This window comes from Tiliqua scincoides, chromosome 7, assembly GCF_035046505.1.
Source record: "Tiliqua scincoides isolate rTilSci1 chromosome 7, rTilSci1.hap2, whole genome shotgun sequence".
Lineage (NCBI taxonomy): Eukaryota > Metazoa > Chordata > Lepidosauria > Squamata > Scincidae > Tiliqua > Tiliqua scincoides.
In genome coordinates this window covers 26,138,374-26,426,731 of record NC_089827.1, presented here as the reverse complement: position 1 = coordinate 26,426,731, position 288,358 = coordinate 26,138,374, and the positions used below count along the sequence as shown (strand labels likewise).

General features: G+C 44.2%; 1 protein-coding gene and 3 pseudogenes across 1 annotated transcript; 1 reads left to right on the top strand and 3 right to left on the bottom strand.

The window, feature by feature from the left end:
* Positions 1-66,379: 66,379 nt before the first annotated feature.
* On the bottom strand, positions 66,380-92,458 carry LOC136657103 (synaptosomal-associated protein 29-like; annotated as a pseudogene).
* Positions 92,459-96,334: 3,876 nt separating this feature from the next.
* LOC136658133 (5S ribosomal RNA) lies at positions 96,335-96,451 on the top strand (annotated as a pseudogene).
* A 6,489-nt stretch (positions 96,452-102,940) lies between these two features.
* LHFPL3 (LHFPL tetraspan subfamily member 3) lies at positions 102,941-287,519 on the bottom strand. The gene is made up of 3 exons (XM_066633736.1): positions 287,018-287,519; positions 108,280-108,516; positions 102,941-102,996 (listed from the first exon to the last, which is right to left on the bottom strand). Exons 1-3 carry the CDS (start codon positions 287,517-287,519, stop codon positions 102,941-102,943), a joined length of 795 nt encoding a protein of 264 aa, XP_066489833.1.
* LOC136657249 (sequestosome-1-like) lies at positions 242,986-250,690 on the bottom strand (annotated as a pseudogene).
* Positions 287,520-288,358: the final 839 nt, after the last annotated feature.

Here is a 288,358-nt window from a genome sequence, read left to right as displayed (position 1 = left end):
TTATTAGAAATCTGTAGTTGTAATCTCTTGTTTAAGCCAAATCGTTTCAGTGCAGCACAGAAGCAAAACGATGGAGCTTTAAAAATCTTCTAAATCTAATTCTACATCTTCGAGCATAAATGACAGTCGCCTATTACAAATTCATTTTCTTCAGAATCACTTCTCACATCTCATACTGTGAGATCTTCAGAATCACTTCTCACATCTATTTCTCATTCATTTTCAGAATGAACTGGTATGGCTTGACGCCTTGAGAACAGGACCACAAAACCAGAATAACGATACCTATGTACCTCTTGCCCCACGTGATATAACAAAATTGCAGCAGTCCAGAGTTAGCTCTGATTGCTCTTTACTTTGTGCTCCTTGAAGTCATCATTGTCAACCCCTGAATCTAGCCAGGAATTATGGTTATTTATAAAGAACATTCATTTACTAATCACAGATCAGAAAACTGCAGAAGTGTTTCACAGCAGCTCTACATTACATTTCAGATGCCAAGACACACTCCATGTTGCTTATGAATGTATAGTATGAGGGTTTTCAAAATGGTATCTGTTACAGCAGCGGCTCCCACATATTTCAGGTTGATGTAGTCTTTGCATGTTCTCCTGGCTATTCAAGCATGTCCCCGGCTAGTCATCCCATTCCCCATGAGGTTGGCCCAAACATGAGGCAGAATGAAGTTCTGCATGAGGCAGATTGGGGTGTCCTTAAAGGATGTCAAATAGTGATTTATTTATTTTTTGTAACAACTGTACTGAAATGTTTTCTTTAAAAAATTCAAGCAATTTTTTTTAACTGTTAGGTTTTCTGCCTCAGGCACCAAAGTGTCTTGGATGTACCCAGCGCAACACAAGACCCAGCCACACCTTATTCTAGTTTCTAATTCACCTGTCCCCACTTTTTCCCTGCATAGGATGGCTAGAAGAAGAGAATGCACATTTTCTATATAGAATCTTAAATACAAAGGATGCTCCCTTCCCTAATGTTGTCTGTGGAAAGAGACAGGGTAGCAACAGTCACACCGTTCTTAAGGATCCTTCTCCTCCTCCTTAATGAGATTTGTGTTCCCATACACCAGTTGGGGGGCTGCCATCGTGCAGCCCAGACACCTTTGTAGAATGAGAAATCAAGTTGGAAACAACTATTGAGTCGTACATTTGATACAGATAGAGCAAACAGAACATGTAGGCAAGAGAAACTGAGAAGCGTTGTATTTCTAGCTAACTCGTACTGTGAAGGACAAATGAGGTGCAGAAACGGTGGGTTGAAAGTTACACCATTTTCTCTGTCACATAAAATAACCAAGTCTTGTTTGGAAAAGGTCTTTGTAAAGATGCTGAATTGAAGGTGATGTCCTATCAGCTTCCTGGCTAACTGGAACAGGAATTCTCCAAGCTAACTGTCTCTGCCCTGTGAAATGTTGGTTGTAAGCATTCTGCTTTTCAGTCAAATAATTAAAAAAATGTTTACGAACCTCCTTGATGCATGTATATTAATATGTTTATCTAGTGACATCTATACCCCCTTTTCAACTTATTCCCCTTATGTGACTTTTCATGCATGCCTTCTGAACGTTGTATTCAGTGACAGATTCTAATGAGCTGTTGGGTAAATCCATGATTGAATCTCTCTCTAGAGAACCACTTGCATGTCTAGCAGATCTATGTTTAGAAGGCAGCTCTTGGCAATCAGACATTTTCATATTCGTCAACATTCTTCTTCGTCACAGATTTCCTTCCTTCCCAACTTCTTATCATTTAATGTTGATGTACAAAAGCTGCTACTCGGTTTTGTTTTGTGCTCATTCTAGTGAAGATTGGCTTAGCAGAACTGCAAAATACAGAGAAAAAGAGGGAAAAGCAGGTTTAGTGCTAGAAAACGTTTTAACAGAGGCATTACCGGGGTCTCATGCACTATTGTCTTCTAGTATTTAATGGATCTGATTTCTGGCTACTGCGAAAGCTGTCAGTCTGAAGTCAAGCAAAGGTAGAAATTCCTGGAATAAATCAGAATTTTAAATATATTTGCAGATCATCCATTACTTGAGAGCTCAGAGCAGGTAATAAACACAATTCTCTGGTTAAAGGATTCAGGAGACACAACAGATGGAAGACAGAGGGTAAGACAAAAGACTAGGAATGGATTCCCAAATACATGCAATCATTTGGTATACTGGGTGATTCGACGCAGGATGACACACGGCTGAATATGTGAATCAACAATTGGAAAGCACTATGTCTTGGGGCCCAAACAGATGTGATATTGTTTGCTTCCAGTCTTGTTTCTTTTTTTCAACTCTGCAAGTGTTTTCTTTCTTTCAGCAGGTGCAAGGTATTTCAGTCACATTGAATTCAGTATTAGGTTCATTGCTGACTCTCCAATCATGAACTGGTTAACAGTTAAAATAAATATTTAACCACAGTTACTACTGAAAAATATATAGAGGTGGTCACGAATGCAATGATCTCAGTGGAGTTAAAATACTGAAGGTGTCATTATTAGAGAGGAGTGTGTTTGGTTTTCTGTATTACTGTAGCTGCTGATGCTACAAGGGTGGGTAGACCTGGGCTTCAAAGACTTTTCCAGCTGTCTCCAGCCTCCCCTACCCTGTTTTGCCCCTCCCTGCCCCCATTCTGCTCACCCATCACCACCCTCCTCCTTTGGAAAGGGGCCCCAAAGAAACTTTGTACCCCCTCATAAAATTCCTCTCAGAGGCCCTGGCCCCACTACCAGCAGCAGCAACAGCAAAGCACATTAGGTTAGAGTTGGTAGTAGCGCAGCTAATAATAATAATAATAATAATAATAATAATAATAATAAACTTTATTTATACCCCGCCCTTCTCCCTAAAGGGACCCAGGGTGGCTTACAACATGTTAAAAACAGATTAAAACATAATTTAACCATCTTAAAATAAGATTGTTGTGCTGGGGGAAACACTGGCCTGGGGGTAGATGGCCTGGGCAGGTGGAGTGTTGGGGGCTGCCGGAGAAAGGCGTGAGAAGGTGGAGCCAGCATCACCCTCATAGGGAAGTGGTGGTTACTTTTGTTAGAAAAATGAAACCTCCTGTGCATTTTGACCTGCGTTGTTTATACACGTAACACAAAGTACAACACTTCAAGAGTGAGCTCAGGGGGTGGGATAATTCTTGGTTGCACCATACTTGGCAGGGGCCGTCTCTTCTTCCTGCCCCCCATTTCCCCATCACCCTGGCAAGCTATGCTGTGGCCAGGGAAGAAAAGAGAAGCACAAATGTTGGCTGGGGTAACTCAGACACTCTGATTTTACACTGCGCATTCTATTGCAGATCTTACTCTTTACTATATAATTTATTAAGTGCCTAAAAAAGAAACTAGACACCTTACGAAGATTAAAAATAGACCGTTCCTACGCACATCTGCTTCCAGTCTAAGAAGAGCCGAACACACAAGGAACAGGGCTGTGGAAAGGAAGGGGAAGGGGAAGCAAATTGTCTAGGGAGGGAAGTTCTGAGCAGTGAGCGGTACCTTGATGCTTCCTGAAGTCAGATGTTGAGGGGGTGGGAATGACATTTTGGTGATATGGGGAAGTGATGCCAAGTGCATAAAATATTGAAAATCAAGTGGTGGCAACATTGGAGGAACAAAGACAGATGGATAATACCAGAAGAGAAACCTCCTACAGTGTCAATTCTTAAATCCAGGTTATGCTGATTCGGCCGCATATCATGTATGGATAACCATCGCCTAGTGAAGCAAACGTATCTTGTGAAAGGTGTAGGAACAAGATCACGAGGGCGGCAAAAGAAAAGATGGCCAGACAACTTAATGGAGGACTTGAGATATACAAATTATGATTTATAAATGGCAACCCAACGAAGCCTAGTACGCAGTGGGTGGGCCCGTATCGTGGAGGACGCTGCTATGTTGTATCAGAGAGAACTTGCAATGGCATGATCTCTGGCAACTTACGCTAAGAGGAAGAAAAAGAAGACGCAAAATGAACAGTAGCAGGAGAGAAAGATGGAAACCTCCAGCTTAAAAAGACTGGTGACAGATCAGTGAAGAGGAAAAGAAAAGGGTTCCTTGAGGTCAGGGGGTATTCATCCTCCTTCTCTGAAGTAAGCAGCAGGTCTACTTGGACCTACGTGGCAAAATAGCTGGCACAAGTCTGAGTGAATCAATGTCAGCGAATCAGGCCCAGGAAGGGGGATAAGATATGCCTGTGTGGCTACCACTGATCCTGCCCCCCTCCTGGGCTAAACCCCTCCTGGGCTAAACCTCATCACCACCCTCCCCTGCCCCATTACATTTTACTTTGACAAAATATTTTTTGCTAGTCACAGGAGTGGCAAGGACACTGAAGACCCACCGCCAACTATTCATAACCTTATTCAAGCACGGCTCTAGAACAGGGGTCTCCAAAACCCGGCCCAAGGGCCACATCCACTTTCCCTGCTGCGGGGAGCCCTGCCAGAAGTCGTGCAGGGCTCCCCGCACCCTGGAGAGGCTGCAGGAGGCTTGGGTAAGTGCATCCAAACCCCTGCAGCCCCTTGAGCGGCGTGATCCTGGGGATTGCGCTGCTGCCTTCCCCCCGCCCCCACTGCCTCCTCCCCCTGCCCCTGCAAGGACTTACTGGCTCTTAAACTCTCCCAGAAAGTATGAGAACCATTGCTGTAGGGTGATAACATAGCAAAAAAGCTGGCAAACCCTTGTGGAAAGCTTTCTTGGTAAGAAAGGACTCGAGTAGATTGGTCCTTCTTAGGGAGCAGAGCAAGATGGCACAAATGCTTCAGCTAAAGATTTTTTGTATGTTCTGTCTACCTATCATTCATCTTGACTTATACCACACACTTCACTTCAGTACCTTTATTGGCATATTAAAAGTTTACAGAGAATAAATAACATAATAAAATAGAACAGCTTTGGAAATGTTAACTTCAAACTTTGGCCTTAGAGACTACCGCTAAAAATTCCGCCACCAGGTTGGTAATAGGAGGGGAATAATCACTGAGAAGAACTGGGAAAGGATCAACAAGGGAAACAGGAAGAGAAGAAAGAAAAGAATCAAGTAAGTGGGACCTGAGGTTGTGATGAGCAGTGCACCGAAGAAGGATATGATCCAGAGTATCTGGTTCAACTGAACAAAATAGACATAATCTATTTGGACGAGGAGTTTTAGAGAATCTCCCTTGATGTAATGCCGATGGAAAGATATTCAGTCTCGCCAGCATAAAGGCCCGTCTTTTACTAGGGTTGGTAAGTTGGGTAAAATAGTTCGCAGGACGGCCCAGAGAAGGGGACAAACCAAAAAAGAGAGGCAAGCAGGTCGGATTTAAGCTAGACAGTAAAGTTGCGTATTCTTGCTCCCAAAGTTTAAGTTTAATGAGATAATGCGCTTTTTGAAGGTCCAAATCAGCTAAGAGTTCAGGAGAAAGATCTAAAGAAGATAGTTTGGCATCAATGAATTTAAACCAGTTGGATGAAAAAGAGTCTTTTAATAGATCTAAGAGAATAGAATTCGAATGGATATTAAGATGGAGTCTAAGCCAAAACTTAAAAGTGGAAGTCCAAGCTACAGTAGTGGGGAGTAGTGGGGAGATGAATACCCAGTTCCAAAATCATAGTGGACAGCCTAATTAAGTTTGGAACTCCAAGAATTCTCAAAAATTTAGCAGTTACTTCATTCATCTTGACTTATACCTATGGCTGCAATCCCATTCACACTTACCTTGGATTAAGTCCCATTAAATCTATTTGTGCTTAGTTCTGAGCAGACATGCATAGGACTGTGCTGTAAATTAAATCAACATTATCTTTAAGGTGTTTGTGTGTGCTTTAAATTGCACCGTTCATTGCCCATTTTCTATTGAAAACCTTCGCAACATTTTATTAAACACAGGAGCCCTTGGCATTCCATTCCAGAGCCACAACACATTGAAAGCTTCATTCAAAAGTAACTTATTCATTCCATAGCAAAAGAAGGTACATTCTGGGGTTATGCAGTTTTAATAAACGTTATAGGCTACCAGTTAACACTGCACAGAGCAATCACTGCATTAATAAGTCATTCCCCTTGTGGAATGTTGCACACCCTGTTCTGGCCTTGCAACTGGTCACATGCTCTGAAAACTTTGAAGGTTCATTTCCATTTTAGTTACCCACCACCTGGACGTGTTTCTATTATTTTTCCATTTTAGACTGTCACATGAATCCCAGTTAATGAATGCAGCATTTAGGAAGGCCACACTGTCCAAACTACCCAACCACTCTGCTGTTCTGCTCCATTCTGTTTAAAGAATTCTGAAGGCTGTCCTGTCATGCCCAACTCCGGGAGAGATGCTGATTCCTTGTAGCTGACCTATTCAATTTGAAGCCTTGTCTGTTGTTGGTGGGACGCACTGCCTTCGGGGGTTTGCTGTGTTTCTGCATTTTCAGAATTCCATTCCTGCACGAAGCATCTGACATCACTGTTTTAGTGGAACAGGCAGGATTCAGAACTGGGTCTTATCAGCTTCTGAATGCATGAGCATGGTGTGCGCCACTACGCACAGAGAATGCATTTAATAATCAGCTGAAATGTTAATGCAGTGACTTTTGCAGCCACAAAACATCTCTTGTATAGAAAATATGCTCTTCTTCCTGAGGCTGTTTGGATATACACAACCTGTAAGATGTCTCTCATTAAAATGGATAAGATGATGCTGGAGGGATGGTCTATATTTATTTAATATGCAACCCAATCTTATACCAATGCCAAGCCAGTCCATGGTTGGTTCTCATTTGCCAATGCAACAACAGCTCCACCTGTGCAGCAGCCAGTCCACTGATGAACAAACCCCAGACATGCACAATGATGTGCTGGCATACCTTGGACTCTGGCACAACTTCTACTGGTGGACAGACCAAAAAGGGGCAGAGACAGAGCAGGACATGGGCAGGATTAGGAGTTGATGTACACTATATCCCAGCAACCCCCAGGCATGACCCCAAATTTAGGAAAAAGCCACACCAACAAGAACTGACATAGGAAGAGGAAACACTGGAAGCAACGATGAGTGGAAAAACAGTGGAAAATCTTACCTTCTGCCGCCCACTGCTCTACCCACTTTTCTATTACAGAGAACATAAGAACATAAGAACAGCCCCACTGGATCAGGCCATAGGCCCATCGAGTCCAGCTTCCTGTATCTCACAGCAGCCCACCAAATGCCCCAGGGAGCACACCAGATAACAAGAGACCTCATCCTGGTGCCCTCCCTTGCATCTGGCATTCTGACATAACCCATTTCTAAAATCAGGAGGTTGCGCATACACATCATGGCTTGTAACCCATAATGGATTTTTCCTCCAGAAACTTGTCCAATCCCCTTTTAAAGGCATCTAGGCTAGACGCCAGCACCACATCCTGTGGCAAGGAGTTCCACAGACCGACCACACGCTGAGTAAAGAAATATTTTCTTTTGTCTGTCCTAACCCGCCCAACACTCAATTTTAGTGGATGTCCCCTGGTTCTGGTATTATGTGAGAGTGTAAAGAGCATCTCCCTATCCACTCTGTCCATCCCCTGCATAATTTTGTATGTCTCAATCATGTCCCCCCTCAGGCATCTCTTTTCTAGGCTGAAGAGGCCCAAACGCCGTAGCCTTTCCTCATAAGGAAGGTGCCCCAGCCCCGAAATCATCTTAGTCGCTCTCTTTTGCACCTTTTCCATTTCCACTATGTCTTTTTTGAGATGCGGCGACCAGAACTGGACACAATACTCCAGGTGTGGCCTTACCATAGATTTGTACAACGGCATTATAATACTAGCCGTTTTGTTCTCAATACCCTTCCTAATGATCCCAAGCATAGAATTGGCCTTCTTCACTGCCGCCGCACATTGGGTCGACACTTTCATCGACCTGTCCACCACCACCCCAAGATCTCTCTCCTGATCTGTCACAGACAGCTCAGAACCCATCAGCCTATATCTAAAGTTTTGATTTTTGCCCCAATGTGCATGACTTTACACTTACTGACATTGAAGCGCATCTGCCATTTTGCTGCCCATTCTGCCAGTCTGGAGAGATCCTTCTGGAGCTCCTCACAATCACTTCTGGTCTTCACCACTCGGAAAAGTTTGGTGTCGTCTGCAAACTTAGCCACTTCACTGCTCAACCCTGTCTCCAGGTCATTTATGAAGAGGTTGAAAAGCACTGGTCCCAAGACAGATCCTTGGGGCACACCGCTTTTCACCTCTCTCCATTGTGAAAATTGCCCATTGACACCCACTCTCTGCTTCCTGGCCTCCAACCAGTTCTCAATCCATGAGAGGACCTGTCCTCTAATTCCCTGACTGTGGAGTTTTTTCAGTAGCCTTTGGTGAAGGACCGTGTCAAACGCCTTCTGAAAGTCCAGATATATAATGTCCATGGGTTCTCCTGCATCCACATGCCTGTTGACCTTTTCAAAGAATTCTATAAGGTTCGTGAGGCAAGACTTACCCTTACAGAAGTCATGCTGACTCTTCCTCAGCAAGGCCTGTTCGTCTACGTGTTTTGAGATCCTATCTTTGATGAGGCATTCCACCATCTTACCCGGTATGGATGTTAGGCTGACCGGCCTATAGTTTCCCGGGTCCCCCCTCTTTCCCTTTTTAAAAATAGGCATGACATTTGCTATCCTCCAATCTTCTGGCACCGTGGCCGTTTTGAGGGACAAGTTGAATACCTTAGTCAAGAGATCTGCAACTTCATTCTTCAATTCCTTAATAACCCTTGGGTGGATGCCATCAGGGCCCGGTGACTTATTGATCTTTAATTTATCAATGAGGTCTGAAACATCTTCTCTTTTAACCTCTATCTGACTTAACTCCTCAGTCAGGAGGGGCCGTTCGGGCAGCGGTATCTGCCCGAGGTCTTCTGCTGTGAAGACAGATGCAAAGAACTCATTTAATTTCTCTGCCATCTCTAAGTCTCCTTTTATCTCCCCTTTCCCTCCCTCACCATCCAGAGGGCCATCCGCTTCTCTGGCGGGTTTCCTGCTTCTAACATATTTGAAGAAGCTTTTTATTATTCCCCTTATTGTTGCTGGCCATGCGTTCCTCATAGTCTCGCTTGGCCTCCCGTATCACCTTCTTACATTTTTTTTTGCCAAAGTTTATGTTCCTTTTTATTCTCCTCATTAGGGCAAGACTTCCATTTATGGAAGGAAGCTCCCTTGCCCTTCACAGCCTCTCTAACTTGGCTGGTTAGCCATGCGGGCACCCTCCTGGATTTAGTGGAACCCTTCTTTCTTCGCAGTATACACCTCTGCTGGGCCTCTATTACTGTTGTTTTAAGCAGCCTCCATGCACTCTGGAGAGATTGGACTCTTTTTACCCTCCCTTTCAACCTCCTTCTAACCAGCCTCCTCATTTGAGGGAAGTCCACCCGTCGGAAGTCAAGGGTTTTTGTTAGAGATTTGCCTGGTATTCTTCCCCCAACGTGCACGTCAAAACGGATCGCAGCATGATCACTGTTCCCCAATGGCTTAGTAACGTTTACATCTCTAACCAGGTCCTGCGTACCGTACAATATTAAATCCAGAGTCACCTGTCCTCTGGTGGGCTCCGTGACTAGCTGATCTAAGCCACAGTCATTTAGCACGTCAAGAAATCCGGTTTCCTTATCGTGACCAGAACACAAATTGACCCAGTCAATATGAGGATAATTGAAGTCCCCCATGATTACAACCCTGTCCCTCCTTGTCACCTCCCTGATCTGTTTCCTCATTTCAAGGTCCCCATCCGATTTCTGGTCTGGAGGACGATAGCACGCCCCCAGTATTACATCGCTGCACAAGCCTGGTAATTTAACCCACAGAGATTCTACTGTGGAGTCGGACCCACCTTCAATCTCTACTTTGCTGGATTCTATCCCTTCCTTAACATAAACGGCCACCCCACCTCCAACACGCCCCTGCCTGTCCCTCCTGTAGAGTTTATAGCCCGGGATTGCGGTATCCCACTGATTCTCCGCATTCCACCAGGTTTCCGTTATGCCCACTATGTCAATATTTTCCCTTGTCACCAGACATTCCAGTTCTCCCACCTTTGCTCGTAGACTTCGGGCATTCGCATAAAAGCATTTGTACACGGAATGCCCCAGGATGCGCTGCTTATTCGCTCCTTTGTCCCCACATCCTCTCATTGTGCCAAACCGTCTATCACATCCCATCACGCTACCTTTCCCAATTTCTTCTCCTACTCTGCCTTTGTCTTGTTGTTCTCTAACCTCCCCATCCTCCCAGAGCATAGAGTACAGGCTATACTTAAAAGCCAATCACAGCACACCAACCCCAGTACTTAAGCCCTGCCAGAGGGTTACATCTCAGATGATAGGGTGTGTTGTATGGAGATGCCTTTTGTAGTCCACATTTAGAATGTGCATGTGCACTCAGGAACTGTGGTGATGGGAACTAGGGAGAAAGGGCCCTTGGTGCTTAACTGATGTACCTCAGAAAATGGGAAGCGGAAATTTTACTTGTTCTGGAGCACGTGTTTAAGGGATGGGGGGGCCTGAGGCCGAGGCTGGTCGCCCAACACAAAGGCTCTTGATTCTATGACGACCTTCGGGTCGCTGTAGAATTGAGTAGCCCCATTGCAGGGCTACTTGCTTTACCTGGGGGAAGGGAACGAAAGTTCCCTTCTCCCAAGGAGCCGCCAGCGGCTGCCTGGAGTGCACAGGATGTGGCAGCAGCCATTTTTGGTGCCAATGCAACCCCGCACACCAGGCAGCTTAGGATTTGGCTACCCGTTACAAAAACACTGGCATCCCATTTTTTGATTAAAAATTCTCAATGCACATTTTAAAAATTCTATAAGGTTATAAAAAATGAACAGGAAGAGAACAGCAAAGTAACTTGATGTGATGCCTGAGGGTCATGCAGAGCTCCCCACACCCTTGGGAGACTGCTGCAGGGACTGGTAAGTAAATGCCAGTCCGTGCAGCTCTCTTAGCTCCTGCCTTCCCCTTTCCCCCGCAGACTTAGAGAGTTTGAGAACCACTGCAGTAAGCCTTTAAAGAAAATGGGTGCATGGCAGCAAATGAAGATCCTATGCCCCTTAAGGGGGCAGAGTCCAGGGCCCTCTGGCTGGGGTGTCGCAACGCCCTAGTTTGAGAAGCACTGGCTTACTGGGAAGTGTTTCTTGCTTTAAACAGGTTGCTATTAGCATTCAAGCATATAGTATGATGAGAGCAGGCTGCTAGCAGCTTGAATGCCTGACAAAACTAGACTTAACGCTGGACAGGAAGCATTTAACTTATGCTTCCTGTTTAGTGTTAGGTCTAGTTTTCTCAGGCATTCAGGCTGCTGGCTTGAATGCTTATCACAACAGCTTTAAAGCCACAAACACTTCCCAGTATAACTTTAAACAACATTAATTGGTACAGGGGTGTGCGAGGGGTGCACATGGGGGCCGCTATTAATACAGGTACCCCCGTATGTGTGGTTTCCATATCCACAGGGGTCCCTGGAACGAATTCCCTGTGGATCTGGGGGCACGCCTGTACTTGATTAAACTTGACAGAATACATATTGCAGAAATTTTCGTACAACTGAAAACAGATTGTAAAAATGGAAGCACATTCTCCAAAGCCCCATCTATTTCCAAAAGGATGGAAATAAGATTATTATATGAAAATATTATGGCATAAAGCTTCCTGGGATGGAACACATTTTCTCTGCTACCCTTCATTCTACAGCAGACAAATTGCTCTCATCTCTTAACTGTTCAACTGACTGGCAATTTGAAAAATGCCAACTTTCAAAGGGTTAAGTCTTTGCTGCTCCCTTTTCAACCTACTGTGATTGTTAGAAAGGTTTATCAAGATGCTGCTGGAAAGCAAATGGCTTTCTCAATGAGGTCAAGCCTGGTGCTGATCCAGCACCCAATTATCTGTCAAGAGGCTCTTTAACAATGCTCAAATGGCAAATTTGCTTTTCTTCTTGGTACAGCACATAAAAGTGTTCCGATGATATGGGGAGTGAAATAGATATTATTTCCTAAATTGTGGCTAGACCTCTAGGGCACAAAAAGGGAGAAAAGAGGACATGGTCAGTGATCACAGGCTACTAGAGTGTCAAACAGATATGCGGGACCATTGAACACAAAATGATTGCGCAAGCAGAAGCCTGTCTTACTGCTTTAACATTTGTAGGTATTTCAGTGGCACTTTCAAAATTCCGCTATTATGCTTTGTAGAGATGCTGGTGAAGTTCTCCTGAGCCAGGCTTGGAAATGAATTTCAGGGAATCATTAGAGCTCATCTCAAAAGGAGAAGTGAACTTTACAAGCCCTTGATTTCTTTCTGATTTGAATTCAAGTTGGAGAAGAATTTCTTTTAGATGACCCCTATGTAATGTAATAAAGCTCTGCAGTCCCATTTCATAGAATAGTGGTCAATGGCACTAAATGGAGGGATGGCACCCCCCCTTCTGGTTTTTGCCCCTGCAGTCTTTTAATTTTAATTTTAATTTATATTTCATGTAATGGAAATCTTGAGTTCACTCAGTGAACTAGGACTGAATTCAGAGCTTTAAGTGTAAAGGGAAAGCCAACTCCTCATAGAGGATCCCCCACAGAGGAAGCCCCAGCCCCACTGAGGAACACTTCTGGGCCTTTAACAATTGTGTAGAAGGGCCATTTCAGCAGGTGCGGCTTATCATCTCACCAGTGGCGTAGCTAATGATCATGTAGCCCAGTGCCAAGCTCAAAATGTTGCCCCAGAAGTGATGTCACAACCGGAAGTGACGTCACGCCCGGGCTTTTAAAAAAGTGAAAATTGGGAGGAACCCACCTCCCGCCCCCAGCAGCTTGCCACCTACTTGTTCTGCTGCCTCCCCCCAGTCAGTGGCATAGCTAAGGCATCTATCTGCTACCTGGGGTCAAAGAAGATTTTGTAGCCCCCCATGCAGGATAAAAACAAATTCTATTAAGGAAATAAATAAAAAGTTATTGGTTCCATGCTGTATCATAATAACATCTTATTGGCACTCAGAACAATCAATCTCATAGGTCAGTTTTGAGTTAAGAAAATCCACTTTTTGTTCCATGAGGCAGTTGTTTTCATTTTCTGATTAATTGGTCATAACGTTTGATAGAATACAGATATTCTAGTGCAGTTTGTTTCATTGCACTCTGCATTAAATTATCTTTCCAGTGATATATAACATGATGGTATTATTCATACAAACCAAGATTTTCACAATTTTGGTCACTAGCGTCAAGCTCAGCTTGTTGCTCCCCTAAAGCTTGATGCCCTGCGAAACTGCTACCCCCTGCACCCCCTTAGCTACGCCACTGAATCTTACAGATGACATAAGAACATAAGAAGAGCCCTGCTTGATCAGGCCAATCTAGTCCAGTTTCCTGTATCTCATAGTGCCCCACCAGATGTCTCAGGAAGCACACAAGGTAACTGCATCCTGGTGCCACTCCCTTGCACCTGGCATTCTGAGATAGTCTACTTCTAAAACCAGGAGGTTGTACATATCCATCATGGTTTGTAACCTGTGATGGACTTTCCTTCTAGAAATGTCTCCAATCTACTTTTAAAGGCATCTAGGCCAGACACCATCTCCACATCCTGTGGCAAGGAGTTTCACAGACTAATTATATGCTGGGTAAAGAAATATTTATAAAAATTTGTAAAAAAAAGTTATTTGTAAAAATAAATACCAGTATTCTACTAATAGAATACTAGCCTATTGGGGAAAGGCTAGAATCTTTCCCTGCCTGAGTTTTCTATGGGTTTTTTTTTTTCTTGGAAGAAGGAGCATTACCTCAATCACATGCTCCCCCACTTACTGCCTGAAGTGGTACAGCTTAGGTCCAGGTTTACCATCTCTCACAAGCCCTTGTCAACAGTTCCTGTCATTGAATGGCACATGAACAAGTGTATGAAGATAAACAATACTGTGAAAGAAGAGAGAGAAGAAATATTTTACAGCCTTGGGCTCATTTTAAATAGCAAAGTGAGTGGGAGATAATATAACATATCTCCAGAGAAAAATAAATCCAGAAATGTTTGGGAGCAGACACTTTTGTGAGTGACAATATAAATAAATGTTAAGGTCAGAAAGATCTGCAGATATAATGCAGAGATCCACACTGATTATAAAAATATAACTGCCTAAAGCCTGAGCAGCCAAGAAGTGTAGCAGCAGGATAGGATTGGGATTAAATGCCCCAGTGCATCGCAGTTAGGTGTCATGCATGGTTGCAATACTTTTCTGTATACTGTTGTAGCTCTTTTGATGGTGGAGCCATAGCTGTGATGTCAACATTCCACAAGTGCAATTACTGGGCTCCAAGACTGGCATGGCTCACCATGAACAGAACAATTTGAATGAATGAAAATGAACAATTGGCATACCATGGAAGGTGCTGGAGAAGTGATCCTAGTCAACATTCTTCTATTCACGCTACTAGGGTCAGGCAAAGAAGGTGGGCACTCCACAGCCACATACAAGGGTATTTGGCACAATGAAAAAGCTACCAGGAAACAGAAACACAACACTTCCAATGCTGACAACCCAGGATAGCAAAGCAGTGGCGTAGCTGGACGGGGGTGGAGCACTCAGGCTGGCAGGGAGCCTTGGCGAGGCGGGCAAGCGGCCCCTCCCTTTGGAGCCATTCCCAGCAGGGGGAGCAAAACGGAACTGTACTGAGCTCTGTTTTGCTCCCCCTGCTGGGAATGGCTCCAAAGGGAGGGGCCGCTTGCTTGCCTCGCTGAGACTCCCTGCCAGCCAGAGTGCTCCACCCCCCTCCAGCTACGCCACTGTAGCAAAGCCTCCATGTACAGAAATAGTACACCTCTGAGTACAAGATGCTGGGAACCATTAGGAGTGGTCACTAGCTCCATGCCCTGCACAGGGATTTCCAGAAGTATTTGGATGGCCACTGTTGGAGACAAAAAGGCTGGGCTAGACTAGCTGCAAGCCTAGCCTAGCTGCTGGGCTAGACTGGGCTAGTTTTGCATTGGGATTAGGCAAGGGGCATGGTCCAGTGGAAGAGCACCTGCTTTGCATGGTTCTATTCAGGGTGATTCCAGTTCAATATCTGATATCTCCCAGTGAAGCTAGGAAAGACTTTAGCCTGAAATCCTAAACAGTCTCTGCCAGTCATTTTGACTAGATGGACCAAGGGCAAAGGTCTTGGCAAAGGTCGGTCATGTTCCTAAAGCAATTCTTACCAGAGAGAACTGTAGAGCCCTCCTCTACAGGGAGCAGGTCTGTAAAACTCTCCAAGTGGCTATGAAGTCAGTGCCAGTTAGGAAGTCACGTGAACTTGCTGGGACTTTTGCCTGCAATTGTCAGAGGGATTATGATGATGACTTTATTTTTTTGCGCCGATAAGAACACCAGCTTGCCTATAGAACATAATGCTTTTCTTTGAACGTATTCACTGAAGTCAAGGATTTTTGGCATTTCCATGAAGAATGTGATAATGACTTTTCTTATTAGAACGCATTTTCTATAAAAGCACATTTCTTGGGGGTTATCTTTGCCTCCACAGACGAAGGCAAAGACATCTTCTGAACTGAACTTTTAAGCCAGCACAAGATTGGCAAGGAAAAGAAACAATGGACATCTTTGTGACTGCACTGGCATCACTAGTGTTGGTGTCACCTGGTGCGGTATGGTGTTACTGCCATGGTTCCGGCCCCACTGTGTGCAGGTGCCATTCCTCCGTGACAAGCCTTGTGAGACTAAAATTTTATAGACAGTTGGGGAGGTGACACCAAAATGACTGTTGTAGGAGCCAGATATGGGGGGAAGGAATCAGTGACTATTACTCCAGTGGGATCAGAAGAGGGAAAGAGATATGGGCGTGGGATGTCCGCACCTTCCCTCGTTGCTCAACTTGTGGGATGGGCAGGGCCCATCTGGGCACAGCCCTCCCTTTGGCCTCTTGCATCTGGCAATGGGCTGTCACCATGCTCCCTCATCCCCACCAGAGAAGACGGGGCCTATACAATGAGCGGTGCAGTCACACTGGAAAGCAGTGGACTTCCCTCTCATCCATGATATCTGGCCTTGCATGTGGGCTCTGTGGCAGGCTGCTGCAGGGTGCGCTCACCGGCAGCATACTTCACCAGACCACCAGGTAAGTTGTTGGCAAACATACCACGTGGAACGCCCCCATAGAAAGTGGGCATGGGGCGAGAGGAAGGCAAGTTCGCGTGCCTGATAGTGAGCCCAGAGTGAGGCCGCCACAGCCTCCAGATTGCCTGGCAATCTGGCAAGGTGTGTGCATGTGGTGGGCAGAGAGCACTGATCTCTGGCATTAGCTGCAGCAGTGAGCTCTACTGCTATGCTATTGCGCCAGCAGGCCAGAGTTCCTCCCTGGTCCTCTTTCAGCGCCCGCTGTAAGAGGGAGAAATCATTCCCAGCTGCTGCTCGTGGGTGATGAAAAGCGCTCTGCACTCGTGTTCAGCTGACATGTGAGAACACAAAGCAATGAAGAGGGGCCCCAGAGCAGGCCAAAGAGCACTGAGAGCTTTTTGTGACACACAAGCTGCAGCCACCAAGGACTGTACTCTCACCACAGCTGGTGCTGAAAAATGCTCAGGTGTTTTGGTGTCACCCTCCCTGAGGATTTGGGATGCAACCTTGTACCACCCAGTAAAACCTCTGTAGATCAATATTTTTAGAGAAATCCTTGGAGAATTATGCCGACATTTTTGTTCAAAAGTCATTTAGGCAGGGGATATTTAACATCATTATTTTGAGATGATACGAATGTGTAATGTAATCCTATGCCTCTTTACTCAGAAGTAAGCTCTACTATGTTCAGTGGGATTTGCTTTCATGTAAGTATGCAGAGGATTCCAGCCTTTATAAAAAAAACTATTTTAGCATGACATGTAAATCCACTTGCCCTAGGGACAAATATGGTTATACAGATGCTTATAAATTTCCATAGCCAACATGCACTTCCTGTATTTCCTTGTTAAGGGACACTTCTGTCACTTCAGGATCACAGTTAATGCTTGGACCCCTGAAAGAAACAAGCATATATTTACTGTTATAAGGGCCAAATTCTACTCAATATCATACTAGGTGGAAATAAGGGCCATATTTCCTCTGCTAACTGAGTAAGTTAGCAATTTCCTCTGTAATTTCCTCTGCTAACTTAGTCCTCTGCTAACTGAGTAAGAGGCACTTTTTCAAGTGGGTGCTCCTCTTTTTTTAGAAGGGGGAGAGTAACTGGCCCTCCTCACCCCAGCAGTGTCTTTTCTAGTGACTGCCTGCTGGTGTTCTTTTGCATCTTTTTAGATTGTGAGCCCTTTGGGGACAGGGAGCCATTAGTTATTTGATTTTTCTCTGTAAACTGCTTTGTAAACTTTCGGTTGAAAAGCGGTATATAAATAATAATAATAATAATAATAATAATAATAATAATAATAATAATAATAATAATAATTCAGTGCAGATTACAAGTCCCAAATTCAATGCAGGAGGGTCACTGGGGGGGACGGGGACACAGGACAAGAACTTGACATACACCATATCCTAATCCCCCTTCACCCAACAGACACACTCCTGAATCCAGCTACACCAATGATAACTGGCATATGTAGGAGTATCCCCATAACAAACAATGGGGAATGGGAAAAGAGCATTAAATTCACTCCCTGTCCCACCCACTTTCCTACAATGGAGTGCAGGATACAGATTACATTTGACAGTTAATCACAGCACACCAACAGCTGAGAAGATGTGCAGCATGGGGCTCTATATCTTTGGTCTCTCAAAGGTGAACTTTGGTATTTGGAACCATGGTGAAAGGGCACATCATGCACAAATGAAGCATTCGCACAAACAACCTCTTGTCCTTAAAAGATGTACAACAAGATATTTTGTTACTTCTTGTCTTCTCTGGTTGCAAGTATTCTGCCCCTAAAGGTTTCCACAGACAAGACACCCAATTGAGGTCCCAATCCTATCCAACTTTCCAGCACCGGTGCAGCCGCAATGCAGCCCAGAGGTAAGGGAACAAATGTTCCCTAACATGGAGGAGGCCTCTGTGACTGCCTCCCCACCAAAGGATGCAGCACACGCCCCATTGGCATGGCTGCACCAGTGCTGGAAAATTGGATAGGATTGGGTCCTGAAACATCTATTTCACCATCCCAAGAAGGGATGGTAAGCAAAGGTAGGGAGAGAATTCTATGTTGCAATGTACAGATGCTGCATCTCTCTCTCTCTCTCTCTCTCTCCCCCCCCTCTCTCTCATGTCTCTACCCACCTCCACTGTGATCCACCAGGATCATCATGTGCGTCTCTACTATCTACTGTTCGCTAACCATTTTTTCCTTTTGCAACAGCTAAGAGGAGGAAGTGACTTCTCTCTTTGGGGGAATGCCAGGAGCTCCAACCATTGTTATTGCTGGCCAAATATTCATCAGAACCCCTTTTGCTTTTCAGGACTGCACCACTGCCACAAAGGACTGAACACTGATTCTCCACAGAATTCCACTGCAACCCCACCCCTTCCAGGAAAGGAAAGGTAATGTTCCGAGCCACTATGATCTTGCCCCCATCAAGGCACAACTGCACGTACACTCTGGTGGCATCACTCACCCTCGCAAACACTGAGTATGCCTCTCAAGCCAGAGAACAGGTGTGACTGATGCTGTTGTCAAGACCCTGCTACTCTCTTTGAGTTTCACCTTGATCCCCACAGGCAACTGTCCCACAGGTGAGGATATCATGCATATCCCAAGGGATGACTATAGCTTACTTGCCATGACCAATGTGGGTTTGGCTGCTGCTTGGTAAGGTTGCTGACCTATGCCTTCTACTCAGCCCCCTGTGGCTTCGCCAGCTGCATGCCAGATGGTGAACCAACTGGTGCAGCCAGACCTCACTGGCACCTGTTACTTGGTTGTCTGTTGGATAATTTGCAATGGCACAACAGCTCTGCTGGGAGGAGACAGTTGCAAGTCCTGCTTGTGTGTTTCTTTTTCAGATGCTGCTTTGTCATGGATCCTGTTCATTACTGTTCACCACTGATACTGTTGACTAGATCACACTTGCTGCTACTTTGTCAGGGGTCCCATCCTTCCACCTTTGCTGTTTCATCCCTCAGTTGGCCTCAAAACTGGGTCCGAAGGGGGAGGGGTCTCTTTGCTCCCAGAGTCTGCAGCATCTTCATTCTGTGACTTCTTGGGCTCCACGATGACCATGAGCCCTCTGCTGCCATAGTATATGGTGGAAGTGGCAGGGGGATAGGAGGGGGAGCATGCTGAGAACCTGGCAGCAGCTTTCCCTGTGAGCTGTGCAGCAACACAGCTGTAATTGAATCCTTGTGCAGCTTCCCTCTTGGTGCTTCAGTGCTTGGTGATGACCTCATTGCCACATGCTCTGGATGGAGACAACCACCTGCTGTGCAGCCAACTCAGAGATCTGTGTACTCCATGAAGAAATTCCAGCAAATGTCGGCCAGCAGGTGCCAGTGGTGAAGCAAAGGGCATGAAGCCCAATGGCTGGCCCATACAATATTTCCTCTGATTGGTCCACGTGCTACAGCTGCCCAGTCAGACCTGTGCCTGTTTGTGATGATTGCCTGTCTCCTGTTACAGCTGGGTGGCTAGCGAACAGCTTTGAGGAATGGCTGATGGGAGTTCAAGATCCACTTCCCTCCCTTTTGTCCATGTCATGGTTGTCTCTGGCCAGTCACACCAAGGCTGAATGCCTTGCTGGGTCGGGCAAGTCCCTTGGATGGGCTCAAACCTATCTTCCCTGGCTTCTTGACATATGGTCTGTATCAGGATTTCCATACTGGGGAGGGGCTGCATCAGTGTTGGCATTGCTAGAACAGGCTTAAAATATTACACCAGCAGCCATCTACGTGTCTTTGGCCTGGTGTCTGAATAGGACGGGGCAAGCCCAACATTCTCTGACCTGAGCACAAGTGTGCACCTTCATTCAACTTCAATGTGGGTATGAGCAATATTGACATATCCAACAGAGTTGTTGCAAGGATTATTGTGATCAGTGGTGTAGCTAAGCTGGGGCTAGGGGAGTACATTGCCCCCTGTGGCAGAGTGGTGGTTTTCTACCTTCTCTGCTGGGGGGTGACAACACTTACCAAAGGCACACAGCAAACACTGTGAAATTGGCTCTCCCACCTGCCCTCATCCCCATTTGGCTTCGAATGGAACCATTTCCAGGGCTGAGGCTACACATGCGTGGTGGAGGGGGTAATAGCACAGGCAAGGGGGGGTGACATGATGATGCGGGGGGAGTCATCACGTCACCCAGCCCCAGACAACTGCCCCCCCAGCTACACTAATGATTTTGATCATGTTGTAAATCATGGTGAATACTTGATAGCACTATATAAATGCTACAAATTATCATCTTCTTGAATTCATCTGTTCTCTTCACTGGGTTGGAACTCACCTACTGCTATCTCTTGAGTTCCCTTTCCCTTTTTAACTCACTGTGCAAAATGGTTTCTTCTTCATCAGTACCCATGTGTATTGCATAGAAAGCCCAGCATTCTAGACCACTGTGCGCAACTGTTGAAATGAGCAATAGCCTACCACGTAAGCTTATGTCACAATATTTTTTTTGTCATCTTTAAGGTGCCACAAGACTTGTTATTTTTGTAACAATGTGAGTGGGAAGGAAGGGAAGGAAGTATTAAAGGAAGGCATGAAGGATGGTATAAGATTTTTTTCACCTTCCTAATTATCAGCAAGGAAAAGATCTTCATGATTTTGCTTGTCGCCCAGTGCTGCCTTCTATTTTTGTAGCGGGCTTACATTAGCATTTATTTGCTAAAAATAAACATATTTCAAATGCAGTTCATTATGTAGTGCATTACAGTAAAAACTTAATTTGCGCTCCCAGTCAAAAAGAAACAGTTTTAAAAAGGCAAATTGTTTAACACAAATATTCACTCCATGTGTCAAGCCCACAATCTAGTAGCTGGTATAGTCTGGCTTCTTAGTGATCAACTGTAGATGAGAAATGGCACAGAAATTCATCACTACCACATTTTGGATGTGGTGCAGTGGTTTTACAACTTCCTTCCCTCCCAGAATTTTTTCAAAATTGACCTAATTGATGCAGAACCACCATGCACATTCTAGTGAACAGCCTAGATCAGGGGTCTCCAAACTTTTCAGCAGAAGGGCCACATGGTATATTTTACACATTTTCCTCTAGGTAAGAAAACATTTGCGGTATTGCCTCTGCATTGGTGCTGAATAGTTAGATAGGATTGGGCCCTTACTAATAATACTTACAGCCCAATCCTATGCATGTCTATTTAAAAGTAAGTCCCACTAAGTTCAATGGGACTTACTCCCAGGTGAGTATAGGATTGCAACCTTAAGCTATTACAATGTTGGAATCAATTAAAGAATGGCTGAACAGTGAGAAATTCTGGGGCTAATTTTGGCCTTTGTGTATTCAGTCATAGTACACAAGTACAATGTTTCCCATCAAGAACTGGATGGGGGGACATTGGTAACTCATAAGCTTTTCCACTTTTAATAGCCCTCCTGAAGTGCTACAGAATATACAGCAAAGGGGTGGACAGACTTTAAGCTGCTGAGAGCTACTTTTGGGGGAGAGGGGCAGAACCTTGGGAGATATCACAAAATTGCAGTTGAGGAGGGGTGAAGTGTGTTACAAAACGGCAGCCTTAGTGACAGCAAATCACTATCAGAGCTACCAGTAACTCTGGTGTGACCTTGTGCTTGCCCTGCTGTACAGGAAGCAGAGATTTAAGATTTGGAGGCGGGGCCCTTTGACTTCTGGAGCCATTTCTCAAGGGTTTTGCAAGATGGCCGCAGGAGTTATTGAAGTTAATGGCTCTGAGCCATAGTCGAGCTGATTTTTGTCCTGAGGAGGCTAGAGAGCATTACTGATCTTTATTACAACGTCAAGGTGGAGTGCAATTCTTGAAACCACAAAGCAGTTGAACTAAAGGAATGTTAGGCAAATATTGATACAGTACAGTATTGACAAGGTTCAGATACCACGTAAGCAGCCTGAGCAAGCTAGCTTCTAGTACTATATTATGAAGTCTCAAAACCCTTACTCTGGACTCTGGATAAACAAGAATCCAAGATGTTTGTTGGATTCATTGGGCAGTCTTGCTCATATTAAGGAGCAGAGGAGTCTGTGAGGCAGGTGTCACCCAGAGGGCCGCACTTACTCAAAAGAACTCTGTGTCCCAGAAATTTGGGGGAGATGTAATGACATAAACATGTTGACCCTGACTTTCCAGGCTCCCGCATTGATTTAAATGTGAAAGCCCATCTCCCTTCAGTGATCTTCAAGCTGTTTCAGGCCCAACTACCATGCACCATCGTTGGTGAGTGGTCAATACATGATAGATAGTGAGTGCATGCAGCAGCTGGGCCAGAAAAACTCTGATGATCACTGAGGGGCCATGTGGTGATGCACCACATCTGGGTGCATCTGGAGATGACCCACCCCCATCGTCAGTGTCAGAGCAAGCATCTTGAAACTGCCCCAAGCAATTTGTATATGAAGAAGCTAACTAGGGCCCCTTTACTGGTGTTTGAAAGTGTACATAGAGATGCCTGTCTTAGGTTTCATGATAGTCGCAGTCCTAGCCCAGTCAGACATGACAAAAGTTTGCATCATAGAGAGACATTACTACTGCTTCTTGCTTCAGAAGGTACTTAGTAAACCTCCATAAGAGGACCACAAACCACACAAGCAAAATTACACTTACCTCCACCAGAGGGCAGCAACACCCATACACTATAGTTTGCTACCTCCTAAAATTTTTAAAGTTGCTGTAAGAGACCTGCTTTCTGAACTCCATATAAATGTTTCAACAGTTCAAAAGCCACGTGTTTTCAGGCGAGGCATTTGGTATGAGATAAAGATCCTGAGCTGCTGTATCAAACGTGTAATTATGAAGCCTATTCAAATTTCTTCACAAAAAAAAATCACATCAACCAAACCCATGACTCTCACATTTATATTTAATTCAATTCTGACGTAGACAGTATATTTAAAATTCAGCCTTAACTTATTCAACCTTGGATAATGTACAGAAAATACTTCTGATGAGTCACAATCATCTGCATTAACAGAATACTGTGATTTCATTAACACAATACTGTGTTATCAGCAAACTGCCAGTGAAGTTCTGTGGTTCTGAACTTCTGGACAGCAACTATTTCTCTTGGAGGACCAATCTAAGAGAAAGAATGCCAGTAAAGACAGTAAACAAAAATTATGTTTGAAGGTGGCCTGCCAGTTTTCACTGTAACCATGGATATCACACCTCGTCTGTCCTTAGGTTTGCAACAGAGGCGGCATTTGACCTACAGGCCTCCAGTTGCTGTAGTCTGGGGTCTGGCAAAAGCAAATGAAAGTACGGGGCTGGGCGTATCAGCAGATCCAGTATCTGCAGATTCAGTTAACTGTGGATCAGGTCTGCGGGATCCCCCAGTGCCTCCCCCCCACGTGTGCCCCCTCTGGAGGCGAGGGCAGCTCTGCTCCCCTTGCTTCCAGTGGGTCCTCTAAGGCCTAGAGCTCAAAAGACAGAGAAACCAGAAGTGACGTTTTTAATGCCTTATAAGGCATTGGAAGACCTGGGGAAGCCCCAGAGGGCTTAAAACTTCACTTCCGGTATCTCCGTAAAACCGGAAGTTGCATGTTTTGAACTCTAGGCCTCAATCTGATCCTGGCAGAGACCACAGACAGACGTCCACAGCCTCTGCTGGGCTCAGGGGACTCTCCGGTGGTGAGGGAAGCGAAAATCCCCTCAGCTCCAGAGGGTGCGGGGCAGGCGTTTGCCTTTTCCATGGTTTCAGGTAACCGTGGGGGTGGGTGGGTTCCGGAACAGAACCCCTGCGGATACAGGGCATGCCTGTATTGTAGAGAAGGTCCTAGACATTTTGTTTTAGAAGTTACACATTAACCTAACATTTCCAAAAATAGCAGAATGGGATTGCTGAGTAGGAATGGGGGGCGGGGGAGAGCCCAACTTCACCCTGATACAAATATGCAATTCTGAAAGTTTTCATAGCTCACATTGCCAGAAAAATCAGCAAAAAGTAATGCACGCTCATTTTCTATTTTTGGTTTTTTGGCTCGTTATCTATAAACTAAGTATTTCTTCAGGGTTCCTCCTGACCGAAGATATTTATCACACAGCAACTACCGCAGACACTTGCCCATAAGTTGACCCCACAGATAAGTCAAGGGCAGGTTTTGAGCCAACAATCATGGAATTTTCTATGACCCTTGGATAAGTCGGGGGTTAAACTTAGGGGGTGTCTGACTATGGTTTTGTCTGATTTTACCCGAGGCCAGATCCTGAAAAATAACCTACCACTAATTATTACCTAAGAACTATAGTTTCTAATTTATTAAAAACATAGTAAAAGATCATAAGATACATTTTTATTCTTTTTTAAATTCTGGTCTTCACCACCTTTTTGTAAACACTATCAGAGTAAGTGCACTGTAAACGACATACCAGTAAAACAGTGGTTCCCAACCTGGTATTCAAGTACTCCCAGGGACACTCAACAGGACCTTTAGGGGTACTTGAAAAAGAATGGCAGAAAAAGACAGGCTGTGCTCCAGAATGCCTTTCAAGGACCAGCAAGGCAGGAAGGGAGGTAGCTAGTTGGCTGTGAAAGCCCCACCAACAGCTAGTTTTTGGTCATCAATTCATCTATGAACCAGTGATTGAAAACTAGCACAGTAAAAAAGCTGAAACATAATATGGAAAGTGATCAATCACCCAGAATTTCTCAGCACACTTCTGGTGCAAAACAGTGCAAAGGCAGAGTCTTCTGTCCCTCAAACATAAAAAGAGAAAACACTGTGATGGATACATGAAGTCTGGGGTTTCACAGAGAGGAAATGAGGGCTTGTATTATTACAAACATTTTGCTAATATGAAGGGTACAATTTATGGAAATGGGCTGCCAAGGGATATGCAAGTGAAAAAGGTTGGGAAACACTGCAGGAGATCCATGAAACAAATCCACCTTTAAGGTGGACATGAGGAGAACCATGAATCAAATTCACCTTTAAGGTGTCTGGTGTGTTAAGCCAGAAGCTCTACATACAACATACAACCCATAACACATAACCGAGAGTGTGCAATTCAATTCACAGCAGAGAGATGAGATATTTGCAACCCTTTTTACTGAGTAGACCCACTGCTTTCCATGGGTGTTATTCTTAAGTAATGGTGCACTGAATTGTAGCCTGGGAAGGAGGGTCCCATCCCAGTGTTTCAAAAAACAGACCTGCTTTGCAAGCATTTGCAAAGCAGAACCAGGCTGCAGCAGAAGGAAGGAGAATAAAAGGTTAACTTTGGCTGGAATGTCCCTGGAAAGTAACTATAGGAGGTGTCTGCCTGAGCAACAGCTCAGCTGAGAAAGGAAACTGTTCAGACTTGAAAGGCCCTGCCCTCTGATTGATCTGGAGATAAGGTCAAGTGAGAACTGGAGCTTGATTACTTGGCAAAAATTTCAAGTACTATACCTATCTACTATCTAGTAGTTTGAAGAGTGTACCTAAAGCAGCAGATCTAACTTTTTCTGTGCTTTCAAAACCTGACAAGTAGAAAATTAGCAGGTGATGCTTATCTGTCTTTCCTAGTATGGAGGTGAAGTGAGAAGCAACTTGCCAGTTTGTGCATCATGCAGCTTTTAAAGACACAGATGCCCTGCAAGGAAAAGAGCTGGAAACCAAGTGTTAGCAGCCATCATCTTGAAACCACTAGTTCCAACCCAAACTATTGAATGCACATAGCAGTTTTCAGAACTGCAGCATAAATATGTGCCCAACTGGCAGTGTGGTCTCAGGCACACTTACTTGGAAGGCATTCCTGTTGAGTTCAATGGGTCTTACTCCCTAGTATGTGTGTACAGTCTAAGAGCCCAATCCTGAGATGGTCCAGAGCTGGGTGTTGTAAATGTGTCGTAAGGCGCACCCGAAACACCCTGTGCTGAGTTAGCACTGGTGCCGGCCCAGTGCCAGCTGGATGCTGCCCGTTGATAGGTAGGAGCTCTGGGTAAGGACTTGGGGGTGGTGGTGGTAGGCATTCTGGAGAAGGGTGGGGCAGGGGTAGGGACTGGGAGAACTCTACTCCACCAAATCAAGTCTCTCAAGTCTTATACCGGCAAAATAAACGGCACAGACTTGAGAAGCCCCAATGCAGGGCTTGGGGCTTCCCCTGGGAAGACCTCCAGCAGCTGTCATGGTGCTGTAGGATGCAGCAGTAGCTGCTTTGGTGCCACTGCGCCTGGCAGTTGTGCTGTCTTTAGAATTGGGCTGTAGATCAGCAGTTCTCAAACTGTGGGTCATGACTTGATTTTTGGTGAATCATGAAACTGACAAGCTGATAGCTGACAAGTAAAATGTATTGACCTCTATGGAAACTGAAGCACAGCAGCATGTGCCTTTACTTGCGAGGAGGTGACTGTGCCTTAGCCCATTTTGAAAAGCAGGACGAGGGGAACGCAACACCACCAGAATGGTTCCAATTTGATGAACGCAGGCCCCAACAAACTCTAGAAAAGGAAGTCTCCCCCCCTCCCCTCCAAGCTGACAAGGAAAATGTTTTGAGCCCTACGGAAAGGGAAAATGAGCCATATGCATGCATTTACTCACAAGTAGGCAAATGTGCTTTCCCTCTTATTGAAAGTCAGTTGAATGGTCCCAAACCAATGAATGTGGAGCCCAACATACACTCCAGAAGGCACCCCTCCCTCCAATAGTAAAAAGCATAAAAGCAGAGACTTGCATGGCTGGTAAAGTGAAACTTTCTTTTTAAATCTTGTAAAGCTTGGTGGGTTCCAACAGATTATTTTAAAAAGTGGGTCCCATTGCACTCCCTCCTTCTGTTTGCTCCCCAGTTTTAAAAAGCCTGGGAAGCATGCACAAGAGAAAACTCTGTGGAAGGGAGAAGAGGAAAACATCTTGGGTCCCTTTAGGGAGAAGGGCGGGATATAAATAAAGTTTTTTATTATTATTATTATTATTATTATTATTATCCTGGGCTGCACCACCCTATCCAGGAAAAAAAGGTGAATGAGACATTGGCTACTGGCATAAAATGTGTAAGGTGTACAGCTGGCAGAGGGGCAGCACAGGATATGCCCTACAGCTTGCTGATTGAGTGGCCCCTTCATCTCACCTCGTGAGCAGGCTACCCTGGCTGCTATTACAAAAGCAGACAAAAGTCTTATAACAACTTCTGTTCAGCTTACTTTTTATTCCACTTACCAAATGTTACTGTCACCAAAAACTGCTATTAGGTTTTACCTCTTCAAAAGTATTTCCATGGTTGCCACCAGGATTAAGTTTGGCTGAGAGGAGGAAGAAGAGGCAGCTCCAACCACCTGCATGACTGCTAGACAAACATACAATTCCACTTGCCTAGATGCCTTTAAGAGGGGATTGGACAACTTTTTGGAGGAAAAGTCCATCTTCAAGTCATGGTAAGTATGTGCAAGCTCCTGGTTTTAGAGGCAGACTACCTCAGATTGCCAGATGCAGGGGAGGGCACCAGGATGGTGGGCCACTGTGTGATACAGGAAGCTGGACTAGATGGCCCTTTGGCCTGATCCAGCAGGGCTCTTCTTTTGTTCACTTTTCTCTCCCATACCATAGACTGCCTCTCCTTTTTAAACCAAGCTAGTTTAAAACTGCTTGAAAGTTATGGTTGCTACTCCTGAAATTTAAAATGTTGGTGACAGTGCTATAGCTAGGCCAGCTGGCACCTGGGTCCAAAAATTTTTTAACACACCCTTACTCCCCATATACTCCCCCCCCCCATCTTAGAAAGGCACTTCCGGTTTTCAGTGAATATTGCAAGTGCCTTTCTGATGCCTCTAAAGCTTGGGGAGGCTGCACATGGCCTCCCCATGCCTCAGAATACTTCCCAATTGTGACCAGAACACAGTTCTGGTTGCATCCGAGAGTTCTCTTGTACCCCCTGCTTTGCCTATGCTATGCCAAAGGTTGGTGTGCTGGTGCATTTTAGGCACAGCCAGCCTGTCCATCTGTGACATGAATGATAATGATGCCTGCTTACGTGTCTCAGACCCCCTCCCAAGAAAAGATAGCCAAACCTATAGCAACCATCAATACAGTGTAACAGAGAAGGGACAGGGAAAGCATGAACTTAGGGGAAAGCTTAAAAATTAACTGCTCTGCTAAAATGTCAAGGTAGTCCTATCAGTTGGCAATGTTTCTTGGCAAACTAACAAAGTGTCTAGCTAGCTAACCACAAGACACCTGCAAGAGATGAACTTTAGAAGACAGCACACATTTTAATTAGATAAGCAAGCATCCTTGAACAAGTCAAAGTGAGACAAGGCTACTCCCCCGTTGAAAGTAAGGAGGGGGCGAGAAGATGAGAGGGACGAAGTGGAAAAGTACCAGGGAAACTTCTGCCTTTAGAGACTCTTTGTTTGAATTGCAACTGAAATAGAAAAAAGGCACATATAGGCAAAAGCTAGGACAAAATAATCTTTGCCCTAAATTGTAATTCACATATGGGGACATAGTAGTCATTAGAAGTAGTTCTTAAGGAACCAAAAGGTTGCTTGATTTTAGAAAAGTCTTACGAAAAGACAAGAAGCTTTAGTTTTGCAGAGAGACTCCACAGGTGTTCAATGTTGACATTAACACAAGGGAAAGGTATTTAGATAAGATAATGATACCAGGCAAAAGCACATTGTGTCATCTCTTTTAATGAGGTTAGTAAGAAGACCTGTCAAAATAATTTTAATTGGATTGATGGATGTGAATAAGGTTTAACACTGGGTAAATGGTATTATAGCACACTCTACTGGTTTTTGAAAACTTTGTAATTCAATATGTTTAAATGCCTAATTTTACCTTTTATGGAAACCTGTAACCTGAAACACACCTATCAGGTGTCTCTAATGTTATCTATAGCCTATTGGGAGTTTGCCCCATCTATGATGTGAAATTTCAGCCAATGGGAAGTCTAGATTTTAGGACAAAGAACCAGAAATGTATAAAAGTGTCCCACCCCTCTGAAGAGTGCCTTCTGGATTTGAGCCGAGTCTCCCAGAGACCATAGGCATGCCTTGCTGAAACAATAAACAGCCTTCATAGCCTTCCACCTTTCAGTGTCTTGCTTATTTGGTCTCAGCAGCACTGGACAGACCCACCCCTGTCTACCAACTGACGCTGCCTTTCGGGGCCGGGTACAACAATAACATTCACACCAGGTGCAGACTAGGGGGAGCAATAAAAGCTGTCCATTGCCAATGGAACTAACCTGGTTACCTTGCTGCTTCATCCATCCAGGCTCTTTAACCATAGCAGGAAATATGGTCCAAGCTAGGACCAGGAGTGCACTGGCACCTGGACCATATTTCCTGCTTTGTTTAAATTGCCTGTGCAGAAGAAGGGTACAGTGTATGAAATGAAGGCGGAATTTCTGTGTTCTGATCATTAGAGTGGAATAAACTGGTCTCCTGCTTGCTCCTTTAAACAACACTTGCTGTTATGTGTGTAGTTTAAAGGGCCTGCAAGAAAGGTGGTGGCTTGATAATGGATGGTGATGCTGTTGGGTCAGCCAGCTCTGATTCAGGGTCTTATTCTACCTATGGGTCCTGTAAGCAAGGTACCTGTTTTTCATTTTGTATTTGTATAATACCTGTTGTGAAATGGCTGCCTAATGGGGGAGGGGGGAAGACTTTTAAAGTTTCAGTTCAGATCTAGGCAGAAAGGTTAATTAGGTCAGCTTAGGAAACAGAAACCATAAATATTGGCTGGAAAAGTGGAGGGGAAAAAAAGACTTTGAGGAAATAGTAAGCTAAAGCTGCTATTATGGGGCCATGTCCAGGAGGTATTCTGAAGCCTTCTGAGGCCTCAAAAGGCTTCCTGGAGGTCCTAGAAAGGCATTTCCAGTTTTTGTAAAAAGTGGAAGTGCCATTTTAAGGCCTTCTGAGGCTTGGGAAGGCTGTGTGCACCCTTCCTGGGCTTCAGAACACCTCCTGGATGTGACCATCCATGGATTCAAGTTTCAGTACCCGCAGGAAGTCCAGGAACCCGCAAAGATACCAAGGTCCAACTGTATAGGATTGCAGCCTTGGAACCGGCCATCTGACTGGATAAAATCAATGAGGAGGATCAGTGTTTTCCTATAGAAGTTGAAATGAGCCAGAGTGTAATCAAATTTGACAGAAGCAAGAGAGGGCTGCTAGGATAGGAAGGAGGAAGAGGAGAAAAGTCTGAGATTGTACAAGAAGCTGAAAATATGACTAGTGTTTTAATTTAGAAACAAGTATCATTAGATACTAGCAAATATCATTAGATTTATCTAGATCAGCTATTTTTCAACCTTTTTCATCTCACGGCACGCTGACAAGACACTAAAATTTTCAGATCAGACCATCAATTTTTGGACAATTGACAAGACACACTGTGCTGCCAGAGAGGGGCTCACACCCCCAATAGCCCCATCAATAAATGACCCTCCCCCAAACTTCTGTGGCACACTCGTGGACCATTTGGGGCACACCAATGTGCTGCAACACAGTGGTTGAAAATTGCTGATCTAGATACACATCTTCTGTCTGCATGTGCTCTTATACCCCCCCACTTTACATTGTTTTTCCTTCTAATTTGAAATCTTTTAAAAAATTCTCTACTAAGCATTTTATTCTTGTTAATTATCTACCTTAGCTTCTGTGTTTTGGGGTTTTTCCTCTCTCATTCCTAATAATCAAATAGTCATACTCTACTGAATATGCTGTAAACTGTCTATCTTACTGTAGTAGACTATACTGGGCTAGCTGAATGAACAGTCTGGTTCAGTATAGTGCAGCTTTATAGACCCATGTGACCTCCTTTTTTGGTCATGGAACAAGCCTCAAGTTTCTATGAAAGTTTTCTCTCTCCTCCAAACCATGAAGTGGAGCATAAGTGGCTCCTTATATATGCACACAAGGAGAAATCATGTGCCTATGGGAGAAGGCATATCTTTCTGGTGCTTTGGATAGCAATTTCTCATGCTCTTAGTTACGTGCTTCTGTGTTCTTCTCAAACTGTGGGTAAAGAGGATTTCTAAAAACAAAACAAAAACAAGTGCCCAGTCGAGCGCATGACTCCTGTTCCCCAAGTGGATGTAGAAAAGAGTTGGAACAATCACAGGATGGTGTTGAGGTTGGATGTGTTTACTGCAGAGACTGGGGTGTTGTAGAGCAATGGCATATGGAGCCGTCATTCAGAAATGCAGAGGAAATGCTTGCTTCCTTTTTTTGTCTGGCATTTCTTTGGAGTGCAGAGTCCTTTCTAGCTCATCATTAAGCATTTCCCTTCCAGGGTTTGTCAAAATCCCTGAGCTTCTTGGTGCTCCTTTACTTTGTTCTTTTTTTAATCCTTGCGATTGCGTTCTCACCAACTACGGCATTTCAGTAACTTTTATATGTGACTCTTCCTATCCAGAGAGTTCTTCTGAACGAGTGAAATATGGAATCCTGCAGGGACAAGCCAAAAGTGTCCCTCTGTTTCCATTTGATGTTGTCACAGTCTGATTTAGAGCAGGAAAAAAACAGCTTGCAAGTACAGCAGTTGGTCCTCTCATGATGCTGCAAAGTGACGTTGTCAATAATTAGCTGCCTTGTCCAGAAATGCATATGACTTTTAATTCCCTTAAAACAAAGCTTCAGATGTATAAGATCTGCTCTGTGAACCACCTCAGTCTAGATTGAATGTCAGCTGCTGGCAAGGCTGAGGCTGAATTAAAAAAGAAACACTGTGCATGGCAATGAGTTCATTTTGACAGATCTGAATACATTTTAAGTAATAAGGAAAAGCAATTTCCACTTTGCTGAATGGCTTGCCTTTCCCCCTATATAAGAAAAAGACACTCTAGAGAAATCATGCTCATGTAGCCAAGCCAGACAGACAGTAATTTTAAAAGCAAATAAATCATAATTACAAGCATGAACTGGTAGCAAGAAGTGTTAATACAATCCCCCTCACAATTACTTGGTGGAAACTCTGGATTTGCCCACTTCAATTTTAAAATCAGAGTAAGGCCAAACAGTCAGAGAACAGATAAGAGCAGGCAGAAACATGTCTGGAGGTTAGCCTGGCCTTGTACTACCATAGATGCGGATGGATGCCTCTTGCAAATAAAACCCAAGAAAATACAACAGAGCCCTACATTCAAAAGGCTTTTGTACTTTAATACAGGGGTGGCCTGTTGACAAGGATAAGGAACTTGCCTCAGAGAGCGAATCCCCAAATCTCCTTTCTTCTCCAGCTTTCTCAGTTTTTAAGGAAGGGAACTAAGTGAAAGAGGAAGTGTGGAGGAGAGGAAGGTAGTGGGCAAAAAGGTCTCTGATGCACTTCTTTTTGTAATCCAGGGAGTGGGAAGGAGAGGGTTACATTTGGCACAGAATTTCAGATACCAGGAGGTTTCAGGCGAGCCCTGCTCTAGTAGTATACAACTGAGTTGGTAGATCTTTCTATAAAGTTGGTGAAACTCCATGGTGGTGGTGCAGGAATTGCTTTGTAATTTTGGATTAGAACCTTTTGCTTTCATGTTTCCCATCTGTAAAATGGATATGTAGTTTTTCCTGAATGTCTTTGGTATTTTAAGTCCTTGGTAATATGTTGAATACATGTGTGCAACTGCATCAGCTGGTATTATAGATATATTGCTTGGTGGCAGGAGATTTGTATGCATGCAGAATATACAGAATGTTCCCAACTTACACAAACCTTGACTTATGTAATGTCAAACTTATGCAAAGCATTCCATAAGCCATAACAATAATTCACGGCTGCCTGTCTTCACACAGCACTTTTCCTGTTAGTTCTAAACCCTTCCAAGGAGTTGTGCATGCACAGAAAGATATCCGACTTGTGTAAAAATGGACTTGCGTAACAGTGGCCAGAATGGAACTCGAACATAAATTGAGGATTGTATGTATATCTTAAACCAATGCCTGCAGTCTCTGTCCATCACTGCTTGGCTCCATTCTTACAAGGGCCTTGTCCTTTGACTCTGCTCCTCATCATGCATCCCAGTTCTTGATCAGCTGAAGACCACTGCCTCACAGGGTTGTTGTAAGGACTGCAGCATGGTTATACATGTGAAGCATTTTCTACACTCAAAGTGCTTTACAAGTGCTTATTAGTAGTAGGAAACAGACTGATTTTCAGATGCCATTCTACACACTATACAGAATGCCAAAGACATAAAGATACAGTTCTCTTCTCCAGCAATGAAGGAGCAAATATTACTGGTTGATTTAGATGGCTTCTCTGACGCTAATGGTTGGGGGGGGGGGAGGCTTTGTATGCAGAAGAGCCCAGATTCAATCCCTGGCATCTCCAGATAAATGGCTTTTTGGAAAAGGGGGGTAGGAGAGACCTCTGCCTGAAATCTTGGAACTGCTGCCAGCCAGAGTATACAATGCTAGGCTACAGCTCACTCAGTAGAAGGCAGCTTCATATGTTCAAGGTGGGTGGCAACAGCTTTGCCCCATAAGGAACAAGAGCAAAGAGACAAGCAGGGAAAAAAGAGATAGCATACAGATATTTTACAGAGCAGAATTCTGTTGTCAAAAGCTGCCTCTGAGGCTGGAAAAAGCATTCTGCTTGCATAAGGGAACCGCTTGTGCAACTCAAAGGAGTCCTTCTGGTCACAGATGGAGATTCTGATAACAGACCTCCACTCTGTTAAAGGTCTGCAAGCTACCCATAGTTTGCTGATGCAGATAAGCTGACCCGAATGATGAGCCAATACAGATTCACAACACAGGAACATACTGCTTACCATCTCACCATGAATGACTGCTGTCAAACGTGTAAACCATCTCCATTGATCAGTATTGACACTTCTGGTGAATGCCCCATTACAACTAACATCAGGTGACATCTTGCTTGTATGAAACAACTATTAAACACTACTGAGGACAGTGGATTCAGAGGTTAAATCCATACTTGATGTTGCAGTCAACAAGGAGTGATCATACATGAGCGAACTCCTCCTCCAAGCATAAGTGTCCATGTTTTGAGTACACATCCTTCCTTTACCATGTCATTCTTACAAATGACTCCAATGGCTGCCCTGGGTCATTCACATGTCACTGGACAGTAATGTGAGACGGGGCTGTGCTGAACTCACACTCATTTGTAAATGGTACCTCCACCTCTGCAGAAAGACACAGCATCCAGCTGTGGCCTCAGTCAGTGTGACCAGGGCTGCTCTCATTTCTTGCTGAAAATACCTTTTGATTAATCTTTCTCCTACCTCTTCCCAAACGCCTTTCAAAACACCAATAACAGCTCTAAGCCTCTTAGGATTTTTCACTCTGTGCTTCCTGATAAGGAGTTGAGCAGCATGACCGCTGAGGAGGCAAACTTTAGTCCTTTGCAGCATTTTTTCCCCCCTGAGAGGAGCTCATTATGAAGCTAGATACAGATATAGCCACTGCTTGTGAAGGAAGAAGCTGCCTGAGCATTGCACACAGTAATTCAAAGGCATTTAACAGGGTAAATATTTCTAAGGTTCATACAAGTCCACCGTCCATATATAGGATGGACCTCCCATACAGATGCATCCTCCATGGATTTGGGACCCACAGATTTAACTCACTGTGGGTTGCAAATCGGTGGTGGTGGGCTGAACCTGAGCTCCTGGATGTGACTAGAGGTGTTCTCTGGTCATGTCCAGGAGGCGTCTGAGACCTCAGAAAGATATCCAGAGGTGCTGAAAAGGCACTTTCAGTTTTATGAAAACCAGAAACACCTTTCTGGCACTTCCAGAGACATTTCTGAGGCCTGTGTGACAAAATGTGCCTTTCTGGCACTTCTGGACTTATTTGCAAAGTTGAAATACTGTATATAACCTATATATCTATAACACCAGATGTAAAACTGCAGTTGAGGTAATAGGAAACAGTTGGATTTAATATTTCAAGTATTCTAAATCCTAAGCATCATAGAAGTGATTTCCTTATTTGGCTTATTCACAGTTGCATTATGAAGTAACAGAAAACAAAGGCACCAATCTAACGTCACCATTTAAGAGATTTGATTTATGTCAAGAACCCTATTCATTTATAATGGGCAGGATGCCCAGAAACACCTAGACCCCAAGCAATGATTCTGGCTAATTTATATTAAAATTCTTGCAACATACTCATCGACATCATATTCTGGGGAACAAATTAACAACCCTCTGAGAAGCAATTTAGTTACACCTCTGCCTACCTGAACTGTGGCCCTGAACAGGGCCTCAGGCCCTGATCTCTGAGCCTGGGATCTGAGAATATTCTCTGCATTAAGACAAGGGACAATTGTTAATCTCAGGGATCTGCAAGTTGTCTTTCCATTAAATTACTAATAAGTTTATAAAGAAACAACAAACATCATAGTGACAACTAGGATTCAAATTTCTTGCACTTTGGTGCTCTGTAACCATTTCACCTGTTTACAGCTTGTTGGGAAATTAATTTTCTCTGGTCATTTAAATATACATTTAATCAATCCATTATTTCCAGCATCTCTAAATAATGAGAATATTTACCCAAAATCAAAAGAATATAAAATTCTTCCAAAACCTGGGCCAAAGTGCTATAGTTTGTTACAGAGACAGGTAGATTTTATCTTCAAAATAGAGATTTGGGCATCTTATGAGCAGTGAATGCCAGAATGCCACAAATGGTTAGAATTTACAAAAAAAATTGCAGGTAGATCTGCAGATCCATTAGCAAAATATCTAAAAGCAACATATGGTTAGAATTTACATAAAAAAATTGCAGGTAGATCTGCAGATCCATTAGCAAAATATCTAAAAGCAACATAGGTGTTGTGACTTCTTCTGGGACCAACATCATTTGAGTAGTAACTGAGCAAGCTTTCAAGTTCTTCGGAACTGTTTTTCAGGCAAGATATTCAGTAATAAAAAGAAGTTCCATCGGTTGATATATGGATCCTAAACCAAATGCATGGTATTAAGTTCGACTGACATCAATAGAATTTGTATTCAAACAAATGAATTTACGCTGCAATCCTAAACACATTTTGTGGGAATAAGCCCCATTTAATACATTGGGACTTGCTTCTGAGTTGAATTCCATAGGATTGCATTTCTGGTTACCACTCAGAATGATTCTATGTAATTCACCCCAATATCGTTTATACCTCTGCTCCCACTGTATGATAGTGCTAAAGTTGCTGGAAAGAGATCAGCAGATGTGAACATGGTGGCAGGCCAATCTCTGCGTGCAAACCATGTGGCAGATTTGTGATGTGTCAGCTAAAAAAAGTTTATTAGCAATCTATTCTGTGCATCTGGCAGGATGCAGAAATAGATCTAGGTGTTAAGTATGTGAATGGAACTGATGACTATATTGGTGAAAAAGAAGTGCTATGGTGTTAGAAGCAGAGTGACCTGGATGATTCTAGTGAGCTCTTGGGGTGGGTCTGCTAAGGCAGGATTTTGCCATTTCATTGAAATATCATCAGAAAGAAAGATCTACCCAATTCTCTTAAATCAGCCATGTCAATTAGTGAAGTCGCTCCTTACTGCAGAACAAAGATGAAGACCTTGCCTCCGTTTGAACAAACACCAGGAACTTTGCAAAGGTAATCATCATTACAAAATATTGACTAACAACCCAATCCTATCCACACTTTCCTGGGAGTAAACCCCTTTGACTCTAATGGGACTTACTTCTGCATAGACACGCATAGGATTGGGCTGTCAGACTATGGCACAGTTACAGAGGAGTTTAAAGATCATCACTATGATTCCTGCTGTCCATTTTAAATTGTTAACTAAAGAAATGTAACTTGCTATTGCGGGTGTCAAACCTAGAATATTCTGGAAGATTAAAATCCCCACTCAGCCATGATGCTTTCAGGGTCACCTTGGGACAGTCACTATGTCTCAGCCTAACCTATCCCAAATGCGCTGTTGCAAGACATGTTGCAGCAACATGGAGGCTTGTGGCACTGGCGGAAAGTCCTGCGGTGGCCTGCCAGTCATACAGGGCAGGGGAAGGTGGGAAGGATAGGGCCCAGATGGGGGTAGGTTGAATGGCAGAGGCTCATACTATATGCCAGGGGTGCTCACACTTTTTTGGCTCGAGAGCTACTTTGAAACCCAGCAAGGCCCGGAGATCTACCAGGGGGGAAGGAAGCATCTGACAGACACCCCCTTTAATGTATGGAGCCCCTGCTGGAGTCTAGTCAGTTTCGTCAGTTTTGTTGCTGCATGCCTGAAGAGCAGCTAAAGTGTCAGTTTAGTGTCAGCTAAATATGTCAGTTTCGTCTAGTCACTAGACGAAACTGACATATTAACAGTTTGGAGAGACAGGGCTCTGCGATCTACTCATTTTGCCTCGCGATCTACCGGTAGATCGCGATCTACCTATTGAGCACCCCTGCTGTATGCTATCCACTTTCCCAGGCCTGATTTCCTGACACGAGCCAGCTTCAACCTGCATCAGTGATTTTGCTGGTGCAAGCCCAAGTAGCCCCATAGAGACTGCTTGGGCTTACCCTGGGGAAAAGGAATGAATGTCTGCACTGAGGTACACTGGTGATCCTAGCCACTGTGCCGCTGGGGTGGGGGGGACAAATGCTACCCCCTTACCCAGAAGTAATCACGGTGATGTCATCCCTGAACCGCATCCTCCGTAAACCATGTTGAGAATGGCTGCGCGCTCACAGCCATTCTTGGCACAGTTTTGCATCACTCTGGACCCCCCTCCTTTCCCCATTTTTTTAAAGGGGGGAAAAAGGAGGGCAAACAGCTTGGAAAGTCTCTGGGGTGGCTGCAATCCCTTGGCCACTTTGGTCTTTATGAAACTCCTGCCCAGCCTCCTCCTCTTTAAACAGGGGAAGGAGGGGGTAGTGCTGAGGACAGCCCACCCTCCTCCTCAGGCCAGCCCCTCTTTCCCCATTTAAAGAGGCCAGACAGGCTTTACAGAAAGGCTCAGAGCAGCTGCATGATTGCAGCCACCTCAGAGCCCTTCCCAGCTGCCTGCCCTCCTCCGCTTTAAAAAAATAGCAGAGGAAGGGGGGTGGCCTCCAGAGCAGCGCGTAAAGGCTCTGAGGGTGGTTGAAATTACAGCCACCTTCAGAGCTTTTTTGCGTTGCTCTGAGGGCCACCTTCCTGCCTCCACTATTTTTTTTTAAAGCAGAGGGAAGGGCAGGTGGCAGAACTGACATGGAGGGGTAAGCATCTGGGCAGGGGGAGCGATTTTGCCACCCCTCCAGCATGGCGCCCTGAAGCTTTTGCCCCCTTAAACCCAGCAGTGGTGTTCCTAGGGGGGCAACAGGGGGCAGAACGAGACAAGGAAGGGGGTGGTTTCAACGGCAGCAGTGCCACTGATATCCTATTCCCCCTCCAGGCCTCAATCCACCTTCCCAGATCCACTTGGACTAAATCACTAGCATAGATCTGAGCAGACTGGCTACAGTGCCAGAGGTTTATCCCCAGGTAAAGAAACAAATATTCCCTTATCCAGAGGAGAATCCTGGAACTGTCCCCCTCCTGTAGGATGCAGTGCTTGCTCCAGTGGTGCAGCTGCATCGGTGGGGGTGGGGGTGGATAGGATACTGTAATGCAGAAAACCTTGAGCTAAACCACTAAGCCAAAATCTTTGTGTTATTTCTGTTTTGACTGCCTCCCTCTAAGTAATTTCCCAGTTTAGTAATAAATGCCATTTCTCAGATCATGCAATCTCCAGTGAGTTTTGTTTTACAAGAGCTTCTAAAGCAAATTGTGAAAGTTTCTCCATGGCTTTTTCAATTATTTGTCTCTAGTGCTTTCTGATTTACTTCTAAAGATGTCCTTGGGCACAAATAAGGTGGCAGCAGCAATATTACGTTCCCCTGCCTAGATGAACCAAGAACAAAAATCCCTTGGAGAATGCGTGAGTTCTTATTCTAGATATGGCTTTAGGCATTCAGGAAGTCTACTGGAGAGTCTCATACCTGCTGAATTAAGCAATACATCTTTGCTCCAACAGCCCTGACAAACACATCAGTTTCTTTTCCCTGCTGGATAAGTCAACTAACTAGATCTAGCTAATTTTTCCTTTTGCAATGCATAAGGTATACTATCAAGCTATTCTTCTACCTCAGTAACTAGGTTAGAATACTATCTCAGAAAAGAATCATTACACAACATCATCTGTGGATAAGCAACACAATGTGGCCCATTTTTTGTGGCCCTTGGTGAGCTGGCACAAAATAAATAATTCATATCTACAGGAGGTAAGTCCCTACTCCTCCCTTCCCATCAGTGTTGTCATGCCAAGCCAACATAGAGAGTGTCCACAGAGAAATGGCAACAGACAAATAAGCAGGTTTGGACCTTCAAAGAAAGCCTATTAAGTCAAATGACTAACCAGATAAGTTGCCTTTGTACAAAGACATATGCTGTTCTTCAGTGGGCAAAGTGCTGGAGGACGGTCTCATGGCACACCGGTCTGCCCTCCCCCCACCCAAAATCGCCTCTGTGGGCCTCAGAATGACTGTTTAGGGAAAAAAATGTGACTTCCAGTTTTTCGACAGAACCAGAAGTGATGTTTCTATTAGGCATTTAAAAGTCATTAGAAGGGCCAGGGCAGCCCTCCACATTTCCGGTTCTGATGAAAAGCTGGAAGTCATGTTTTTTCTCTTTAAACAGTCATTCAGAGGCCTGCAGAGACCACAGGCAAATGTGCACAGCTCCATTCGCCTCCGAAGGGGGCATGCGTGGGGGGGACAACAGGGGACCCACGGATCTGATATGTGGTTAACTGAAACCGTGAACACAGGATCTGCAGATAAGGGCCCCCTGTATTATTCTGGTAATAATTTGATGAGGTTTGAAATAAATATTGCAACATGAAAACTGCATCTTCATTTTCAAAATGGAAAAAAACCCTTCAGCTCACCGTCCCTGTTTCTATGGTGACAGAATGTCTATGCAGGCCCCAAGCTAACAGTTCAGAAAACCGACTATACTTATTAACTGTTTGGGTGCGTGGAAGGAAAGAGGTGGGACATCAGCTGCCTGCAGCCACCACTTGCGCCCCTTTCTCAGAAAGTGGTCAAATGCAGTTCTGCGTATTCAGTCTCTACTGTATTTCACAGAAAACACTGTCAGAGCTGCTAGCATAAACTGCTCAGCCAGCCTATATTTCAGTGTGCAGAGTATTCCTTCTTCTAAGACCTTGACATGCTCTTGATGTTTAGTCAAGACCTTGACTAAACGTGCTCATAAGTTTAAGTTCCTGGATGTTTCTGAAGGCCCCATCCTGCTGGTAAGATACGAGCACTTGGTAAGAACCTCGTACTTGAGGATCAGGAATATATATGTGGGGCAAGGAATTATTTAGCCACATAAACTGCTTTGTTAACTTCTGTTAAAAAGCAGTATATATTCTGAGAGCGTTAGTCCCTTGTGCCTGCCTGGAAGTGTTGCAAACAAGGTGGAAAGCACATTTGCGCCTCCTTAGACAGTCAGGGAGGCCCGCATGCATACATGCACCAGCCTCCCTGTGCCAGATCCAAGCCAATGGCTGCAATCCTCACACTTTCCTGAGAGTAACCCCCATTGAACAAAATAGGACTTACTTCTGAGTAGACCTGGTTAGGATTGTGCCCAACAGAAGGTAAGTTCATGCCAGCCTAGGGAGGCCAGTGTGATCTGCTGGGGAGTGTGGAACGGGGTTGTTTTGGGTTGGGGGAGGGCAGACCAATGGGCAGTTCGGGCTCAAGAGAGGGGTGGAACTGACTTCTAGCACTTCGGTTGGATCCTAAACCCCTTCCTGAGCAGTCTGGTGTTACACCAGGCTGCTTGGCTCTGTACCAGCACTTTAGTGGCGTACATCCAAACAGCCCCATTGAGGTGGCTAGGGTATTACTTGGGGTAAGGTTGTATCCCTTCCCTTAGCTGTTTTGCTCAACCTGTCCTTAGGGTGCCTAGGCTAGTTACTCAGAACAGCAAAGCTGTATAAGGCTGTTGTGGCATGCTCTATAATGTCTTGTTTTTCTTAGTTATTAAACATTCCAGCAATAGAATAGTTGCAGCAGTGGGATGTATGCAGGTTTTGAAGCCAAACTTTGCTGCACAATAAATCCTTGAATGTGGTCTGTTTGGAAGGCCAGAATGTATTGCTGTTGCAAGCCCTGAAAGAAAAACTCTTCCTGTGAATCATCATCAGGTATGAAAATAAATGTTTCCTTCATTTTCTCAATGCCCCCAATAAAATGACTTCTCTCTACCTGTAATTCAGGATTAAAGGGTGCATGGAGGGGGTGCAGGGGGTAGATTGTACCCAGTTCAAGGGTAAAAAAGGGTGTCCAGGAGCCACCAGGAGCCAAAGGAGAGGGCCCAGAAATTTCCTGGGATCTTACATTTTCCTATCTCACCTGGGCCCCTGAGAGGGGGTACATGGAGTATATTGTACCTGGGCCCTGGGTCAAAAAAGGGGCCCTGGACCCAAAGGAGAGGAGCTGGAAATTTCCTGGGATATCAGAAAATGTTTGCCTTTATTGTGTGAAGAAGACTAGCATTCACATTATGTCTAAGCCTACATAGTTTAATATATTTGTAATTTGTAAAAGATACGATCCAACAATGATTGTATGAAAATATGATCCAATGGAGAAGCGAAGGGGCCGAAAAGAAACTTTGTACCCCCTGATAAAATTCCTCTCAGATTCCCTGCAGGATTGTACCAGATGGTTGCCTGTAAAAGGGTGTAAGGCTCACTGTCTAAAAAGAGATGCAGAAGAGACACCAGCAGCAGCCACTGGAAAGGACACCACACCAGGGTGAAAAGGGATAGTTGCTCTCCCCCTGCTAAATATGGGATGTCACAACTTTAAAAGGTGCTGCTTTATATCAACTGTTCACGAGAACCCCACATATTATCTCCTAAAACATATGCTGTAAGGATCAAACTAGTTATTACTTGAAACATGCAGCTGCTGCTGGTTCATTTTTCTTCCCAGATTCTGCCCCATAATATCACGCTGAAGCACACATGTGACCATCATGGACATATAAAACATATGGAGCAGTAAGAAATACCTCCAAAAATGGTCAACTTGGATAATAAGCAAATGGAAGAAAGATACTAGGTGGCCCCACAGCTTGTGTATCACCACCAGCATCGCATCCAGTCACAAGCAAATAAGTGCTAGCTTAATTTATTTTCAGGTGAATAAAATGCTGACTTTCCTGGGTTTCTTTTCTCCCTCCTCTTCTCATTAGGTTATGCTAATTGAACAGGAAAAAAAATATTAAAATAGAGATGAGGTGATACTTTGTGGTCCCATGTTTAGCTACAGTTCTGTTACAGCCTTCTTTTTTGGACAGCAGCAGAAGACCGCAAATCACACCTCTTTACAATTATGCTCTGATGATGGAAGGTAGATGCCATATCATCTGCTCATTTCATTGGCATTAGGTCGCATCAGTGCTGGGCTTAATCAGCTTTTCATTAGGAAGCATGACCATGACTGTAGAATGCAGCTGGGCCTCTGACACGGTCTCTGTTATGAGCTGCCTCAGTTTTCTGTATGATTCAATATTCCGTATTCTTGCCTTTAATTTAGCAAAGTGCATGAAAAACTGCTATATGATAATCTAACTGCTAGAAACTGGCAAAATGTCATATAGCTCAATTCTAAGTATGTCTGCTCAGAAGTATGTCCTGTTACAGTCAATGGGCTTTACTCCCAGGTAAGCGTGCATATAATTACAGCCTTAGAGCCCAATCCTATGCATGTCTACTCAGAAGTAAGTCCCATTAGAGTCAAATGGGGCTTACTCCCAGGAAAGTGTGGATAGGATTGGGCTGTCAGTGCCCTGTTATCCTATTTTACAAATTCAGTCCAGCTTCTTTTTTTACTATGAACAGGGAGTTTTATCTATTCAGATGTGCAACTCTCAAACTGCAGGCTGAAATGCTACAGTCCAGGAAAGGCTGGACTGAAAACCACTATTTTCTGCTAAAAGCATAAGCTAGCCTTGAAATTCATCCTGTGGATGATGGCAAATCTCCAGTTGTTATGGCTACAGTAATTTAGAAGACAGATCAACACAATAAGTTATTCTGTTAACACACAAAGTGTTGTAAGAATTCCATATGCTCTGGCATATCCATCTGTCTATGCCGCTGCCCTGAGATCTGCAAAGGAGGCTTTGCTCCATGTGCTACTCCAATGGAGACCAGGGAGGCGGTGACCAAAGTTAGGACCTCCTCTGCAGTGGCACGGCAGCTATGAAATTCCATTCTGTTTGATTTGAGAACTTCCTGTGCCCTGGAAGTGTTCTGGTGGTGTTGAAAACTTTTATTTTTTGTTTGGTTTTTCCAGCTCAATATTTAGTAGTTTCCCATTGTTTATTGCAAAAAACAGCAGCACTGCTATTTTTTTTCTGTTCTTACTGCTTGCTATTTTAACAGTTTATTACTTGTGTTTTCCATGGCCATTTTATTATTTTGCTATTTTTTATTCCTTTATCTATAACACTGTCTACTATTTATTGCTGCTTTTAAATGTTTAGTTTTTCTGCTCCGTTTTATTGTTTATTATGCACATTTTGTGTTAGCTGCGTGGGGGTAAGGTGGGATAAAAGCATTTTATTTCTTTTTATCAAATCTGGGCATTTGTATGCCACCTTTCCAACTCCTAAGAGTTCCTTGAGGAGGTTCACATTTGGTCTTAAAACACAGTTCAGTTTTTAAAAAACACAGCAGGCAATGGTGAATTCTTGCCTTCCTGGCTTTCCTGACACTGTATAAATTAAAAGTGGAGTTGTACATTAATTACATAGAGCCAATTCAGGTACCAGATCATACTGTGGTTTTTTTTGGCTGTGGACTAGCCCTGGAAGTCTCCCAAATGTATCTGCCCTGCTCCCCTCTTCAGCTTGTGTGCCATCAACATTCCAGTTTGTATAAATCAGGGGTTCTCAAAGTGTGGGTCAGGACCCTCTGGTGGGCTGCAACTGAATTTTTGGTGGGTTGTGGAACACTGAGTAGAGCCTCCAATAAAAACACAGGTGATGGAAATATCAGATAACTAATTGCCTCAACTTTGAGGCTATTCAAAAATCAGCTGCTATCTGTGCTGGAAAGTGCTGAGCTCCTGCAGTTTGCAAGCATGGGGTATCTTAGTTGATGCCTCCTAATATAGATTTTTTTTTTAAAGCAGAAGATTTTATGTTTTTTATTTTTCTGGAAAAAATGGAAAAGAAAGGACATTAAAATGCATTAAGGCTGGCTCATTACGAGAAAGGGATCAAGATTTTGTAAATAAATAAAAATATTAAATAAATAAAATAGTTTTTTTCCCCTATATCTCCTTTTTAAAAAGACTTTTAAAACTAGGTGGGTCCTGATAGAATGTCATTTTAAAAAGTGGGTCCCAGTGCTAGAAGGTTTGGGAACCACTGGCATCAACCACAGCTATGCACAGAGCCAGGAGCAGAGATAAATTATCACTTCTGACTTTGGACAGGCCATGGTTCAGGTAAAGTAGGATGTCAACATCAGAGCTCAGGAAGTAAGCAGAGGAGACCATGCACAGGCTTGCAAGACTTCCTGTTGTGTCTCTGATCAAAACAACTGATGGCTTGTTGATGGTGTGAACCAGTCCATAATGTAACTGCATGTCAGAGAAATCTGCTGTGAAAAGTTGAAGCTGCTCTTTGCTGCATTCTGTTAATGATTTAGAGACAAAAGGAGGATGGAGCAAGGCCACGCAGCTCACTGACCTGCCACCTTGAGCAATCTTGTCTCAAATTATAGCTCAAGACAAAATGAAAACGAGGTTGGCAGTTTCATTCCATTCTCTATTTGTAGATTTCACAGAATGGTGATTAGGTTTAATATGAGTGGGAGTCTCCACTCAAAAGGAAACCAGGTTGGAAATTGGAAGGACAGCACTGGGGAGTTGCTGCATCACAGAAGTGTTGCCTTGTTTCTGTTCCAAGCTTGTTCTGTTTGGGTGATTTTAATGAATATTTTGCTGACATATATTTGTATGTACATATGTAACAACAGCTCTAAATATAGCAAATTATGCCATTGGCACCCTTGCTTGGACAGCTGCAGTCTGCTAAATAAGATAGATAAAAACATGTAAATAGCAAGACTGTAGCTGTAAGTATCATGCTCACTCATAGTTTGCTATGGTCCTTTTGAGAGAGGGGGTCATGTTTCTAAAATGCAAGGTTACAAATATCAACATCTGTATTGCTATGCAAAATACGAAACATGCTGCCCAATGCTATAAAACACACGATGATAGCAGAAAGCCATGCAGCACACTTTGGCAGAAGCGCACAACACACTACATAGCATGTCCCAGTGGGTGCCATGCTTACACTTACATTAGTCAGTTTCACTCTACCTTTGCTTGTTTTAAGCATTTCCATCATCTGCATGGGAGGGAAAAACATAATCGTTAAGGTAAACTTCAAAAAAGACCACACACAGAGGCTAAATAATTATGATGATTGTCAAACAGTCGATCAATATGCATATGAATCGGTTTGGAGGATGCTGTCTCACTTTAGCTCACAATTATCAATCGTTACCATAGGCTGTTCTTGAAAAGAAACAGGTTACAATCTGGAACCCAGATTAGAGGCATGTGACCCTTGACAGGGGCATCACCAGAGAGTAAGAAAATGATCAGGGGGTTGGTGCACTTTTCTTTTGAGAAAAAGCTACAGTGTTTGAGACTTTTTTGTTCAGTAACAAGACAACTAAGGGGGGGGGCATGACAGGCTCATAAAACTAGGCATGGTATGGAGTAAATGAATGGATGTTTTTCTCCCGTTCCCACATCATTAGAACCCAGTGGTCACCATCCAATGAAACAAACTGGTGGGTTTTGCGCAGACAAAATGCAGTACTGCTTCACAGAGTCCATAGTTAATCCATGGATTTCCTGCCAGAAGATGTGATAATGGCCACTGGCTTAGATGGCTTTAAAAGGGAATTAGATAAATTGACAGAAGACAGGTCTATCACTGGCTACTAGACATGACAGCTGTGCACTACCTTCAGGTTCAGTGTGCCTCTGAATACCAGGGGAGCAATGGTGGGAAAGGGGTATTGCCTTCATCTCCTCCTTCAGGGCTTCCCAGCAGTATTTGATTGGGTACTGTGAGAGACAGGATGCTGGACTAGATAGACTGTTTGCTTGATACAACAGAGCTCCTCTTATGTTATTAGGAGTAGCTTCTGCTCCAAATTTATTGGTTTCTGAATGTGCCCTTTTACTTTCTCACATTCTCATTAATGGCTTCTTTCATTCTAATGGGGGCCATCATGACCCTGCACTTGAAGACAACATTGCAGTGGGGACAACAGTGCACGTCCTATGATGGTGAGTGACCACCGCATCTTCCTTCAACCATCAGGATGATGGACATTTCATCAGAGATGGTTTTGAGTATGTAGTGGGGATGATACAACATTTCCCAGGGAAATCCAGGAACACAGCATTTGAAGAAAAAAAAAAAAGAGGATTACAAATTATGTGCAACTGTACCAGTTTGGGCAGTGTGGGCGAGAGAAGGAGAATGCCTTGAGGAAAAACACAACAAAGACAGAGGATGGTTGCATAACATTCTACATGTAATGAAATCTACAAAAATGAAGTTCCAAAGAACACTTTTTCTACAGCACTTTAAATGCTCTGTCAGCAATAAAATTGCTTGACAAGATTTAAAAAGAGAAAAAAGCAGTTCCACAAGTCAGAATTAATTACTTTGGTCAAAGATTAAACCACATCTGAGATAAACTGGTATCCCCAAATATATTCTAATTTATTTACAGTTTTCTATGAGCAACCACAAAAACTATGGGGAAAGATTTTCAGTCTCAGAGCCTCATTATTGCCATGGGCTACTTTTTCAAAAGTACCCACATGGTTTTAAGGACTGTACTTAACAAAACTGTTATTCACTTACGCATGTCATGACTACTCAAGTTCAATGCATCATCAATTTTCACAAGTCACCAGACTTATTTATGGTCAGTTACCCAATGAATTCATGGGCACTCCTGTTTCTACAGTGTACTCAATTTATATCATACAGATAAAAAAGCAAAGGGTTATAGCCTAAGGATTTTAGAATTCCTATGAACCACTGAAATTAATAGGACTCGTGTTAGTAATGACTAAGGGCCCAATCCTATCCAATTTTCCAGTGCCAGTACAGCTTTGCCAGTGGGGCATGCACTGCATCTTGTGGTGGGGCAGCAGTCACAGAGGCCTCCTTAAGATATGGGAACATTTGTTCCTTTACCTTGGGGCTGCATTGCAGCTGCACCGGTGCTGGAAAATGGAATAGGATTAGGTCCTAACTTGTCTTCTTGATTTCAGTGGTGCTTAATCATGACTAACTTTCTTAGGCTACAATCCCATAACTTTTGCCCAAAAAAGAAAGTGATTAAGGGCAGATTCACACAATGTATTACATATGCATTAAAAAAAAACACATTTGCATTCCATTCTTTCATTTCATTTCTAATTTTTCAAAACAAACTTCAAGAACTGTGGTCATGGGAGGAAGAGCTTCACCTGTCATACTCCAATGAAAATAGCCTTGGCCTCCCCTGCATACATGTGCTATGGCTTCTGGGTAGCTCCCAGATTGCCTTGTGATGCCACAGCAAGTGCATTCCCAGTCATTCACTTCACCACCCGCCACCGATGTGAGATTGCTTAAGCTGAAAATAGTGACTTTGGTTGCAATCCTAAACATACTTATCTGGGAGTAAGCCCCACTGAATTCCATGGGACTGTCTGTTGAGTAGACATGCAAAGGTTTGTGCTGTTGATCAAACAAGCTTCATAGCTGAACAAGGATTTGAAACCAGGTTTTCCCCTTAAAAGCCCAACAGCTCACAAAAACACACTGGCTAGCAAGATGTCCCAACTGTCTCCAGGTATTTCTCATGAGAACAAATGGTAATGTGTGAACAGAGTCCTTGACAGCATTTCTGTGGCTGCAGCCTGGAAAAAAATGATGTAAACAGAGAAACTGCTGCTGGTGTCTCTGCAATTGTTTGGGTCACATATTCAATGTAACCGAAAATAGGTGGGATGCAAGTGCTTGCATGCATAAAATATTTATTGTGTAATGTATGCTTAGGTCTAATTGCTTATGCTGCCTGCCACTATAAGCACATGTGCTGCATTTTTCAAGAACACTTGTTTTTAACAAAGCAATGACTGTGATGTTACAAGTCACTTACATGTGTAGGAATTTTCAGCAGCAGAAGGGGGTATGTATTTAAATGTAAATATATTTTAAACAACTAGTAGATAATCTCTGTATGCACAGGATGGAAGAGACAAGTGGTTTTAAGACAAGTATCTAATGACTTTTTCAGACTAAGAAGCAGCGTGGCTCAAGAAAGACTGCCTGACGCCTAAGGTGGCCTGCCAAATGCAGCCACTCCTGATATGATGATGGGCCAGCCTCTGCTCTTCCCACACTCCAATCTTAGCTTAGCACTCTCCTTCCCTCCACATTTCCTCCTCTTCTCTCTCCCCCTCTTCCTTTTCCATTCCATGGAGTGGAAGAAGGAGCAGTAGAAGCAAGAAGACCTGCTGCCTGATGCAAGAGTTTCAGTTGGCCTCATGGATGGGTCAGACCTGATACGAAAGCCTCCAACACAACTTGATTTAAAGCTAGAAGTTCTACAGGCTTTATAGAAAAAATAAGAAAACTGGAGTCCCGTCCCCCCATAACTACATATAATGGTCTTCTGGATTTCCAGTATTCTTTTGACACAATGATACGCTTCCGCGAGAATTAAAAATAAATGTTTATCTCATTGATGGCTTGCCAAAAGATAGTCTCCATGCTGTATTTTCAGCTGATGTAATACTTCCAAAGATCACATAAGAGGTTAGAAAATACAGCCGCCCTATAACATATATGTTTTGGAAGAGAAGAGTGAGGAGGGCAAACAGGCACGGAACCTAGCAGTTAGTGACAGCCTGTTCATCCTTGCCCTCTTCTCACTGACCCCACTGGTCAAACTGAAAGTTACTGGGAAAATGAACAACTTTCACTGCCACCATCCAAGACTGAGAGCAAAAGTCAAGAAAAGTCCACCTTGGTAAAACGTACCCATACCCTGGTTAGAAAAGGGTGCCCCTGATGTGAGGAGGATGCTAATTGAAACCCTACAATAATGAGGACTGAGCAATCTGGAAAATGTGGCAACCTCCTGGGATTGAGACAAAGCAGGCAACAAAGAGCAATAGAAATTTTTTTCTTCTTTTTTGTACAAGGCTGGATAAAGAAGGCAAAATAAAAGCAATGGGAAGGGTCAGATTATCAAAAGCACAAGACAGGTCAAAAGAAAGCAGGGATGTCCTAAAACAGGGTTTGGCGAAGTTGGCCCAGTGTTTAAAAGACTAAAAAAACACAGAATAAAATCTCTGCATGCATAATGCTAGCCATTTTATTTATTGGACTTGTAATCTGCCTTCTCCCCGAAGGGCACCCAAGGCGGGGATAGGATATTTTCCTATCTTTAGCTTCTCATACCATTCAAGAGAAGGGAAAGGGGATTCCCTGCCTGCACCCCAGGTGAGTGAAGCCTTTGATTAATGCAGCAACATAGCACATTAGTGAGGAGCTATAGAAGCCACAACTGGGAACAGCTCTTTTATGCCCTTACAAAATCTGGGTTTGCTGATGTAACAGGGTCAGCCAATTGGAGAAGCAAGGGTCACCTGCCAACTGCCATCCCATACCTTTACCCAGCAAGATGGACTTAGCCGCCCAATTGGTGGACACATGCCCATCACAGAAAGAAAGCTGGTCGGTATCCTTTGTCTCTGGGGAAGCCCAAAAATGAAGGCTGCAAATTCACATAGTACTTGTTTTGGCTCCCATGAGACCTTTTTGAAATGGTACTGGATAAAAAAGACAGAGCTTACTGCAGGAAAGGAGTTCTGCTGCTGGGGCTAGATTGATGAGAAGAGAAGCAGGGCCATCTCTGTAGTGGCACCTTTATAATGGAATTCCTTCTCAGTGAAATTAAGATCTACCTCATCTCTGTTAGGGTTCCAGCAAGGGTTGAAGAGTTACCTTTTCTGCCAAGTCTTCCCACAGTAACTAGTAGCTTTGGGGTTTTGTGGTTGTATTTTGTTTTAACATTTTAAATGCTGTATTCTATAATTTTTGCAATTGTTGCACTTGATATTGTGTTCCAATTTTTGCTTTTTTACTTTTTTTTCTTTATGTTGTACACTGCCTTGAGCTTGCTGTTAATTCAGAGGGAAAGGTAGGATGTAAATATAAAAAGTGTTGGGCAGCCCCAGTCCTAATCTGCGCTGGAACAGGTAAGCCAACTGGCCAGTGCTGAATGCAGCGCAGATTAGGAAGTGGCTGCCACACAACTTGGAATAAAGGAATATGCCCCATGTTGTGTGGTAGCCACTCCTTGAAGCTACACAGATTTCACTGGCGCAAATCCGAGCAGCCAAGTATAATTTTGAGTTGGCCAGGAGGGGGTTAAGATTGAGCTTAAGTTGCCCAGGCTGGTCCCACCTCCATCCCAGGTCCTGTCTGCCCACTGGCCCACCCTTCCTCACCCAAGAACATCCCTGTTCTGCACTCCTGCCACCCTTTCCAACTCCCCTTGCTGGCCACCCTTGGCCAGCACAAACTTACCTTGTTTCAGCACTGTTGGAGGCTGAATTTGGCCTCCATGAGCCAGTGCATGTCTGTGCACTGGCTAAGCCAACTCTAAAGGAGGCACAAATGTACTTCACAGCATGTTCATGACACGCCCAGGCCGGTGTAAAGGACTTGCGTCAGCCTATCTACAAGGCAGGACTGCGCTCTCCGCTGTTTTTAGAATGCAGGAACATCACTGACATTTCTGGGGTGTTAGAAAAGTCGAAACACAGGCAAAAATGAGGGGAGTGCAAGAATTCTCCACAACGTGAATCCACTGAGCAACTCTCAGGTTAAACAAATCAATATATTCATTTTCCTAAACATTCCTGGCAGGTACCAGAAAAGCATAAACGTTATTTTTAGCACATAACTCAATTTCCATAATTCCTGAAAGCTTTGATTGGATATCTAGTGCTCCTCAAAGACCTCCTTAAAATACTTATCGGTTTGGTCCCAGCATGTGTATTATTCAGGCAATAAAACTGGTAGTGATCATTTTTAAGGAGACCCTGGAGAGTCATTGGAAACAAGGCAACTGACACTTCCATAAAGACTCTGCAATAAAAGATGAGAAATCAAGGAAAGCCACTAACCAAAATGAGATTTCTTAAAGGTTATTGCAAGATTATCACTTAATATGTGCTTGTATGCCCTGGCTTGCATATTGTATCAGCTAATAAATTCTTATTAAGATTATGCTGAAAGGCAGGAGTCAGAGGGAAATGTTGTTGATAACACTGCAGTGAACATGAAATAAGCACATAAAACCTCCCCTATCAGGCAGGCCAAAGCCCCATCTAGTCCAGTAGCCTTCAGAGAACCACCAGATGCCTCTATAAACTTTTGCAACAGCCAGAAAATGCATTCCACTGCCAGAACACTTGTTCCAGTGGTGTTACGCACCTTTAGGATTGGACTGTAAGTAAAGCTTTTTTGTAAACTGCCCAACCCTATTCAGTGCTGGCTCAGTGGGGCCATACGGCCAACACGGTATCCAGCACTGAAACTGAGCCACCTGGAAGTCTCATCAGGGTAAGGGAACATTTGTTCTCTTACCCCGTGTTGAGCCCCAGCCTCCCAATGGCATGTCTGAGCAGCCCCGTGTAGGGCTTTCAGGGCCAGGACAGAGGTTAGGATACAGCAGAGGTCCCAGACCCCATCCTGGGTCTGAACGGTTCCTCCCCAAAACACCCCCTCCCTGCACCCATTCTGCCCTCCCCCTATTCCACTTGGCACTGTACTTACCAGGACCCGCAGCCGCGGCCTGGATAGAGTGCTAGAAGGATTGCGCAGGCCTTCCCGCTGGTGCTCCTGGCTTGCAAATCATCACCAACGTGCTTTACAGCACATTTGCAATGGCTAGCACGGGTGCTGCGCCAGTATAGGATTGGGCCACAAAAAGCCTCAAATGCTGTAGCCTTTCTGCATGAGGAAGATGCTCCAGGCACCTGATCATTGACCTCATCTCCACCTTCTCCAGTTTGATAACAGACAGTGCAGCAAGTCACCTGATAGTGGTGAATGTTTTAGATTTTTTAATTAAGCTGGATATTTTTTTAAATTTCCAATATTAGCACAACAAAAGTTGAGCATCTTTTTACAACCTGTAAGCAATAAGGTTTTCCACATTAATAACTCTGCAGGCTTAGATTCATTGCCCTAACAGTTTCTTCATGAGCAGAAGGGCATGCCTTTTCATCTCGTTCTTCCTACTCTCTCACACAGATGCAGTTTTTCTTTCCCACACATTATCACAGAAAGCACAAAGTGTGGTTTGTTTGTGTGAGGTTCAGACAGACTGGAGATCTTATCTCTGTCTAAATGGGACAGCCCATATACTTTTGCACCATTGCACAATTTTGTTTATAGCAGTGTAGAATCCCTGCCCTGGAGGGGCCTGGAGCAGGCTTGTTCCACCCCCAGGGAGGCCTCAGATTGGCTGGAGAGGGAGGGGTTCCAGCACCCTTCTCCTCCCTGGCAGAGCCGCCAAAGCTGGCCCTGGAGCTGTTCACCTCACAACTCCCTGCTTTGCACTGACTGCCTCTCATCCCTGGCCTCCCTGTTTTATGGAGCAAGTCCACCCCCTTTGGCCCCTCCCCTTCCTCCAGGTGGGGCAGAAAAGGCCTTTCCTGTTCCCAGCTTGTTTCCTCCAGTGTTCCTTGTTTGCCCTGCCAGCCCCCTCTGGCTGGTTGGGCTGAACCAACCTTCTTTGCTCCCTTCAAGGGCAGGGAAGCCTCTCCAACCTGGGCATGGGGTGCCTGCTCCAGGGTAAATCAGGGGTCAGGACATCTGGGAGGGGCCCCGACAAGTAGCTCAAAACCTTGGTAAATATTATAAATGTAAAAGATGTCACTTTATTATTAAGAGTCCCAGGATCCAATCCTGAACAGTGAGCGCCGGCTTATCCCTGGTGCACACTGTCACAAACATGCCATAAGGCATGTTTGCGGATGAGTGCCAGTGGTAGCCCAGCCTTGGCCAGCGCTAGGCTACTGCTGGGCAGCCACTAGAGCTCTACAGAGTGGTAAGTGGAGTTGTGGGGGGAGGCAGGGAGGAGACATTCTGGGGAGGGGGTAGTTGAGGGTGGGGAGAGGGCGGGGAGGAAGCATTCTGGGGAGGGGGAAAGTGGGGAGAGGGCAGGGAAGAGGCATTCCAGGGAGGGGGGAGGGAGGGAGGTGGAACTGGTGGAATTGGGCTTGCCGCCCTACACGGAGGCCTTTGATTAACCACCAACCTTTGGGTTGATGGTGAATTGAGTAGCCCCATCGTGGGGCTACTCACTTTATCTGGGGGAAGGGGATGAAAGTCCCCTTTTCCCCAGGAGCTGCCAGCGATTGCCCAGAGCATGCAGGATGTGGCAGCGGCCATTTTTGGCACTGCTGCAGCCCCATGCCCTGGGCAGCTCCGGATTGGGTTGTCAGCACTGTATAAAATTTGCTATTTTAAAACACAGCTGTTAGCACCTTTTTCTTTCACAATATCACCTTTATCACACGCAAATCACAAAATAAGAAAGTGGATACCCATTTATATCAATCTACAGCATTTGCCATATATGTTTATATCCTAAAATGAACTTTTCTATTGACTCAGTTTAAAACATAACGTTGTTCATACTGTCTTTTGGAGATTTCAAAGGCCCAAAGAGACTATAATGCACCAGATCCCCTTCTGAGATGATGCGAAACAATACACTATAAAGAAAAAAAAAATACCTTGACTTCCAGTGTTCCTTGTTATCAATCTCACTCTCCAACTTCTCTAAGTGCTCATCCAGACCCTGCCCTGAATGGGCCCCTCTATTAGTGTGTAGTAAAGTGTGAGTATTCTCATCAGTGTGGCTTCAGATTTTAGGGGGCCTTCAGATAAAGCACTCCTTGGACCCCCTTCTACTGAGAGGGCTCAAAAGCTGTTGGGCCATCACCACACAAAGGCTACCAGCATAGAGGTGATTTTTAGGGAGAAGCAGTGGGATCTTTTGAGGGTGCTGTGCCTTTCGCAGCTGCCCAACAAACCCAGTCCTGATATGCCTCACCGAGTTCACAAAATAATGCATGACCTGGGCCACATGTGTGTGAAATTGTGTAATACCAACTGCTCTTGGAAGAGGCAGATAGGGCAAAACATGTCTGCATACAACCCACATTGCGCTGAAGGTGTGCTGTGGGCAAATGAACATCAGGGCTCCTCTAACATGAGAAAGGAGGGCCTGTTTAGGGATGTTTCTGAGCAGCCCTAATACTTTTTGATATGAAAAGCATTCAGATATTGCTATTTAATCTGTACATTTTGAGGCTGTCTTATCATATCGATGGAGATGACCGCAAAGAGCAACTAACACAAAACAGTAATATGAAATGGTTAGAACATAAGAACAGCCCTGCTGGATCAGGCCATAGACCCATCTAGTCCAGCTTCCTGTACCTCACAGCAGCTCACCAGATGCCTCATGGAGCAAACAAGTCAACAAGAGACCTGAATCTTGTTGCCACTCGGTTGCAGCTGGCATTCTGAGGTAGTCTACTTCTAAAACCAGGAGGTTGAGCATACTCATCATGGCTTGTAACCTGTGATGGACTTTTCCTCCATCAATCTGTCCAATCCCCTTTTAAAAGGCATCCAGGCAGAAGCCATCACCATATCCTGTGGCAATGAGTTCCACAGACTAATTACACACTGGGTAAATGAATACTTTTTTCTGTTCTAACTCTCCCAACACTCAATTTTAGTGGATGTCCTCTGGTTCTTGTGTTGTGTGATAGGGAAAGGAATATCCCTCTATCCACTTTATCTATCGCCTGCATAATTTTGTATGTCTCGATCATATCACCCCTCTGGTGTCTTTTTTCTAGACTGAAGAGCCTCAAATGCTGTAGCATTTCCTCATAAGAGAAGTGCTCCAGTCCTGTAATCATTTGGTCACTCTCTTCTGCACCTTTTCCATTTCCACTATATCTTTTTTGAAATATGGTGACCAGAACTGAACACAGTATGCCAGGTGTGGCCTTACCATTGATTTGTATGATGTCATTATAATATTGGTTGTTTTATTCTCAATACCTTTTCTAATGATCCCAAGCATGGAACTAGCCTTCTTCACTGCTGCCACACATTGGGTTGACACTTTCATTGAGCAGTCCACCAGCACCCCAAGATCTGTCTCCTGATCTGTCACAGACAGCTCAGAACCCATTAGTCTATATATAAAGTACTGACTTTTTTGCCCCAATGCGCATGACTTAACACTTATTTGCATTGAAATGCATCTGTCATTTTGCTGCCCACTCTCCCAATTTGGAGAGATCTTTCTGGAGCTCTTCACAATCCCTTTTGCTTTTCATCACTTGGAAAAGTTTAGTCTTGTCCATTAACTTGGCCACCTTGCTGCTTAACCCTGTCTCCAGATCATTCGCAAACAAGCTAAAAAGCACCAGTCTCAGGACAGATCCCTGAGGCACACTGCTTTTCACCTCTCTTCATTTTGGAAATTGCCCACTGACAACCACTCTCTGTTTCCTGGTCCTTAACCAGTTCTTAATTCATGAGAAGACCTGTCCTCTTATTTCCTGACTGAAGTTTTCTCAGCAACCTTTGGTGAGGGACTGTGTCAAACGCCTTCTGAAAATCCTGATATATAATATTCATGGATTCACATCCATTCAGATGGATCACATATTCATGGAGCCCGCATTCACATGCCTGTTTATTTTAGAATTTCAAATAATTCTAAAAAGTTTGTGAGGCAAGACACCCTTAAGGAAGCCATGCTGATTCTCCCTCAGCAAGGCTTGTTCATCTATGTGTTTTAAGATTTTATCTTTGATGAGGCAATCCACCATCTTACCTGGTACAGATGTTAGGTTGACCGGCCTATAGTTTCCTGGGTTCCCCGTCCTTCCTTTTTTAAAGATCTGTGTGTCATTTGCTATCCTCCAACGCTCTGGCACCATGGCCATTTTAAGGGATAAGTTGCAAAGTTGGTTAGGCTTGCACCCTTAATCAGGAGGGGATGTTCCATGAAGACAAATGCAAAGAACTCATTAAATTTCTCTGCCATTTCCAAGTCTCCTTTCATCTCCCCTTTCTCTCCCTCACCATCCAGTGGGCCAACCACTTCTCTAGCAAGTTTCCTGCTTCTAACATATCTGAAGAAGCTTTTATTATTCCCCTTAATGTTGCTGGTCATATACTCCTCTAAGGGTGCAATCCTAATCCCTTATGTCAGTGCTTTCCAGCACAGGTCTCCTCAAAGTAAGGGAATGTTTGTTCCCTTACCTCAGAGCTGCGTTGCTCTTATGTCAGTGCTGGAAAGGGGTTAGGATTGCGCCCTAAGTCTTTCTTGGCCTCTGATATCATCTTCTTACGTTTCTTTTGCCACAGTTTCTATTCCTTTTTATTCTCCTCATTAGGGCAAGACTTTCATTTACGGAAGGAAGCTTCCTTGTCCTTTACAACCTCTCCAACTCTGTTCATTACCTACTCTGGAACCCTCCTGAACTTAGTTGAGCCTCCTCTGTGATATACACTTTCATTGGCCCTCTATTACCATTGTTTTAAACAGCTTCCATGTACTCTGGACTCTTACCTATTCTTTCAACTTCTTTCTAACTAACCTCCTCATCTGATGGAAGTCTGCCCTTTGGAAGACAAGGGTTTTTGTGTCAGATGTGCTTGGCATTCTTCCCCCAACATGCATGGTGAAACAGATCGCAGCATGGTCACTGGTCCCCAATGGCTTACCAACATTTACATCTATAAACAGGTAATGAGTACCACACAATATTAAATCCAGAGTCACCTGTCCTCTGGGGGGCTCCACGACTAGCTGCTCTAAGGTACAGTTCTATTGGATACCCTATGAAAATAATAAATATTTTCATTGCTTTTTAAAGAACTTCTCAAACTGGTACCTTTTAAAAACAGCTTTTAAAAAACCTCTATTGTTTTATGAGAAGCCTTCTGCTGATTTAGATTTTTTGACTTCAATATGACTACACAAGTGTAAACAGTGAATGACTTATTTCAGCTTGTGAAGTGCTTATTCTGTTCCGCACAATTTATAGCGTTTATCTAATTCATCTAATTAAAGCAAGCGGAACATCCATTACTATCTTTTTAAGATATAGACTGGTACAATTCCACTATGAGTGGCAGAAAACAAAACTATTAAAAACTGATTTGTTTCTTAATTAAAAAACAATTTGTTTGATTAAGTAGCACAAATTGTTAATTAATTTTCTCCATTTACTCTTCCTAATTGATTTGGATGCAATACAGTCACGGTTTTAATCTCTATGCTTCCATTTTTAAAAAGGTTGGTTATATCTGCCCATTTTATACCCCAACAAAGAGCCTTCTAAAGTCTGATTTGGGATTTGTTTGACAAGTCTTTGCATGGACATATCTACTATGTTAGAGCCCGATCCTGTGGTCCGCACTGCACCTCTGCGGCGCAGACCACAGTTGCAAACGTGCCGTAAGGCATATTTGCGGGGCTTACTTCTGGACTCCCACTGGAGCTGGCTCAGCTCTGGCCGGCGCTGAGACAGTGTGCGGCAGGCGCCTGGGTTCCGCAGCTCGGCAGTCTCCATGACTGCTGGGCTGTGGAATGAGAGATAGGGACATGGTTGGGGGTGTGGGGGAGGCGTTCCGGGGAGGGGGAGGCGTGGTCGGGTGCGTGGGGGAGGTGTGTCAGGGGCAGGGGAGAGGCGGATCCGTGGAGCCAAGCTCTGCAGGTTCCAGGGCTCTTGGGTAGGGCTACTTGCCCTACACGAGTGCCTTCACTTTAGCGGCGACCAAACAGTCACTGCTAAAGTGAGTAGCCCCATTGCGGGGCTGCTTCCTTTACTTGGGGGAAGGGAAAGGACGTCCCCTTCTCCCAAGGAGCCTTGTGCGGTAGTGCAGGAGGCACTGGATCCGGCGGGAGCCCTCCATGGAGCTGCTGGGTCCCACAGCTCCGGGCAGCTCAAGATTGTGGAACTCTAAACACATAAACCTTCTGGTTTTTGTTTTTTAAAAATAATCAGTACTGGGGTGATAAAACAGGTTAAACTCATGGGGGGGTGCAGAGGGGCTTTAGTACTATACTTTCAGTGGGGTCTCAAGACATTTTTATTTAGGGAAGCTTTAAAATGCTGACATTGGGGGTCTAGCACTTTTTTATGAAACATCTTTTCATTTGTGATCCAATTGTGTTTTATTGTTTTTGTGAATTTAATTGTTTTAATATTTTTAGCATGGTTTTTGGCGTATTTTAATATTACTGTAAGTCATCCTGAGGGCCCTTAAGCAGGATGGAAAGGAGGGATATGTATGTATGTATGTATGTATGTATGTATGTATAAATAAATAAATAAATCTCTTGCTGTGTTTCTGATTCTGATCACTCTATGCTATTTTTAATGTTAAAAAGCTTCACCTGAAAGCCAATAAAATAATTGGCTTTTCCCCATTAAAAATAATACGTGTGCTGGAAGTGGGATGCGATTGAGACTAAAGCATCAATCACTGTGATGCATTATGAACTGGTTGTGAATTAAAAGTTAAGTTCTCGTATTGTCAGGGAAGACGTTTCAACTCCCAGTTGTGGAAGACAACCATAAGAACAAATCTGGTGTTGTGTCTAGTGGGATATTTGATTCATCTTGGTGCTGTGCTTTAAAAGACCCATGTCCCTCTCTGCTGAAATGTATTCACCCTACCCTTGGGATAGCGCAGGATGAGAAACAACAATGAAAGCAAAACAGCAGAGACTGATTTTCACCCAGCACAAATTAAGTTCCAGATTGGCCTGTCACAGTGCCACATCTTTAAATCACTGCCCCAGTCACACATTGTCTCATGTACCTGTTCCCTTGTATGTTTTCTCTTAAGTAAATCCCACCGAGTTCTATTCATTGTTAAACACGCATGTAGAAGAATGTGGCCTAATCCCATGCATGTTTACTCAGAAGTAAGTCACAGTTAATTCAAAGTAACTGACTACTAGATGTGTGTTGTCTAAAGCAATATGGCATTTACCTTAAAATGATAATCTTCTGCCTCTTCTGTTGGCTTTCCCACCAAAATGATGCTCAAAGGAATTGGTTTCCACGTGAGACCTCAGTCAGGTTCTCATAAGTTTCAAGCACCTGACAATAAGCCCTTGCTAGGTGGATCGCAATTCGCCCCCCTTGCACCTTGATCCACATCAGTGATTTAAGATTAACATATCCTAAGGTTGCAGGTAATCTCCAAGAAATATACAGGTGGCTGCCTTAAGTTACAGAGCAACCTCTTCACAGCTGAGCAATCACCTCTGCACATTTGGAGGTAGATTTACTGTTCCTACTCTGTATGCTTGCTGCACCACAGCATAAAATGGAAAGGCTTATGTCAAACTCATTGGCACGTGGACACATTCAAGAAGCAATTAATTTTAAGGGCACTTGCAGCATACAAAATCTAAGTCATGCTTTACAAATCTGTGGCACAATTTATAGCACAACATGTCTACTTTAGAAAATAACTTGTGTGGAATAGATGGAATATTTTCTAATCTAGCAGAACTGAATATTACCCTTTGGCCATATTAGCTTAAGTTATAATTTCAAGGAAATCACAATTTAAACTACTTGTGATATTCAGAATGAAAACTACTATTCAAGGAAAGGAAAGGCTGCCACAACAGGTGTGCCAGATTGTCTAAGGGTGACCCTGCCAATGTTAGTGTCATGCACTAAATACTTTTTAGCGCAGCGGTTTTCAATTAACAGATCAGCAATGGTGGACTTATGGTGGTTTGTCAACTAATACTATACTTTGCCTTCAAAGGGTACTTTGGGAGACTGTTATGCATCTACTAGAGCAGGGGAGGTGGATGTCAGGCTTGCAGGATTTACTTTTTAAAAAAAACTAACACTTCGAGGACCAGAGATGACTGAAGGTGATCAGTCATCTTCATGTCCCCACATGTCCCCAACATGTCCCCAACCCAACAGAAGGCAGTGAGTTGGCCTCCTATGCCCTTACTATTCATCTTCCTTACATGGTCCATTTAAACCAGTGGTTCCCAAGCTTTAGGAGCCTGAAGACCACTGAACCAAAATTGGAATCATCATGGACCAAATACAATGAAATTTGTAATAATTAGAGAAGATTTATTAGAGATTTGTGGGTTGCTGCTTTCATTGCTGGCTACAGGTGGTCCATTCTCCACCATCTCTGTTGGTCCATAGTTCAGCAAGCCTCTGGAAGTGATTAAAGGTGATAATTTTTCCCCCCCTGAAACTTCATGAACCATTTCTCAGGACTTCGCAGACCACCTGTGGTCCACAGACGACAGGTTGGGAAAGAGTGATTCAAACAAAACAAAAATGTGAATGTGCAGGGAGCTGTCCCAGCATGTCCTGCCCCTCTTGTTTTGTTTAAAGGAACTGCAAAAAGAAGGAGAAAGGTAAAGGCACAGCGTGCAAAAAAAAATCCTGCAAAAACTAATGGCAGACCTATTTTACAGGTATGAATCACTGAACTGAGACAGAAGATATTAGCACATTGTGACTTATGGCAGAGAATACTTCTGCTTCCAATTTTATTTCTAGAGTTTGGGAGTCAGGCACCATCACCAACCTATTGCAAATGACCCAGATGCCTACCAGTAAACCCCGATCTACCTCTTGCCCATGTCTGATGTGCTCAGCTCAGCTATGGTGACAGTGAGGACCAACAGGCCTGACAGTACTTCATTTGAACTAAATCATACTGGGGAAGCTGGCACAAATTACCAGGGCCTGGCAGTTTGTAAGAGGGCCCTACTATGGTGCATATGTTTTTGTCTTGTGTAAACGTTTTCATCTGGTCTGCCCTTGATAGGGGACATAAGCCCACTCTCAGTGACCCTGACTTAGACTCCAAGAAGCCTTAAAATTCCTAAGATTCTGCCTCAAAATCCTCTACAATGTGCAAAAGTAGGTTTGCAGACAACTTTATGAGAAGGATCCCTGAAAAAGGAAGTTTGAAAAATCACTGGATCTATTCTAGTCCTAGTCCACAGGTTCTCCAACTCGGGGGTCACGATGCCCTGCTGCTGCCCCTTTAAAGGGCAGGGCAACAGTGACGCCACAATCATGCCATGGGGAACAAATCATGCCATGGGGGACAAAAGGGATTTATACTTATTGGGACAGTGCTGGCCATCCATAGGGTGTGCGGTCCCCTCTGTGGGCATTCCCATGCCTCAGAAATGCTAAAAAATGCTATTGGGACCAACTTCTGGTTTCAGGGGAAAACCAGAAGTGGATAGCAACCACATTTTTGAGTATTTCTGAGGCACGGGGAGGCCCGCAGAGCAAGCAGTGAGCTCCCTGCACGCTCTGGAGGACTAGTGCTGCCCCCTCTAAGTATTTTTAAAAAGGCCTTTTGTTTCCAGCAGCAACATGATTGCAGAGGTCATGTTGCTACTATCGCTCTTCCCCCACAAGGACTTACAGTGGCCCAAACTCTCCCAGAGAGTTTGGGAATTCCTTTCCTGATCCATTATCTATCAGTTCTAGCCATTATCTATCAGTATCAGTGAAGAGTCCTATCTCCACACAGTCAAGGGAATTTAATTCAGTGAGGTTTGGAGAAGATAAGAAACAGCAAGAGTCTCTTCCAAGCAGCAGCAAAGACTCCTGATGTTCTTTACCTTCTCCATATCTCTACACACGAGTAAAGATCCTTCCTCTCTCCCATGTGCTCTGTAGGTTTTAGAACAGTGGTTCTCACACATTTAGCACCGGGACCCACTTTTTAGAATGAGAATCTGTCAGGACCCACTGGAAGTGATGTCATGAACAGAAGTGATATCATCAAGCAGGAAAATTATTAACAATCCTAGGCTGCAATCCTACCCACACTTACCCAGGCGTAAATCCCATTGACTATCATTGTTAGAAGAATACACATAGTAGCTTATTAAAAGTGCAGGTCTGTAACATTTCCCCAAATGCAGTCACATCCCATGCTAGCATCAAGTCTAATATATTACAAATAAAATATTGACATGAATTGGGTCCCACCTGAAATTGGTTCATGACCCACCTAGTGGATCCGGACCCACAGTTTGAGGTACTGGTGAGCACAAATGTTCAATTGGCTTACTAAGTCAGCCTTGATTTTTGGATCCTGCCCAATAAAATAAAGACTAAAACGGCAGTCTGAACCTATTTATTGAAGATAACATGTTCTTTTTAATCATAATCTGGTAAGTCGTTTTAAGCACAGTGTCTGAATCAAGCAGCTTACATTTTACAGCCATGCTCACTGAGCAAAGAGCCCTGATTAACATCAATGCACAGGTCAGTCTTTTAATAAGACACCACAGTTCTGCCTGTACCAGTTCTGTTTCCCATAAGGTCAATTAAACATATGGTAGCTGAGAGCATTATTTGTACTCACCTCCTTGCCATGCCTGCACTTAGTGTCACACTATCAATACACAGCCCTGATTTCTGGCAGCTTTTGGCAGTGGCCTGACCCTTCTTCCTTTACTTCAACAATCTGGTGCTGTCTATTTTCCCCTGGACATTCTCACAGCCCAGTCCTACCCAGGCTATTGTGCACAGCCATTTACAGCAGCACAGAACCAAGTTCCATTGTTGTAAAATAGTTGCTAATTGAGTGTACAGCACTACATCGATGGCCATTTCGGGAGTGCTGATGCAAGAGATGGCAGCACTCCCCATCTGTTGCCAGACTTGGTTGGACCCATTGGAGCAGGTAAGGAAGCAGCAGGGGCAGGAAAAGGGAGAAACGGAGGGGGGGGGGCATCTACAAGAGATGGATCCAGCAGCAAAGGCGCACGCTGGATCCTATCCTTTTTGTAGCTTCCCTGCCTCCTTCTTCTCCTAAAGAACTGGCACAGTTCCAAGGAAACCCATTGTAGAGCAAAAGACTTACAGAGAGGTAAGCAGTTTAAATTCCCCTTCAAAGCCTCCCAATTTGCTCCCCACTGGATATAGTGGGGGAGGGGGGATAGGATTGGGCTTTCAGATGCTGCCAAAGCAAATAGGGATTGGGGGGAGCGGTGCTGGTGGACAGAATCTCTCTCTCTCTCTCTCTCTCCCCCCTGCTTGAATTCAAGTTTTTATCCACTTGCCAGGAATTCCCAACAGCTACAAGGCACCATGACTGGAGGTCCCATTTGAAGGGTCATGAACCAGACTGTGGTCAACCTGACTGCAGTTTGGTTTTCATAACAGCAGCCTCTCTAAATAGGAGTGGCACCAGATAATGCTGATCGTATGACCAAAAGCCACGGATGCTTCACCAAGCGTCATGGACTTAGATAAGAATAATTCTTACATAAACACAGGAATAATTTATTTGTTATTCTGTCTTCCACAAATGTGTACATAAATTAAAAACACACAGTAATGTGTTGCATCTTTCACAGATTATGCTAACAGGAGGAAATCAAGATGAAAGGAAGTTTATACATCTATCATTTAATTGAAAGGGCAGTAGTGCAACTGGGATTTTAGTTTGTAAGAATGATAAAATGTACTTCAGTGCTACATCAGTTCTTGACTTTGAGAGAAAATATATTCCCTTTCAAGATTTACTTTCAAGCTGCCAATTATAATGGGTGCCCTAGAAAAATTTGCAGTATATTGTCAGCATCTATCATCTACAAAAGATAGAAATAAGTAATATATCTAGAGGATTGCTCAAGATAATCACTGTTCTGCACAGTAGGACACTGATATAAGATCCAAGTGCAAGAAGATCATTTCCTGTAATGTAAAAATTTAGATTAATTGGCTCACTGGAAGTGGAAATGCTGCAGAAAACAGCACTGAATTAAGGGACCAGAAGAGGGCCAATTCAACATGGCTGCCTGCAGTCCGAGAGCTGTAAGAACAAACAAAAAGGTGTGGACTGCATGGGATAAACAACCTGAAACTTAATCCAAACAAGATGAAGTGCTGTTGGTGGGGAGTTATGATGAGGTGTTTGAATGAGGTGTTTGAATTAGGCTTAACACCGGAATGAGGTGTTTAGCCTGTTCTAGATGGGGATCTACCTTCTCAGAAGCAGAGATGTGCAGTTTGGGAATATTCCTCAATCCAGGACAGCACCTGGATGCTCAGGTGACCACAGTGGCCAGGGGCAGTGGCGTAGCTAGGGGAGTGCAGGGGGTAGCAGCTGTACCGGGCATCAAGCTTTAGGGGGGCAACAAGCTGAGCTTGACACTAGTGATAAAAATTGTGAAAATCTTGATATGAATGAATAATACCATCACACTATATATCATTGAAAAGGTAATTTAATGCAGAGTGCAATGAAACAAATGGCACTGGAATAGCTGTTTTCTATCAAAAGTTATGGCCAATTAACCAGAAAATGAAAACACCAATGACTTGTGGAACAAAAAGTGGATTTGCTTAACTCCAAACTGACCGATGAGACTGTTTATTCCGAGTGCCAATGAGATGTTGTTATGATTCAGCATGGAACCAATAACTTTTTATTTATTTACTTAATGACATTTGATTTTGCACACTGGGGGGGGCTACAAAATCTTCTTGGTTGCAGATAGATGCCTTAGCTATGCCACTAACTGGGGGGAGGCAGCAGAGCAAGTGGGTGGTGAGCTGCTGGGAGGAGGAGGTGAGTTCCTCCCAATTTTCACTTTTTAAAAAGCCTGGGTGTGATAACATTTCCTGCTGTGACATCACTTCCGGGGCAACATTTTGAGCTTGGCACCGGGCTACATGATCATTAGCTACGCCACTGGCCAGGGGTTATTTATATCAACTTTGACTTATTTGCAAGTGACTTGCCTTTTTCTGGAGAAAGAAAAATTTGGAATTTGGAATTCATCCCTTTTCCCTTCAACTTGGATTACTGTAATGTGTTTTACATGGTGCTGCCCTTGACGACTGTCTAGAAACTGGGTGATAGGAACCATGTTCCTATTTAGACCATGTTAAACCAATTTTTTGTCAGTTTCACGGGTAACCATTTTGTGGCTGGGTTCAAATCCAGGTGTTTGGCCCTATGGCTGCTATTAAAAAAAATAAATATACAAGAAACTTACTTAAAACAAAATACTAATATTGGGGTCACATAATGACACCTGAATGATCAAAGACTAGAATCCAGATGATACTGTCATTTCAAAACAGTATGGCAATCCTACCTATGACCCTCCTCTTTGGACCCTTTTCTAGTCCCAAAGGAGAGATACACTGCTAATAAGCCAGGCTTATTGAGCAAACCAAAAGGAAATTACACCCATCTGTCTCACTGGAGTCAACAGGATGATGTTATGATCAAATCTCACAGGAAAATACTAGCTTGATTATTCATTTCCGCTTATTAATGATATATGCAAAATTAATTTTGCTTTACTCCTACCAAGAAATATGGTTAAAATAATACAATATAAAATAATCAACATATTATATATTTTTAAGTTATTTTGTTGTGATAATGTCTAAGGGGGAGGGAGACTTAGAGTTAGGTAGTTTTAATTGCAATGCAAGCAAATCACATATAGCAGCATAAGAAATATTTCCATCTTATTCTTTTAACCCCCACCCCATCATGCCATGCCATGATGCCAAACTGGCAAATGCTGCATCCGGGGGGGGGGGGGGAGGAGAGCTTCAGCAGGGAAAGGGAATTGTAAAATCCTCTTACTTCAGCGTAAGCCTCCCAACGGGTCTTCCTGAAGCTGCGCTGGCAGGTTTGCCAGCACAAGTTCAAGGAGGAAATGGGGCAAGAAGGCTGCTTCTGGAAGGGCTAAGATCCATTATGGGCTGCCCAGGATGGATGCCTCTCCCGCAGGCTCTGCACCCAATTACACCTCCCTCTCCACCTGGTTCCGCCCCCTCCCTGCCTCCGTTCCGCCCACCTGCCTCCCCATCCCATAGCCTACCTCCTCTGCTGAGCAGGGATTCCCTCTCTGGAGAGGGCAGGATGGTGCAAGCCTTCCTGCCGGCGCTCCCGACAGTATGCTGACTCACGCTGTCAGACTGCCTTTTATGACAGGTGCTGGCTGCCTTATGGCAGTCAGTGCTGTCATAGGAGCCATGCTACCATCAGGCAGCGAAGTGAAGATTGGGCTGAAAATGCTTGGTTTCTAAATAGGACAATAACTGGTTTGATAAAATCCATTTTTCCCATAGTGGTGAGAACTCTTCAGATTCTTTTGTTTGTGCTTTTAATACTGATCAATAGACTGTTGATTTTGGGGGCTAGCGATCTCAGGATTTCAACTTGCTCATCAATTTCAGATGGCAAGCCAAGAGTGAGGTTCTGCAGATGAACCATCCCAAGGGACATTTCATCTAAATTGATGTTAACATGCTGGTGGTAAGTTCGGTGATTCTTGGGGCTACTATGCAGCTGGGCACAAGCATCTGAGCAGGTTCTGCTGGAAGTATATGCTGAGTTACCCAGTTTCCTCAAGTCTGGATGACTCTCTCTTGGTACTTTCTTTACTGACAGAGGTACTGTCAGGTACAGGTACTGTCTTTACTGACAGAGATGGCTTAATCTGTTGTTTGCTCCGTAGGTGGAGGACCAGTTGTGCTCCTTTTTGATCTCTAGCACTTTGGCTCTGAAATAATTGACAAAGTCACCAAACTCTTTTAACATCATTAATGTGACTCTGATTAGTTTTCAGATATCAGTCCATCTTATATACACCAGTCATTCAGTGTGTTTCAGGACCTCACCCTGCCCCGCAAGCTCTTCTGACACAGCGGCTCCAACATGTTCACATTCATGACATCTTAATAAAAAATTTCAAGCTGAAAGTTGTGTTTGTCATCCTGACTCTGCTTGGCAGAAAAGCATTTACCTGCATCTGACAAGCAGGAAATCAGTCTGTTATGGTTGGATCTTGTAGAGAAAACACTGTCCCAATTTCTTTCAGTTTGCATGTGTTCTTGGTTAGAAGTGGGACAGATGCAACTGATGTGTTTTTACTGATTATTCATGGCAGCCAGAGAATGTCCCTTAGAGATGCAACCCTGCCCCCCCAAAGTACTACTGCTACATGCAAAATGAAACATACTGCCAAATTCAGAAATAATAATTACTTCTAGCCTAAGAAAGATATAAGAAGGGCAGAAGTAATGAATACACGTCCTTCTAGCTGATACTCCAGGATACTTTGCAGACTAAATACATATGTCGAAAGTACTACAGAAACCATCATCCTTTTGTTCAACTCCAGAATACAGTAGAACAGTGGTTCCCAAACTGTGGATTGAGACCCACTGGTTAGTTGCAACCTGATTTTTGGTTGGTTGCCAATTGGTGATGGAAAGGTCAGATAACTAATTGCCTGGGGCTATTCAACTAATAACCCTCGGGCTATTCAAAACCCAGATACTGCTAATTACCCTGTAAAGAGGTGAGCTCCTGCAGTTTGCAAGCATGTGTAAATATAGGTTGTGCCTTGTTATTCACTGGGGTTCAGTTCTGGATTCCTCAGTGGATTAAAAAATCAGTGAATACCAAATCAATGGAAAAATAGCTTTAAAGACCCACTTCCAGGTTTCTTGCTCTTCCATTGTTGCCCCAGAATACATTGGTATAGATGCTATACAGCATTCAGCCACGAGATGAATACTGGAATGAAATTATAATTATTTAATAGCGTGAAGGTAGGAAATGAGATTTTGGTGCTTTTTTCATTGTTTCAAGGCATTTAAAGGTGGACTCCAGTATCTGTGGTGAGTCAAATCAGTAGATGCCAAATCAGTGGCTGTCGAGATCCCACCTCTATAGGGAAATAAATGTTTCTTTTTCTGGTTATTATTACTTATAAATAAATAAATAAATAAATAAACAAACAAATAAATAAATAAATATTCTTCTTTAAAGGCTGGTAAACCTGGGTGGCTTCCGATAGAGTATCATTGTAAAAAGTGGGTCCTGGTGCTAAAATGTTTGTGAATCATTGTAGTAGAATATACAAGAAAACAGAAAGCAATGCAAAAAAAAAAAAAAAGACTTGAAAACTGTTTGCAGGAAAAGCCTCAGTCAGGGTCCTGTGTACTCATGGATTAATACCCATTTTACAGCTATCATGGACTAGCATTGCACATATTCTGTTTAATCTAAGGAGGAGGTAGGGAGCAGATTAGAAGATGTCATTCTTTCAGTGGGTTATTACAGTGAATCTAGGCAACATTTTTGCCAAACCGTGGTCTCCTGTCACCTGTTTAATCTTCTTAATGCCTAGTTTGTGGGGATTTTTCTGATTTTAAATGCAACTGCAGTACCTGTTTGTCCTGTGTGAACTGGGCAAATGCTACTGAGTGGTTGGTGAGACAACCAGTGACGAGAATGGTGATGTTCTACCTTTCTGCACTGCTGACTTCATTTTTGGCACTGCTTCTGCTGGTCCTTTAGTTATTCTGCTGGTCCTTTAGTTATCCTTCTTTACAGCCAGAGCAACTTCTTTTTCATTCCATTTTTTTCACTAAAACTCATTAAGTGCTAATAAAAAGGAAATTAAAAACTATGAACAACAATGGCTACAAAGAAGAAGTAATTAAGGACCCAATCCAAAGGGTGTGTTATGCCAGTGGAACACAGTGTTAGAAGCAGCAAGTGGCTGGGTCCACATGGCAACAGATGCAAGATGCCCGCCACCTCAGGTGAGGCTCTGCAGAGGCTGGGGGGGAGGCAGGGAGAGGGTGGAAAGGGGTGCTGGTGGCAGCAGGAAGGAGGGTGGATTGAACTAGGGAAGGGGGTGGGTTTGGCAGCAGTGGCACCCACCAAATCCTGGCCTTCCTGGGTCTGATCCACCTTCACAGGTCTACATGGACTTGCACTGGCAATATTGTTGGTGAAGGTCTGAATTGAGACATCAAGCCTGCTGAGGCTTAGCCCGGGACAAGGGAACAAATGTTCCCTTACCCCAAGGAGGCCTCCTGAGGCCAAAACTGCCTGCAGGATTCAGCAGGTGCCACACTGATACTGCTGCATCACCATGCAGGAAGTTGCAGTGGATTGGGCTGTGAAGGGCCAATTCCCAACATGGAAGAGGAAGTGTCTAGTAAAACGAACATACGAAGTTGTCTTATACCAAGTCAGACCACTGGTCCATCTACCTCTGTATGGTTTGCACTGGCAGTGGCTCTTGAAGATTGAGTGATGTCAGGGATTGAATCTGGAACCTTCTGCATGCAAATCGGGTGTTTTACCACTGAGCTAGGGCCCATTCCTGAAGAGAAAATGCTTGTTCAGCAATGCTAATGCCACTGACTGGAAGGGAACAGGAAATGATAAATCTGCCCTTCAGTAACAATTACCCCAGGAATAAATCTCCTGGGAAGTTTGAGAACCACTGGTGTACAGGATTGCAGGAAATGGTGTATAGGATTGCAGCCTCAGTCATATTAAAGGGCCCTAGTGTGGAAAAGAAAAGATCTAAGAACCAAAATCATTATCTTGCCTAGTAGAGTTTACTAGAATATATTTTCTTGATTTTCATAAAGAGCCATCCTTTTAATAACTGCACATGTTGCTCATTTTAAACATGCTAGCTGTAAATCTTTCTGTGGTGAACCCTGTACAGTTTTGGTTAAATGATTTACAATTAAACATTGTGATTTAATGGCAATTAAAACAACTTGTGGAACATCTTTGAACAAAGGCAATGCAAAAAGTTAATGAGACGATCAATTTAAAATGCCTGGGTCATTACAAAAAAGTCCAGAGGCACAGGTGGGATAAAGAAGAAAGTCAACAGAAGATGCTCCTTGAATGAGGCCTCCACAGTGAGGTGTCTTCTAGGGCAACCACTATGCAACAAATTGACACCAGTGAAAAACTTATGAAGGACATTAATCAAGATAAAAGTGAAAAGAAAATGAGATGCTTCAGGCCACAAGGGTTTTTGGAATAGCATCGCAGCAATAAAAGATGATAGCAAGTCTGGAGGAGGGAAATAAAATGGGATCTACAGGAGGAAATAAATTGAAGTATCCAAGAACATCCCATTTGACCATGGGGCAGCTTTCTGACCTTAAAGGAGGTCAGTGAACCATATGCAAAAAGATGGCATTTAAAAAAAAATAGTTGACTTTTTATATGGATATTCAGCGCCAGTGAATAATCAGGCTGATATATTCAAAAAAGTGAAACCTAAGTCAGCTGCTCCTGGGAGCAAGAAGGCAAACTTAGTGTGGATTTGCCAACGTAAGAAGGAATTTGAAGTGCATAGAACAGACTACTATACTGTCATATTAAAAAAGAAGAAAATAACCTGCTGTCTAAAAAGCAATTTAATGTATAAAATGATACAGTACTTCTACTTCCTTTAATAAATAATAAGGGCTTACTTTCAATGCTAGGGTCAGGGCTAGTTTTGATGGATAGCGGATTCCATCACCACACTAATGCTTCTTCAAGACTGCTGTGAACAAGTGCTATGAACTACTATGAATGATGAACTAGTAGTATACCACTTCCCCTGCCCAGCAGTTTGACTTTGTTCTGGAGGCCCTCGCTTTGAACTTCTGAAGGAGGTCTCCTTCTTGCCCTAGTAGTTATTACAGCAGCCTGCAGAGTCTTCAAACCGGCTTCTCTCTCTGTGGACCCTTAAGTTATGCATTCTTCACAAGGATGCAGATCTTAACCTTCCTTTATTTCCAAGGTCAACTCTTGTTTCCAGCACAAGCAGAAACGTTCTCCATTCTTTCTGCTCCAGTCCATGTTGTTCTAAGGAGTGGCACTATCTTGATGTGTAGAGAGTGCTAAGGAGCTAACTCCATTGGATCTGGCCCTCCAGGCAATCTCCAATCCTCTTCATTACTTATGAAGCTGGTGTAGAAATAGGACTGCCACAGCCTTTCTAGGTGGATTAAAGCATGCACTACTGAAGCCTATTAAGGCATGTGGGGGGAAAAAACACCTAGCTGGGGTCACTCCCATAGGGGAGCTGCTACCTCCTATGCAAACAAATCCAGAGTGGTATCAAAGAAGTGTGCAAATCAACAATTTGGTCTCCACTTTATCAAATCAACATCTTTGCATCAGCCAAGGCAACCTTTGGATAAACGGTACTTCAACTTGTACTGCAGTTTGACTTAAGAATTTCTTTCTCTTCCTGAAACTTGTGCATGTTTGCTATGTAATGCCCGATTATCTGGACCACTGGAGGCACCAAGTAGGGAGGACAGAGAAAATGCTTTCCTGTGAATTCACCTGTCTTATCCTGGTTCAGCTCATGCCTTAGTGAGGTGTATTCCTGGCTTCACATCAGTTAGTGGAGTGGTTCCCAAGTCTTTTAGTACAGTACTGGGACCCACTTTTAAAAATGACACTCCATTGAGGCATTTACCAGACTTTAAAAAAAGGATCTAGAAGAAATATTTCTTGGGCAGGAGGTCTGGTCTAGAGGGTAGAGCCTTCCTTAGCCCGAAGACAACATCAGAAGGTCGCCAGTTCGAGGACACCGGCAGCTCCCTGAACTGGCTGAGAGTGGCGAGACCTTGAGGCAGCTGACAAGCTGAGCTGAGTGATTCCACCTGCTCTTGGTGTGAGCAAGAAGCGTCTTGGCTGTCCTCTATGTGAGATGGAGCTGCTTGTCAGCCTGTGTGGGAGAACTGAAGGCCAGCAGTGAGACCAAACCAGGAAGATCCATTCTGAAATGTTGTTAGTTCTTGAAAGAGAGAACCTCTATGATTGTAAAAATCCCCTTGAGGGATTTAGAAATGCCTGCCCACCTTGAATAAAGTCAGAGGAGTAATCCGATGACCAGAAAGGCGGTATATAAATACCTAGTTATTATTATTATTATTATTATTATTATTATTATTATTATATTTACAATAATATTTGTATTTCTTTACAAAAAAACCTCATCCATTTCTCATAATGAAGCAGCCCTAATGAATTTAATGAATGCTGTCCTTCCTTTCCCATTTCTCCTCCCCCAAATAAAAAAAACATAAAATCTTCAGGTTTTTTAAAAAAAATTCAACTCAACAACCTTTAATGGCATAAAAAAATAATTCTTTATTAGGGGGACATCAGCTAAAAAACATTTTATTTTCCTATATTTGCACGCAAACAGCAGGAGCTCAGCTCCTTGCAAACTGTAGGAGCTGGGCTCTTTGCAGGGCAATTAGCAGCTATCTTGCAAACTGCAGGAGCTGCATGCTTTGCAAGGCAATTAGCAGCTATCTGATGTTTGAATATCCTCAGGGCTTGAGGCAGTTAGTTACATGATCTTTCCATCACCCATCTTTTCATTGGAGGCCCTGCTCAGTGCTAAGCATTCCACCAAAAATTGGATCCAAAGAAATGAATAAGGGATTTTCAGGTTGGTAGAGATGAAGCAAGAATGTTCTGGTTGGTGACAATGTGCTTGCCTATGAAAATAACTGCTTTCCTTATGGTGTGCTTGTTCACCCAGCATACAGACACCACACAAAACAAGTCTTATTGTACAGCTAACTTCTAGTTACAGTTTTTCTCTATATGTACAGATCAGAAATACAACCTATTATGTGTGTTGCAAGTGAGTGGAAAAGTGTGTTGCACTAACCTACTTCAGGATAATACTTTTCCTCCTGACAGTTATTTGTCTTCAGTAGCTGCATCATAGACTTGAGGTACTGTTCAACCTCTGTGCCTCGCACTAGTTGAATTTTAATATGTCACGCAGCTCTTTGTAGGCACAATGTCTCTTATGGGAAAAAAAATGGAAACTACTTTCTGATGGAAAAAAAATGGCAGGGAAAATAACTACTATTATTTTTGAATTCCAAAACATCAAGTTTATATGCACTGAATGTGGAACTCCTTTCAGATAAACTCTACCCCCCCATAACCAAGTATGAATATATATATATTTTTATCACTCTTGCTTCTTAAATTATTGATGTCCTGACAGAAAGCAGGCTCTGAGCTCAAGCTCAAACACATGAAAATCTGTATCCGTGATAAAGTGGCTCAAAATGAGTATTGGCCCACTTGGTTCACTGAAATTATCTCCCAAAGTGAAACCAATATAATTCTTGGCTTTGATGAAGCCAACAAAGGGTGCAGAATATTTACACTGTCATACTTCACCACAAATACATTAAACACATACTCACAAAAGAAATATTATGTACAACAGAAAGAAAGCAAAGATAAACTTGAGGTATTTAACATTTTATGAATAATTTTTGCAGACCATTGTTTGCTTTGACTTTCAAAGGATTAGAAATAGAAAACATACTATGAACTGCATTTGAATGTAAATCCTTTGTCTAAAGAACACATGAAAGGTAGTTGATTACAGTCCTCCTTTGGTTTTCTGCTATCTAGGATAATCTTTTTATATTAAAAGAACACATTCTTGGCCTAAAAGTTGATAACATGCAGATTATCTCCGGGTAAAGACTATCTGTTCCTATTTAAATCTGGAACAGATAATTCAGTCTTCTAACTTCAACAAAAACTTTACTTTTACTTTAGAAGTGCCCAGTCCGAAAAGGAAAACAAAACAGGGCCCAGAAAAAGGCAGAGGCATATCAGAACCTGCAGAATTGCTGAAGCTAAGTGGGTGTGAGTCCAATCCTGAGCTTGATGTGCCGGCTTACCACCGGCGCGCACTGTTGCAAACATGCCGTAAAGTACTTTTGTGAGTCCTAACGTAGGCGAGTGCCCATGCTAGCCCAGTGCTGCCTGGCTAGACCAGTGGAGCAACGCTTCACCAGATCCTGGGCCTTCGCATCAGGCTCAGCGCCTGACACAAAGGCTCTTACCTTTGTGTAGGTGAATCTACACCTGTAGAGGTGAATCTAGTAGCCCCATTGTGGGGCTACTCCCTTTACCCATTGCGGAACTTTGCCCCGGGGCGCAAGGCTGGGGAGGTCCACCACTGTTGACTGCTACAGCTGGTAATAATAATCAGTAACATTTGCTACTTAATTTTGCCACCACGCTTGTGAATAACTGCTTTCATTTCAGGAAGGCAGACAGATCTAGCCAGTCTTGTTCTTTGTACCATGTTCTTGGATGATTAAGCTTTCCTTTGTTTCCCCCTCATTCTCTCCTAACCTCTGGTAACTGTCTAAATACACTTAATTTAATACTCAATGATGGGGACTAGTGTTGGCCTAGTCAGTGCCCTTGTCCAGATGATTAACATCATACTTAATTTCTCTTAATTTCTCAAGACATTGCTGGGAAATCACCTTGGAAACAGCCAAGCTGTGGAAAACACTTGTATGAATGTTTATGCTGCATATTTTATTGTTAATTTAGGGGCAAATGGCAGGAAGAAAAGAAAAAAAGCTCTTCCCCAAATGAAATGAAGCCATGATCCCATGCACATTTACTCAACATAAATTCCGCTCAACTAAGGGCCCAATCCTATCCAATTTTCCAGCATGGGTGTAGCCGCAATGCAGCCCCGAGGTAAGGGAACAAATGTTCCCATACCTTGAGGAGGCCTCTGTGACTTCCTCTCCACCACAGGATGCAGTGCACACCCCATTGGCACGGCTATACCAGCACTGGAAAACTGGATAGGATTGGGCCCTAAGGGCGCAATCCTAACCCCTTATGTCAGTGTTTTCCAGCACTGGCCTAGCAGTGACAATGGGACATGTGCTGCATCCTGCAGTTGGGTGTCACTCATGGAGGCCTCCTCAAAGTAAGGGAATGTTTGCTCCGTTATCTCAGAGCTGCATTGCCCTTATGTCAGTGCTGGAAAGCACTGACATAAGGGGTTAGGATTGCACCCTAAGTGAAATTATCATCTGTAAACATGCACAGGATCAGGGTGCAAATATGGGCACGAGCCTTTGTCCTGTGTTCTTCATCTCCTCGTCTCTTTCTATCAGTGACATGCAGTGAGGTTGAGGCCTGGGGAGGCACAGACACATGAAACTCTCCCTCCCCCCTCAGCTCAGTCTCAGTGGATCTTATCTTCCTTGATACACAAACATACACACTCTACCCCTTCTCCAGAAATAAATTTTAAAAACTCACTTCTTCTTTTCCCACTCAGAGCTAGGGGGAGCTCAGACACACCCCCTGAGACAACTGGATAGCTGATTCCCCTGGTGCTTTAGAAGCTGTTGCCTTTGCATGGGCTCCCTGCTTTTTCATGACTTTCTTAGAGCAGAACAGAGGCAACTCTGCCTGCTGATGCAGGCACTCTGTCTTTTTTCCATTGGAAGCCAGCTGCTCTGTCTGTTTTTGATTGGAAGCCAGCCATAATTGCAGCCTAACCATGATTGGATAGACAAGCCCTATCACAGTGGTGGGGATAAATGGCCCTGCTCTGCATAGCACATTTATTTATCACATATACAGGTTGAGTCTCATTATTCACGAGGGCTAATAACTCAGGACCAAATCCTATCCAATTTTCCAGTGCTGGTGCCAATTTTCCAGTACTGGTGCCAATGGGTCATGTGCTGCATCCTGTGGTGGGGAGGCAATCACAGAGGCCTCCTCAAGGTAAGGCTGCAGTTTTCAAACTCGCAGGGAGTTTGAATCCCGCAGTAAGTCTTCATGGGGGTGAGTGGAGGCAGCAGCACGATCCCCAGGATTGCGCTGCTCAGGGGTGCTGCAGGGGCTTGGTGCACTTGCCCAAGCCCCCCGCAGTACCCCCAGGGGTGCGGGGAGCCCTGCATGACCTTCGGCAGGGCTCCCCGGGTCAGGGAAGGTGACAGCGGAGCGATTGCACCCCGCTGGGGCGCGATCGCTTCCCTTTTGACCGGGCTGCAGGGACTGGGGTGCACCCTCTAGTTCCTGCAGCAGCTGTCCCTGGCTGCCGGGAGCCGGGCGCGAGTGCCTGCAGGGCTCTTCGGGTCAGGGAAAGTGAGAGTGGGGCAATCGCGCTCTACTTCCGGTTTAGCGGAATGGGGCGCGATCACTCCACTGTCACCTTCCCTGACCCGGGGAGCCCTGCCGAAGGTCAGGCAGGGCTCCCCGCACACCCGAGGGGCTGCAGGGGGCTTGGGCAAGTGCACCAAGCCCCTGCAGCCCCACTGAGCAGCGAAATCCTGGGGATCTTGCTGTTGCCTCCTCCCTGCCTCCTGGCTGCCCCCACCCCTTAAGGGGAAAGGGACCAGGACCCTCAGGCTGGGCCCTTGCGATGCCCCAGTTTGAATACCACTGAGGTAAGGGAACATTTGTTTCCTTACCTTGGGACTGCACTGTGGGTACACAGGTGCTGGAAAGGTGGACAGGATTGGGCCCTCAGGTGGATGGCAAAAAATGCACTAAAGCAAATCAATTTAAATAACAAAGTCCCTTTGATGCGGTGATTTAAAAACAGCCTTGCTGACCTTTGTGATGTTAAGACCGAGCAATTAAGCAGACAATCCTTCAATCAGTCTCTCTCCAGGCACTTAGAAAGGCCATCTGAGTGAGCCCCTCCCTTCACCCAGAGCAAAGAGTATCTTTCTTTGCTCAGGGGGAAGGGAGGGGTTTATTTGAGTGAGTGCCTGTAGAGACAGAATGATTTATGGATTGTCAGCTGGCTGCCCTCTCTCACATTAAGCAGGCTATTGCTAAAGGACTGTTTTCCTTTAATTTAAAGAGCCCTTCTCACTGTCTTAAGATAGAAAAATCTGTGGATAATGGTTATACCTGTAATCACTTGCATGACTAGCTCTCTACAAAAGTAAAAAGCAGTTTTTTAAACTGTGATTTTAAAGGGGCGCATTTTTTCCCTTCTCCAGGGATTAGCACATTCCTTCTCATTTGCAGGGGCCATTTGTGTTGAGTCAAATCCGTGTATAACAAGGTTGGACCTGTACATCAAAGACTGTGGACACAGGCACCCTGCCTGTTTTCAGTGGTATCACTAGGGTTTGTGTCACCCAGTAAGGGAGGCCAGCACATCACCCCTATGATGGACCTCCTCCTATGCAGTGGGCAGGGCAACACCCCAGGCCATGGGGGTAGTGATATTCCATTGCTCCACCCCCCCACCGGGTTTTGGCTATAACTTTTGATAGAATAGAGATATTTCAATACAGTTTGTTTCATTGCATTGTGCATGAAATTATGTATCAATTGATTTATAATATGATGATATTACTCAAATACCAAGATTTTTAAATTTGGCAAGTAGCTGTGTCACACACACCAGGCGCATCACCCAGTGCTGTCTGTACCCCCTACCAATGTCACTGCTCATTTTTAATTGGAAGTCAGCCATGACTGCAGCAAATTGGCTGCTAGCTACTTCCCTGTGTATTATGAAGTGTGTGTATTACTTAACTCACTGGCTGTGCTGGAAAAGAATGGAGCAGTGCAGAAAGGCAAGGTACTTTTTCTTCTTATTTGTTGGGTCTGGTGATGCTTTGTGTCCATTGAGTGCACATCCCTGCTTTCTGTTTTTGTTTGGTATCCTGGCCTTTCCCCTACTGTCAAAAATATAGTTTGTAAGCTGTTTGTGGAAGTGACATGCCTTTGGTTGCACAACTCGTAGACAAGCCCTACCACAGTGGTGGGGATAAACAGCCCTGCTCTGCATAACACATTTGTCACATATACATCCCTTTTTCTGAGGAACTTGGAGAGTTGTGTACATAGGTTTTATCCTCAGAGATTTGAGAGAAAGGTTAGGCTAACGCAAACCCAAACACACTCAGCCTAAGCTCACCAGCTGACTAAGGATCCAAATGAAGATTTCTCCAGCATAACAAATGTTACTTTTAGCACATAGGAGAGGCAATGTCTGAACAGGGCTTCTGCCATTAACTCAATCGGTCAAACCAGGATGAGGCATTTTCTGACAAAATACAGGAAAAGTAATACAGACCTACCTTAAAGGGTTGTTGTGAGGATAAGATAATGTATATGAAGACTCTAAAGTGCAACAGAGATGCAAAATAATAGCAACAATAATTATTGTTACAGTAGCATAACTATTGCAGTGAAATCTGCAATCATTTGCTACAGCAGAAATCCATCCATATTCTTGTATAATATGTGCCATATTCTTGTATTGGTAAAAGTTCTTTTTACAAAAGGTTTAACCAGTGCTTTTTTGTAAAAAAAAAAAAAAAAGTGCAGGAACTCACAACTTGTTAATCTTTTATTTATTTATTTGTTTGTTTATTTATTTATTTATTTCAAAGCTGAACTTTGAGGGGTTTTGCAGCCTCAGCTGGCCCCCCTTTTGGCAACTGGCAACCAACCTTTATATTTTGCAGCCATGGAGCACCTCCCCTCCTAAAAAAAATAAAATTTCTTCCTTGTAGGGCAGGGGTGCTCACACTTTTTTGGCTCGAGAGTTACTTTGAAACCCAGCAAGGCCCGGAGATCTACCAGGGGGGAAGGAAGCGTCTGACAGACACCCCCTTTAATGTATGGAGCCCCTGCTGGAGTCTAGTCAGTTTCCTCAGTTTTGTTGCTGCATGCCTGAAGAGCAGCTAAAGTGTCAGTTTCAGTGTCAGTTTAGTGTCAGCTAAATATGTCAGTTTCGTCTAGTCACTAGACAAAACTGACATATTAACAGTTTGGAGAGACAGGGCTCCGCGATCTACTCATTTTGCCTCCGATCTACCGGTAGATCGCAATCCACCTATTGAGCACCCCTTGTTGTAGGGATTTGAACCCCTAGCCTCTGGCTCCACAGACCAGCACTTTAACAATTGAGCCATAGGAACTCTTAGACTCAAAGTGTTTGGAACTAATACTTGAGGCGCTGATGGCCACTAGCTGGGCTCAAGACCTTATATATTAGTTCTGAGCACTTTGACTACAGGCTTTCCTATAGCCCAATGGAGAGAGTGCTGGGCTGTAGAGCACGAGGTCAGAGGTTCGAATCCCTCCCTAGCCTGCAGTTTAAAAAAAACGTGGAGCACAAGGTGGGGGGGTGCCGGAACGCAAAAAAAGTGCCAAAAAAGGTGCCAGAATGCAAAAAAAAAGGTGCTGGAACGCAAAAAGCCCTGGGTTTAACAATCAGTACCAATCAGTGCATGCACTAGAGTGGAAAGCACTCAACTGGCTCTTAAAGCAGCTCTTTAAAGTGCCAGATGCTATAGGTATGTCAGCTCCCTTCCTGCTTTCCAGGTCATCACTTTTCCACGCCTCCATCTTCCTCCCTAATGTGGCAGTGAAGAATGGGAAAAAGGAGGGTTATACTCTGTAGCTACTTTCTTCTCTGTTATGTGGGGTGCCAACTGTTTGGGACTACAGCTCTGCTAACAGGAAAAGGTTGGGTTTTGTTACATCTGAGAAGGATCTAAATGTCTGTCATCAAATAGATTATACAACTGCAAAAACGTCTCATAAAGAGAACAAATGGCATGAAACCAAACAATAGCCAGTGAAGCTGTAGACAGCATCTTCATCTTGAGTGAGGTTTTTATTGGTACCTTCAGGAAAAGGAAAAATTGCCCCATGAAAAGAGATACACTTATCTTTGGGGACCTGTTTCTTGAGCTTTTCACAGTAATGCTCAGTGATAAGCAAAGGCCAAAATAACTTTCCTTAGGATTCATGGAGAAGAAACCACCATTTCAGAAGTAGAAATCTTTACAGATTATTTACTTATTAAAGAGCTGGGTCTACATTCAATTGCACTGGGATGAATTTGGTATGAATAACAAGCTATTGTAACACAGTACCACTATGAGTTGGCATTCTTCAGTCTCGGAAGACTATGGTTTCACGCTCTGAATGGTGGTTCTGGAACAGAGTGTCCTCTCCAGTGCGCGAAGCCTGGGTAAAGTAGGTATGGAGGATAGACTGTTTCCCATGCAGCAAATCCCCCCTCTCCACGTCACTGAAATGGTCCAATGGAAAGGCAGAGACCAATACGGTTGGTTCCAGCGGCGTCGCAGGAGTTGCCAGAACGTGACTGTGTTCAGCCATGAACTGCCTCAGGGACTCCGGCTCCGGATTTTGCCTCAAGGTTGACTCCTGAAGCCTTTTCCATAACTGGATGTAGCTACAAGGCAGTGGAGGTTTGGGATCAGAGTTTTCCTTCTCTCAGATGAGCTGCCTTCCCAGGCTGACGAGCCCCATCTACCCGGTGGCTGTTTAGTTGCCTCTTACGACAAGTACAGCCAAACTGAGGGCCTATTCTTATCCCCAACCCCCAGGGGAAATAGTACCACTATGGTGTTCAGAAAAAGCATATCTGTGAATCTATAGCTTGGTTCATATGGGCTTAGACTTCTCCACATGAAATGGTCCTACTAGGGGCAGTGTCAAAGGTTGGTCGGTCTGGCTAAGGACTCACACGGACCAGAAGACCAAACTGGTTAGGCTGACCTCTGAGCCCTCAGTACAGTAGTAGCTTCCAATTAACCATTGTGAGATAGGTGGAAGGCACTGGTACGTGGGGGTCCAGTGCAGAACTCTGCCCCAAGTCCTCAGCAATGGCACTGGATTCCCTGTCCACAGATGCAAGGAGAAAGTAACATGTGAGCCAATGTGAGCATGCAGCTTCCCAGTGGTGATTTTACACAAACATATTAGTACATTTTCCTGGAGATTATTTACATCAGGCCTGCCTCAGAAACCAACAGTGACCAGAACAGCTGGAAGTTTGTAAGAACTGCTGCCATCTCATTCCCCTAGTCCAATGGTTTGCAACTGCTGTGTTGCAGCACACCAGCGTGCTGAGAGGCAGGCTCAGGCTGAGAAGAGACAGGCAGCAGCCCTGCGCACCGGAGAAGCAGCTGCTTTGACCCTCACGCGGCAGCTGAAGAAAAAGGAGCAGCCATAGCTGCTTTGCATCTCCTGCTGCTGAGCAAGAGGAAGGCTGCAACCCGATCCTCATTTACCTGGGAGTAAGCCCCATTGACTATTATGGCGCTTACTTCTGAGTAGACATGCCTAGGATTGGGTATTTAGTCTGTTGTTGCCTCTTCTGTGTGCTGATTGGGCAGCTAGAGAAGCCTGGAGGAGGTTTGAGTGATCCTCCCTGCCTTGCCTTTTGCCTTTCAGAGGAAGGGCATTGGGCCACAAGCCTATCCACACTTATCTAGGAGTAAGCCTCATTGACTATAGTGGGGCTTACTTCTGAGTAGACATGCCTAGGATGGGGCTTTTGGTTGCACTCTTTTTTTCTCAAATACACGAGCTTCTCTCTCCCCACCTCTCTCTCCTACAGGCACATCCTGCCTCCATCTCATAATCACATTTAGCACCTCTCTTACTGTTCCTCCCCATTCCAGCTGAATCCTGCAGTTGTTTCACTCATGCCTCTTCATTGCCCCTCACCCCACATCTCTCCACTAAGTGCTCCATCTGACCTCTCTTTGCCAACACTTTTTGGCATAACATTTCAATAACATCTGATCACCCTATTTCAAAATATTTTTCCTCCTTTCCAGAATCACATATACTTTCCTCACCAAGCTTCTTGTTAGTTTGTTTGTCATGATTTAATTGCATTAATTATATTAATTAAAAATTAATTGTAATGTAGTAAATTAAGTAAAAAACTGGTAGTGTGCCTTGACAATTTAGTGCCTTGTCAGTGTGCCTTGAGCTGAAAAAGATTGAAAATGGCTGCCCTAGCCCTTGTTAAGAAACAGCCCCACTGGATCAGGCCATAGGCCCATCTAGACCAGCTTCCTGTATCTCACAGCGGCCCACCAAATGCCCCAGGGAGCACACCAGATAACAAGAGACCTCATCCTGGTGCCCTCCCTTGCATCTGGCATTCTGACTTAGCCCATTTCTAAAATCAGGAGGTTGCACATACCCATTATGGCTTGTAACCCGTAATGGATTTTTCTTCCAGAAACTTGTCCAATCCCCTTTTAAAGGCGTCCAGGCCAGATGACGTCACCACATCCTGTGGCAAGGAGTTCCACAGACCAACCACACACTGAGTAAAGAAATATTTTCTTTTGTCTGTCCTAACTCTCCCAACACCCGATTTTAGTGGATGTCCCCTGGTTCTGATGTTATGTGAGAGTGTAAAGAGCATCTCTCTATCCACTTTATCCTTCTCATGCATAATTTTGTATGTCTCAATCATGACGCCCTCAGGTGTCTCTTACCTAGGCCGAAGAGGCCCAAATGCCGAAGCTTTTCCTCATAAGGAAGGTGTCCCAGCCCAGTAATCATCTTAGTTGCTCTCTTTTGCACTTTTTCTGTTTCCACTTTGTCCTTTTTGAGATGTGGCGACCACATCTTGCCAGTTAGAGCTGTTGCCGGTTGTTTGAAATAATACACTCCAGCTGTTATAAAGACCGGTTGTTGCCGGTTAGAGCTGATGAGTTCAGATAAAGATGAGCTGGCATCCAGGGGCTGCTCTTTTATCTGTGGCCCAATGTGGAGAAGTCATGCCCCATGCAACTGTGTCTCTTGCCAGGTTGCTTCTGGTATTCATTCATTCATCCACCTTTCAGAGCACGATACCATAGTCTTTCAAGACTGAAGGTTGCCAATACTATCATTCATTCATTCATTCATTCATTCAATATATTTATACAATACATTGCTTTTAAACACACAGTTCGCAAAGCAGTTTACAAAAGAAAGAAGTGAGTTGATTCCATGGCCCACTGAGCCTGCCACAGTTTTAAGGCATGGAAATCAATAACAAATCTATGGTGAAAACTTCTAAGTGTTAGCTCCAAGTGTTACCTCATTCACATGTATGCTTACAGAATCCTGAAATCTTCAGATGGCATTTAGTGAGGAGTTAGTGAGGAGTTAGCATTAGGTAGTTTACAAAAGAAAGAAGTGAGTTGATTCCATGGCCCACTGAGCCTGCCACAGTTTTAAGGCATGGAAATCAATAACAAATCTATGGTGAAAACTTCTAAGTGTTAGCTCCAAGTGTTACCTCATTCACATGTATGCTTACAGAATCCTGAAATCTTCAGATGGCATTTAGTGAGGAGTTAGTGAGGAGTTAGCATTAGGTAAGGGTACCCATTTGTTGTCTTGTGTGTTTAACACTTCATCCAGTAGGGTCCACTGTTAATTACTGGCTATTCAAAAGACAATTAGGGTTGATCTAGTTTCTTATGGGGTTAAAGTTGAACAAGGCACCATTCATCTCATATGGATTCATCTTCTTTGTGGGAATTTGTATTAGTGATTTTTTTTTTAAGCCAAGATTGGCTTAAAGCATGTGAGAGGTTCATATGGAGAGAAACACAAAGAAATCCAATCTACTGCTCCAGTACCATGATTGTGTACAGTCACTGTAAAGTCATTACACTTTCAAGACTGTGTATTTGTTAATCTACTGACTTTATCAGAAGCTCCAAGTGCCATTTGTATTATTTCAAATTGCTTCTTCCATCAGATGAACTTCAAAAATCATACATTTTCAGAAGGCTGTGAGTACAGCTATCAGTTTTCACACATCAGACTCTGGCCAGATTGAAGAAGCATCAAAGGCAATATAGTAAATCCCATACCTGAAATGTGTTTGCCCTACATTCCCCACATGATTATTTCTGTTGTGAACACTGTATTTGTTCTGGGTTCAGTAAAACCTAAGGTTACACCAATACCAACAAAGGAAATTGTGAAGAAAGGAGGACATTGAAACAAGGGATGGAACCCCAGCAAGCAAGATATAACAGAAGCATAATATGGATTTTGTGGGGTTTCCTGACACTTTTAATGTGTGTTTGTTGTGTGAATTGCCCATGCATTTTAAGGCAATTCTTAATTGATTCAAATGTATTCGTGTAATTGCTATAATGACATTTAATTGTGCAATTAGTGTAAAGACATGCAATCATGTAATTAGACTGTGTAATTACAATATGAAATAATATTAGACTGTTGTACAAATCCTGGTTTTTATACATAGGAAAAAAGACTTGCATGTGGTTTTAAAAGAATCTGTGTTTTGAAATGCAGAAAAGGATATAAATATATCAAAGTTTAAAAGCCCCCACCCCCCAGAAGAAAAATTTGTATATGAAATGCTAATAATGCTGTAATAGTGCTTCTTTAGGATGGCTTAATTACTATAGCATATTTACTGTCAAAATGGGGCACAATACAAAGGAGAGGTAATTTTGTTCTGATTAGCTGGAGGCAGCAGCTTGATAGGCACTGAAAGCTAATTCAGGTCTAATGGCCCAGAGGGACACTGCCACTCTGCATGCTAGGTTAGTACCTGAAAGTCGCAGTGTGCATGTGGTTGACATTACAGGTTTGGCTGTGGGCATGTCCTGTCTCAACAGCTGAATCAATTGCAAGTTATAATAGTATGTGCTGCTTTCGCTAACATAGGGTGCAATCCTACCCTGCACTGGAATAGGCAAGCCAAGAGGCTTGCACTGTATCCAGTGCAGGATAAGGGCCCAAGGTGGCTCAGCCAGAGGCAAGGGGAAACCTTTTCCCCTTACCCCTGGGTAAGGCGCCCTTGCCCCAATGGGTCTCCTCGGACTTGAGCCACCTCCTGAGGTGGCACAAGTCCAAGGAGAGTGGAGCAGCTTGACTGCCAGATTCTACCAAATCCTAGCCCCAATTGCCGGATCCGAACCCTACCTCCTGCTGCCCACCTGCCCAACCCTGGGGGTGTCCACTGCCTGCCCTCCCCTTGCCCAGGAACGCCTCCTTCCCGCCCACCCCAGAGCCTTGCGTCAGCCCAACTGGGCTGACACAAACCTTGCAGAGGAAGCCGGTGCAGAGGCTTGTGTCAGCCTCCACAGGCCGGCACACCTCTGAGCGCTGGCCCAGCTTCCTCCCAAGGAGGCGCAAACGTGCCTTATGGCACATTTGTGACCCTCCTGGGCCGGAGCAAGGGACTTGCGCTAACCTGTGGGCACCTCAGGATTGCACTGATAGTTGCATATGCTTGGAGTTCCACACCTTCCTATATTTTCCAGCACAGATGCAAGACACGTCAGCCTAATCATACTTGTTGTTACTTTATCAGAAAGGGGTCCCTCCTCCCCACCCTAGTTTTTTTAAATCTCACCTGGCCTTAGTGTGGGACTCTGCAGGGGAGGGAGGAAGGGCCTTTCAGGGCTCAGGGCCTGCATCATCCTCACTTTCAGACACCTTGGGTTCTCATAGTGGGAGGAAGCTCCTTGTTGGTCACAAGTCACCTGTCCTCTGCTTTTATGTTGTGTAAGGCAGATAGTTACAGGGGAAGGAGGGGGTAGCATAATGGCAGAGCTACTGTGTGGCAGGTGCCAGCAATCCTTGCCAGCAGTCCTTGCTCATGTCATATGGCTTCCCTCTCTGAAGGTCAACCTCTCTCTGACTTGCCCTGCTGCAGTCAAAAAGGTATTTCTTAGAACTGTATGTTTGTGAGAAAGGCATCAGGGAACTTGAATTCTTGGTAATGAGGTTCATTGGACCTCAGTATCTATCTACATATATCTCAGGATTCATTCATGGCCCCCCACAGATACTGAAACCTGCAGATAATGGAATCTGCAGGTGGGGTCCATCAGAGGACATCTGGACAAGATCAGAAGCACCTTCCAGCCATGTGCTGGGTGTGCTCTGAGCTCCCCCCCCCCCCCCCGGTGTTGGAAAGGCACTTCCAGTTTCTGTGTAGTCTCTTTGGGCCTCAGAAAGCCTCCTGGACACAACTGGAAAGTCAAGTGAGACCCTCCAATGCAGGTTTGGAACCTGCACTAAGTCAAATCCATGGGTTTCAAACCCACAGATAAAGAGAGCTCACCTGTAGTTCTCTGGCAGCTGGCATTGGGGCTAGGGAACTAATTGTTTCTATCTATCACATTGGGATGATGTTGGCTGACATCAGGCTGCTATTCCACAGTTATTGTGCTGTGTGTTGGAGTTTCCATGGATGCTGGTGGCAGTGCTGGGAGGGCTACAGCAACATGCAATTGCCTAGACTCTGGTTTCCCCCTTCCCTTTGCACTGGATAGGCTTCAGATAACCGATAGTCGCAATGTCGGCACAACTTCCCCATAGGACTGCACTATCAGTATGCTTATAGGAAATTAACATATCTGAAAGCATCCTTTAAAGACATTTGAAAGTAGCACTTGATCCAATGTATGTATTTATTTATTGCAGTATTTAAATACCACCTTGTTCATAGGTTCAAGATGGTTCATATCGGCAGGCTGGCCATAAACATTTTTTCAAATAGGGGTTTTTACAAGTATTGTGCTATGAGGAAACTCATAGGACTTTCATTTTCTCCAGATGATTCCCCTTACATAGTTCAGTCATCCTCCTGGCTGCATACTTCTCATGCCTTCTGAGCTTCTGTAGGCAGCAGCTACAAATCTCACTTGTAGGTTCTTTTTAAATAAATATTCTCAGCATCAGCACTGAGGAGGTATAAGCCCTTTCTAGAAGTTTGTGATCTCATCTGTGAACTAGGACTTCTATCTCATACATTTCATCAACCATTTTTATTTGTGTCAGAAACACTGGCTAATGAAATGTTCCTCATAATATTACAATGAAGCATTTCATTATTTGAAAAAGTAAAAAAAAAAAAAAAGGATCAGGAACAAATTAATACTGGCATCATCCTGATGAATCCAATTCAACATTTCTATGACATATGTTCATGCTTTTGATTTTAGAAACAGGTTTTTCAATAACTGGAGTGGAACTTTAATGTCCTTGGCCCTCCCATGTCTATTAAAACCAGAATAACATTTTGTATAATTTGGCCCTTTTAGCTATTTTGCAAATTTATTTTGGTTTTAGTAGACATGGGAAGGGCTAGAAAACTGAAGCCCTGTCCCCTACCATTGAGGCTCATTTTTTCAGTCACCTTTCAAAAATATCTTCACAGCCATATGGGCGAGAACAGCCATTTTCAACTACTGTGCCGTGGTACACTGGTATGCCGTGAATGGTCTGCAGGTGTGCTGTGGGAGTTTGAAGTAGGGTCATTTATTAATAGGGCCTTTGGGGGATGTGGGGCCCCCACCAACAGCATGGTGTGCCTTTTCCATTGTCAAAAAACTGATGGTGTGCCTTGGCAATTTTAGACCTTTGTCAGTGTGCCATGAGACAAAAAAGGTTGAAAACCACTGGGCTAGAACAATGGTTCCCAAACTATGGGTCAGGACCAACTGGTGGGTCATGACCTGATTTTTGGTGGTTGCCAAAGGGTGATGGAAAGACCAGATAGCTAATTGCCTCAAGCCTTGAGGCTATTCAAACATCAGAAACTGTAGTTGTTAATTATGCAGCAAAGAGCTCAGTTCCTGCAGTTTGCAAGATTGCTGTTAATTGCCCTGCAAGGAGCTGAGCTCCTGAAGTTTGCAAGCATGTGCAAATATAGGAAGATAAGTGTTTGAGGGTCTTTATTCTGGCTATTATTACTGAGAAATAAATAAAATATTTCTTGTTAGAGCTCCTTTTAAAAAAGTCTAGTAAACCTTGGTGGGTGCTGATAGAGCATTGTTTTAAAAAAAGTGGGTCCCAGTACTAAAACGTTTGGGAACGACTGGGCTGGAAATATCCATTTTTTAATTTGAAAAGAACACAGATTCTCAGGAAGTGGAATTCTATGATTACTACCATATTCTGGACACCTGCGTAACTGTAGCATTCACATAGCTGCAAAACAATGAATGCTTCCATGCATATTTCATTGATACAGAATGTTCAAGGTACAATGAATATACATTTAGTTATTTAGTTATTTGATTTTTCTCTGTAAACCGCTTTGTGAACTTTTAGTTGAAAAGTGGTATATAAATACTGTTAACAACAACAACAACATTGTGGCACAGAATTATGCTGTTGGTAATGTTAAAATTGTAGTTAGTATCTGAAATTGATCTTTCTATTTTTAACATCTGTAGCATGATTCATGGCGCTTGTACCTTGTTTCAAAACAAGATACATGAGTCATGATGTAGATTTTTTTAAAAGATAGAAAGCAGATCCATTTAAGTTACTAGGGGCCAATCTTATCCAATTTTGCAGTGCTGGTGCAGCCTTGCCAATGGGGCATGCACTGCATGCTGTGGTGGTGGGGTAGTCACAGAGGCTTCCTCAAGGTATGGAAACATTTGTTCCCTCACCTCAAGGCTATATTATGGCTGCACCAGTGCTGCAAGGTTGGATAGGATAGGGCCCTAAGAGCCCAATCCTGAGAGCTTGGAACATTTGCAGCACCTGGAGAGGAGAGGCCAGCAGCACCAGCCAGCCAGCAGTGAGTATTTTCAAGGTGTGGCAAGGTGGGGAGTGGGCAGAACAGGGTGGAGGGAGAGGAGGGCTGTGCCTGGGAGGGGGTGGAAAGGGTGGCAGACTTTGCTACTGAATAGTATCCTACCCATCGTATCCTGGCCCAAGTAGCCTGACATAAGCCTCCTTGTCTCTGCACCTGCTAAAAAGCAGACGCAGATCCAAGGAGATCCATTGGCACTGTGTCTGCATTACTTGGGGTAAGGTTGCAAATGCTCCCTTACCCTGGGGAGACTCCCAGTACTAGCCCAGCACCCACTGGATCAAGCGATTGCCATTTTGGTGCTACTGGAGCCACAGGCACCAAGAAACTTAGGATTGGGCTGCCCCTAAATTTAAGCATTATTAGCAGCATTTATAGCTGTATGCCACACAGCATGTTCTTATGGACATAAGAAATTGCTTTCCACTGAGAGAAAGCACAATCTGTTTAGCACAATATTGTCTTGCAGCAACTATGGGTTTCTTCAAATACATGCCACCAGTTTTGATGCCATATTGTAGAGAGAAAAGGGGAGAGGAGCTTTGCAATGGAGGGTATAGTATCTGGCATGCACCACTGAATTGTATCCACCCCCTCTTGCTGCCTACCCACCTCCCATTCCTCCCTCTCCCTGCACAGCTATGTCCCTATCCTCACCCTTCCCACTAACCCCTGCCCTCCCCACTGACTTACCAGGTCCAGTGGGTATGACAGGGTCAGGTGGCGGAGTTGTGGCTCTGCTGCCTCTTCTAGGAGCACATGCAAAATGGCTGCCAATGGAGCACTGCGCATGGCATCAGCAGCCATTTTATGACACTGCAAGTCATGCTCCTTGCCTGGGAGCCTAATCCTGCATAGGTTTTGGCTGTGAGATACACATTGAAGTTCTGTGGATTCCCTGTCAATTGAGCTGGGCTACCTGCTGTTAGAGGTACAGGCCAGTTTTGTCCCCATTGCTGCTTGTCCCATAGCTAATACTATTCTGTTGGAGACAGCCAACGGGTGTACTTGAGGACATCATTGGGCTGGAAGCTAAACGAGACCTCTGCCCTTGTTCCTCAGCCCCATCTTTCCATCTGCACAACTTTGCTCTGGGTTTTATGTCTCTGTCATGCTAGAACATGACTGAATATTGGGAGCTGGCTTTTTATACATATGTAGATAAATTAACCTTGACCAATGAAGAATAGGAGCCAACTAATGTTACATATTGTCACTGTCTCCATTCTTAAGAAAAAGCACGTAGGGAGATCTTTAATCTTGCAGTAGTCTGGCTCATGCTGAAGAACCTCCACTCATTGTCATTATTAATGATATCATAAGAGTATTAAAGTTCTCTCTTACAAGTCAGGTGGTAGACAGAAAATGTCAGACTGACTCAGTGCTTTAAAATTAATATCTGGGGTCCAGATGACATGGTTAGAAAATCTCATCTCTGTAGCAAGTGACCAAATATTTGTGACACAGTTCCTGTCTAGGAAAGAACTGTGATCTCTGGACTATAATGGGGATTTTGCAGACAATGGCAAGACATTAACTTATTTAAAGTGCAACTCTGTTAAAATGCTTTGGACAACAGCCAATTTCAGTCTAGGCTCCAGGATTTGACTGGCCTTTGGGCAAGTTCCAGGTGGCTCCTGGAAGTGACTAACAAGTCTGGCTAGGAACATTTGCAGAGCAGATAGATTCTACCTTCTTGCCAATGGTGAAGTAGGTTGAGTCCAGATGGATGCCAACTACTGATGGCCAATAAACGTTCAAAAATATTTCTTTATACAAAAAATTTCCCATGGAACAGACAGGGGATTCTGTGTGCCACGCATTTTGCTGCCTAACAGTCATCCTACATCTTGTGTGATGAGTGTTATAGGACCTAATGCGCAGGGGGTATACGCATGGGTTGTAACATGGGTTGGCCAGGTAAGGTGCATGTATAAAAGGGCCTAGGTGGGTAGGCTCCCAAATAATGTTCCCTGTAAGGTGTGCAGCAGCGTAGCCCCACAACTGAAAAAGGTTGCTATGTACAACAAGGGGGCAGGCGCAGTGACTCCAAGGCCAGCAACTGTTGAGCTCAGGCTTGGCCAAGCTGAATTGTGCAGGTGGTAGTGTTTGAGCTCCCACAACAGTCAGATTCTCCTGGTCTGTGATAACAATGACATCACCAAGCACTCTGGATGGCAACAGCCACTGTAGGGCTCCACACAGCAAAGAAAAAACTTAGAGGGAGCACTGCTCCTGAATCCTCAGGCAGTGGTAGCATCCAGTGTATCATCGAGGGGTAGAGGGCACAGTGGGGGTCCAAGTGCAGGTCTTTTCCTGAGGGGCCCAGCAACCTCATGCTGGCACTGCCAATACACTTGCTTTCTCCCCCTAAATAGGAGTCATGGGGGTCTGATCTGGATCAGGATGATGGCATGGAGGGAGAGGTCTAGGCACATGAGAAAAGAGAGACAGAATGTAAAGGTCTGGAATGGTAAATGTCCAATATAAAGGCACAGATCTGTATCAAATACAAAGTAAGATAGTTGTTAAGTATGTAGACTGAAGTGACCTGCTCACTGACTTCCCCAGGGATTCAGCATCAAAACTGACAGAGTGAACAGTCTGGGAAAGGCTCAGAATGTAAAAGGACAACAAATGCAAATGTTCAGGTGTATTTGCAGCCCAGTACAAAGAAGTTTATCCATGGTTGCCTAGCAAAGCACTTGCAAACTAAACCAATTGTTCTCTACTGCTGCAAGAGTAGCAAGAATACAGCACAAAAAGTGAGTCTCCCCCAGTTGCTGTATTCACACAGTATCTTACTGAAATTATGACAGCATGGAGAAAGAAGCTTCCATATGAGGAAACAAAGGCCTGTTGTTTTAAAGAAAAGTTGCTTGGTATACATATGACCAGTGCTTTTTTTGTAAATAAAAAGGTGCAGGAACTCACAATTTATTTATTTATTTATTTATTTTTAAACCATTTTTTATTGGAGAAATAAAATATTTTTTATGTGCTTCCCCCCTAAAGATGAACTTACTTCTGAGTAGACATGTATAGGATTGGGCTGCCAATCTTCACATCCCGTTCCCCCTAGCTACTTTTTCTACACATGGGGAAAAATACTGTACAGGTGCATTTGTAGCGTGTAGTATGTAGTGTGGCACTACTTCGAGGAGAGGAAGCAGTGAATGGATTCCAGAAAATGGCTTTCATGAGTTCCATGTAATAAAATTACTCTAAGCAACTGTGGGAGTAAGAACAAAAAAGGAAGTCTTACACGAGAGGGGTCCTTAGGTGCACATAGAAACAGCTACGTTTGCAAACAAGGGATTAAATATGGTTTAATTCAGGTATCAGAATACTTTGTGTCTTTGGGAAGGCACTTGGCATGCAATTGTATGTTCTGTGCTGCCCTGAGCAGCTGCTGTGCATTGCTGGAGAGGAGCTGCAAATGCTGGCTGGCGAAGGGCATGCTTGTGGGGGAAGGATGAGGAGGAGCTCTGGCAAGGCTGGACAGCACATTGTACACACGGAGAATCCCTTTTCACCTGCCCTTAGCATGTGAAAATGATGCAGATATATATCTCTGCCAGGATTAAGAGCCCAATCCTAGGTATGTCTACTCTGAAGTAACTCTCATTCTAGTCAATGGGGCTTACTGTGGATAGGATGGCAGCCTCAGGGCCCAATCCTGTGCCTGTCTACTCAGAAATCAGTCCCATTAGAGTCAATGGGGCTTCCTCCCAGGAAAGTGTGGAGAGGACTGCAGCCTCAGAGCCCCTCCTGTGCCTGTCTACTCAGAAGTCAGTCCCATTAGAGGCAGTGGGGCTTCCTCCCAGGAAAGTGTGGAGAGGACTGCAGCCACAAAGCCCTTCCTCTGCCTGTCTACTCAGGCTGCAAGGCTATGACACTTTCCTGGGAGTAAGCCTCATTGAACACAAAGAAACTTACTTCTGAGTAGACATGCTTGGGCTCTCACGCTGCAAGGCTATGCACCCTTTCCCAGGAGCAAGCCCCATTGAGCACAATGAGACATACTTCTGAGTAGACACACCTAGGCTCGTGCTGCAGATTGGCATGGGGGCTGCACCAGCCAGCTTCCTTCCCCTCCTCTTCCGCCAAGCCAATACCTGGGCATTCCGTGGGTGCCGCAGCCCGTCTCCCTGGCTGTCCATCCTCCTCCTCGGCATCGGTGCGTGTCCCCCACACCCTCCACCGGCTTGGAAGTTGTGCAGGGAAGCAGAGCGTGGGGGGAGGGGAGGCAGGCTGGGCTCAGGCAAGAGCTTGGAGATGGAGGCAGGAGGGGGTCATTGTGCGGTCAGGCAGGGGCCAGGCACCCACCCACCCTGCACCCCCCAGCACCCACCCAGCTAATGCCTCTATTTTGTTCCACCCCTCCTAGAATGCCTCCGAAGGGGAGGGGCCCCTGCAAAAAGGTGCCGGAACTCCGTCCCCCCCCCACGTTCCCTTAGAAAAAAAGCCCTTAGAAAAAAAGTGTTCCCTTAGAAAAAAAGAATATGACTGTTCTACCTACCTGAAAAACAGAATAGGTTCCATATACATCTTAGCAGTGGGAACTTTTTCCGCATTCATCTTCCATTCTAAGAACTCCAGGTAATTTATAATGGCTCTTTTAGGGCCCAATCCTATCCAATTTCCAGCACCGCTGCATCCACAATGCAGCCCTGAGACAATGGGACAAACATTCCCTTACCTTGAGGAGGTCTCCATGACTGCCTCTCCACAACAGGAAGCCGTGCATGACCCATTGGCACAGCTACACTCGCACTGGAAAAGTGGATAGGATTGGGCCCTTATTCAGCAAGGACATTATCTTGTAGACCTAATCAAGCAAATTATTGATTAGGCAGTGGCATACCAACAACAGGTCCACCCCAGGTGCCAGCAATAAGGGGGTGCCCATGTCATGTACCTGTTGCTTTGAATATTAAGTAGACTTGGCCTCAAACGGGGTATCGCAATGCAGAGGACAGGTCTGCCTTTGGCCAAGGGTGCTGTAATGGAAGATCAGAAGATCATCAGGTGGATGATGTGGTGTTGACAACGATTCCCTGTTTTGACAGCTGTTTGACAGCTCTGGGAAGGGCAGGGCTGGCTCCACAGCTGTAATCAATCAAGGCCAATGGAGACCTGGATGGACACCTGAGCTTCATTTGGCCTTGATGGGACTTTGAATGGACATGGACTGAAGAGATGGCTTACCTGAGCCTAATTTGGAGCTAACAAGGTAGCTCACAGCTGAGCTGAATTTGGACTTAACAAGGGGCTGCAGGATAAAAGGCAGCTTCAGAAGGAGCAAAGGGCTGGCCAAGCAGGACGCTGACCCAGCTGGAAGCTGGACACTGACCAAGAGGGCTACCTGACCCAGACCTACAAGAAGAGTAGACTGCCAGGACCCTGCTGGAGGAGACACACTGCTGGAGAGGAGACACTCTACTGCAGAAGACTGGACTGTGTTTTGGAGACCAGATTGGACTTGGACAGGAGGCTTCAGACGTTACCCCTGAAGTTAAGTGGAGTTTTGGGGAGGGAAAGCCTCTGGACAAGAGGACTTGCAGGGAGTGTCTGTGTTTGTAGCAATAAATTCTTGTTATTTGCTATAGATCTGTGTTCATTCCATTGCACACTGCAGCTGTTGTTCCTGGAAAAGGAGGGTGTTAATTAGCCAAAAAGCAGGCATTAGAAGAGAGTTGGGATATTTGGCAGAACAGGTGCCCTGGTTATCCAATACACTAAGTACACCACTGCCTTGAGGTCTAGAGGCTTCTATTGCTTTATGAAGACATACTGGCAGGACTTAATATACGCACTATGATCCAACAACATGTGGGACTCACCACAGAATTCAGCTTTCTGAGAATTTCAATTTTTTCTTTCTGAGAATTTTTTTATTTTGAGGAATACGCTTCTAGCCTTTATGGTAGTAACAGAAGCTTGCAAACTAATACATGAAGAATAGAAGCCAGGAAGTTGGCTGAGCAAAGGTCCTAATGAATGTTTTTAACTTCAAAAAGCAGAATTTTGCATTTTTATTGGGCATCTTATCCGGCACCATTGCTTTGCACAGCAGACCATAACCTGATCAGTGTTATTATGTTGCATTGTATTCTCACACTCCACAAGTGGGCCAGATCTTACTTTGAACACTATTGCAGAAAACCACAGGTAGAATGGCTGGGTAAAACAGCTTCTTGCCATCATTTGGGCAAATGTGGAGGAACAACAGGGCTTTGCAGGGTGGTAGGGTTGGCTCTGTAGTGTCCTTAGAACTACTGTCTTCACTGATCTTACATCAAATTTCTACAACTTAACATTTGGTCTTTGCATTATGGAAATACGTTCTATACACTAGACAAGAAGTAGTCTAAGAGCTGGTGTGGTTTTGGGGGAAAACAGGAAGTAGCTTTAGATAGGAGATAAGGGCTTTGTAAACAAGCTGCAGAGGAGATCAGAGGGGGCCTGCAGGAGGCCAGCGCTCTCCCCTAGTAAATAAAAAAGTCCCCTGGCAGAGGTAGTGATCTCTGCAGCACTGTTGCTGCCTCCCTTCCTGCCCACTCCTGTAGAAGTTTGGGAACCATTGGTATAGTGCAGGGGTGCCCAAACCTGGGCCCGGGGCCACTTGCAGCCCTCAGAGACCCTCAATCCGGCCTGTGGGGAGCCCCCAGTCTCCAATTAGCCTCTGACCCTCCAGAAACTTGCTGGAGCCTGTGCTGACCTGACATGACTGCTCTCAGCATGAGGGCAACTGTTTGACCTCTCGTGTGAGTTGTGGGATGAGGGCTCTGTCCACTGCTTGCTCTTTCACATCTGAAGCAGCAGCAGCAGCAGCAGCAAAGGAAAGGCTGGCTTTGCTTGGTGCAAAACCTTTTATTGGCCTTGAGCTATTGCGAGACCTTCATTCATTCATATTAGTTCCACCTCTAATATATTCATTTATGTAAACTTATTCAAATTTGAAATGTAAATTAATTCTTTTTATTCCAGGACCCCAACACAGTGTCAGAGAGATGATGTGGCCCTCCTGCCAAAAAGTTTGGACACCCGTGGTATAGTGCATAAGAGATTGACTGCATAATCCTATACATGCCTACTCAGAAGCAAGTCCCATTGTATACAGTGCAGTTTACTACAAGGGAAGTGTGTATAGGATTGAAACCTCAGATGTGCATCAGGACCTCCCTGGTTGAAATGTCACTTTATGTCATGCACTCATACTAGGTAGTCTTAAAGCAAGTAACTCCCTCCCCGCTTCAGTTGCAATATGAGGATGAAAACACTTAGGACACAATCCTAACCAACTTTCCAGCACTGATCTAGCAGCAGTGCAGCCCCAAGGTAAATGCCCTTACCTTGAGGAGGTCCCTTTGACTGCCTCTCCACCGCAGGATGCAGTGCATGCCCCATAGGCACAGCTATATCAGTGCTGGAAAGTTGGTTAGGATTGCACCCTTACTTGCCTTACAGGTTTGTTGTCAGGATTACATGAGAATAATACACATGACGTATTTTGCACAACCAGAGAGTACTATCCAAATACTGAGCATGATTACTCATTTTCCATGCAGACTTTGAAATCAACCAAGGAGAGGGCTAAAAATCAAGAGCACTCCAAGTTTCTGTATTAGCGGTTGAATGTGTCGAAGCACATTGGAGTGCTGTGAAGCTGCCTCAGGTTTGCCACACCCCCCTCAACACTCCTGCGAGTGCTCTGATTGGGAGAGAAGCCTGGAAGAGCTCCACAGGTGGGCGGGTCATGGAGGGAGTGAGGGCAAGCAGCAAGAGCAAGGAGGGAGTAAGGGCGAGGCAGAAAGTGAAAGTGGGTCCAGAGCCAGAAGCAGCTGGCTGGAAAAGGATCCCTAAGAGACCATTTTCCTTGCCTGCAACGCCCCAAAGTGACCCTGCCTGCGTTGCCTCCACTGACAGGGCTTTGGCAGTAAGGGCACCCGGCCACAATCCTGTCCACTCTTACCTAGGAGTAAGCCCCATTGACTATAATGGGGCTTACTTCCAAGTAGGCGTACAAGGCTTGGTTGCACTCTCTTGAAGACGTGAACTGTTACCCTGCACATGCCCGATCTTGTCTGATCTCGGAAGCTAAGCAGGGTCAGGCCTGGTTAGTACTTGGATGGGAGACCGCCTGGGAATACCAGGTGCTGTAGGCTTATACCATAGTCTTTCGAGACTGAAGGTTGCCAGCCATGATGCTTTTCTCTTCCCCCACCCCACCTCCTCACCTCCTGCACACACATTCCCTCCTCATAACTGCAGTTAACCCCTCTCTTACTGCCCTCACCTTCCCTCCCCCTTCCCCACCTTCCGAAGTACAGAGTCAGTTGCCTCCCGTTCTCTCTCTCCCCCCCACACCAGTGAATCCTGGTGTGGAATAACCACACTTTCCTGAGAGTAAGCCCCACTGAACAAAATGGAACTTACTTCTGAGTAGACCTGGTTAGGATTGTGCCCTCAATGTATTAGGCTGCAATCCTAACCACACTTTCCTGTGAGTAAGCCCCATTGAACAAAATAGGACTTACTTCTGAGTAGACCTGGTTAGGATTGTGCCCTTAGTTATATTAATTAAATTAATTGTAACATAATAATGTAATTAAAAACTAGTAGTGTGCCTTGACAACTTTAGTGCCTTGTTAGTGTGCCGTGAGCTGAAAAAGATTGAAAATGGCTGATCTATATTGTCTGAAATGAGATGAACATCCTAGAATTCCTTGCAATGGCAACAAGGATGTTGGGTTGAAAGTCTTGGTGGATCTTGCACACTTGCCCAGTTTCAGATTTCAACCTAGCATTTCTACCCTGTGACACAGAATGCATCTGTTTAAACTGCACATGGTGTCATTGCTACCCTTGAACAATTGCTGCCCATGCAGCTGCCTGGGTTGCTTGCAGAGTTAGGGCCATCCTGCTTACAGTACAGTATTCAAAGCTTCTGTCAATGAATGCACAGCCAGTTAAAATGTTTTATAAATAATATTTCAATTGTTGATTGGGTGGAGGTTCTAATATTTGCAAATACAAAAGTCCCCAAATTCCCCTTTTTAAAATTCTTCATAGTCTTGGAACATTCATCATTGCAGGCTTGGCAGCTCATCTAGCATGTCAAGGGACCCATATTTACTCATATTTAGAAGTCTGGCTGACAAGATCTCTGTCATCATGGGAAGAACAATCTGCCCTTCAGACAATCTGTTTCCATTTCCATTCCATTTTCTTGTATAGCAAGAAAATGAACTTTCAGCCTATCTCAGGTAATGTATTTAATAGGAGCCATTATCCTTTCAGCAACTGACATGGCACATCTGCCATGCAGTGTATACTTAAATTAATCAAATAGACACTGAAGGACTCTATCTCAGCCGACTTGGACCTACTGGAAACCATTCATTGCTCCCATGTCCCAATTTGGATTAAAGACAACATTGCTGCAATTGACTGATTAAGACATTTTTCCCTCCATTTGACAACTTTGATATGCCATGGATTTCTACAGGTGGCTGAATCATTTTTACAAGGTATGCCTGCAAAAATAACTGTCAAAATTTCAGGATCAATGGCAAAAGTAGTAAGTAGAGCTTCCACAACATTGAGAATTCAATAGACTGGACTTATGGAAGCCTACAGAACTGACATCATGCCAAAGAGTAATATTTAGCATTTATAGAGTTCAGTGGTTCTCAAACATTTTAGCACTGGGACTCACTTTTTAGAATGACAATTTGTTGTGACCCACTGGAAGTAATGTAATTGACCTGCAAGTGATGTCATGGCTTGAAGAGACATCAAGCAGGAAATTTCAACACCCCTTACACAACAAAATCAAATTTAAATTAAAAGTTTACAATAAGTTTAAAAAGTTTAAAAATAAAGAAAAACCCTCCTAACCCTCCCAAATAATTGCTGTCTGTTTTCAAAAAAGTCCCCATACATCCCAAAGGCTTCAATGCTACCCATACTTACCTGGGAATAAGCCCCATTGATTCTCATTGTTAAAAGCATATAGATAGCAGCCTGTTAAAAGTACAGAACTGTAACATTTCCCCAGATGCAGTCACATACCATGGGAGCATCAAGTTTAATGTATCTCAAATAAAATACACATTGAAATGAATGGGGATTCACCTGAAATTGGCTTGTGACCCACATAGTGGGTCCCCACCCACAGTTTGAGAAACACTGCATTTCAAGTATTCAAAAGCACATACTGTACATTATTTCAGAAATCTTAACAACCACTCTGTAAGACAGCCCCATCTGCAATATGGGGATAACACTGGCCATCAACAAGGCAGTGTATTTTCAGCTCAAAGACGCTTAGGGCCCAATCCTATTTTTCCCCCCTCCCCCGCCAATGCAACAGCACCAAAATGACATACTGGTGCATTCTATGGTGGAGGGGGGGCAGTTTCAGATGTCTTTCTGAGTAAGGGAGCAGTTGTTTTCTTATACTAGAGTAAGGCTCGGCAGTGCAGGAGAAGTCTATTTGGACCTGCACTAGCTAAATAGCTGGCACAGGGCCACATGGACCCGCGCTGTGGGATTGTGTCTGGGAAAGGGGTTAGGATTCAGCAGCTGCTGCCAAACCTGCCCCCTTCCTGGACCTGATACGCTCACCCCATTCCCCCAGTTTAACCCCTCCCCGCCCCATTACTTCCTCCCCTATCCCTCCCACTGGCTGGTGAGCGATGATGCAGGCAGTAAGGTGAAGGCTTTCCTGCTGGTGCTCTTTGCAGTGCACTGAGTAGTGCGATGTTCAAGCACCTTTTACTATTAGCACTGACTGCTATATGGCAGTCGGCGAAAGTGGAAGAAGGGCACCAATTTCATGCAGTAAGTAGAGGATGGTCTCTTATTGAACGTGTTGCTGAGGAAAGATTTGAGCACGGAACTTCCAAGTTCATGATTTACCCTCTCAAGGGTAAATACTAAGCTTAAAGATTCAGTCTATCAAATGATTTGTTTTTTAAATTTAAAGGGAAGTTACTCAGAGAGGCTAAATGTTTACAACCATTATCTTGTAAGTACAGGTCCAGACTATTTATATGCGGATTTTTTATACACGGATTTGACTCAACACAAATGGCCCCTGCAAATGAGAAAGAATGTGCTGATCCCTGGAGAAGGGGAAAATGCATCCCTTTAAAATCAGTTTTAGAAACTGAACAGTCTTTTAACAATAGTCTCCTTAATGAGATGGGGGAGGCAGCTGGCTGACAATCCATCAATCCTTCTCTCCCCAGTGGACTCCTCCCTTCCCCCTGACCCCTGAAAGAAAGGTGATCCCTTTGCATTGGTGAAGGGAGGGGCTGAGTGTAAGCTCTTGCAGGGGGACCCATTGATGGATTGTCTTGTTAATGACTCTTAACTTACATAGCAAAGGTCAGCAAGGCTGTTTTTAAATCAATGGAGCAAAGAAACTTTGTTTTTTAAATTGATTTGATATAGTGAATTTTTTTGCCATCCATGTGAGTGCTTGGAATTCATAGTCCCAACCTGTAAATATATTTTATTCTCATAAGGAACTAAATTTACTCTTGTGGATCCAACACAATTGTAAAACATGAGCTCTACTGTGTTTCAAAATATTTTTCAGGAAACACTTGAGCCTTGGGAGTTAAAAATATATTTTTCCCCTGGCTACATCTTTTAATCTCATATGTATGAAAAACATTCTGAGCATATATTAACAGCACACAAGTCATTGCTAAGGGATAATTCAGACATTACCTAGGAATGAGAGTTTAAGAATCATAAACAGCTTCGGTCCCTTGACTCCTGCTATAATGTCTGACAGCCCAATCCTGAGCTGCCTGACACATGGGGCTGCAGGGGTGCTGAAAATGGCTTCTGTTGCATCCTGCACGCTTTGCAGGCACCGCTGGCGGCTCCTTGGGAGAAGGGAACTTTCGTCACCTTCCCCCATGTAAGCTGAGTAGCCCTGCAATGGGGCTACTTGATTCCACGCCGACCCTTGGGTCAGCATAGAATTTTAAGCCTCCATGTTGGGTCGGTGGCCCAAAACGGAAACTCAGGTACTGGTGGAGCCTCCCTCCCACCACACTCCCTCCCCCGGCACACCTCCTTCCAAACTTCTCCCCGCCTCCCCTCGCCCTGAAACACCGCCTCTCCCCACACCTCCACCTAACTCGCCGCTGCTCGGTGGTCCATGTGACCGCTAAGCGGTGGAGCTTTGGCACTCACCCGGTGCTAGTCCAGTGCTGGCTGACACTGGGCTACCACTGGCAGAGCACCAGCGCTAGGGCCCTTACGACAGTGTGTGGTGCATCAAGCTCAGGATTGGGCTCTAAGACATAGGCCTGTTGAGACATTCAGTGGGTCCCAGCTGTTCATCTGTGGGTGTTTAAAAGGTGTGCGAAAGGGCTTTGCACTTGGGGCAAATTGCTTAAAGCAGGGGTGTCCAAACCTTTTGGCAGGAGGGCCACATCATCTCTCTGACACTAAGTCAGGGGCGGGGGGGGGGAAGAATTAATTTACATTTAAAATTTGAAGAAATTTACATAAATGAATATATTAGAGATGGAACTTATATGAATGAATGAATGTGTTGCAATAACTCAAGGCCTATGAAAGGGCTTGCACAGCCTTTTCTTCGCTGCTGGTGCTGCATCACAGATGTGAAACAGCAAGCAGTGGAGGAGCCTTTCTCCCACAGCTTATGTGAGAGGTCGAACTGTTGGCGGTCATGCTGACAGCAGTTGTGGCAGGCCAGTACGGGCTCCAGCAAGTCTCCAGAGGGCCAGAGACTCATTGGAGACTAGGGGCTCCCTGCGGGCCAGACAGGGAGTCCTTGAGGGACGAAGTGGCCCCAGGGACAGGGTTTGGGCACCCCTGGCTTAAAGGAACAAATTGCAAGGATACTGCTTTCATGTGAGACTCATACTGGAGATGACCACTCCTGATAATTCTGTCCATCCTGTGGAATGCATTACTATGTTATTGCACTGCCAGCATAATTATATATTTGCGAGACCAAATTCTATCTTGCATAAAAGAGGATAAAATCAGAAGTAGCACAGAACTCTGCCATTTATGACTAGCACCTATCCATAATAGGCAAACACATTACATATAATAATGACATACTTATAATAATGACATAACATATTTATGTTACTATTATTTAGGTCTTCTGAGTATCCTACTAGTGAGTGAGTTAATTTTTAAAGTAATCTGATTCCAAGCTCACCACCACAATGCAATGGAAACCTGGTCCCTGTTCAGTTCACATCTTACTGTTCTGCCCAGGCACCGCATGTAGTTCTCCTTGATCGGGGGACAGGAATGCTCTGGGCAGTTGCACCTGCTGCCTGGTGTCCCAGAAGGCTGTGTGACAGGATATCTGAGCAGCTGCAGCTGCCCAGAGCATCCTCATCCTCTGATTGAGGAAGATTACATGCGGTGCTCGGGTAGAACAGTAAGGTCAGCTCACCGGGCAGATGGATTTGTCTGAAGCCCGGATCTGGTCCCTGGGCCAGGGACTGAGCAGCCTAGATCTAGAAGATGCAATTTTTCCAGGGGCTAGCTGGCAATACAAAAATCACGTGTTCTGCTACTGAGAAACAGTCCATCACCTAGGTAGAGTGCAACCTGCATATTCCCATTACACACCTTTACTTTATTATGATACTTTATTTTAAACTTCAGAAAATATAAATCCTTCCCAAACAATAAAAGATTAAATAAATTGCTGTTCCACTCCATGTTTGTCTTTTAGAGATGGTGGGTATATCAAAGTGCACCTGGAATTACAGAACTTGTTTCCAGAGCAGTGTCATAGCTAGAGGAGGGTGCAAAGCACTCAGTTTTGCATGGAGCTTCACTGCAGGAATGTCTCTGTTTTGCTTTCCCTGCCTGGAATGGCTCTGAAGGGGCCTCCTGCATGCTGGAGTGAAGCTCCCTGCAAAACTTAGTGCTTTGCACCCCCTCTAGCTACACCACTGTTCCAGAGAGGCATTTCAGAACCCTAATTAGAAGTCTGAGTATTAGTGTCATTCAGTGACACCTTTAGAAAAACAGTCATGAAAGGGCAGAGCTCCAACAGAATGGTGAGAACTGTCCGTTTAGAAAAGAGAGGTGCCAAATGGTTGAGAGAAATCCTGAGAGTGAGGAACAGGTCTTGTTTCGTGCTTTACAGCTGTGCTCCTGTGCCTTTTCAGAATTACCTTTCAGCTTCTCATTCCTGAAATTAGAGCAATGGTTGAGAACCTGCTGAGAATTAATTGGCATGTGCCCTTTAGCTTTCCAGCAACAACACCACTGGCTAAAGAGCAAGTCTTGCCTCCTTGCTTGGCCACTGTTTTTCTCAAACCCCCCCCCCTTTCCTCCTGCTGTCTGCTTGTTGGTTGTTAGTTTTATTCAGTGTAGGGCAAAGATGACACATTACTGAGAGAAATAAATTTGCCCACTTCCCAGGATAGCTACCTTGTTATTTTCCCGAAGAAGGCTGACAGTCTTCTCAACTTAAGTTGGTGTCTCCAAGGCCTCTGTGACATGATTAGTTGCTCTAACTGCAGTAGGTCGAAGCACTAGAAGCTGTGTTAGTTTAAGGAATTGTGCAACTCCCATGACCACCAATTAGTCTACAGATCAGTGAAGTTTCAGGTAAAGATTATCTCGGTCTAAAGAAAATGCTCCTGCATAAAGTATATGTTGATGGACCACCTGGAGACAAGAACTTAAAGCAGTGGTTCCCAAACCTTTTAGCACAAAGTTCCAATTTTTAAAATGACACTCTATTGGGACCCACCTAGATTTATGAGAGTTTTTTTAAAGGTGATCTAGATAAGTGTAGAGCAGGTGGTAAAGAAAAATGGCTCTTCTGATGAGTGCTTCCCTCCCCCCCCCCCACTCCATCCATCAAACTATCCTCTGCACTTAGAGATATGTAGGAATATCTATATGCTCATTAATGCTATTTTTTTAAGTATCTGTACTAAATCTGCTTTAGTAACATACAGAGATTTCTTTTGTCCTTTCTTTGCATGTGTCTCTATATTGGATTTGAACCTCATAAATCCCTTAAAATACCTTTGGGGAATTCCAAAGCTCACTGTGAAAAGCCAACCTTGGAGCTTACAGAAGCTGTCCACACATTGAGACTGCGGGAACAGGTGGGAGAAGGAAACAGAAACACTGATTAAATACCACTGAACTCCAAAATTCCCTACCTGTTCCCAAAAAAGACAAGGCTGCACCTCTCAGTCTGAGGTATCCCAAAAAAACTGAGGCTGTAACACATGATATCACTCACACCCACATTTGTTCTTTCTAAGGGCACAATCCTGACTGCGCCTTGGGCTGATGCAAGTCTCTTGGGTTGGCCCAGGTGGGTTGCAAACATGCTGTAAAGCAAGCTTGCATCTCCTCAAGAGTTGGCTGGGCTGACACAGGGATGTATGCCGGACCGCGGAGGCTGAATCCAGGGAGGGTTGCACCAACCAAGCTCGGCAGACTAAGTCTGGGAGGATGGGGAGGAAGTGGGGAGGAGGTGGGAGGGAGGCGTTCCAGGGGAGGACGGGTGGAGGATGGTCCTGGGGGTTGGTGGGGAGCAGAAGGTGTGGCCGGGGCCCAGCTGTTATGCCGGATCCCAACCCCATTCGCTGAGCTGCATGGAATGGCTGCAAGCCACTCCGCTCTCCTTGGACTTGCGCCTCTTCCTGAGGTGGCGCAAGTCCAAGGAGACCCATTGGTTACCCGGGGGTAAGGGGAAGAGTTTCCTCTTGCCTCCAGCTGAGCCACTTCAGGCCCCAATCTTACGCTGGACTTTGCTACATCAGCTCTCAAGCCATGACCTGGCTATAGGGAAGGCTGCTAGTAAGTGTTTGGGGGCACTCTATCCTTTCAGACAACCTTGCAGTTCACAGGGAGTTCATGTGAGATACTTGTAAACCTTTGATATCCAGTTGGGTATGATACAAAACAAAAAAATCAATGGAAAACTTGACTCTGAGATATTCTTAGCCCCTCAGGATTAGACTATAAAAACCTGATACTTCTACTCCAGGGCTCATTCTCGACTGTCTCGTCACTTCTGAAGATTCTGTAGCCAAATTTAGAGCCTTCGTGAATAGACAGCAGTCTTCAAGTGCTTAATAACTCACAAAGTAGCGCTACCAGTAAGGAAGTGCCATAGTAAATAATGCTTTGCTTCCTGCAGCAACTCCTGCCTGATTAAGCCTCTATCTTAGTGATTAATAGATATTGTTTTAGCTGTGAATGATGAGTTCAAAGGAGTGACAACCTGTGGAACAACATCAGCATGAGTTTGTAAATACCTGAAGACTTGGGTGCCTCTTAAATTAAATAAGCAAGCTGCTCCATTCATTATGATTCAAATACAGGTACACACACACACACACACACACACACACACACACACACACACACTCAAGACTAAATAGCACAACCAAACACTATGCAGTCATTGCATGTTTAATAATAGGTGCTGCACTGGTGTCATTTTGAACAAACCATTCATGAAGTTTCATGCCTGGGCTGCAAAACATGTCAGTGGGCCACTTCTTACTGATAATGGTTAAGTCCAGGAAACGGTATCCTTCAGATTAAAATGTTATGCCCACACAGTTCAAATTCTGCATCAATTAATAGTGCAACCTGCAGAAAGTAATGATTCCTTTCCTAGGATCATGCTATACTTTAATCACCAGTGACTGCTACTTGGAAGTGAGTCACTCTCACTATATGGGAACTTTCATTCGCTGTTGCAGTAGTTCTCAAAATTTTTAGCACTGGGACCCACTTTTCAAAGTGACTTTTCTGTCAGGACCCCACCTAGCCTTAGAAGACTTTTTTAAAAAGTTCACTTTACCAGCTGCTCAAGCCTCTGTTTTTATCCTTTTTAGTATGGTGGGGGGGGGGGGGACACCACCTTCTGAAGCATTGGTTGAGCTACATGTTCACCAGATTGGGACCACCATTCTGGTCACCTTGTGTTCCCCTTTGCCTGGCCTTTGATAAGAGCTGAGGTGCATTCATCTACTTGCAAGTAAACGTGCACATGTGACTCAGTTTTGCTTCCCATAGGACTCAATATATTTTCCTTGTCAGCTATCAGCTTGTCAGTTTTGCGACCCACCAAAAATCAGGTTGTGACCCACTAGTGAGGCCCGACTCATAGTTTAGGAAGCAGCAACATTGGATTCTGTATTCATTTGTGGTCAGCACAGTGACACACTCACTGCTTTCTCTTCCATTACCTGATATTTTGACTCACTCTGTAAAATCCTCATCAATTTTCTTTCTTCTCCAAATGTTCATGATATGCTTAGGTGACCTCTTCATGTATCTGATGGAGGTGACTGTGGCCCACAAAAGCTTGTGCTACAATACATTTGTTGCTCTTTAAAGCACCACACAGATTTCGTTTTTCTACAACAGACTGATATGAGTGCCCTTTTGAAATTGATGCCTAGGAAGAGGTATTATGACATAGTTGTGAGTTGATAGAACCATACAGTGAAATCCTTTCATAAGGTAGGAGATCTCAAAGTAGTTGTTGAAAATAGAGACCAAGAATTGGTGGCCCCAGGCCAAATACAGCCCCCTGAAAAGCATTATCTAGCTTTTTAGAAACACAAAATTCAGTGCTCCTGCAGCTGACAACATAGAGGCAGGAGATGTATGGAATGGCAGAGGCTCTGAGACTTTGTCAGTGGGGAAATCCTGATCACCACACTCTGTCACAACTGTTACCTCTAAGCTGTGCAGCTAAAATTGGAACCCCACACAGCTTCCTGCAGCATGGCGATGACATCACTGGGCGCTCTGGAGCTTCCCTTGCACAAAAAAGGTAGGGCTCTGCACAGTCCCTGTATATTTTTCAGGGAATACAGTCTGTCTCCCTCTCAAAAAGGTGCTCCAGGACACCAGTTGCTAACTAATGCATGAACCCTCAAATGAGGCACCTCCAAGAGCAGTAGAAATTCATAAAGAAAATAAGTTCCTCCATTAAAATAAACTCCTGCCTCAGTTAAAAATTAATTTTTATTTATTGGATGTTTAACATATCTATTCTAGATCTGGAGTGAATACCAATATATTTAAATTTACAGAAAAACTAAAATTAATAAACGTAAGAATTATACCACTTACAGAATATAATACTGGGGCATCAGAAAGTCATTGAATAGGGCAGTGGTTCCCAAACTGAGGGTTGGGACCCACTGGTAGGTTGCGATCTGATTTTTGGTGAGTCACCAATAGGTGATGGAAAGATCAGATAACTAATTGCCCCAAGCTCTGTGGCTATTCAAAAATCAGATACTGTAGCTGCTAATTATTCTGTAAAGAGCTTAGCTCCTGCAGTTAGCAAACATGTATAAATTAATAATAATAATAATAATAATAATAATAATAATAATAATAATAATAATACAGGTATTTATATGCTGCCTTTCTTGGTCTTTATTCAATACTTTATACAAGGCGGTTTACATAGGCAGGCTATTTAAATCCCCGTAGTGATTTTTACAATTGAAAGAAGGTTCTATCTTTCAAGAACCACAACATTCAGATGTTTCTTTCTGATCTGGTTTCACATTCTGGCCTCCATCCTCCCATGCTCAGAGCAGATGGAATAACTCGGCTCAGCTTGCCAGCTGCTTCAAGGTCGCACGGTGCTGGTGGCCTCAAACTGGCGACCTTGTGGATGTTATCTTCAGGCAAATGGAGGCTCTACCCTCTAGACGGTCTTCTTCTGGTTATTATAAATAAATAAATTTCTTTCTAGTTCTCCTTTTCTAAAACTTTGGTAAACCTAAGCACATAGATGGCACATTTATTAGTGTGCAGTGGTATCATAGAGAGACTCCAATAAGTCAAAGTTGTGGAGCTCGTCTTTCAGGAATCAAGACCCAGGGCTGCATAGGCATTTACAAGTAATAACTAGAAACTTGAAATGAGTCTGCTTAGAAGACAACAGGAAACCAGTTTTTACAACCCTAGCCTAAAGCTTCACATAGCTGGTAACAGATGTTGGAACTAAACAGAACTCTGCAGAATCCTGAGGGAATGCTTTGGAGGGTATCCTGAGGTGGCGCAAGTCCAAGAAGAGCGGAGTGGCTTCAAGCCGCTCTGAACTCCCAGGGAATGGGGATTGGGATCCAGCATAACTGCAATGGGGCTTCTCACGTCTGTGCTGGCTATTTTGCTGATGCAGATAAGAGATCCTCCATGTCGGGCTTTTCAAGAAAGGATCTGACAGAGCAAGGCTCTGCTGGTCCCCCCCCCCCCCGGGCCGGTTCTTCTCCTCGGGTGGCTCCTCCGGAACACACACCCCCCCCCCGTCCTGAAAGCCTGCACCACAGTCCAGAGCTCTTAGTTTGCTCTGGGTGGTGTTCTTCTGGCACTGGCCCAGCACTGGCACTCTCTCCACCCACAGTATTGTTAACGTGCTTTATGGCATGTTTACGATAACTAGTGCTGGAGCTCAGTGCCGGCACGAAAAGCCACCATAAGATACTCTGCCCAAAACAACACAACAAAAGGATTAGAACTGTCTCTCTACAACACACTGGTTGTCTTCTCTCTAATCTACTGTATACTATACATGGCCACTTGGTTCTCTGACGCACAGTAACACTTCCTTAGGTAGCACACCACAGAAATTAAGTTTACATTGAAGGGTTTGTCAGCCAGGCAAAACAAGACAAATACTGAAGGGGATGAAGCTGTGAAAGCATACATAATGACAACTAGAGAAACTGAAGGGTGAAGCAGAAATACATCTTTGGTAAATTCAAAGATATGAAGAACAAGTTTTTTAGTACAAAAAAAGTGCATGATCCAAGAACTTTTTAAAAAGCATTTTTAAAAGGCATAGCGACTTTGAACTTGAGTGCAAGCCCTGGTTCTGGCGAACAAGAAAATGGAGGGGACCGTCTGAAATATTTTTCCTTGAGGCAGCTCAGAGTAACACAGTTCCCCAATGCAGTCCTACCTTTGCTTTCCAGCTTGAGTTCCTCTGCTAGTAAGCTGTCTTGTCTATTGCCAAGTACAAATGCCAGGAATGAGAGGATCAGGGCATCCAGGATTCCAATAATAGCCAGGATATATGCCCAACGGATTGAACAAGCCCCCAGTGTGTACTTGTCTGTCTTTTCACCACACATCCGTTTGACTTCTTTTGCATCCCAGCCATCGGGATAAATCATACAGCCCAGGACAAGGCAGGCAGCTAGGAAGAGGAAGAAAAAAAGAGAAAGAGAGTAATAGAACAATTGCATGCCATAACTGAATATTTTATTTTTTAATTCTTTCCATACATTGTTATTAACATATCTTCACTTTCTGATTCTGTACTTCATAAGCTGGTTATTTCGAAGACAAAATACATGACAAAGTTACTTCTAAAATGCAACGGCAAAATAGTGTGCAGAAACTAAAATTAACATTTTTGCCCAGCTGACAGATGCACACATTTGGTCCCTGTTGCATATATGCAACGTTGGGCAGAAATGGCTTAAGGTGCCACCTCTCAGTTTGAAGTCCTAGGAGTTTTTTTTAAAAAGGCAGAAAAAGAATTCCACCTTCAACAGTTCCTTTCACTTATTAATTTTCATAGAATGTTGCATAAAAGGTGGAAACAAAATAAATTGAAGAAACTGATAAATTCACTAACACCATAATGGAAATGGGTGTACTAGACATTAAAAGTTTTCCAAAATCCTCACGTAAACACTTGGGCAGAGAGAAAACTCAATTTGCATTAACTATGCCTGTCATCGATTGTGAAACATATCAAAGGAAACACACATTCCCACAGTCCACTCCTGATTCCTTAATCCCAGGCTAAAGTTTAAAAGCTGTCTAATGGTTCAATTAAATGATGAATTTGAATGTGTACTATCATGTTCTAAAGTTGCCTAAAGTCTCTCTGTACCTTGCTATCAATTCATGAGGTCCTTAATTCTTTCTTTCCCTTTGGCCACATATAGGCACCCAGTCAGCAATCTGAGAGCCAAACAGGCTTGTTTAGACAGACACTGATAGAGGTAATGACTGGTATTTCTGAAGTGCTAACAACTACAGGTCCAATCCTATCCACCTTTCAGGGGCTGATGCAGCCATGCCAAGGTGCCATGCATCCTGCATTGTGGAGGTAGACATGGAGGCCTCCTCAAAGGAAGGGTATATTGAGGCTGCATCAATGATAGAATTGGACCCTACAACTCTATGATGCCACGCATCATATGATGCCACATGCTTAATCCACATTTTTGCTTCTTGTATAGCCTATACAGGATTGTAAAATATTGGGATAAGGGAGCATAGCCACTTTCGTAGGCCTTATATCCAGCAAAAAGGGTTAAAGTTGAGATACTTCAACTCCTATATTTATTTTTCTGCTCAGTGATCTGGAGATTATTACAAATCCTAAATTAGGTTTTCTGAAGATTTGTCATAGTGAGAGTGAACACAGCAAAGGGTACATAAAACAAATTTTGATTTTAATTTGGCTTTGTTTGAAGGGTAAATAGATGTCAGCGCTCCTGAAAACTTCCAACAGTTAGGAAAAATTTAATGTTTATGTATAGCTACTTAATTAAAAGGCTTGAACAATACTGAAAGCTTGGAAGCAAGAATTACTTTGAAATCATACCCCAAAAGGCAGAAAGTAGTCTCCCTTGTTTAAAAATGATTTGCACAATAATTTTACACAGTCCTAAAAATGATCAAAAGTATGCCATATTCAGAATGCAATACTGGAGAAAGGAATTTCCTTCCATTTAATGCATTCTTTCAGGAGATTCTGTGGCAATTAGAATTTTTCACAGGGAGAAAAAAATTCAAGGTGCACATGTACACTCTTAAAAAAGATTACCCTGGCAAAGCTTTCACTTGGCATGCCTAGAAGCACAGATGCTTCTGTGAGAAGCAGTTCCATCAATGTCTCATTTATCACTTACAAGATCGCAAGATCTTTCAACCTGGTTGAAAGATCTTTCAAAGGATGGTTGCAAGATCTACCTTAACACCACCTTCCTTGAAGTTTGCATTTTGACACTATAATCCTTACAAAAGGACCTGGAATTTTGTGTATGTGTGTAATTAAAAAAAAAATTCATCTGTTTTTTGTCCCTCTACTGCAAGCCTTATTGCTTACCCATGGCCACCATGTCTTGTGAAACATGTGCAAAGGAGTAAATGTGTGCATAAGATATTAATATTTCTTTATTCCAGAAACTGCTGCCATATTTTTCTCAGTGGTACCCTTTTTTCCAGACTTCACATATGTGTTAAAATCAAAAACATAGCAACAGTGGCAGGAGGGAAGCAAGAAGAAGGGTAGAAGGGGCAGCATTGTCAATGTTAACAACTCCTGAGAATCTCCCAGAGACTCCAACCCTCCAACCCCTTCCACCCAGTGACCCAAACACAATGCTATCCCTGTACACTACTTGAATGGTAACTAAATCAACAAAGACAGAGTTTTCACCCAGTTGCAGAAATAAAGTTGCATTGTGAACTCAAATAGCAGTGTACAGAGAAGTGTTTCATTATTAATTCTTCCTCTGTAGACTCAATAGCTCTTCTGTGGCTCACAGTTTTTCTTTTCATTACCTATCAGTCAAGCTGACAGCACCCAAAGTCCATGTCACCCTGCTGATACTTCCTCAACCCTGGAGCAGCAGCTGAAGCACTGAAATTGCATATGCCCCCAGACTTGATTGGTATATCTTCTCTTGTCCTCAGTGCAGGATGCAAGCTATCACGTTCCTCTGGCTAGTACACATAGGTATTCTGCTGCATTATGATAAACATAACTTAGGCTTGCCTGAGATACAGTTTTGTCTTTGCTTAGCAGCTGTTTCTTAAACAAAGGGCTGCCTTAAGCAGACATAGGACTTACTTTAGGCCTTAAGCTGACAAAGCAGGTCAATCAGTTAAGACTGTAAGTCTGAGACTTCAGCTTCAGGGATGGAAGAAGCTAGGAATGGTGAAGATAACCCCAACATACAGTTATTTATGACAGTAGATGGCTTGTCACCCTAATGGAAATGTTCTCATATATCTTTCGTAATAATCTCCAAATGGAAAAAGTATAGCTCGGACGCCTAGCCATGACACACAAATGGCAAGGCTAAAGGGTTAAAATGACATTTCCCATATTTGCAAGATAAATCTGATGAATGCTGCAGGGGCACTGACAAATTTGCCCATTGCTACCTTCTGTCACTTCCTTGTTAGGCAGCACATGGGACTTCCGAAGGCAAGTCCCACAAATACTTGGCCTGCAACTATGCAAACACATCATAAAGCAAGGCTAGATGATGTTTACAATTATGATTTTTGAATCAAGGAAGAAGAGAGTGCTTCGTCTGAATCAAGGCTCATCAAAGGATAATCAATTTTCAGTGATGAGTTCAAGACTTGGAACACATAAAGTAGTACTAAAGCAGAGTATACCTTGGAACATGTGCAGAACACACATTAACACTTATTATTTTTAAAGTACCCAGAGCAACCACAAACTATACAAAGTGTATTAAAAAGACAAAAGAACCCAGTTTTCAAGCTCATCTGGCTCAGGATTCTCCACAAGGCCAACTGAGGTGGTCACCTCACATGGCTGATTGAATGGTGGGGCTTGCATCTCCACCATCCCACCTCCACTGCTGCTCCTACTTCTTTGATTTCTAAAGGAAGACGGGAATGAAATAGATGAAAACATGTGGGGGAGAGAAAGTGATGGGCTAGAGCAGTGGTCTTCAACATTTTTCATGCCTTCTACTTCAACTATTCAACCTTCAACTATTTTTCATAAATAGGATAAATAAAATAAACCACTGATCCTGCTCCCCTCCTGGGACACAATCTGCCCACCTCCACCCCCCTCAAGCTGATGGCTAGCCCCACCTGCTGTATTTGGGCTGCAATATGGACAGGCCTGTTCGCTCAGCTTCGCCAGGGAGCTGGGAGCCTGGTGAGGACACCATGGAAATGCTGGGTCAGGCAGCACGCCAGGGTAAGACCAGGCAAGCCCAAACAAAGTTGAAGGACACTGAGTGCTAGTGGCGGCACCAGCAGGCTCAAACTGTGCACACTTGCTCCATAGGCCCATTGGACTGGGGAAAGGTGTACTAACTTTACTTTTGACTCCCAGACTATTACTTCCCAGACTGTGACACCACACATGAGGCTTCACAACCCCATTAGGGTCCTAACCCCAAGTTTGAAAACTGGGCTAGAGTATCTCCAATGCTCTAGCCCAGGGGTGTCCGAAGGTTTTGGCAGGAGGGCCACATCGTCTCTCTGATACTGTGTCATGGGCCAGGGAAAAAAGAATTAATTTACATTTAAAATTTGAATAAATTTACATAAGTTTATATAAATGAATATATTAAAGGTGAACTTATATGAATGAATGAAGGTCTTGCAAAAGCTCAAGGCCTATAAAAGGCCTTGCACAAAGCAAGGCTGGCCTTTCCTTTGCTGCCGCTACTGCATCACAGACATGAAACAACAAGCAGTGGAGGGAGCCCACATCCCACAGCTCATGCAAGAGGTCAAACAGTCACCCTCATGCTGAGAGCAGTTGCTTCGGGCCAGTGTGGGCTCCAACAAATCTCCGGAGGGCCAGAGGCTCATTGGAGACTAGGGGCTCCCTGAGGGCCGCATTGAGAGGCCTTGGGGGCCGCAAGTGGCCCCAGGGCCGGGATTTGGGCACCCCTATAGCCCACCACTCCCCCTCTCAATTCCTCTTTTGCTCCATTCCTCTTTTCCTTTTCAAATCCAGAAAGTGCAATGAAGAGCATCAGCAGAGATGTAAAGGGGGTGCCATTTGGTATGATCCCTCAGGCACATCTGGAAGTGCCAAAGGGAGTTTCCAGTCTGAAAAAAAAACGAGGAAAACAGTAAATTGGGTAAGTAGAGTGAAAACAAAGGGGAAACAACTAATGGAAAGAAAAGAAAATCATTCATTCAGAAAACGTACACCTGAACAGGTTTGCTTTTATTTCTGAAATGAGAGCAGATGTCTGGAGGCAAGAAATTCCAGTGGTAGGATGCTACCAAAGCAAAAGAAACAAGATTAGCAATTAATGAGGAAAATTTTAGGCTTAAAAAGAACACTCAAAGAGAATAGCAGATGGAAAGGAGTATAAAGAGAAAGAAAACCATAGAGTAATAGCTGAAGACCCCTCTCCCCCCCCACAAAAGACACCATTCAGGATTAGGAAGTAATGCATCTCATTTTAGAAATGACTAAGGATTGATACAGAGGCAAATCAGTTTTTGAAAGTGCAGGAGTCAGACTGGTACTAGTTAGATAGGGACGTTGTGCTGGGGTTGTTTAGAAATCGCATGAAGCTGAGAATTCTCAGAGCAAATGAAATATGAGAAGTTTCACTAACCAGATGCTCATGTCCATCCATTCCTACCTTTGCCTTTCTCTTCCCCTCCCCTTGACATTAGATTGCACGCAGGTGAGGGCAGGGGTCTCTCATTTAACTGGAAAGCATCATCCACAGTGGTGATGTAAGAACAACATTCGAGAACATTAGAAGAACATTGTCACATCCACTGTGACAAGATGAGCTCCGTGCACTGAGTCAACCTGAAAAGTAGGTGAGTTGTGAGTTGTTTGCAAAGTAGGTGAGTTGTGAGGAGTTGTGAGGCCTGCTCCACTGTCCCTGTCCCATCTTTGGGCCTATACCTAACCTCCCCGCCCTTTCCCTCACCCAGAAACACCTTCTCCCTGCCTCCATCCTCCTGGCACCATCCACATCTCTCCACCATCCTGTGCAAGACCTAACTGCCCCAGTGGCTGGCGGACAGGGTGCAGTACCTGTGGGACAGTGCAGACCCTCCTGCCAACGCAGCTTACTCACAGGCTGTTGGAAAGCACTTTATGGTGCTTTTACGATACCCATTGCTGGCACTGAGACGGCAGCACCTGCACACTCTTTCAACAGGATTGGGCTGTTAGTGTTTCAAGCATCAGTATTACTGTTTATATAGTTCAAGAAAGCCACGAGCCAGTGAGTGCTGTGTTTGCAACAGATCAAAGTCATGGTGCTGATTTCAATATCTCCAGACATCTTCAAGCTATCTGGTTTCCTACAAGCTTTGGGCTCAATCTTGATTGCTCAATGGAGTGTGGCACTCAGAGATACTCTACTGGAGGCCAGTGTAGCCTTCCCCTCCCCCAATAAGTGACAAAGATGCCCACTTGCTGCTGTACACTCACATTCTACTTTTGCTTTTCTTGAGCCCATCTGCCAGAGAATGGGCAGGAACTAGTTGCTGAATGATATAGGGCACAATCCTATAGGTGTTTACTCAGGAGCAAGTCCCATTGTGTTCAATGGGGTTTACTTCCAGGAAAGTGTGTATAGGATTGTAGCCTTAGTAGCACAGGGCCTCCCTTGAACACTCTGGTCACAGAATACACCAAGGACAACATCGGCCAGGCTCCAAGGTAGCAAGCTGAGGAGAGGAGGGCTATATTGGCCTATAACAGAACTCCACTCCCTACACACTCAGTAAACTGGATTGTGCCTGCTGTTGGAAAACTCTTCAAAAATATCATGTCATCCAAATAAGGCATACCCATTTGTTGGCGGGGGTCCCAGTTTAAAGCACTGTTTCATCTCCCATCTTCTGGAGTATCACTCTTTCTGGCACAAGGAGCTGCCATTCAAAGGGAACACTGACAAGTACACAGCCCCCCCCCCAAAATGTGGCTAAACATGGGCTTCTCTAGATAGGAGAGCAAGTTGCTACTTCCGTGTTACTTGCTCAGGATAAATATTTATTTTGTCATTGTAGCAGCTACCTACTAACAAGCTGATCATCTTCAATGCCAGCATGCATTGGTTCTACCCTGCAAAATTAGCCTGGGGAGTCCCTCCTTACGTTGGACTAATTAGTTTCAGGACATGCAGGAGAACTTTTTGAAAATGAATTAATTTGACAGCGTCACTTGTTTGCACTCTTCCTGCAAGCAATTGTGCTGGGGGCCAGAATGCGGAAAGGCCAGAAAGATGTGGAGGGATAGCCTGAAAAGGCAAGAAGGAAGAAACTCAAGGGACCCAGTCTTGGTTGCACTACCAACACAAAGCGGTTTGATAATCAACTCCTTTTTAAAGCATACGTTTAATGAAGTAAGCACTGTAAATTTTTTTGTATGTATAGAGCTACAATAAATAACAAAGATGAAGAAGAAATCTATGATACAGTGAGCAAAGCCGGCTTCTGACAGTGGGCAGGTAGCTTGTGTGTCACAGAGCAATAGATTTTGGCAGCATACTTCACAATGCACTGGAGGGGCACACATTTGTCTTCCTGTCTGTGCTGCCTGTCATGTGCTGTTCTTTATTTATCTCATCTCCAGCTCTTCCTGATCTTTTTAACAGTTCCATTAAGTGAAAAAGAAGAGGAATGGACAATAGGCCCTTGAGGTTCCTCGGCAGTATCACTTCTTTCACACTGACATTCAGCAGTGACATTTCGCTGCCTTTCAAGAGCAGATGACTCGCTGAACCCAGCGGCAGCCAGAGTATCACAGACAGTCATGCCCCTCTAACCGAGTATCCAAGATATGAATAATGACAATAATAATGGCACAAAAGCTGAAGGAAGGGAGCAACTGTCAGAACCCTTTCCTGCCCACTTGAAAGAGATGGCAGGCCGCTGCACTGGAGCAATTTTGAGGCAGAAGTCACCACAAGGGAGTAGATTTTCCCTCTCAGTAACCTGCATTCCTGTCCTTTTCAATTGGGCTGGTGATATCGGTGAGGGAGGCAGCCACATGATACCCATATGGTCAAAACAGCCATACTTTGTTCTCTGTGCTGATCGTTTCAACACTGCCATCAATTTAATACAGTGCTTTCCACAGTAATGTAAGCAAAAAGGTTCAGAATCCTATGCCAGGGAGCTGGAAAGATAACAGATAGAGTGTGCTAGGGAGGGGGAGAGACAAGGTTGGCCAGCAACAGAGCAGAGGGAGGAAGAGGAGAGACAGTAGGACCTAGAGATGAATGTGAGCAAATGCAGCCTTGTACATTTAAGCAATTTACAGACAAGGTCTAAGGGAGCAAGATTCAGTGTATACATTCAGCATAGGGCCGGTTTCTATAGTCAATAGACGCAAGCAGAAAAGTTTTTCCTGTACTACTGACGAGAGAAGGAATCACATGGGTGATCCAAAATCTCCTGGCACCTAAAACAGGGTTTCAAATGGCAAGTCCTCAACACCTCTCCCTTCACAGTGGTAGGATGGTTCTCTTATATCCTGTCAGCCTGTGGACAAATTGCTGCTGCCACTCCTCCCCCCATGTTGATTTGAAAAGGAAGAGTAGGGAACAGGCAAGGAAAACACTAAAAGCAGAAGACATCAAGTCATAAAACTTACACTGCATCAAAAGGAAAATCAAACACAGCAGCAGAAGAGAAAGAGTTCATCACCCCTCAATGGTCATACTGAACAGAAACCTCTTCATGACCTCTGAAAACATTATGTGATGGGGGAACAGGTGTGCCTCCATGAAGAGAGCATTTCACAGAGGTGGCACAACTATGGACAGTGTCCTGGTCCTTATGGACATCTGCTATAGGTGTCTAGAGTAGAGCCTCAGATGTGGAAAAGAGCTCAAGAGGGAACATATAGGGGAAAAGGGTCATTAAGGTATTCAAGCTCCAAGCTGTTCCCAAATTAAACACCAGTGATTTCAAATTTTAATGGGGTGACGTGATCTAATCTCCACAGTAAATGGTCTGACAGTGGACTTTTGTGCAAGCTGAACATAAGCGTAGCCTCATGCAGAGTGCATTCCAGTAATCAAATCCAAGTTACTACTAGAGCTTGAGTAACTGTGACCAGGTCTGCTTTCTCCAGGAGAGGGTAGAGCTCATGCACCAGCTAAGGGGCAGAAGGCACTTCTAGTTACCACTATCACCTGAACATTGCAAAGCAGTGCCAGATCAAGTAGAACCACCAAGCTGTAGAGGGAATGCAACCACAGACTTGAATCCCTGATCTCAGATCAAATGAACTTGTAAGCAACTGCACTGGTTGTAATGTACTGGATCATAACGGTGGTCTCCAATCCATTTTATCTGAAGTCTCAGTTTATTCACTGACGTTTAGTCTTGCACAGCTCCTAAACTGTATGTTTTCAGGCACAATTCAAAGTGCTGGTGAGGGCCTTTAAACTCTTTAATTGTTTGGGATACATACTTGAAGGACCATTTCCCTCCATACAAATCTGCCTGCTCTATGAGGCTGTTGAGAGAAGTTCTGTTGCAGGTGCCACCATTGTTAGGAGAAAAAAAAGTTGCTTTTTTCCCTCCAGAGGATATTCTCTGTTGTGATGACCAGCCTGTGAAATTTTCTCCCACTGGAGATAAGGACTACCCTGGGTGTGCTGATGTTTCAAAAGGGGTTAAGACTTTTATTCCACTGGGCCCCTGGTTGATTTGTTTCTGTTCTGAGGTTTTTGTCTCTCTTTGTTGTTATTAGTTGCTTTGTTGCTCTGTTTTTGTTTTTCAGTTTAATTTGATAAGAAGCTTTATTGAGCTGCCTCAAATTAATTGTTGTGAACCTCCTTGAGGTTAACTGTTGAATTAAGAAAGATGGTACATAAGTATTTTAAAATACAATAAAACTCCAATTTTGTCAACCTAATCTGAAGTGACAAATCTCTTTATAGAATTTGTTTTTACTCTCAGCAATAAATGTTTCTACCTGGCATCTATTTTCTAACTCTGATCCTGTAGGAAATGAAATTGTTTCATTTTTCCCCAATTCCTGTTTCCTTTTCTTTGTCAATCTTGTCAAACCCCCATACTTTCTACGTAAAAAAAAAAACCACACACAAAGATACATCCCTACTTGCAATTTCAATTTGCTCCCAATTCACTATTTGTATCTTCCGCTGTCTGAGTTGCTACAGCTCTCCACACTACATTTTTCTCATAGTGTTTCTCTGGTAAGGATCGGAGTGTGCTTTGACTCTTTGGGACTTTTGCCAATATTTTTTAACATTGTTGAGCATTCAGACATAGGACACACACTCCTAAAGTCTGCTATCCACCAAGGCTGAACCGTCCATGAGATGTGGTAAAGTAATCACCTGGGACATTAGATTGTTCTGGGTGCAAAATCCACTGCCAGGATACTGCACCATCATAGCCCAGCTCACCAGGTCTACCAAGTCTCCTGGTCAGCATTGCTGCTCCTAAACGCTGCTCTGCCTCCACCATTGCCCAGAGTACCTTCCCTGGCCCCTGCATATGCACACTGCTGCTGGACCCAGATTCCACTTGTCAACATTTTTGAGAAGCCAGCTGAGCAACAGCAGGCTGATAGCATGAAGGTAAGATGTGAGCTCCCCCCTTCCCCGCTCTCTTAAACTCATCGACTAGTGTGGTATTGCTGCTATCCTTCTCCATCCTCCTCTCTTAGTCAGCCTCACCTCTCTTCTCTGGGGCCAGTACTGACCTGGATTCTCTATAGAGTCTCCAAAAACCATACCCAAAAGCTAGCCACCCAATGCACCTGCCAGCCAGCTTTCTAAGGGCACAATCCTAACCCACTTTCCAGCACTGACATAAGGACGATGCAGCTTCAAGCTAAGAGGACAAACATTCCCTTCCTTTGAGGAGGCCTCAACTTTGATTTGCCCTTTGATTGCCCCCCAACTGCAGGATGCAGCACAAGCCCCATTAGCACAGCTATCCCAAGTGCTGGAAAGTTGGTTAGGATTTGGGCCTAAAACACTTTTCACTTCAACTCACTGGTGTCACTCAAGATGGAGAAGCAGCTGCAGACATTCCAGGGAACTTCTACTCTCTTGGAAACAAGCTGTCAGTTACGTTGGAGGATGCAAGACCCTTATAGCAAGCAAAGCACACACATTACTACTGACACCACCCATCAGTTATCCAACTAACACCAAACAAAAGAGAAAATGCACTCCCACTTTTACCTAAGAGCTGTCTTTGGAGGATCAAACCCCGTCCATTTCAGAGCAACATCCAAAAGCACCAGTTTGATGCCTGGTGAAGACATTGACATGGTGGCTTTCCTCTGTCCACAGCTTCTGCTAATTGAGGTATACTGTCTCTGTATGTGCAAGTTTCATTCTTGGCTATCCTGGTTAAAAACTATAATTATAACCATCCATTAATGTGTGTAAAACACTTTCAAATCATGAAAGGGAAGCTAGTAGCTTATCACCACATCCTACAGACTTCACAAGACTCTGCCTTTTCCCCTAAACTGAAACATTTCAGACTTTCCTTATAGCAATAATAATATTTAACATTTACACACTTTGGGATATATAAAGCATTTCACATGTATTATAGTGATTTAATCCTTAAAGAAACCAACCCTGTAAGTATTATGATTCCTACATTGCACATGAAAGGTCTGAGGCTGAGAAGAAGGGGGATGCCTAAGGCAACCCAGTGAGTTCATCACAGAGGCAAGATTCAAAATGAGGAAGTTCTGATTCACAGCTCAGTTTCTTAGGCTGCAATCCTATATACACACTTTCCTGGAAGTAAGTTCCACTGACATCATTACTTTTGAGTAGACATGCCGATAATTGCATTATTAGTTTTGTGGCACCAGCTCTGGCAAGGGTAAGTGCTCCAGCCCAGCTACCTTTCTGGAAACTTTCCAGGTCTGGTGTTGTTACTCTTGTCCAGGTTTCATTAACATTACTACTGGAGGCACACATTGTTTCTTCCACATGTCATTAGAGCATTTTCCTGCCACTCATTTCAGCTTTGTAACTTATCCAACTTCATTTTAAGGTGATGTTCAGTTTCCTTTCTAATGTCATGGAGTGGATAGCAATAGCTTAAAACAAGTGTAGAAAAACAGAAAAGTGGGCTTTTAAATATTCCAAATATAAAAGGCACAAGCAATAGTGTAGCTAATGATCATGTAGCCCAGTGCCAAGCTCAAAATGCTGCCCTGGAAGTGATATCACAACCAGAAGTGACATCACACCCAGGCTTTTTTAAAAAGTGCATTCTGCATTAAATTACCTTTCCAATGATATATGACATGATGGTATTATTCATACATACCAAGATTTTCACAATTTTGGTCACTAGTGTCAAGCTCAGCTTGTTGCCCCCCTAAAGCTTGATGCCCAGTGCAACTGCTACCCCCTGCACCCCCTTAGCTATGCCACTGAGCACAAGGGAGAATTTCAACAGGTGGTGCATCTTCTGTCACACATATAGGACACTGCTCAGTCCTATATATCAGTGGTTCTCAAACGTCCTGGGAGTAAATCTGTCAAGGAAAGTTTTTGGGGGGGAGGATGCAAAGGGGGCACGTTGCTATAGGGGGTGAAAGGGGGTGCTTTAACATTATGATGGCCAGTGCAAGCTGCAGGAGGTGCAGGGAACCCTGCACAGCCCTCTGCAAGGCTCCCCAAGTCTTAGATTGTGGAGGAAAAGCATTTGCAAACCACTTTCAGTTTGAGATTGCAACCAGGAAGTGGTATGCAATTGCTTTTTCTCAACAGTTTAAGACGGGGAGCCCTGCAGAGGGCTGCGCGGGGTTCCCCACACTTCCTGCAGCTTGTGCTGGCCATATGCAAGTAAAAGCACCCCTCCTTCGCCCTCTTTAGCAACATGATCCTGGAGATTGCATCACTGCCTCTCTCCTGCCCCTTAAAGGGAAAGAGGAACCTTTACACAAGCTGGTGGGTTGGGACCCACCACTTTGAGTACCACTGCTATATACCCAGTAGTAAATCTGGGTAACAAGTTCTGCCATGCATGCATACCATCTTGTTATACTGCATGTATAGACCAGGCCTCAGGTATTTCAAATGGGAATTAGACAATCTCATGATGAAGGATAGAACTATCAGTCTTGACTGCTAAGTGCAACCACCATGTTCTCACAACATACTCTGAACACTAGTTGCTGGAGGACACACAATACAAGAGGGTAGTTACCCTCATACCTTATTCATGTGCTTCCCAAAACTACTTGACTAGTCACTGTTGGTAACAGAATGTTGGACTAGCTGTACTCTTGGCCTGATCTGGCAGGGCTATTATATTCTTGGACTGGGTTCTGGCACTGAAAATGAGTTGTACTTTAATGGAAGTATTGAGGTTATTTCCTCTTGGATGTCAAACTCTGCCTGTCAGTGAGAACAAGCCTTAGGTGATTTCACTCAATTACCTACTTCTATCCCAGAGGAGAATCTGACTGTATAGCAGAAAAAATTAACCAGAATTTTCCTTCACACAGATTTTACACCAGGCTAACATCAGCAATTCCAGAGGAATTGCTCCTGAATTGGTTATACAAAGAAAATTGAGTCCATTAGAGGAAGCTGCTCTGTCTGATGAGCACAAAATTCACTTGTAGCCTCACTGGAATGTCATGCCAAAACGATTTAATTTTTTAAGAGACACCTTTATTTCAGTCTGCAATGCAAAGCAGGCTTCAGCTGTTACTCTGGTAACTGGAACAGGAACAATTTTTTATCTGTGGAGCCTGGGTTAACAAAGCACCACACGCACACTCAAAACAAAGCTTATCAAAAGTTTGATTTGGTAATATTGTGGTAAGTAAGTGGTAAGATTTATCATCAGTACAGTTTAAACGGTTATGTAGATAAAAATGTGATTTTTGGCAAAACAGACCTTTGAACCCTCAAAGCTGCACACACAGATACAAAGATAATTAAAGCAATCCTGATGCAATGCATGCCTATATAAATTTTAGCCACCAGAGACCATATTTCACTGAATGACCTCCTTGTGCTTCAGTAAATTTAGATGGAACATGAGAACGTAAAGTTGAATTATATGAGATGTAAAATGGTGTTATGGAGCAGACACAGCTTAGAAAGTTCATGAAAGAAAAAACTATATTGTGTAAATTACAGTAATGGGCAAGCTCATCAAAACACAGAAGGGTGGTGGTGGTTCTTTTTATATGCTCTGTTGAACATTATTGAGGTACATATTTCGAGGTTTGTACAAACTGAATTACTTCCTAGCATGGATCTGCTAGAATAAATTGAAGAAGCCGACTTAGATAAAGGGGAAATAGATGATCCTGATACTTAGAGGTTATTGCAATGATTTTCAACCACTGTACCACAGCAGGCGGGCTGCAAAAATTTGGGAGAGGGTCATTATTAGGAGGGCCGTTGGAGGATGTGAGCCCCCACTGGCAGTGCGGTGTGCCTTGCCAATTATCAAAAATTTCATGGTGTGCCTTGACAATTTTAGTGCTTTGTCAGTGTGCCATGACATGAAAAAGGTCAAAAATGGCTGGGTTATTGGATTTAGTTCTTGAATGAAAATACAAAAACGTGATTTTTGACTGTACTGACTATCCAGAGCTGGTGTCAGAGTTAGGCCAGGTTAGGCATTAGTCAAGAGCTCTCGAGCTCCCCAGGTACCTGTGAAGTCCCATCTTTACATGGTAGCAGTGGAGTGATGTGCTTAGCAAAGCACCTCACTCCATTACTGCCTCCTTCGAGGCTCCTTGTTCGCTAGGGACCTTCCAAAAGGGATGGGGGAAGGAGGCAGGACTAGTATGAGCCTTACACTGGTCTTGTGTCCAGCTTCCACACCCTTGGCCAATGATGCTTGCTCCCAGGGACCCAAAGTCTTTGGAGAATGAAAGCTGATTGTCTGGGAAAGGGAGCAGAATGGAGAATGAACTGCCTGCATGAAATGTATGCACACAGTTCTTCCTCCCCTGCTCCCCCAATTTGGTTTCTCACCTGCTCACCCATTCATGCTCCCAGTGCAGGTAAGCTGCAGGTGGATGGAGGGAAAAGTCTTGCGTTTTCCATGTGTGCACATGAGCACAATGATTCTCAAACCAAAGTGCCGGAGGACCGAGCGCATGCAATCTGGTGCTGACACCGCTGTTACTTATACTTCTTGCATTATGGCATATTTTGAAAATTCCCCTTCTTGGCTTTGTAAAGACTGACTGCTCTTTCTTTGAAAATCTTAAAAAAAAAAATTCCTAAATTTAATTGCTTCCTTCCAAAGTCCCCTAGAACTTACTTCTGTTTGCCATGTTATAAACATTTTTCTTTTCAAAAATGTGGTATAACTGATTTCAGGGAAGGTATGCTTGATTCACCATGGAAGGAAAGGGAGAAAAGTCAAAAGTCAGATATGCTGTATTTTTAAACTATTATGTAGCATCTTCTGCCTTCTTCAGCTAAAGGAAACTTCCTGCCACTTTAATTGAAATATGTCTCTTTGTGATCAAAGATTTTCATCTACAGAGGACGTGGAGGGAACAAGATGCTACGCCTTCAGCTGACAGAAGCTATTCACAGTTCACAACAGCCCCCTTATCCTAATTATAATTCTTTCTTCTAGCCAATCTGATATCGGGGGCTATGTCTCCAACACCAACTCTTTTTTTTTTTTCTTCCTTAAGGGCTTTGAGTTCTAAAAACCTCGCTGAACTAAATTCATATTAAGGGTTTTCTCCCTAATTCAGCAGATTACACTTTTAATTAAAGATTAGTCATCAGCCTCTTAGTAAGAGAAGAGGTGACAGCATGTGGATGCTCACATCCATAATCATGTGAAGCCACTCTAGTCTACAATGGATCATCTGAACTGACCTTACTACCCGCCTTTTTGGAAAAATTACAACATTCCAAAAGAAAACCAGAAATGAGAAGGCACAGCATTTTTGCATAAATACCACTTTTTCAATGCCATCTCTTGCAGGTACTACCATTAACACTAAAGGTGGTGGCTGCACACCAGAGTGGGTGGCTTATCCCACAGTTGGGGCTTTGCTCTGCACCCTCCTTCCTCAAACCATGGTTCTTCTGAAAGACCAGGAAGCTACATAGCCACTATTTCAGCCATTTTCCAGCAGTATCAGGCCAGGCAGGGCAGAGCCACACGGTCACTTTGGAGGTAGGGGGTCAAGCACCATGCACCGTACTGTGACATACCACTAATGGTCCTAATACCATTGGTTAAAAAGCCCTGCTCCAGATGATCTGGTTTTCCTGCCTAGTGATGCAGCCAAGACACAATTAAGCTGCATTGGTCAACTTATTCAAACAGCTACAAGTGAGGTTTATCTGATTCATAAGGTGATCTGTCCTCTTAATTCTTTCATGATTTCTCGTTTTGATAAATGTCTCTCTTACTTCATAAAATAAACTCATAGAACAATCCTAACTTTACCTTACACCAGCACAATGGCTGCTGAGCCAGCCTAGAGTGTCACAAATGTGCTGTAAAGCATGTTTGTGATGACTAATGAGCAAGCTGCACTAGCTAGAAGGCCTGCTCTGTCCTGCAGATGCTGAATCTGAAGCTGTGACTGCTGGAGCAGGTAAAAGCTGGTCTATGTGCTACAGGGGTGGGGGGAGGGTGGAAGAGGGGTGGAAAGGGGCGTTTCTGGGTGGGGGAAATAATGTGGGATCAGATCAGGCCCAAGTGGGGTGGGACCAGCAAAGCAGGCTTATGCTATATCCTATGCCCCCTTCCTAAGCCTTTTCCCACTACACAGGCTTTTCAGACTTGTGAAGGCTATTGTGAGGGCAGGAGGTCTGGTCTAGAGCAGGGGTGTCCAAAGTTTTCGGCAGGCAGGCCACATCATCTCTCTGACACTGTGTCGGGGCCGGGGAAAAAAGAATTAATTTATATTTCAGATTTGAATAAATTTACATAAGTTTACATAAATGAATATATTAAGGATGAACTTATGTGCATGAATGAAGGTCTTGCAATAGCTCAAGGCCTATAAAAGGCCTTGCACAAAGCAAGGCTGGCCTTCCCTTAGCTGCCGCTACTGCATCACAGACATGAAACAGCAAGCAGTGGAGGGAGCCCTCATCCCACAGCTCACATGAGAGGTCAAACAGTTGCCCTCATGCTGACAGCAGTTGTGTCGGGCCAGTGTGGGCTCCGACAAACCTCCAGAGGGCCAGAGTCTCATTGGACTGGGGACTCCCTAAGGGTCACACTGAGAGGCCTGGAGGGCCACAAGTGGCCCAGGGCCGGGGTTTGGGCACCTTTGGTCTAGAACAGGGCTGAGCCCCAGTTAAGGCCAGTGCTGAGCCCCAAGGCTATCCGGATCGGGGGCAGCCTGGCTTGACCCCAGAATGGAATTGGGGGTCATGAAACCTTCATGATTCCCTGGCTCAGGGTGGGCAGAACAATTCAGCTAGCTGGACACCGTTTCCAGGGGTTGGTGATGAAGAACCTGAGGGAGCCTTGGGCAAGCTCAGGTTCTGAGTCAGGGTGGTTCGTCCAAAAGGAGGGCTCAGGCAGGAACTGTCTCCTCCTAGTTAGGTGCCTGCACTAAAGGGGGGTGAAGTATAGTCAGGACCTGTTGCATTGCACCAATCACTGCACAGTCTTGTAATGGAATAAATCATGGCCCTGTTTCAACAAAGTCTTTTGTGTCATGCATGTTTGTGGGGGGATACCTGGGCAATTCCCTCTTCTACACAATTTTTAAAGGTCAAGGAGCCCTAAAATTGAAAGGTTGGCCACCCCTGGTCTAGTGGGAGATTTATCAGACTTTTCTCTAATATTAGTCTCTTTTAGCCTTAGATCCAAACCTTACAAGCTTTCCTACAACCTTGCATTTTAAATCCTGTTTTGTTCCTTTCCTCTGCATCTCCCAACAAATGCAACAATATCTTTTTTCCAGCTTGATACCTAAACACCACCACCAGCCTGTGCCAAGCAGAGCAGCCTAGGGCCAAATCCTATTCAATTTTCCAGTGCCGGTGCTGCTGTGCCAATGGGGCATGTGCTGCATCCTGTGGTGGGGAGGCAATCACAGAGGGCTCCTCAAGGTAAGAGAACATTTGTTGCTTTACCTTGGGACTGCATTGCAGTTACAGTGGTGCTGAAAAGTTGGATAGGATTGGGCCCTTAATCACTTGCATTGGGAAGTGAATTCGAGTCCAAATGTCTTTCTGCATTTTCAAATGTCTCTCTGCATTCATGCAGAGCAAATGGTAGGCTAACCCATCTTAGGAAGAATGGTGGGTGAGGGCAAAAGCAAAATAATTTGAAATAATATTCTATTTTTATCAGTGCAGACTGTAGGTGTTCAACTGTGCTGATCATTTGACCAGTGATTATTAACCAATCTTAGATAAGAGTTAGTACACTTCCTGTTGAAATATTTTGAAAATATAATGCTTCTGAAGGCATGCAGTGAGAGCCAGAAGGATGATGAGTGTGCTGATTCAGTGTGCATGCAACATCAAAAGGAAGAGCAGTAATTGGAATAGTTTTAACATCTCCACCTCTTGTCAGTGGGAGTTTTGTTGGTTCTCATCTAAAACCCAGATCTGTGTGCGGCTACATAAGGAAGACTTGGAAAACTATGCGAGTCTCTCTCTCTCTCTGCGTGCTTGGGGAGGGGTGTTAATAGGTTCTAAACTCAATTACAATATGTAGCATGCTATGTACAAGAAGAATTAAAAAAAAACCCTTGTAGGAACTTAAGGACACATTGTAATGAACTGGAACAACGAATAGCAGCATGTTTTCATGGTAATATCACATTTTTCCTAATGATAGTATTCAACATTAGTACTAGACTGAACCAGAAATGACTTTCACATTCGCACTATCTACAGCAGTGTTTCTCAAACTGTGGGTCGAGACCCACTAGGTGGGCCGCGAGACAATTTCAGGTGGATGCAATGTCACATTCATATCAATATTTTATTTTTAATATATTAGATTTGATGCTTCCATGGTATGTGACTGCATTTGGGGAAATGTTACAGACCTGTACTTTTAACAAGCTAATATGTATATTCTTTTAACAATGATAGTAAATTGGATAGTAAATTACCCACACTCCTGGGTAAGTGTGGGTAGGATTGCAGTAAATTACCACACTCCTGGGAAAGGAGGCAGGAGGTCTGGTCTAGAGGGTAGAGCCTGCATTTGCCTGAAGATAACATCCGCAGGTCGCCAGTTCGGCACCGTGTGACCTTGAAGCAGCTGAAAAGCTGAGCCAAGTTATTCCATCTGCTCTGAGCATGGGAGGATGGAGGCCAGAATGTTGCAACCGGATCAGAAAGAAACATCTGAATGTTGTGGTTTCTTGAAAGATAGAACCTTCTTTCAAAATTGTAAAAATCCCTTCAGGGATTTAATTAGCCTGCCTATGTAAACCGCCTTGAATAAAGTCCGAGGAGAAATCTGAGGACCAAGAAAGGCGGTATAGAAATACCATTATTAATTATTATTATTATTATTATTATTATTAAGTGTGGGTAGGATTGCAGCCTAGGATTGTTAAAAATTTTCCTGCTGGATGATGTCACTTCTGGTCATGACATCACTTCTGGTGGGTTCTGACAGATTCTCATTCTATTAAGTAGGTCCCAGTGCTAAATGTGTGAGAACCACTGATCTACAGCCTTCAGCAGAAATGCCTGAAGGGACATCAGAATTACAGCCTTTTCTCCAAGAATCTTTTTAATTAGCTTCACCTACAGTTTGCAGAAAATCAGATCCCAATTACAGATTTTGATTTGGACCCAAGACCTAAAAAATAATTCACAATATCTATTTGCGAGTCCACATCTACCTCTTATCCTCTGAGCCTTGATTGCTGCTTTGGAACTTGCCTCTTGCCTCTGGGGTTCAATAATATTGGACACTAGCAAAAACCCACTGACTGAACATAACTTCCAACGCCTGATAAACAGTGCAGGTGGGGCCTCATTATCCAAGCAATCCGTTTTTGGACCCCCTATGGATACTGAAAACTGCAGATAAGCAAATCTGTGGTTTTTAGCCCCTTAAAACCTCTGACGTTGACCTCAGTTACACTTCTGAAAGGATTTCTGAAGCCCACACAGGCCATGCATGTCCGCCTGCAGCCCCTGCAGGTTTCAGAATGCCTCCCAGAGGCAAAAAACCACAAATTCCAGTTTTTGGAGGAAAACCAGAAATGACTTTTTATGCCTTTAAAAGGCATTCTGAGGGCTGGGAAAGCCTCCGCAGGGAAACTTCTCTCCTCCGGGGAAGTTTCCCCAGTTTCTGAATGCCTTTTAAGGGCATAAAAAGGTTTCCTCCGAAAACCAGAAGTTTTTTTTTTTTTTTTTTTTTTTACCTCTAGGAGACATTCTGAAGCCCTCAGAAGCTGTGGGCAGATGTGCATAGCTTCTGCAGGCTTCAGAAAGCCCTCTGGAGGAGACTGGAGCACAGCACAGCCTTTGGACCTCCCACTGGAAGAACAACACAAATGCCCCGGATGTGGAGCTTGAGCGCCTCTAGGACCACATGGGAAGCCTTAATGAGGCTCCCGACGTGGTCAGAAACTGTGCTTCCGGATTTCTGGAAGCACAGTTTAAGACCACAGGGAAGCCTCAGGTGGCTTCTCCCATCAGGTCCTGGAGTTGCACAAGGCTCCATGGAAATCTAGGTGAGGGGAGGGTGGCTTCATGCAGGGGGACGGCTTCTTGACGCTTTGTCCCAGGGCCCCTCGGGGGGAGGTCCACCACTAGTCCATGTGGACTTGCACTAGAGATATTGTGTTGCAAGGTCCAAAACAGCAAAACTCAGTAGTCACGTGTAATCATTTGCAAGCTTTTATTTCGTTGCTAGCAACGGGCATCTTATGGGACTCCTGTCCAAAGCATTGAGAGCGAGTATCAATCTTAACCAAACCCTATATAACATTTTGGGTCCTTTGTTTGAAGATTTGAACTTCCCATTGGCTGAAGTTTGACATCATAGCTGGGGCTAACTCTTAATAGGCTATAGATAGCCTTAGAGAGAGGTTTCCAAATAAGGTAAAATTATACAATTAAACATATTGAATACAAAGTTTTCAAGAACCAGTAGAGTGTGCTATAACCTTATTTTGTTCAGGACTGACCTTTTTGGCAGGACTTCAGACCCATTTCTTGGCATACATCTCCCTTCCTGATTAGGCTGGCCTTGCTTGAGCCACCTGTCTTATCTCTCCTGCATTCCTTCTCCTGTTCTCAGCAAAACACTGTGGGGCTCTCTGCCAACCTCTGTTAAGCCAGGTCCTTTAAACTACCCTTTAACAGTTTTACTCTATGTACTTTGAGTACATTTAAGGGGTCTGTAGTGGTATATTTTTCATATACTTTAACATAAAACAAGCCAAACTTTCACTGCATATGTGATTTCTTTTTAAGAAATCCTTCTCCCATTTACCTTCACTCAGACATTACATGTCAGGCAAACTGCTTTTTCCCAGCACCAGCCCCTTTAACATTCATTTCAGTTGCAATTCAAACAAAGGCTTTCTCAAGAATGTTCTTGCTTATCTAATTAAATGTATTTGTCGGGGTTCCCCTCCTCCCACAAGTCCCCAACTTACCCAGGCTTACAACATATTAAAAACAGATTAAAACATAATTTAACAAACAGATAAAAAACATATTAAAAACACATTAACAGAAACCATAAAAACAGTACAGATAAAAGTCAGCATAAAAAAGAGCATAAAACAGCAGTTCATAGAGGAATCAGGCCTGTAAAAAACAACTAAAAGATGTATAAAAGATGTTAAAAAGGCCATGAAGTCAGAAGGCTTGTTTAAACAGCAGGGTCTTCAGGCCTCGCCGAAAAGTCTCAAGAGAGGGAGCCATTCTCAAGTCAAGGGGGAGTTCCATAACATTGGTGCCACTACTGAGAAGGCCCTGTTTCTTGCGGCCGCCCCACGTACCTCCTTAGGCGGCGGCACTTGTAAAAAGGCCTTCTCTGATGACCTGAGAGGACGAGCCGGATTGTACGGGAGTAGGCGATCTCTAAGATACCCTGGCCCAGAGCAGTATAGGGCTTTAAAGGTCAAAACCAGCACCTTGAATTGGGCCCGGAAACGAATGGGCAGCCGACGTAGCCCCCAGAGAAGCGGACTGACAGAGTCAAACCGCCTAGCTCCAGTGACCACATGGGCCGCCGCATTCTGCACTAATTGCAGTTTCTGAACCGTCTTCAGGGGCAGCCCCACATAAAGCGCGTTAAAATAATCTAACCTCGATGTCACCGTAGCATGGATCACCATGGCCAGGTCTGCATGATCCAAGTACGGCCGCAGCTGGCACACCAGCTGAAGCTGAGCGAAGGCCCCTCTAGCCACAGCTGCCACCTGGGAATCCAGGAACAGCTGCGAGTCCAGGTGGACCCCCAAGCTGCGGACCTGCTCCTTCAGAGGGAGCGCAACCCCATTCAGAGCAAGCCGATAGTCCAGCACCTGCATCGAGGATTTCCGAACCAGGAGAGCCTCTGGAAATAATTCTTCTAGTGTTTTAATGTAAGGCTTCTAGCTAAGACAATGACACTGTTCTCTGCTCTAAAAAGCATGAAAGAATAACAATTTTAAAACTGTAAACTGTCTTTGCTAAGATGGGTATTCTTCTGCAAAATAATGCCCATCTGCTCGTTGTTATCTGTTTTAGTTTGTTATTCAAACAGAGAGCCTTCAAAGGCAGAAGTTTCCCTGGTATTTTCTATTTCTTCTTCTTATTCTTGCCTCTTTAGAAGAACAACAGATATTTTAGTTAGATAAAGTTCTATCTCTTGCCAGTGTCTAGATGCCTTGTTATTTTGCCAAGAAGCAACCTTGACATTTAGCAGAGCTGCCAATTCAGCAGAGCAGTTTTTTTTTTAGCTTTCCCCTAAATGAAAATAGTGTGGCTTTTAAGCTTTTAAGCATTTGCCCTAATGGCATATTACCCTGGTCATTCTGTCACCTTCCATCAGTGGCACAGGTTCAATTGGACCCAGCAGTTGGGTATGGGTTTACCTTTACCCTGAGGAGGCCTCCTGAGACCAAAATTCTCTTGCAAGATGCAGTGGATGCTATCTTGGTGCTACTGCATCACCGCACAGGGAGTTAGGTAGAACTGGGCTGTACAAAAATGTGTGAATTCACTGAAACTTAAATAAAGGATGTTGACAAACTGTTAAGGGAGAAAGAGAGGCACATGGATGCTTAAAATTTCAAAAAATAAATGAAAAAGGGATGAAAAAATGTGTTTAATTTAGGGAAAAGACAATTGAGGAGACAATATATTGAAAGAGTCTGAATCAAGAAGTGATATTCTGGTTTTTTGTGATCATCTAAACCAGTGGTTTTCACACATTTAGCACCCACTTTTTGGGACCCACATTTGGGACCCACTTTTTAGAAGGAGAATCTGTTAGAACACACCAGAAGTGATGTCATGACCAGAAGTGAGATCATCAAGCAGGAAAATTCTTAGCAATCCTAGGCTGCAATCCTACCCACATTTACCCAGGAATAAGTCCCATTTACTATCGTTGTTCAAAGAATATACACAGTATCTTGTTAAAAGTACAGGTCTGTAACATTTCCCCAAATGCAGTCACATACCATGGAAGCATCAAGTCCAAGTTTAATATATTAATTAAAAATAAAATATTGAAATGAATGGGAACCCACCTGAAATTGGCTCATGACCCACAGTTTGAGAAACACTTATCTAAATCACAGCTTCCCAGTTCGGAGATCGTGGGGAACTATGATTTAAGGTTTGCATTTAGCTGGGTGCAAATTATGGTTTGCTGGTTCATCCAGACCACACCTATCTGAAAACGGACAACAGTATTATGTCTGCAGATCAGTATGCTTATATGCAATAAATTTTACGTTTAGAGATTTGAGACACCAAGTCAAACTCCTAGTAAAATATGGCTTCAATCTGTGAAATGCTTCTTAAGATCCATTCACCATCCACTGCTCCCATTCTGGCCTCCCCCAGAGTTTTCACAGCACCCAACTGCCAGAAATAGTCTGATAGGGAGCATCAGTGATGATGATGCAGTGTCACCGAGTCTGAACTCATGCATTAAAAACCAGAGTCCAAATCAATCTAACCACCACCTTATTGGAGGAGATGAGATACAAATGTGGGGCTGTTCAAGCTCACCACAAAGCACAGGGTTAAGATAGAGAAACACTCCTTGAAATTTTTAAGGGGCAGGGCTCTGGAAATCATCAGGTCTACTTGAGAATGTAAGGGCTCATTCAGACCTTGAATTTCATCAAAGCAATTTTTGTGAGTCTCCCAGGTTGTTCACTCTCTGCATTCTGGTCAGTTCCCCTCTTATCACCTTCCCCAGAATTCAAGAACAAACAGCACCTCAAGCAAGAAGTGTCTTCAGGGTCCCCTCCATTTGTTTACCTTTTACATACCACATTTTTATTGCACTTGCAGTCTCTTTCAAAACTCTGATGCATGATTTGTAGCAATGATTTATCCCTATCACGTAAGCTGATAAATTTGTATGCAGATCTGTATGTATTCATGCAATATATAACAAATTTGTTTATTGTAATCTTATAGAAGTATTTTAATTTTAAGGATCACTTAAAATTGCACAAATGCATACCCACCTTCCCAAGCTCTGTGTCCCAGGGGACAGCATGCCACTAAATCTGGTACTGCCAATATCCTGTGAGCTCCTGCCCTATTATTATTATTATTAACAGTATTTATATACCGCTTTTCAACTAAAAGTTCACAAAGCAGTTTACAGAGAAAAATCAAATAACTAATGGCTCCCTGTCCCAAAAGGGCTCACAATCTAAAAAGATGCAAAAAGAACACCAGCAGACAGCCACTAGAAAAGACACTGCTGGGGTGACCCTAGTCAGTCATAATAGACCAGTGGGTTTGTTTTTTCCCCCATGTTCTAAGTAGTCACTGCATTGGGGGGTCAGCCATGTAAAGCACTGGCCAAAGAACTGCTGGGTCTGGCTGACTTCTAAACCCTCAGTACTAGTGCAGCAGCTGATGTTCTGTTCTGAGGGGAGCAGACAGAGGTTTCATAGGAGACTCACATTCCCCAGCAAGCTGACACCAGTAACTGTGGGTACTGGATACAGTATTTTGCAGTCAAAGCTACTACATACTTCAGGCAATAACAGCAAGTGATGAATAGCAACACAAGATAAAATACTCAGTGGGAATTAAGTTTGATGGACTATTTCCTTTAAGTAAGAAGAGCTACTATGAAACTGTACAGTGCCAAAGTTCCCTCTTCTGCATGGTCTCGAGAGTCCTGTCACCCCGATATTTGGTCCTCGAAAGAAAGGAACTTCTCCCATCCTTCAACCATAACGCTTTATTTAACTTCATCTGCTCTATAACCTTGCCTGATTCTTTTTTTAAAGATTTCCAGCTAAACCACCTATTGCATGCATGACTAATATTTTGTGGAAGGAGATAAACAGAGATCTTGTATATTCCAGTAAGAGCACAGACATCAACTCCAGCTCCTAGCAGTGCAGCACAGAAGAAAGGGAGACACTTTGTGTAACTCCAGAGGTCTGCAAATGAATAGCAGAAAGTCATTTGGTTACCAAGGAAACTGAACAGCAGTGTCACTGCAGCTTCATTGAAACCGGGATCAGGAGTGAGGAATAATGTGTTCTCACAATGTAGTGTGTCAAGAACATCAATATAACATGGGTAGGGGAGGGAACCAGCCCAGACTTTATTGACTTCTGTTATTTTTGGTAACACAACAATTCTTTTTATAGGTCCCCATTTATAAGTGTACACCAGCACAATGAGGTCCATCACATCTGAACAAAACACATTTTCTAGTGTTGGTGGTAGTGCGGGGAATTTATTTTGCTTATATCTGAACTGCAGGTGGAATCCAATTTAGAGTTACAAGAACAGAGTCCAAACTGTAAGGTGTGAAAAAATACAGGAAGAAGACAGATATAATTGGCTCACTTGTGGATTACCATGAAACCCTCCTCACAGATCTCCAGGTCAGTGGTAAATCAGGTGAAAGCCAAAAGTTAGTTATCCACTGCTGAAGCAACAAGTATAGTTTTTTTCTCTCTCTCCATAATGTTAAGAGTTTTTTTGTTTTGTTAATATGGTGTACACAGTGCTGTACACAGCAATATAACATGAGAGACAGATCCCTGCCTTGAGAAGCTTCTGATTTAGATCACAATAGAGGGAGAGCCAACAGAGGGGCAGGATGGGAGATGAACAAACAGGGAACAGATAGAAATGAATGCCGGTTCATGTACTCAAGGAGGCAGGCTGATCCTATGAAGCAGCTACAATGTCTACCACTACCCCAAGGCTCAGGCTGATGCAAATGGCATCCTGTCCTTAGTCACAGCAGTGAAGTTAAACAAACACAATAGCAACATCCATGTCACTCACAAAAGCCACTCCCAAATTAGATCTGCATAGATGGCAGCAATTAAAACGCAGTGATGACATGAACACCAAAATAATGTCATAATCTACCCCATATTGTTGCCTAACAGGTTTGTGTACACACGTACATGGTATTGGGTGCACGACAGGAGAGCGTGACCCAGACAAGTCTCATGTTGCTTTTCCTTAGGCTGATGCAAAAGAGGATGTGGTTCCAACGCCTGTGAGTGAAGAGTCCAACTTTAGTTCATTGGAGCAACACCTGCTGCATCTTGTTCGACCTTATTTGAATCTACAAGCAATGCCACATCCAGGGAGCTGGATGAGGAAGCTGCATGAACCATTCACTAATGAGGCTATGCTATATCTCCAAAACTAGACGTGATAGGGCAAAACGGATGCCATTTGTGGAATCGGCACCCCAAATTCATATCAAACCACCATAAAGTTTAGGAAAAACTTTTCTGACCCTCAGTTTTGTAGGCCTGTATTATCAAGGCCATTTGTGGTAGTGGCAGACCTGGGGTGCTGTACTTGCTGTGCCCCTGCTTTTGCTGCCCCTACCCACCACGCTGCCCCACCTGCCCGTTAGAGCCATTCTGTGGGCAGGCGAAGCCCTGCATGGTTCTTGGCAGCATGCAAAAAACCTTCTGAGGCTACTTGTATACTCTTAAGCAATACTGCTGGTTTCGTAGGAAAAACGGAACCATTGTTTAAAACTATGTGAGAAGCCTCAGAAGGCTTTTCGAGTTGTGCTGAGCATCAAGCGAGGCTCCGTGAGCCTCAGTGAGTATTCCAGGGGTGGGGGGTGGGAGCGACATGTTGTGGACCTGTGCCTTGGGGCACAATGGGAGCAGGTTCATTACTGATTTGTGGGCACAAAAGAGGTGCCTTTAGCCCCTCACATTTCTCAGCAACTTCAGTGACAACTCAAGGGACTCATTCTGAGCAAGACACAAGACTTCTGAGCAACTGAGAAGTCACCTGTTGCACTCTTCTCAAGATGTGATATAATAGAAAATAACAATTTCCATGGGGGGTGGGCAACAGGAAGCCCATCCAGGATCATCTCAAATCTCCTGTTGAGATCATATTCAGTGGCAAATATCTATTAATTCAGAACATGAACTGAAGTAGAGGTAAAGCACAAAGTTAGAAAAGTTTAAATACTAAAAAACAAGGTGGACTAAAAGGTGTAAGGCAACATGAAGAATAAAAGGGATGAAGCATAAACCACAAACCTTGACTATCCACCCTGTTTTAATTTTTCCCTTCAAAATATTCTCTCATGAAGTACTATTAACCATAGTGATTTGAGCTCAATTACTTAACATTTCTGTCCTTTTGTGGTTGCCAGGCTTCATCATTTCTGCTTCCAGCTCTGTAGACATTTCCTTTTGCCTTAATAACTCAACTTCCTGTGCAAAGGTACATCTAAATCAGTGGTCTCCAAACTGATAACTGCTGTGTCCTGAAAAAGCCCTCCCTGTCCCAAATGGCGCTTACTGTTCTGTCATGATGCTGCTTTTCTTTCAAGCTGATCTGGGAACAGGGATGCAGAATGATATGCCCTGCTCATGGGGGGGGGGGGGGATTTTTCAAATCCTGAATCCAGCCCACAGACTGGGGTTTGGAGAGACCTGATCTAAATTACAGGTACAAGATGATACTAATTTCCTGAGTTAGGTTGACCTTGTTTTCATTTTGACCAAAGAATAGCTGCATGGCAGGGCCCCAGCTTACCAATAAGCACCAACAGGTGATTATAGTTAGGCACTAAAGTGGGAGGGGAAGTGTTTTCACAGCAGTAAGAGATCAAAGCAAAAATGTTTCTTCCTAGTGCTGCACATATTTATGTACTCACAGAAAGCTGGAGATAAAGGTTGACCTGAGGCCAGCCAAGGAAGAAAGGGCCAGCCCATAAGCACAGGATTCTTGTAGCTGCATCTCTCTCTTCTTTTACAATAGTATCCAAGTCTGATTTGAACTGGAACCATTATGTGGGGAATAGGGTTTTAACTCTGTATCAGTCCCAGTCTAGCTCATACTAGCTTCAGAAGGGAAGCTCCCATTACCATCAACTTACTGCCTTTGCAGAACATGGAGAGACCAGGAGAAAACATACACAAGAACATCATATCTTAGGTGTGCTTCAAATACAAGTTACCAGGGAGATATGGGTTGGTTGTGGCAGCACTCAAGCATCTCCTTGTTACATGTAGTTTGGGCACAAGTAAATATCTGCAGTGAGTGAGTGAATGTATTTTGGTCACTCAATTATACACACATTGCTTAGTCCTCCTAAGCTGGAGAGTCTGGGGTTCCAGTATTCCCGTCTCTGGGCAACAGAAGGTTCTACTACTATTGAGGAATAAATGGTAGGTACTCTTTACAGTCAAAGATTGCAGGAAATGTATCAGATATGCTGGAAGAAGTGAAATGCAACAAACCAATACTATTGCTCTGATCTGATTGCAGGCACACAATGGAAGTAGCAGAACCAGTGGCAGCACTGATTATGGTATGCGAATATGCGAATACAATATGGTCCACGTCATATCCAGAAGTTCAGTAGGTTCCCTAAAAATCCAGTATGGTGTGGACAGTATTAAGAAGAATCAGGAAATGATTCTTTCCTATCACTATTAAGAATCAGTATTAAGAAGAATCAAGAAAATGAAAAGTAACACAGTGACAGGTAGGGTTTCTTTTTTTTTGTCTTAATGTGCACAAAATGGCCCAGTGATAAAACATTCTGTTAACAAGCTTCACAAATCTGAATATTTGTTTGAGTTTATTCACATTCAGGTATCCCCCTCTGCCAAAAAGCCCCTCTACGTGCTTAATTTGCTTTGCTTCATTGATTTTAATTAATCTTGCCCTAGGCTGGCATGCCTGATGAACATGAAGAACTTTGGAAAAGCAGTAACAAAAAAGTTAGCTTTCCTCTGCTTAGAATTTATTTAACTCCTTCTGGTGCATTAAATAACACGTAAGCCTTTCAGAAGTAAGTCCCATAGAATTTAGTGGGACTTACTCCCAAGTAAGCACGTATAGCAGCAGCAACTGAACCGCCACCTGCTGGCTGGATTTGGTGGGTTGGAAAAGCCACCTGTGCATAGCACCTTCCATTCCACTTTGCAGCCTCCTATCTTTCATGCCAATCTACTCAGAAAGTCGTGCCAGGCAGCCACTTCCACTGCCCATCACCCTAGCAGGCTCTGCGCCCTGATTTCCTGGCGGAAATAGGTGCCTTGCACAACTTTCTGAAAAGATCATCTGGAAAAACAGGACGCTGCAGCACGAAACAGAAAGCTCCATGCCAGGGCAACGTTTCAAGTACGCAGCAGTCTGAGGTTTGGAGACCACTAGTGTATAGGATAGCAGCCTGACTGCTTGATCCTATCCCCCACCATTGGTGCCACTGCAGTTACACTGGTGGAGGGTGTGCTGCACCCAGAGGTGGTGATGGGCAATCAGAAGGCATGCCAGAGGCAAGTAAACATTTTTTTTAAAAACTTCTCTCTGCATAGGCGCCCTGATGGTCCAAAAAAGGTTGAAAAATGGGGGCTAGGATCTGGCATGCACATTTGCTGCAGAGATCCTCTGGCCCTGACCTTCCCCCTCCCACTTTGGAATGCCCCTGAACCTCCCGCTCCCAACTTACTGCAGAGCCTCCCAGAGCTAGTGCCGTGCACGCTGCATTCTTGCCATTAGTGGCGAGCAGTACATGATAGCAGCCCATCTTTGTCACTGCCATAAAGGGACCTGTGCTGCCAGAACAATAGTTCCAGCAGTGCAAGGCCCCAATAGGATTATTGGATGACTGGGGCCTTAGGCCACAATCCTAACCAAATTTCCAGCACTGAGGTAAGAGAACAAGTATTCCCTTACCTTGAGGAGGCCTCCGTGATTGCCCCCCAACTGCAGGATGCAGCACATGCTCCATTGGCACAGCTATGTCAGTGCTGGAAAGTTGGTTAGGATTTGGGCCTAAGTCATCCTTCTTACTATAAACTAAGTTTAAGAATGAAACAATTGATTATGTTTCCCACCCCCATTTCCCTTTCTTTCCTCTGTTGTCTCCCTTGCATCTATCTAGATCAGGGGTGCCCAAACCTCGGCCCTGGGGCCACATGTGGCCCTCGAGGCCTCGCAATGTGGCCCTCAGGAAGCCCCCAGTCTCCAATGAGCCTCTGGCCCTCCAGAGATTTGTTGGAGCCCGCACTGTCCCGACGCAACTGCTCGCAGCGTGAGGGCGACTGTTTGACCTCTCACATGAGCTGTGGGATGAGGGCTCCCTCCACTTCTTGCTGTTTCACATCTGTGATGCAGTAGCGACATCAAAGGCCAGCCTTGCTTTGTGCAAGGCCTTTTATAGGCCTTGAGCTATTGCAAGACCTTCATTCATTCATGTAAGTTTGTCTTTAATATACTCATTTATGTATACTTATGTAAATTTATTCAAATTTTAAATGTAAATTAATTCTTTCTCCCCCCCCCAGCCCCCGGCACAGTGTCAGAGAGCTGATGTGGCCCTCCTGCCAAAAACTTTGGACACCCCTGATCTAGATTATAAGCCCCTCAGAGTGGGAACCTGTCCTCTCACTCTGAAAAGTGTCATGTATACTGATGATGCTATAGTGACAACAGTAGCAGATTGCTTTCTAAAACAATTCCTAAATGCCCAACTCACTCCAACATCAGTCACAAAGTTAATATATGATTGTACAGTCCATGCCTCTTTGGGATAATTCTGTTGCATGAGTTGATTTTGTTCTACTCAGAAGGAATTAACATTTGGCTCAAAGCTGAAGTATTTTCTTGGCAGTCTAGCCAGCTTCTGATGAGGGCCAGGGTTACTGAACTACAAGAAGGTCTGAGTTTCCAAGTTCTTTTGTAAAAGGTATGAGTTTCTTTGGATTAATTCAGACACTACTATTTAGGAAAGTCACTTTAATAAAAGAATAATGTTTTCATTCATTTTTTAAATAGAAAGCAGTAGAAGTAAAACAATATAACAACCTCAACTCTATAGGAAGAGAATTAGATTCCAATAAATATATTTCTGCAAATCACTCTGTTATGAAAATCCCCAATTTTTCTGCAGTTTTTGGAGCCTTCTATCCCCTCCCCCAAGACATCTGTGATATCTGAGCATGCTAAAAAGCAGCAGAGACATTCTGTAGCAGTAACTACTGTCCCCTGAGCCTCAAGTTCCCCTGAGCCTCTTTGCCATGTGGCCTTCTGGCAATGGTGTTAAATTCAAAACCACAACAAGACAACTAAAAAAACCAAAGTAAACAAACAGAGCAATAAAACCAGCAAGGCTGAAACATTATTACATAAGGTTGAATTAAAACGTCGTTTTAATGTTGTGAAGGTCTGTCTGGAAGACAAGCAGCAAATGGGCACTACTGAGCTCCCAAGAGTGAGAATCTCAGAGGTCAGGCACCATAGCATAAAAAGTCCTGTCATGGGTCACCCCCCAATGATAACCTAAAAGTGACAGCACCCACAGCAGGGCCACCTGGAATGACCTCTTGGGACAGGAAGATTTGTATAGCAAGAAATGGTCTCTCAAGTATCCAGGTCCCAAACCATTTAGGGCTTTATGGATCATCACCAGCCGTTTGAATTGTGCCCAAAACCATACAGGCAGCCAATGCAGATGGATTATTGGGGTGTGATATGCTCATGACACATAAGAACATAAGAACAGCCCCACTGGATCAGGCCATAGACCCATCTAGTCCAGCTTCCTGTATCTCACAGCGGCCCACCAAATGCCCCAAGGAGCACACCAGATAACAAGAGGCCTACATCCTGGTGCCCTCCCTTGCATCTGGCATTCTGACATAACCCATTTCTAAAATCAGGAGGCTGCGCATACGCATCATGGCTTGTAACCCGTAATGGATTTTTCCTCCAGAAACTTGTCCAATCCCCCTTTAAAGGCATCCAGGCCAGTCATCATCCCAACACATCCTGTGGCAAAGAGTCCACAGACCAACCACACGCTGAGTAAAGAAATATTTTCTTTTGTCTGTTCTCCCAACACTCAATTTTAGTGGATGTCCCCTGGTTCTGGTGTTATGTGAGAGTGTAAAGAGCATCTCCCTATCCACTCTGTCCATCCCCTGCATAATTTTGTATGTCTCAATCATGTCCCCCCTCAGGCGTCTCTTTTCTAGGCTGAAGAGGCCCAAACGCCTTAGCCTTTCCTCATAAGAAGGTGCCCCAGCCCCGTATTCATCTTAGTCGCTCTCTTTTGCACCTTTTCCATTTCCACTATGTCTTTTTTGAGATGCGGCAACCAGAACTGGACACAATACTCCAGGTGTGGCCTTACCATCAATTTGTACAACGGCATTATAATATTAGCCGTTTTGTTCTCAATACCTTTCCTAATGATCCCAAGCATAGAATTGGCCTTCTTCACTGCCGCCGCACATTGGGTCAACACTTTCATCGACCTGTCCAACCCCCCCCCCCAAGATCTCTCTCCTGATCTGTCACAGCTCAGAACCCATCAGCCTATGTGTAAAGTTTTGATTTTTTGCCCCAATGTGCATGACTTTACACTTACTGACATTGATGCGCATCTGCCATTTTGCTGCCCATTCTGCCAGTCTGGAGAGATCCTTCTGGAGCTCCTCACAATCACTTCTGGTCTTCACCACTCAGAAAAGTTTGGTGTCGTCTGCAAACTCTGCCACCTCACTGCTCACCCCTGTCTCCAGATCATTTATGAAGAGGTTGAAAAGCACCAGTCGCAGGACAGATCCTTGGGGCACACCTTGGGGCATAGCTCCTATCAGGAGCGCAGCAGCTGCATTCTGTACTAACTGTAGTTTGAGTGCTCATCAGATGCTGTCCTATGTACAGCACGTTACAATAGCCCAATCGATTGTGCATGGGATACCACTGCATGGGAAGCCGTAGCAAAGTTTGCCTGATCCAGGAATAAACACCAGCTAGCCAATGCTGTTAAAGTTAGTCCTGGTCACAGCCATGACAATCCAGGGTCAAGGCTGGATCCTGGAGTACCCTGAACTGCAGACCTGCTCCTTCAAGGGAAGTACTACCTTGTCAAGAATGAGATGTCCATCCAAGTCCAGGTGAGACTGCAGATGACCACCTGAACTTCCTTGAACATTGTGTCTCTGGAGCAATGCCTCTGCTCCCTCTCCAATATCCCCTCCTTTTTAGCACCTTGGTCTTTTCTTTCCTCTTTTCCCTTCCTGCTAAGTGTTGAGAAGCACCCTCTACTTTTCCTGTGAGAAGCTTCAGTGGTATACCTAGCAAGCATCTTCCTGGTTTTTTCATTTTTTCCCACCTGCCACTTTGCATATCATTTGGCAGGACCCACTATGTTTCCAAAGTAACTCCTTTGTCCATACTCACCCATATAAGCAGCGATTGCTTGGAGTTGGTAGTGGCTTTACACGTTTAAGCTGTTTGTGTTGTTCATTGTATCAATTTCTTATAAGAAACTTGTTTGATTGGAAATGTGTGGACCACTGAGTTGCTCTCTATTTCCCTTCCTTTTCATCATACTTGCAGATACAAAGGTATCTGCATCATGACCAAAGATAAAAGATCCCTAGTGATACGTGATTTGGGAAACATATGAGAGTGCATACATGCGTATCATCAGAGCATCCATGATAACAAGGGGGTGTTGGAACAACATTCTATTCCTATGAAAACAAGAAATTACTGCTGAAGCTCTCTAGAGCTACTGAAGTCCAAGATATATTGGGAGAAAGATGTGCTATATGAGAGATGCATGATGTAGCAATGGTAACTTGCTAGAGAGACACCAGGTCAGTTATTGACGTTCTCTGAGATAAAAGCGAAAGATTCAGAACTACCCTAAATAATCCACTGTGAAACCTACTGTTAAAGAAACCTTGGATTTGCTTGAACGACTCCTCTCATTGCTTTTCTTCTCCTGTTGGAGTTCACCCTTGCTGCAGATGTTCACAGAGGAGGCCACATGAACAAAATTGTCATTTTTAAAGCCTAGCATCTGTGGATAAGCACCTGCATGTTTTTAATGTCAGTGTGTAGTCACATAAACAAACCTTTGATAGAATATGCTTTTGCAAGAAAAAAAAATGCCGAGGATGTATAGCCAGCAAAAGTCTAAGGAAGACTTACATTCATTAAAGTAGCTCATTAAGAGCATTATTCAGCACCAGGCTACCCTACAAATAAATTTCATTCAAATTAGGAAGAAGCTTAGCAACAACCTATTCAAGCCATCGATCACAGACATTGTTGGATTATTCCCAGCCCGTTAGAGCCTTGAAATTTTGTGATCTCTTATAGTCCAGGGAACCCCAGTTATTAAAAAAGAACAATATTTCTACATTTCACTCTTGAATATGGAAACACAGTGCATGTCCAAATGGTTAAGCTGCTCCCACTCTAGCTATGAATAGTGCAGGGATTAGACTGTTGAATGTAGAAATGTGAGGGTAGCAGAGTAGTGTGATGAAACTCAGATCTGTTCCAATTGTATAAAAATATTTGCATGCGTCCTATTTTAACAACAAAAGGAGAAGGCAAGTGTTGAACCCTCTTGGTTACTTGTCCTTTACTTTCTTGCTGCTCCTCTCCCCAATACGTTTCTCTCAGTTGGGCTCCAGTACCAGAACTTGGTCCAGTTGGGGACAGCGAGTGCAGCTCCAGTGGGAAACTATGATTGAGGTAAGTTGCCACCAAGTTCTATCCATCATGTGCCATTTCTTTTTATGGTAGTAGAGAAACCCAGGAGCCAGATAGCACATTTATTTATTTAAAGATCTGCAACCCAGCTTTTCAATTTAAGACACAAAATTCCCAAAGCAGATATGATAAATTCGTTTACTAAAACTATTAAAAACACAAAAGAGTAATAAAAATGGCAGGACAATACAGTATTAAAAATGTGTTGCACACGCAAAAGCAGGATAAAAGCTACACTTATCAAAATAGCAAAATAAAACAATACAATATGTATCAGGCAGAAAACCCACTGCATAAGCACTTGCTTCAGGCTAGGCCAAGATAGTGAAAATAAATACATGCCAGCAAGGTGGGGTGCGGGGGGGGGGGGTTAAGAGGAATTTCTAAGACTTATATCTTGCTTCATTCCCCCAGATACATTTTTCTTTGGCCCAATGTATTGGGCATGATGAAATTCTCCAGAAGTAGACAGACTGGTCAGAGCTTAGACGTCTCAGGAAGAGCGAATTTGCAAATTCGCTCTCTACACTAGGCTTTCATATTGATTTATTTTTAAAATTTGATTTAAAAAATACATTTTTAAAAAATTGCTTCTCCTTTCTGCAAGAGAAGCACTTAAGGTGGCTCACAACATATGGGGTGGGTGGGCCTCAGAATGCCTTATTTGGCATAAAAACACTTCTGATAGCGTTTTTTGGCCTGAAACGGCCATTCTGAAGCCCGCAGAGGCAGCAGGTGGGTGCACGCCGCCTCTGCGGATTTCAGAAAGTCATCTGGAGGTGACCAGAGCTGCGCTTCAGTCCCCTTCGGTGGGGTTAAGGGGCTGATCGCGGATTTGATTATCCATGAAATTCTGCATCCCTGGGCACGGGGTCCAAGAATGGATCCCCCGCAGATACAGAGGCTCCACCTGTACTTTGAGTCTCTATTGACATGACTGTGGTTTTTTTTCAAATAAGTTTCATATCTATGGCCCTACTTGCACACGTAGCATGTACATAGGGCAAAGAAAATCTCTGCTGCTAAGTTACCTGAAGCAGAGGAAATGGAACAGTGTAAATATTAAAATTCTTCCTTACTGAAAAAGCAAGCAACAAACAAATGGGTGAGCACCAATATAGGTCTCTCTCCACAAGAGCCACCTGCATAACAGTGCAATGTATTCATTTTGCCACTGAAATGTTTGATGAGAATGTTCTATAGGCCACAGTTGATTATCATGTAAACAGACAATAATTCATAACCAGATGCCACAGGACATCTTTTAAATCCCTAAATAAAAAATTCCTGATTGTCAATCTTCACTTGAATAGAGGTGATAATCGCTCTTTGGAATATAAATAACCATCTCCAAATATATTGAATCATTTTCCATTTGCATACTACTGTTTAATATTTATGCAACTATTCTGAATCTGCTTGCATTTGTTCACATTTTCCAGATACATGAGCTACAGTGCTTAGAATGAATTTTAAAATTTGTAATTCAATCTTCACAGGTAATAGCATATTTCCAAAATGACCCAACAAGGGAAATCTCAGCGCAGAATATCCCTGGCACTTTAATTCAAACAGCTCATCCATCCATGGCAGGGAACTTCAACAACATGCAGGGTAAATGTCTCTGCAGTACTATTGCTAATTGAAAAGGCGAATGTTATTTATTGAAGACTGCTCAGGATGAGCTTAGCAAGTCACTATAGTTTTGGCTTCTGTCTAGTATTAAAGAAATCATCTTCAAATGCAATACCACTGATGCTAGCAACCACTTAATTTTTTTCTAAGTCAAATTTACTATATTAAAGCAATATCTTCTTATCTAATATACCAATTAAGTGCAATTACAGCACAATTTTTTCTTGAACTCTAACTAATGTGCCTGAATGGTTGACTGTGTTCACAGGCACAAGTCAGGCACATTCATCAGGCAGAGTTCAGCAGAGAAAAATATAGTCTCCAATACATGGCTAGGGTTGAGGGGCACAAATGTAACTGACTCAGGGTACAGTCCTAAACCACTATCCTGCACTGACAAAAGGGCAATGCAGCTCCGAGGTAAGGGAACAAACATTCCCTTACTTTGAGGAGGCCTCTGTGAGTGACACCCAACTGCAGGATGCAGCACATGTCCCATTGGCATGTGCTGGAAAGTTGGTTAGGAAATTAGATTTCCATTTTGTTTATTTTAGTGTTACAACCAGGCTCACCTCTTTGAATTGAAAACATTGATGCTTATCCAAACAGTTAACTGAATTCTTCCATCTCGGAAGGAGTAGGAAAATCAAAGAACAGTAGAAAAATGTTAGTGTAATTATAACTTAGAAAGCTATGTATTGAACACAAACTATTCTGTAGATTTTATTAAACTTTTTCTTTTTAGTAGGAAGTCTTCCATTTTCTGCTGTAATCTGTTCCTGCTCTTTATTGTACTGGCCTAAACAGGAACCAGCTGCACTGTTGTGGCATTTAAATTATACCGATCCTGAATCAGTCTTTTTTAGTGTTATCTCTGAATTCACCGCTTGCATAGGGTAGCATTGTCATGTGCATGACAATCTGAGACTTACATTAGTAAGCCTCAAACATTCTGAATTGAAGTATTCAGGTTTTAGATGGATGGCTGAGTTTCCTACAAAAACATATTACACTAGAGATGGAACATTATTTAAGCAGACTTGAATGCAGATAAACATCTCGGAGTCAGAAGTTTAAAATTCCAGTGGTGCCTTCATCCAGGTGAAGGCAATTTCTTTTTTTCTTTTTTCTTTTTAAAGACTCACAGCCCAATCCTGAGGTGCCCGGAGCTGCACAACGAGGCGGCTCCACAAAGGGCTACTGCGGGAAGCTCCTCGGGAGAAGGGGATGTTCGTCCCCTTCCCCCGAGTAAGGGAAGCAATCCCGCAATGGGACTGCTCACATTAGCAGTGACTGTTCTGTCGCCACTAAAGCTAAGCTGCTCCTGTAGGGCGATCAGCCCTGCCCCAGTGCCCTGGATCCTGTGGAGCTCGGCTCTGTGGACCAGCCTCCCCCCCCCGCCCGTGGGAACGCCCCACACCCTCGACCACGCCTCTCCCCTCCCTGGAATGCTCCCCCACGCCCCCGACCATGCCCCCATTTCCTGTTCCACAGCCCGGCAGTCACAGAGACCGCTGAGCTGCAGAACGTGGGCACCTGCTGCATGCTGGCTCAGCGCCAGCCGGTGCTGAGCCAGCTGTGGCGGGAGCCTGGCGACAAGCCCCGCAAACGTGCCATAAGGCACGTTTGCAACTGTGCTCTGCAGCGCGGGCTACAGGATCGGGCTCTCATTCTACAATGTACAGGAAAGAAACTGGCAGGGAAATACTTCCTGGTTCTCTTCTCCTTTGACTGCTGAAGACCTCAGCCCCCAATTTGCCCAGTTCTATCCTGGCCAACTCTGGGTCAGCTGAGCAGCTACATCAGAACTCCCACAATCCCCATACAGAGCACTGTGATGCATATTCCTGTGCATATAACTAACTAAACAGGTCAGAACCATGGGAAGCAGTACCCAAGTCCGTGTCTGCAGCCCAGGGTCCCTAAGAGCAGCTGCTACAACTGAAGCAAAGGGCTTGAGCTGAATCTGGAAGTCAGCGACACTGGCAAAGCCAGAAGCCACCACCTGAAGTGCACTAGGCAGAAGAGACTGCACTGTTGGGCTAGGGCTAGGCAATGACAGAAAGCCAGCCTCAAAGTATTTCTGCAGTGCCTGGCCAAAACACAGTACCTGCCAATCAAGGGTACTGTGCAAATCCCTATTCTCTTCTGCGTCTGAAAAAGGCTCTGAGGTCTTAACATGGGCTGAAAATTTGGCTAAGCACCATCCTCAGGCCATGAGGTCTCCAGATCGAACACTGCCACTAGGGCACAACAACATGTTCTTTTCCTCAGCTTCTGAGCCCAATTGTGATCTGAAGGGGATGGACTGACCAAGGAGCATGCGTGCATTTTCCGCCACAGAATCAAGTCTTTTTTGCTTCCAAGCTTCCAAACATGCTTGGGAAACAGAGCGGTGAAGAAAATGATCGGGGCACACAACAAGGGAGAATAATCCATTGCCTGTTCTTATGATCCCTTTGTAATGTCTTTTGTCATTCCCACACCTGACAACATACTTCCCTGCACATCAGCTAGATTTGGCACCATCACTTCTGCTCTAGGGTGAACACAGGAGCTTGGGGTGCTTCCTCAGGCAGAAGCTTGGCTCCAGGTTCTGGCTATTGCCACTATTGGATGAACAGTTGAGAAGCAAGATGTCCTGCTTTGCTTCGTCTCAGCTCTTCAACCAAGCAGAAGCAGTGCAAGAGATGGTATTGCTTCTTACTGGGATGTGCTGCTCAAGGATTAAGGCATGTCACATGCCATTCTGAACATCCTTGTGCATGTTCTGGGTTATGGACATACCATTAGTTCAGCGTGACCAGAAGATGAAAGGTTGACAGTGTTATGAGAAAGAAGCTGGATCCTTTTAGGAAGTTTGTGACAGAAAAAAACCCCCAACATATAATTAGTATAAAATGTGCATTCTTGCAAGTTAAATCAATTAATCAGCATACATATGGCCTTGCATCATGCATAATAAGAACTACATTAATTTATTTTCACGCTTAAAAGATCAACATATTAGCAACTACATGGCAAAATTTTCAAGCACTCAGTCACTGCACCTACCTTTCAACACAATATTTTGCAAGGCATAACATTAAAAAGCAAACATTGAACTTTGCAGTCTTATACCACGTTAACAGAAGATGTCTTTTTGAAGAGCTAATAACAGATGAGCCTAGGTCAAAAAGTATTCTGCAGAAGTAGGAATGGTTTGTCTGGAAGAACATTCAACCCTGAGAGCCCCCACATGATGTCTGAAGTGGTACAGCCTGGAAGACGTTCTCTTTAGTGAGGACTAGGCCCAGGGGTGATGTGCATCAAGGGTTAGCCAGATCAGGCACTGGCCAAGGCCAATGCCCAGTGGTTCCCAAATTGTGCCCCGCACTGCCTGCATAGGGCACCACTGCAAATTCACAGGGGGACTGTGGGATGTCCCCAGCATCCGCTTCTTTCCAGTTCTCCCAGGCACCACCATCTTGGTGATTGAAAATGACAGCACCCAGGAGAGCTAGGAAGGAGAGGCCACCATGAAAGAAGGGCACTGTGACCATGATAAGTTTGGGAACCACTGCCCATGCCCATCAGAGGGTCCACCTCAATGGTTCAATTCCTTAACTCTCACTATTGGTGGAAGTGGTAATGCCCCGTGAGAGGTCAGGGATGATTGGGCACCCATCATGGAACCCCAGTGCATGGCTTTGCCCCAAGGTCCCCAGCAATCTGGTGCCAGTACTGGCTAGACCCACCTCTCAGGCAGCATAGTTTGGGGCAGGAATTGAGAAAGTTCTCTCTTCCCATTCGAGCAAGGCAAGCTGGCCAAAGGTGTGAAGGATCAGGATAAGTTGCTCTGAGGTGTCACTTGCCAGGAGGACATGTGCAAAGGTCCCCCCTTCCCCCATTGTGTTGCATTGTCCTTTTTGATCATACTGGTGGTTAGGGTCTGATAATACATGCAGATTGTTGCTAAAGGAGTCTACACAAATGTAAAGGAAGAAGACTGGGATGACCATTCAACAGCTACAACACAAACAGATGTACTAAGTTTTGTAGTCAGCACTGTGGTTGTTAAGTTTCCCACCTTCAGAATTATACCTAATCAGTTAGATTGCATATATGTTTACTTACAGGTGAGACCTGTTTAGTTCAAAGGTGATTTAGTTGAGGTTGTGCACAGGACTGCAGCCTCTGCCACCACCTTGTGCTCTGCCCAGCAGCGAAAAAGAGTAGTCTTGCCACTGCTGGAGACTTCCGTCCTTTATCTGTGAGATCCTCATCCATTACAGCTATCTTTGCAAAGAAGCCATTTGTCACTTGCTCTGGCAGCAGCCATCTTGAGCTGCTGCACCAATGCCATCTTTGAAAAGATAGCTGTACCTGCAGAATGGATTGGGGAGCATACAGATAGCAGTGAAGAAAAAAGGCTGCAGTGCTGTATACAATAATATGGGAGTTAAGACCAGAGTTGGAAACTCGAGTCAGTGACTAGGACTTGAGTTGTGATAATGGATGATTTGTGGTAACTCATTGCAAGTCATGCACGTGGAAGACTCTGAAAAACACTTGAGTCAGGGCCCCCCTGACTCGGCACTTGTCCCCATGTGGGTAGACTTGAGTCTGCCTATGTCTGGGTGTGCTTACTTACCATTTTTGCGTTGTGAAAAACTCATGGAGCCAGCATTCCAACCAGGTGAGCAGTAGGAAAGTTCCAGCCAGGAGGCAGGAAAGGGTTAATGCTTTCCTCTTGCAATGAATGGGAGAAGGTGGGACTTGGTTTTCCTTTCCCATCTCTGATAGGAAGGAAAGGATGATCATTGGACAGGCATTCTGATATTTTCATTGGCTGAAGAAGGGCAGGAGGTGAAGCCAAGGGGTTTTTTGCTTTATGATTGGTGTGAGAAGCCCAGGGAGGGGGAGGAGGCAGGGAAGGGAGGAGGGAGTTAATAGTGATCATGCTTTGCACTGCATGGCTGGTGCGGAGGGGAAGCCTAATTGAACGACTGGCTACAGTCGTAATTAATTACAGTAATTAATTAATTACAGTGGGACTACTACTGAGTAGGGTTGCAAAGGATTGGGTCATTATAGTAAGCCTCACAGCTGCTGCACATGACCCTCCTCCCTCTTGTCACTTCTGTCCCGGCTCTCATGCAGTCCCTTCCACCCCTCCCACGCTGTTTACTGATGGGACGGAGCAACAAGGGAGTAGTTAAAGAGAATACTCCCGCGCACACACACATACACAGCTCAGCAGCAACTCTGTTTTTTCTTTGGCAGGCTTTTTAAAGGTGGGGGTAACTCGACTCAAGTCTTTTAGAGTCACTAAAGGTGACTCAGCGACTCAGAAAGTGCGCCCATTATGACTCTTTTTTGAGTCGAGTTGCAAGGGGGCAGTGACTCTACTCAAGCCCCACTGGGTTTTCCCATTCCAGGTTAAGGCCCTATGAATGCAAGTCTAGTCTCTTTTGGTCCACCCCTGGCTCTCCCCTTCTCCTCTCAAGCCAATGCATGCATGCCTTGGACACAGCAAGACTTCACTACTGCAAGTACTATCTAGTACAAGATGGTTTTTGCATTTGTGTTGCATAGCTTTCCAATTAACTTCAAAATGTAAAACATTAGCCTCTTCCCTCAAATGATTCAGACCTATACACAATAGCACAATGGTGCAAAATGAGTCAGGAATGAACTTACATCCCTCCTGCTATCTAGAAAGTGCCTAACTCCTGCCTTAAGGAGCATGAACACAAACACTGCAATGATACTTTCCAGTGGGATTTTTCTGCATATGAGGCCCATTTTCTGTATCCCAGCTAGGCTACTGTTGATCTGATCAACACAGATAATATTTATGCACAAAGGTAATAAGACACCCTCACGGTCCAGCTGCATAATCATATTGCTAAGCAAACAGGCTTTCTACCCAGAGTTTAGCTGGCATATCTGATAATCCCTTTACACACGCAAAATAAGAATCTGAACCATTGATCTGCAGCAAAGCTTGAAAGTTGAAAAACATCGCATGGAAAGTTCAATCAGCAATTAGCCATAAAAACAACACTGTCTCCGTTTTTAGGAACATTTAGAGCAAACTGATTTAATAGAGTGTAGAAAAGGTTCCTCGGACAAATATTCTAGCTGTGCTCATAAAGCAAAAATTAAAGCTGGGAAATAAACATGAGCAGTGGATGGTGATTTTAGAAAATGCATGGGGCCAATGATTTTTTAGATTGTAAGCCCTTTGGGGACAGGGAATTATATATTGATTTATTTTATGATATAAACTGCTTTGTGAACTACTCCTTTAGAAAAGCAATAAATAAATATTCTTATTAATGATGATGATGTTTTGAAGGATGACTATTAAAACTGAAAGCTCAGCACTTTTAGTAACAGCAGTGTAAATTGGAGGAAAGAGAAAGAATAAGAAGTGGCTACTGGGCCCAAACAGATCCAACTTTCGGATGTTGATGCAGCCACAGTGCAGCCCTAAGGTAAGGGAACAACATTTACTTATCTTGAGGAAGCCTCCTGCATCAGCGCTGGAACGTTGGATAGGATTGGGCCCTAAGTTTCTAATACAAGCCACTTTTAAATATTTTAAACTGGACTTGTACAAAAAACAAGATCAGAAAGTGAGTCACTTTTCATGGAGAAAAGCCAACACTCACCTATTTCAACTCAGAATAAAAGGAGGCAAAACAAAACATCTCCTTCTGATCACTTTTTGGAAGAACTAAAAAAGAAGTGGGAGGGATAAGCACATCATTTTGGAAGGGCAGTGGAAGCAGTTGTCACTCTTTTGTTTCAGAAGACACCTGATTATTCTTTAGGAGCAGACACATTTCTATGGAGTGTATGTAAGTATATTTTTGTATGTACATACATTGTTTAAAAGCATTGTGTTTTTGTGTTTTGGTCTTCAATATATTGACTGAGCCATGTAGCACATTTCTTCCCCCCCCCCTCTGTGAAATCTCCCCACCCACTCCCACCAAACCTGGAAACGCATTACTGCAGGAGAATGGTTAGAACTGTTTTGTGTCACTATCTAGTTAGCACCGAAATAAGACTTAAAATGAAAATAGATTGACACACACTCCGTGCTCAGGTAGAGAGAAAATGTGCCCCCCCCCCAACATATTGGCTAAAGTAAATGACAGAGGACACAATCCTAACCAGGTCTACTCAAAAGTAAGTCCTATTTTGTTCAATGGGGCTTACTCTCAGGAAAGTGTGGCTAGGATTGCAGTCTGAATACATAAAAATATAAATAAATAAAACTAACTAGAGGTAATTAAGGTACACACCCACACATTTCATTCAACAATCTAAAAGTGGTTTAGTTCAGAAGATATGCCCAATACTCTTATTCACCATGTGATCAGGTGCTAGAGTGTGCACGACTTCCCTCCTCTACCCCGTATGCCATTTTCTTTTGTGCTGTAGCTGAAAATGTTAACAGCAGCGTTGTCCTGGAATAATCTCAAGATGCAGAAAAGTACGACAGTGATAATATATTCTGAACTTAGAGCAGGTAGGGTGAATTTTTCTGGGCTCCTGGAGGGCCACTCTGTCAAATAGGGTTCTGACAGCCCAATCCTACTGGGCTTTAGAGCTGATGATGTTCTGTCAGCGCTGCTGCAAAAACACCGTAAAGCTCTTTCTGGCACAGTGTGCTCAGTCGTACACTGCCAGGAAAGTTGGCACCTTCCTGCCCACATCCTTGGCTTACCCACGCCCCATTGGAGCAGGTAAGTCAGTGGGAGAAGAGGGAGGGTTGAACAGAAGTGAGGGGGAGAAACAACAGGGAAGCAGAAGGAGCGGGTGGATCTGGTGGGGATGGTGCATGCCGGATTCGCTCCCCCTTTCCTGGAGCCTCCCTGCCCCTTTTCTCTGACTTGCACCAGTGAAATCTCTAGAGCAGGTTTAAATCCCTGTTCACTTCTGAATCCTGCCCACCCCCCCTTGCACTGGATACAGTGCACCCGTTTTGGTTGCAACTGCACCACAGGTGGTGGGAAGAAGAGGACTGGCTCTAGGAGTCAGAAGTTAATTTCCCACATCAGAACTCCTTATGGCAAAACATCATACATATGCAACAAACAAACAAACAAACAAACAAACAAACAAACAAACAAACAAACAAACAAACAAACAAACAAACAAACACCACATTTACTGGCTTCCTTCCCAACAAACATGATTAAAGTCAGCATACAAAATATGTGTTTACACTGGCCTGCCCCACACCAAGCGCATGTCTTGAAGCAGTCCCAAAAAGTCCCCCTCCCCTTCCTTTTTTTGTCTTTGCATGGTTTCAGTGCCATGGAGGTGATGACTTTGTCTTCCGACTATTTAAAAAAAAAAAAAACTGGGTAGGAGGAGCCTGTGGAGTATGCAAGGAGAGATAACGGTGGTCTAATTTTCCTGCAAAGTCATTTGTGAACTATAACACAACACACACTTGTGACAACAATGATGATGCAATAAGGACTTAAGAGAAATCTGGAGAAGATAAACAAAGAAACAGAGACAGAGACGGAGGAGTACTACTCTGATATCGGGCAGCGCAATCCTACAAAACTCCTCATGAAGCAATGCGGCTGCTTCAGTGAGGACTGCATTATATCCTATGGACATGTTTCAGGTTCTGAAGGTCTCCTACCGGTAAGGAAACATTTGTTCTCTTCCCTGGGGGTAAGCCCTCACAACCTGATTTGGTCTACTTGGACCTGTGACAGCTATATATACGTAGTAGTTGGTGCGAGAATGAATGCACCTGGGAAGGTAGATTGACACCTCAAAGGGGGATAGGATATCACCCCCTTCCAGGCTTACTTCTGACTGGTCTCTTCCCCATCCTACCACCACTCTGCTTTCCTCTTGCTCACTGCACTGACTTACTGGCATCAAAAGTCATGGATGGCTGACTAGCACGTAGATCTAGCTACTCGCCGCTTGCAGTGTCCAGTCTGCGCTGAATGGTGTATCACATTTTGTGACAACCATAAAGAGCCTCACACTGCCGGAATGCTCATTCTGGTAGCATAAAACACTTAAAGAATTAGGCCATTAGTGTTTTGAATAATGTTCCTTCTCTGGCTGTAGTTCTACAGAAGTACTAGAGTACCATGGTAAAAGTTAGTGTTACAATCAATGAATATATTTGCCAAATTTCAATATTTGCTTTAAGAGGAGCACATCTGAAGCAGCTGAATAAATTAAACCATTTATTAGCACACCTCACCAAAACATTGGGCCAGACTTGCACCAGCGCAATGAACACTTAGGATTGCGCTCTCAGGGCCCAATCCTATCCAACTTTCTATCGCCAGTGCAACAGCAATGCAGCCCCAAGGTGAAGGAACAAATGTTTCCATACCTTGAGGAGGCCTCTGTTAATGCCTTCCCACCACAGGATGCAGTGCACACCCCACTGGCACAGCTGCACCAGCAATGGAAAATTGGATAGGATTGGGCCCTTGCTCTCTTGGAAACGTTTTCTTTATTCTTTGTGTTTATTGTTCTTTTCTGCCCTGACTGCCATTCAGCAGTTTTAATATACCCTATTGGCCGTGACAACTCCTGATTTTGTTGTTCTTTTCTGCCCTCACTGCCATTCAGCAGTTTTAATATACCCTATTGGCCGTGACAACTCCTGATTTTGAACACAAGCATTTGGTACATCAGATGTACCACTGAGACACCACAACATGAATCACCATAATCAAGGTGATAAACAGCAGTACTGAAGAATGAAACTGAATATAGTAAGGCAAAGGTGAAAGAAAGACATATACCACTGAAAGAAAAGTACCTGCAATGAGAATAATTTCCAGAAAATATAGGATGCAGCCTACATCATATTTGCCTGCATTTTTCCTTATGGATGCAGAAAACTAGCATATCAGAAAAGGCTATGCTAGAACCTTTCTCCCTGACAGCTACGTTTCAAAATGCAGGAAGTTGTTTATATGCACTCAATCTTGTGCAGTCTGAAGTGGTCTAGGAACAGTTTGTTTGTTTGTTTGTTTGTTTGTTTGTTTGTTTGTTTATACATACCCCGCCTTTCTCCCCAAAGGGTCCCAAGGCGGCTTACAGCAATGATTAAAAACAATTAAAAACATGATTTATAAACAAGATAAAAACATATTTATAACAGATATCTTAAAAAGAGTTCTACCATGTGATCTGCTGTTTGCACAGCTTCCTCCTTCCACCTGTTTCCAATTCCCCTCTGCAGCATAAGCAGCCACCCTTAAATTGATTTCCTTGTTCAACTCCCAACAAACTTTGGGTTTGTTTCCGATTGTCAAAAGGGAGCACTTGAATTTTTATTATCATGAGCAACTTTCCCAACGCTTTCTGTGCAGTCTAATGCATTAATTCTGATTATCATTCTGTGCACTTTTTGCATTAATTCTCAACTGACTGACCCTCTTCATCTGTAATTATTACCATGAAGGGTTTGAATATAATTAAACTCTTCTCACCAACTGCATTAACTTTAAAAGGTAATGTGATTAATTCTGCAAGCCACTAGTAGATGGATATTTAACGCGTCATGGAATTTGCACATTATCAATGTTGTGCAGCAACTAGATTTGAAAAGATAAACTCAATCTTTGGAGACTTGATGAAAAAGCTTGGTTGTTCCTCAGAAAGATTTTCAAACCATTTCGTTAAGCTTTAAAAACAGTGCTTTAAATTGTTTTCCCCAGAACAACAAACAGATAATTCCTTCGCATCTCCCCCAGTACATACTTAATAACTTTTCCATTTCAAGTTGTACCCATATATCCACAGTATAGCCCAGTGCTTTTCAAACTGGGGCATCGCGACACTCCAGCTTGTGAGCCCTGGCCTCTCCCCCCTTAAGGGGTTGGGGCAGCCTGGAGGCAGCAGCGTGATCCCCACAAATACTTTAGGGCAGTGGTTCTCAAACTCTCTGGGAGAGTTTGAGAGCCATTAAGTACTTGCGTGGGTGGGGGGTAGGCAGCGGGGCGATCCCCAGGATTGCGCTGCCCAGGGGGGCTGCAAGGGCTTGGGTGCACTTACCCAAGTCTCCTGCAGCCTCCCCAGGCTGAGCCCGGCGCAACCTCCAGCAGGGCTCCCCACAGCAGTGAAAATAAATGCGGAGCAATTGCACCCTGCCTCCGCTAAAGTGGAAGTGGAGTGCGATCGATCCGCATTTACTTTCAGTGCTGCAGGGAGCCCTGCTGCAGGTCACACCGGGCTCCCTGCAGCCTTGGGAGGCTGCAGGAGGCTTGGGTAAGTGCATCCAAGCCCCTGCAGCCCCCCTGGGCAGCGCGATCCTGGAGATCGCACTGCTGCCTCCCCCCCCGCCCACACAAGTACTTAGTGGCTCTTAAACTCTCCCAGAGAGAACCACTGGTATAGCCCAAAGTTGTTGTTTTTTTTAACTACATGAAAGACTACATGGAAAAATGTTATCAAATACTGAATGACAGAAGACTGTGGTCATCCAAAATTATCGCTGTTTGAAGACTGTTCAGTGGAATCGTAATCAAGTTAACTCAGAAGAGACTTATTTCCAGGACTGGCCCAAAATCTAGCACCTGAGGCAGCATGCTAATGTTGCCCCTTACCCAGAGGCATACCAATTCCCATCTCCACCCTTTTGCTTCATCCCTCTTCCCTTGTGTTGGCTGGAATAGAAAAAGAAAGAAACAGAGGGGATAAGGAAGCACGGAGGAGAGGGGAGCTCTGGGCTAGAATGTCAATGACATTCCTTGCTTCCATGTCTAACTCAAGAAGCAGAAAGAAAAGATGAATGTGAGCAGACAGATGGAATTCCCACCACTCTGCTGTCGGAGGCAGCAGTTGGGCAGCCCAATCCTGAGCTGGGCAGAGCGCAGTACCGAAAATAACTGCTGCAGCATCCTAAGCGCAACCAGGCAGCCGCCACCAGCTCCTCAGGGGAAGGGGACGTTTGTCTCCTTCCCTTGGGCAAGGAAAGTAGCCCCGCAATGGGGCAGCTCTGGAGTAGAATCAAAGAGTTCGGTGCCAGGCCGCGCAGCCTGATAGAGCTCAGGATTTGGTGGTGCTCAACTCCTACCCTCCTCCTGCCCCGCTCCCTCCCCCTGGAATGCCTCCTTCTTGCCTTCCCCCACACCCCCACCTACCTCTCTGCGCCCAGCGGTTCTTCGGACAACTGCAGAGTGGCAGAGCACCAGCTATCCACCAGTTCCTCCAGCTATCTCCGTTGCTCGGCCGGCACTAAGGGCTTGCAAACGTGCTCTACGGCACGTTTGCAACAGTGTGTACCAGCAGTGAGCCGGCATGCACTGTAAAGGATTGGGCCCTCAGTCAGCGTTGTGGATGGTCCAGCCCTGCATATTCCCAAGTAAGGTGCAATCCTATTTGGGATTTATATTTACTTGGGACTAAATCACACTAAACTCAGAACTTTATTTCTGGGTAAACATGCACAGGTTTGTGCTACTTTTATGCACAGAACTTCAGCTGTTACCTTCAGAAGTTCATGTTTGGATATTAATGTTGCTTCCTACTTCAAGTGCCGTTTCTGTCATGCTTAAGCAAAAAAGTGCTGGGAAATTGAAATAAAAGTCTAAAGACAAAATCCCCATCCAGTGAAAATGACTATTAGGAATGAAAGCTTAATATTGAAAATCTCACACATTCCTTTTCATGCAATATCCTCTCATGGAAAACCCGATTAATTTTTCCAGTAAGTCACTTTATTATTATACTGCCACCCAGCTATTTTCTGCATCTATTAGTTTGGTAGTAAGATTGCAGAACAGAACAATATTCATTAACATTTCATAACAGGTAATAAAAGCCTCCAATTAGGCGCCATGTGCTCTTCCTTGAGAAGGGAGTTAAAAGGAAGAAAAACGGCAGGGAATTGTGCCTGGAAAGGATGCAATGACAAGGAAAGGGTACCTTCTGATGTGGCCACTCTCCAAGGTCTCAGGCAGAGGCACTTCCCAGTTCTGTAACATCAATCCTTTAATAGGAGCCACCAGGGATTAATCGGAGATATTATACATGATAATACCTGGCTCTGGAGCAGGTGTGGGCAAACTTTAGGCTTTCAAGAGCCATTTTTATTTTATTTTATTTTGCGAGAGCCTTGGGAGCTACCAGTGCAAAATGCTGGCTTGGGGAGTTGAGTCAATAGGAAAATGGCAGCTTGAGGAATATAATAATTTACATTTTCACACACATAAATCATCAATAGTGCATTCTGCTCAATATTCCTTCTACGCACCAAACAAGTCTAGTTTTGGATTTCAACACAGGTTTGCAGCGGCTGGGAAAGACACAAGAAAAAGAAACCCAAACTGTCAAGGATGGGTGGACAAAAGGTTTGGGAGTGACTTTAGATTCCTGTCAGAGCTACCAGTAGCTCTGGAGTGAGGTTATTCCCCCCCACATCCTTAGGGAATATCAGGTAATGGTTCAGAAACTAGAGAATGTTTGAGAAGGTGTCATCAGGAATAGGACTTACCCAGATATAGTGGTACCAGTTTTCCCTGCACTGGGTCTCTCATGTCCCCCCACCCACCTCCATATGGTGCATTCGGTGCTACCACTACCACCAGTACTGAGGGTTCAGGGGTTCACCCTGACCAGGTGGGCCCTTGAATAGTACCAGATCTGCTCGACCTCTGATGCCACCCCTATAGCTCCCTATCCTTCTTATATAGCTATTTATTTCCCATATCACTTGGAACTTGGGGGCCGATGAACCCTAAATTACATCCCTTTTTCCACTGTCCCCCAAAACAGCATGATAGTTTGATGCACCATGAGCTCTATTCCTCCTCAACCCAAATTAGTTGTAGTCTGAAGATTGAAAATAAATATATTATACAAAAATCTAAATATTTGCATAATATTTAACTTGCAGAATTCATCTAGTCTTTCTAAGGATTACATTCTTTGGCACAAGATATATCCCAACACAGGAAAAGGGGGTAAACAGATTAAAATTGCACAATATATTCCATGACTCCAACAACATTAACTTCCAACAAGCGGCAATCATAGAACACATACATTGTCATTCCACATCCAATGCTTTGGCCAACAAATCCTTACCAAAGAAAACCATGTGCTGCCTGCTCAGCATTCTCTAACCTAAATGAATGAAAGAATAAATGAAAGGGAACCAGAAGCACAAAGGGAAGGCATATTACATGACCTACTGAAAAGCAATCAGTTGCTAGGATAACTAATTACTCTAACAAATTCAAGCTGAAAGCCCTTCTGGGACCATGGGCTGACCATGAGATTCATGTAAAACAGGGCATTCTATTGCCAGGACATTTTATTTCATGTGCCAGGACACCAATTAGATGTTTTGACTCATACAACAGAACAGCCAAACTGCTCTATGGCACTGTGCAAAAAACATACTTTGGAATCTTTGGCTGCACTAGTACTTTGCACAAGCCGGAGCACAGCTGGTAAGTTCCTCTTGCAATGCTCATATGACAGTCCAGTCTCACTCATTTAGTACTCCATATGAGCCCATTCAGGTGGAAAATCTTTAATCATCTGCTGATGCTGGGAAGTCCACATTAAAAAGGGGGATTGGATTTTTAAAATTATTATTACAGTAATAGTGCGACTAGACAAAAACAGAAAAAATAAGGGGAAAAGTGATTACTTTGCAATGATGGAGTACACATTTTTGGTTTGCTATGGGTAGCACAGAAAAATGTAATTCAGGCAGGAATATGCAAGGAAATACATCTAGACAGACATATACCTAAGTACAGGTCTTCAGACAGGAAAGACATACTGTATTTTAAAAGCAGCAAAACCATCAAAAGATGACAGATGATAGTACTTCACTTCTCATCTAGACAGGCTAGTAGACAGTGCTGGGGGAGAGGTAGCGGCTGTGGTGCATGTCGGCACCAACGACGTGGGCAAGTGTAGCTGGGAGGTCCTGGAGGCCAAATTTAGGCTTTTAGGCAGGAAGCTGAAAGCCAGGACCTCAAAGGTAGCGTTCTCTGAAGTGCTACCTGTTCCACGCGCAGGGCCAGCTAGGCAGGCGGAGATCAGGGGTCTCAATGCGTGGATGAGACGGTGGTGTAGGGAGGAGGGATTTAGATTCCTTAGGCACTGGGGAACGTTTTGGGACAAGCGGGGCCTGTACAAGAGGGACGGGCTCCATTTGAACCAGAATGGAACCAGACTGCTGGCGCATAACATTAAAAAGGTGGCAGAGCAGCTTTTAAACTGATCCCTGGGGGAAGGCCGACAGGAGCCGAGGGGCATCCGGTTCGGGACTCCTCATCCCTATGGGATGAGGATGGGGAGGTTAGAGAACAACAAGACAAAGGCAGGGTAGGAGAAGAAATTGGGAAAGGTAGGGTGATGGGATGTGATAGACGGTTTGGCACAATGAGAGGATGCGGGGACAAAGGAGCGAATAAGCAGCCCATCCTGGGGCATTCCGTGTATAAATGCTTTTATGCGAATGCCCGAAGTCTACGAGCAAAGGTGGGAGAACTGGAATGTCTGGTGACAAGGGAAAATATTGACATAGTGGGCATAACGGAAACCTGGTGGAATGCGGAGAATCAGTGGGATACCGCAATCCCGGGCTATAAACTCTACAGGAGGGACAGGCAGGGGCGTGTTGGAGGTGGGGTGGCCCTTTATGTTAAGGAAGGGATAGAATCCAGCAAAGTAGAGATTGAAGGTGGGTCCGACTCCACCGTAGAATCTCTGTGGGTTAAATTACCAGGCTTGTGCAGCGATGTAATACTGGGGGTGTGCTATCGTCCTCCAGACCAGAAATCTGATGGGGACCTTGAAATGAGGAAACAGATCAGGGAGGTGACAAGGAAGGACAAGGTTGTAATCATGGGGGACTTCAATTATCCTCATATTGACTGGGTCAATTTGTGTTCTGGTCACGATAAGGAAACCGGATTTCTTGACGTGCTAAATGACTGTGGCTTAGATCAGCTAGTCAAGGAGCCCACCAGAGGACAGGTGACTCTGGATTTAATTTTGTGCGGTACGCAGGACCTGGTTAGAGATGTAAACGTTACTGAGCCATTGGGGAACAGTGATCATGCTGCGATCCGTTTTGACGTGCACGTTGGGGGAAGAATACCAGGCAAATCTCTAACAAAAACCCTTGACTTCCGACGGGCGGACTTCCCTCAAATGAGGAGGCTGGTTAGAAGGAGGTTGAAAGGGAGGGTAAAAAGAGTCCAGTCTCTCCAGAGTGCATGGAGGCTGCTTAAAACAACAGTAATAGAGGCCTAGCAGAGGTGTATACCGCAAAGAAAGAAGGGTTCCACTAAATCCAGGAGGGTGCCCGCATGGCTAACCAGCCAAGTTAGAGAGGCTGTGAAAGGCAAGGAAGCTTCCTTCCGTAAATGGAAGTCTTGCCCTAATGAGGAGAATAAAAAGGAACATAAACTGTGGCAAAAGAAATGTAAGAAGGTGATATGGGAGGCCAAGAAAGACTATGAGGAACGCATGGCCAGCAACATTAAGGGGAATAATAAAAGCTTCTTCAAATATGTTAGAAGCAGGAAACCCGCCAGAGAAGCGGTTGGCCGTCTGGATGGTGAGGAAGGGAAAGGGGAGATAAAAGGAGACTTAGAGATGGCAGAGAAATTAAATGAGTTCTTTGCATCTGTCTTCACGGCAGAAGACCTCGGGCAGATACCGCTGCCCGAACGGCCCCTCCTAACCGAGGAGTTAAGTCAGATAGAGGTTAAAAGAGAAGATGTTTCAGACCTCATTGATAAATTAAAGATCAATAAGTCACCGGGCCCTGATGGCATACACCCAAGGGTTATTAAGGAATTGAAGAATGAAGTTGCAGATCTCTTGACTAAGGTATGCAACTTGTCCCTCAAAACAGCCACAGTACCAGAAGATTGGAGGATAGCAAATGTCACGCCTATTTTTAAAAAGGGAAAGAGGGGGGACCCGGGAAACTATAGGCCGGTCAGCCTAACATCCATACCGGGTAAGATGGTGGAATGCCTCATCAAAGATAGGATCTCAAAACACATAGACGAACAGGCCTTGCTGAGGGAGAGTCAGCATGGCTTCTGTAAGGGTAAGTCTTGCCTCACGAACCTTATAGAATTCTTTGAAAAAGTCAACAGGCATGTGGATGCGGGAGAACCCGTGGACATTATATATCTGGACTTTCAGAAGGCATTTGACACGGTCCCTCACCAAAGGCTACTGAAAAAACTCCACAGTCAGGGAATTAGAGGACAGGTCCTCTCGTGGATTGAGAACTGGTTGGAGGCCAGGAAGCAGAGAGTGGGTGTCAATGGGCAATTTTCACAATGGAGAGAGGTGAAAAGCGGTGTGCCCCAAGGATCTGTCCTGGGACCGGTGCTTTTCAACCTCTTCATAAATGACCTGGAGACAGGGTTGAGCAGTGAAGTGGCTAAGTTTGCAGACGACACCAAACTTTTCCGAGTGGTAAAGACCAGAAGTGATTGTGAGGAGCTCCAGAAGGATCTCTCCAGACTGGCAGAATGGGCAGCAAAATGGCAGATGCGCATCAATGTCAGTAAGTGTAAAGTCATGCACATTGGGGCAAAAAATCAAAACTTTAGATATAGGCTGATGGGTTCTGAGCTGTCTGTGACAGATCAGGAGAGAGATCTTGGGGTGGTGGTGGACAGGTCGATGAAAGTGTCGACGCAATGTGCGGCGGCAGTGAAGAAGGCCAATTCTATGCTTGGGATCATTAGGAAGGGTATTGAGAACAAAACGGCTAATATTATAATGCCGTTGTACAAATCGATGGTAAGGCCACACCTGGAGTATTGTGTCCAGTTCTGGTCGCCGCATCTCAATAAAGACATAGTGGAAATGGAAAAGGTGCAAAAGAGAGCGACTAAGCTGATTACGGGGCTGGGGCACCTTCCTTATGAGGAAAGGCTACGGCGTTTGGGCCTCTTCAGCCTAGAAAAGAGACGCTTGAGGGGGGACATGATTGAGACATACAAAATTATGCAGGGGATGGACAGAGTGGATAGGGAGATGCTCTTTACACTCTCACATAATACCAGAACCAGGGGACATCCACTAAAATTGAGTGTTGGGCGGGTTAGGACAGACAAAAGAAAATATTTCTTTACTCAGCGCGTGGTCAGTCTGTGGAACTCCTTGCCACAGGATGTGGTGCTGGCGTCTAGCCTAGACGCCTTTAAAAGGGGATTGGACGAGTTTCTGGAGGAAAAATCCATTATGGGGTACAAGCCATGATGTGTATGCGCAACCTCCTGATTTTAGGAATGGGTTAAGTCAGAATGCCAGATGTAGGGGAGAGCACCAGGACAAGGTCTCTTGTTATCTGGTGTGCTCCCTGGGGCATTTGGTGGGCCGCTGTGAGATACAGGAAGCTGGACTAGATGGGCCTATGGCCTGATTCAGTGGGGCTGTTCTTATGTTCTTATGTTATGTTCTTATAGTAGCACATTAATTAGATATGAATTAGTTAGATTGTGGGTGTCTGCTAATTAGTCAGTGTTACCAGGAGAGTATCTAAAGAGAAAGGTGTCGTGGAACGTATACCAATAAGCTAAAATCTTTACAATTGTTCAGAATGAGTTCCCATCCACCCCCCAGCCCGAAGTACTGCAGAAATGTAGAGATACACTTACAGAGAACATTTCTCAAAGTAATGCTATATTTGCATTCTTCTACTTGTCTCTTTATTTCTTATCTATGAATCTCTCCCTCAGTCTCTCTTTGCAACAGTCGATGGTTATCATAATTGCTGTTCTGTGTCAGCCACAGAGCTCAAATGAAATTCATGTCTGCTGGCAGGATAAGGACAGCACAAAGAATGACACAGAGGATGACTTGCACAGAGACAGCCTACAGCAGCCTACTAGATGGTTGACAATTTGCAAGGGTTCCCCCCCCCCCGCAATGTATCCTGTCAGTGGGAAAAACTACTGCAGCCGGTAGCTATTGTGTTTTGCATTATAAGGCTGCACTAGACACTTACTAGACAGCTGTGCAGGTAATGAGAACTTCAAATTTTTAAAAAAGTGCTCAGTTTTTTTATCAGTGAACATAAAAGTGCTTACAATTTTCTCCTGTGCTCCCAAAAGCATGGAAAACTCAGAATTGAGGTGATCACCTTAATTTTCATGCCACATAAGCAGTAAAGACTTTGTACAATCCTTGTATATTATGCTGGCTTTACAAATTGGGCTCCATGTGCCCACACTTTGCCTTCCTCGTTCAGATCAACATTTAGCTTGGGGGGGGGGGGTTATGTCCAGGCAGAAATTCAACAGGTAAAGCTTCCTCAATCACTTGCTGGAGTCGCACCTGATGAATGTATGCCTGATGCATTTTTAGAAGTATTTCCCCCAAATACCATTAGTATTAGTATGAGAACATTAGTATATCTTCAAACAGAAATTGTACAGGACCAGCCGTTTCTGCTGCCATCATTGCACTGAAAGTCTGTCCTCTCATTTAGTCTGATGAGAATGCAAGGGCTTTCTTGACACTCAGTCTGGAAGAACGTTTCCCAGTTTCCAACTCTTCCTTGCTTTATGCATTGTTTCTCAATCTGTGGGTTGCGACTCACTAGGTGGGTCGCAAGCCAATTTCAGATGGGTCCCCATTCATTTCAATATTCTATTTTTAATGTGTTAGACTTGACACTACCATGGTATGTGACAGCATTTGGGGAAATGTTACAGACCCATACTTTGAACAAGCTACTATGTATATTCTTTTAACAATGATAGTCAATGGGACTTACTCCTGGGTTAGGGCCCAATCCTATCCAATTTTCCAGCCCTGGTGCAGCTTCACTGTAGCCCCAAGATAAGGGAACAAATGTTCCCATACCTTAAGGAGTCCTCTGTGACTGCTGCCCCACCACAAGATGCAGGGCATGCCCCATTGGTACAGCAACACTGGCACTGAGAAACTGGATAGGATTGGGCCTTAAGTGTGGGTAGGATAGGTGGGACACAAGCCAATTTCAGGTGGGTCCACATTCATTTCAATATTTTATTTTTAATATATTAGACTTGATATAGGATTGTTAAAAATGTTCCTGCTTGAAGATGTCACTTCTGGTCATGACATCACTTCTGGTGGGTCCTGACAGATTCTCATTCTAAAAAGTACATGCTAGTGCTAAATGTGTGAGAACCACTGCTTTACTATATATCCTTGTCTGCTAGTGTAGACAGAAGATGAGGCATGTTGCCTGGTTGCCTCAACATTTGGGATAGGATGGGGAATACATTTCTTCTCCTCAAATTTCACCCTCTCCAAATAAAAACTCAAGGTGCTTTTAGAGCAGACACACATATTCTGCATGGTATTGACGACACATTCTCTTAGCAGTCCACTTGTGGCAAGAAATTTTGGATGCTGCCTGGAAATTTAGTTACAGTAGTCGTATGGAAACACTGTGAGGAAGGACTGTGCCTTTTGATGCATCAGGCAAACATTCATCAGGTAGGATGTGATTAGGGAAGCTTCATCTGTTGAATTTCTAATGATTCACCACACCCCGAATCAAATATTGAGCTGAAAGACCAAGGCAAAGTCTGAGTGCATGCAGCCTAAAAAATTCAGCATAATATATAGAGCATTGCATAAAGTCTGTACTGCTTACACATTGCTAGAGGTGTTTGAAAAAGGTATTATTTTACTCAGAAGTAAAACCATTGAGTTCAATAAGACTGAAACCCTATCTGATTGGAAGCAAACACCTCTACACATTACAGAAAAATTAAGGTGACTTCCAGTTAAGGCTTCAGTGGCTGGTAAAATGAAATTTTTTAGGTAGGTCCCAATGCTAAAAGGTTTGGGAAGCAGTACTCCAGGGCAGTGTTTCTCAAACTGTGGGTCGGGACCCACTAGGTGAGTCACAAGCCAATTTCACGTGGGTCCCCATTCATTTCAATATTTTATTTTTAATATATTAGACTTGATGCTACCATGGCATATGACTGCATTTGGGGAAATATTACAGACCTGTACTTTTAACAAGCTACTATGTATATTCTTTTAACAATGACAGTCAATGGAATTTACCCCTGGGTAAGTGTGGGTAGGATTGCAGCCTAGGATTGTTAAAAATGTTACTGCCTGATGATGTCACTTCCAGTCATGACATCATTTCCGGTGGGTCCTGACAGATTCTCATTCTATAAGTGGGTCCTGGTGCTGAATGTGTGAGAACCACTGGTCTAGGGTGTAGTGATTAATCTGCAATGGCTTGTTATAAATGAGCATGCAACAGTAAAGTAGCCCAAAAATGCAGACAGCTGGCAGTCATATTTAAGAAGACAAGAAAGATCTTTCCACATCCCTTCTACTATATTTTATGGTATCTAAGTAGGCCATGCACACATCTGCAGATTTGTTCAAAGATCAGTAACTGAAATCACCGTGAAGCTGGCATGATTTTCAAAGAGCAGTATTTGGCTCTTTGCCTTGTGATGGAAAATGAATAATTCTCCATTCTAAAATTAAGCATCCAGAAATCAGATTGCCTGCTGCAGTGAATTTCAGTGAGTCTAGGTATCTGTAGCACTTTTACTTTCATCCAATTGCAGCTGCTACACAGAGCTGCTAAGCAAGGCTTAGATCCCTTGCTCTTTTCTGAAACCTTTGAGGGATCTCTGATGCACAATACCTACCTCAAGTAAATGAGACCTGTAGCTGCTACCTTAGAGAAGGAATTTCAGTAATGCTTGAGTATTTGCAAAATGCTTTTCTGCCCTTAAAAAACAGATCCAGTTTCTGCTATGTTACAATTTTCTTATAAAGCTACAATTTTACTTGCTATATCTTGGTAGAATTAACAGGTTGTTTTTTGTTTTTTTAAAAAGGGCTAGTTTTGCAGTCCTTTCCCAGACATATCAATTTATAGTAATAGCTTAGTGACAACTTTTAAACATGGATTGTTTTTGGAGTAACACACAAAGGAAAAAAATCACATTTCTTTTTCTCTTGTGTTCCAGAACTATGCTATGGAATTATCACAATTCATTTTCCACCAGTCTGGTACTACTGATTGCTGTAGGAGATTCAGGGCCCAATCCTATCCAATTTTTCAGTGCCGGTGCAGTTGTGCCAATGGGGCATACACTGCATCCAGTGGTGGGGAGGCAGTGACAAAGGCCTCCTCAAGGTATGGGAACATTTGTTGCCTTACCTCAGGGCTGCATTGCAAGTGCACTGGTGCTAGAAAGTTGGATACGATTGAACCCTCAGAGACTATTTATACCAGTGTAAGAGGCTTGTCAATAGCCACTTGCCTGGTTATCTGTAGTAAAAAGAAAGGCTTCTAGACTGTTGGACAGAAAAATTCTATATTGTGGAAGAATTAATATTCATTTCTTTCAGTCTATTTATCTGCAAATTAACTAAAGGCACATAATTTATTTCTCACTTATTACAATGGGAGTTAAGCACATGCTTAACCAATAGGGCTTTCAAGTATTTAATTCTGGTCAGACTATGTCCTACATATGTGGGGAAAGGGTCACTGGAACACATAGCTGTTAGCTGGAAACTTTGTGAACTCCTCTGCAAGCCTGCAGCTGTGTGAAAGTCTATAAACAAAGCAAACAAATTGAAAGTTAGTCCTGGAAGAACAAGAAATAATCCAACACACAGACATCAGGAGGAAAAAAAATCCCCAAACAAACCCAGATGCAGTAATGGAGTTCTAATGAGATGTGAATTTATAGCTCCATATGGTCAAAAACCAAAAACAACAACAAAGAAGAGTAACCAAGGCACAATGTGTGTATTTAATGCAAAAGTAACAAGCTTTCATTCTGAAAAGAGAGACTATCATTTTACTCCAATTCTAAATCAGAATGGATTAGAAGTAAATCGGAACGATCAGTTCAAGCCTTTGCATCATCTGTCACCAAATCCACCTGCCTCCTTGGCATCTCTCCACCTGCATTCCATTTCCTTCTGCCATTAGCATCACTGAAGCAGAATAGCAAAATGTGAAAGAAGTAAACTGCAGCAAACTGCAGCAAACTGATAGGTACATAATAGGTACAGTTTGTATAAGAGTACAGGTCCAGCCTTGTTATACACAGATTTTTTATACACGGATTTGACTCAACACGGATGGCCACTGCAAATGAGAAGGAATGTGCTGATCCCTAGAGAAGGGGAAAAAATGTGCCCCTTTAAAATCACAGTTTGAAAAACTGCTTTTTACTGTTACAAAGAGACAGTCCTACAAGTGATTACAGATATAACCTAAGTATCCATAGATTTTTCTATCTCAAAGCTGATGAGAAGGGCCCTTTAAATTAAAGGAAAACAGTCATTTAATAATGCCAGAATCCATCAATCATCCTCTCTGCATGCTTCACTCCTCCCTTCCCCCTGAGCAGGTGAAAGAAGGCTAAATGGCAGCGATTATTACCTTCTCCATTCTTTCCCCCTTGCTGGGCCTCTTGGTGAAGGGAGGGATTGCTGCCTCCTAGTGAAGCGTAAGCGCCTGGAGAGAGACTGATCGCTTCTCTGTGCATTACAAAGGTAATCAAGGCTATTTTTAAATCACCAGAGCAAGGAAACTTTGTTTTTTAAATTGATTTGCTATAGTGCGTTTTCTGCCATCCATTTGAGTTCTTGGAAAGGAACCCACGCAAATAATGAGGCTCAACATGTACTGATCAAGAGTCAAAGGAACACAGGAAGCTACCTTATAACTGAGTCAGTCCATTGGTTCACCTAACTCAGTGTTTCCTACACAGACGGGCAGCAGCTCTTCAGGATTTCAGACACAGATTTCTTGGTTAAAATAGCCATCTGAATGTATGTTTCCAAAGACATTCCATCCTAACAAGTCAACTATGTTTTTGCTGGATATGGAGAAGAAAAAATGTCTGGAAAAAGAGCATGGCTGGGGGGAGGAAGCAGGAGGATCAAAGAGCTCATTAGATAACACAGATCCATTTTTACTTATGTAAAAGCAGTCCTTTTTTGTAAAAGAAAAGGTGCAGGAACTCACAGCTTGTTAATCTTTTATTTATTTATTTATTTATTTATTATTTTTAAACCATTTTTTATTGGAGAAATAAAATATTTTTTATGTGCTTCCCCCCTAAAGATGAACTTACTTCTGAGTAGACATGCATAGGATTGGGCTGTCAATCTCCACATCCCCTTCCCCCTAGCTACCTTTTCTACACAAGGGGAAAAATACTGTACAGGTGCACTTGTAGCGTGTAGTATGGCACTACTTTGAGGAGAGGAAGCAGTGAATGGATTCCAAAAAATGGCTTACATGAGTTCCATGTAGCAAAATTACTCTAAGCAACTGTGGGAGTAAGAATAAAAAAGGAATTCTTACACAAGAGGGGTCCTTAGGTGCACATAGAAACAGCTACGTTTGCAAACAAGGGATTAAATATGGTTTAATTCAGGTATCAGAATACTCTGTGTCTTTGGGAAGGTGCTTGGCATGCTATTGTATGTTCTCTGCTGCCCTGAGCAGCTGCTGTGCATTGCTGGAGAGGAGCTGCAAATGCTGGCTGGCGGAGGGCATGCTTATGGGGGAAGGATGAGGAGGATATCTGGCAAGGCTCTGCCTGTCTCCTCAGAAGTCAGTCCCACTAGAGGCAGTGGGGCTTCCTCCCAGGAAGGTGTGGAGAGGACTGCAGCCTCAGAGGCCCTCCTCTGCCTGTCTACTCAGGCTGCAAGGCTAAGACACTTTCCCAGGAGCAAGCCCCATTAAACACAATGGAACTTACTTCTGAGTAGACATGCATAGGCTTGGGCTCTCTGGCTGCAAGGCTATGCACCCTTTCCCAGGAGCAAGCCCCATTGAGCACAATGAGACTTACTTCTGAGTAGACACGCCTAGGCTCGTGCTGCAGATTGGCACGGGGGCTGCACCAGCCAGCTTCCTTCCCCTCCTCCTCCGCCAAGCCAGTACCTGGGCGTTCCGTGGGTGCCACAGCCCGTCTCCCTGGCTGGCTGTCCGTTCTCCTCCTCGGTGTCGGCACATGTCCCCTGCGCCCTCCACCGGCTTGGAAGCTGCGCAGGGAAGCAGAGCGCGGGGGGGAAGGGAGGATGGCTGGGCTCAGGCGAGAGCTTGGAGATGGGGCAGGAGGGGGTTGTTGTGCGGTCAGGCAGGGGCCAGGTGCCCGCCCACCCTGCAACCCCGAGCACCCACCCAGCGAATGCCTCTGTGTTGCTCCCCCCCTCCTGGAATGCCTCCGAAGGGGAGGGGCCCCTGCAAAAAGGTGCCAGAACTCCGTCCCCCCGCGTTCCATTAGAAAAAAAGCCCTGTGTAAAAGTATCTAATGGTGTAATCCTTATCTCTCCTAGCTTGGTGCAGTAACTGCTGTGCTACTCTAAGGTGTCACAAACATGCTGTATAGCACATTCTTGACACACAGAGAGTAAGTTCTGCCAGTGGGAAGGCCAGTGCTGTCCTGCTGGCACTGGATTCAGGCCACATGCTTTACACAGCAGGTAAGCTCCCACTGAATGGCACAGGGGTTGGGGAGGGGGTGTAAAGAGGCAGGGGAAGGTGGAGCGGGGTGAATCAGATCCAGGAGAGGGTTAGGGTCAGTGGTGCTGGCGTATGCCAAATCCTATTCCCCTTCCTGAGACTGAAAGCCTGACATGGGGATGCTTGGACTGCTGCCAGTGATTTTATGAGTGCAGATGTGAGTAATTCAACTGCACAGGCTAGGGCTTTACCTGGGGTAAGGGGACAAATGTCACCTTACCTCAGGGAGACCTCCAGCCTGCTTCTAGCCAACGTAGGATACAGTGTGGACTGCGTGGCCCTGCTGCACCGGCTCTGGTTTGGATTGGGCTGTAACACATTTAACTTGTCTTCTGGTCCAAAGAGATTATCACTGCCCCCCCCCAAAAAAAAAAAATTACAAAAAAATAAAAATGAAGTATTTTTAATTGGGGGGGGGCATGTAAAACACATTTTAATGCCTACATAAAAATGGAGGAATATAAACTTAAAAGTTCATTCCTCTACCACAAGGGGAGTAGAATATGCACATGAGAAACAAGAACAAATAACTCCTATCCAGGGCACACATCAGCTAAAGTTAGACAGTAAAATTTTGTTTTGATTTCAACATGGTAAATTCAGCAAAAGATTACGAACATGCTATAGCTATACATCCCACTTAAAGTGAGCACTGTAGAAATAATGCTGGAAGTTTCATCCTTGCAAAACAAAACAAAAGTTAAACGCTGGCATTCTGTTAACCACAATAAAAATATATCAAGAGGACACCACAGATCATATACTCCCTTTTCCAAATTCATGCCTCCCACCTTAAGCAGGGTTATGTAATGTTGACATGAACATTAACAGGTTAAAATCAATCAGAGCCCTCTTTACCTAGGGTTTGTTACCCAACTTCAAATTCCCATTTCAAGTCACAGTTAAGCAGAGAAACTAAGGGTGCAATCCTAACCCACTTTCCAGCATTGATGTAAGGGCAATGCAGTTCCTAGACAAGGAAACAAACATTTCCTTACTTTGAGGAGGCCTCCATGAGTGCCCCTCAACAGCAGGATGCAGCACACATCCCACTGGCACAGCTATGCCAGTGCTGGAAAGTTGGTTAGGATTTGGGTCTAATTGACATTAACCACAATTAGTGTTAGCACAAAGCTTATCTAACTACAGTTAAGGCAGCTGTGGAGGTGGAAAGGAAACATCCAAGGCTGGTTCCTGATCTCCTCGCTATGGTTCGCTGAGAGCCAGTCAGTGTTGAATCTTCCAGCCCTGAGTAGCAAATTCCTTCGGTATCATTTGTGGTACAACATGAGTGCTAAATTTGGGGCAGTTACTGCAAGATACATCTAGGGGGCTGAAAACATAACTGCAATACACACCTGTGGAAAAAAGACTTATGTTCCATTTCCCAATATAACGTACTAGCATTTGTCTACATTTTATGCACCGAATTTCACTTAAGAAAAATCAGTAGTCAGCATTAAATACCACACAAGATCCCTGATGGATAAATGTGGGGATTTTATACTGTCTCCTGATAAGAGCAAGAAAATGCAGTTCATGGCTGCATCTTTATTAAAGCATTTAAGGGCACACTGGAGAACCCTACATGTAAACGTTTAGTGTTTGTTGCTAACATACTGAAATATTTACAACAAGGACAAGCCATTCAACACATTGGTAACCATGTTTTTGCTTTAAATTGCAGCACCAACCAATTTGTACAGGACAATAAATAATTTAATAGTTGAAATTATATCTCAGATTCCTATGCAGGGCTTTTTTTGTAATGGAACGCACCGGAACGGCGTTCCGGCACCTTTTTCCCCCCTCCTCCTGGCCCCCACCTTTTCCCCCCTCCTCCTGACTCCCACCTTTTTTTCCCTCCCTGCGCTGCCCAGCACTGCTGGCTAGGGAGGGATTCGAACCTCCAACCTTGTGCTCCACAGCCCAGCACTCTCTCCATTGGGCTATAGGAAAGCCTAGAGTTACAGTGTTCAGAACTAATATATAAGGTCCTGAGCCCAGCTGGTGGCCATCAGCGCCTCAAGTATTAGTTCCAAACACTTTGAGTCTAAGACTTCCAGTGGCTCAGTTACTAAAGTGCTGGTCTGTGGAGCCAGAGGTTGGGGGTTCAAATCCCCATAAGGAATAATTTTTTTCTTCTTCTTCTTTTTTTTAGGTGGGGAGGTAAATAAATAAAAGATTACACTTGTTAATCTTAAACTTGTTCTTGTAAGTGGGTTCCTGCACCTTTTATTTTATTTTTTTACAAAAAAAGCACTGCCCCTGCCTCACCGCACTCAGCTCTCGCCTGAGCCCAGCCCGCCTTTCCTCTCCCCGTGCTCTGCTTCCCCACACTCAGCTACCAAGCCGGTGAGGGCGTGGGGACATGTGCTGAGGAGGAGGAGGACGACGAGGGACAGCAAGCCAGGGAAACGGGTTGCAGCACCCAGGTACTGGCTTGGCAAGAGGAGGGGGGAAGGAAGCTCGCTGCTGCAGCCCCTGCACCTGAGACAGCCTATGCAGGTCTACTGAGAAGTAAGTCCCCTTGTGTTCAGTGGGGCTTACTCCCAGGAAAATGTGGATGGGATTGCAGCCCAAGCCTATGCAGGTCTACTCAGAAGCAAGTAATTCATTCATTTTTATAGTTATTAATATAAGGCTTGGCTGATCTAAATTAATTAAGCAAAATTTATTACTAATAATTTAGTAGCTTTGTAATGACATCAACAGGAGATTTAGGTTTTTAACTATAAATGGGGAAGCTTAAGTGCCCTTGCTGCATTATAGCACTTAGGAAATATGTATTCCTCTGTGCAGTAGGTCAGATCATTGTTGTCTATTAATTTTTGGTTTTTTTAGACTATATTTAATAATAACTATTATTATAATGGGGAATGGGGACATAGTACACAGGGGAAAGGGGGGAAACACAAAAGATGGGTTAATGAATTGATTAAGTTATGAAGTTATGAATCAAAAATCATGTGGTCACACACCCTCTATTGGTTCAAGATGAGTTGTAAAATAGATTATATTCCGGTATTATATAATTTATCTATTTTACAATTCATCTTTTGTGTTTATTCTTCTGCTCCCCCCCTTGTGTGCTTATATTGCGCATTCATTGTTGTCTGATCACATATTTCTTTTTTTTTTGCACCAATCATGTTTCAATGTCTTGAGCCAATAGAGGGTATGTGACCACATGATTTTTGATCCATAACTTGTTTATTAATCAATTAATTAACCCATCTTTTGTGCCCCCTCTCCCCTGTGTGCCAATTGATTTGGGTTCAAACAAATCTGTAGAGTGATGTAATGTAATCATTTTTTATATTTTGCCTTCATCAATTGTTTTAACCAATATTTATTAAATGTTTTAAAAGTTTTAATTAATTTTTTTGGTTGTTACATATTTGCAAATACATGCAACAAGCCGTGATATAATCCTTGGTGTGTGCTCCAGAGGTGGTCCGTCTCTTTTTGTTCTTCTCTCTTGAAGATCTCCCCTCATTTTCTAGTTCTTAAGTAGTTGGGGAATGGGAATTTAAAGAGAGAGAAATGAGATGAATGAATGAATAAATAAATAAAAGATTTATTTTATTTTAAATAATATATATATAATATTTTATTTTAAATAAATTTTAAAATAAATAAATAAATAAATAAATAAAAGATTAACAAGTCGTGAGTTCCTGCACCTTTTTTTTTTACAAAAAAAGCACTGTTCCTATGTAAAAGTACTTTTAAAGGCATTTTTACAAACTTAATTGGAAGCAAAGAACGTTTTAATAATTTAAAAATGCTTCTGATTAATTTAAATATTTAGGACTCATTGTATTAATGCTTTGTCTTAAACTCTGCACATAAGAGCAGCTCTGGAATGAGCATGCATACTGGAATCAGACACAAGAAAGTTGTCCTCGTCAACATTTATCAAAACAACTTTAAGTGAAAAAGAGTCATTCTCTTCTGGGGGGATCAGTATCCCTCCTCCTTTTTTCATCTCCTGGCCCTATTGTGAAGCAGAAGTCATTGCACAAGTTGGACCCAGAGAATAGTGAGTTTTCACTGCCCTTGATATGAATCAGGCAGATGTGGTCAGGGCCTCTGAGAGGAATTTTATCAGGGGGTACAAAATTTCTTTTGGGCCTCTTCCCAAAAGGTGAAACAGAGTGGGAATGGGGGTGGACAGAATAGGAGCCAAACAGGCAGGGGGAAAGTGGCTACAGCTGAAATAGTCTTTGGAAACCAGGTCTACCAGTCTTCCCAATGCAGAGCTCAGGGCTACCTGCCTGCCCAGTGCTGGCAGCTAAATACAGTAATAAGGAAAACCATACTCCTAAGTCAATCTAAAAACTTTCAAATATAGAAAATCATTGCAAGAAAACAGTATCATTGTGTAGTAGAACTTCTTTAACTTGACCACCCAAGGGACTGGAGGAAATTGATCAACATAGGGAGGTGGTCAACATACGGGGGGGGGGGGAGGCATTTAAATATTATCATGTTTAGCTCTCAGGACAACAAATGCAAGGACAAGTTCTTATTTAGATTGGATTTTTAAAAAGTTTTATTGCAAATATCAATGAGAATTGATCCTCTACTATTTATATCATCTATATTCAGTGGCATCACTAGGATTCGCGTCACCTTGTGCGGGAGGCCTGCGCATCACCCCATGCAGTGGGCGGGGCAATGCCCCAGGTGGTGGGTGTGGCGATGTACCATTGCCCTGCCCCCACTGGTTTATTGGCTGTACCTTTTGTTAGAACACAGATATTTCAATGTGGTTTTTTTCATTGCATTCTGCATGAAATTACGCATTGATTGATATATAACATGATGGTATTGTTCCTCCAAATTCTGATTTTAGTGATTTTGAAAACTTGTAGAGTCACACACACACCCCTGTGTCAACTTACTAACAACTTATTGCAGCAGTTCTCAAACTTTTAGCACTGGGACGCACTTTTTAGAATGACAATCTGTCCAGGACCCATTGGAAGTGATGTCATGGCCAGAAGTGACATCATCAAGCAAATTAAAATAAATAATTAAATTAAAAGAAAAGAAATAATTAAATAAGGGGGAGCCAGTCCTGTTCCACCAAGTGAATCTACTCTGAAGTAAGTCCTATTGTGGTCAATGGGGCTTACTCTCAGAAAAGTGTGGGTAGGATTGCAGCCTGTGAGCCCACTCCTATGCATGTCTACTCTGAAGTAAGTCCCATAGTGGTCAATGGAGCTTACTCTGTAGCCTGCCTGCAATGACCCTCTCCCAAAAAAGAATCAGTGAGATTTCCAACCCCCCCAGTACCCAGTTTAAAGTTTTTCTATTTCAGGCATATCAAGATAAAGACCCTCCTGGCTTTGTAAGTACAAAATAGAAAACTTTCCCCTTACCAGCTGAAGCCTCTTTTTTGTCCTTTTAAGGGGGGGGGGGAGGCTGCCTTCTGGAGTATCTCCAGCTCCATCGGATCGGGACCATTCTGGTATCCTCACATTCCCCTTTGCGTGGCCTGACCAGCAGCCAAGGCATGCCTGCCTACTCATGAGTAAACATGCCGTGAGGCTGCTTGCTTTCTATAGGGCTCAATAGATTGCAGCTGGGAAGGAGGGACCTCCTCCTCCCTTTTGTGTTTTTGGGGGCTGCATTCATTGGATCAGGACCATTCTGACGTCCTTGGAGTCCTCTCAGCTGCCCTTTCCGATGGACTACTAGCGAGTAAATGCGGCCACGTGGCTTCGTTTCTGGCTCAGGCTCAGACTTGCAGCTGGGAGGGATGGGACCTTCTCGGGTGTTTTTGGGAGGCTGCATTCATTGGATTGGGGCCATTCTGGTGTCGTTGGAGTCCTCTCAGCCTGCCTTTTGCGACGGACTGCTTTGATTGGCAGGCTGCGGAAAGCACCCCATGACCATTCAATTCCTCACCTTGCTAATTGGCTTGCTGCTCAAATCAGTTCTTTCAGTTGGCCTCAAAGATGGGTCACTCCTTCCAGATACAAGGGGAGTGAAAACCCACTGCATTTTGCTCCCAGGATCCTCCCTCCTTAGCTAATTTAAAGGAAGTGATGGCAGTGAAGACAAAGTGAGGCAGTGATGGCAATGTGGATGAGAGTGCACGTCTGCTGGCAAACTTGGCATCACTTTCAGCATTAATGATGGTACATCGTCCCGCCTCTACTGGTTTTTTGGCTATACCTTCTGATAGAACACAGATATTTCAACGCAGTTTTTTATTGCATTCTGACGTAAATTAAACATCAAATTGTATTTAACATGATGGTATTATTCCTTTTAGCAATTCTGATCACTGGTGGGTTTCACCTCCTCAAGGGTGTCACCTTACTAACACCTTATTGGTTTCATGCTGTGTCATAACATCTCATTGGCTCTTTGAACAATCAGTCTCATTGGTCCATTATGAATTAAGGAAATGTAGTTTTTTGTTACATAAGGGTCTGATCCAGACTCGTGAATGCCAGCTTACTGCCGGTGTGCACTGTCACAAACTTGCCTTAAGGCACGTTTGTGAGCCCTTACCACAGGCCCAGCACTGAAGCTAGCCAAGCACAAGCCCATGCTGGGCCCATGTTCTGCCGCCTAGCAGTCACCTGGATTCCCAGCTGCTGGAGAAGTGAGTGAGGTTATGGGGGGAGGTGGAGAGGAGGCATTCTGGGACACGGGGAGGTGGGGGAAGGTAGGTGGGGGGCAGGGAGGAAGTGTGATGGGGAGGGAGTGGGGCGGGAGGAGGGCAGGATCGGTGGAGCTTGGTTCTACCAGATTCTGATCCCCGCGTCAGGCCATGCAGCATGACACGGGAGTCTCCAATTCTGGGTTAGCTCCAGAGCCATCGCAGAATCAAGTAGCCCCATTGCTACTTCCCTTACCCCAAAAGTCCCCCTCCCCCAAAGAGCTCCTGTGGGCTGCCCGGTTGCACTCAGATGCCATGGTAGCCATATTGGCGCTGCAGCAGCCTTGCGCTCCAGGCAGCTCAGAATTGGGCTGCCCAACAGTTGCGTTTTTGTTTTCTGGCCATAACTTTTGATAGAACAGAGCAGTGATTTTCAACCTTTTTCGTTTCACAGCACACTGACAAGGGCACTAAAATTGTCAAGGCACACCATCAGGTTTTTGACACTTGACAAGGCACATCATGCTGCCAGTGGAGGGCTCACTTCCCCATTGGCTCTACTAATAAATAATCTTTCCCCAAATTCCTATGGCACACCTGTGGACCACTCGCAGCACACCAATGTGCCACAACACAGTGGTTGAAAATGGCTGGAATAGAGTTATTAATAGAGTCTATTCTTTTGACAGAATAGAGATAGAATAGAGATATTTCACTCTGGCATTTTTCATTGCATTCTGTTGTAAATTACGCACCAAATAGTATATGCCATTACGGTATTATTGCTACAAACCACAATTTTAGCTATTTTAGTCACTAATGGTGTCACCCACCCTGTGCGCATCACCCAGTGTAGTCCGCACCCCATGCAGCCCCCTAGTGACATCACTGCTGTGTGGCAGCCTGGAGTCAATTAGAGGTTTTGCCAAACTTTCCATGACATCCCCTCAGCTGGCTCCCCACAAAAAAAAAAAAAAACTTGCCACTACTAGTCTATACAAGTAGTATATACTATAGTCTATACTAGTAGTTAACTTGCCACTACTTAGTCTATACAAATCTTCCTTTAGTCCTTAAGACAGCTGTGAATGCCTGTTACTGATGTATCCCTAACATGTTTGTTAATCACTAAAAAGTTAATACAACAGAATATTTAAGTACAGGCAGGAACAGGCACAGGATGCAATAAAGACAGGTTTATTAAGCAGGAAATCAGAATCACTTTGTATTCAAACATAAAAATAGAAATGGTTTTTTTAGATCCGTAAATAAGCAAACTTTGTTCTAAGATTGTATAAGACAAGGAACACACTTACATGCCCTAAGGGCCCAATACTATCCTTCCCCAGCCCCACAGGCATGCTGTATCCATGGGTGGGGACAAATCAGGAGGCTTCAGAGAGAAAAGAGAATTTAAATTCCCTTACACATCTGTAAGCCTCCCACTCCACAATGGGTCTCCTTGATCCTGTGTCAGCAAAACCCAAAGCTTAGGAGCAAAAGGCAGGCTACAGAAAAGAGGGATAGAATCTGGCACACACCCATCACCGGTGGATCCACCCCCTCCTTCAGCCTCCCTTCCTGTCCAGTTTCACACTCCTTCCCACCCCCTTCATTGTGTTACCTGCTCCAGCGGGTGGCTGGTGATCTGCTGGCAGACTGAGAGTGCTGCTTCCTTGTGCAGCAGATCTCCCAAAATGGCCACTGCAAGCTCCATCAGCAGCCATTTTGGACAATGGAAGTTGTTTACACCGTCACAAAAGTGTGCAATAGCCCCATCTTCAATACGATCCTCCATTATGTTCCAAGAGAATAAAGAAAGCAGGAATAAGGAATTTATTTCATAACCACGCTTTTTAGTAGTATATCCAACTGATTTTAAATCTCCCAAACGTACTAGAGTCCGACCTTTTAATAATGAAAAGTTGTCAGCACTGGACAAAAAGGTGTTCACCCCCTTGTGACACACCATCTCAAGAGGTTCATAGGCTTGTGAAAAGTCAGACAGGGCCAGGTAGGAAATGAATGACAAATCGTGCAACCTGAGCTGGGCAACTGCATCTAAGCATAGTAACAAGGTAGATTAGCATTTAAAAAGGCAAAATAATAGTGGGTGGCAGAAAGACAGATGATGCATTTAAAATGCAAGCCAGAATGTCCAGCTGGTCAATATACTTTCATGGTCAATACAGGCTTACCATAATTACAAATGCCTTTGTCAGAAGGAGATCTAATTCAACTGGGTATCTGAATGGTACTGACGTTAAGTATCAATGGGAGCCTGGATAATTATGTGAATATGCATTATTGTATGATTGTTCATACAATAATTGTATGATTGTTCATACAACTCCTGCCCTAAAACTGGGCACCTGGAACATAAGGACGATGACACCTGGTTTCTCTGATGACCTGCAAGAAATAGATGATGCATGCAAAATAGCTGTCATCGACATGGAGCTGAGCAGACTGCAGATGGACATCGTCGCCCTTCAAGAGACAAGGCTGCCAGATTCCGATCTGTCAAGGAGAGAAATTTCTCATTTTTCTGGCAGGGAAAACCACCAAACGAAACCAGGGAACATGGCGTTGGCTTTGCGGTCAGAAATACCCTGCTGGAATCCATCATCCCACCTACTGTGGTAAGTGAAAGAATTTTGTCCCTGCAGCTCCAGTCATCAGCAGGACCTGTCACACTCATCAGTGCTTATGCACTGACTCTGTCGTCTCCAGCAGAAGCCAAAGACGAATTCTACAATGACCTGGCCACCACTATCAAGAAGATCCCTGTAAAAGAGCTATTGTTCATCCTCTGCAATTTCAATGCTAGAGTTGGTGCTGATCACAGTTCGTGTCCCACTTGCTTAGGTCAGTTCGGCACTGGGAAGATGAATGAAAATGGCCAACACCTGCTAGAGTTTTGCTGTCATCACGGTCTCTGTGTCAGCAACACGTTCTTCAACACGAAGCCCCAACACAGAGTCTCTTGGAAACACCCAAGATCAAAGCACTGGCACCAGCTCGACCTGATTCTCTCCAGATGCTCCAGCCTTCCCAGCATCAAGATCACACACAGTTATCACGGTGCTGCCTGCGACACTGACCACTCTCTGGTGTGCAGCAGAGTGAAACTGCAAGCAAAGCGACTGTATCACACGAAAAAGGAAGGAAGACCTCGCATTGATACCAGCAAGATCCAGGATCAGAGGAAAGTGGAGGAATTTGCACGAGTGCTTGAGGAATCTCTTCCAGGCCCGGCCGATGCAAACGCATCCAACAGATGGGAACATTTCAAGAATACCGTTTACAACACCGCCTTGTCCATATTCGGCAAGAAGACCAACAAGGCGGCAGACTGGTTTGAAGCCCACTCTGAGGAGTTGACACCAGTCATTGAGGAAAAGAGGAGAGCTCAAGCAGCATACAAGGCCTGTCCCAGTGAGCGCAACCTGCAGTTCCTCCGAGCTGCTTGCAGCAAAGTCCAACAGACTGCCAGAAGATGTGCTAACGACTTCTGGCTCCAGCTCTGTTCCCAGATACAGATAGCAGCTGACACGGGCAACATCAAGGGGATGTATGATGGTATCAAGCAGGCCCTAGGTCCAACACAGAAGAAAATTGCCCCTCTGAAGTCTGCAGCAGGCGAGGTCATCCAGGATCGGGCACAGCAGATGGAATGCTGGGTGCAGCACTACTCTGAGCTATATTCCAGAGAAAATGTAGTCACCGAAGAAGTGCTGAACAACATTGAGTGCCTGCCTGTGTTGGAGGAGCTTGACAGTGAACCAACCCTAGAAGAACTTCACGTGGCCCTGGACTCCCTTGCCTTTGGCAAGGCACCTGGAAAAGACAGCATCCCTGCTGAAGTCCTAAAGTGCTGCAAAGAGATCATCGTCACTGAGCTGCATGAAATCCTCTGTCTCTGCTGGAGAGAAGGTGGAGTACCTCAAGACATGAGGGATGCAAAAATCATCACGCTGTACAAGAACAAAGGCGACAGGGGTGACTGCAACAACTACTGCGGCATCTCTCTCCTTAGCGTAGTAGGAAAGCTGCTTGCCCGAGTTGCACTAAAGAGGCTCCAGGTACTTGCAGAGAGCGTCTATCCAGAATCGCAGTGCGGATTCCGAGCCAACAGGTCCACCACTGATATGGTATTCTCCCTTAGACAACTGCAGGAGAAATGCAGGGAACAACGACAGCCACTCTTTATAGCCTTCATAGATCTCACAAAGGCTTTCAACCTGGTCAGCAGGGACGGCCTCTTCAAGATTCTCCCCAAGATTGGATGTCCACCCAGGCTCCTCAGCATCATCAGATCTTTCCACAAGGACATGAAAGGCACTGTTGTCTTCGATGGCTCCACATCAGACCCCTTTGACATCCGAAGCGGAGTGAAGCAGGGCTGTGTTCTTGTGCCAACCTTGTTTGGGATTTTCTTCACTGTCCTGCTGAAGCAGGCCTTTGGAACTGCAACAGAAGGCATCTATCTCCGGACCAGATCAGATGGAAAGCTCTTCAATCTCTCCAGACTGAGAGCAAAGTCCAAAGTCCAGCTGAAATGTCTGCGTGACTTCCTCTTTGCCGACGATGCAGCTGTCACTACCCACTCTGCCAAAGATCTCCAGCACCTCATGGATCGTTTTAGCAAGGGCTGCCAAGATTTTGGACTGACAATCAGCCTGAAGAAAACACAGGTCATGGTTCAGGATGTGGACTCACCTCCCTGCATTACAATCTCTGCGCATGAACTGGAGGTTGTCCATGACTTTGTGTACCTTGGCTCAACGATCTCCGACACTCTTTCTCTCAATACCGAGCTAAACAAACGCATAGGTAAAGCAGCTACCACGTTTTCCAGACTCACAAAGAGAGTCTGGTCCAACAAGAAGCTGACGGAACATACCAAGATCCAGGTCTACAGAGCTTGCGTCCTGAGTACACTTCTGTACTGCAGCAAATCATGGACTCTTCGCTCACAACAGGAGAGGAAACTGAACGCATTCCACATGAGCTGCCTCTGGCGCATTCTCGGCATCACCTGGCAGGACAAAGTTCCAAACAACACAGTCCTGGAACGAGCTGGAATCCCTAGCGTGTATGCACTGCTGAAACAGAGGCGCTTGCGTTGGCTCGGTCATGTTGTGAGAATGGATGATGGCCGGATCCCAAAGGATCTCCTCTATGGAGAACTCGTGCAAGGAAAATGCCCTACAAGTAGACCATAGCTGCGATACAAGGACATCTGCAAGAGGGATCTGAAGGCCTTAGGAGTGGACCTCAACAAGTGGGAAACCCTGGCCTCTGAGCAGCCCGCTTGGAGGCAGGCTGTGCAGCATGGCCTTTCCCAGTTTGAAGAGACACTTGGCAAACAGTCTGAGGCAAAGAGGCAAAGAAGGAAGGCCCATAGCCAGGGAGACAGACCAGGGACACACTACACTTGCTCCCAGTGTGGAAGGGATTGTCACTCCCGAATTGGCCTTTTCAGCCACACTAGACGCTGTGCCAGAACCACCATCCAGAGCGCGATACCATAGTCTTTCGAGACTGAAGGTTGCCAACACAAAATGATTGTTCATTTAAAGGAAGTGTTAGCGGATCTTTAAGTTGGGAAATCTTTAAGTTGGGAAATCTTCCACTCATTTTCCTTTGTGGCTGGCTGAAACTGTACTTTTCGATGTTAGAATTTGGAAGCAAGTTATAAGGTGAGAGGCTGTCGCTGATAGGACGGTCATTGATGGGACTGTCTGGAAGAAGGAATTCTCATATTGGCTGCTGTATGCTCCCTAAACAATTACTAGTTTTAAATATGGGAATTTAGGATATAACAAATCTAGTTTCTGTTTCAAAATCATGGATGAATGCCAGAACATTACCATTCACATTCAGAGAAATGCATTTATGAGTATAGTCAAACTATTCATACTCTACTCCAGAGCTTTTCAAACTGGAGCTTTGCAATGCCCCAACCTGTGGGCCCTGGCCTCTGCCCCCTTAAGGGGCAGGGGCAGCCAGAAGGCAGGGAGGAGGCAGCAGCGCAATCCCCAGGATCACACTGCTCAGGGAGCTGCAGGGGCTTCGGTGCATTTACCAGAGCCTCCTGCAGTCTCCCAGGGGTGCAGGGAGCCCTGCGCGAGTGTCTGCAGGGCTCCCTGATGCTTTAGAAGAGAAAGTGGAGCGATCGCACTCCCCTTCTGTTAAATCGGAAGTGGAGCGCAATCGCCCCACTTTTACTTTTGTAGCTTCGGGAGCCCTGCAGACCCCTGGGAGGCTGCAGGAGACTCTGGTAAGTGCACCCAAGTCCCTGCAGCCCCTTGAGCAGCACTATCCTAGGGATCACGCCACTGCCTTCCCCCACTCCTGCAAGGACTTACAGCAATTTTCAAACTCCCTGAGTTTGAAAACCACTGCTCTACTCTTTTGTCTGGAGGAGTATGAGACCTTGAATCAAAGGGCTATTTGTTGCATACAGGTCCAACCTTGTTATAAAGATTTTTTATACACGGATTTGACTCAACACGAATGACCACTACAAATGAGAAGGAATGGGCTGATCCCTGGAGAAGGGGAAAAATGCATCCCTTTAAAATCACAGTAAAACTGCTTTTCTTACTGTTGTAGGGAGATAGGCATGCAAGCAATCATTCCATTCTTCAGCTGAGCCATGCAAAGGTAGGGGGCCCTTTGCATTTCTAGTTGCTGACTGCCTCTCTACAACAGTAAAAAAAAGTTTTTAAAAACACAATTGTAAAGGGACATGCTTTTTAATTTTTTTAAACTTCTTTTATTTAACACATTGTATGGAATCAGCAAGGAGTCCCAGAATCAAACCCCTGAGGAAGTCAAGGCACAACCTTATTCCATTAAGAGCAACAGAGGGGCAAGAAACCTGAAAGTGGGTCTTTAAATCTATTTTTCCACTTTTTTATCCACTGTTTTTTTTTATCCACTAGGGGTTCCAGAATAGAACCCCAGTGGATAACAAGGGACAACCTGTAGTTCCAGTACCCCCTAAAGAATAACCTAGTTCTATTTTAGAATTGTAAATCAATTTGCTACTACAGAATCAACTGATCAGCAAACAAACCAAAAGGAAGTTTTGTTTGTTATACCATGCTAAAGTGACACACTGAGAATGAAAACCTGTTGAAAATTTCATCTAAATCACTTTGAAATGCTGTCATGAAAACATTCAACGGTATCTTACAAATGGTAATTTAGGAGACACTTTACAGATACAGACTATGTTTCAGTAAAAGGAAACTAACAGGCCAGTACTATCCAACATTCCAGCACTGGTGCAACATGCCAACAGGTGGCATGTGGTGGTGGTGGTGGGCAGTCATGGAGGCCTGTGGTGGTGGTGGGCAGTCATGGAGGCCTCCTCAAGGTAAGGGAATGTTTGTTTCCTTACTTTAGGGCTGTATTACAGCTGCAACGGTATAAGTTGGACAGGCTCCGTTGTTACTTGGGGGGAGGGAGCTTCATTGAACAACCAGCGCAAATGGGACTGCTTCTGAATAGAGCTGCAAAGGATTGGGTTGCCCTGGTGAGCCTCACAGCTTCTGCACATGACCCTCCTCCTTCTTGCCGCTCTCTCCAGGCTTTCTCACACTCCCTCCCACCCCCTCCCACGAATGGGTGGGGACAGCAGGGGAACCTTTAAAGTGAACTCCAACACACACACACCCTGGTAGCAGCTCCATTTTTTACCACGGTGGGCTTTTTAAAGGGGGCGATTTGTGACTTGAGTCTTTTCGAGTCACAAAAAGGCAACTTGGCTAATCGGAAAGTGCCCCCATTATGACTCATTTTCAAGTTGAGTCATGGGAGGCAGAGACTCGTAACTCGACTCAAGTCAAGTCACGCCTGACCTGCCCATTCCCTGCCATAGTGTGTCATTTCATCAGAACCAAGCAAATTACATGTTGTGCCTCTTTATCCACTGATTGGTAGCCACAGATTTGACTCACCATTGATACAGGAGTCCACCACTAAATGCCTTGTTGCAAGGAAAAAAAGCAACAAAATCCCATTTCCTACCTGTGCGCTGTTAAATAATTATAATTTCATTCCATTAGATTCCATTATTCACCCCCATTTAGTGGCTGAATGCATTCTGGAGTGACAACGGAGGTGTTATAAACCTGGAAGTGATCTTCAAAGCTATTTTTCCACTGATTTGGTATCCACTGATTTTCTTAACCACTGAGGGTTCTGGAATGGAACCCCAGTGGATAATGAGGCACGGCCTGTATTACAAACTGGAGTCTGCCCAGGTCAAACTTTGGTAGCAAGTGCTGGTTTGTGAGTTTACCGTAGGTTGGTGGGTTTGGAAAAAACTGCAAACTATGATCAGAAGTGTCTAATCTCCTCTGCTTGCTTACAAGGGAAGGGTGTAAGTTCAAATTTGCTCACTGTTGCAATGACAAACTATGGTCTGGCATTCTATCATAAGTCAATAGTATAGGCTGCATTCAACAATAGCAGGGAAACATCTGCTCCTGTCCCAAATTGTGCTGCTACTGAGGAAAGAAAATTGTTCCTCAACATTTTCCTTTCAGCCTTTTTACTGCATATATTGCAATGGAACACAGATCAAGCAGAAAACAATGCCCGCAGAGAAAGGAAGTATATTTATATTATTTTCTTTGGAGCTTTAATTTCTTTCTGAACATGTACGACAGCCCTAAGCGCTTTATGCGATTTAACACATTTTAATATACTTGTCACCATTCTGGCTTACACAATAAACTTTGGAGATATTGTGTTTCTCTAAAATAACCTGGAAGCCAAGCAATATGTATTACTCTTCTGCCATATTCCATTATTTTCTATTAATGAAAAACCGTGCACGTTCAGATATGCTATCCAATGCCCAAGTCATATCAGTAGGCACCTGCTATTTCACTTTTCCATTTCATGGACATCTTAGGGCCAGTTCAAATGGTAAGGCACCACTACAAGCAAAAGCAGAGAAGTTGCTTCCATACCACAGCACTTCACACAGCAGGGGTGCCACTTGTAAACAACAGTGTTGCTGGAACTGAACATAGGGGCACCTCTACACCAGCATTGCACTTTCCAGACAGCCATTTACACAAGACACTTCTCATGCTCACACGTGTTTCCCTGACTGACTATCCAGTGAAAGTTTCTCTAAGGGCACAATCCTAACCTGTGCTGGAAAAGGCAAGCCAGGATGCTTGCGCTGTATCCAGCACAGGATTGTAGCCAGAAGCGGCTTAGCCAGAGGCAAAGGGAAACTCTTCCCCTTACCCCTGGGTAAAGGCTGCTGGCCCCAATGGGTCTCCTCAGACTCGCGCCACCTCCTGAAGTGGCACAAGTCTGAAGAGAGCGGAGTGGCTTGAAGCATAACTGCCAGATCCCAGCCCTGCCTCCCTCTGCTCGCCTGCCTGCCCCCGGGGCCACCCATCGCCCTCCCTCCCCCTGCCCAGGAACGTCTCCACCCCCTCCTCCCCGCCCCCATGCCTACCTTTTCCGCTTGTGTCTGCGCAGGCAGGCTGACACAAGCGGTTGAGGGGAAGCCGGCACGGGGGCATCTGTCAGCCTCCGCAGGCCGATGCTTCTCTGACTGCCAGCCTGGCTTCCCCTTGAGGAGGCGCAAACGTGCTTTACGGCACATTTGTGACCCTCCCAGGCCGGCCCAAGGGACTTGGGTCAGCTGAACTACCAGTTAGGATTGTGCCCTAAGTTGTACAGAGAAACTTTCATTTTCTAAGTTATTGCGGAAACTAGCTGTTATTCCAAAACAGCATGAATTAGAGAATGCAATTACTGCATCTACTCTTTTGAAAAGTCACATTTACTTTTAAAACATGAACTTCTCATCTTAATTCTCATGTGAAGGATTGGACTCTATGTCCAAGTAAATGTGGTTTAAATTGTAGTGGTTATGTCTGAGGCGGTTACCCTCATCTATACCGATTTATCATTTCACTGATATAACTACAGTAGAATAGCTTCTACAGTCTATAGCAGGGGGGCCCAAACCCCAGCCCTGGGGTTACCCCACAAAGGATCACACACATACCAAATGAGACTTGACTGGACACTAATCTATTCAGATTAGATCCTGATGCACAAAATATACAATTTGTTCCATTACTTGACCAATAAAGTTATCTTCAGCATTACAATTTATGCTTTGGGAAAAAAAAAGTTACTTTCATGGCATTGCAATGTTTATCTCCTATTGCCATGTGCGAAGTCTCCCCAGATGTAATTAATAAGCAGACAAAGAAGAGTTTTGGCTTGCAGTAAAATTTCAAGGATGAGTTATTCTCTTATGCAAAACGGCACTGGATTCAATTTTCTCTTAGAAATCACAGCAGCGCTTATTTCATCCAGCTCCAACATTATCCAGTTAAATCCCTACTCAAAAAAGAGATATTAAAAAGCAAGAGAAATGCTTCTTCCCTTGCCAGAACATTTGCATTAATACAGATTTGAAGATTATATGCCTTATACCACACTGATTTAAATAGCTACCGTATTTTTCGCTCCATAAGACGCACTTCCCCCCCAAAAAAAAGTGGGGGGGAAAGTGTGTGCGTCTTATGGAGCGAATACTGCAAAAAAAAAAAAAAAAACCTCTGCCCCCTGCCCCGCCCCCTGCCCGCTCTGCTCGCCTTCCCAGGAAAGTGTGGGTGGGGTGGCAGTCTTGCTGAGCAAGCCCTCCTGTCTACTCAGAAGTAAGTCTCAGAGTCACTGGGGCTCACTCCCAGGAAAGCGTGGGTGGGGTGGCAGTCTTGCTGAGCAAGCCCCTAGAGCAGGGGTGCTCATTATGTGGATTGAGAGCTACCAGTCGATCTCCAGGCGAAATGAGTCAATCGCAGGCTTCTCTCCCATCCAAGCATCCCTAGGAGTGAGCCCCTGGCAGGCTTGTGAGCCCAGGGAGGGAGCCTAGGGAGTGAGTCCAGGGAACCCAGGGAGTGAGCACCTGACAGTTCTGTGTGGTTCTGTGTGCAAGGGGTTTTGCACTGGTCTTGCTGTGATGTCTATACAGAGATCTTCCCTCCCCCACACCTTTCCCCTGTTTTTGCACTGGTCTGTATAGAGATCTGCTTCCCCCCCCCCCCTTGTATTGGAATCCAGGAAGATCTGGTGAGGAGCTAGATGTGGTGTCAGTAGTGGCCCCTTTAAGGGTAAGGCCTGGGCATCCAGCAGAGTGTGCTGCACAGCTGCAGCCACTGGAAGGTAATAAGGCCCTCAGGGATATAAGAAGTACCAGAGGCAGAAAGGGTTTGTGGGTTTTGAAGGAGTGCAAGTTGGAGGTAGGAGAGGAGACTGACTGGGTTTATTGAATTTGGAATCTGACTGTGGATTGTGACTGGACTTGGATACCCTGATGGATTTGACTGACCTACCTGGAACCTGACCTTGGACTGTAATTTGGCTTATTGGCTCTGGACTCTGATTTGGTAACTCTGATTGATGGGACTGATTTACTTGGCATCTGTGGACTGGAACTGGACTCACTTTTGCTTGCTGCACTGGTGAGTTGCACAAGGGGGACTGATCAGCCTTAAGCGGGCACGAGGCCCGGTGGTTTGGAATTTGGCAGAACATCATTGTAGCAGAAAGATAATGTGATCCCCTATTTGAGTACACCTGCTTTTGTGAGCGTCATAAATTCTGACTCTAGCGATGATGAGTTCTTGGGGTTTCCAGAAAACTAGAGTACTCAAACCTTTAAGTCTCTCCATTTGTTAATGACAGTGATAATGGTTCTTAATGCCACTGTTGACTGCTGTTCACTTTACATGGTTCAAATGTTATTCTGTTATAGTTTATTAAATATTTTCTTACACTATTTGGTTCAGAATATTTTTTCCTTGCTTTCCTCCTCTAAAAACTAGGTGCGTCTTATGGAGCAAAAAATACGGTAAGTGAATTTATTATTCAAGCGAGCTGGAACATGCCTATTGTATGAAAATCTAGTGCCACAAGTTTTCCACTGAAAAAGTTTTTTCCCCTTTTTTCTTCAGTCTAGTGCTGCAGAGGTAGAACGAAAACTACCCTTAGTGCCTCTGAACTGATCCAATTGTGCTCAAACATAATTATTAAATGGGGTTAAAATATTTAACAGGATTTTCTTGCTACCACCATCTGCAATGAGTGCCTATCACAAGAACTTTGCTTTGTAAAACACAAACCTTAAAATAGAGAGAGATGGCAGCTTCGTTTCTCCAGAAATAGGTGTCAGCTATTCTACCTTTGACACGTGCAGAATTTTATTAAAATCTGAACATTGATTGCAAATGGTCTTGTTTATACACTCAAAGTCTTTCAAGATGGAAGAAAAAAAAAATGGGCACGTATGCCAAAGAAGGTTTGCTTCATTATTTTATAAAGTTTCTTACAGATCCTGTATACTTTTACTGCAGTGTTTCCATTGGGGCTTATTCCTAAGTGTGCGCAGGACTGCAACTTTAATTATCTTTCTCCTGTGTGCACAAAATGACATATAGGGCACAATGCTAACCCCTTATGTCAGTGCTTTCCAGCACTGGCATAGCTGTGCCAATGGGACATGTGCTGCATCCTGCAGTTGGGTGACACTCACAGAGGCCTCCTCAAAGTAAGGGAATGTTTATTCCCTTACCTCAGAGCTGCACTGCCCTTATGTCTGTGCTGGAAAACACGGACATAAGACGCACCTGACCATAAGACGCACCTATTTTTTAGAGGAGGGAAACAGGAAAAAAAATATTCTGAACCAAATAGTGTAATAAAATATTTAATAAACTATAACAGAATAACATTTGAACCGTGTAAAGTGAACAGCAGTCAACAGTGGCATTAAGAACCATTATCACTGTCATTAACAAATGGAGAGACTTAAAGGTTTGAGTACTCTAGTTTTCTGGAAACCCCAATAACATCATCGCTAGAGTCAGAATTTATGAAGTTCATTTGCTCACAATCACTGACATCACTTTCTTTGCTGTCTTCATATAAGATACCGTCTTCACTTCCATCTAAGGCAGGGGTGCCCAAACCCCGGCCCTGGGGCCACTTGCGGCCCTTGAGGCTTCTCAATGCGACCCTCAGGGAGCCCCCAGTCTCCAATGAGCATCTGGCCCTCTGGAGATTTGTTGGAGCCCAAGCTGGCCTGACGCAACTGCTCTCAGCATGAGAGCAACTGTTTGACCTCTCGTGTGAGCTGTGGGACGAGGGTTTCCTCCACTGCTTGTTGTTTCACATCTGTGATGCAGTAGCAGCAGCAAAGAAAAGGCCAGCCTTGCTTTGTGCAAGGCCTTTTATAGGCCTTGAGCTATTGCAAGACCTTCATTCATTCATATAAGTTCATCTTTAATATATTCATTTATGTAAACTTATGTAAATTTATTCAAATTTTAAATGTAAATTAATTCTTTTTTCCCCAGCCCCCTACACAATGTCAGAGAGACAATGTGGCCAAAAACTTTGGACACCCATGATCTAAGGCATTGCTAATGACACATTTTCTGAATGACATTTTTTGAATGTGAGCATAAACTGGCATGAAGATCCCCCTTCTTAGGGTGAATGGGATCATACACTGGCATGAAGATCCCTCCCTTTATTAGGGTGAATGGGATCATACACTGGCATGAAGATCCCTCCCTTTATTAGGGTGAATGGGATCATAAACTGGCATGAAGATCCCTCCCTTTATTAGGGTGAATGGAATCATAAACTGGCATGAAGATCCCCCCTTCATTAAGGTCCCCAAAGTGCACTCTTTTTTGCAGTATTCGCTCCATAAGACGCACACACTTCCCCCCCCCCCCCCACTTTTTTGGCAGGAAAAAGTGCATCTTATGGAGCAAAAACTACGGTACTCGCATAATCATTTAGAGCAGTGGTTCTCACACATTTAGCACCGGGACCCACTTTTGAAAATGAGAATCTGTCAGGACCCACCGGAAGTGATGTCATGACTGGAAATAACACCATCAAGCAGGAAAATTTTAAACAATCCTAGCTGCAATCCTACCTACACTTACCCAGGAGTATGTCCCAATTACTACTATTGTTAAAAGAATAGATATAGTAGCTTGTTAAAAGTACAGGTCTGTAACATTTCCCTAAATGCAATCACATACCTTGGTAGCATTGTCTAATATATTAAAAATAAAATATTGAAATGAATGGGAACCCACCTGAAATTGGCTCATGACCCGCCTAGTGAGTCCCAACCCACAGTTTGAGAAACACTGACTTAGGGCGCAATCCAAACCTGGACTTGGGCAGACCCAGGAGGGTCGCAAACGTGCCGTAAAGTACGTTTGCGCCTTCTTACGGGGAAGCCATGTCTGAGCATGCAGATGCGCCAATGCACGGAGGCTGACATAAGCCTCCGCGCCGGCTCCCCCACAGCCGCTTGTGTCAGCCAGCTAGTGCTGACACAAGCGGCAAAGGTAGGCATGGAGGTCAGTGAGGGGGAGGGGTTCCTGGGCGGGGAGAGGGAGGGCGATGGGTGGCCCTGGGGGCAGGCATGCGGGGAGCCGGAGGCGGGGCTGGGATCCAGCAGTTATGCCAGATCCCAACCCTCGGGGAGAATGGAGCAACTTCAAGCAGCTCCGCTCTCCTTGGACTTGCGCCACCTCCAGAGGTGGCGCAAGTCTGAGGAGACCCATTGGGTCCAGCAGCCCTTATCCAGGGGTAAGGGAAGAGTTTCCCCTTGCCTCTGGCTAACCCTGCTTCTGGCCACAATCCTGCGCTGGGTACAGTGCAAGCCTCCTGTCTTGCCTGTTCCAGTGCAGGTTTGGATTGCGCCCTTAGAGTGTCCTGTGATCAAATGTAATATCAGAATTGTGAGATCTTCAAGAACAGAAATCTTTGAATGCAGAACTTCAGTCTGAAGCACCTCCAAAATATAAGGCCTTCCTGTTATAAAAGACACTCAAAAGTTGCTTAACAACAATCCTACATATTCTGATTGTTTTTAACCAGCTGCTTAAACAGTGTTTTCATTGACTTTGCATTTGCACATATAGCTAAACAAGAAATTCTAAAAACAGATGCTTTCTAAGGCAGTGGTTTTTCAATAAGTAGTACCAGTACAACGGATTGTACTTCACAGTGTAACAGGCTGTAATTGGTCCTATGGCCGCAAAGACCACAAGGCACAGCTCTGTCTGGTCTGACCTCCACTAGAAGTGGGGCAGTAGTACACTAGTAGCAAGATGTGACTGCAAATTGTCCTGCTTCGTAATGTGGAATGGATTGGACAACAAGGGTGCAAAAGCAGAAAGATCAGGTGGCTGTAAGTTTGTCCTTTTTGCAGGGTCAACTATGCTTATCAGAAAGCCCACCTGATTAGGCTGACCCCTAAATCCCTAGTACAGTGGCAGTGGTAACACCCCATGTGCCAGCAGGGTGGTGGGTGGATGGGGGGGGGGTATTACATGCATTTCAAAAGTGGTGTCTGCAAAGAAAAACAAAACAAAATTGAATAGCATCTTACGACTTATGTAAAATGTATCTGTCATAAGCTTTCTGAAGGAATAAATAAAGAAATAAACAGAATTCCAAAAATTCAGAAGACAGATATTTCAAACATTCATTTAAGCTTCAGATCTGCTTCAGATTCAAATGATAATCCCTGCTTTAACATTCTTCATCATCAAATCCCAGGGCAATTTACAGAAACAGTAAATTAATGAAAACCAAGCATTAAAAATCAATGTTAAGCTTACTGCAAAGCTGTAAAAAATAAAAAAAAATCCCCATACACATGCATACACAACAGCTACACTAAAACCAAGGCAAGTAATATTTTAAAGGCTTAGGAAAAGACAAAGGGTTTCACCTAAAAAGACATGAGAAAAGTTGCAAGGTGAGCCTTCTAGGAGAAAGTGCTCCAAAGGCAGGTGCCAAACCAAGGAAGTTCTCCAAAGCCTTCATATGGTGTGTTCATGTGGGGACCTTACTGTCTCTTATTTCTGGGTTTCCCAAATGTGGAATGATAAATCTGCTAACTGGTGAGATTTCAATCTATTTTCAATAAGCATGTGAGGATTTGCACTAGGGGTAAATACCCCAAAGTTGGCTTTCATGGCCATTTTTTTCTGCAGTTCTGAATTCTATCTGTAGGCAATGAATGAAAACTGACAGCCTCACCTCTCTTAACTGCAGAGACAGAAACAGCATAGGCTGCTACCATTTGCCTAATGGTACCAGTAGCCTCTGCCCTGATGGCTCCTCTGAGCTGGAACAGTAGGATGCTCCTGGCTATTATCACCTTTTCAATATTGTTGATCAGTTTAGGAAGTCTTTTCAGACTGTGGCTATCCTCCCATGAGTGACTAAGGGAGCACTGACCACTGCAATTGAAACTACAATTAAGCTTTGACCCTGCCCTCATCTTTTTGAATCTGAACTCAGGTGAAACCTTCAGGTCTGTCCACTCTCAACTTCTCCTCAGGTAACCTTCCTCATTCTTTGAAAAGGAGCACACCTCTAACTGAGAATGGAGAATTGCTTCACCTTCCTGACTCTCCCACCCTTCCTTGAGTAAGTCTTTTGCACCTATGGCTTCCACCACCTCAATGAATCCCTAATGGCACAATGTCCAAAGTGCTGAGTATCACTGGCAGAGCTCTGTGCCTTTCACTAATCTTTCACTGGTAGAGAGTAGAGCACTGAAGACAACCTCAAGTTTCTGTAGTTGATTCCTCAGGTGATTGTGCAACGTCCTATAAATTTCTTTCTGCCACCACTCTATTGAACTGATGCAGAATCACCTAGAACACCTAGAACACTGGTTGCCAAATTGTGGGTTGGGACCCACTGGTGGGTCACAACCTGATTTTTTTCATCATCAAAGGGTGATGGAAAGATCAGATAACTAATTGCCACAATCCCCAATGCTATTCAAAAATCAGATACTGTAGCTGCTAGTTACCCTGCAAAGAGCCCAGCTCCTACAGTTTGCAAGCATGTGCAGATATAGGGAGATAAGTGTTTGAGGGTCTTTTTCCGGTTATTATTACTTATAAATAAATAAATATTTCTTTCTAAATCAAAGGGTGATGGAAAGCTTAAACAAATTCATGAAGAGTATGGGCGCAATCCTAACCAGCAGTTATGCAGGCATAGGAGCCCCTGGAGGGTCTCAAACATGCTGTAAAGCATGTTTGCACCTCCATGGGAGGAAGCTGCATCGGAGCATCCAGATGCACCAACGCACGGAGGCTGGTGGAGGCTTCTGCAGTGGCTTCCTCCCCGCCGCTTGTGCCAGTGCACCCGAGCCAACACAAGTAGCCAAGGTAGGCGTGGGGGGGCTGGGAGGAGGCAGGAGGGGGCATTTCTGGGCAGGGGAGGGTGGGCGATGGGTGGCCCTAGGGGGTGGGTGTGCAGAGAGCCGGGGGCGGGGCTGGGACCCGGCAGTTATGCCGGATCCCAACCCCGTCCCCGGGACAAACGGAGTGGCTTCAAGCCACACTGCTCTCCTCAGACTTGCGCCACCTCTAGTGGTCTCTAGAGGTGACACAGGTCCTAGAAGACCCATTGGGGCACACAGCCCTTACCCAGGGGTAAGGGGGAGAGCTTCCCCTTGCCCCTGGCTGAGACGCTTCACCCAATGAACCTGCGTTGGATGCAGCGCAAGCCTCCTGGCTTGCCTGTTCCAGCGCAGGTTTGGATTGCGCCCTATGTCTATTAATGCCTACCTGGAACCTCCAGAACCAGAGTACCTTGAAATACCACATACAGCAGTGGTTCCCAAACTGTGGGCTGTGGACCCAATCCTATCCAACTATCCAGCACAGGTGTAACCTAAATACAGCCCCAACGTAAGAGGGGCACACACCCCACTGGCACAGCTATACTGGTTCTGGAAAACTGGATAGGATTAGACCCTATGGCTCCTCAGGAAGCTGAGAAAACCAGTCAGGGGAGTCATGGAATCCTTCTGAAAAACCCACTGCCCTATACGATGCATAGGACTGTAGGTGCAATGCTAACCAACTTTCCAGCACTGACCTAGCCACAATGCAGCCCCAAGATAAGGTAACAAACCAAGATAAGGTGCCCTTACCTTGAGGAGGCCTCTTTGACTGCCTCCCCACTGCAGGATGCAGTGCAAGCCACATTGGCACAGCTATGTCAGTGCTGGAAAGTTGGTTAGGATTACACCCTGTATCCCTAATGGGGAGCCACGGCCAATGGCCCAGTAGGTCAAGGGAGCTGCCAGCTGAAAAAGTTTGGGAACCACTGACATACAGGGTACCAAGTAGGAAACTGCCACCGCCTTCGTGCCTCACTCATGATTGACTGGAAGCATCTGACCAGCCCCTGCTGGGAAACTGCACTAGACTCAGTGGTTATTTGATCCAGAAAGGCAATTCTTGCCTTTATATAGGAAGGCTAGCTCCCTGTAATCACACCATTTGGGAACCTATGTTTAAAAAAAATCTTTATGCTTTTAAACAATTGTTATGGCAGTGACACAGGGATGTCATGTATCTTCCCAAACTAGCACACTGCCATTTCATTTAAAACTGCAAGACACCAGGGCATTTGCCAGGAGTCACCTGGCAGGCAATGTTTTAGATGAACTTAGAAGGCTTTCAACTTGTCACAGAGGAGGTCCGTAACCTCTGAGAAAACACACTCGATAGAGTTTTATTGCTGTTGTATGCTGACCATGAATTATAAAGTTTGCTAAAATCACATTAAACATTCTGCAGATTTTCTGAACCCGGGTGTACTTGAGAGAGAAACAAAGCAGCTACAACTAGCAAAGCCGCAAACAATACAAATTGGCTGGCAAAAGCAAGTTCATTTGCTTGTAAGATAATAAGCACTTTGGGTCCTACATACCTCATAGATCCTTATGGCCTATCATGAAAAGAATGGCAAGAGGACTCAACTTGATTATATCATATGTGTGACTGCCAAGTCCATTTGAAAATGTCTTTTCTAGAGCTACTCACTCTCTTCCTCCATCTGGCAACTTGATAAAATTTTAGCAGTCTTTAAACAACTGGAACCTATTTGAATTGATGCTTGTTTCTGGTTTTAAACCTAGCTAATCTGTACACACAGAGAGAATGCAATTCAAGCACAGGAAGTTATATGTTTTAGGAAACAACTTTTTACATTATTGTCCTCCTACATTCAACATAGGGAGAATGACTTCCTATTCACTCCAGCATTTGGTGGTGTCTCCCTTGTTTATACTGTCAGCTGTCTGGGACAAGGAACCTTTTGTTTTGTTTTTGCTTTGTGAACTTTATTTTTTTAAGCCAACATGTTTTCCATTCAAATAAAAGGCTATTTTACATTTTACACTGAATTTTATTTTGTAGTACAGGTGTGTCCTGGTATCTGCTGGATTTCTGTTCTGGACACCCCTGTAGATACCTGAAACCGTGGCTACTGGGGACGCCTTTAAAAAGATTGGGAAAAGTTTAAAGAATCTTGGTAAAACAAGATTTTTAAAAATGTTCCCCTATCGTTTTAAGAGATGTCCCTGGTATACATGGATAACTGAAACCATGGATCTGTGGATACCAGGACATTCCTGTATTAATTGAGAAGTTATCTATGCTGTATACTACTTATATCGTTAAAATGCTATAACCACTATTATACCATCTGCAGAATCAACTGGTCAGCTTTTCCTAAAGTACATGACTTCAGGAAGGGAAGAGTTGCATGTTAGAATGCTTCCCTCTCTCTCCCCAGCTTACTCCTTGGACATGCAAGAAGCACGCACCCGAGAATAAGTAAGGCTGAACCTTTTCCCTGTGTTAAGCTATTTCTCACCTGCATCCTGAATGCTATGTCCAGGCACAGGGTTATCACTGCTTTTTGCTCATTTGAAGAAACTGGGCTTTAAAAACAGACACTTGTAAACTCAAATCCCAGTCTCTGCTGCAGTATCTAAACCAAAACACTGGGAGTATTTCGGTCTCTTCATATGCAGATGATAATTACATAGCCTTTTCAGTGAAAGCAACTAAACAGCTTCATATCACTGCCAAAGTGTTGGAAGGGAGTAAATGTGAATGGATAGTGGCTACCGTAAATTACTGTTTATAGCCAGACAAATAAATGACTGTCTTTGAAAATGGACCTACTTGTACGGTTGAAGATTAAAGAGATGTTTATGGTAGCAATCCAAGTCCTTAAAATAACCTTTTAAAAATAGACACATTGTAAAGCTTCAGCTGCATTCCTATGAAGCATTCTTAAATCATTCCAATTATTTAACACAGCCTGTAATTTATCAGCCCAAACAAGCTGTGAGTAGGGCTAACTACATATTACACACAAATCCATGTAACTAAGCCTTGCTTGATATAGTAATTTTTTTTAAAATGTAAAGACTTTTCTAGCCCAATCCTAACTTGTGCTGGAACAGGCAGGCTGTTGGCCCAGCACTGTATCCAGTGCAAGTTTTGGACTGCTTGTGGGTCAGCCCAAGGCAAGGGGAGGCTTTTCCCCTTACCCTGAGGCGAGCCATAGCAGTCCCAATGGGACTACTCAGATCTGCGCCGCAGAGGTGGTGCAAATCCGAGCAGCCCAGCCCCAAGCCACCCAGGTAGCAGCCTTAACTATGCCACTGACTGGGAGAAGGTGACAGTGGGTGGCAAGCTGCTGGGGGGAGGAGGTGGGTTTACCCCCAACTTTCACTTTTATAAAAGCCCAGGCGTGACATCACTTCTGGTTGTGACATCATTTCCGGGGCATTATTTTGAGCTCAGCTCCGAGTTACACAATCATTAGCTACGCCACTGGTTGCACTCCCTTCCCCTTTCTCTACTGTAAATTCTAATCCTGCTCAGATGCAACTTCTTATTTTATAAGTGAGCATTGGGGCTCACTTACACAGGCCTGCATGCAATTAGCTCCACTGTCAGCCACATACATTCCATCTTGTAAACCTGGCAACATCCTTATTAGCACCCATCACTGATGGGCCATCAGGTTTATACTGATGATTTATGCAACAGCAAAAATATATACCAAAATATATCAATAAAACTTGATAGATCTTTGTGTCTTTATGATTTCTCTCCTTTGGAAGCCCACCCCAAGAAATAAGCAGATTGCCAAGTTCATTTTTTAAAATATTGATACACATTTATGTTTGGAATTATGCAAGATAACAAAAAATAATTCTTGCTGTAATAACCCACGCCTACCAGTATTTCCTTTGTGCAAGGAATGTATTACAAAATTTAAGGAAACGCTTAATTTGATTAGCTGTATTCTACACTAATCCTTTACTCAGTCACTCCTGAGAGCTGTATTAATTTAAAAGATACTTTGCTTGGCTCTCTTTATGGATGCAGATCAAGGTCCCAAAAGGCTACCATGCATAAAAACTTTGGATTTGCCTATTTATAATCAAGTAAGAAAGTCTGCCCAGTCTAACCCCTAGAAGAAATGCCCTGGAAATATGTCCTCCTCACTTCAGTTTATAGTATTCCACACTTATCTTTTAGCAGCATACACATCCTTGCATAAATGCTTATTTCTAATCAGCCTTCCCAGAAGACCCTCAGGATTAAATCATGCCTGTCAGGCATTGTCTGCTGTTACAGGTGATACAGAGACAGAAAGACAGTCCCAAAGAAGATACAAGCATGCATATTTTCAATCCATCTCAAAGAACATATAATTCTTTTGAGTTCTCTACCAGATCCAGCACTTATGCTGAATCCCAATCCAGGGATTTGAATCCAGGTTCAAATCCCCACTCTGTCATGATGCTTCCTGGGTGACCTTGGGCCAGTCATCATCTCTCAGTCTCACCTACCTCACAGGGTTGTTATGAAGACAAAAGAAGGGAAGGAGCCATGTGCATCACCCTGAGCTCCTTGGATGAAGGGTGGTATAAAAATGTGAATAATAAATAAATTAATAATAAACGATTCCACTCAGCAATTTCACTAGTTCAAGTTCAAGTGGACTTGGGTAGGTGGATCCAAGCCCAGAAAGAGGATAGGATTTTGGTAGCACTGATCAAACTCAGCTTTAACCCCTTCCTCCCTCCTGCCCAACTTGGTAGTTGTAAAAGTTGGCTGTGTTTTGTTTTTCTGTTGTTGGAATTGCCTCCATTCAGGGCCCACTTTTTCTCACATTGTGTGAAGGCTTCTCAGTGCCTTGCAAAATCTCAACTCTCTGTGTTCCCAGCCTTTCATCTTCTCCCTTCCTTCTGCCCTCAGAAATCCCCAGATTTTCAATGTCATCCAAAGTTATTGAACTGTTTTTCCTCATTGCCACAGCAGGTAGTCACTGTTTTCAAGTTATTGAACTGCTCGGGTTGTTTCCAAGCAGTTTTTGTTCTTTGCTTTGCAAGCCCAGGATAAGGCAGGTAGTGGGCTAAGGGTGACAGTCTCACAGTAGTGGGCCATCCATCCCCTCCTTAGGAGGCACATAGTCTCCTACAGATTGATGGAGGACTATGGATTGCATAGTCCTCCCCTTTACAGCACTCTGAGGTTTTGCTAGGGGCTCCAGTCATGAGGACTACTACCCTCTACCTTCTCCTGACAACTCAAAGGGGGTCACTTTGCAGTAGCAGCATGGGCCTCTTGCCTTAGAATTTAGGCTTTCCCCCCCTTCCACACTCAGATGTCCAGGCAGGAATATAAAGTCTGTATGTCAGGGACCTTCTGCCGGTCATGCATTTTGGATGCACACCCAAAATGAACATCCCTGGTCACGTTCTGGTGGCATTAATCATATGTAATTCCAAACAGTGAACTGGGTTCACTGAATCCCAACCCTGTTCGCAGGGAGCCCAGACTGGCTTCAAGCCACTCCGGTCTCCTCGGACTTGCACCTTAGGAGGTGGTGCAAGTTCGAGAAGACCCATAGGGGAGAAGGTGACTTACCCGGAGGTAAGAGGAAACGTTTCCCCTTACCTCTGGCTGAGCCGATTTGGACCCCTATCCTGCGCTGGATACAGCGCAAGCCTCTTGGCTTGCCTGTTCCAGCGCAGGGTAGGATTGCACCCTTAGGCAAGTTTGCTTATTTACGATGATGTGGCTCAGTTTCACTTTCCATAGGGCTCCATGCATTTACCTTCTCAGCTATCAGCTTATCAGCTAAAGCTTCACGACCCACCAACAATCAGGTCATGATTTGGTGGGTTGAAACCCACAGTTCGAGAAACCCTACTGCAGATGCTGTAAGCCAACCAGAAGGTCGAATCAGAGACCCTTCTGGAAGGCTGACATAATCCCTGATCTACTTGCAGTCACTTGTTCCAGCCACTCCCATCTGGAGAATCTCAGGTGTTGCCAATCTTTAATTAGCATGTACTTAGCAGCTAGCTATGCTGGGCCTTCTTATCTGTTGGCTCTCACTGGTCAAGTGAGAATCAAAGATAATGAAAACAGTTTCTCACCTTCCAATTAAGCAAGATTCTCACCAGCTGTGGAAAGATGGTTGCAAACTTCAAGATGGAATCAGACATAGGCCTAGATTTTTACCTGAACTTCACAAACATTTTTAGAAAAAGATGCAAATCCTTGCAGAGCAAGAATTAGCTGATTTAGTAGTTATCCTGAATTTGCTCTGGGCAACTTGTGAAATGGCCTTCTTCCTTTTCCATTTGGTTCCTTTTTTCACCATAGACTTTACGTAGAACCTTTCTTCTCATTCCTCTCTGCAACAGAGAGGAATGCAACACTGTCCACCCAACATGATTCAGTGAATGCTAGTCAACTGATACTTAAATCAATATCATTTGTCTCAATCAGTTGTCTAAGTCACCTCAAATCAATGTCTCTGTCAGTTTTCTGCAAGGTTTGCAATCTCTCAGTCACACTTTTGGGGGGTAATTAAAGGAGAGCCAAGACTGATGTATTGAGTTCTGTAATTATTGGCCCATGTTTTAACTAGAAGAACCTACAAGAGTGTACAGAATATCTCAGGGATGAGCAGATACACAATAAAATATACAAGTTGAAAGATTCAAACATCTGATTCTCTCACATGAATCTGAAAAGGTACAGCCAAGTAACAGATACTCAAGTGTTTCAGCTCTTTGTCCAGAAAGAACAACAGGGAACAGTTACGCCTAGACAGCTCAGTCCTCATAGATAATAGTCACCAGAGATTTCACTAGATGATTCAAAGTAATCTTATCAAATTATAGTGGGACATGGTGCTCAGGAAACAGAACATTCTACTTGGCTCTTCACATACATTTAAATATATTATTATGACTTAGACTATAACAGTTTTGGAAGTTATAATGTACTTACTGCCATTTCTTTCCACAAAGCTTCAAACTAATTCCCAAGGTAAGTATGGACATGTGTTATAACTCCTTTTCTTCTTGAAAATAGTTTATCAGGGTTAGTGTCAGGGTCTAGTGGGCTCTGGGACATGAAAAGTGTTTGGGTTCCAATATAGGTGTGTACAACCCCCACACTGCCTCATGTGCCCACCTCAGATCATCTCCCCTCCCTAGCTCATGCTCTTCTATGCTTGTCACACCAAGAGGCAGGCAGGCATGGCGGCAGCAGGTAGTTCTATCCTTCCAGCCCTGGAATGCTCCAAGCATTGGTAGAGGTCCTATCCTTGCAAGGAGATGCACTGGCCTCCGCAGGGAAGGGAAAAGAAGGTGGCTGACCAGACTAGGGGCTTCTAGGAGAACCCCATTGGCTATGAGAGTTGTACCAGCATCAGAGGTCAATAAGACTGAAGAAAATTTAGAATTATCATGACACTTGAGATTTTCCCAAGTGAATGCTGAAGAAAGTTGTTGAAAGGGTGAGAAAAATGTCATTCAAGGTAGTGGTATCACTAGGGTTTGCATCACCCAGTGCAGAAAGCCAACACGTCACCCCCATGATGGACCTCCTCGTATGCAGTAGGCAAGGCAACATCCCAGGTAGTGCGCATGGTGATGCCCCATCACCCCATCCCACTATAGCTTTTTTGGCTATAACTTTTGACAGAACAGAGATATTTCAAAGCAGTTTGTTGCATTGCATTCTGCATAAAATTACACATCAAATATCAAGATTTTGGATAGTGGTGTCACCTCCCTGTGCATGTCACTGAGTGTGGCCTGCACCCCGTTAGCAATGCCACTGATCCAAGGGATATAAAGCTCCATGTTCCCACTTCTTATTACAACTATTACCAAAAATTCTACTAAATTCTAAATCTCAGGAAACAATTGAGAGCATTCTCTGATGCACTACAAGGAGTTACAATCAGAAGTGGAAGTCAAGAAATCCCAGACATATCATGATGGATGAACACGTGGCACTCTTTAGATCCCAGCTAGACATTCTAAGTGCTAAATCATCTGGGACTATGTATAAACCACTCCAAGCTATTCCAAGAAACAGGTACAAGTGAACAAACCAACCAACAGCGTTGTACTATATTTCATACTGTATTCTCTCTCTCACCATTATTTCAGTCTGAAACAAGTAATCAGGAATGTTTTATCTTGTCATAATGCTGGAACTCCTAAGATCAGAAGTGATGAAAAAGGCCTTGAAGCAATTTAAATCAGACTTAAATCAGGTCAACAAGAGTGCAATACAGTATTTTTATTCTTCAGAAAGGCAGCACACAGACAAGAGAAAACACAAAATCAACTCAAAAAAGAGTAAGAGAGGGGTGGGGAGCTGCTGGATATATACAGATTCACAGAAGAGAGGGGCATGGCAACTTTTTTCTCTCGAGGCAGGAAAATGGACTTTCTGATACAATCCATGCCTACTCAAAAGGTGGTGAAAACATATGAATCTGGCTGTCACTTGCAAGAGCAGGAAATTTCTACCCTCAAAATGGGGTTGGGAGAGATTCCTGGCAAGTGCCGCTGGCATACATGCGACAGCTGAAATCTGCCAGAGAATGATTGACAGCTTGACTGGCGTCACGAAGGAAGCACTGGATTGCAGTGAACATGTGGTTGCAAATCCCACACTTTGAAACCCACAGATGTGTCTTCTCACAGAACAACTACATCTCTGGTCAGGGCCTCAGTTGCACACAGCAACCTTGTGCTCCGCTTGCATGCAAACATATACAGATTATCCCTTATCTGAAATGCTTGGGACCAGAAGTGTTTTGGATGTTTTTTTCAGATTTTAGAATATTTGCATATACAGAACAAGATACCTTGAAGATGCAACCCAAGTCTAAACACAAAATTCATTTATGTTTCATATACACCTTATACACATAGCTTGAAGATAATTTTATAAAATATTTTTAATAATTTTGTGCACAGTTTGTGTACATTGAACCATTGAAGTGCCTATGTTTTGACTGCGACCTGTCACATTAGGTCAGGTGTGGAATCTTCTATTTGTGGTGCCATGCTGGTGCTCAAAATGTTTTGGATTTTGGAGCATTTCAGATTTCAAATTTTCAGATCAGGGATGCTCAACCTGTATTTCCAAATGTTTAACTAATAAATAAATCACATTTTAAAACATATGTTAAAGCATGAATTGGAAAGATCATTGGCTCCTGCCTTTCTGGGGGGAGAGAGGGGTCAGACACTGTTGTCCAATCACAGCTATATTAAAATCCTAAATTTCACCACTGTATTCTATAGGCAGCTCCCACTTCTTCTCCCAGGAGAGAAAAAAACAAAACATCTAATAGCTGTATAGAAGTACCAGTAAGTTCCATTCTCAGACAACTGAACTGCGACTGTCATCTTCTCTTTAGCTATATGAACCACATTTTGTGAGAGGGAAAAGCAAGCACATTATTTGCCTTACATGTCATCCACAGCTCTGGCTTTACTACATTGGCTCAAAATAATGGCAGGCCAGTTGCAGGTTCAACTCACTGAATAACCACAGAATACTGCCTGCACATTTTGGCTACCAGAACAATGTGTAACTTGCCTTTTTTAAAAAAAAAAAAGGGGGGGGGAGAAAGAAAATTAGCAAACTGAACCATCAAATGGGCAAAAAAGCACTACATGGAATCCTAAAATCCATGGGAAAACCAACCCTCTTAGGTTACATGGCAACCCCACTGAAGCAAAGAGCAGGCAAGAATAGGAACCACCATGCCAGATATAAGATATAAGGACAAGGTCTAAGGTTTTGTTTTCCTTAGATAAAGAACATAGTTGATGACTGGTTCCTTCAAGATTTAACATTAAGGATTCTCAAAGTGGTGTGAACCATTAACAGAGAGGAATGAAAGCTTCTCCAACCACCTCCTTCATTTTCATGCATACATTTGATTAGCACAGGAAGTGAAATCATGCCTTCAGCCCAAGCCAATCAGTAACCCAACACCAAATCGTCACGTGCTTTTCACACTAGTGTTGAATGCTGAATTCTGTCAGTGAATTCAAATGACCCTATGGACAAACAGTGCTGGTGCCCGTTTCCATAGCATTATGCCCTAGTTGTCATTTAAGAGAGGACATCAAGGAATACATAATGGGGTACATACCACAATTCTTATGATTATTATAGAACCAATTAACAAGGAACTTTCCCCACATTTGTGACATTTTAGGAGTTATGCTAATTTAATAACGTTCTGTGCTTCATTCCATTTTTGTTTAACAGCAATATTATTTGTACTGAGATTGTTTCTCTTGATTTTGACTTTGTCTTATTGTCTCTGCAGATTTGTATTAGCAGCTGTGTAATAACTGAGAGACGGCCCTAAGTGACATCTAAGCAAATAGAGAATGATAGTTCAAATTCATTATGAAATGTAGCTGATATGTGCTCTTCAGTTCTCCTAGTCTACAATCTTCAATTTTGGGACAAGGGGCTCAGGGTAATGGTGGTGAATGAACTCCAAGGGTTCTTGGATGAGAGTGATTATCTCGACTCATTTCAGTCTGGCTTTGAGACACTCCAGTACATGATATATCTATGATATACTAGATCTATAGTGGCTTTAGGACACTCTAGTACATGATCTATCAATTGGTCATGGGGAGTGCATCCTTGTTGATTCTGCTGACTCTCCCAGTAGTGTTCAGCACTATTGATCAAGGTATCCTTCTGGCTTGCTTGGTCAGGGTAGGTATCAGCGGAACTGCTTTGCAGCAGCTCCAACCCTTCTTAGAGGTAGATCCCAGAAGACAGTGATGGGGTAATCCTGCTCTGCATGGTGGTCTTTGGCTTATGGTGCACTGCAGGGTTCCATTCTGACCCCTATGCCAGTGGTCTCCAAACAGTGTCTGCGTCTGCCCAGAAATCCAGGCACAGTGGCTGCTGGGGTAACAGAACCTGGAAACGGCAGACCAAAGCACTGTTTGGGAGATAGGCAACAGGGAAGGAAGGCTTCCCCCGGAACGGTAAGCGCCATTCACATGGGGACGGAAATGGCAGGGTGCTGGATGCAGGCTGCAGGCCAGAGTCTGGAGAGTCCTGCCCTATGCTGTTTAACATTTACATGCAACTACTGATGAAAGTTATCTGGGGATTTGGTGAGAGGTGTAAGCAATATGCAGATGACACCTACAGCCCAAATTTAGGACCAAACCTAGCATTCCAGCGGTATAGCATGCTTTACAGCTGCCACAAACTGCAACACACCATTTTGTTCCATTGGGCTGCTGCAGCAAGTGGCAACAACCACACAACGGGGCCTTCTCATGCACCCAGGTGCCGGTAAGTCAACACAGTGGGTGGGTGGGCAGGGGATGGGTCAAGACTGGAAAGGGAGTGGTATCAGTAGCAGTGGCAACACTGATATCCCATCCCCCTTCCCAGGTCCACCCACTCAGTTAAATTACTGGCACAGGTCCAAGTAGAATCATCAAAGCAGCAGAGGCTTACTCTTGGCTAATATTCTTTTACCCAGAGAAGACCTCTGGGACTGCTCCTCCCCCCCCCCCCACAGGGCACAGTGTGTGCTCTGGTGGTGAACTGAATTGTGGGGGAAGATGAGACAATTGGACTGTATATCATCCCCTGCTAGAGAAGCTGTGGATACTGTGAATCAGTGCCCTAAGTCAGTGAAGAGCTGAATGTGGGCAAAAAAACTGAGATTACATCCAGAAGACAGAAGCTCTCTTAGGGCACAATCCTAACCAACTTTCCAGTGCAGAGGCAAGGGCAATGCAATTCCAAGGTAAGAGAACAAACAATCTCCTACCTTGAGGAGGTCTATGTGAGTGCCACCCAACTGCAGGATGCAGCACATGTTCCATTGGCACAGCTATGTCAGTGCAGCAAAGTTGGTTAGGATATGGGCCTTAATCAGGATACCTATCAAATTTGCAAAAGTGTGTTTACCAGTGCTCTTGAGAGATCAGGTTTGAAATTTGGGAGTACTCCTCTCCTATATCCAGCCTTGCTCTTGGATATCCAAGTGATAACTATTGTTTTTGCTCAGCTTTTCCTAGTGTGCGAGCTGTGCCTGTTTCTGTCTCACGCATACCTGGCTTTGGTTACCTGAGCCTCAATCACCCCATTTGAATTAGTGCAATGCAATGTACCCAGAGCTTCCCTTGAAGATCCTTTGGAAACTTGAACTGGTACAAGAACATAGCTATGAGAGTTTTAACTGGGGCAAGATATTATGATCATATCTCACTTCTGTTGTTCTGGCACTAGTTGTCAACTTGTTCCTGAGCACTGCTGTTCCTGGAGGGGGAGCAATACACTAAGTTTTTTTCAGGTACAGGAATGCCTGAATAAAACACCCCCTCCCCCTTGCCTTGAGAGCCAGTGCCTTTCACAGTTTCAACTGGCTCTGAAGGCAAGGGGGAGGGGATGCTTTACACAGGCATCCCTGCACCTGAAAAAACTTAGTGTCCCGTCCCCCCCAGGAACACCAGTGTTCCTGAGCACAATGCAAAGCGCTAGTTGAGTGCAAGGGAAACGTTTGGTTTAGGAACAGTTGATCTGGGCCTCCTAACCCCTCTCTTTCTGCAGGTTGGCTTTGTTTTATAGACCTGATTAAAAGAAGAAGAGTACTACCAAAGGGAAGCTGCTGTTTTATTTGAATGTTAAGGATGATTGCTTTCCATTATTCTTTCCGTTATAGCCTGGCAACAATTTTGACGCAGCATATAAAAACAGCCAAGAGGTACACAAGTGAGACGTAACTCGACTACTTTAACTCATTTGTCATTGGAGTATATGGAATGGTAACTTCCCTAAAGTCATTCCTTCCTTCATTCAATCATTGTATTTGTGTAGATTCTTGTTCTCTCTCACTCCTATTTTTATTTAGCTTTGGTTTAATGTGCACATTTCTTTTTGCACTCTTTAATGGTGCATGGAGAAATTCTTTAGTATTGTAAGCACCATAACAAAAGTACATAAGGAACATAAAATTTCACCCTGAAGTATGCATTACAAAGTTTGCTCAAAATGCGCTTCTGAGTCTTCAGAATTAAGAATTTAAAAAACCCAAAACTTTTTTTTTTGTTTCATGAATGTCTACTGATGTCTATGTTGTGGTGTCTTTGTATATTTTTGTTTTGTTTTGTTCTTTCTCTGTATTTTATGCCAATAAAGGTCTACTGAACTGAACTGAACTGAACTGAATGTCTACAATGAAGACAATTTTTTGCATTCAAAAATGTTTACAAACATATTAAATTGGTAGGTGGCATAAATCAGATATTTTCCACCTGGATTCTTATGAACATATGAAGCTGATTTGTACCATGTCAGATCATTGGTCCATCTAGCCAAGTGTTCTAGACCACTGGTCTTGAACTTGCTAAGTGCTGGGACCTACCTTAAAACCCAACCTTCGACATGGGACTCATCTTCCAGAGCCAGAAGGAGAGGGAGTAGAGAAGTGAAGGGCCACGATTCCTCTTCTTTTCTTGGGGGTAAGCCCTTCTTTTCTTGGGAGTAAGTCCTTAGAGGTAAGCCCTCTAGCTGCAGCTATACAGAGCTGCAATTGGTGCAAAATGCGCTGGCCTGGATGGTTACTGGAGGTAGGCAATTTGGCTCTGTTGGACTGCTGCTTTGGCAACTGCACTGGTTGCCCACTCATTTCCAGGTCCAATTCAAGGTGCTGGTATTAGCCTTTAAGCCCTTCATGGTTTAGGTCCATGTTATCTGAGGGACAGCCTTCTCCCATACATTCCATCCTATGCTCTTAAGTCATCTGATGGGGCTTTTCTTCTTTATCCCAAGTTAGAGGGATGGCAGCACAGGGGACGAACCTTCTCTATGGAAGGACTATGGAATTCCCTTCTGATGAAATGAAGAACCCCCTTCCTCATGGCCTTTTGGCAAGGGCTCAAAATGTTTTTGTTCCATCTTGCGTTTGGGTGATGTGTTGTCTGTCCCTGTGTATCTACAGTAGTACTCTGGTGTAAATAGTTGCCCTTCTTCAAGTTGTTATTGTCCTTTTGAGTTTTTAAAAATTGTTTTACACACTGTACATTTTTAATCTCGAATTGTGAGCTGCCGTGAGCTTTTGCTCTGGCAAAGGAAAGTCTGGATACAAATCTTTTAAATAATATATAGCTGATGCAAGTCCAAGTGGACCTGGGAAGGCAGATCAATGCCAGGAAGTTTGCTGCTGCCAAAACTGCTCCCTTCCCAATCTTGACTCACACCCTTCCTTACCCAGGTCTCTACACCCATGCCCATTCCTCCCCCCCTTCCCTGTTCCACCCAATCCCCACTCACTTCCTCCCCCCCCCCCAACTGACTTACCAGTGCCAAGGTTTCTTTGAGGGCTGCTGGCACATAGTAGCTCAGAAGGATGGATTGCCTTTTGCAACCACCATAAAGCATGCTGTGCCATCAGAACACAAGATCTAGAAGCACCCGCAGAATTGGGCCCTTAGTACCTTTACAACATGGCTGTAGCCAGTAATCATTCCCATCAGGAACTGGTATCTTCCAGTTAGCCTGGAAGTCCTCATCCTAACAGCAGAAAAGGAAAAAGCTAGGTGGGGTTGGCTTCCTCTTCTGTAGAGCAGCTGAGGCGTCAACCCTTCACTAACTGCTGCATGTAGCAAGATGCAGTGGCGTCGCTATGGGGCCAGTGGCATGGTAAGTACTATTGGTGCTACAACAAGCCATGTAAGCGGCCCCTCTTTCAGCACTCGTCGCCTATACATTGCCATCACTGCCCAGAATGGCTCTGATAGCAAGTGGGAGGGACCACTTACACAGCATGTTGCAACACCTGCAGTACATACTGTGCCACCACCACCCCCCATAGTTACACAGCTGGTTTGATACTAGGCATGCTGCAGCACAGCTCTCTGAAGGTAGAGAATCTCTGAAATGGCAACCCTGTTTCAACACTTTAAGAAAAACAAACAAAGGTTTGGGAGAAATCTATTTTAGATCACCATAGATTCAAAACAAAACAAAACAAAAAAAGAGTATGCACTGTATGATGCTAAAACAAATACGTTATGCAGACTAGACAATCAGATACCTTATTCATAAAAGCAGTTTTTATCATCATTTAGGAGTAGAAGCCTGAGGCTATAAAACCCAGAAGAGCAATAAAAATAAAAGAATGAGGAGATGCTACCACCAGCCAGCATTTTGCCTAACATGCTCCTCTTAATTACACCCACAACTGTGAAAAATACATTAGCATGAATTTTATTATTTTTGAAAAACTTTTGTGAACATAACTGAACTATCTTGCTTGGAAAACACACACATACTACTCTACCCCACAGCCCTGTATTCAATGACAATTATCTGGTTAAGCATGGAACTAGGCAGTTCTCATGGAAATTAAGGGGAGAAACAGGATTTTTTTTTATTGGCATGCATTAAAATCTCCTATTGATCTCCTAGGGGTGCTAATAAACAAGCAACTTGCGTAATACAAGAGGAAATCATATTCTGGTCAGGTTTAAAGTGTTCAATCAAGAACACACACTAGCAGCATTTGTAAATGAAATACAGTTTGTGCTTAGAATCTCTGATCAGTCATTTGATTGAAAGTCAGGCTGAGTTCCCAAAACAGAGCATCCGTCTTACTTCCTAGTGCCTCTAAAGCATTCAGTAGCTGTATTCAGTTGACATATTGTCTTGCTTACTCTAGAATACTTCAATATTTAATGTTGAATTAACTTAAGAGGGACTATGGAAATACGGTAGGCTAAACATATTTGCTAAATGATAAGAGAATTTCCTTTTTTAAAAGGAGTCATTCTTGAAGACTCATGTGGTCATTAAGGTAATCCAAACAGATATGATTAGCCAAAATGGAGCATACTACCATAAAGTCTTGCTCTACAGAGGAATAGCAACAGGATAAAGAACAATGGCACGCACATTTGCATTGCATAATGGAGGTCTAAACTAAGACTAAACAAAGTGTTTAGCAGTGTGCAACACGAAGCACTCTCTCTTGAAGAACATCAACATGAAGAGGCAATGGCAAAGACTGGAATGGAGTTTTAAGCAAGCAGCAAGTAAAATAAAATTTGTGGTGCAGATAAGATGGATATCACTCATGCTGTTCCAGGGTCCTGCTCCTAACATACGCTCTTGTAGCACAGAGACCAGGCAAGCCTCTCCTGTGACATATCTGATCAGTGGTGTCACTAGGATTCGCGTCACCCGGTGCGGGTGGCCTGCACATCACCCCATGCAGTGGGCGGGGCAACACCCCAGGTGGTGGGCGTGGTGATGTAGCACTGCCCCACCCCCACTGGTTTTTTGGCTGTACCTTTTGATAGAACACAGATATTTCAATGTGGTTTGTTTAATTGCATTCTGCATGAAATTATACATTGATTGATATATAACATGATGGTATTATTCCTCCAAACTCTGATTTTAGTGATTTTGAAAATTTGTAGTTTCTCTGTAGTCTGCCTGCAATAACACCCCCCAAAAGAATCAGTGAGATTGCCAGCCCTCCCCAGTGCCCAGTTTATTCTTTATTCTTCTTTATTTAAGTTTATTCTTAACTTTATTCTTCTATTTCAAGAGAAAGACCCTCCTGGATTTACAAGTGCAAAATAGAAAACTTCCTCTTACCAGTTCAAGCCTCTTTTTTTTGTCCTTTTTAGTGTGGGGGGGGGGAGAGGCTGGAGCATTTGTTGAGCTCCAGTTCCATCAGATCGGGACCATTCTGGTGACCCCTTTGCCTGGCCTGATCACAAGGTATTCTTTTGCATCTTTTTAGATTGTGAGCCCTTTTGGGACAGGGAGCCAATTAGTTATTTGATTTTTCTCTGTAAACCGCTTTGTGAACTTTTAGTTGAAAAGCGGTATATAAATACTGTTAATAATAATAATAAGCCAAGGCATGTCTGCCTACTCGCAAGTAAACACGACCGTGTGGGTTAGTTTCACTTTCCATAGGGCTCAATACATTCACAGCTGGGAGAGTGGGACCTCCTTCTCGGGTATTTGGGGGGGGGGCTGCACTCATTGGATCAGGACCATTCTGATGTTGTTGGATTCCTCTCAGCCTGCCTTTTCTGACGGACTAAGGCAAGTCTGCCTACTCACGAGTAAACACAGCCATGTGGCTTAGTTTTGCTTACCATAGGGCTCAATACACTCACAGCATGGAGGAGGGGGGCTGCATTCATTGAACAGGGACCATTCTGGTGTTGTTGGATTCCTCTCAGCCTGCCCTTTCTGACACACTAAGGCAACTTTGCCTACTCACGAATAAATGCGCGATACAGCTCGGTTTCACTTACCGTAGGGCTCCATGCATTTTTTGGTTTCCGGGTTTTTGGCCATAAGTTTTGAAGGAAAGGAGCTAATTCAGTTTTTTGCATTGCATTCCGCTGGAAATTCCACATCCAACGGTATATGGCATGACAGGGTTGCTTCTAAAACAGTGATTTTAGTGCGTCATCCTCGCAGTGCACGTCACCCCCCCTTGCGCGTCACCTGGTGAGGCCTGCACCCCTCTAGCAACACCACTGTATCTGATGCTTCCAATATCAGACCCAGGGAAAACACAGAGAGAGTCTATCAACTTTATATAGCTAGAGGAACTTGTATGATTGGATATATTCCTGAACACTCCTGTTCTTGGAAACCAAAAAGACTTTCATCTTATTTTCAAATATTTATATCCTTTTCCCTTCTAAGAAAGAAGCATTCAAGGCAGCTAACAACATGTAAAGTACTTCAGACTTCATAGTCCAGTGAGTTGGCTGCAAGCCAAGTTCTTTGTTTACTGGTAGCAACAAACAACAAAAAAGGATAATGGAGATAATGCCTACTGCACTTAGATGACTCAGCAGCCTCTTCAGGATACTGAGATAACACTCTGGAATGCCAGAGACAACCAAAATAGGAGAACAGTAAGGGGAATCAAAGATTTTCATCACAATAAATAAGTAAAAATCATTCTTCTTCTACAGGAAAAGTTCTGCCTCCTGATTATGGTCATCCACAGAGTCTGTAGTAATGCCTAGGACTAAAAAAAGGTTTTCCAAAATCTCAGTCTTGTGTCTTGCATATCATTTCTTTAGACGGACTTTTTGCAACATGACTTGAACCCTTCCTGTTAAATGTTACCCCAATGCCCAGAAACTCTGACAGAAACATCTACTCCCAACCTTACCTCACTGAAGCAGTAGCGTAGCTAGAGGGGGTGAAAAACACTAAGTTTTGCACAACACCTCACTACAGCATGCAAGCGGCTCCTCCCCTTTGGAGCCATTCCAGGCTGCTAGAGCTTTTGCTCTAGCAGCCCAGAGCTGCTTGCACACTGTGGTGAGGCACCATGCAAAATTAGTATTTTGCACCCTTTCTAGCTATGCTACTGCACTGACGCACTTCAACTCCCAAAAGCTTGATAACAAAATCTTTGAGAGATTACTCTCTGCACAGCAGACCATCACCTTTGTGCAAAAGGACTTTCTGGCATTATGGGAGCAGCTGCAAGTACAGACATTCCCTTATCCACTTCTCAGCAGGTGATTCTGCCAGTAATGTGCCCAACCACCAATCCTATGAACTGCTGGTTCAAAAGACCCAATCACAGAACTGATTCCCTTCTGCTGGCCACACATTGTCATCAGAATCACAAGCAATTACACTCCTTGTGAAAGTCCACACCAATTTCAACTCAAAATGCAAAGCCACTCTGCTATAAATGACAGGTAAAGAAGTTTGCTCAAAGAAAAGAGCAAGTTATGTAAGCCAACTAGTGCTAATGCTAGCCTAGATTTCATTAGTAGCTACTACTAAGCTACTCAGCTTTTTGGCATCCTAGGCTTGAGATTGTTATTAGCCAGGATGTGGCAGCAGTTCCTGATATCTGGGCCTGGTGTGAAGCAACCAGCAAGGCAGCACAGCTGATGCAATCGACTGTGCTGCTGCAGGTGGGAGTCACGTGACTTGGGGAGAGATGAGTACTGAGTCACATAGGCTATGGAGGAATGGTGCAATGCACCACTGGACAGCCAATCAGAATGGGTCACAAGACTGTCTTGTGACTATGAGGTCGCCCTACTCTGATTGGCTGGCCCCAGTATATATGGGGCAAGCACAGACTCCTGGATGTGGGTTTTTGTGGTGGAGTTTCTGCATGCCGTGCTGCTGGTTTGTGTACTGATTTTGGACTGCCTTCTCATGACTGTGACCTGCTGTACCCCTGACTTCTGGACCGTTTGACTGACTACTCTTCTGCCTGCTCCTTTACCAATATCTGCTTCTGCAACAAACAAGCCTGTGTCTGCTTCTTTGGCTCTGTTTGGGATCGCTTGCTTCTTTTGCTATCTCCCTATGCTCCTGTGCCATTCTGCTATTGGGAAAGCAAGGGCTATCCTCCCCTGCTGACCTGACATTTTACACAATTGTACCTGTAATGAATACGATCAGTTGCAATATTATTTTTTTTCTTTTTTTTAAACACCTGTAATTCAAAAGCATTTAATCTGGCAATAGAAGTGCAAGGAAGTGAAACAATATAGATAACTAAGGGCCCAATCCTATCCAACTTTCCAGCACTGGTGCAGCTGCAATGCAACGCCAAGTTAAGGGAACAAATGTTCCCATACCTTAAGGTGGCGTCTGGGACTGCCTCCCCACCACAGCATGCAGTGTATGCCCCATTGGTACAGTTGTACCGGCACTGAAAATTGAATAGGAATGGGCCCTACGCTGTTTATCTCCAACAGGCAGTTGTAGAATCCATTTTCCTCTCATTAACATTATTTCAGTTTATAATCATATATAGACAAGAGCGCACTTGCGCATGCACACACACGCACAGAAAGAGACTCTTCTATTTTTAATCCACAAGCATATGGCAGTCAGATATGTTTTTGGCTTAGTTCCATCCTCAGTGGATTTGTCTAATCATCCCTAAAAGTCATGATGCTTGTGGCCATTACAACTACAGGTGGCACAGAACACCATAGCTCTGGGAATATCCTAGTTTAGAGACATGTACTGCACTTTTGTGGCACTCCTGGAGAGCAATTGGAGGTCCCACAAGAAAGCTAAGACATAAAGCCACCTGCTCCTTTCCCCAACCCATCTGACAGCTTCCCACATCCAGACTGAAATTATTATTATTGTCATGAGAAATGGTACACACTCTTCAGAGATTCTTCACACATCATACCCAGAGGCTGCGTGGAGCTCCTACTTCTCACCTCCTATTCAGAATCAACCTAGAGAGCCGACACCAGGAGCAGTCTGTGCAAATCTGCTGCCTGAATTAGGGCGGACCTGCCATCCCTGCTACTATGCACTCCTCCATTTAAAAATCATTGCATGCACATTAATGTGTGTGTGCCCCACTGCTGATGCTACCGCTGCCTCCTTCTCACCCACTGCTTAGGGAAAACAAGGAGAGGCGAAGCATGGCAAGGTGCAGTGATCCAGAACTCTCCCTTCTTACCTTCAGCGCCAACACTGTCACCTACCATTTACTCTGCCCAGTTCTGCTTGTAACCACAGAAGCAAAGCATGATGGATTTGTGCTGGAGTTGAAGGTTAGAAGAGGCTCCTCCTCCTTCTCGCTTCCCTGGGCTTCTTATTTGCTGGGTAAGAAAGACAAGGGCTGTTGCTTTTTGCCATTGGTGGCAGCAGCAGTGCTGGTAGCAGTGCTACCTAAGATGTGCTACACAAACAGCCACAATCCGTACAGAATTCCCTTACTACACAGAAAAGGAGCAGAGTGCGAATAATCACCATAGATTGGGGCTGAGTATGAACAATACAGCCAGTTACCTAGGAGCACATGAGTAAATGAGAAGCATGCTACAGATTATTGCAATTTCAGCCATGTGACATTTTCAGAACTAGTAGAAAAGGTGTTATTCCAGAACCCTCAACACACATAACTGTCATATGGATACTGACAGCCACCTTGCATGAAACAGAGCATGCACCATGACTGCAGCCACAAGCAATTAGGAGGCCATTTTCTTTTCTATCCAAGGTCACAGAAGCTACATGAAAAGCATGCAAGGTGGAAGGAAACAGGATTAAACACACCCACGCAGGTTGGAAGGATGAAATGAAGAAAACGGGCACCTGCCGATCAGAGAAACAAGAAAATAAAAAAGCAACCTTTGCACAATTCGGCACCAAAAAATGTGTGTGCTATTGCACAAGATCTCCTTGTTAATTCTTACTCTACAGAACTCCACTTGCATTCTCTTGGACCCAATTATCTGCAGAGACATCAGCTAGCTTTATCATTCCCCCCACCCGCCTCCAAAAACTGAGAAAGAAACTGTTGCTTTAAACTGTTTATTAAGAGATATTTAAGCAACAGATCATACTGTTACTTAAATATCCTGCTGATATGGAATCTCCTAGCAGTTATCCTGGTGAGTTTAGCAGACACAAAGCAAGCATTATAAAAGCAGGGGCAAAGCAAACAGCAAGAGACAGAAAGCTCTTGATCTAAAAGCTGAAGAGGATGACCTTTCTTCTAAAGTCATCACTGGAAAAAGAGTGGGACAAATGATTGAGCTGAACCACTTGTCTTTTAAACACTGACCTGTCACAGAAAGAGCTTGTGGCACAGTTTGTGAACTCAGATTAGCTAAGGCAGTGGTACTCAAACTTTTCCGGCCAGTGACTCCCTTGACCCCCATGGCTGTTGGCCATGACTCCCCATCATGTTCCTGTGGGCTGGAAGTGACATCATGAAACAGGAAGTGGCCAGAAATATTAACTATATTATATTATATTATATTTATTATAATATAATATTAAATATATATTAACTATATTAATATTAATTATATTAATCATATCATTAAATGCAGATCTTAAAAATATATTATAAATACACAGCTATATACATGCTTTATAAATGATCAGCTGCTAATCACTGTTGGAGACAGGATGCTGGAGTAAGTAGATTTTGTCTGGTCCAAGAGGACTCTTTTTTTTTAACTTTGTAAGTGTGCCAATAGAATTGTTTTATCAAATTAACTTTGTGAACAACCAGTCTGACCAACATTACACACACACACACACCCCTGTGGACCCCAATTCAACCAGTCATTTCTCCCACTCTCCTTGGACAGGATTGAACCCTTTATTAATTTAATTAAATTTTTCCAGCAGCTGGTGAAGAAAACAAAAATAGACCATGAAAATATATCAGAGCTGATAAGGGTTTGGTTAGGAGGCTGATTTGTCTCCTATACTAGGAGATGCACAGCTCAATCCTATGCATGTCTACTCAGAAGCAAGTCCCATGAGAGTCAATGGGGCTTACTCCCAGGAAAGTGTGGATAGGATTGGGCTGGCAATCACTTCATCAATGGCTGGTAGGTATTCCCTTCAAATAGCAAGATTCATCACTTTATAAATACAGCCTTTCCTCTTCAGTCAAACAAGATTAATAAATCACTTTAAAAACTGTTCCCTTTTTCTGCTCCAGGCCAAGCAAAGTGTGTGCTTCTCTCTCCCCGTCCCATTTGCCAACTGCATGGAAACAACTTTAAGACCCCTGGTGACTGGCAAAATAGGAAGCGTTTTATTTGGGGAGGGGGAGGAAAGTGGGAAGGTTTGCAGATGGAAAGGGGGGAGTGGAAGAGGAAGGGGGTTGAAAAGAGAGATTTTACTTTGATGAGAAGCGATCCCAGGCCGGGAACTAGGAACCAACAGGACAAGGATCAGAGAGCGTTAAGGACTGCAAGCTGAGCATGCTTGGTACCTGCCAGATGGGGGTCGGAGTCCAAGAGCTTTGGAAACAACATGCAGCGAACACAGAAGGCGGCAGGCTTGGAGAGGAGGGACAAGAGGGCGGGCAGCAGCAGCCACTCTCGTAGCTGAGCAACTCCTGCTTCTTCTGCTTCAAAAAAAGTGCTCGTATTCTGCCCAGGGGTGTGACTATATCTCTGCAAGAGGACATCCTGCGCCTCCCCTTTGAGCTCCTGGCGCCTCCCTAAAGAGCCGCGCTGCACAGTTTGAATAACACTGAGCTAAGGGATAAATACCAGATTTAGTTTGCCACAGAATTCTACCTGGATATTTGGACAAGGTTGGGAACCTGCTATTCTGTCAATTTCCTACCCTCCTCCTCCTCTCTGCTTATCTTGGTTGGCCCAAAACCTGAGCTTTTTCTTAACTAGTGGTGAACCCAGTTCCTCAGACTGGATGAGAATCTCCACTTCACACAAGTCTAGAAACAATTCTACATTCCCATGAAATGATCTTCCCACCTATCCTCTTCCCCATCATAGTAAAATCAGAGACCAATTCTATGCATATCTACTCAGAACTCCCATTATAGTCAATAGGGCTTCCTCTCATGCAACCATGGATAGGACCGAAGCCTCAGTGACTCAACATCTACCTTTCCAAGAATACTTAAGAACACCAGTCCTATTCCTCACTTGAACCCAGCTGTGACAGGGAGGGAGGATGCCATGCTGATCTTCCATAGGGAGATAAGGAACAAGTGGGTCTTGGAGCAGAATGTCTTCATTCTGAAAAGATACCCAATGAAGTTCCCTGACTCACTGAGTGTTTCTCACTGGCAAACCTGCCTTTCATCAGTGATGTCTCAATTTTGAATGCTATCATGAGAGGACAAGAGAGAGACTCATTTAAAAATACCTTTTACATTCTGCTCAGCAGAGCTTTTTCATTCAATTAAGAAATAAGGGAAATTCAAATACTAGTGAAAAGGCCCTGGAAGTAACTATTGGAGTGGTAAAGAATGCTGCCTGGGCCAATACCACAACACCATGCAGTGCCATTCCAAGAAAGCGACCAGGGTGTTGAACGGCATGAAATGCAGAGATCACCACCTGGAGCTTGTATTGGAATTGTGGAAGATTTGGCAAGGAGGCATATGTGGTATCAGCAGTGGCCCCTTTAAGGATAATGCCTGGGCATCCAGCAGAGTGTGCTGCACAGCTACAGCCACTTGAAGGCAATAGGACCCTCAGGTATAAAAGCACCTGATGAAGGGAGAGTTTGGTGTGGGTAGCAGGAAGAGGACAGACAGACTGGACTGAGGAATTTATCATTAATGGACTGATGTGTGAATGGACTTTGGAAGCTGCTGGAGCAGAAACTAAGAGATACTAAGACTGGTGTTTGGTTGCTGTGCCCAAGACCTGCTGAGGACCAAGGGGCTGCTGTAGTGGTGGTAGGCTGCTGGCAAGAAGGAGAACATATGTAGGTTTAACAAGCAAGCTACCCTGGTGGTGGGGTCCAGCAGTACTGCAGGGCAGAACCAGGGTCATTTTTGAGGAAAGAAGCGGAGCTAATTAGCTAAAAGTGGGCATAATTCTCCAGGTGGAGCTTGGACTGGGAATTTGGCAGAACAGGGCTCCACAAAGTCTGGCAGCCTGGGATATGAACTGCATCATTGCCTTTCACAGCTGATGAAAGCTACTCAGAAATAGCTTGGATAAATAATGCTTTCATTTACATGTCAAGAAACCAACTCTTGATTCCCAAACTGCCTCCCTATTTCTCAGAATGTTAAACTGGATAGCACACTGAGGTATGCAACTGACAAGTTTCTATAGATTTCTGAGATATGGCAGACCATTTATCAACCTGGGTACAGTACTGAAACTTACCTAATGGTTATAATTGATTATCTATGTCTAGAGATAAAATACTAATTTTTTTTTTTAAAAACTGACATGTACTAGACCCTTAAAAAAAATTTCAATAGTCATTTCATGCCTATGCCTTGACATCTGTAGTTATAGTCCACAAGGCCCTAGGTTTAGTTTTTCAGTTTCAAGTGTGAAAATGCTTTCCCCAGGCACTCCACGAATCTTTTCCAAAAACCTTGCAGCCTCTGGTTCCATTAAAAAAAAAAATGCTGGTGTTCCCTTCTTGACTATAATTTCTTACCTATATTGCCTTTCTGTCATTACAATAATAATAAGAGTTTCTAATTTCATTTATCAGAGGATTAGATCACACAGTCAAGTGGTATGAAAGTTAGCAAACTTGTCACCAGGTCAGCAAGGGGCAGAAATGAAAATTTTACTTATTTTTGCTGGCTTGATATCATTACATTATGTCTGAAGTTGATCCAAGATAAGAATGGGTGTATGGATTACGCTCTTTCTAAGAACATGCAACCAATTGTTGATTGGGCCCAGTTCAAGCGCTCAGATATGCTTTCTCTTGGATTCAAGCAGCATAAATGCATAAAGATTATAATGAATGGCAATGCTTCACAGTAATAAACAATTTTCTGGAAGATCATTTAAGGCACAATCCTAACCTGTGCTGGAGCAGGCAGGCCAGCTGGCCTGCACAGTATCCAGCGCAGGTTTGGTGCAGCCTGGGGAAAAACTCAGAGTAAGAGGATTTTGGTCCCCTTACCTTGAGCAATGCCACAGGCAGCTCTATGGGGCTGTTCAGATCTGCACTAGCAAAATTGCCAGTGCAAATCCAAGTGGCCCAAGTAATGCTGCTTGGACTGGCGATGGGGGCTACGATCTGGCCTGCACTGCCGCACCCCCTTCCTGGGCTCAATCCACCACCCCCCTGGTCACCCTGAAATGTCCCTTCTATGCCTCTGTTTCTCTCCCTCTGTCCTCTCCCATTCCCTGTGCTGGTCTGCCCATGCCGGCACAAACTCATTCTGTCCCTGTGCCACTCCTGCTCCACTGGGCTAGCGCACTTCCATGTGCTGGCCCAGACTGCTCATGACACTCGGGAGTAGCCGCAAACATGCTTTACCGCATGACACTCGGGAGCTGGCACAAGGAACTTGTACCAGTCAGTCAACAGTCAACAAAACCTTTATTAGGCATAAACATTTGATAGGTGAGGAGTCTGTACAGAAATCGTAGAGAGTATAAATCTAAGTAGTACAAGAACTTGTACCAGCTCAGGGAAGTGTTAGGATTGCGGAATTAATGGTGCTTACTCCAAAAGACATGTCTGTCATTTGTATGTTCAAAGCCAACAGTTTGATCCTCCAATAATGAGTGTTCATTCTTTCAAGAAAATAGGAGCTTGCCTTGTCAGGCTCAAAGTATGGACTATGGCTATTTTTCCAAAAAAGCTTTACAGATGACCACACGGGGGATTTGTGGAAATTCCATAGACTGGTCATGCAGCAGCCTATCTTTGAACAGTTTTCTATCATTTCACCAAGGTGAGTTATCAACAGAATCTTGTCTTTGGTTTTCCTGCATAACACGTCCTCATTAATAAAGGCATCTTGAACAGTCTTTTGGGAAGCGTTCTGATGACATAACTGAGGCAAAGCTGTTACGCACGAAAAGCAAAAGTCATTATATGGCCAAAGTCTGAACATCACAACTTTCCTAGCAAGCTGTCAGGCTACCAATTTCCTTGGTGATATCCTAAATAATGAATATTGTAGCTGTGTTGACAGCCAATTACTAATTAGCAAAAGTTAATTACATACTTGTCTCAAAATGCAAACTATTTATTGCAAAATATGTCACTGCAAAGTCAAACTTGATATTTGCAGTGTGTTAAATGTTACAACAAAAGAGCAAATGTATTTAAGAAGATATAGAATGAATTTTGGGCATAGGAAGTGGATGAGAAAGTACAAATAAGAACTATACATATGCAAACTCAAGTTCAGTCCAGACAATAGTGAAATGATGATGATGGGGAAGGAAAGACAGAGGACAAGCTGCATAGAGAATGGCCTGTCACTGATGGGGTCACACTCTCCACTAAGAAAAGGTCTTCAGCTTGAAGACACTTCTAGACCCATCATCATTCCTTAATACCAATGTAATGACTGTGGTCCAGAAAGCCAACCGGTATGCTAGTTAGCCCACTGCTGGAAAAGAGAAACCAGATTACCATAATTCATGCCTAGTATGTTACATGAAGCTACCCCTGAAGACAGTTCAGCTGGCCCAGAATGTCACTTCCCAATCACTGACAGATACTTACTCTCATTGCATCCAGGCTGAGACAACTACATTTGCTACCTGCTTATTTCTGCCCCAATTCAAGGTGCTAGTTATTTCAGAGAGTACCTTTGCCCATTTAGACCCTCCCCACATTTAATCCAATGAAGCCCTGCTTCAGGCTCCAAGTTTTGCAGAGGCCTATTAGTTATTCCAAAACTCCCTCTCTGAACTGTATATTTGCTGGCAACCTTCAGTCTCGGAAGACTATGGTATCGCACTCTGTAGGGTGGTTCTGGAACAGCATCTAGTGTGGCTGAAAAGGCCGATTTGGGAGGGACAATCCCTTTCACACTGGGAGCAAGCGCAGTCTGTCCCTGGTCTGTCTCCCTGGCTATGGGCCTTCCTTCTTTGCCTCCGTCTGTTGGCCAAGTGTCTCTTCAAACTGGGAGAGGCCATGCTGCACAGCCTGCTTCCAAGCAGGACACTCGGAAGTCAAGGTTTCCCATCTGTTGAGGTCCATTCCTAAGGCCTTCAGATCCCTCTTACAGATATCCTTGTAACACAGCTGTGGTCTACCTGTAGGGCGCTTTCCCTGCACTAGTTCTCTGTAGAGGAGATCCTTTGGGATTCAACCATCGCCCATTCTCACGACATGACGCAGGCGTCTCTGTTTCAGCAGTGTATACATGCTAGGGATTCCAGCTCGTTTCAGGACTCTGTTGTTTGGAACTTTGTCCTGCCAGGTGATATCGAGGATGCGTCAGAGGGAGCGCATGTGGAAAGCGTTCAGCTTCCTCTCCTGTTGTGTGCGAAGAGTCTATGACTCGCTGCAGTACAGAAGTGTACTCAGGACGCAAGCTCTGTAGACCTGGATCTTGGTATGTTCTGTCAGCTTCTTGCTGGACCAGACTCTCTTTGTGAGTCTGGAAAACGTGGTAGCTGCTTTACCGATGCGCTTGTTTAGCTCGGTATCGAGAGAATGAGTGTCGGAGATCGTTGAGCCAAGGTACACAAAGTCATGGACAACTTCCAGTTGTCCAGATTGCAATGCAGGGAGGTTAGTCCGCATCCTGAACCATGACCTGTGTTTTCTTCAGGTTGATTGTCAGTCCAAAGTCTTGACAGGCCTTGCTAAAACAATTCATGAGCTGCTGCAGGTCTTTGGCGGAGTGAGCAGTGACAGCTGCATCATCAGCAAAGAGGAAGTCACACAGACATTTCAGCTGAACTTTGGACTTTGCTCTCAGTCTGGAGAGGTTGAAGAGCTTCCATCTGAACTGGTCTGAAGATAGATATATCTGAACTGTTAATTAATAACTGTATAAGTGACAGCCATTTTGTTATATTGTACTCTGGGGAATTAACTCTTGTTTCTGCTGCTGTTCTATTTCAATGTCTTTTGAAATTCCGTTTAAAAAAAAACATTCAAAACAAAGCTTGAAATGCTAAATACACATTTTGTAAAAAACAAACAACCCAAACCTCGTATGATTTGTAGGATGCTTGTTAGGTGAGGAAAAAGATCCAGCTCAGGCAATCTACAAAAAAAATGGGCTCCTTCCATGCTATCACTGGATGTTCCTGGAGGTTTCCCAACACTAGTGCAGTGTATCTCTATGTTGCAATCCATGTCGCAAAGCACTCTATTAGAAGAGAGAAATTGAAGGTCACTATGAGGAAGCAGGGCTCTTCTAGAGATCACAAAACAAACACTCTCTAGTGAAGCACAAACTTTTCTCCAAAAAAAAAACAACACTTGCCATTAAAACAGATAAATATTTGAAGGATTTGATGATTTCTGAGTTTACCTCTATGAATTAACAAAGGTTTATTCCAGGGGTGCTCACACTTTTTTGGCTCGAGAGCTACTTTGAAACCCAGCAAGGCCTACCAGGGGGGAAGGAAGCGTCTGACAGACACCCCCTTTAATGTATGGAGCCCCTGCTGGAGTCTAGTCAGTTTCGTCAGTTTTGTTGCTGCATGCCTGAAGAGCAGCTAAAGTGTCAGTTTCAGTGTCAGTTTAGTGTCAGCTAAATATGTCAGTTTCGTCTATTAACAGTTTGGAGAGACAGAGCTCCGCGGTCTACTCATTTTGCCTCGCGATCTACCGGTAGATCACGATCCACCTATTGAGCACCCCTGGTTTATTCAATCTGAATTCCACTTTTTGGCATTCATTCCACAGCTGAACACAAACCCATAACAAAACAATAGCCCTGAAACCAGAAGAAATTTTCCCTCACAGAAAATAAATGTCACTGAATTATTCTGATCTTAAAAACACTCATGTTTCTGTCCCTAAAGCAGGGCTTTTCAAACTGGGGCATTGCAATGCCCCAGCCTGTGAGCCCTGGCCTCTGCCCCCTTAAGGGGTGGGGGCAGCCTGGAGGCAGGGAGGAGGCAGCAGCGTGATCCCCACAAATACTTTAGGGCATTGGTTCTCAAACTCTCTGGGAGAGTTTGAGAGCCATTAAGTACTTGCGTGGGTGGGGGGGAGGCAGGGGCGCGATCCCCAGGATTGCGCCGCCCAGGGGGGCTGCAGGGGCTTGGGTGTACTTACCCAAGCCTCCTGCAGCCTCCCCAGGCTGCAGGGAGCCCAGTGCTCCCGGCAGCAGTGCAAGTAAATGTGGAGTGATCACACTCCACTTCCGCTTTAGCGGAGGCGGGGCGCAAACACTCCGCATTTACTTTCACTGCTGCGGGGAGCCCTGCTGCAGGTCACACCGGGCTCCCCGCAGCCTTGGGAGGCTGCAGGAGGCTTGGGTAAGTGCATCCAAGCCCCTGCAGCCCCCCTGGGCAGCGCGATCCTGGGGATCGCGCCCCTGCCTCCCCCCACCCCCGTCACCTCCCCCCCACCCATTCAAGTACTTAGTGGCTCTCAAACTCTCCCAGAGAGTTTGAGAACCACTGCCCTAAAGTATTTGTGGCACATGGACCAGTGTATTAAAGGGCTTTTAGAGTTATTATACAAAGTACATTTCAAATCGTTTACTGCTCAAACACAAAAAATGTGTTCCAGATTTAAAATTGTGATACAAATCTCTTAGCAAATGTCCAGCTTTTTTTTTTTTTGGCCATTTTTAATATAATCCAGCAACATGACAACACAACAATATGCACTTAACAGCTGGGTTTGTGCAATTTCATGCTATTACTCAGAACCAATACTTGCTGAAATAGAGGTCTGCAGGGCGATACAGTGAATAAAAAGGAAATGTATTTTGGAAGGTTGAAAAAAAACACAAGAAAAGTTTATACTGTGGGCTTTTTAAAGCGGTGTACTCTGCCATTAAGTCACCAACAGCATTCCCAGTAAGCTGCATAGCTCCAAGCCAACTTTTGTGCAGCAATGAGCTTGGCAATCCAGACATTCTTAAATAAAACGTAACATAATCACTGAGCATCTGGAGACAGTGTCACAAAGCAGTTGCAATGCCCCACAACTGAAGAAGGGGACTGTGGGCAGTGGAGAAGTTTCTGGGGCCAGGGCCATGCATGGGCAGATGGTTACTGGGCAGGTGCAGGGGGGTGACTGCATCATCTGCCCCCCTAGCTATGCTACTGTCTGCAGGTCTCTTAAAACCTTTCAGATGCAAATGTAGTAGAACATACTCTAGGGCTGGTCCAAGACCACCAGTATGTACCATGTGGCTGCACAACACTTCCTCCTCTAGCACTACTCTCCTCCACACTTCCTCTTCAGCTTGATTTCCTCTTCCTTTTCGAATCAGAAGTGGAGGCAGATGTGGGTAGGTGACAGAGGCTGCCTTATTAGTCAGCCTTATAGGCAGGCCAGCCCTGACATACACTGGAAAAGATGAATTGTACCTTTTTTTCTTTTTCCCCCCTGTAAGATCAAAAATCATTCATTTTACTTATTGTCATTGGACACCTCCCACCTCCATAATTCTCTCCCATTGATAAAAACCAAACTATAATCAAGAATAGATTCTCAGCAAAAACTATTCCCTATGAAAAAAATGTTACCCTGCAGATGCCTGATCTCGTAAGCTAAGCAGGGTCAGGCCTGGTTAATACTTGGATGAGAGACTGCCTGGGAATACCGGGTGCTGTAGGCTTATACCATAGGCTTTCAAGACTGAAGGTTGCCAACCAAGAAACATAGTACTTGATATGAACAGAGCTGAAAAACCTCATTATCACTAATTCATAACTTTTGAATACCTCGTTCAGTTTAGGAGAATGCCTTTGCGGGGATTCTCACACCCCTGGCCCAAGTAAGTAGGGGGCTCCAGCTCTACTGTATTCACAGAACTATTCTGCAGGTGTCTCTCTTTGTCCTCCTATGAGAGTCTTGCCTGACAGGCCTTCTCTCATTGCTTCAGGAATGTTTTGAGAGAAAAAGGAGTTACACAGCATCCACTCCTCTTCTCATAGGGCAGCTTCCCTGGGTTGCTGTCTCTCTACGGCCACAGAGGCAGACCCCTCAGCTTTGTATCCTGTCACTACGTTATCATATAGTGATGTCACTGGCACTGACTGAGGTTTTTGTACTGATACCTGCCTGATGGACATGTACAGCACTGCCCCCTTTCCCACCCAAAGCCTCTCCTGTAGTGCAATTGTTGCCCCAGGTAACCAGGAAGTCTGCCTTGGAAGCCTCAGGGAGGGGGAGAGGTGTAAGTAGTTGCAAGATCTAACTGGGGCTTGTTCAGCAGCTGCAGTGTTGGCAGTGGGGTTAGCAGCACCTTGTTGACAGTGTGCTGATGTGTTGCCCAGGTGACCACAGCAGTGCATGGGGGGTGATGGCCTCAATGGAGGGCCCAGTGAGCACAAGTCTGGGAGAGGCCGCTGCTTCCAAATAGCCTTATTTGTCTTTCTAGTAACAGTTTAAAAACCAGTTGCATATTTCTTAGCAAGTGAAAGTGATGTGTATAGAAAGAGAACACACCATTTCCAGTTAAACAGTCACACCAGATTGTTTGTTCATTTCTTCAGAGATCCCCAAAGTCTCATAATTATAATAAATTTCATTTCCATATTTGAAACAGAAGCCTGAAGTCACAACCTAGCCTTCCCAATAGTAACAAACTAGCTCCCATCATCCAGGCTGATGAGCAGCCGTTTGCTCCATTAGCTAAATACACTTTTAAAAAAGAGCTGCTCCAATAAGCATTTCGTTGATGAACTGTAACAGCTCTAAGGAAGCATTCAATGCTAGAAGCTATACTGTGCCTGTTTACAAAATGGTGTAATTATAAAGTCATCTTTCGAATTATTTTGGCAGCCTGCCAAGAAGCACGATGGAAGTGCTGCAGGATGATATCTCTGATACTGGCTACTGAATGTTACTTACCTATCAATATATTTTAGTGACTGCATTTGTCTAACTACCCAGGAATAGATACAGTAGAACCTCTTTAAGTTGACCACCCAAGGGGCTGGAGGAAATTGATCAACATTGGGAGGTGGTCAACATACAGGTAAAAAAAGGCATTTAAATATTATCATGTTTAGCTGCCAGGACAACAAATCCAAGGCCAAGTCATTATTTAGATTGGATTTTTTAAAAGTTTTATTGCAAATATCAATGAGAATTGATCTTCTTGTGATGCTTACTATTTATATCATCTATATCTATATCAAGAGATAGAGAATAAACAGCCCACAATCAGTTTTTAAAAAACCCTGAAAATTCATAAGCTTAAAAAAATTGTAAGTTAAAAAAAATACTTGGTTTCATAGCAGACAGGCAGGCCAATGCTATCCCTTGCCAGCCCATAGCATGTAGCATGTTACATAGCCCCAACAGCTAAAAACAAACAAACAAACAAAAACAACACTTTGATACGGTCCCTCAGTAAAAGCTGTAAAGAAAACTCCACAGTCAAGAAATAAGAGGACAGGTCCTCTCATGGATTGGGAACTGGTTGAGAACCAGGAAACAGAGAGTGGGTATCAATGGGCAATTGACAAAAAAAGTGGAGAGAGGTAGAAAGTGGAGTGCCTCAAGGATCTATCCTGGGACTGGTGCTTTTCAACATCTTCATGAATGACCTGGAAACAGGGATAAGCAGGGAGGTGAACAAGTTTGTGAATGACACTAAACTTCTCTAAGTGGTGAAGACCAGAAGGGATTGTGAAGTGCTCCAGAAGGATCTCTCCAAACAGGGTGAATAGGCAGCAAAATAGCAGTTGTGTTTCAATATAAGTGTAAAGTAATGCACTGGTGATGGGAACCAAAGTGAAAGAACAGTGGCTTTACTATGCACAAGCAACCTCATGTCCCTCACAACTTGGTACATGTCCAGGAACAATCAGCAGCCGGCGCAGGTCTGTCGGCTATGTGCAGTGTGCTGACCTATAAAAACCCTTTCGCACACACGCTAGCAGGCATAGGGGAGGGATTGTCTCGCGGATTCTTGCTTTTCCAAGATGGGACAAACCAGATAAAACACAGGCCCACAGTATTGCGTTCAGTGGGCAACTTATGGAGGATAAATTAATACTCTGTGCAATGGTCGACATGGTTAAGATACAACTTACGGAGGTGGTCAATATAGAGAGGTTGGTCTGCCATTGTGTATAAGCAGTGTCTGTCCATACTGTGAAAATTAGGTCAACCTGAGGTGGTCATTATAGAGAGGTGGTCAACTTTGGAGGTTCTACCGTATATAAAGGGAAAAAACCAAACAAGTGGCCGGATGGTTATTAGACATCATGATTTGATCAAGGTAAACATTAAGGATGATATGCATGCCTAACTCTTTTTAAGGATAATGTTTTCCTTGTAGAAGTTTGCTAGCTCTTAAACAAACCAATAGACGTTTTTACTCAAAGCAGATGCACTGGCAGCCAGATTTGTCCGTGAGAGAGTACAGAAAGCAAGGCAGAACTGTAATTTAATTATGTCATTTATGTATACAAGATAATTTTGGAACTCTGCACTATACTATGTTCAAAGATCTTCATAACTGATTAAGGGACTTAAAAAAAAAATACAGACCAGTGGTTCTGAAACTATGCTGTGGTGAATCCCAGAGTTCTCCCATGAGACAGAAAAAATTAGTAATCAGCTAAACTTTTCTGAAAAAAGCTAAAAAATGTTTCCACATCATTACAGATCTTCCTCGGCAATGCACAGCTGCAGGACAATGTTGGGTGTCCTAGGTACACCCAATGGCAGAAATAACCCCAAGAAACAGTTACCAGAAAGTAAAACACACACACACACACACACACACACACACACACACACACACACACACACACACACACACGTACGTACGTATGTACATTACATGGCATTAATTTCCCAATCCAAACATAGCAAGTTTCCACTATTTTACACCTGGTATCAATACCTATTTGCACTGCAAGTGTAACATGTTTCATTCAGATCTCCTACTGATCTATATTCATTTTCCATGAGAGACTCAATTACTTCAACTGCCAATACAGAACTTTGAACAATGTACACTCATTCAGTTCTTAGAAAATTAATTCATACTCACAACCTCAGCTGTAGGAAAATTACACTCAAAGCCCAGTTCTCCCCCTGCCCCCAAGCTGGTGCAGCCACACCAAAAAGGAGCACGCTGTATCCAGTGGTGTGGGTGGGTCATGAGGCTTCAGGGGGGAAAGGAGTTTTAAAATCCCCTTATACCTCCATAAGCCTCCTATTCTGCAATGGGTCTCCTCAGACCTGCAGTTTTGCAGGCACAAGTCCAAGGAGAGAAAGGGAGCTGGAAGGCTGCTGATGGAAGGGATAGGATCCAGTATGTGCCATCATCAACAGATCCATCCTCTTCCATCAGAACTGGACAGAAGAGCCAGCAGAATGGAACTTAAAGCAACAGCTGGCAATAAACAGCTCAGAATGTGTGAACTATGGAGGGTTCGAGAAGTGTTTTGTCATGCGTGGAAGTGTTTTGTCAAGTGTAAGAAGCAGAGAGAAACTGGCTTGATTGGAGGAAAGGAAGCATTTTCAGACATAAGGGAAAATAAAAGGAAAAAGGGAAGAGCTTTTACAATAGGACTCAAGTCTATATTCAATACCAGAGCTGAGTTTGGGAATATGTGAACTATAATAAAGGAGTACATTCAGGCACATGCAGAATGCAATTCCTTTCACCTCTGAGCAACCACAACCTGCTCCTGCTCATTTGATTGAGAAGCAGGGCTTCCAGGGCAGATGGCATGATTCCCATCTCAGGAATTCATCAGGAAGACATAAGGAAAGACAATCACAATGATTTTACTGTGGGAATAAAAGTACATCACAAAATGAATATTTTCCCAGGCAGAAATGAGCAAAGCAGCATAAGTCAAAAGCAGGTTGGAAAAAAGAACAGAACAGTAATTAAGCAACCTCTAGGTAAATCTCAATGAGACAAAATTGTTAAAGGTTTCTTCAATAAGCAAAGGGGATTATTGAATAAATGCTGCAAATAACCTATGTACTTAGGAAGCCTTTACACTGACATCCCATTGAGTATGTCCATGGGAAAAGTCAGGGAAGAAATAGAGAAGGAATATTATAATTAAAATCAAGTACAATGAAACCTCGTGATGGTTGTACTTTCAACAATGGACCACAAATTTGTTGTAAAACAGGTACATCACAACCTGCAGGACACTAGTGTCCAGAAGGCAGATAACTTGGAGCCTACTTTGTTACGTGAAAATCCCCTTTTTCCTTTTAGTTGTAATTTTCTCTCTATATCTGGTTATGTTACTAAAATATCATGCAGGCTAAACTTCTCCCAGCACACTTTTCCAAAACTCTGGTCAAGTCACAAGCTCATGGTTACACAACAACCACCTCCCCATGGCCACACATTATGGGAAGAAGTTTGGCATCTTAAATCCACCTCCCTATGGTCACACATTATGGGAGGAAGTCTGGCATCTCAAATCATTGCTTAAGTGTCTCCTACATTACTGTATTCATTGTATTGTTTTAACCCAATCACTGTTTATGCAAACTTGAACTGCCTTCTTATTCATTGTATTGTTTCTAGGAAGCCAGCCATAGACCCCATTGATTTTGCTGATAACTGATCCTTTCAATGTTTTACTTACTCCCAAGTACCCAGCTGCGTGGTAGTAAGCAAGCTACAATCCAGCTCAGACAGTCAGCAAACCCCTTTTTAAGAGAGGGCTGCCTCCCACATGCTCTCTCTCTCTGGCTCTCCCTCCAAGGTCCAACACATCTGTGTTGTGTCAGAGGGTCCTCTACACAGGACTCTCCCTCCCCCAACTGCTCTACAGGACAGATCTTGCGCCTGAAACTCTTTCCCTTCTTTCCCCCCCTTTTTTCTCCCCTTCTCTCCCCATCTTTAGTTAGCAACTGGGTTTGGCAGATCAGGGACCCCTAAAATCCTTCCCTACAACCTTTCCCTTTTCTAATTTCCTCAGATGCACCAAAAACTTTTTACATGCAACCACCATAAAAGCTAGGTACACTAGATTCAAGTACTAGGACCAAGAAACATATACTTATCATTTTTCCATGTGCATTATGTTTACCTTGTGCTTTTGTAATAAAACTATAATCTTTTGTTAAAAGTTATCTTTCTCTCAGTCTCCTCTTTAAGCTAAAGGGAATTTCTCTGCATTACGCCGTCTTGTTATCCAGCCTGCGATCCTAAGGTTCCAATAAGGGTAGTATAATAATTCCCCTAAACAAAACAGCCCTTTTGGTAACAACTTCTCTTACACTCTTACTTTATCCTCCTTGACATGTGGCGTGTCAATTTATTTCCTTATTTCCTGCCCCTCTTCTCCTCCTGATCTCCCAAGGGACAAGGCATCTATCCATGAGCTCTGATCAGCTACCTGGAGGCCACCATGCCATGAGGTCTCACGAAACCATGCAAATGCAAAATGCGGTGTTTTGTGTTCTATTCACAGGCAAATTCTGAAGCATCAATATCAGGTTTAATATCATTACACTGCAGTCTTCAGTGCAAAAAAAAAAAGAACTATTCAATTACATCACTTACAAATACAACTTACATTTCAATTTTTAAAAATACCATGTTTCCATATTTCAGTTTTATTTCTAATTGGAAAAGTAAACTATGTTAACCCTCCCTGATGTAAACGTTACTGAGCCATTGGGAAACAGTGATCATGCTGCGATCCGTTTTGACGTGCACGTTGGGGGAAGAATACCAGGCAGATCTCTCACAAAAACCCTTGACTTCCGACGGGCGGACTTCCCTCAAATGAGGAGGCTGGTTAGAAGGAGGTTGAAAGGGAGGGTAAAAAGAGTCCAATCTCTCCAGAGTGCATGGAGGCTGCTTAAAACAACAGTAATAGAGGCCCAGCAGAGGTGTATACCGCAAAGAAAGAAGGGTTCCACTAAATCCAGGAGGGTGCCCGCATGGCTAACCAGCCAAGTTAGAGAGGCTGTGAAGGGCAAGGAAGCTTCCTTCCGTAAATGGAAGTCTTGCCCTAATGAGGAGAATAAAAAGGAACATAAACTGTGGCAAAAGAAATGTAAGAAGGTGATATGGGAGGCCAAGCGAGACTATGAGGAACGCATGGCCAGCAACATTAAGGGGAACAATAAAAGCTTCTTCAAATACGTTAGAAGCAGGAAACCCGCCAGAGAAGCGGTTGGCCCTCTGGATGGTGAGGGAGGGAAAGGGGAGATAAAAGGAGACTTAGAGATGGCAGAGAAATTAAATGAGTTCTTTGCATCTGTCTTCACGGCAGAAGACCTCGGGCAGATACCGCTGCCCGAACGACCCCTCCTGACCGAGGAGTTAAGTCAGATAGAGGTTAAAAGAGAAGATGTTTCAGACCTCATTGATAAATTAAAGATCAATAAGTCACCGGGCCCTGATGGCATCCACCCAAGGGTTATTAAGGAATTAAAGAATGAAGTTGCAGATCTCTTGACTAAGGTATGCAACTTGTCCCTCAAAACGGCAACGGTGCCAGAAGATTGGAGGATAGCAAATGTCACGCCTATTTTTAAAAAGGGAAAGAGGGGGGACCCGGGAAACTATAGGCCGGTCAGCCTAACATCCATACCGGGTAAGATGGTGGAATGCCTCATCAAAGATAGGATCTCAAAGCACATAGACGAACAGGCCTTGCTGAGGGAGAGTCAGCATGGCTTCTGTAAGGGTAAGTCTTGCCTCACGAACCTTATAGAATTCTTTGAAAAGGTCAACAGGCATGTGGATGCGGGAGAACCCATGGACATTATATATCTGGACTTTCAGAAGGCGTTTGACACGGTCCCTCACCAAAGGCTACTGAAAAAACTCCACAGTCAGGGAATTAGAGGACAGGTCCTCTCGTGGATTGAGAACTGGTTGGAGGCCAGGAAGCAGAGAGTGGGTGTCAATGGGCAATTTTCACAGTGGAGAGAGGTGAAAAGCGGTGTGCCCCAAGGATCTGTCCTGGGACCGGTGCTTTTCAACCTCTTCATAAATGACCTGGAGACAGGGGTGAGCAGTGAAGTGGCTAAGTTTGCAGACGACACCAAACTTTTCCGAGTGGTAAAGACCAGAAGTGATTGTGAGGAGCTCCAGAAGGATCTCTCCAGACTGGCAGAATGGGCAGCAAAATGGCAGATGCGCTTCAATGTCAGTAAGTGTAAAGTCATGCACATTGGGGCAAAAAATCAAAACTTTAGATATAGGCTGATGGGTTCTGAGCTGTCTGTGACAGATCAGGAGAGAGATCTTGGGGTGGTGGTGGACAGGTCGATGAAAGTGTCGACCCAATGTGCGGCGGCAGTGAAGAAGGCCAATTCTATGCTTGGGATCATTAGGAAGGGTATTGAGAACAAAATGGCTAGTATTATAATGCCGTTGTACAAATCTATGGTAAGGCCACACCTGGAGTATTGTGTCCAGTTCTGGTCGCCGCATCTCAAAAAAGACATAGTGGAAATGGAAAAGGTGCAAAAGAGAGCGACTAAGATGATTACGGGGCTGGGGCACTTTCCTTATGAGGAAAGGCTACGGCGTTTGGGCCTCTTCAGCCTAGAAAAGAGACGCTTGAGGGGGGACATGATTGAGACATACAAAATTATGCAGGGGATGGACAGAGTGGATAGGGAGATGCTCTTTACACTCTCACATAATACCAGAACCAGGGGACATCCACTAAAATTGAGTGTTGGGCGGGTTAGGACAGACAAAAGAAAATATTTCTTTACTCAGCGTGTGGTCGGTCTATGGAACTCCTTGCCACAGGATGTGGTGTTGGCATCTAGCCTAGACGCCTTTAAAAGGGGATTGGACGAGTTTCTGGAGGAAAAATCCATTATGGGGTACAAGCCATGATGAGTATGCGCAACCTCCTGATTTTAGGAATGGGTTAAGTCAGAATGCCAGATGCAAGGGAGGGCACCAGGATGAGGTCTCTTGTTATCTGGTGTGCTCCCTGGGGCATTTGGTGAGCCGCTGTGAGATACAGGAAGCTGGACTAGATGGGCCTATGGCCTGATCCAGTGGGGCTGTTCTTATGTTCCCTCTCCCCCAGCCCAAATGGTGTTCTCTCTGTGCTCTGATTCACCCTCCTCTCTCCCAAGCCTGTTCCCTGTAGCTCCTGTTCAAGGAGTTCTTCCCCAGGTTCCCTGGTTGCCATGCAAGCCAAAGGGGAGGTCCCCTGCACTCAACCACCTTGCACTCAACCTGTCAGCTCACTGGCGGGGTGGAACTGCCTGCAGCCTGCTCAGCTCCCATAAAGCCTGGGAACTGTCATTGTGGTCGGCAGTGCTGGCAGTGCCGGAGGAGACCAGCAGGTCAAGCACCAGACAAGCTGCTGCCCCATGCATTCTGTTGTGCCTTATCAAGGGCAGTCAGCCTGGTCCAAGAAGGGAGCCAGAAAACGACAGAGGTTGTGCAGAATGGTTAGTGGAGAATGCAGGTACAGGCTTCCCTAAACAGTGTCTGAAATAATTTTTAAATTGTAAATATTTTATTAAAAAAAACCAATTTTGCATTTTTAAAACATGCTTTATTTTGTTTTGATCGTTTATCAACAAAACAAAACACCTGTAATAACACAGGCTGTTGAAAAAGTTGTCTAAAGAAACTCTGATAGTCTGATCAAATCTGTTTTCAAGTCAAGATCAAAAAGGATATAAACTGGTGATAGGGAAATTATAGAGTCAGAGTTCAAAAAAAGTAATTTCCTGTTTCCATTGCATCTTCCCCTATCTCAGATTCAAGATGAGTGAGTGATATGGGAAGCATAATTATGCTCCAGGGGCTGGAGCTAATACCAGATAACAGGAACAGAGACAAAGAATGACCTCTAGGCAGCTGGTATAGTTCCAATCCGAAAATAAATAGATCAGGACCAGAACAGTACCTGGTAACCAGGATGACCACATGAGGAGCTCCATATACCATGTTGAATTGCTGCTGTCATCAGGCTATACTTGTTTGTTCCTGGTTTTGGGCATCTTCTAGAACCAGTCCTGAAGATACCTATGAACTCTGGGGAATAACCCACCCGAGCCATCTCCAACACCCACGCATCAATGGTGGTGGCACTCCATCGATTTGCAAAATGTTGAGGCAGCCCCTGATGGATATGGGCAGACCATATCTGCGAATTCGATATCCACTGTTTCATGTATCTGTGGATGCAGGGTCCATTTACCTGGTTTAAAAGCTTACCGGGTGAAGCCTTTGCAAGCTGCCTCCTGGCAGCCAGTACACATGGAAAAAAAACTGAAGGAGGTCAACAGGAGGTTTAAGGAAGATTTTCAACACCCAGTAAGCCTTTAAACTGGGTTTAAAGGGTAAATGGGTGCGCAAGGGTGATGCAGAGGGGTTCCCTGTATCTGTGGTTTCCGGTATCGGGGGGGGCAGGAACGCATCTCCCATGGATACTAGGTCACATCTGTATATGGATTCTGGACCATGTGGCATCAGGCATTGCACTGAACCCTGCTTCCTTATGGGACTGCTGAGGAAGAAGCTCCTCCAGAAGACGCTGTTGCCCAATTAGCAGGGGATGGAATGTAAAAAAAAAAAAAAATTGGAGGCAGTGATATCTGAAAATACAGCTCACTATTATGAAGACTGCCACAGCACCTTAGACCTTATTACTGAGGCAGAGTAATTAAAAAGGCTCCCATTCCAAATCAATAGCTGTCTGGAACCAAAGTAAAATGTTCAGAAAGGATATAAATAGCAGGCATAAACAATATTGACAATTTCAGAATTAATGCAAGCAACAGCAGAGGGCAAGAGCTGCTCAGTCATTCTCCCCACATCTTCCTTTTTTCAAGCCTGTTTTTCTGCTTCTTTCCCCAGACCATTTACTGTTTAATAACTCATCCGAAGTCTTGCTCAGATGCTTTGATGCTCTCTTACTTGAATGCATTTTCACTGGAACTCAGAATGCACTTGCTCTGTATTGCATGATACATTCTGCGTAAAGCTGTTTGGCTCCTTTTCTCCTCAACAGTTGAACAGATTTTTGTCTCTGAAGTATTCAGATGCCTGTGCAAAGACTCTCATCAACTTCAGCAAAACCAAGTAAAATAATAAATAATCCCAATTCATCAAACACTGGAATACCAATATAATTCATAAGCCTAGGTACTGCTGTACTCCTTTCATACACAAGAAATGCAGTTTCTTGTTTCTAAAGTGAGAGGGGCTAAAATCCAGGTTTGCTTATCAGCCACACCCTCTGCCCTGGCAATCCTCTTAATTCGATACAGGAAGGCACAGTTTCTCATTAGTTAGGAAATGTATACTTTGCAAGACATTCACTTCTTGATAGTCATGATTTTCCAGGGTTAGCCCAGTGAATGTGCTAAGGATATGCCCTGCCTCCCCAAATCAAACTGGATAATAATAAATGAAGAAAGTATTCCTACCTATCAGTGGTTGATGGAAGGGGGTGGGAGATTATGGAAGAATCATAAATTTCAGCTATTTACTTTGCCATTCCTTTAGGTTTCAATCATATAAATCAGTGGCTCCCAAACTTACTGTGGTCATGGTGCCTTTCCTCCATGGTGCCCTGTCACAACAGTGCCGCAAGGAAGAACTGTGCAAGATTTTTCCCCAGTCAAGACGGAAGTGCCCAGGAGAACCGATTAGAAGAGGTCACTGGGGACATCCTGCAGTGCCCTGTGAGGTCACTACAGCCCTCTAAGGCATCATGGCACACAGTCTGGAAACCACTATTATAACACTTACCTGGAAGTATGTCTCATTGAACTCAATGGATTACACTGTTAGAAAATTTAAGAGTGGCTTACATTGGGCTCCCATACGTCTTCCATCCAAGCACTGATAAGGATAAGTTCCTTAGGGCACAATCCTAACCAGGTCTACACAAAAGTAAATCCTATGTTGTTCAATGGGGCTTACTCTCAGGAAAGTGTGGTTAGGATTGCAGCCTCAGTGTTTTATCTGTGTGACATAATTGGGTGCAGTAGTCTCTTTTACTGTTCCCAGGGCATTTTCTATACTCACTGCTAGAAAACCGAAGTTTGAGAACAATGACTCAGTGGGGTTTGTACTCCTTTCCCTTCTTACACATACCTAATCTGTTCCTGAAAACAGACTTATAGTGAAAATCTGGATAACAAGTATAATTATTGCATTATTTTCAAGGAGGAAGGAATTCCAAAGCCATTCCAAGTTCATCCCCAAATCACCCTAAGTGCCCAATAGCATAGGGAAAAGGTTGTGAGGAATAATAAAACATTTAATAATATTATTAAATATTATTTAATATTTAAATATTAAAGAAGAAATAACATTTAATATTATACAGCTTCAATGAAGTGTTAAACTCTACTCCACGAAAGCTTATGCTGAAGACAATGTTCATCTCTAAGGTGCTACAGGCCCCTATTTATTCTTCAACTTATTCGTGAACACTCTTGAAATCTCTGTTTAAAGTGCAACATTGCTCTCTGCCAATTTTGATTCTTTGCCATTCAAACAAACACTAATTATCTTGGCTATTTTCAGTTACCTTAAGGACATCTTCAGCCTGAAGAGAGTCATTGTGTCCTGTCTACAGTCATAAGCAGTGCCAACACAGCTGTGGCCCAAGCCTGAATAACTGAAGTGACAGTGTTGGGTTGTTCTAGACCTCGATTCCCATTTCATACAGCAAGGCATTTTAAGTTGACTTTTGGACTACTGTAGAAGATTGCTCTTTAGATATGAACACAACCAGAAATAATTTTCCTTATCATCTAGTCTTTCACTGATGCTGATTGCTCTTATAATCCTCAACAGAGAAAAAAAATATTTGACAACTGGTGAATACAGACACATTTTAAAGTTGCACTTTGAGTAAAAATTCCTCCACAAATAAGAAACACTCCGATCCATAGATCCATTGCCAGATCCACAAGTAGCCTTGCAACTGAATCCAGCCATTAGTCAAATTAGTTTAGAACTTTCTGGCAGTGGCTCTCCAGAATTCCAGACAGCGATCTTTTCCAGATCTACCTGGAAATGGCTGATAGGCCTACCTGGAGATGCGTTTCCCAGGTATTGAAACTTAGACTTTCTGCATGGAAAGCAGGTACTCTACCAGTGTGCTATCATCTCTCTTCACACTTTTAACATGTCAGGTAGTATCACATTTATACTCTTCCCCCGTCCCCTAGATTCTGGGTGAGTGGCCATATGCTCCCTACTGTGATATACAAAGCAAGTAAAACCTAACATCTAAAACCTAAAACATCTTCCCTGATGTAACAAAAAAAAATGCAATTTCAAATAAGGGAAGTCCAACAGGAGAAGCTAGTTTAGACAAGTCTATAAAAACAAATTGCCAGTTTGAAAACTCTCTGTACTTAGAGATTCAAGCAGGTCAAGTCGATACAATTCAATTTCACTTACAGATCAACAGGAGAGATGCCTTTTCTAGTCAACCTTCCTCTTGAGTTTTAGATATCGGCAGTCAGGATTTTGCGTGGCAGTATTCTAGATATTTTGACAATTAAAAAACAGATATTATATGGGCTTATTCTCTTTGAAAAGAAAGCTGGTAGTAATTTGCTACATGCTTACAATAGAGAGTGCAGAAAAATGAATGAGTCTAAATATTTTTTCAGAGTTTGCACGGTAATAATGATTTATGATGTCTGGCTTTTCAAACACCATTAAAACTAATCAACGTACTTTCAAATCAATGAAAGTTATTCTCTCTCATCTAACTGACATATTTCCTTGGGTGGAGCTAGATGATCCCTTAGAATAAATTATGTGTCACTTTTGAGGAAGGAATCTCCATGCTGGTATTGAAAATCTGATTTGTAATAAAAGCAACTGTTCAATCAGTCCTCTTTCAGTTTTCATTTGACGGACTGCTTTCTTGTGTACTAGCCATTTTACACCATGTATTCAAAAGCTTGTTATCAAGTGTTTTCTTGAGTTCCACTTCCTGTGTTATGCAGAAATTAATTTTATTTCCAAGATCTATAAAGAGATAGTTATGTTTGCTCATTCACAGCTATGCTAAGATATTGCTTGCATAACTCTCATGTGATTCTTCTCCACAATATAGTATATATTATAACCCTACACCCTTTTTCTGTATTGTGATACTTTCAGAGTATCTGCCTTCTCTGAATATTATTTTGAACAATGGTTGTCTGTCATCTATTCCAAAAAAAGGAAGGGCTCTGAAAAGACTGTGGTCATTTTGAATGTGCATGGTTTCATGTCCTTTAGAACTAAAAACATACCTACAAGTAGCTTACCCCCAAATTTAGAGGCAGTACAGTTATATCCTCGACAATGCCAACAAAGGATACTAACTTTGTGAAGTTTCCACAGGTTCCTCACAAGGTTGCAGGCTTCTCTTCAGCCTAACCCTGAGGGTTCGTGCCTGTGCTCTGCACTCAAGCTGTCAAGGTTCCCAAGTAGCATAAGGTCAGCATGCAGGCACAGCCCTCAGCCTTCACATCCTGGGATTCCCACTTTAATAAAAATTCACTAATGCTTTTCTGCATAACAGGGATGTTGTCCCATGTGAAAAAAAAAATATCTGCATCTCTCTGGGTGGCTTCTGTTCACTCCCCCTCCCACAGAGCCAAACGTTTTGCTAACCTTGTTGATATGCAATGCTAAAGACGTCTAAACAAGGAAATGTTTTTCAAGTAGCAGAACGCTTCCCCCCTAAGGAAAAGAGAAACTTAAAAAAAAAATTTTTTTCAAATAGCCAACAGGATATTGCATTGTTTGAATGTTACAGTTTATCATTTGGGAGGAAATCGTGAGAGTCATTGAAAGCTTAATTCATCATACTGCTTTTTACGTTTTAGTAACAGAGGGCAGAAAATAAAAACATAGTAAATTGATGGTGTATGTGTCACTTTGATATTGTATATAGTTCTGACTGGGCCAATATAAGAGATAATGCACATTTGAACTGGACCAAACCAAGCTATTCATACAATGTTAATTCTGATGGACAAATGTCACATCTTTCGTTTGTTTTACAGATTTGGGGTGCCGTTTCCAGGAAAGGCTTTCGTCAAGCATGCCACGCTTAGGATCTGTAAAACTCCATGGCCACAAAGCAGTCTCAAATTTCTTTTTCAAAGAAAGTTTTACTTCACTGAAAAGCTTTGACTCAGAAATAAAGATAACTATCTAGCTCAGGGCCACACTGGACACAATGGGGCAGCCACATGTTTCTTAGGCATAAGCCTGCTCCATTCACAGGCAGTGATGGCAAAGTCCGAAGTCCAGCTGAAATGTCTTCATGACTTCCTCTTTGCCGACGATGCAGCTGTCACTACCCACTCTGCCAAAGATCTCCAGCAGCTCATGGATCGTTTTAGCAAGGCCTGCCAAGATTTTGGACTGACAATCAGCCTGAAGAAAAAACAGGTCATGGTTCAGGATGTGGACTCACCTCCCTGCATTACAATCTCTGCGCATGAACTGGAGGTTGTCCATGACTTTGTGTACCTTGGCTCAACGATCTCCGACACTCTATCTCTTGATACTGAGCTAAACAAACGCATTGGTAAAGCAGCTACCACGTTTTCCAGACTCACAAAGAGAGTCTGGTCCAACAAGAAGCTGACAGAACATACCAAGATCCAGGTCTACAGAGCTTGCATCCTGAGTACACTTCTGTACTGCAGCAAATCATGGACACTCCGCTCACAACAGGAGAGGAAACTGAACGCTTTCTACATGCGCTGCCTCCGGCGCATTCTCGGCATCACCTGGCAGGACAAAGTTCCTAACAACACAGTCCTGGAACGTGCTGGAATCCCTAGCATGTATGCACTTCTGAAACAGAGACGCCTGCGTTGGCTCGGTCATGTCGTGAGAATGGATGATGGCTGGATCCCAAAGGATCTCCTCTATGGAGAACTCGTGCAAGGAAAGCGCCCTACAGGTAGACCACAGCTGCGATACAAGGACATCTGCAAGAGGGATCTGAAGGCCTTAGGAATGGACCTCAACAAGTGGAAAACCCTGGCCTCTGAGCGGCCCGCTTGGAGGCAGGCCGTGCAGCATGGCCTTTCCCAGTTTGAAGATATGCTTTGCCAACAGTCTGAGGCAAAGAGGCAAAGAAGGAAGGCCCATAGCCAGGGAGACAGACCAGGGACAGACTGCACTTGCTCCCGGTGTGGAAGGGATTGTCGCTCCTGAATTGGCCTTTTCAGCCACACTAGACGCTGTGCCAGAACCACCTTTCAGAGCGCGATACCATAGTCTTTCGAGACTGAAGGTTGCCAATATAATATATGATGGCAAAGCGCAGGAGATGCCATTTGATTGAGTGAACGCCTGCACGTTGCCTTCGCTGCCCAGAATGGCTTCAGTGGTGATGGGAGGGGCCACGTACGTGGCATGTTGCAGTGCCTGCAGTACTTACCATTCTACCCACCCTCTAGCTACGCTACTGAGCATTTTAAGGAGAGAGTAGACCAGTTCCTTTTCCCTCCTTCCATTAATTAGGCCACCACTAATCAGATCGCTCCTACACTTTTCAAAGGATCAGTTTAAAATTAATAGCCCTACTCCATATTAACTACAACACTGAGTAGAGATGACAGCATTTATTCATACCTTCATCGAGTCTTGAACCATTCCCCACTAGCAGAAAACTATAAAAAGTGCTAATTAGCTCCTGCTTTTAAAGAGATCACTACAAACTTATGCCTTTAATTAACTTATTCACTTGCAGAAGCAATGTGATCCCATTTATCTGAGTCTGCACTAGTCAAGACCTGTTCCTTTGTTTCAGGCTCTTTATCAGACCATAACCTGAAAAATGATATACACTTATTATTATTATTATTATTATTATTAACAGTATTTATATACCGCTTTTCAACTCAAAGTTCACAAAGCGGTTTACAGAGAAAAATCAAATAACTAAATGGCTTGTTAACTTACCAAACTTACCAAACAGAAGCAGGCCTGATAACACCAGAACATCACACCAAGCACTAACATCATTCCAGTACAACAGAGTTTCTCAAACTGTGGGTCTGGACCCACTGTCATGGGCCAATTTCATGTGAGTCCCCATTCATTTCAATGTTACTTTTAATATATTAGACTTGATGTTACCATGGTATGTGACTGCATTTAGGGAAATGTTACACATCTGTACTTTTAACAAGCTACTATGTATATGCTTTTAACAATGATAGTCAATGGGACTGACTCCTGGGTAAGCATGGGTAGGATTGCAGCCTAGGATTGTTAAAACTCTTTCCTCTTGATGATGTCACTTCCGGTCATAATATTACTTCTGGTGGGTCCTGATAGAGTTCCATTCTACGAAGTGGGTGCCAGTGCTAAAAGGTTGAGAACCAATGCAGTATACTATAATTATTCAGCTCTAGATACCCTAATGCAGGGCTTTTGAAACTGGGTCGTGACGCCCTAGCCTGAGGGCGCTGGCCTCTGCCCCCTTAAGGGGCGAGGGCAGCGAGAAGGCAGGAAAGAGGGGACTACAGGGGGGCTCAGGGGGCTACAGGAGCTTGGCTGTACTTACCAGAGCCTCCTGCAGCCTCCCGGGGTTGCGGGGAGCTCTGTGCGACTATCTGCAGGGTTCCCTGAAACTTCAAAAGTGAAAGTGGAACAATCGTGCTCCACTTCCGGTTTTGAGGAGGTGGGGCGCGAGCGCTCCACTTTCACTTCTTAAGTTTCGGGGAGCCCTGCAGTCTGTTGCTCAGGACTCCCCACACCCCTGGGAGGCTGCAGGAGGCTCTGGTAAGTCCAGCCAAGCCCTGCAGCCCCCTGAGAGGTGCAATCCTGGGGATCGCATCACTGACTTCCCCTCGCCCCCACAAGGACTTAGAGCGGCTCAGACTCTCCCAGAGAGTTTGAAATCTGCTGCCGTAATGGAAAACAAATGATCCAAATTCTATCCCCTGCTAGTTTATGCAATGTATGATTATTTATTTTTTAAGAGTATGAATGAAGTCAAATAACTGAAAGGAAAATAAAAAAGATTGCTGCTTATCAGCAGCTTTAACAATATGCTTTAGAAATTTTAGGCTGCTTCATTGTTTGGGAAGCTGGTGGATGCTTGGATATTATTGAATAGTAGTTGGCAACCTTCAGTCTCAAAAGACTATGGTATCGCGCTCTGAATGGTGGTTCTGGAACAGCATCTAGTGTGGCTGAAAAGGCCAATTCGGGAGTGACAATCCCTTCCACACTGGGAGCAAGTGCAGTCTGTCCCTGGTCTGCCTCCCTGGCTATGGGCCTTCCTTCTTTGTCTCTTTGCATCAGACTATTGCGAAGTGTCTCTTCAAACTGGGAAAGGCCATGCTGCACAGCCTGCCTCTATTGGATAGTATCCAGGGCTGCCCCAATGTCATAGTTCTTGGAATGCAGCAGATGGATGAGCTGGACTCCTTCATCTGAGAATCCCATAGACAGCATCTGGATTAAGGATTCAATCAGACGGGAATCTGCCTCTGGTGGAAGATGAGGATAGAGTGCAGCCTCTTGCAATCCTGTTGGTATTGGTACAAGCCTGAACTGGATCCACTGAATTCTGATTGTCTGTTTCTGGCATTTATAAGGACTGCAGTTCACCAGTTGAAGGATCAACATCCTTTGAGGATAAATGGGTCCAGTCTTCATCTGCCCCAAAACTGAGGTGGGGATCGGGGGCACTGTTTTACAGTGGTTCCGGTCATTCTTGGCCGACAGATCCCAGGTGGTGGTACTGGGGGACTCCTATTCGGCACCTTGGCTTTTGAGGTGTGGGGTGCCACAGGAACATAAGAACATAAGAACAGCCCCACTGGATCAGGCCATAGGCCCATCTAGTCCAGCTTCCTGTATCTCACAGCGGCCCACCAAATGCCCCAGGGAGCACACCAGATAACAAGAAACCTCAACCTGGTGCTCTCCCCTACATCTGGCATTCTGACTTAACCCATTCCTAAAATCAGGAGGTTGCGCATACACATCATGGCTTGTACCCCATAATGGATTTTTCCTCCAGAAACTCGTCCAATCCCCTTTTAAAGGCGTCTAGGCTAGACGCCAGCACCACATCCTGTGGCAAGGAGTTCCACAGACCGACCACGCGCTGAGTAAAGAAATATTTTCTTTTGTCTGTCCTAACCCGCCCAACAATCAATTTTAGTGGATGTCCCCTGGTTCTGGTATTATGTGAGAGTGTAAAGAGCATCTCCCTATCCACTCTGTCCATCCCCTGCATAATTTTGTATGTCTCAATCATGTCCCCCCTCAAGCGTCTCTTTTCTAGGCTGAAGAGGCCCAAACGCCGTAGCCTTTCCTCATAAGGAAGGTGCCCCAGCCCCGTAATCATCTTAGTCGCTCTCTTTTGCACCTTTTCCATTTCCACTATGTCTTTTTTGAGATGCGGCGACCAGAACTGGACACAATACTCCAGGTGTGGCCTTACCATCGATTTGTACAACGGCATTATAATACTAGCCGTTTTGTTCTCAATACCCTTCCTAATGATCCCAAGCATAGAATTGGCCTTCTTCACTGCCGCCGCACATTGGGTCGACACTTTCATCGACCTGTCCACCACCACCCCAAGATCTCTCTCCTGATCTGTCACAGACAGCTCAGAACCTATCAGCCTATATCTAAAGTTTTGATTTTTTGCCCCAATGTGCATGACTTTACACTTACTGACATTGAAGCGCATCTGCCATTTTGCTGCCCATTCTGCCAGTCTGGAGAGATCCTTCTGGAGCTCCTCACAATCACTTCTGGTCTTTACCACTCGGAAAAGTTTGGTGTCATCTGCAAACTTAGCCACTTCACTGCTCAACCCTGTCTCCAGGTCATTTATGAAGAGGTTGAAAAGCACCGGTCCCAGGACAGATCCTTGGGGCACACCGCTTTTCACCTCTCTCCATTGTGAAAATTGCCCATTGACACCCACTCTCTGCTTCCTGGCCTCCAACCAGTTCTCAATCCAGGAGAGGACCTGTCCTCTAATTCCCTGACTGTGGAGTTTTTTCAGTAGCCTTTGGTGAGGGACCGTGTCAAACGCCTTCTGAAAGTCCAGATATATAATGTCCACGGGTTCTCCCGCATCCACATGCCTGTTGACCTTTTCAAAGAATTCTATAAGGTTTGTGAGGCAAGACTTACCCTTACAGAAGCCATGCTGACTCTCCCTCAGCAAGGCCTGTTCGTCTATGTGTTTTGAGATCCTATCTTTGATGAGGCATTCCACCATCTTACCCGGTATAGATGTTAGGCTGACCGGCCTATAGTTTCCCGGGTCCCCCCTCTTTCCCTTTTTAAAAATAGGCGTGACATTTGCTATCCTCCAATCTTCTGGCACTGTGGCTGTTTTGAGGGACAAGTTGCATACCTTAGTCAAGAGATCTGCAACTTCATTCTTCAATTCCTTAATAACCCTTGGGTGTATGCCATCAGGGCCCGGTGACTTATTGATCTTTAATTTATCAATGAGGTCTGAAACATCTTCTCTTTTAACCTCTATCTGACTTAACTCCTCGGTTAGGAGGGGCCGTTCGGGCAGCGGTATCTGCCCGAGGTCTTCTGCCGTGAAGACAGATGCAAAGAACTCATTTAATTTCTCTGCCATCTCTAAGTCTCCTTTTATCTCCCCTTTCCCTCCCTCACCATCCAGAGGGCCAACCGCTTCTCTGGCGGGTTTCCTGCTTCTAACATATTTGAAGAAGCTTTTATTATTCCCCTTAATGTTGCTGGCCATGCGTTCCTCATAGTCTCGCTTGGCCTCCCCTATCACCTTCTTACATTTCTTTTGCCACAGTTTATGTTCCTTTTTATTCTCTTCATTAGGGCAAGACTTCCATTTACGGAAGGAAGCTTCCTTGCCCTTCACAGCCTCTCTAACTTGGCTGGTTAGCCATGCGGGCACTCTCCTGGATTTAGTGGAACCCTTCTTTCTTTGCGGTATACACCTCTGCTGGGCCTCTATTACTGTTGTTTTAAGCAGCCTCCATGCACTCTGGAGAGACTGGACTCTTTTTACCCTCCCTTTCAACCTCCTTCTAACCAGCCTCCTCATTTGAGGGAAGTCCGCCCGTCGGAAGTCAAGGGTTTTTGTTAGAGATTTGCCTGGTATTCTTCCCCCAACGTGCACGTCAAAACGGATCGCAGCATGATCACTGTTCCCCAATGGCTCAGTAACGTTTACATCTCTAACCAGGTCCTGCGTACCGCACAAAATTAAATCCAGAGTCACCTGTCCTCTGGTGGGCTCCGTGACTAGCTGATCTAAGCCACAGTCATTTAGCACGTCAAGAAATCCGGTTTCCTTATCATGACCAGAACACAAATTGACCCAGTCAATATGAGGATAATTGAAGTCCCCCATGATTACAACCCTGTCCTTCCTTGTCACCTCCCTGATCTGTTTCCTCATTTCAAGGTCCCCATCAGATTTCTGGTCTGGAGGACGATAGCACACCCCCAGTATTACATCGCTGCTCAAGCCTGGTAATTTAACCCACAGAAATTCTACGGTGGAGTCGGACCCACCTTCAATCTCTACTTTGCTGGATTCTATCCCTTCCTTAACATAAAGGGCCACCCCACCTCCAACACGCCCCTGCCTGTCCCTCCTGTAGAGTTTATAGCCCGGGATTGCGGTATCCCACTGATTCTCCGCATTCCACCAGGTTTCCGTTATGCCCACTATGTCAATATTTTCCCTTGTCACCAGACATTCCAGTTCTCCCACCTTTGCTCGTAGACTTCGGGCATTCGCATAAAAGCATTTATACACGGAATGCCCCAGGATGGGCTGCTTATTCGCTCCTTTGTCCCCGCATCCTCTCAGTGTGCCAAACTGTCTATCACATCCCATCTCCCTACCTTTCCCAATTTCTTCTCCTACCCTGCCTTTGTCTTGTTGTTCTCTAACCTCCCCATCCTCATCCCATAGGGATGAGGAGTCCCGAACCGGATGCCCCTCGGCTCCTGTCGGCCTTCCCCCAGGGATCAGTTTAAAAGCTGCTCTGCCACCTTTTTAATGTTATGCGCCAGCAGTCTGGTTCCATTCTGGTTCAAATGGAGCCCGTCCCTCTTGTACAGGCCCCGCTTGTCCCAAAACGTTCCCCAGTGCCTAACGAATCTAAACCCCTCCTCCCTACACCACCGTCTCATCCACGCATTGAGACCCCTGATCTCCGCCTGCCTAGCTGGCCCTGCGCGTGGAACAGGTAGCACTTCAGAGAACGCTACCTTTGAGGTCCTGGCTTTCAGCTTCCTGCCTAAAAGCCTAAATTTGGCCTCCAGGACCTCCCAGCTACACTTGCCCACGTCGTTGGTGCCGACATGCACCACAGCCGCTACCTCTCCCCCAGCACTGTCTACTAGCCTGTCTAGACGAGAAGTGATGTCCGCAACCTTCGCACCAGGCAGGCAAGTCACCATGCGGTCCTCACATCCGTCGCAAACCCCCCTCTCTATGTTTCTAATAATCGAATCCCCCACTACAAGAAGCCCCCGACCCCCCACCCGCCGAGGAGTATCCCGAGTGCGCTCGGATACGGGCCCATCCCCTGGAGAAGGGATCCCCCCTAGGGGATTGTTTCCCTCCTCTCCAGGATGACGTCCTCCAGTCCCGAGACTTCCCACCCGGGCAGCCGAGGAGCTGCACGCCTGAGGTTGGGACGAAGCCTGATCGTCCCCGGAAGTCTCCCCACGGTCCTCCTCTGGCTGCCTGCGCTTCTCCAGGTCGGCCACCAAGGCTTCAAGGGAGCGGACGCGTTCCCTGAGAGCCTGGAGCTCCTTGCACCGAGGACACACCCATGACTTATGCCCCAGAGGCATATAATCATACATGTGGCACTCGATGCAGAACACTGGATAGCCCCCACCCTGCTGCTGGCTGTCTGACTGCATAGCTTTTTTGTTGTTGTTGTTGTTGTTTTATGTAGGGGTCCTTTTAAAAACCGTACACTGGATAGCAGCCCTTTTCTCTAGGGAAGAGGAAGGGCAGCGTATGGGGCCCTGGCCTCCTCGCCCTGCTGCTGAACTCGCCCAGATGCTAAACTCTTGTGCCTTACCTGGCACTTAGTTCCTGAGGCACTGGGTTCCCAGAGGCCACACGCGTCTGCAGAGAGCCTCACGCGATGGCCTGCCTAGCTTTATACTCCTGGCTGGCTCCTCCCCCCTCCTTCCTTCCTGATTGAAAGGGGGCTGGCCTTCCCAGGTGAGTTTACAAAAGCTCAGGAAGGCAAATGGCTGCTGATGGGCGTGACCTACTCTGCAGGCTCCTGAATGGACTGCTTGGATTAGCCTACTGGGGCTCTTAATGGGTTGGGAATTGGCCCTTCCTAGGTCCTTTCCCTCCTAGTTCTGTTCTCTTAGGCTGGACTGTTTTTGTAACCTCAAGCTAGTTTTTATTTGGGTTTGTTTAATTATTTATTGCTCTCTAGATCCTGTGTCCCAATTTACTGACCTGTTTAGGTTATGTTCTAACTTAGATTAGGTTTAACCTGGGTTAAGTATAGGTTTAATTTAAACAAGTAGAAAACCTGCTTTTCACTTTATCCTCCTCCCTTCCTTCGATTAAGTGCTACCTTAGGTGCAGCTAACTTTCAATTTTGATTTAAATGCCTGACCCTTGGGCACTTACTCACGAGTAGGACTCTGCTCCTACTCACGAGTAGGACTCTGTACCTCCCTTAGGTGCTAACTTTCAATTTTGATTTAAGGTTGCTTTAAAGGTAAGGTTAAGGTTAGAAGACAGGGAGTTAGAAAGACAAAGCGTTAGAATGAGTACACTTACCTCCTCCTCCTCCTGCTCCTCCTCCTCTCCTTCTCCAAAACTCAGAGGTCTCCTTGCCTTCTCCTCGCCCAGATGCTAAACTCTTGTGCCTTACCTGGCACTTAGTTCCTGAGGCACTTGGTTCCCAGAGGCCACACGCGTCTGCAGAGTGTTCTATATTGTCCCGCATGTTGTTTAATATCTACATGAAACCTCTGGGAGAGGTCAACCAGGGATTTGGAGTTGGGTGCCATCAGTGTGCGGATGACACTCAGCTCTCTCTCTCCTTTCCACTGGACACTAGGGTGGCTGTCTGTCCTGGAGCGTTGCCTGGAGGCAGCTGGGATCTGGGTGAGGGCGAACAAGTTGAAATTAAATCCAGACAAGACAGAGGTCCCCCGGTGCAGAAATCCACGATGCGGGTGCTGGACTATCACCCTGTTCTGAATGGGGTTGCACTCTCCCTGAAAGAACAGGTTCGCAGCTTGAGGGTTCTCCTGGACTCACAGCTCCTCCTGGATGTCCAGGTGTCAGCTGTGGCCAGGAGTGCCTTTGCCCAGCTTCGACTGGTGTGCCAGTTGCAGCCATACCTGTCTCAAATAAATACGGTGACATCAAGATTAGATTATTGTAACACGCTGTATGTGGGGCTGCCCCTAAAGACAGTCCGGAAGCTACAGCTAGTGCAGAATGCGGCGGCTCATGTAGTTGCTGGAGGTTGGTGGTTTAACTCTGTCACGCTGCTGCTCCAGCAGCTGCACTGGTTGCCCATTCATTTCCAGGCTGAATTCAAGGTGCTGGTTTTGAACTTTAAAGCCCTAAACGGCTTGGAACCAGCATATCTGAGAGCCTTCTTCCGTATAGTCTGATCTGTTCTCTGAGGTCATCAGAAGGGGCCCTGTTGGTTGTGCCATCATTGAAAGTTGTGAAGGGGATGCCAGCCAGAAACAGGGACTTTTCGGTGGTGGCACCTGCACTATGGAATTCCCTCCCCTTTGAATTGAGGACAGCTTCCTCATTATTAATGTTCTGGTGGGGCCTGAAGACTTTTTTATTCAGGAAAGCCTTTGAGGCCTTATAAGGGCTGCTTTTATAAATTATGTATTTTACTGCATGCTTTTAATCTGCTGCTGAAATGTATTTTATCTTGTTTTAATTTTTTTTAATTTTTTTATTTTTAATGTTTATTTGTATTTTACTTTGTTTGTATTTTAAGTGTTAGCTGCCTTGGGTACCCTTCGGGGAGAAAGGCAGAATACAAATCTAATAAATAAATAAACAAACTACTACTGTTGTATTCACCTGGTTCCTGTTGCAAGAGACATTCATCTTGCATTTGTGTAGGGGAAGAATCTACCATCATCTCCCGCAACTGGTCTATAAGAGCATCTCCTGCCTCTGAAGCAGGTTTCTGCACACCAATGGCATCCGCTGGGGTGTGGTCACTGGAACTGTTTGTAGGTTTGGAGCTGTTCTCAGAACTAGCCTGCTTGGGTTCCACTTTGCTTCTTTGTCCTGCATGTTCCACATCAATATCGACTTCAATGCCAAGTGGATTCAGAAATGCTGCAACACTTTCTCCAACATTCTTCAAGAAGGTGACATTGCGCTCCTAAGACTGATTACTAGGAGCTTGCTCAGGAGTCGCCTTCTCAGTAGTACTGTTGGCAGGTGCTTGGTCAGATTTTTGACACTGACGGGCAGGCAATGGTGCCCCCAGCCTTGCATCCATGCCATAGATGTCTCATCTTACGAAGCCAGCAACCTCTAGGAAGCCACTCAAGTGGATTGAGCAAAGGACTCTGGAACATGACCATATTGTGATCCTTGTGGGCACTTTTTCCCCTCACAAGTACTGCACAAGTCATAGTCTGGACAGACTGTGCATTTAAATCTGGCAGCCACAACAGGCCCATCACAGCCTTTACAGATCATATTAGGATGCACCGTGCTTAGAGGTTGCTCCTAGCTGCAGAACTTACAGTGAAGGTGTTCGCATTTAAGCTCCTTTTTCTCTTTAATACAGATATGAAAAATGCCATCTCTCACACATGGCAGGGCCAGCCTCAGTTCTTCATCACTGGAAAAAGCAATCACATCTCCATCTTCATCCTTGTAGTAAGTCTGGAAGGTGCCCAGGGTGGTCGCGGCGTTGTGGAGCAGCACCTGGAAGAGCTCGGCAACCTTGTCCCAAATTGGCTGGTAGCAGGCAGGCGAGTTAAAGGTGAAGTGGGTCGTCTCCTCCTTGCCCAGCAGGTAGGCCTTCACCGCCAGCGAAGCCATGATGGTGGCTAGAAAAGTGTGTGACGCAGCAAGAATTGGCTCTGGAAGAGGTGGACATGTGAGCAGGCGGAGGTGGCACCACACAAGGCTTCCCTCTCAGTTGAACTCCTGCTCTGGTAGCTGCACTTATGCAGTGTAGTGCACCAACAGAGTGTGCACTGCTTCCTATGGTGGTGGTGGTAGTGGAGTTTCCAGACTGCCCATTAAAGACACATAAAAGTATTTACTTACCTCTGTAGGCTGCCTGACCATCAATAGGTCTCCCCGAGACCTACACAATACTTTTGCACTAGGCATCACTGGGAACTGAAATTCATGACTCAGTTTGAATTGTCCATAACCTACAAAATGTTATTACCACAAAAATCAGAATGTCATGGGCAGCCGTTGACTTCCCATCAGGTGATGATCTCAGGATGAAAACAGCAGTACCTGGTGTACTGGAGGCAGTTAAAGGGAGCCATTAGGTATGGCAAAATATTCTTTCCTAATGACCTGTCCTGATAACGAGCAGAGAGCCATCACATTTTCCTTTAAATATTCCGAAAGCATTTTCTACATTAACTCTTAATTTTGAAGTCCACACATTCTTCAGTTGGTTTTTCAGGAAGCCAAAACACTACTTAATTAAGAAGATAAGAAGATAAGAACAGCCCCAATGGATCAGGCCATAGGCCCATCTAGTCCAGCTTCCTGTATCTCACAGCAGCCCACCAAATGCCCCAGGGAGCACACCAGATAACAAGAGACCTCATTCTGGTGCCCTCCCCTGCATCTAGCATTCTGACATAGCCCATTTCTAAAATCAGGTGGTTGTACATGCACATCATGGCTTGTAACCTGTAATGGATTTTTTCTCCAGAAACTTGTCCAATCCCCTTTTAAAGGCGTTCAGGCCAGACGCCATCACCACATCCTGTGGCAAGAAGTTCCAGACCAACCACACATTGAGTAAAGAAATATTTTCTTTTGTCTGTCCTTAACCTCCCAACACTCAATTTTAGTGGATGTCCCCTGGTTCTGGTTTATGTGAGAGTGTAAAGAGCATCTCTATCCACTCTGTCCATCCCCTGCATAATTTTGTATGTCTCAATCATGTTCCCCCTCAGGCGTCTCTTTTCTAGGCTGAAGAGGCCCAAACGCCATAGCCTTTCCTCATAAGGAAGGTGCCCCAGCCCCGTAATTATCTCAGTCGCTCTCTTTTGCACCTTTTCCATTTCCGCTATATCCTTTTTGAGATGCGGCGACCAGAACTGGACACAATACTCCAGGTGTGCCCTTACCATCGATTTGTACAACGTCATTATAATATTAGCTGTTTTGTTCTCAATACCTTTTTCTAATTATCCCAAGCATAGAATTGGCCTTCTTTACTGCTGCTGCACGTTGGGTTGACACTTTCATCGACCTGTCCACCACCACCCCAAGATCTCTCTCCTGATCTGTCAGACAGCTCAGAACCCAGCAGCCTATATGTGATTACTTGCCCTTCCAGTTTTTCATTTTTAAAGACAAATTCTTCAGGTCCCACTAGTTATATTTTTGAACACTAACAAAATAGGCCTTTTAAGATATACAAAACTCAAAAATCTGTGGCATTAACAACTATTTTGGTCCCTCTTCTTTCCCATGTTCTTCTCCCTCACCGTTCCCCCCCAAAACTATGTCTTTTGGAAACAACAACAGTTGAACTTTAATGAATTACATTTATTATAAAAAAAATTCTTCTTGGATGATTTTGCTTGCTTTTGTTTTAAAAGAAATAAGGTGTTCAGTAGATATTGACTTCTGCTAAAATTAATGTCAAGATTTATTGACTTGTTGGGGGGGACGACAACTACTAAGCAAAGTTAAGGTCAATAAATGTGTTGAGGTGCAATAAATCTTGACACCGAGTGAAAGGGTTCACATGCAGGGAAACCCTCCCAGTCTTGCCAGTTCAACAGTTCAGAACAACTGTGACGAAAGCAGGTTTTAAAGCTTGCCGGTGACTTTAATGCATATCTGAAACAAACCATGGTTGGAGAAATAGGAATAGCATCAGCTAAAAGGGAGAAGAAGAGATGTGAGAAAGCTACTCTGTCTCTGTTACATATGCCTTATCTTGTTGCTTTCTTCTTGAATAAATCTGCAAAATCAGAGTAGGTGCAAAGTCAAGTTCCTCATGGAAATGCAATTTAGGAATGTGTTACACATACTGATCGTTCCTCTTATCAACTGATTTGGAGGCCAGTATTCAGATTATTAGAGACGCAATCTTCAAAGGTAGCATATTTACTAATTAGGTATCCATAAATACAGTCATTCCACAATATCTGCAGGGGATATTTCCCCACACCCCACGGATACCACAGATAAGGGGGAACCCTCTCTCTGTAGCTTCCCGCATCCATTACCTTTGTTTATCTTCATTACATTTGCACAAAGCCATAGCATGTCTTGCTTTAACCAAATGCTGTAAGCAGAAAGCTTACAGTAAGACAAGCAGGCAGGCAGCCTGCAGGCTAGAGTGGAGACTAAGAGAAAATGTTAACTTCCTGCTAACAATCGCTGTTAGTCTTCCTGCATGAGAACGATTACATGTATTTTTCTTAACACCTTTTATTATTAACTGAACAGCCACATTAATATTCAAGGCATCTCATTTATTACTGACATTCTACTGACTTCTCTTCCACATCTGCAACAAAAATGATGCAACCGCTTCTTTGCATCAGACAAGTTGCAAATCTGTTTTGCTTCCAGAAAAATACATACATATGTAATCTGCACAGGGATCCACATGGCCCATACCTTGTTTAAATTAGGCTTGTTTAAATTAGGCTAAATTATCCCTTACATGAATGTTGTTAACATGATTTGTGCTTTTTATTATTATTTATTCTTTTTATTCTTCTTATCATTATTGAGAATATGAGGGGCCCTATATCCATGGATAGGGTCCACAGACCCCACCCCCACACACATGCCCACCAGCTGAGGTGAGGGGTGCTCTACAAATGTCCACAGTCTCTACCAGGCTCAGACTGAGCCCAGCAGTTTAAAAAATGCAACTTCCAGTTTCACAGAGAAACAGGAAGTGACATTTTTTAAATGCCTTATGAGGCACTAAGAAGGCCCAGGGAAGCCCAGACAGCCATGCTGTCCAATGTGCATTCCACAGATAAAACTTGAGTTCAGAAACACACACAAGCTGAACCATAAGCTAGTCACATGAACATCCCTAATAGGATAGCTCAGCAGCGGATTCAGAGCTCAATCCTATCCAACTTTCCAGCACTGATACATCTATACCAATGTGGTATGCATTGCATCCTGGGGCTGAGAGGCCAGCATGGAGGGCTCCTCAAGTTAAGGGAACGTTTGTTCCTTTACCTTGGAGCAGCATCAGTACTGGAAAGTTGGTTAGGATTGGGCCCTCAGTGTTACTAGCTGCACCATCCATGTTGTCTGTAACTACAACTACACATTTGAAAAATAAGTTGGAAAACCTGAAGCCCTTACCTGTAGCAGTCAGCAGGATGATACTGGAATAAACAAAGCATGGCATGCAGTTGCACAATTCTTTCCTTAATTTCTTTTCATTTAAAAAATTTTTAAAAAGTTTCAGAAGCCGAGATCAAGACTGGGAAAAGCAGGAGGGCTTAAGCATTAAGCAGGCCATTTTCCTCCCACCTGCACTCTTGATTGCCTCCTAAGAGCTTATCTGGTTATTTATTTTTTTAGTCTGTCCAGGAAAAAATTGTGCAACTGAACATCAGTGTACTTTGGCTTACAGGCTGGTATATGTTGATAATGGTTGTGGAGGAAAAGTTCATCTCACCAAATTAAATTTAGAGGGCAAGCCAGATTGGCTACCTTCCTAGGGATTTGGCTGCTGGTTTTGAACATACAGTACTGAGGTTTTTTTCCCCAGAACAAGTCAAGTTTGTTTCAGCTCCTTCCATTTATAAAGCCAGCCTCTGATCTCCATCTCTCTTCATTAAGAACTGGAAAACTCAAAGGTAACCAAAGCAAGTAGGGCTAACTTTACTGTAGCTGACTTTCTCCACCTCCATCATATAAACAGAGAGAAGACATTATGTTAGAGGTATTATCTGCAATCTCCTTCTCTCATATCCGTGGGATATTCACATCATCTACTTCAAATAAATAGTCTCCAAGCATGAACCAGTCTGAAAATAAACTTCAAGGGTTGTCAGGCAATACCAGACACAGGACTGCCTTCTTCAAAAAACTAGCAAGGAGCTAACTTTCATGCTGATGCCTTTTGTCAGCAGTATGATCATTACTCAGAAAATCAAAGCTGCATGGCTCCTGACATATGGTTTCTGCAGCTCTCAAATTTCATCAGGTAAAAAACAAGAACACATGTCTCACAAACGCCCTCTGCCATTTGTAGGATGCTCAGTCCTCAACGTTGGCCAAATAGCATCACATACGAATACCAGGATAAACAATGATGGACAAGAAAGGAAGAGAGCAACTGTTTTTCTGGAAGCCCCTTAGAATTTTTCACAAGATATCAAACATTTCTCTTGGTTCAGGTAATAAAAAGCCACTCTGTGCAGTCACTGGTAAACAACATCTGTTGCCAAAAAACCCAGTCCAAAGAGAATTAAGTGCACCTATCTTGAAATCAAAGAGACTTGCAGTGCAATCCTAAACAGCTGAGTTTAGTTTTGCTTCTGAGCATATTGTGTGTATTCCCAGGTAAGTGTGTTCAGTATTACAGCCTTGAGTAGTGGTTCCCAAACTTTTTAGCACCAGGACCCACAGGCATAAGGCAGCCACTTATCGTGTGCTCATGGAGTCCCTGAAGGGGTCTTTGAGAGCCCAAAGTGTCCTAGGAGCACACTTTAAGAAACACTAAGCGAGACTAAGGTTTTAATGAGTGCTTTGCTTTTCATCATAAATTTAGTTAGCTGTACTGATACCAGATAGGTAAGGCAAGACATAAAACAAATGAAAAGCTCACACTGGTGACACATACTGTATACTAACATAAATAAAGGCTTAAAACAGACATAACTATTTTAGGCAGAGGGGCAAAATGAGATAAGGAATGGGTGGATCCATCCCAGGAGGAAGTGGCATCAGTGCCACCTGCCCCACCAATATCCTAACCCCCTTCCTGGACCCAATATTGTGGCATAGGTGCATACAGATCTGCACCAGCTATTTCTCAGTAGGCCACCACCACCCCGCGTGCTGCACAGGCTTACCTCCAGGAACAAATGTTCCCTTATCTAGAGGAGACCTCTGCAACTGCCTCCCCCATAGAATGCAGCTGTTTGGGGGCAGCTGCATTGATGCAGGAGTTTGTGGATAAGACTGGGTTGTGAGACATGTGGTTTAGATACAATTATATAAATTTAAGAGGTTCAACTGCCATCCTTTTGTGTCTAAGCTTAGAGGGTAGACCAGTGGTTTTCAAACTCTCTGGGAGAGTTTGAGAGCCAGTAAGTCTTGCAGGGGCAGGGGGAGGAGGCAGCAGGGCACAGGGAAGGCAGCGGCGTGATCCCCAGGATCAGAGTGATTGCACGCCACTTCCACTTTAGCAGGGGTGGGGCGCTATCGCTCCACATCCACTTTTCCTGCTGCGGGGAGCCCTGCCAGAAGTCGCACCGGGCTCCCCGCACCCCAGGAAGGCTGCAGGAGGCTTGGGTAAGTGCACCCAAGCTCCTGCAGCCCTCTGAGCGGCGCGATCCTGGGGATCACGCCACTGTCTTCCCCCCGCATCTAGGCTGCCCCCACCCCTTAAGGGGGCAGAGACCAGGGCCCTCAGGGTGGCATGCATTTCATGTCCCAATGTGAGATCAGATCACTAATTAAAAGCCAATTGCAGGTTTGAATCCAAACAGTTTCAACATTCTGGCAAGTAAATAGACAAATACAATCTCCTCTCCCTCACAAAACTACATTCAACATGCACACCTAGGTTTTATGCCTAATGACATAATGCACTAGTGGGTAAATGGGTAAAGTTGGACTCAACAGCATTTGACCATTGTCTCACTATGTAAGCTACTGTAATAACATACCAAGGGCATTTGATTGTGCTCTGCTGCACAGCAGGACTAAGATTCTTTACGCCAGAGTATAGGGACACTGCACTACCTTCGTCTGGTTCTTGAAAGCTGCCTTGATCCCTATGTTATGTCACCAGCAGCCAGGAGAAACAGGTTCCCACAAGGGAACTTCCACCACCCTTTCTTCTTCACAGCAATCTCTTCACAGCCACCTAAAATGGTGCACGTTGGAAAGAATTCTCAGAAATTGGGCACTTCTGGAATTTGTCCCAACAGCACCCCATCCCACTCAGTTCTTTTCTCATCTTTATGACAAACTTTTGGAAGGTGCAGGGAACTGCTATGGGGAGAAGGACGGCAAAGAAGAACTTCCCTGCCTGTTTGTTAGGATTCAGCCTAAATTCATTGGGGTTCCACTGCTGGTCAAAACTGGATGCAGTACAACCAGTCAAGGCAATGTTTACCTGCTTATCTTCCAGGAAAAATGGAATCTGAATTTCCACTCTTTCCTATCTCATCCCAAGATCTCCCAGAATGATCTCAGCTTCCTAGTGCCAGCCCCTCCTGTGTACTTTTTACAGCCATACAAAAAGTGTTCACTTCCATTTTCTGCAGCAAGGGAATAGGGCAGAACTGATCAGTTTGGCTCATTCTGCTATAGCTATAGTAGTCAAGCAAGAAACTTGGCTGTTCCAAAAAGAGTCTAGCAAGAAATACATAAGCACATTTTCTTTATATATGAAAAATTCAATTTAACAGAATTGATAAGAATGCTTTACCAGAAACAGGTTTGAGGTGTTTACATGGATGTATTCTCCTGAGCAACTGCTTTCACCAATATGAATCAAATGGTTAATCTGATAGCAGAAAAAAAGGTAATAAAATCAGAAGTGCCATTTCTCATGGTGTGCATTTTTGTTTTCACTGCTGTCTCTAGCCAAATAGATTTTGGAGGTTTTGAAAGCACAATAAAACTTTCAGAGCTCGCAAACACAGACGTGTGTATGCTACAGACAACTCAGCCTCTCATATATCATCTTCAATTCTCTGAAAAATCTACCATCCATCTCCATTCTTTGTTCAGTCAGAAGCTGGAACAGCTTGCCAAATATGCAAATAAAAACCTCACCTCTTACATGGTTCACCACTTCATCAAATATCTACAGGCTGTGTGTAACTCATACCAAGAAAGCATGCCTAACTCCACAGGGCATAACTGTGTTAGATTAACCAGTGTGGAATTGCTGCCATCAGTGCCAGACGCAACAATTGGCTCTTGCAGCTTGGAAGCCTCTCTCTCTCTGCCTCAATAAATTAAGATCCGAACAACACTACTGGTTTACAGAACAAGACTGCACAAAAGATCAGCCATACATGCTAGGAAACAGTTTTTATTCCAAGATCTGTCTTCAGAAAAAGCCCCCCCCCCCAAAAAAATGCCTATATCAAGCCGTATGAACATTCAGTCACTCTTGAGTGTTGTACATCAGAAAACGCTCTAACAGAAAGTTCACTGGGATGATCACTTTACTTCCTATTCTCTAGGGTCCTGGCTTCACAGAAATGAAAACCTAGCATGCAAAGGGATTAGTTTCCTGATATATGGAACGGCGGTAGCTTATCATTTAAGCTACAGCTTGCTATCAGTTCCCATATGACACTCCAAGATGCCACAAAATTGTCTGCCAACATAATATTAAGGATACATTTAAGATACACAGGTAGAGGTAACAGTGGTCAATGGCACCATTCAGAATTTGAAATGTCCTGCCAATTTTATGCAGAGGTGAACACCACACTGTTTCTGTCCTATTGCAGGCATATGCAGACAGCATTTCTAACACCTGCCTAAGTTATTTTATGTGGTCCATAAACTCTTGCTAGTATCCTGGATGCTCCAGTTTTCATTTTATTTTTCATTTTGTTGTTCGTTCTTCTGCAGAAAAAGAAGAGTCACATACCTTTGGTCACCATTATATAAAATATAAAAATATATAATGACATGATGTTGTATACTGGGGTGCAATAGTCAAAAGCACATTGTTTAAAAGAACATAAATCATAACACTAAAATGTAAAAAATTTGTCTTTAGAATGAGATTGACTATCCCATAAAGATTCTCAAACTGGGGTATTGTGACACCACAGCCAAGGAACCTCTGTTGCTGCCCCCTTAAGAGGCAGGGCAACAGTGATGGTGTTGACATGATGACCATGATCAGGTGCCACCACCAGGGACAAAAACAATTTTTCCTACTTACCTGAGGGTTGCTATGGCTCTTTGGAGGGTCCAGTAACCTCCTCTGCAGTTCTCTCTGTGCCTCCAAACTTCTGTAAATTGGGGGGAAAAAACCCACTTCTGGTTTCATGATGAAAACTGGAAGTGGGTTTTTTTTGTTTTGTTTTGGGGTTTTTATTGTTTTTTACAGAAGCTTGAAGGCACAGAGAGACCTGAAGAGGGTGTCGGAAGCTTCCTAGACCCTCCAGAGAGCCACAGCAACTCCAAGGTAAATAGAAAAAAAATGCTTTTGTCCCCAGCAGCAGTGCTAACATGGTGATCACTTCAGTCAGTGTCCCCTCCCCTGCAAGCACTTACAGGTTCTCAGACTCCCTAAGAGTTTGGGAACTGCCGGCATACACGATAGTCTCTATATACCCAAGCACTTCAAGGTAAGGTATATTTTATTCAGCATGTCTGAAGCTCAGAGGTACATTCTTCTTTTGAAGTACTTCTCTGAGGATATACTTCCTGATCAAACACTTCTGATGGCTGAACTACATATTACATTACAAATGCAGTACAGCTCTGTGGGATCTTTTCTTTTTAAGTTTAGATAGCAAACACCAGTGGGGAAAAGATGGATCAGGGCTGGAACTATGGCACATGATGAGGGGGTATAAAACCTTGCATCATGGCACCAACAAAAATGCCTTCACCCCAAAGCTTATCTGGCAGAAATGGGAGATTCCCTCTAGAGCAGCCATTTTCAACCACGGTGCCATGACACACTGGTGTACTGTGAGTGGTCCACAGGTGTGCCACAGGAATTGGGGGGAAAGTCCTTTATTAATAAGGCCAATGGGATATGTGAGCCCCCACTGGCAGCATGGTTTGGCTTGTCAATTGTCAAAAACCTGGTGGTGTGCCTTGACCATTTTAGTGCCTTCTCAGTGTACCATGAGATGGAAAAGGTTGACAATCACTGCTCTAGAGGCTACTAACAACTGGGGGATTGACATGTTTAACATAGTTAGTATGGTCATAAGCAACCAATACCATGAGTTAAAACTCTCTGCTCCCTCTGCTGGCCAGATGTGTCACTACTTGCCTAGTTCTTGATATGGCAAAAGTCGTACATACATAAGAATAGGAACAGCCCCATTGGATCAGGCCATAGGCCCATCTAGTCCAGCTTCCTGTATCTCACAGCAGCCCACCAAATGCCCCAGGGAGCACACCAGATAACAAGAGACCTGCATCTTGGTGCCCTTGCATCTGGCATTCTGACATAGCCCATTTCTAAAATCAGGAGGTTGCACATACACAACATGGCTTGTAACCCATAATGGAATTTTCCTCCAGAAACTTGTCCAATCCCCTTTTAAAGGCATCCAGGCCAGATGCCGTCACCACATCCTGTGACAAGGAGTTCCACAGACCAACCACACGCTGAGTAAAGAAATATTTTCTTTTGTCTGTCCTAACTCTCCTAACATTCAATTTTAGTGGATGTCCCCTGGTTCTGGTGTTATGTGAGGGTGTAAAGAGCATCTCTCTATCCACTTTATCCTTCCCATGCATAATTTTGTATGTCTCAATCATGTCCCCCCTCAGGCGTCTCTTTTCTAGGCTGAAGAGGCCCAAACGCCGCAGCCTTTCCTCATAAGGAAGGTGCCCCAGGCCAGTAATCATCTTAGTCGCTCTCTTTTGCACCTTTTCCATTTCCACTATATCCTTTTGGAGATGTGGCAACCAGAACTGGACACAGTACTCCAGGTGTGGCCTTACCATAGATTTGTACAACGGCATTATAATATTAGCTGTTTTGTTCTCAATACCTTTTCTAATGATCTCAAGTATACAGTCATCCCACACCTTCTAGAGACAAAATACCGTGTTTTCATGGGGAGAGAGTGAAAATACATTTCTCCCAGAGGAGAAGGTGCATACAGAGATACATATTTTCATCACTCATGAATTAATCAATCAGTGGGCAGGAGTTACAAAACAGTGAATTACTATCCGGGGATAAGCAACTAGAAGACGGAGAGGTGCATTTCTTACCTGCAGTTCATGCTCAGTCCCACTCTTCTGTGTTTAAGTGCTTGTCCAAAGACAAGTCTGCCATCCAAAGTCTTCTGTGAGATAGCCAAGTCAAGTAACTGAAGGATAAGGATGTCACTTTTTCTGGCAGGATTTCTGTCTCTAACAGTTGCGTGATATGTATATCCCTGCAAGATGGGGAAACCTGCCCTTGTTGAATTCCTATGTCATGCACCTGTTCTGGCAGGAGCCCTACTAGATGGAGAATGACAGACTTAATAGAGAGAAAAATGGAGCAGCGTACAGAAAAAAAGGATTCAGATAGGAGAATCTGGCCCATAGCTTCCTAAAAGGCCATCATCTTGCCTTTCTATATCCAGGGAAAACAAACAATAGGTGCTAAATTGAAACTTCACAAGTTTCTCAAATGAATTGAATCATTGCCATTTTTTTGTATTCCATGCTCAAATTAACAGAGCAGACTGAACAAATGAGGAAACATGGAATAGCTCACTGCCATATTAAATGGAAGAGATGCAACTTCTATGCCTTTGAATTGGTCCCACAGACACTGTCCAGGCTTCTGCAGCACCACAGACGACGACAACAGCTCTTACAGAACACACCTATGCAAGTTTAGAGTAAATTCCACTGTGTTCAATCCTGACTCTCTTGTGTGTTTAAGACTGCAGCCTTAATAATGGAAAATCAACATCAGAGCAATTGAAAAGCAGTGTAGAGAAGGACATTATGCTGTTGAAATGCATGCAAATGAGCCATGTGCCATATAGCAAGATAAGCTGCAGTTCTGGCAGCTTTCAGGGCTCAGAACCAGCACAAAAAGAATTAAAACACTAATCATAGTGCCCTAGTGACCAGCTAAATGGGAATGATTTGGCCTTGGGCTTCTGTCAGTCAGTACTTAATGTTTCATGCACCTGCCATTCTGAAGACCATGTTCCCAGCACTAGAGTCTCTAAGCACTGCTTTTCTGACAATAGGATCATTTTGTTCATATTAAGCCTGGAAATGTTTCAAAAGGTTCCCGTGTCCTGATTGGAATAGAGAAGGATGGGACTGAGTTTGCCTCATTGCACATTCTCCACACAGAGGAAAAAGGGCCTTCAACAGTGCCTATAATGTTGCTTTCTGATTAAGCAAAGAGATGACATGACTGCAACATGACAGATGTCAAAACTGAACAGAGTCCTTCATTAATGCAGAAGCAAAGCCATACAAAATATGTTGTCTTGAATAACAACCCAATATATTGATAAGTGTCTTGTCATACCACAGATGGCTGCACATAATGTTGTGCAAAGACAGAAATATGTTACACTTCCTTTTTAATTCCGCTCTTGTAATTATAAAGTTTTAAAAGAATATTCTGCTCATTACATCACATAAAGCAAGAATACCAACCCTCTTCAAAAGGGATTAGAACTCTTTACCGCAAAGTCACACATTCAATAAATTCCCAAGAAGTTATTTTCTTTGTCTTGTGCTTAAAAACAAGGCCATTTCACAGTGAGATACAGTTACCAGACAACTTCCTCTTCTCTCCCATACTCCGTTTCTGAAAATTTGGAAATACAAATTACACTGCAAGACTGAGACCAAAACTTATGCTCTACTACAGCAGTGTTTCTCAAACTGTGGGCTGGGACTCACTAGGTGGGTCACAAGCCAATTTCAATGTGCATTTTATTTTTAATACATTCGACTTGATGCTACCATAGTATGTGACTGCCTTTGGGGAAATATTACAGATTTGTACTTCTAACAGGCTACAATGTGTATTCATTTAATAATGATATTCAATTGAGCTTACTCCTGGGCAATTGTGGATAGGATTGCAGCCTTTGGGATGTTTGGGGACTTGTTTTTAAACAGATGAGCAACTGCTTGAGAGGGTTAGAACATAAGAACAGCCCCACTGGATCAGGTCATAGGCCCATCTAGTCCAGCTTCCTGTATGTCACAGCAGCCCACCAAATGCCCCAGGGAGCACACCAGATAACAAGAGACCTGCATCCTGGTGCCCTCCCTTGCATCTGGCATTCTGACATAGCCCATTTCTAAAATCAGGAGGTTGCACATACACAACATGGCTTGTAACCCGTAATGGATTTTTCCTCCAGAAACTTGTCCAATCCCCTTTTAAAGGCATCCACGCCAGATGCTGTCACCACATCCTGCGGCAAGGAGTTCCACAGTCTGACCACACGCTGAGTAAAGAAATATTTTCTTTTGTCTGTCCTAACCCTCCCAACACTCAATTTTAGTGGATGTTCCCTGGTTCTGGTTTATGTGAGAGTGTTAAGAGCATCTCTCTATCCACTTTATCCTTCTCATGCATAATTTTGTATGTCTCAATCATGTTCCCCCTCAGGCGCCTCTTTTCTAGGCTGAAGAGGCCCAAATGCCGTAGCCTTTCCTCATAAGGAAGGTGCCCCAGCCCAGTAATCATCTTAGTCGCTCTCTTTTGCACCTTTTCCATTTCCACTATGTCCTTTTTGAGATGTGGCAACCAGAACTAGACACAATACTCCAGGTGTGGCCTTACCATCGATTTGTACAAAGGCATTATAGTATTAGCCGTTTTATTCTCAATACCTTTTCTAATGATCCCAAGCACAGAATTGTTAGGAGGGTTGTTTATTTTAAAAAAATTTGTAAGCTTATTGGAAACTTTTAATTTACTTATTTCTTAATTAATTTGATTTGATTTTGTTGTATGGGGGTATAAAAAATGTTCCTGCTTGATGATGTTACTTCCAATCATGACTTGATGAGATGAGAGTTAAAGAGGTAGTAAAAGCCAACAGGAAAAGAAAGAAGTGTTGGTAAAAGAAAAAAAGCAATGGATTCCATGTTTCAACAGATTGGCTTAAAGGTGTGCCTGGATTTGTAAAAAGCTGAAGTGTCCTGCTCTGTGTTAGTAACACTAATGCAGCCAGTCTATTCTCCTTCTCTATTTTCATCCACATGGATCGGGCTGACAACACCGTTACTAGAATTGGAACTGTTGTATAATTCTTACCCTTCCCATCAGTACCAATGCTCAAAATGGAAGACCAGAACATTTGAAGACTAAAGGAAGAAATCTTGCACTGTAATCATAACTGTGTTTACTTAGAATTAAGCACTATTCCTTTTAGTGGAGCTTACTTCCAAGTAACAGTTGCTCAGAATTACAGCCTCCAGCTGACAAGACATGTAAAATGGTTGGCAGGCACATATAAACTATACTTAATTTTTGATGGCTTTTAAATCATACACTGCACAAATTGTTCTCAACATACTTAATTGTTAATGGAATTCACAACTCTCGTGACAGACTTTACATTATAATGCAATGTTTGAATGACTGATATTTCAATCTGTTTCACAATTTAGGCTCCCTCTACAATTTGCAGCAGAGCACAGTTACCACTGAGGAGTTTTTTCCCCTTCAGTTCCTGGATAGGCTCTTCACAGGTGTAAAGCTGTGGGTGTACTGGCAACAAACTATTCAACTCATTTTACTGACTCTGCAGTTTAGTGTAACATACAGTGCTAGAGAATTATTGCCTCCTACCATATTGTGGGCAGTTATATTTTAGCTCTAAACTCACAGTATTCCAAATCAAATTAATTTAACATCCTTCATTAACAGACTGCATTGGATACAGATTTGACAACAGCAGCTTTACACTGCCATCACAGAGATGGATTTCCTGGTATATTGGAGTAACAATAATTCATTCATTTATGCCAGGGGTTCTCAAACTTCTTGGGAGTAAAACTCCCACGGTAAGTCTCTGCAAGGAAGGGGGCAAAGGCAGCAACACAATCCCAGGGGTGAATGGGGGCTTTTTTACTTACTGAGGGCCGCTACAAGAGGGAGGAGTTGTGGGGATCCCCATGCAGTCCTCTTCAGGGCTCCCCGAGTCTTAGAATGTGACCATAAAACTGGAAGTGGTTTGCAACAGCATTTTTTCAACATTCTAAGACTTGGGGAGCCCTGTGGTGGGCTGCACAGGGCTGTAATGGAAATGCACAAAATCCCTCAAGAAGCTAGGGTGTGGTGTCAACAGTGGCTCCTTGATGGACAAGCATAGGGTTAACTAGCAGCAGGTATGCTGCACAGCTGCAGCCACTAGAGACAACCAGGTCATTAAGGGATAAAAGCAGCATCTGGAGAAGGAAGAGTTGGGTGGGTGTAAAAGGAAGGAGTTTGGAGAGAGCAGAAGGAAGGAGCTTAGAGGAGAGAGAACTAAACTGATGGATTAATGGACTGACTGATGGACTACTGGACCTGCTGACTGACCAATGGACTAACTGACTAATGGACAGATAGGTGAACGGACTTCTGACAATTGCTGGAACAGAGACTGCTGGAGACACTGGAGATTGGTGTGTGGCTGCTTCTCCCAAGACCTGCTGAGGACCAAGTTGTTGCTGTGATGGCAGAAGAAGCTGCAGGAGAGGGAAGGAAGGAGGACCTCTGCAGGTTGAACAGATGAACTACCCTGGTGGTGGGGTCCAGCAGTGCAGAATCAGGGTCATTGTTGGGGGACAAGGGAGCTAATTAGCTTAAAGTGGGCAAAGGTTCTCTAGGCCAAGCTTGGACTAGGAATTTAGCAGAACAAGGGCTCCCCGCAACTCCTGCAGCTTGCAACAGTCCTCAGTAAGTAAAAACATGCCTGTTAGTGACGTGATCCTGGAGATTACATTGCTGCCTCTTCCCCACCCTTCAAGGGGCCAGGGGCGTTGTGACCAAAAGGCCACCAGAATTTTCACAATAAGAAGAGATCATTTAGTTTGGAGGGAGCTAAAGAGATGTATAATGCATGGTTACTAGGGTCTGTTATGTAAAAAAATAGGCAGTTGTTGAATCAGTCATCTGAAGTTTAAATACAGTTTGTGTCCAAAAACTGTAGCTGGCCTTGAACCTGCCTCTACACCCTTTCAGTACACTCCTCTGCATGCTTACTTTGAAGTAAGTCTCACTGTGTTCTGTATGGTCTACTCCCAGGTAAACATGCACAGGATTGCCCCGCCCATGGAATACATTTTCCACAAGGACACACTGTCACAAAAGCACTGTAAACTGCTTTGTGACAGGGCAAGGCCCAGGTTTGCTGGCAGGAAGGCTGGAGCTTTCCCACTGGTGCCAGTAGTTGATGGGGGGCCCACTGGAGAAGGTAAATCAAGCCGGGGCAGATCCTAAGAGGGGGCCATGGGTACGTGCCCCCTAAACTGTCATGCCAGCAAGGAAGGGCAGGGTGTCTGACTAGCCGAGTCGGAATGGCAGCCCATGTCTACCCAACAGATAGATCTGGGTTCCAAGTATGGGCGGGAGTCTAGGTCTACCTGCCCAGCAAATGGCCACAGAGGCCAGCTCAATTGGGAGCCCTGGTCTACCCTGCAGGTCAATCTGAGTTTCAAGCCTTGGCGGAAGCCCAGGTCTATCTGCCCAGCAAACCTCAGCCATAGAGGTTGTAAGTTCTACCAGGAGTCCAGCTCTACCCAGCAGGTAGATCTGGGCTTCAAGTCTGGGTAGGAACCCAGGTCTACCTGCCCAATAAAAGTCAGCCATGGAGGCCACAAGTTCAACTGGGAACCCTCATCTACCTGGCAGGTAGATCTAGGCTCCAAGTCCAGGCAGTCCCTGAATGGTTAAAACAGACATGGAGGCCATGAAGTTCAACCAGGAGCCCAGGTTCTACTTGCCTGGTTGACCTGGGCTCTGAAGTTAACATCATGCTCATGGCCCCACCAAACACAAACACTGGATCTGCCCCTGAGTCAAGCACAGAGGCAGAGTGGTGATGGAATGGGGTTTGATTGGAGCTAGGAGGGCAGAACAGGGTGGCAACGGGCCCAGGGAGAGGGCAGGTTCATGAACTGAATCCTAAGTCCCTTCCTATATGTGATTAGCCTACACAAGAGGTATCCAAACTTCTCAGTATGAGGGGCACATAGTATATTTTACACATTCTCACGGGCCAAAAAAAATCAATTTTACACATAAATGAATGAATAAGTTTTACTTGGATCTTTTTTGTAATCAGCATGATAATGGTTCAGAACAAAAGAGATACGTGACAATTACAAAAAAAAAAATTCCATGCTTAAATTGAGAAATAATATATAATGAATAAAAATGTCAAACATTAGCAAATGCTCTGACCAAAATAATAATAAACCACTCAAGTTGCTGTAGGCTGGCTAAAATTTTATGGCAGGCCAGATGTGGCTCCCCAGCCCATAGTTTGGAGACCCCTCGCCTGCACAGTCAACTTGGACGTGCACCAGCAACATTGCTGGTGCTGGTCTAAGTTGACCTATTGTGGCTGCTGGGGCTTGCCTTGGGGCAAAGGAATAAATGCCCCCTTAACCCACTGAGACATCCAGCAGCCAAAAATCCTTCATGGAATCCACTGTAGCTGCACAGGTGCTGCTGTATCATCCTGTGTTGGATTGAACTGCAAGTCCTTGCCCTATGCCTCCATATTATCACAGATAATATTCTGCTCCCCTTCGAGATGAGCAGGATCATCCTAGCCAGGGCTGGCACGAAGTATTGGTCAGGCCTCTCAGTAAGGTCCACCTAACTAAGCCAACCCCTGAGTGGTCAAGAGCAGTGGCAGCATTAGCACCCATTGCAACATCTCTTGGTAGTTGGGGGTGCCAGTGAACATACTGAATTAGACAATTCATCCATCTAGCTCTGTATTGTCAACACTGACCAACAGTGGCTCTCTAGGGCAGGGGTGCTCAATAGGTGGATCGCGATCTACCGGTAGATGGCGAGGCAAAATGAGTAAATCGCGGAGCCCTGTCTCTCCAAACTGTTAATATGTCATATTAACATATTTAATACTGACATATTTAACTGACACTGAAACTGACACTTTAGCTGCTCTTCAGGCATGCAGCAACAAAACTGACGAAACTGACTAGACTCCAGCAGGGGCTCCATACATACTGTGAGACGCTTCCTTCCCCCCTGGTAGATCTCCGGGCCTTGCTGGGTTTCAAAGTAGCTCTCGGGCCAAAAAAGTGTGAGCACCCCTGCTCTAGGGTTTCAAATGGGAATTTTTTTCCGCCCTACTTGAAGATGACAGGGACTGATCTGGGACTGTCTGCATGCAATGTACTCTGCCAATAAGCTGCAGTCCCTCCTCACTTCAAGGCCCCCAGCAATCTGGCACTAACACTGTCTCCTGCAGTTTTGGAAGTCCAGCACAGCTGTTGGACCAATGCCTGTCTATGAAACTTGAAAACTGAAAGAAAGGGGTTCTGAGCACTTCTGTAGCCACCTTCCCAAATGGACAGTCCCACACTTCCTGTGAAGAGTAGGCAAGAACTCATTTGGAGGAAAAAGAGGTTCTGAGAGCCACTACCACCCATGGTCCAATTGCTAGACCTTTGTCTCTGCTTGTGATTGGATCTCAAGAGAACATGCACCTTCCCATAGCTGTGCTGTGAAGGAAACAATTCATACGCCAGTTCCAAACTGGAAAGAAAAGAGGAACTCTTTGAATCACACTCACCAGAAGGCAATGGGGTGAGGCGAGGGTGGGGAGAAGAATTTGGGAACCCTGATAAGTGAATTTCCACCTCATTCATTAGCATCAATCTTTCCCTATTAAGACTCTGTGCCTTTAAATGCTTTATGAAGGAAATTCAACAGCTTTCTCCATCACTGTATCACTAAGCTAGGAATAGCTGCACTTGTTGAACGTGCCTGTCATGTAACGATTAATGACACACAACTTCTGTCAAGGAAAAAACTGGCAATCACAGTTATGATCTTAGGGATGCTTCACAGCAGCAAGCCTTCCCCCCTTCTAGGCAGTGTTTAATTAAGCAGTGCTGTAGTTACAAGATAGAAAGTGTTTCATGTACATTACATTTCCTCTCTCTAGCATGAATTTCCCCAAACCTTCAATCATTTGCTTGAGCCAAGTGTAACACTGCTGGAACATAGCATTAACCAGTGGCAAACTGGGAACGCACTCAACCACAGAAACCAAGGTTCGAAGTAAGCTTGCATGCTCTAACTACAGAACAATCCTGCAAGCTCTACCCACAGAATAAACCAGGATTATTATATTAGCACCAATACTACACCACCAAAGAGAAAACTCAATTCATACACTAGAGACAGTGTTATACCCCCCCCCCAAAAAAAACACCTGTAATAATCATAAGCCCCTCTAACAAGAGTCTATTTAAGATTACCACAATGATCTGTTGTATTCACAATATCTGAACATTTCTGGTGGGTGCAAGACAACAAGCAACACCTCCAAACCCCCCCCCCCAATCAAAATGTGATGGGAGAACTTATTTGTTATACATTAGCCAAAAATCCAAACAAGTATGGAGTGACTATTCCCACTCCTATTCTGCATGCAGAAGACATGGATCTATTTTGCTACTTTAGAAACAAGTGAATAATTTATCACAGCATCTACCAAGCACATTAAATAAAAAAGTATGCTCTTAGAGGCTTAAAGTAAAAAATATTAATGACTTCCGTGACAGAATATTAAAGGATTGAAAGGAAACCAGCTACAGAACATCAGGCAAACATCAATGCAACACAAGAGATAGATCAATTGAGACATGTATATTACTGATTAAGATTTAACTTATTAGAACTATAACCTGAAGCAACAGTTACTATAAGTTATTCCACACATTTCTAATAGTTCATATATTATGCCATCACCTAGCACTGATTTACTTTTATACACACTGATATACTTTATCTGTTTAGTCCAGGATTTAATTCTTGATGAGGGTGTTGAACTGGTGTGTATCACAGAGACTTGACTGGAACAGTCAGGAGTTGCAAGTCTTTCCTAGATTTGCCCACCAGGGTTGTGGTTAATGCAGCAACCACAACTACAGGGGGGGGAGGGAGAGATGGGGTTGTGATGGTCTATAGCAGCGATTTTCAACCGCTGTGCAGTGGCACAGTGGTGTGCCACGAATGGTGCCCAGGTGTGCTGCAGGAATTTGGGAAAGGGTCATTTATCAAGAGGACCATTGGGGTATGTGAGCCCCCCCATTGACAGCACAGTGTGCCTTGTCAATTGCCAAAAAAACTGATGGTGTGCCTTGACCATTTTAGTGCCTTGCCAGTGTGACATGAAATGAAAAAGGTTGAAGATCACTGGTCTATAGGGATACCATCAATCCTACCAGGTACCCCGGCCACTTGTCCACTGGGTTTGAGTGCTGTCATGCCATGCTGGAGGAGCAAGACAGAACAGGGACTCTGTTGGTGTACTGCCCACCATGCTGCTCAACAGTCTTCCTCCCTCCTGACTGGGGTGGTCTTGAGCATTGTGTTTGAATGCCCTCACCTATTAGTGCTGGTGGACTTTAACATCCATGCCAAGGCCCTGGGGACAACTGTAGCTCAGAACTTCATTGCCAACCATGAGTCTGTCAGCCACAACACATACACATTTTTCTCCATACCTGACTCACATCTGATATCTGAGCTAGGTTGGAGAAAAACTGTTTAAAAACAGCCAAGTGTGGGCAGGCAAGGAAAGAGAGGGGTTGAGTTGGCTCCCTACCTCCACTTACTCCTTTTGATATAAAAATGTAGATCTCCATTCCACTTTATAGGCAAATGAGACCAAGCATGTGTTTAACACGCATAGTTGCCCCAAACACAGAGTTCCAGAGCAGGCATAATATTCCTACTCTCTTAAGGTGGCAATTCTAATCAGTGCATCGTTAATGCAGCTCACACTTTAGCCTTTGCAGGGGATGAACATTATGGTATTATAACGTGGATATAGCACGATATTAAAAGCCAAATAGAACCATAGTTACAATTCTACCACCAGCTGATTGCAGAAGAGCAATGCTTCAGAAACACTTAAACGGTTGTTGTAGGCAAAAGACTTCTGTCAGCTATAACTGCACTGTTAACGGTAGGTCAGTAAGGAGGAAGCCCATTAACTAGTTGCTGCCAATTGCTGTTATAGCTAAGCTACTATCTGCCTATGAAAGGACTTTGCACAAAACATGTTCTCGGGGCCCCTCCCAGATGCCCTGACCCCCGACTTACCCTGGAGCAGGCACCCCATGCCCAGGTTGGAGAGGCTTCCCTGCCCTTGAAGGGGGCAAAGAAGGTTGGTTCAGCCCAACCAGCCAGAGGGGGCTGGCAGGGCAAACAAGGAACACTGCAGGAAACAAGCCAGGAACAGGAAAGGCCTTTTCTGCCCCTTTTCTGGAGGAAGGGGAGGGGCCAAAAAGGGGGCAGGCTTGTGCCATAAAACAGGGAAGCCAGGGATAAGAGGCAGGTAGTGTGAAGCAGGGAGCTGTGAGGTGAACAGCGCCTGCTCCCAAGCCAGGTGTGGCAGCTCTGCTAAGGAGGAGGACAAGGGTACTGGAACCCCTTCTCCTTCAGCCAATCTGAGGCCTCCCTGGGGGTGGAACAAGCCTGCTCCAGGGGTGGGCCCCTACACATGTAAATCCCTAAAAAAAAGCATACCCTTGTTTCTAAAGGATGCAGCAGCAGCCTGCCAGAGAAGCAATCTGCTGTGACTCAGGTTAGCTGACTAGGTAAGTTCAGGCATGAAGCCATTGTTTTAAACATCTAGAAAACAGGGTTTGTTTTGGGAAAAATCAGCAAAAGGTTGCCAATAAATCCATACTAACTGGCCAACAGATTTTCAGTAGAGATTTCACCAAATTTTCATTTCAGTTTGGTTTTCCCTATGAAAAGAAACATCTGCTAAAAAAACTCAGTGCTTTTGTGATTCAAGAAACCATACCACTGCAACATTTCACTTACATTTGAATCACACTCCTTTACCAACTGCATACTTGGAAGTTTCCCCAGTAGTCTGAAGGAGATACACTGCAACAGAGCCAAATTGTAATTAGATTTCGGGGGGGGGGGGAGAGGAGACAGCAATAAAGATGACAAATCCATAATTTCCCTCTCTGAGGTTGAATCAAACAATCTTGATTAACACTTCGAAAAGTTACATTGTAAAATTTATTTCAGTTTATCAATTGTTCTGATTTCTCAGGGGGTGCAATAGCCAAAGATTTAAGTGCTTCAATTGAGCAAACAAATTCAAAGCAGAAATCCGAGTAATACTGCTTTACGTTTGAGAACCAGAGCAACCCACTTGTGAGTTCAAATAGTATCACTGCCTTTAAGGTAGATGGGAGGGACACAGCCCACTTGTTGCAGTGCATTCTGGGGCTACCCTGGGAGGAGAAGGAACCTCCACATGAACCAGAAGTGGGTCTTTCAAGGCTAAAAATAGCTGTAGGTTGGGAAACAGTGCAGTTTGGCCATGCTGAGATAGGAAACTTGATTTTTGTGTTTTTTTGTTTTTAAATAACTTAAAGGGGGGACTCTGGTACAGTGATGGACCTCCCCAGCCCTGCGTCCAGGGGCAAAGGTCTGCAATGGCACCCCCCTGTGGGCTGTTGCTGCCCTCTGTGCACAAATCCACCCTCCGCCACTCACTTGAGGCTCACAGAGCCTCATGCGACCCAAGATTGAGTCAGGGAAGCTTCTCAAAGGTTTCTCAACACTATAAACTGTGCTTCCGGGAAACCAGAAGCACTGTTTCAAAGCCCTTCGGGAGCCTCAGAGAGACTTCTGTGGGGTCCTACAGCCTCCTGCCTGGGGCATTTGCCCCATAGAATATAATAGGAGCTTCGCAACTGCCCTGGTATCCACTGGCATCTGTGGTGAATCAAAACTACAGATATTGGACCCATGGATAATGCTGGTCCACTGTATATTATGTTTACCCATGAACATTTATGGGAAAATGATGCATTGACAGAGGTGTTTGAAAATTGTGTTGTTTTTACTAAGCCCATTGTGTTCAGTAAAACTTAGGCTGTAATACTGTCTTACTGTCTTACACCAGAAACAAACACCTCTAGCTAGTGAACTCTGAAAAACAATGTCCAAGTAAAATTTAAGTTACGGGCACAGGTAAAAAATTTTCAAGTCAGAACAACAAATGATGGCTTTGGAAATGGAGCATGGAAGGACCTAACTATGGAAAGAAAGGCAAAGTCAAAGACTGCATGGAACAATTACATTTCCATTTTTTTTATTTTAAAGATGGAACTTTTCATCTACCTCTAAGTAATTTCACTGTCCTATTAATAAAGTGGGAACCCAATCCTACCCTTTCCCTCCTCTGCCAATGCAGAGGCAACAAAATGGCTACAGCTGCATGCTGTGAGAGGGCAGTTGCAGAGGTCTCCTCTGGATAAGAGAACAATAGTTCCTTCTCTTGTGATAAGCTTCTGCAGCATGTGCGAGTGGGGCATACTATGCTAACTAAATATCTGGCATAGGTCCATGTGGACCTCTACCATGAGATTGGGTCCACCACTGCTGCCAAACCTATCCCCTGCACGGACCCAATCCACCCATCCCTGCCCCATCAATGCCACGTTCCATTCTTCCCCTACCCTGTCCCGCTTTCTTCCACTACCTTAACTCCACCATTGCCGTTTTTGCCCTGCTCTGGAACACATGGGAAGACTCCAGCCTTCCTTTTGATACTCTAGCAGACAGAATCGGGCGCATTCAGGGTAGTATGGCCATAGACAGAATAAAATTGTGTACATACTTAGTGGGGTAAATGAAGAGCTTACTGGAGTGGTGGCCAAATATATAAATATGATAAATAAGAGACATATTTCTATGATGGTCACAAATGGTTGATACGTGGCAGCAAGGCCTGGTTGGTCACAGTTGGAGGTGATCTGTTTGATTCATGTATCCGTCCATCCGATATTTTGTTTTATACTGCTTGGATTTTAAACATGCCAATAAAGGTTTCTTGTATCTTGGTACTCCAGCAGCACACAGCTTTGACTGGTTTACAGCAGTCAGTACCAGCAGAAGAGGTACTAGAACATCAGGTGCTAGAACGTCAGCCAACTTGGATAGGATTGGGTTGTGGATGTATCATATGCAGACGGGCTGTGTACCAAAATGGATTAAGGACAGAGCAGGAGTGGATAGCTGGTGATAAAGGGAAAGAGCTTTGGATGTTTGCAGAAAAATGTGGGGCTTTTTTCTTAGGAAAGAAATCAGTGTTGATAAGTGAAAAACAAACAAAAAAATCTGACCTCAAACACCAGGAGACGGTATATAGAAAGGCAGAGCAGAATGAAAGCTGAGCAAGTGACAGCTGGTCTGCAAAAAACAGCAGCTAACAATACACTTTGTGAGAGAAAAGAGGGTTATAGGCTGAACCACAGGCCAATTTCTGAGACAGAGGGGAAAATACAGGAACATGATCATAGGAACAAACTAAATATAAAAGTTACAAATGTTATAAAAGGAATGATGAAAACAATGTACAACTTGAACACACTGTTCATTTTCTAATAAAGAAGAAAATAAGGTAGAGGTGGTTACCAAAAAAAAATCACAAAACAGGTGTCCCAAGTTCAGAGAGCAGCAAATGTGGAGAGCAGTGGTCTCTAAACTGGAGAATGCTGTGTCTGGGAAAAGTCCTCCCTGTCCTGAGCGGTGCTTACTGTTCATCTGTAGCGCAGTTTATTTTGCTACTCAATCACTGCAGGGACACTCCAGACAGTCACTTCTATTGCCCAAAATCCCAGCAGGCTGTGCAACAGGATGTTGGGCAGACGTGACTGCTCAGAACATCCCTGTGCAGCGATCAAGTTGAAAAATAAGCGGCGCCGCAGTGGACCAGTAAACGCCGCTTATGGGACGGAGGGCTTTTTCTAAACTCTGGACCCAGCCCACAGGCAGGGGCTTGGAAAGCCCTGGTTTAGAGTAAGAATAGAAAGACATTTAAAAGCAGTCCAGCAAAACAGTAAGCAAAAGTGTTCTCATAAAAATAAAGGCAGGAAAATAGAATAAAGGCAAGCCATACAGGAAAAACATCTTGACATTCACTTCAAGTGAAGACAACAGGCATTGGCAATGGTCCAAAATGTGACATAAAAGGATCAGGAACAGAGGTGAAAAGCCACCACCAAAAACTGTTGTCAGACAGTAAAAATAAATGTGTGCAGATTTTCCACATAGACCATCAGTCCAATCCTATTGGGCTTTAGCAGTGGCAGAATGTGCATTCTGCCCTAACTACCCTACAGCAGTTGTGAAAGGTACTCCAAAAGCGTGCAAGTCTTGGAGCTTTCCTGATTCTGCCAGAGGATCCTCCTGGACCCCTCCTTGAGATAGGCAGAACAGCAGAGGAGGCGAGACGGGGGCAAGGAGGGCGAGTCGAGGTAGCAGTGGGACAGGGGGAGGGTGGACTGGGTCCATGAAGAGGGCAGGTTTGGTGACTGTGGCAGATGGCCATCATAGCCTCCTTCCTTGATTCGATCCTGTGGTCTGAATCCAAGCGGACCTGTGCCAGCAATCTTGCTAATGCAGATCCAAGCAGACCCCTTTGCATTGCACACGCTTACCCCTGGGTAAGTGACAAATGTAACTAGCAGTAGCCATTGTGGCACTGCTGCATCAACAGAACGAACCATAGGACTGGGGCACGAGGAAGTCAAGGCAATGTATCCAGAAAACACAGTTAAAAAGTAAAAGCTTTTTAACCAAAAGACGTTTGGTTATATTTATCAATGTTGCTTATCCAAAATGTTTCCGCAGTGAGGAGTCAATTACTACATAACATGCTGTTACAGAAGAAAGAATCTGTCTCAATAGTAGAAAATTAGACTTCTATGAAATTTCTCAGTGACTGACCACCTACATAAAGTTTGTCAGTTTACACACTATTTGCATCTATAAGTAGTCATTTAATGCAGATAGATAAGAAGTGTATTGTTTTCAAAAGCATTGCTTACCATATTATAAGAAATCTGAACTTGACAAAAACAGTGTGTCAGTTTAGCCAATACACCCGTGATGGCGACATGTGGAACCTCCATGTTCAGAGGCCATATGCCACTGAATCCTGGCACATGCTGGCACACCCATGAGGTCAACTGAAGCAGTGGCTTCAGGCAATAGGTGGGGCAAAATAGCTGTTTGCCTACTTGCCTTCACTGCTCCTTCTTCTCCTTCTACTCCCTGAATTGGAACAAAGACGGGGACAGAGAGGAAGAAGAAAGGTGGAGGGGAAGATAATGCTGAGACAGAACATTGAAGAGTGGGAGGAGCACTTCTGGGATCACTTTAGGAAGGGGGAATGGGGCCAATTGCCCCAGGACTCAAATATAAAGGGGACCACCACCACCGACAACAGTAATGCCAATTAAGAAAGGAAGAAGGAGGGTGTTCAAATGAACCTTCAGCCCCATGGCCTTCTGCAGCCAAAGTCCCAACTGTGGTGTCTTTAAAAGCAGCTTATTCCAGAGTCAATTCAGATACATTTCAAATTAGATTCAGTCAATTAACTGAGCATAATAATCCCCTGTAAGATGTCACATATTGTTTGTTTCAAAGTAACTCATTAATATAGCTTTTTTTTAAAAAAGAAAAAGATGCCAGCTCAAAGTAACTCATTAATACAGCTTTTTTTCTAAAAAACGATACCAGCAGAAATCTCCCGCCACTCCTCAAACAATATAAAACTCTCTGCCTATTATCTGTTTCAGTAACCAGAAGTTTCATTTCCTTCAAAACTCTTAGCTTTGACAAAACATGAAAATGAATTTTGTTTAATAAATGCATTTTAGACGCTATAATGTTTTCATATTTAAAGATTACAGCTATCATTTCTTACTTCCAATATTGATATTCCATATTCCATATATTGATATACATTCTAGCCACCCACAAACCTACCTTTTAAATAAAATAAATGATAGCATATTCTACAGCCTTTCCATATGTCTTTCTTCATTTGGAAGTGGAAACAAGTTTCCATTTTGTGTTTCTGTGTTATCTCAATACTGTGACCTTGCTATTCTTCATAGTAAGGTTTTTGTTGGTTTTCAAATATTGCATCCGCACCATCTTTTCATATTGCAGATAGATCATGCATTATATAACCTATCTCATTTTTATTTTAACAAGAGAGAGACTGAGGGAGAGAGAGAGAGAGACTGACTTGCTGGGCACTGGATCTGTAACCTAAATACAAGTATGTTGGTGAAAAGAAATAACCCCCTATTATTGTCTCATTAAACATACCCACTTGTTGCATCTAGTCTTCCTGGTCCATATCTGCTTACAATAACTCTCTTCCTTTTTCTCTCTTTAGATTCTTGTCTTTTTTTAGATCCTTTAAAAATGAGATTCCCCAAAAAAATTTTCAAACAAGTCTAACCCTAGACTCCTTACACAGGCCTACACACATTTTGTTTTTGTAAAAATTAGACCTATTCTTAGGTATATTTGGAGTGCTGAAATGGCATAGGTTTTGCCCAGTTGGCTCTAGTTTGCAGGGCACAGCATAGCCACCTTAAGTGCCAGTTCAAGCAGCTTCCTCATGAGCTTGATCACAAGGAAGTTGCTTGAAACAGCATATAAAGTGGCTATGCCGTACCCCCCAAACTAGAGCCACCAATTGGGCAAAACCTATGCCAATTTTTGATTTAGCACTCCCACAATATCCTAAATTCATTCAAACATCCTTGCAACTAAAAAAAAAGTGTATGTATAGGCCTGTGGGCCTGTGTTATTATCTACTGGGATTTCACCTTGCATTAGGGAACAGTTAACTGGTAGTTGAGAAGCTAACTCAGAAGTCCAGAAGTTAACTGGTAGTCGAGGGCAGGAGGTCTGGCTCAGTTGGTAGAGCTGCCGCCTTGTATGCCTGAAGATCTGAGGCTGCCAGTTCAAAACAACCAGAAGTACCCGAGAACTGACGACACGCTGATATACTGATGAGCTGACCCTCGGTGGCAGAGAGGAGTTGCCGTCAAGTGGAGCGTGGGAGGCAAAGGGCCAGAGAGAGGCCAGACCAGGAAGGAATCCAGCTGGAACGAGGAGTTCTATGAAAGTCTAGAACTATTCAATTGTAAAAATCCCTGAATAGTCTGCCTATGTAAACCGCCTTGGATTAAAGTCTGAGGAGAAACCTGATGACCAAAGAAAGGCAGTATATAAATACCTGTATAAATAAATATAAATAAGCTCAATTAGACGCCCTGAGGGTGGCCCGCACAGCACTGCTCCCAATTCCCAGGACCTGAGTTGTCTTTTGCTCCATGCAAGCAGAGACACAATGTGAATACAGATGGCTGTTTACCATGTAGTTACATGCCATTTTGTGATGAGAGTTGCTTGACAAGTAGTCACCTGTATCATCCTGTAAAAAGACATACTCCACCTGCAGCCCAACATGGTACACTGCAGTTTGAAGTGATAGCCTCCCTGCCACTTCAATTTGTAGCATGGGTAAAAAGCCAAGTAGGCCAAATTTGTAGCACATGAACAGCAATAGAAACTGCCAGAATAAGCTACGTTTCTGTTGCCGTTTTGGGTGGGGTCCTTTGCAAAAAATGCATGACATGAAAGATGTGTGACTGATCTCCCAACATGGTTTATCTTTAAAGCAGTCACTTGGGGTTCAGAATTTGATTGGAAAATCAGCACTGGGATGGGGCAGAGAAGAGTTAAACCATTTTCCCTAATCAATATTTGCAGTCCCCAAAGCTACTACCCCATACAGATCTGTATGTTTTTTCACTGTGGGGCTCACAGCAGCTTCCCATTTAGACTGCAGAAATGGGACAGTGGTGGAATGGTTCAACTCCCATTCCCAGACCTGCTGCTCTGACCATATTCAGGGCCCTCTGTAATTGCTTTAAAGGAAAGATGAAAAAATGCTCAGATCACATATTCCCATCTTGTTTAGTTCCAAGTTGCTTAAAACTGACTTTCAGCCCTATAACTATTTTTCGAAAATGTGTATTTGGGGGGAACTATGCACAGTCAATTGGCAACTCTTATGTGTACAGTCACCATTTGGAAGAAGAATACATTTTGCATTGGCCATCCGAGTACAGTTCCTAAAAACCACTATGTAAGCAGCCAATAATCCTGGGTTTAATACACTCTAAATGGCCATTTAGAAATTCTATATATTTGTACAGCAATTTGGAAGAAACCAATGCATCCCAAATGCCATTCTCTGTCATTCATTTTAGTGCATCACCCTTTAGCAGTAGCATATTCTAGATTCTCTAAAAGCAATATATGAAAGAACAGAATGCAAATATTTCTGTCTTCCACATTTTATCACATTTGCATTGTACCTTCCCTTCAAGGAGCTCCTGATGCTATCCAGGGCCAATCCTATTTTATCCTCACAACTCCAAAGTAGATTAAACTGCAAAATGGCTCCATGGCACATCTGATGCATTCGGATCTTGAATGTCTGCATTGTGATACAAGCTTTACATGATGCAAGTTGCCCTCCCAAAGCTATTGTACAAAACCATAATGATGCTCAAAATTTCCTGTATCCTGTGCTGCCATTTACATTTGTGACATGAAGTCTCTAGGTAGCACGAATGATAGCTTTTTTCATTTGTAGTACTAACAGCACAATCGTAACTATGAGTTCGCACCTCATCTAGAGCAAGCTACACCAGCACATGGAGATGCACTGGCACATGGAGGCTGCACCCAGCCTCCATGGCAGCTTGTAGCGGCCAAGCTCAGCTAATGCAAGGCTCTGGGGTGGGAGGGGATGAGGCAAGAAGGAGGTGAGAGGGAGGCATTCCAGGGCAGGGGAAGGGCAGCCCCGGGGGCAGGTGAGCGGGGCTGGGATCTGGCTGTTATGCTGGATCCCAACCCCCGTTCCTGAGCAGCGCAGAGCTGCTTCAAGCCACTCTGCTCTTCTCTAACTTGTGCCACCTCAGGAGGTGGTGCAAGTCCAAGGAGACCCATAAGGGTTGCAGTGGCATACCCAGGAGTAAGGGGAAGATTTCCCCCTTACATTCAGCTGAGCCACTGTGGAGCCCTATCTTGTGCTGGATACAGTGCAAGCCTCCTGGCTCACCTGTTCCAGCACAAGATAAGACTGAGCCCTAAACCTGACAAATATAAGCCACGGAAGGAATTCAGTGGAAAGAAAGGAAGTGAGCCCTGAGAAATGATCCTCCTTCAGTTCTCTCTACTTGTAGTTGGGAGAGATTTTAGAATTATCAACAAGCAAAAGAAAGCTGTTCTTGCGCAAGTAGTACATTCTTGCATATACTGTAGTCTGGCTACCCCACTTCATTCTGCTTCATGTGTAGATCAACTCTTATTTCAATATTCCTTCAGAAACAATTGTCTTCCCAGTGGCCCGTGTCTGTCTTTTCCTTCCATTTCAGAACAGACTAAATATTGTCAAGTCTTGCATGTTCTAGTGGCATGATTCTGCAAACTGATAAAGTATTTTAGTTGGGTTGAAAGCTGCTCTATTTGCAACACTGTGCGTGTATAAAGCCAAATTGTTGTGAATAGCCCTTGTATACATACAAAAAACTTTAGTTCGGGAAAGTGTATTAAAACAAAAAAAGTTAGTAGAACAATCAGAATACAGACTAGGATGATAGAATGACTTTTCTCAGTACTACAAATTGTGCAAGCCATTTTGTCCTGCGTCGCAGAAACGCAATCTGGCTAACTCAGCCTTGCAGGGCCTCGCATTCCACTTCACACAGGTTCCTGTTACTCAGTCTCATACTGAGTTTAGCCCTTTCCTTAATGTTTGGAGGAATCTCAAGTACAATTTAAACAGGTCTCTTTTGCTTCAAGAAATGTGTGGAATCCAAAAGCCAGCACACACACCCCATCTCAAGTACAGGCTGATCACCAGACTTCCATGTGTCTTAGCAATATCTAAGCAGATAATTACAAAATAGAATTAACCTTTAATCTCCCACTAGATTAGAGGCTAGCACTAATATATTCACACACTCTTTTCCAAAGAAGATTACTTCCTTATGACAAAAAAAGCAATACCTTTGGTTAAAAAAAATAATACTGTACTATTGGAAAAGTACAACACAAGTTATCGACTGCTTTTAAGGAGAGTGTTCAGGAAGCATATTTATTAATGATGGGTATTTTGATCTCATGATGAGTGGACAGCATATAGTAAACTGCAAGGATGTGAAAGGCATTTTGGTGGTCTGTATATAGGCAATAGGATGCACTGTCCTGTGGGAGCCCTGCCATTGGCTGCTGAGCTAGATCTGCTTTCTTTCAATGACCAGCAAATTACCAGTAGCTTGAAACAACTCTTGTTTGGAAACTGGCAGTTTTACACAGACCATATATCTTTGTGTAAAACACAAGTTATATCTGGAACTCACACTTTCTAATCTCCATCTAAAAGTGAAATGCTTAATTAGTTCAAAAAACTACTGTTCTGCCTTCATATGGTTAAACACAGTACAGTGCACACATTCTTTAGTTATTACCTATACTCTCAAGCTTTCCTTTATCACCTATATTCCCAGTGCTTCATTGTTGTACAGAACCTCCTGTTTAAGGAGTTTTAGTTGCCCCTCACCTTGAGAGACGGTTACATTCCAGAGTCAGCACATAAATCGAAAATAGCTTATACTCAAAATTGCCTTGAAAATTCCGTACATCTGGAAAATATGCACTGCCTCTTTAAAAATAAGAGAAAAGGTAAGAACTAAAACAAAGGGAACAGGAGCTTTGTTCTTCAATCTCATGCTCACTTTCAGGCCTGTATTTAGTAAGTGGAATGGCAGGTGGAATCACCTGGACTATTCAAATTGCTGTCTTTCTATCAGCTTTTTTGTTTGTTTGCTGACTGCATGAAGTTGAATTTGCACAAGTCCACTGTGCCAAAGATGAGTAGGGACTCTAGTGATTATTAATATGAATGCCAATAAGCAATTTTATGTACCAAGAGCAAATGTCATTCACTTTCCACACACACACACCCCAAAAAACACAAGAAATAAAAACCACAGAAAGTTTGCCCCCTTCCTAGAAAACATTCACAATGTATCTTTGAGTAATCTTATTTATCCTTGCATTGTGCAGAAATGTGTGCAAATATACATTAAACAAAGTAATTGACAGCTAGTGTTTTCATTTACACATGAAAAAGTTAAGAGTCTATTGCTACTATGGGCTTTGATACAGAACCTTGAAACTTTGCACTCATTAATACCACAGTGTGTTTGTTATTCTTGTGAGTCAACTGTCCAGGTCTAAGCTTGCAAAATGCTTCCTATATAAAGTCTCATGATGCTGCAAACCAACAACATCGCTCACAATCCATTTGTCAGCTGCTGGTTCAGCTGCTCTGATGTCAGATAGACATTTGAAAGGTCAGAGCTTTATAGCTATCTGCTTAAGAGAATTGCAGAAATCTTATAATCTGAATTTCAAAGAGGTCCATGAGAACGTTTTTACTAAACTGAGCATAATACATATTCTATATACATTCATGACCTGTTCCAAAAGGCATTCACTGTTGTGACTGCATTGGCTGCTTACATATGTAATTTTCAGCTATTCAGCTGACTTTTTAAAAAATATACACTATATATCACAAGCTAGATATTGAAAGTCTGTAGAGAATTGTTAGAGTTCATCATAAGAATATTGGATTCCATCCTAAGAATATTGAATTATTGCCTAAGTGTTTAAAAACCAATTTTCCCTCACATTTAGATACAATGACATAATGTGTATTTCTTCATAAGATCTAGGAATATTCAACCAAAGGGAGAATTGTAATTAAATTATTAATTTATAATTAAAATGAGGTAACAACCCAAAACAGGAAAACTCAACAACCACCCAACCAAACAGGAAAAACAACAAGATTACAATATTAATGCTCATTCCCAAAAATATATATTTTAGGGCTGCAATTCTATACATACTTCGTGAGAGCAAGTCTCACTGAACACAATGGCACTTGCTTCTGAGTAAACATGCATAGGATTGTGCTGTAAATACTTAAGTTCCATTTCGGGTGTTTGGAAAGCACTTTTATCCCTCTCTTCTCCAATAACATGGGAATTCAGTAGCTTTGAATACTTTCACCATAGATTTTTCTTTGGAAAGAAGTATGCACAGATCATATACCCAGCTTTTGTAATGTACATTGAAGAATTTGATAGAAATCCGAATAGAAGTTTACCAATAACGATACAAAAATGTCAACTTTTAAAAATGTGTTTTGCTCATTTGTACATCAATAAACAGTGCAATCCTGACTAGCCCTTGAGTTGGCTAGGCCAGCGCGTGGAGGCGCACCAGCCGGCGGAGGCTGACTTAAGCCTCTGCACCAACAGAGGCTCCAAGCCAACACAAGACTCTGGGGTGGGAGGGAAGGAGGCATTCTGGGATGGGGGCGGCCCCAGGGGAGAACATAGTGTCTATATAACATGGAAAACAGTCCTGATTAGTTAATGAACACCCTTCCATTAGTTCAAATGTGAATTGCAACTGAGGGACACAGCCTCACAGATTTAACTCAAAATGATAAATTTCATTCTAGGGCCACTACCAGAGTTAACCAGAAGAAGAATTTGGATTGACTCTAGCACTTCTGCAGGTCAATAATATTGTTCCAAAAATTCTGACAGCTTTATGGAAGCTGGTTAATCTTTCACTGAATTCACAGCAAGCATCAAGGAAGAAAGAAAGTTTTCACACTTTGTGGGGCTATGCATTATATATTCTGACAAACTTGATGTAATCTGCAAGCACAAAAGTCATATGGATGTGCAGTAGTCACACAAAACTCGGCACTACAGATTCCATGTGACTGTGCAGCACCATATGCATTCATTTAATACTGAATTATGGACCAAAAAATACCACAGGAAAACCTTTTCCTGGCTCCAGAACAGGAAGACTTGAAGCAGTTGGGCATCACTGAACAGAAGTTCAAAAGTTGAACCAAGAGACATCAGATGGTATACATGTGGACAAATTGCACAAATGTTATATTTCACATAGAATTCCCTAAATATATTTAATGATCTTAAGGCACAATCCTAACCAAGTCTACTGAGAAGTAAGTCCTATTTTGTTGAATGGGGCTTACTCTTGGGAAAGTGTGGTTAGGATTGCAGACTTAGTCCTATACTTTAATTTCAATCCAAGGTTTCATTGCATTGAACTCGCAGCTATAATATTTACTTCAAAATCTATTTACTTCAAACCAGTTTGAATTATATCAGACTTTCTATAAGCAACGGGTTGTGTAAAAGTACACTCTGTAAATGTATGGGATCTCGTATATAGAAGCACGACCTGCAACAGTGACAAATGTTCAGGTTCGGAATTACTTTTGAATGACAAGCTAAACTGGAAGTAAAGCAAACAAGCTTTGCAAAAGTCACCACTACAAAGCTGAAACAGCAAATACAAAATCTGAAAGAGGTAATTCAAGAACACACACTGGGGCTTTTATCTTCTGATTTTAACTACCTTATTCCTACAACAAAAGTTTGCATGTTTAGGAGTTCCTTTTGGCAGAAGACCAAGCAGTATTTATGCTTGGATTTCATATACCTGTCTTAAAATTAATTGCCTTTTCTATTCAATAAAATTGTTTATCGCCTTCTTAAGGCCTGAATTTCCTTCCTCCCCACCAGAGATATCTGATTATTAGTGTCAGCACTAGGTTGCTGGACATCCTAGGGCAAGTTCCTGCACTAGGATCTCCATAGCACATTAGCCCCAAGCTTACCAGCAACAGGTAATGGAAGTGGAAGCTCTTCCTACCCTCCACACCAATCAAAAGGAGCACCCCCTAGACGTCTCATGAATATTATGGTACCCCTAGGGGACACTCCCAATAGTAGATGGGGGTGCTTGGGCACAGCTGTGGCACCACTCTTTCAGATGACTTATACCACTACTGTCATTGTTATGGGGGGAATTCAGAGGTCCAGCCTAGGTTTGTGACCTCTGTAACAGGCATGGACCCTCAATCAGTGCCCTTAAGCCACACCTGCTAATATTTATAGCACTGCCTTATTAACTCATATACGAAGTCCCATTTTCAATGGGGATTGCTCCCAAATAAGAATGCACGGGATTGGAGCCTAAGGTTTGAAACTAGCTTCTCACCTAGCATTAGTCAAAGCTTTGTCATCTGCTTAGTTCTCCCCTCATGAAGTTCATTTAATTGATACTTAAACATTGCATGGTATATACATTACAGTCAACGCCCTTCAGATAAATCAACCTTCTCAGGTGATAGCCAAGGGCAAATTTAAGCCATATAGCATGTTACAACACAGGCTAAGAAACTGATAAGATTTCATGTCTGATCTGTCCACTATCTGATTCATATTCATGACATCTCTACTAACTAAGAATAGATACTCCCAGACCATCCTCGTGTGTTTTAGGAGACATTTACAACTGGCTACATTTTTAATACTTATTAGAGAGGCTTTGGCACTCTGGGTATTTGGTGTTGTATTTTAGATTTTGAACTGGGAAGGATTTCTGTGGTTCCTTTGCTTTCTTTGGTCACAGCAGCTACACAGTTATGTCTTTCTTTTGAACCAAAATCAAAACTTGTTCACAAAATGGGGAAGACACAGAAACCTACTGAAGTCATAGGTTGCAGCAACCCCATCTCTTTGCTTTCCCGAGAGAGCCACTTAATACTTCACATGGAAGGTACAAATGAAGACACTTGGAAGCAGTCCACTGTGCTACCTTTTGGAGAGAGCAAGCCTTGCAAAAACAAGCAAAGGCTTCGCACACCAAATTAGTCCCGCTACCTTTCCACCTGACACTAATGACAAGAACATTAGTGTGCTGAGAGACAGCCATAGCAGATGTCAATGAAACCTATACCAAAGGCACCTCAAGAACAGAGTAACTTTCCCTGTATCCTGGAATTTCTTTCAAGCATTGCCCCAAGGCTCTCATTACCATTTCATCCTGACCTTTACTTAAAAGTACCAGCTTCTGTCCGGGGACAGATTTACAGAGCAAACTAAAATATTGTCCTTGCTATTGCAAAGTCTCATCTTTTCTTTGGAAAGACAGACCATATCAGTTAAGTTGACCAATGCAGACCAATGCAAAACCCTTGTTTTGCCAGGGTAGTACTGCACAGAGACACCCAGCCATAAACCTTGCCAGAGTAAATGAACAAAACAAGTGCATCTGCTGGAGAGGGCAGGCTGTGGGATCAGTGGCATAGCTAGATGGGGCGCAAATGCCTCCGTCCGTTCTGCTCCCCCAGCCCAAAAAGACTCCGAAGGGGTGGGGGAAGGGCCACCTGCATGCCGCAGTGAGGCTCCCTGCAAAACTTAGTGCTTTGCACCCCCCTCTAGCTATGCCACGGTGTGGCATAGGAATGGTCTTAGGAATGGTTTTAAAGATCAGGCATCCTTCAGTTATTCAACAGTTTTACTATGCGACAGTGCTTCACTGAACACAACAGTCACATACACACACCCCTTTCTGAGTAAGGATTTATTACCCATAGCTACAGTATATTCCTTGGCATCTTTGAGTACCATCACATTTCTATAAACTACCCAACCTGCAAGGATATTTAACCTGTGAAAGCCACCTCTCTACTTGAGCCACATTTCCCGACCCTCCCCTATGGCGAAAGGGTTGCCCAACTCCTTTCCTCCCGTATGTGAACCCTGAAGTGCTTTTCATACAGGCAGGATTCCCCCATGCAGAAGTCCCTGGAGGTTCTCATCGCCCTACAATAGATATGCACGCAAAGCTTTAACATAAGAACATAAGAAGAGGAGGCCAGGAGCCCATCTAGTCCAGCTTCCTGTACCTCACAGTGGCCCACCAAATGCTTCAGGGAACACACAAGTTAACAGTGCACAACCTGTGTCCTGGTGCCCTCCCCTGCAGTTGTCATTCAGAGACAGCCTACTTCTAAAATCAGGTTTCACCTACCCATCATGGCTTGTAACCTGTGATGGACTTTTCCTCCAGCAGTGTGTCCCATCCCCTCTTAAAGGCATCTAGGAGAGATGCCCTCACCGCTTCTTATGGCAGGCAGTCTTTTCTCTTGCCTGTCCTAACTGTCCCAATGCTCTGGCCGTGCTCCCCGCCACCCACCCAGGATGCGGTGGGAGCCCCCTACTCACCGGAGGAGAGCTGCATCCAGGCACAGATCTTGTAGACGGTGGCGGTGTTGCAGAAGAAGAAGAGGACGAAGCAGCCGATGCAGGAGAGGATCAGCACCATGGAGAGCCCGATGAAGAAGGAGGCGGCTTTGAAGGCTCCGGAGGAGAGGCTGGAGAAGTCCGTGAAGCTGCCCTGGCAGCTGAGCTCCCGGGAGAAGCCGCTGCCCGTGCAGAAGTGGAAGAGCCCGAAGTAGCCCGCCTGCGGGGTGTCCACGCCGTCGCCGATCCAGTAGGGCTGGAAGAAGCAGACCACGTTGACGATGGCGAAGCAGATGGTGAAGATGGCCCAGAGCACGCCGATGGCCCGCGAGTTGCGCACGTAGTTGGTGTGGTACAGCCTGGCCGCCTCCTGCGCGGGCAGCAGCGCCCCCGGCCCGCTCGCCGCCGCCGCCGCGCCCCCCGCCGCCGTCCCCCCGGCAGAGGCGGCCGCCGGCACCGGCACCGGCGCCGCCGCCCCGGGCATCCTCTCCGAGAAGGGCCCCGCGCCGACGCGCCCCGGGAGCCGCAAGCGCCGGCCCCGCTCCGCCCAGCCTCACGCCGGCGGCGGGGGAGCTCCGGCCATCCCCTCGCCGCGCACCGCCGCGCTCCCCTCCGGGCGGAGCGAGGCAAAGGCGCGCCGCTGCTCTCCGAGAGGCGGCTGGAGCGCACTGGGAGAGCCGCAGCCGCTCCCGCCTCGCAGCCGGCGCAGTGAACACTCCCCCCTTGCGCTGCGCAGCGCCCCGCGCGCCTCCGCTCCTGCGCAGTCGCGCGCCAGGTGGCACCGGGGCCGGGAGGGCGCCCCCAAAACTCCAGCGGAGGAGGGAAGAAGCCGCCTCTGGGCTGGGGAGTTCGTGTCTCCGCCCCGCACGCAGGGGTTGCCTTCCCACAAAAGGCGGGAGAGCGCGCGCAACAGGAGGGGGCACGTGCAGGAGGCGCGGAGGGAGGGAGGGAAGCAGGTGCAGCCTCCCCCCCCCATGGCTGAGGGCCACACAAAATCAAGGACTAGGGCTGCAAACCCAGCCACACTTTCCCGGGAGTAAGCCCCACTGACTCTAATGGAACTTACTTCTGAGTAGGCAGGCATAGGCTTGGGCTGAGAGGCTGCACTCCTAGCCACACTTTCCTGGGAGTAAGCCCCACTGACTATAACCAGACTTACTTCTGAGTAGACATGCATAGGCTGGGGTCTGAAGCTGCTCATTCTCAGGTTTAGTGCAGCCTCACCCATTGACTGCAGTGGACATGCCTAGGCTTGGGCTGTGAGGCTGCACTCCTAGCCACACTTTCCTGGGAGTGAGCCCCACTGACTATAATGCTGCTGCT

Excerpts from the sequence above, each read along its gene's own strand:
- LHFPL3 (XM_066633736.1), bottom strand. The coding sequence starts at position 287,519 with ATGCCCGGGGCGGCGGCGCCGGTGCCGGTGCCGGCGGCCGCCTCTGCC. Across the intron at positions 108,517-287,017 it reads CTGGATGCAGCTCTCCTCCG|CTGCCTGCCTTGTCCTGGGC; the intron begins GTGAGTAGGGGG and ends TCCTCTTCCTAG. Across the intron at positions 102,997-108,279 it reads ACTCAAGCTGGAAAGCAAAG|TTCTTGTCTCCAGGTGGTCC; the intron begins GTAGGACTGCAT and ends CACTGCTTTAAG.